The 261,126-nt window shown below is 43.0% G+C and overlaps 3 protein-coding genes and 1 long non-coding RNA gene across 21 annotated transcripts; 2 read left to right on the plus strand and 2 right to left on the minus strand.

Moving 5' to 3' along the window:
* Nucleotides 1–19,674: 19,674 nt before the first annotated feature.
* Nucleotides 19,675–162,685, minus strand: PARG (poly(ADP-ribose) glycohydrolase). 13 transcript variants are annotated; one of them, XM_059729806.1, is made up of 20 exons: nucleotides 162,410–162,483; nucleotides 157,404–157,455; nucleotides 155,601–155,667; nucleotides 151,805–152,809; nucleotides 150,572–150,607; nucleotides 143,172–143,358; nucleotides 139,375–139,497; nucleotides 136,299–136,382; nucleotides 134,368–134,442; nucleotides 100,950–101,042; nucleotides 95,077–95,234; nucleotides 79,336–79,415; nucleotides 76,337–76,397; nucleotides 71,388–71,463; nucleotides 67,421–67,568; nucleotides 46,984–47,062; nucleotides 45,695–45,803; nucleotides 38,959–39,064; nucleotides 23,240–23,368; nucleotides 19,675–22,374 (listed from the first exon to the last, which is right to left on the minus strand). In XM_059729806.1, the coding sequence occupies exons 4-20, from the start codon at nucleotides 152,785–152,787 to the stop codon at nucleotides 22,202–22,204; spliced, it is 2,700 nt and encodes an 899-aa protein (XP_059585789.1). In that variant the 5' UTR covers nucleotides 152,788–152,809; nucleotides 155,601–155,667; nucleotides 157,404–157,455; nucleotides 162,410–162,483; the 3' UTR covers nucleotides 19,675–22,201. The 13 variants fall into 13 exon arrangements, 11 of the variants coding, with proteins under 11 accessions (XP_059585789.1, XP_059585788.1, XP_059585784.1 ...); XM_059729805.1 differs by lacking the exon at nucleotides 162,410–162,483 and adding an exon at nucleotides 159,637–159,742; XM_059729801.1 differs by lacking the exon at nucleotides 157,404–157,455 and having other exon boundaries at nucleotides 162,410–162,678.
* Nucleotides 162,686–162,765: 80 nt separating this feature from the next.
* TIMM23B (translocase of inner mitochondrial membrane 23 homolog B) lies at nucleotides 162,766–196,418 on the plus strand. The gene is made up of 7 exons (XM_006270163.4): nucleotides 162,766–162,942; nucleotides 165,355–165,413; nucleotides 171,670–171,763; nucleotides 172,337–172,421; nucleotides 181,864–181,922; nucleotides 183,732–183,842; nucleotides 195,689–196,418. Exons 1-7 carry the CDS (start codon nucleotides 162,843–162,845, stop codon nucleotides 195,802–195,804), a joined length of 624 nt encoding a protein of 207 aa, XP_006270225.1. The 5' UTR covers nucleotides 162,766–162,842; the 3' UTR covers nucleotides 195,805–196,418.
* A 6,374-nt stretch (nucleotides 196,419–202,792) lies between these two features.
* Nucleotides 202,793–221,420, minus strand: NCOA4 (nuclear receptor coactivator 4). Of its 6 annotated transcripts, XM_006270161.4 has the most exons (11): nucleotides 221,334–221,420; nucleotides 220,414–220,520; nucleotides 211,466–211,628; nucleotides 210,616–210,756; nucleotides 210,347–210,435; nucleotides 208,722–208,830; nucleotides 207,546–207,617; nucleotides 206,698–206,844; nucleotides 205,493–206,482; nucleotides 205,046–205,135; nucleotides 202,793–204,520 (listed from the first exon to the last, which is right to left on the minus strand). In XM_006270161.4, exons 3-11 carry the CDS (start codon nucleotides 211,604–211,606, stop codon nucleotides 204,515–204,517), a joined length of 1,785 nt encoding a protein of 594 aa, XP_006270223.1. In that variant the 5' UTR covers nucleotides 211,607–211,628; nucleotides 220,414–220,520; nucleotides 221,334–221,420; the 3' UTR covers nucleotides 202,793–204,514. The 6 variants fall into 6 exon arrangements, with proteins under 6 accessions (XP_006270223.1, XP_019352625.1, XP_019352624.1 ...); XM_019497080.2 differs by lacking the exon at nucleotides 220,414–220,520 and having other exon boundaries at nucleotides 206,698–206,841; nucleotides 221,334–221,404; XM_019497079.2 differs by lacking the exon at nucleotides 220,414–220,520 and having other exon boundaries at nucleotides 221,334–221,402.
* Nucleotides 221,421–224,485: 3,065 nt separating this feature from the next.
* LOC109285595 (uncharacterized) lies at nucleotides 224,486–232,336 on the plus strand. The gene is made up of 3 exons (XR_002093373.2): nucleotides 224,486–224,561; nucleotides 231,599–231,649; nucleotides 231,788–232,336. It is a non-coding gene; the product is annotated as an uncharacterized LOC109285595 (long non-coding RNA).
* Nucleotides 232,337–261,126: the final 28,790 nt, after the last annotated feature.

Below are 261,126 nucleotides of genomic sequence, written 5' to 3' on the forward strand. Positions count from 1 at the left end.
CTTGCCAACAGGGAAGCAACCGCGGTGCTCCCAGAAGTGGCCGTGGCACTTCATCTGGCGCTCCCACTCCCTGGCCAGTGCTCGCAGGGGTGGCACCGGCACTCCCACTTGTCCCCCTTCCCTTGCCTACATGGGGACCGCGGCCTGTCAGGGGGTGTACATGCACCCGCTACGTGTCGCCACTAGCAACACCCAATAAAATTAATCTATGTTAAAATAGATTAGTTAGCCTGTGTGAAACTTCACTTTTATTCAGAATTAAATTGGTGTAAACTTCCATGTTGCTCGCCAGTGTGCTTCACTCTTCCTGGCTTTTTGGGCGTCACTGTCTCTTTTCTGGTTGACAGCTTGTCATTGTGGATGACACCTCAAAAGGTCCCCAGGGATTCTCGCCTGCCACATATTGTTGGTATTGGTTATAATTAGAAGGGTATTTTTAAGTCTGCCTCCCCTGGTTCCCTCCTTTAGCACTCTCACCTGGCCTCCCGTATTGGGGCTCTGCTTCCCCGACACCCCACCTTGTGCCAGCCAAAGATGTTGGTGAATATGGGACTGAGACAAAGCTTGCCATGGTAAGGGCTTTAGCCCTTATATGTTCACAGTCTAGTTCGAACAGTGTACCATCCGGCTTCAGGCCTCACGTCAGCCTAACTTGTATTTCTGTTCACCCATGGTTGCCTTGCTCCCAGTTGCGCTCCATTTTCTTTTGTTTTTGACTCTCAGTATCTTATGGTTTCTCTTCTCTTTCTCTCCCCAGGCTTGCTGCTGTTCCACTCCAGGCTGGCTGTGTCTGGGATCCACGGTTCTGTCCCAGGTAAGTGGTCAGGCTCTGCCAAGCCAGTGTAGTCTGGGCATGTCCCCTCCTGGGGCTGCCATCACTCACCCCTCTCGGGGCTGGAGATCAATCCTAGCCACTCTGGGCCTTCTGGAGGATCCACTTGCAGGCCTCCTTGATTGTTGCCTGGTGGGGTTCTTAATCCCCCCTCAGGGGGTCAGCTGGTGAACCAGCATCAGCACACTGCCATAAAGCAGGCCCACGCTGGTACAAGTGCACACACTGGTTCTCCTGCAACCTCCTGTGGCCTTCTGCTGCAGCTGCTCCGGCTTTTCTCCTTACGGTTTTGGCGCAACGTGTTCTCCTGCGGTGATCCCTCTCCCACCGTGCTTCTGGCCCTTGGCAGTGTCTCGTCAGTTCCATGCCTCTCTCTGCTCCCACCCACCAGGTAAGTTTTTATTCATGGTGGCATCCCTGACACACACCATCCTACCTACGTTGCCATGTGGCGATGAAGCCTCTCTGTTTTGGTCGTCAGTGACCCCGATGTCTGTCTTTGATGGGTCTGCTATCATCGTGTCAGCCTCGTTACACTTGGACAAGAAATCCGCGACCTTATTGGTTACTCCAGGCCTGTAACTAACAGAGAATTTAAATGGCTGCCCAGCATGTCATCCATGCATTATCATTCCTTGTCTTGTTTAACCACTGCAGTGAGACATGATTGGTTACCAGTCTAAACTCTCTCCCAATCAAATAATAGCGAAAGTAACTGATTGTCCACTTTATCGCCAAACACTCCCTGTCAATAGTGGAGTACGTTTTCTTGGTCGCGTTCAACTTTTTGCTGGCAAAGGTGACTAGTCATTCTGTGCCCTCTCATTCTTGGCACAACACAGCTCCCACAGCTGTTTCTGACACATCTGTCTGCAGGATAAAAATTTCAGAAAAGTTGGGTACTATAACTAAAATGTTACTGCAAGGTGCTCTTTTGATCCTGAAAGCCACTTTCATTGGGGTGTCCATTGTACAGAGCCATGGACCTTTCCTCTCATTGCATCTATCTGGGCCACCACCTTTTCAGCAAAATGTGTTTCATGGTTTCTAGGGTTGGAAGGGACCTGAACAGATCATCAAGTCCAAACCCCTGCCCTGGACAGGACCGAGTGCTGGGATCATAATACCCCAGCCAGATATCTATCCAACCCTCCTCTTGAAGACCCCCAAGGTAGGGGAGAGCACCACTTCCCTTGGGAGCCCATTCCAGAGCCTGGCAGCCCTAACCGTAAAGTAATGCCTCCTGATATCAAGCCTGAACCCACTCTCAATCAATTTGTGGCTGTTATTCCTTGTTATCCCAGGTGGTGCCCAGGGGAACAGAGCCTCACCTATTTTCCACAGGTCCCCCCGGTGCGTTTATAGATGGTCACCAGATCCCCTCTCAGTCTTCTCTTGTAGACGCTGAATAGATTCAGGCCCTTTAGTCTATCTTAGTACGGCCTGGCCTGCTGCCCCCTTACCATGCGAGCGGCCCTCCTCTGGACCCTCTCAAGGTTAGCCACATCCCTCTTGAAGTGTGGCACCCAGAACTGGATGCAGTATACTCCAACTGCGGCCTGACCAGCGCTGCATAGAGGGGAAGGATCACCTCCCTGGACCTGCTTGTGATGCATCTGTAGATGCACGACAAGGTGCAGTTAGACTTACTGACTGCTTCTGCTTCCTTGCATTGGAGGCTCATGTCCACCCTGGAGTCAACAATGACTCCAAGATCCCTTTCAGCCACTGTGTTGTTGACAAGGGTATTCCTCAGCCTATAGGTATGTTGCAGGTTCATTCTCCCTAGATGCAGCACCTTTCACTTGTCTGTGTTGAATTCCATTCTAGTCTCATCCACTCATCTCTGTAACCTGTCTAGATCTAGTTGGATTCTGTCCCTCTCCTCCAGTGTGCCCAACTCTCCCTACATCTTTGTGTCATCAGTGAATCTGGACAGCGTGCTTTCCATGCCCAGCTCCAAGTTGCTAATAAAGATGTTGAACATCACAGGCCTGAGGACCGAGCCCTGGGGAACTCCACTGCCCACATCCCTTCAAGTCAAAAATGGCCCGTTTACCACCACTCTCTGGGTGCAACCATTGAGCCAATTTGCCACCTATCTGACTATGTAGACATCAATGCCACAGTTGCCTAGTTTTTTAATGAGAATGGGGTGAGAAACAGTGTCAAAGGCCTTCTTGAAGTCCAGGTAGACGACATCCACCTCAATGCCCGCATCCAAGGACTTTGTGACCTGGTCATAAAAGGAAACAAGGTTAGTTAGGCAGGATCTGCCCACAGTGAACCTGTGTTGGTTGCCCCTGAGAATTACCTCCCCTGCAGGTGTGTTCCTTGATAATTTTCTCAAAGGTCTTCCCAAGGACTGAGGTGAGACTAATTGGCCTATAGTTACCTGGGTCCTCCTTTCTCCCCTTCTTGTAAATGGGGACCACATTGGCCCTTTTCCAGTTCTCTGGGACCTGGCCAGAGTACCACAAGTGCTCATACAGCTGTGCCAGGGGCCCTGCTATGACCTCCGCCAATTCCCTCAGTACCCTCTCATGAAGAGCATCCGGACGTGCTGATTTATATACGTCGAGCCCCTCCAAGAGTTCCCTAGCTAGACTGTCCCTGACCCTAGGCATGGCATCATGTCCCCTGAGCGTGTCCGTAATCCTAGTGGGGGAGTTGTTCTGGTCCCTGCTCAGAAATATGGAGGCAAAGAACTTGTTGAAGAGATCAGCTTTTTCCTTTGCTGCAATCACCAGATTGCCAAGCCTGTCCTATAGGGGCCCCATGTTACCTGGTGCCTTCTTCTTACTCCCTATGTATTTGAAAAAGGACTTTTTGTTATCCTTAATTCTGGTCGCCAGCCCTAGTCCCGTCTCTGCCTTGGTCTTCCTAACTGCCTCCCTGCATTCACGAGCAACAGAGGTGTAATCCTCCTTGGTGATTGCCCCTTGCTTCCACTGATTGTATGCTGCCTTTTTTGCCCTCATGCCCTCCTGGGTGCCTTTACTGAGCTAAGGGGGCATTTTAGCACTCTTGGCTCCTTTGGTTTGCATTGGGACTGACTCCCTCTGAGCTCAGAGGATTGTCTCCTTAAGGAACAACCACCCATCCTGGACTCCCATCTCATTGAAGTTCCAAGTCCCCAATGTCTCTCTTACTAATCTCCTTAGCTCATTGAAGTTGGCTCTCCTGAAGTCAAGGACTTTTATGTTACTGCTTGTTTTCACCACCCTGTGCCAGATAGTAAATTCCAGCAGACGATGGTCACTAATGCCTAGGTATTTGAGCACCTGCAGATCCCTCACCAGGTCATCGCCTGTGGCATGGACCAAGTCCAGCAAGGCATTTCATCTGGTGGAATGATGTACCTCCTGGGTTAGGTGGAGGTCCTGTATACAGGCTGAAAACCTACATGAGCATTCAGACTTGGCTGACTGATCCTCCCAGCAGATATCTGGGTAGTTTAGGTCACCCATGACAATCACATCCCTTGTCCTTACAGCCTCCGTGAGCTGACCTGAAAAGTCCAGGTCCAGATCATTCCCCTGGTGAGGTGGTCTGTAGTAGACGCCCACTATCAAGTCCCTTTCCCCATGACCCCCTTGCATTCTAACCCAGAGCACCTCAGTATGCCCCTCTTCTGAACCCATCCTGATCATCGAGGATGTGTACTGCTCATTAACATAGAATGCTACACCCTGCCCACTTTTCTCCCTACTCTATCTCATCTATACAACTTATAGCCCTCGATGTCTACTGCCCAGTCATGGGTAGAATCCCACCAGGTTCCTGTAAGCCCAACCAGGTCTGGGTTTTTGCTAGCTAGCAGGAGGGCAAGTTTCTCCTGCTTATTCCCCATACTTCTAGCATTTGTGTAGAGGCATTTGAGACCTCCTATGGGTATTCGTGCTGCCCTCTTGTTCCCAAGCTTGCCTGGGCCCTTGTCACTTACCTGGGTTGTTCCTGCTCGTGTCACCTGGCTTGATGTCAAAGTGTCCTCCTGTACCTCTGCATCCCCATCCCCCAGTGAACCTAGTTTAAATCTCACTATATGAGATCAGCCAACCTGGAAGAGAAAACACCTTTTGGGGAGAGATGTAGCCCGTCCTGACCTAGCACGTCTCCTGCACGGAAGTGCAGGTCGGGGTCGAAGAATCCAAAGCCCGCCCGGTAACACCAGCTCCGAAGCCGCTGGTTGACCTCTCTGATGCAGGCCTCATGGTGCCATCCATGTCTGCTCACCAGAAGAACAGATCAGAAAACCACCTGTGCTCCCGTCTCCCTAAGCTTGGCCCCCAAAGCCTTGTAGTGTCTCATGACATGGTCCGGACTACTCCTGGCTGTGTCATTAGTGCCCACATGGATAAAGACCAAGGGGTAGTGATTAGAGGGCCGTATGAGGTCTGGGATCTTTGCTATTATGTCCCAAATCCAAGCTCTGGGCAGGCAGCAAACCTCACGTGCCACAGGATCTGGGTGACAGATGGGTCCCTCTGTTCCTCTCAGGAGGTAGTTGCCCATGACGAGGACCTGGCATCTCTTCCTCTGGGTGTTCCGGCATCACTCAGTTTGTGCCATGCGTGGAGTGGCATTGGCTCCTCTGGAGTCATCCTCACCTGCCTCCTCCTCCAATGCTGCCAGGACCTCGTACCTGTTCACCAGTTGTACCAGGGGGGTGACACTGCGGCAGCATGAATAGCCCTTGCCCTGGTGGTAACTGTCTGCCATACCACTGCATCAGGTCCCTCCCGGGGTGCCTCTCCACTAGATACTTGACCCTGCAGAGAATGGAAATACCTGTCAATTTCATCCTTGGCAGCCCTGATTCCCCTCAGCCTGCTGACCTCCACCTGGAGTTCCCTCACCTGCCCCTCTAGGGCTCGAAGGTGGGTACATGTGGTACAGGTGAGGGAACTCCCATTCCTCACTCCCCCCCAGGCTGCAGAGGCCCCACCAGGCAGTCCCCACAGACGGGGGGGGGGGAGGAGGGAGGGTGGCTCTAACCTCCCTGTGGGCTCCGTCGGGGTGGAGGCCTCAGAGGGGCCCTGGGCAGGCAGCATCACCAGGGCCGGGTCCCTGGCAGCCCACCATGTCCTTCCCATTATTGTAGAGCAAGGTGTCTTCCTCTCTCCCCTGCCAAATCCTGACCTGGCTCCTCCTGCTTGCCCGCCTTGCACAAACGCTGGCACATATACTGGTGCACCCTTACAGAGGGCATGTACTCCTGCCCATGAACTGGTCTGTGAACTGCCTGGAAACTGCTCCTGTTGACAGTCCCTGGTCACAGGCTCCCTGGTTGCCCTGGGAGTCTCCTTTTATACCCTTCTGGGCCTGTGGAATGAACCTTCTATAGCAATTGGCCAAACCTAGGAATGACCTCATCTGTTTCTTGGTCTGAGGTGGTAGATAGTTTTTTATTATGGCTACCTTACTCACCAAGGGTCGTATGACCTCTCATCCAATTCTAAACCCCAGACAATTGGTTTCCCGCATCCCTAATGAACACTTTTTGGGGTTAGCAGTCATCCCTACCTGACGGCATTCTTGCAGTACTGCTTTCAAATGCTGCATATGTTGGAACCATGACCACAAGTAGATGACAATATCATCAATGTATGTGGCTGCGTACATTGTGTGAGGTGCAAGTATATGGTCCATGAGGCACTGGAATGTCATGGAGGCCCCATGGAGGCCAAAAGGCATCCACGTAAATTCAAACAGTCGCCGTGGCATGCTGAAGGCAGTTATCAACTGGTCCCTTGCTGCCATGGGTATCTGCCAATACCCTTTTGAAAGGTTGACAGTGGATATATACCTGGTTGTCCTATCCTTTCTAGGATTTCCTCTACATGCGGCATGGGGAAAGCGTCAAACCTTGTGAATTCATTCACCCTTCGGAAATCTATGCAAATTCTCAGGGAGCCATCGGTCTTGGGTACCACGACCATAGGACTTTGCCCGGGGCTACGGGAAAGTATTATGACCCCTTGGGCCAGCATCTTCTTTATCTCCTGGTATATGTTAGCTTGTAAATGGTGTGGAATGGGTCTCCACCTCTCTTGCACAATGGTCCCCCTTGGGGTGTCAATTTCATGCCTCACTCCCCTGGCCTTCCTGCATCTTTCATTGAACACATTACTAAACTTTTACATGAGTGCTTGTAGCTGTTCCTGCTGATCCTTCTTCAATTTCAGCCCCTGCTCTACTTTTCCTTGCTGTTTTACCCCTCTTGGCTGATCGCATACTTCAGGTCCTAAGTCCTCAGGCGGGTCCTCTGGGCTAGGCATCCAACCCTCTGGTTTCTGCCAGAACTTCAGCAGGTTAACGTGGTATATCTGTTGCTCCCATCGGTGGCCGGGTCGATACACCTTATAATCTATGGGGCCGGCCTGTTTTATAATCTCAAATGGCCCCTGCCATCTTGTCAATAATTTGTCTACAGTCATAGGGAGTAACCCAAGGACCTTATGCCCTGTGTGGAACTCCCTGATGCACGCTTGTCTATCATACTCTTGTTTCTGTCTTTGTTGTACATTTGCTAGGTTTTCTTGAGCTAACCACCTGGCTTGCCTGAGCTTCTCTACCATCTCTTGCTTATGTTGCTGGACTCTGACTTCCTGCCACCCCATACTTTCCCATTCCTTCCTTACTTCTTGCAGCAAGCCTCATGGCTTATGCCCAAATATTAAACTGAATGGGGAGACCTTCATGGACTTTTCAGGAGTGTCCCTCAATGTGAATAGCAGGGGTATCAGAATTAGGTCCCACCTTCGGGGTTCCTTCTGGGCACAGCGATGTAGCAAATGCTTAATCATACCATTCAATCATTCCACCAGACCGTTGGTCTGGGGATTATAAATGGAAGTACATAACAACCTAGTACCTGGCACATGGCTTTGATAACACCCACCATGAAATTTGTGCCCTGGCCCATGATTATTTCTCTTGGGACTGCTACTCTTGATATCCATTTTAACAATTCCTTGGTGATCCAAGGTGCGGCTGCTGACCACAGAGGTACTGCCTTTGGGTAACAGGTCACATAATCTACTATGACCAATATAGATTGGTACCCTGCTCTGCTTTTTGTCACGGGGCCCACAATGTCTAATGCTATCCTATCAAATGGCGTTTCAATGAGGGGCATCATTTGCAAGGGAGCCTTTGGCGGCCGTCTCTTTTGCACCCTCTGGCATTCAGGGCAGGCCTTGCAATGCTGTGTGACCTCCTCCCTCCTCCCTGGCCAGAAAAGCCATTGGTTGATCTTGGAGATGGTCTTGCCCCTCCCAAAATAGCCCCCCATTGGGGTGGTGTGGGCCAATTCCCCAATCTCATCCTATGATCATTTGTCGATCCAGCTCGGGTGTGAATCCCACTCTTATTCTACCCTTCTGGTTGGCTATCTTCATGTTGATATAACCCCTTTCATACTGGTCGGCCTCCCCATGGATTCAACGCATCCTTACCAGTCTGCACCACTATGGCATCATCTGGTATTAATCCAGCCCTCACTAGGGTCTGGGAGCAGCCCGTATCCAGGGTAGCTTGTACCATCTTGCTGGCCACTCAGACTGTCACCATGGGCCAGTGCCAGATGGCTATTTCCTCACTCTGCCCAAAGCTGCTATCCATCTGACAGGTTTGCTGGCTTCTGGCTGTTCTTTGATCCCCTGATCGTCCCCAGCTAGTTTTCACCTTTCTTACGTGCCCAGCATTCACTCCCAAGAGACATGGCCTGATCTTCCACATCTATAGCACACTACTCCTTTTCTCAGGTAAGTAAGGGCCCCTCACCATTGTTCTTCTTCCTTTCTAGCACTAGCTCCCACATTCTTGCATTGTCTTTCTTTAGCGGGTTCTAGTTCTGATGCTGCAAAACCATCAGTGACCCTTAAGGCCTCTGTTGTTGTCCTCGGGAGGTGCCATCACACCCACAGTTGGGTCTCTTCTTCCAAATCCCCCACAAACTGCTCTAATAAGATTTGATCAGCTAGCGCAACCCTATCCACCTCTTCTGGTGGTACCCACTTATTCATGAGATCCTTTAGTACTTGTATCAGATTCTGGGGCTTTCTTCTTTCCCTTTTCAGGCTCTGAACTGTCTCCTGTAGTGCTCTGATGTTAGCGCTAAACAGTGTAATATTGTGGCTTTCACCTTGTCATAATTGTAGGCGTCCTCCCTAGGCAGGGCCCAATATGCCGCTTGTGCTTTCCCTACTAACAGGGACCCCAATTGGCTTGCCCAATGTAACCTGTCCAGCCCAATTTGTATCACTGTTCTCTCGAATGACTCGATACATGCCTCAGCAGCATCCTCCTTGGTCATCCTGTGAATTTGGAAAGGGGTCCAGTTTCACCTCATCCATTCTTGTTGTTGCAGAGTCTGTTGCTGCTGGACCTCTAGCACTTTGGTGACAGCATGTAATGTCTGGCACAATTCAATTTGTGATGCTAGGTTTACCTTCATCTCTACGTCAGTCTCCAGGGCCACCCCTTTTTCATGCTTCCCATCCAATACAGCAATTTCTAACCTCCTTTGTCGCTTGCTAGCGTGCTTCACTCTTTCTGGCCTTTTGGGCGCCGCTGTCTCTTTTCTGGTTGACAGCTTGTCATCCAGGCAGAGATCTCAAATGGTCCCCAGGGATTCTCTCCTGTCACGTCTTGTTGGTATTGGTTATTGTTGGGAGGAAGTTTCTAAGTCCTGCCTCCCCTGGTTCCCTCCTTTGGCACTCTCGCCTGGCCTCCTGTATCGGGGCTCCGCCTCCCCTACACCCCGCCCTGCACCAATCAAAGATGTTGATTTCGGGCCATGACTGTGACAAAGTCTGCTTGCCATGGTAAAGGCTTTAGCTGTTATAGGTTCAAAGTCTAGTTTGGATGGCATACCATCCATCTTCAGGCCTCACGTCAGCCTAACTTGTATTTCTATTCTCCCCTGGTTGCCTTGCTCCCAGGTGCGCTCCCTTTTCTTTCAGTTTTGACTCACAGTATCTTATGGTTTCTCTTCTCTTCCTCTCCACAGGCTTGCCGCTGTTCCACTCCAGGCCGGCTGCATCCAGGATCCACTGTCCCATCCCAGGTAAGAGCTCAGGCTTTGCCAAGCCAGTGTAGTTGGGCATGCCCCTCCTGAGGCTGCCATCACTTGCCCCTGTTGGGGCTGGAGATCGATCCTGGCTGCTCTGGGCCTTCCGGAGGACCCACTTCTGGTCCTCCTCAATTGTCATATGGTGGGGTTCTTATTCCCCCCTCGGGGGGCTGGCTGGCTGGCGAACCGGTGTCAATATGCTGCCATAAAGCGGGTCCACGCTAGTGCGAGTGACGCACCGGTTCTCCCACGACCCACTGTGAGAGCTCTGGCTTTTTTCCCTCTGGTTTCGGTACAGCATGTTCTCCTGTGGCCTTCCCTCTCCTGCCGTGCTTCTGGCCCTTGGCGGTGTCCCACCAGCTCTGTGCTTCTCTCTGCTCCCGCCCACCAGGTAAATTTTTATTTATGGTGGCGTCCCTGCCACAGTTGGTAACAATTCAGTTTACATATTTCAGTTCCATATTAAAGGAAGATTTAAATCTGAATATGTCTCCACATCTGAATACGTTTCCACTGAGGGATCTACTGTAATTTAACCAATCCACTTTCAAAAGCTTTTTCAATAATTCAGATTAATTTCCCTGAGTGTTCCTATGTATATAAAGCCAATCTAAACATAACAACACAACTAACTCTTGTTCATGATTTTGTAATGTAGAGTCTGACTGGATGACTTGAGGAAAAAATATTTCCCTAGCCCTAAAGAACCAACAAAGGATGAGGGAGTGATTTGGTTTCTTTTTTAGCGGTGGGCAAAATATGGCCTGTGGGCCATGTCTGACCTGCCAGGTGATTCTACCTGGCCCACTGCAGGTCCCTTGGCCCTGCCCAGCCCAGGCATAGTGGGCAGCCCAGATCATGACACATGCAGCTGGCTCTGCTGCTCCTGGGCCCATATACGGTGCCTGGGGTGGAGTGCAGCCTGCCCTATCCCCACATGCAGCTCTTGGGCACACCACAAGCTGTAGTCCATGGGGCCGGGTGGTGTAGTAGCAGGGTGAGGGCCACTGTGTGGCCAGACTTAGCTTCTTGGCAGCCCCCATGGTGGTGATTCACTCCCACTGTCACTCAGGCTGCCACTGCCAGTGTCTCTGCTGCTGCTGCAGGACCAGTCCCATTGCCTAGGCATCACAGCCCATCCACCTGGCACCTACTCCTGGGGGTGCCATACAGAGCAGGCAGGCAGGGTCTCCCTGGAGACTGTCCCAGGACCCACACGGACAAGGTGTGCTTGCCTGGGTGGATGGGATGGGGCCATGGGCAGATGGGGAGTAGTGTCCAGGAGTGGTGTGGGCAGGGATGAGGCCAAGAACAAGATTGCGGGGCAGTGACAGTACAAGGCCCAGGCTTGGGATAGAGCCGTGATATGTGCCCTGCACATTCCTGCAATGGGCACCAGTTCTGCCTCAGTTCCTAACCCTGAATTGTTACCACCCCGTGATCCTGGTCCAGCCCCAGCCCTGCCCACCCATCCCACTCCTGGAAGCCACTCCACACCTGTCTGTGGCCCCATCCTATCTACCTGACCAAGCACACCCTGCCCATAGGGGTCCTTGGCTAGTCTGCGTGGAGACCCTGCCTGCCCACCCACCTGTTCTGTCTGGTGTCCATACTGGTGGGTGCAGGGCAGACAGGGCCAGGTAGGATCAATTGGAATCTTCCCCACCCCCACCCCCACACTAGGCAGTGTAAATAGCCATGATGGGCACTGAGGCCTGGTCAGCACCCCTCTCCCAGCCCTCAACAGCTCACAAAACTCCTTAAGTGGCCTTCCAGACCAAATAATTGCCCACCTCTGTTTTAGGGGCTGTGAAGTTAGACAATATCACTGCAGGCCTAATTCAGCCTGAAGATTCATTGTCACTGGTGAAGATATTTGAACTGGAAATAAGTGTATCACCGGAAGATTGCTTTCTGCCAGTCCATCAGTGCAAACCAAAAAGCAGCTGCAACCATGCACCTGGAGAGAACCTTCTGTACACTAAAGTATCCTCTCAGAGACTAATCCAGGGCAAACAGGGCCAAGGCTAGGGCCTGGCAGACTTCTAGCAGCTTCTGAAGTCAAGCAGATTTAATAGCGAATTATGGCTATCTACCACTCAGAATAATGAAAATAAGCTGGTTTGGGACAAGAACCTTATGATTCGATTCTTAAAGAGACAAGACTAACATGTGCATGAATCTCTGGATTACTACAAACACTTGAAGAAGCTTACTAATAGGTCATTTGGGGCATTTTGATACTAGACCACCTTATGGGAAATGAGAATTTAGCAAGTAGGGCAGTAGCTCCAAAAAGAAATGGCACTCTATACCAGCTGAATTCAGCAAAGACTGGCAATTGGCAAAACAAAAAAGTTATTCTGGAAATAAAATTTAAGTTGGCTATGGTAATGACTGATGAGAGAAATCTAAGTGACATGCTAGCGTACAACCATAGAAAATTCCTATAATAAAAACGAGACATATTGACAGTTTAACTCTAGCTCATGACTAATCTCAGCAGGAAAAAAACCTCTTTCCCCTGTTTATTATATTGTAACAATTTCTGAGAAAGGACTTAAAAAACTTATGACAAGAAATCTAAATTATGAGGATAGAAAAGAGAGGTGAAAATGATGCATTTGGAACCTGTAGAAAAGATACAAGTTTCCCTCTTTCCACTTCCTTCCAAGTCCTGTTGTAGGAAATGAGGGACTAATGTGTCCAGGTTCCTTCTCCCATAAAAGTGCATATAGGCTTGATTTATAGAATCATAGAAAATTAGGGTTGGAAGGGACCTCAGGAGTTTATCTAATCCAAACCCCTGCTTAAAGCAGGACTGTCCTTAACTAGATCATCCCAGGCAAGGCTTTGTCTAGCTAGGTCTTAAAAACCTCCAAGGATGGAGAGTTCACAAGCTCTCTGGATAACCTGTTCCAGTGCTTCACTACTCTCCTAGTGAGAAAGTTTTTCCTAATATCTAACATAAACTTCCCTTGCTGCAACTTGAAACCATCCTCCTTGTTTTGTCATCTGCCACCACTGAGATCAGTCTAGCTCCACCTCTTTGGAACCACCCTTCAGGTAGTTGAAGACTTATTAAATCCCCCCATCAATCTTCTCTTCTCCAGACTAAATTAGCTCAGTTCCCTCAGCCTCTCTTCATAAGTCATAGCCCTCAGCCCCCTTACCATTTCCATTGTCCTCTGCCTCTCTGCAACTTGTCCACATCCTTTCTGTAGTGGGGGGCCCAAAACTGAACACAGTACTTGTTCCCTCTCAGCTCTGTGTTCTTGGGGAACCCTGGCACAGTACACAGCCTGTCTGAGTCACAAAGGACTCGCCCCCTCCCCACCTCTGCCTGAACAAGAACTGATTAGAGGAAGGACTTACAAAAGACAAGGAAGGTGCAGTGGGAGATGCATCTAAAGCCCTCCAGACAAGGGTGATAAGAGTGAAGGAACTCCCTTGGTCTCTTTTGCATCCGAGATGGAACCGGATAACAACTCATTTAAATGGGAGATGGGACAGGAATGCACCTTCATTAGCATTCAGGATGGAGAACAGAGATTCCAAGGTAAGGACTGCATTGAATTCTGGGACTGGAGAAGCAGGGGAGTACTGCATGATGGGGGATACCTGCTCCAAATGCTAATCAACTAACATCTACACACACCCAGCTCAGCATTTATCAGACCAATTTTAGTAATGACTCCTTTATTGGTATACAAAACACTGAATCTGACTGTCTGTATTGTGAGCTCCCTCAGAGTAATGCCACCAATAGCCAGGAGTGATCAGTTCCTATTATCCTGCATATGAACCATTGTTTACCCCTGAACAAACGTAGTGTTCTCCTTTGAGCCATTGTTAGTTCTCTACAAAAACCCCTACCGAAGCTCAAGTTTCTGTCCTGGTGCTTGGATCCAAAAGCTGCACCAGTTCTACTCCTTTTCTGCCTGGAATTCCTTCATTGATCCTGCTGAGGGCTCTGCCTGTCTGCAGGCTCCAACAAGCACCTGCGAACCTCGACTGCTTCAAGCTTTGCTGAGTGGTGAGACCCCCAACTCTCTCTCTCTTTCTGACTCCAGGAACCTGACTTTTTCTCTCTTGCTCCAGGGCACAGCTTTCTAAACCTGACTTTTCCTTTCTTACTCCAGGCACAGCTTTCTAAACCTGACTTTTGCTAATCAAACTTGAGCTAGACTTCCCCAAATACCTGACTGAAACTATGGAATATTGTAACTATTTATTTGTCTCTCTTGTATGGCTATTACTACTGGTATCATCATAAGTTCATATACTTGGCAATAAATAACTTCCATGGTCAAGCTAGTTGCTATACTCTCTCTCTGAACCTCACTTACTCTTCTTTCCCCTTGACCTCCCCATTTGCTCTGCAGAAATGCTTCTTTTACCTAAGTCAAAGATCCCTGTAATGCCCAATACTACAGTGGGGTCTGCTCATCAAGGGAGTTACTACTAGGACCATTGTGACAAGAGATTGGGATGTGCTGAGTTTTGAGGGGCATGACGGTATCAGCTGATAGTGCTGATTGGACCCAGCCTGTTCAGACATACTCTGTTAGCATGTGTGTCTAACTGCATTTATTATTGTCCTGCTGAAATAAGGGGTGAACTGAGTTCAAGGCACATGAGGGTGTCAGCCTGTCAATGCTGAATAATCCAGCCTGGCTCAGGTGTGTCCTGTTAATCTGTGTTTGTGTATGTGCATACATGTGTTTGACTGACTTGGTGGCTGGAAGAACCCAGCCCCATCGAACCTGAGTCTTGCAAGATAGCTGCATTGAGGGTGAGGACTTGCAGAAGGCAGAGATACAGCTCCATATAGAAACACAAATAACACAAGCAGTAAATTGATAGAATTATAGAGACCCCAGAAATGTACCCCTAATAAATGAGCACACCCCAAAGTGATGGGCAAATCTGGTAACATACTCCAGATGTGGCCTCACCAGTGCCAAATAAAGGGGAGTAATCACTTCCCCTGAGCTTCTGGCAAAGCTTCTACTAATGCAGCCCAGTATGCCATTAGCTATCTTTGCAACAAAGGCACACTGTTGGCTCATATTCAGCTTACTGTCCACTGTAACCCACAGGTCCTTTTCTGCAGAGCTGCTACTTAGCCAGTCAGTCCCCCGCCTATAGTGGTGCATGGGATTGTCCTATCCTATGTACAGGACTTTTAGAGAAAAACAACAATAGACCATCAAGAAACCACCAGTTATGATCAAGCAAGACAGAATAAAGGAACTATTAAAATACTCAAATTTTAGTTATAACAACCTAGCTAAAAAAGAAAAAATCTTAAGAATTGCACTGGTCAACATTTGTCCAGCCAAAACATGATTAAGATGTTTTCCTGGCCCATGCACGATGTTATCTCAGATGGCACAATGTGCTGACTTTTGGTAAAAGTGGGTTTTCTAATAATAACTGTTCTGTTGCAATATTAGTATTTCCACTCAGTGAATGGGCACCTGCTTCCCTCAACACAAGATGCCAGTTTGATCACACTACATACAAAAGGCAGGAAGTAGAATACTTACAACTTCCAAATAGTAGGTAGAATTTCTTCAGTAGCAGCTTTTTTAGTTCATTAAACTGGATGTCCTGCTGAGACACAAAAGGAAAACAAGATAAAAGAAGTCACCATGGCAAATGCAGAGACATAGTCACACTGGCAGCTGCACTTTCTCCGAATACTACAAGATTCAGCTAGTTCTATATGTGCCAAAAGAATAATCCCAGGGATCTTTCGGTAATGTTATGAAATCAAACTTCCCTTCCCCCTTTCCCGCACACACACCATGCCCTCAACTGAACTTCAATTGCTGTAAAAACTCCATCAGTGGAATTGTAAGCCTGGATGCTCAAAAGAGAAAAATCAGAAGGTAAAAACCCTCTCACTTTACAGTGTAGTTTTCCTTTCATTAGTTCTATCCATGGAAGGGACTTGACAGGACAAAGTTTTGTTCTTCAGATGAAGGATTTTGCTTTTAAAGTAAGTTGTGGAAATGAAATCTGAAGGTAGTTCATCTGTTTTAATCAGAGAGGTAGGGGTTTCTAAACTGTGTAGGAATAGCATACAACTGCACTAATAGTTTGCAGCAAAAGACAAAGATGGTGGTGGCAGACAGAATATTTGACTTTGAAGGGATTGGGACACTTATTGTTGATGTGGTTCATTCTTCCCTTGTAACTCAGGTTTGCACCTTAAGTTGCTCCTAAATCCTTTGTTGCCCCTGGATCTCATGGTAACTAGGGGCACCTTTCACTAACTCCACCTGGTGAGAAAGTTGTGTGACCCTTTCCTTTAGATTCAGATTTGGGCACCATCATCTACACCAGCACTTTTCAAATTGGTCCACAGAACCCTAGGGTTCTGTTATAGGTCCTCAGGGGTCCTACAAAGAGATTCGGGATAATGGTGGAGCAGGCCAGGAAGTGGTGTGCTGCCATTGTTGGACCAGCTTCCCAGGATTCACATCAGCTCATGCAGTCCGTGGTGCCAGGGGAAGGGGTTCCATGGCGGAAGAAATTATATGAAAGTGTTCCATGACTTCAGGAAGTTTGCAAACCACTGATCTATGCTTTTGTAATCTCAAACACAGACTACTGCAATGCGATCTATGTAAGGCTGCCCTTGAAAGTCACAGGCCATAATGCATGGCATAGGATGTTAGTCATCCCTATGTGTTTACAGACGTGTTAAAATACTACATGAAGTTTTGGTCAAGCATTCTTAGAACATATTGTAGCTTACTTTAACTGTGTACCAAATGTTACTAATCAGAACCACAGAACATAACAACAGCTGACAGCTCTGTTGACCAGAAATGATGGTATTGCTGTAATGGAGTTATCAGTGAAAGACACCTCCTGTATAGCTTCCAGGTCACACTCATTTAACAATGTTAGCACAAAACAGAACCATAAATATAGTTTTTAGTTTAGGAAATTTAAGACAGCTGCAATATCAAATAACTTCCAAGGTTCTATGGATGTTTTTAATCCTGTCAAAAATATGCCAGGTAGTACTGGATGGAAAGCATTTTTGTACTTTTTGGAAACATTGTCATAAAGCCAGTCGGGGCAAATACTGCATCTTTCAGTGATAAAAACAAATGCAGTAATAGACAATAAAATTTATTGTAGCTGGTTGATATCCTAAGGTTCTGCTAACTTCAGCCTTAGAGCCATCCCAAGACCCAAGCAAAAATCTACAATGTGGGAAACACATTTGGAATGGGAGGATACTGCTACATGCCAGGCACCTTTTTCCATGTAAGTCGTATCTTTATGCCCTTTTCCTCCAGCCTTCAAAGGTGACCACATTCTGTTTCTTAATTCTGGGGCACAGAGCATATATCCTACCTTCCCTTGTGAGCCACTTCTAGGAATATGTGTCTATGGCCTACTTCTCTCTAAGGATAGAGAGGGAAAGGAAGCAGGATGCCTAAAGACTAGGAAATAGGGACAAGAATGTGTAGACTTTCTGCATCCAAAGCTTACATAAGTGGTAAATTTCAGATACACTGCAGGAAGAAGGGCTAGGAGATTAAGAGAGTTGAGCTCGCTTCATATGAAAAAGTTCTAGTTTCCAAAATCAGTGCAGACTATCAGCAGCAGTTTAACATAGGAGTTTCCAGTACAGATGATCGTCATATATGGGTGGCAGTTGGGTCAGCCCTAACGACCACCAGATATGTTGACAATTAGGAAACCACTTGCCTGGAAATAAATAGTTGGCTGGAAAAATCAAAGGCTTGATTTTAATCAGGAGATAAAAGCACACCTAAATCCATGAGAGAGCAGGCTTTCCAGATCAGGTTGGTCCCTACCTTAGCCTACAATCCTCAGAATCCCAATTTGCCCAATTCATCCTTCTCCCCATGGCTGCTGTCCCAAGGGTACCACACAATTCATTATAGCATTCATATCATATCTGGGGCTTTTTGGCATGACAAAGGAATGGCAACTGTTTTAGCTCTTGAAGTGTTGCAGTTGAAGAGTAAAAGACTATCTCCCCTCATTCCACTTTTTCTTAAGATTAGTTGCAAATTCTTCCCCTACTTGTCATGGATTGGGTAGGGTTGACATGACAATGAAATGACAACTCTCATGCTATGCCATTGTAATCAATGGTGTTGCTAATTGCCTAATAATCAGTGGTGTTGCTAATTGCCTGCCAGAATCAGTCATCTCTAACTTTTTCCAAGGTGTATTCCCCCCACTTTTTTAAATCAGAGTATCATACTTTATAGTCTCATGTAAGACAATGCTTTCTATCCATTTGCAGGAAAAGAGAGTGCCCAAAGAAAATAAACAACTGTACTTCATTCACTTGAGGATATACTGATACCCTGGTATGAAGTATCGGCGTAAGAGGTAATTGGTGAGAGGCAGGGATGGATGTCAGTTTGACACCTTACATGGGCATTATAAGATTTTTGTTTACTTTTAAAAAAAAGCAAAATCTTCAGCTGTCATGGGATTTCCCATGCTTATGTTTGCCATTGCGGGTTACGGCTATCTGCCTACTGTCATAACGAGCCTCTTTTAGTATGAATACTTGGAATTAATAGTGAATTCTCTGTTATGCTTAATACACTCGGTCTCCAGGCTCTGATATTTGCTCCTAAGAACAAAAAAAAGTAATAACTAATCAAGGAAGTAGGTGTAACTCTAGAGAGGAGCAACCACAGACAGCATCCTGTTGCTGAAGGAGCTGTGCTAAGGGACAGCTACTCCAACCTGCCTTTAATGTTTTCTTGTTTTAAAATCCCAACTCCTTATGAATATTTACACATGCAAAACAGGATTCTATGTTCATATGCAATGGGTTAGGAACAGACTACATCAAAATATTTTAGCATTCCATTAAAAAACAACTGCCATTTACTTTCAGCAAACTTGGTCTTGGTCCTTCAGTCCCAAGACAAGTGAACATTTCTCCTTACATTGGTTTGCTGGCTACTTTCTGCTTTAGCTGGTATCACTTTCACATTTCTGGCACAGCACTTCCTAAACAAACAATAAACAACCTGCAAGATTCCCTTAATAAAGCTACAAGAAAGTAATCTCTGTGATCACAGCCTCTGCAGACCAAGATTAAGGCAGAGATTAGTGGCTGCCAACCTTTTTAGATTCAGGGAAGCCCTCATAACTTTTTCTAATTTTACATCATCCCAGATGAGAAACACTGTTGTGCTGCTACTGCTTACCTCATTAGTTTTCAATTGGAGTGTTGCCACCTCTACAGTGAGATGGAACTGCCCTGTGCACCTTGTACACAGTCAGATAAGACTAAAGCAGGAAGGGGCACCAGTCCTCCTCCCCCTACCCCCCAATACACACACTCCTCTCTGAAACAGAGGCGCATGTGACAGTTCCACCTACCCTGCACACCTTGTTCAAGGAAAAGGTTGAGGAGGGAGCACACCAGGAAGGACTGCAGCAGGACCAGGCAACTCCTGCCTTCTTTAGGCTGTTTAAGAGGGAGCAATAGATCAAAATTGTATAGCAGGAAGAAAACAGGCAAAGATTTGACTTCTGTTAAATCAGCTCTTATGCTGATTCAGCAAGTTACCATACTTACTGGAAAAATAGTGCCGTTTATTTCAACTCCGGTATTCTGAAGCGTTACTATATTTGAAACCCAAAGCCAAATCTCAAACCCACATGTATTGAACGCTTATCCATCTAAGAGGTGCACAAGATACATTAAGGTAGAAAACAATGAAGGAGACAAAACTGCTATGATCAGAATTTTTTTTATTGTATCCCTACAAAAAGTATGTAAACATTAGCATACAGATCCAGAGAAATCAACATAAAGATGCATGAACTGTTGTTTTAAGAACACATCAGGAATACTTCAACAGTTTATAAATTAATATATACAGCAACGAGTTTTCATAATTGGATAAGAACAATTCATAACTGAGAAATTTAGGTGCAAGAGCTGTAAAGTGAAACAAAATTATTCTGACACCTAACTTGATTATGAGACCACACTGCAATGTAACAGACTGCAAACCATTGTTACATGTTGTCATTCAGTTTTGCCACTAAAACACAGTATAAAACAATAGTTTTGGTAAGAAGTTTAATTATTTTTTTATTTGAACTTAGTTGACAAACACCCTTAAAGGAATTAAAAGCACCGAGTATTCCATAAACAGTTTTTTAGATAAGTGAAATCCCAGCTTCGCAAACTGCATGATTAGCCCATCAGTACTCTCCATTTCTCATTATTCTGAGTGCAGCACCAAAATAGATTTCTGGCTAGACAGAGTGCTCCAGATAGTTCAGAAATGGTTGGGGGTGATTGGAAGGAGGGAGAAGGCAAGAAATCAAGATGCAGAGCAAATATTACACTGACCCAACATTTTCTTTTTGCCTTTGATGCAGCATCCTGTGCAGTTTGTTCTTAAATTAAAGAGAAGCTGGCAATATAATGCTCTTGTTAATTCCATAACCCTGCCATGCTGTTTTGCTTCAAATCTTAGGAAGTAATTAGAATCTTCGAGCTGCATTTGCTGTTACACTGCAAGTACCCTGCAACTTTTCCCTTCCAAAAATCAAATATGGAAATAAGGACACAGGAGCTATTAAACTTCAGATCTTTCAGGTAAAAATATATAAATTAGAACAAGTTATTATCTGCACTACTATATGTAGGTGTTCTACTGTAGACTTGACTGTGAATAGCCACTGATATTTAAGTACCATATTGTCTGACCCTGCTCAGAGATCTGATATTGTGCTCAAAATGTTGGTTGTCAAAACTTTGCTATCTATACAACATCTCCAAGCATAGTTGATATTTATTGAGCTAATTTAGGAGCAACAATGATAAGGAAAAACTGGCCAGAAAAACCTAACATATAAGCAGCTATACTTCTAACTTGAGGTTAAACGGTAGATTGCTTACTAGAGGCAAAATACCCATCAAAATCAATGGATTTTGCCCTGTGGTGCTATATTACATTTATGTACCTGAAGTTCTTTGGAACTTATTAATATATTTCTTTAATATGCTACAACAACATTCATTTGGGTCTGCAGAGATAGTAGTAGTATAATTCTTACACTTCTTTCTTTTACATACCTCCACTGTATTACATATACACCCTTCTGTACTTCATAAAGGCACACAGATTTTAGCTCTCACCAGCAGCAGCTGTTTTAGGATATTTTCTTTTTTGTAATATGGAAAGAGCTCTCTCCCAATAATGTCCAAGCAAATATAAGATCCTAGTTCTATTTACTTTGTGTGCATATTTTGTGTGACCTACATGCACTTCTGTGTATATTTTCAGTAAGGGATATTATATGACAGTTGATTTGTAGCTATGTATCTAACATAAATATAGGTATATTTATACCTGCAGCAAGCAATTTTGGCTTGAATAACTTCAAATGCAGCATTGCGTTCAAGACCCTGTTCATAGTTATAATAGGTGGCTCCTATCACAATTGAAAAAAAAAAACAAAAAAAAACCAGAAAAACAAAACGGGAGTATGTTCCCTCTGTTTCCTCTCATTTTAATTCTGTTTCTTTTTTCTTATAATTCTAGCCCTTACTTTAATTTCCCACTTTGTCTCCTTATCCTGCTTTCCTCAGGTATTGCTAAGTCAAACAATGGAATGTATAGGCGATGCTGTTATTGCTTCCCCCAAATCCTTGCTGTCCTTAGACTTCCGCTTTTTATTTTAAAGAACAGGAAGTTTTTAAGATAAAGAATAACAAGCTGAAGAACCCTGGTAATCCCAAGGAGGGAATGGATTTGTTAGAACCTCTAACAACATGGATAATTATAAAGCTTTGCTCCATCATCCTTGTGAGTCACATGGCTATGTGTATAATAGCAACCACTTTGCACAGGAAATCCATATAATTTATAGAATCTCTTGAAAAGTAAAAGCAAGGGAGAGCAAAAATAAATCCCTTGCAATTTTTAAGTCAGTCTTGGCATCTGTAGAGTCTGAAGGGTAGCAAGTGTAGACCAAAATCAACAGATGACCAAGAAGAAATGCAAATGGGTATTACTGACCTAATCATTTCTGTAGGTAGATGATCAGGGTTTACAATGCAGACACAAAAAAAAAAAAATCTGGTTTGAAAGTTGTTTTTTTTAGGATAGGGTGGCATATAGGACTACAAATGTAGTATTATATACATTGATACTATGTTAAGCCAATCCATATATTACATCCAGCAAGTCACACAATATATTAGAGGGCGAAAAGGAAAAATATCCTCAACATAAATGTTTACTCTAATCCTCAAAGCACAATCCTTTTTCTTCTTCCTTTTCCTCATCATCTGTGGAATCTGCATAGGATTCAATGGTGTTATATAAGAAAGCATAAAGCTTGCCATCTGGTCCTGAAGTGGAGCAGCTTCTGCATTCTTCATTATAATATCTAAGCAAGAGCCTATACACATCCCCTTGAAAAATAAAAGAAAATATATTTTTACTATAATTAGGAATGCAACAAAATGATTGTGCATCCTATATATCTATACACACACACACAAACTATATAGAAATCACAGTGTAGAACCCGGTGCCTGCACTCCACAGGGAACTGTGTTATAATTTGTCCACTACATCAGAACCTGGACAGACACTGTCTTAACCACTTCTACTCAGTTCTCTTCACAAAACCAGTTTACCCAAGTTTTGTGTGAGAACTGGTGAATCTCACTAACAGTATACATGCATGTGTGTGCATGTGTGGGTACACATGCAACTGCTGTATGAATTTAAACAAGACATTACAAACTGATTATTTTGGCAGTTTATTTGCAAAGACTGATATTCAGTCAGTTCTTTGTTTCCTGTACAAAAGTTAAAGACACTGCTATGAACTATAACACAGCAAAGGATGCATTCCCCTCACATTCTCTGCTCAGTAATTGCCAAGGGCCTGCAAATTATTAGGTTACTTGAAATATCAGGATTTCCAGAATTCCAACCACAGTGTTATGAAATAGATTAGTATAAAGAAAAAAACTGGGTCTATTTTATTTAAAAAATGAAACATGCCTTTTGAAATTCTCTTTAAAGCTCCAGCATGCCTTTAGCTGTTGCAGACTAATTTCTATGATGGTAGAAGTTTATGGCCACTTCTGCCACAGGCCTAGGCTATGCAGTAATTGTTTCTTGCATAGATTTAAAATACTGGTTTCACTTACTTGGGTTGACTATTTTATGACAACAGTGACTACAGCTCTTATGGTGCAACCTTCTTACTGGAGAAGAATTATCCCTCTTAGTGTGTAACAGCAGAGAGGATTATTTTATGCTTACCAACAGTTTGGCTCTTCTCACAGAGAAAAGTGTGCATGTTGTAAATATCTCTCATCAGCTCAGCATCTCCAAAGGTAAAGTAAACCACATCTCTCCCAGCTTCAGCAGCTGCCAATATCTGTATTAAGGCTGAAACAAAGAAAAAGAGGTAACACGGTCCACAGGTAGACTTTAGATTTTTAGGGTCAGAAGGGACCTCAGTAGATCATCAAGTCCAACCCCCTGCCCTGGGCAGGAAAGAGTGCTAGGGTCAGATGACCCCAGCCAGGTGTTCGTTGAGTCTCCCCTTAAAGACCTCCAAGGTAGGGGAGAGCACCACCTCCCTGGGAAGCCCATTTCAGACTCTGGTAACCCTTACTGTAAATAAGTTCTTCCTAATGTCTAGTCTAAATCTGCTCTCTGTCAGTTTGTGGCTATTGTTACCAGTTACTCTGTTTACCAAAGTGCCACTTGGAGTATCTCCTATATCTTGCTAACCCCCGCCCCTGCTGACAGCCAGCCAGCTGGTAGCCAGCCAGAGTGTCTCTATGGCTTGCCCTTGACACAGTGCTGAAACACACTGCCTGCTTGTGCAGGGCAAGCAGCCAGTGCAGGCCGCAGTGACTGGGACCTGGGCTCCGTGCCAGGTAGGCAGGGGGAGGAGGGGGCCTGAGAAGGGGGAAGGGGACCATGCGGGGACCATCGCCTGGCCCCTGCCCATGCTTGCTCCTGATAGCTGCCCCCCGCCCAGCGCCAACCCCTACTTGCTCTCCCAGCTCCCCGATCACTGCCCCACCTGCTCCCAGCTCCCCACTGGCTGCCTGCCTGGCCCCAGCCTCTCGGCACTCAAAGAAACAAAAACAACCCCCAAACCTCCCTCCCCACAAAAAACCCTGGCACTCATCCGCTGTAGCAGCAGCCGTTGTGGCTGCTGGGAACTCATGGCAGAGCCCCACCACATGGCGCGGGGCAGCAGGGATCGAACCCAGCCGCCTGGCACCCACGCTGCCACTGCCCCATGATGTGGGTGCAGTACAGCTCCCTGCAATGTCTGGGAGCTTGGGCGGAGCGATGCCAGGCTCTGGGTGACAGCTGGAGCTGCCCCAGCTCCCAGACAGTGTGCGGCGCCCTGCCGAGACACACTGCACCCACACCAAGGGGCAGCAACAGCACAGGTGCCAGGGTCGATCCCTGCTGCCCCCTGCCCCCGGACTCACGCTACATGGCGGGGTTCTGCCATGAATCCCCAGCAGCCCTGATGGCTGCTGCTACAACAGGTGAGTGCAGGCCTTTTTTTTTCTTTCTTTTTTAGTGCCGGGCAGCTGGGGCGGCAATGGGCGTGGGGGCTGGAGATAAGCAGGGGAAAGAGCAGGAGGCTGGAGAGGAGCAGGAGAATGAGTAGGGGGCTAGAGACTGGGGAGGGCAGCAGGGGGAGTGCTGTAGCCCTTGGCAGGGGCTGGGACCGGGACCCTGCAGGGGGGACAGTCCATGTGCTGTGTGTGCGGGCACTGTCCATGTGCTGTGCAGGACCCACCCCTTCTAAGCAGTACCACCAGAGTCTCCCAACATTCACAGTCCCACAACTACCCACACACTGACCCAAATCCTCCACCACATCCCTCCACACCCACCCACAGACATCCCCCACACCTCCCTTCCCATCCCGCTCCTACAAACCTCACATCCCCCTATCACACACCGACCATGTAATAAGAAAACCAAAAATAAATATCAAAATGTACAAACCTTTAGGATTTATTTTATTATGATGGTGGAGGCACTGGTAGGCTTCCAAACTGCTTTAAAAAATTGTAAATATATCAATAAAACATTGCCCAACTGATTTGATCTCTCTCTCTTTCTCTCTCTCTCTATATATAGTGGTCTTCTGTTTTACTTGTGGAAGAACATGAATTTGGGGGTATTTTAAAGAGTGACTTTGGGATTTTTTTTTATCAGGGATTTTGCAGTTTTTAAATGGGGACCACCAGAATTCCTGCTAGTGAGTCACGTGGCAGGACCCACGCAGAGAAGCCTGCTCAGCGCTGGCACCTGGGACTCAGCTGGAGGTGGCTGACCTCCTGGCCACTTGGAGCCAGGAGGACATGCTTTGACAGTTCAAAGCAGGCCACCACATTGAAAACTTTTTCTGGGCAATAGCTGCCCAGATGGCCAGACGGTGGCACAAATGGCAGCAGTGCCACAAAGACCAACTGTGTAGTCACAGCCCACTGACAGCTGGCCCAGAGGTGCAGATGCCTCTAATGGCCATGCAGTCCCCATCTGGGTTTGGCGGGCATGCAGCCTTGGGACCACATGCTCTTGCAGGTGGCAGAAGGTCACAGCCAGGCCACATCCCTCACTGCCAGACTGCTGCAGTGGGTAGAAGGCACAGGGAACTGTCAGGGCTGCTTCAGCAGTCCAGCTGGAACAGGTGGTAGTGTCCCCAGGTACCAGCTGGCTGGGCCCCAGAAGCTCCTGAGAGCGAGTAGCCCTGAGCTACTAGCCAGGGCAGCTTTTTATACTGCTGGGACCAGGACAGGTGCTGGCCCCAGGCTCTAGCTCCCCCTGGCTGCAGATCTGGGAGGAGCCAGGCAGGGTTATTTTGCCTCACACCAAAGTGCATGTCTGGACACATGTGCTGGGGCAAAAAGCACTGGCTCAAATTTGCACTGTTTCTATTTGAGTTGGTGCAAAAGCATGTGCCTGTATGTGTGGACACACCCACAAACTGCATGCAGATTTTTCCATGGACAATATCCATTGTGGATGTTATCTATTTTAACTATATAGATGATGTCAAAAGGAATTTTATTTTAAATATATTACTTATGGAATTTTCCTTTCACTGCACTCTGCCAGAAGAAACCAAAAGAGGATTGGTTTTCATTATTCAGTTTGGAAGAAGTTCTTTCACTTTTTATCATGGACAGACTTAAGAAATGCCTATACTCTTTAATCAAGGGTCTTTAATAAACCCATAACTGGGCTTATTAATTGCACTCAACACGTGAGATCAATCTTAATTTGAAGATGATATTTTAATTAAACTACTGTAAAGCTTCAGTTGTTCAGTTTTACAAAAGGACCTAATTACCTAAATTGCACAGGGAACGTGATCTAATGAATCTTCACATTAATGCCATGTAGACAACGCAACTTCATTTTTAACCAGAAGCTTAAAGAGGTATTGACACTGCTTTCCAGTTCTAGCTTTACTTTTAATTGCTAAAAACGTTCCTAGTTTGGCACTTATGAAGGTAAGAGAAAAGAAACAGCCTTGAGTCAAGCATTGCGTCCAGTTCTGGGCACTGCACTTCAGGAGGGATGTGGACAACATCGAGAGGGTCCAGAGGAGGGCCACCTGCATGAGTAGGGGTCAGCAAGGCAGGCCCTACGAGGAGAGGCTAAGGGACCTGAACCTGTTCAGCCTCCACAAGCAAAGGCTGAGGAGGGATCTAGTGGCCATTTACAAACTAGTCAGGGGGGACCAGCAGGCATTGGGAGAGTCCCTGTTCCCCTGAGCACTACCAGGAGTGACAAGAAATAATGGTCACAAGCTGGCAGAGGGTAGATTAAGGCTAGATATCTGGAGGCACTACTTCACTGTCAGGGCAGCTAGGAACTGGAACCAATTTCCAAGAGAAGTGGTGCTGGCTTCTACCCTGTGGGTCTTTAAAAGGAGGATGGATGAACACCTTGCTGGGGTCGTTTGATCCCAGTGCTCTTTCCTGCCATGGCAGGGGATCGGACTTGATGATCTGCTCAGGTCCCTTCCGACCCTACCAACTATGAAACTATTGTACAACTCAAACCCTTTCCCATTTTTCATAGGGCCTGATTCAATGCAGATCCTCCCACTGGCCCCTCACTTCAATTTTGTAGATAAGATTTTTTTGCCTGGTTAATTAAGCCTCTATGACAAGTGATGTGGGTAATTATGTTCTCTTCCTCACACACTTACATATACACACAGCACTTACAAATATATTTACCTGAGCATAATGAAAGGTATACTTATTGTGCAGTAGGCATACAGAAAGCACTCTACAGATGGTCAGGTCCCTTAGATCACTGTAAAAATGGCAGGTCCCACTCTAAGATAACTTTGGCTGGATGTGATATCACACTTCAGTGCTGTAGGTTAGAGTAACATAAACATCTGTACCACATCCAATTGCAACTCATGGTAGGTCACGTTCTGCCAACATCCATGGGGCTTTCCGGCACCCTGCTCATCCCCCATCTCAGGACAGCTCTCTAGCCTCAGGAAGAGCTCATGTGGGTCTGCCCAAGCGCCAGGCCAGACTTGTCCCCAGGCTGTAACTGACAAGAGTCAGTGAAGCCCTTGTTTCCACCCCCACTATCCCCATTCCCTCCAGCCAACTATGAGAGCCACTGTCTGGTATTATAGCTCAATGCATGGATTCCATCTACCCCATCTGGGCACTTGTAATGACTGCAGCTTTCAATTAAGAGCATGATACACTCCCCACATGCCCTTGCCCACAGACCCAGGGCTGTGCCCCAGCCCTATGCTGTCACTGCTCCACAATCCTGGGGTTTCTAAGGAGACTGGCTGGGAGCTATGTGGGCAGGGTGCACGACTGGGTGGATGGAATAGGGCTGGGGTGGGTGAGAATCTGTGTCTGGGGCCAAGCCTAGGATCTTGCAATGGTGGCCGCATGGGGCCAGGGTCAGGGCCAGACCAGAGCTGTGATCTGCTCCCTGCACACCCCTGCCTGCAGAACTGGTGCCCCTTGTCAGGGAATGCAGGCAGTGGATTGTGGCTCTGCCCAGGCCCCAGCCCTGCACTATCACTGCCCTGCGATCCTGGCCTCAGCCACCCATCCTGTTCCCAGACACCGCTCTCCACCCATCCACAGCCCCATCCCACATAGGGAGTTTTTGTGAACTATTGTGCAGGAGGGAGGGCAGTGCTGACCCAGTCCATGACAGCTCAGCAAAACTCTTTATGTGGCTCTTGGGCCCAAATAACTGCTCACTCCTGGGTTAAAGTCTGTCATGTCATTTGGACTAATACCCTAGAGTGCAGGAAATGTATGCGTGTGTGAGTTGTACAGCCTCTTACGAGTCTCTGCACAACGTTAAGTACAGTGTCAAGCCTTGTAGTGCAACAACTTCTGGACCATACAGGAGCACAGTAATCTAATGGGACAGATATCCTTGCAAGTGCAGTGGTTCTGAGCACTTTAAAGTTGGCACCGCAAGTTGTGCTGTCTAAATAGCTTAAGGCAGCTACACATGCAGAAAATTTACTGCTGACCATCTAAATGTGTTTATAGGTGAGGTAATGGTCTAATGCAACTCCTTGGTAAGTTGATATGATCATGGGAAAAGATATAGTTGCCTACTCTGACATTCAGTGTGCTCTTGACTTGATGACTATCCACGTGGAAGACTGATGGGACTGATTTATTGATGTTCCCCACTCAGTCTGTCAGCATGTGCGCAACTGCCAAGCCATGCGGTAGTATCTTTAGTGGTCATGTGCAGTTCCTGGAGTCCACTACTAAACTTAGTCAGCGGGTAGTCATCAACAGTATGTAACATGGTGTGTGTTTTACCACAGCTAGTCTGGGTTGTCACGAAGACCTCAATGGTGGAGGTTGTCTGCAGACAGACCTATTCGGCAAGGCCTACTGATGGCGTAGCAGGTTGAAGCCAGGTGGGCAGACTGTAGAATAGGGGTTGCCAACCCCTGGCATGTGTGTGGAGCATGGCACACGAGGCCATTTTCCTCGGCATGAATTGGGGCCGGGGCTGGGGAGGCAGCAGCTGTTTGCAGCCTCCTGGCTGCAGCTGGCCCAGGCTGCTCCCAGCATGTGGCTAGGAGGTTGCAAGCCCTGCTGGGAGCAGCCTGGGCACCATGGCTGGCAGCAGTTACCTCAGAGCTGGGGCTGGCTGTAGCCAGGAGGCTACAAACAGCTGCTGCTTCTCTGCCCTGGCCCCAATGGGCACAGTGCTGGCACCTGCTGCCTTCCTGGAGCCCAGGGCCAGGAGACAGCAGCTGTTTGTAGTCTCTCAGCTGCAGCCAGTCCAGGCTCTGGGTAGCTGCTTATAGTCATGGAGGTGGCTGGAAGGATGGAAGCCCTACTGCTATCAGCCCGGGCTCCGTGGCTATCAATAGCTACCCAGAACCTGGGCCAGCTGTAAACAGCTGCTGCCTCCCCAACCCTGGCCCCAGGGCAGCACGCAGGGTTGTGCCCCTTGCTGCTGCCCCCACCTGCAGGGGAAGTGCAGCCAGAGCAGCAGGGAGCTGAGAACAGCAGGCAGCTTTCTGTGCACCCCGCTATGCCCTGCCGTGCTGGGTTCCAACGCTGCTCTGCAGAAGCGGTGGTGAGGGCAGCACAGCAGGGAGCATCGCAGGTATCTGCTGCCTCCATGGAGCCTGGGGCCGGGTGGCAGCTGGGGCCAGGCAGCAGCTATTTGCAGCTGGCCCAGGTTCTGGGTAGCTGCTGTTAGCCACGGAGCCTGAGTTGGAGGGCAAGGGACAGCAGGCTGGAGGACAGGGGCTTTGGGTGTGGGGCAAGGGGCACAAGCAGGGCATCCCGCCCTGTACCCCTGGTTTACAAAGGAACCTGAAGACAGGCACTGTTTTCCTTGACCTCACAGCAGGTCCACGGAGCCAGGAAAGAGTCCAGTGGAGCCCACTCCCAGGGGCAGCAATGCAAGAGGGGAGGGAGCCAGGCTAGGGCCAGCATTGACAGCCCACCTTCCAGGGCCAATTCTCTACCCCCAGCAAGTGGTGGTTACAGGCACAGGGCCCCAAAGAAAACAGGTGGAAGGGGCATCCTAACAGCGCACTGGGCCAGGCTACTGCAGGCCTGCAGTAGCCTGCAAGAAATGACAGCCCCCTGAGCTCTGGTCCAAGTTCCAGAAGGGGCAACGTTTTACAGTTTTTCTTTATCATGCACATGAGAAGTTTGGCAGATGCAACATTTAATTAAACTAAGGCTGCGGCATTCCCCCTACTGCCCAAGGTTTCATGTTTAAGCTAAGCCTCCCATGGCTGGTCACCTGCCTCTCCCTCTCAACATCATAACTGCCGGTACAGCCAGGATCTTTTCTCACTCTCTCAATGTTAAATAAGACGACGGTTCTAAGTTTTAGAGCAGACAACATTGCAGTTGTTGCACACTGGAAGTTTGGCAGCTTCAACATTCCCAAATCAAAATGAGGCATGTCTCTTCCTTGTGCTGCATTCCCCTACGCCCTGGTTTGTGCCCCTTGGGAAGAGGGGGTTGAGGAAAGGGGACAGTGCCCAGGCAGCTGAGACTGTGGGCAGCACTGCCTGGGATGTGGGGCCAGAGGATCTGGGGCCCAGTGCTGGGGTGGGGACACTTGAAGCCCTCTGGCCTTACTTATTCAAGGAGGACTCCCAGCCTACACAGGTGAGAAGGCAGTTAGCCATAGCCACAGATCCAGACATCCTGGTATGGTGTGGGAACCACACACATCAGCATGAGATTCACCCTCCCCCATCCCTGTGCTGCATGTGCTCATGGTGCCAGGCCCAATGTATAGTTGAAATGCTCCTTCCCACAGACCAGCTGCCCCCTATAGGACCTCATAAGCCAGGGCAGGAAGGGGTAAAGCTGGGCCCCTGATGAAAACCAGGGGCATGATATCGCTGATGATGAAATCAGGAACCCCAGGACCATAATGTTTGTGCAACTCACCATTCCTCAGGGTGATGGAGAGCAAGAGGTAGGCATTGTCCTTATCAGCCACATGGAAGTCAGTGGCCCAGCTGTGCCCTGGAAGCCTGGGTTCCAAGCGTGTACATGCGTCCCCATCCCTCCACCCCCACCCTAGGTGTCTGGGACACACATACACACAACCCAGGTGTCACAGCAGCAGGATGTTGGGGACATGGTGGCTCATGGCCAGCAGCCAATCAGGGGTGGCTTGGCCATTCAGCTCTACTCGGGAGTCTTCAGCAGCCCCAGGAGCCCATGGGACATGCTGGGAGGTGTGTGAGAGCCCACTAGACTCAGGCCATGCAGGTAGACTCTGAGCCTTCCCCCTCCCCCCACAAGGGCAAATGTGTGTTCTGCTTCTTCTTGACCTAACCCTGCGTGCTTAAAACTCACAAGGTAGAGCACTTCTGCTACAGGCTTCTTGAATGCCAGCACTTAGCCTTACTGCTTATTTTTGTAGTTTCAGACCTGCTCCTATCAACTAGAATACAATAAAAAAAGCCTAATGTTCCTGCTTTAATATAATGACAATAGCAGCTTGGAAGGGGTTAAACTGAAGTGGGGCATCTTCAGAAAGAAATGCTAATACATCTTCCCCATCCAACCTTCCTTTACTTGGCCCCTGTTCTTTCAGTATCTATTTCAAAATTGCTTTCCTTTGTTTTTTAAACCATCTGTGATCAGATGCCTGCCTACCTCAAAGACCCTGAACTCAAGCCCACTAAGGTCAATGGTAATTACTGCATTAGTTTCAACCAGTTTTGGCTTGGACTCTTACTTTCTTTACACTCCTCTCTAGTTCCGTCACTCTGCCAAGTTACATTATTGTTGGTGTGAAAATTTTCCATTTAGATCATACCTACTCAGAAATTTTCAGTCTCAGTTTCATCTAAAAATCATGCCTTTTCTCCCTTTTATGGAGAACAACTAGCAAATTGCCAGGAGGAAGGCAGCCGGAGACAGAGGCCTGTGTCCGCACCCCCGCCCCACTTTCACAGCCAGGCCCACTCCTCCTCTCCCCCCCTGCTGCTTCATGGCCAGGCAGGCTGGGCTGGGCTGCCCCTCCCTCTGTCTGCTGGCCCCAGTGCCCTCTGTTTGCACTGTCACCACCACCTAAAGGGTCCGGGGGGGGGGGGGGGGGGGAAGGGCGTGGCTGGAGGCACTGGCTTTCCCCCCCTCCCCCCTGCTCCATTATCACAGCCTGCAGGGAGCAGGGGGAATTGGGCCAGCGCCCTCCTTCTGTTGCCACCGCTTGCAGGGACGGGGAGTGGGGCCAGCAGTGCTGGCCCCGCCCCCACCCACTCCACTTGCACTGCCTGCTGGAGGTAGGGACAGAGGCCCAGGGCCAGGCTCACTCCCCCTACTGTTGCCCCTGCTGTTTTGGGGCTGGGGCCAGAGCCATGCCCCCCAGGGGGCCAGCAGGGACAGAGCCCAGCATCCAGCCCTGTGCTCCCACTCCCCTCATCTGGCCCCACCCCCCCATTTGGGCCCAACCCTGTTCCCCCAGGTGGTTAGGGTTTGGGCCCAGGGCCGCTCCCTCCCCTTGCTGTGGCGGCCCCAACCCCATTCCCTGCCCCTTGCGCTATCGCCATTGTCTCCTCCATGGAGTGGGGGTTGGGTGGAGTTAAGGGCAGGCCCAACCCCTCTGTCCCCACCATCATGGCAGCGCTCTGTGGCCTGCTGTCCCTACTGCTTTATTTGCACTCTGATTGGCTGGCTCACCCCCTTGATGTGCTCCTGGGTAGGAGCATGGCACAGGTTGCACCAGGCAGGAGTGGGCAGGGTTTGGCCACATGCAAAGCACTGTGAGGGCAGCTGCATGCCAGATACAATCAATATAAATTGGTGGCCACCTGTCCACGGGCTAGATCAAATCAGTTGGCAGGTCAGATCTTGTCCACCCCTGTATTAAACAGAACAGTTGGAGATCTCTCTCCTGGCATCTCTGAACCAATAATGGTGAATGCCAGAGAGGGTAATAAACAAGTGACAGATTACTGTAGATATATTCTATTCAATGCTTTCCCTCTAAAATAGCAGTTAGCAATTTTTTTCAGGTTGTGGGCTGGAATGACCCTGCTTGAGTCACAAAGAGCTGGATGGGCACTAGGACCCAGCTACCACTGTGGCTGCTTCTGCTTCTTCCTACAGTGACAAGGGAAGAGTGACAATCAAAGCCCCCCACTACCAAAAGCTGCTGAGGCCTCTACTCCACAGGCCAGATCAACTGGCTCCAGAGGTTGGATCCAGCCCATGAGCTATAGGTTGCCAACCCCTACTCTAAAGCATCCATTTCTGCCACTGTCAGAAACAGGCTACTGGGCTAGATGGACCATTAGTCTGACCCAGTTTGGCTCTTATGTTCTGATCTTTTCTACTCTGAGAATGAAGTGCTACTTATGTCCACCATTGATGCTATTTAATGGTACACAGCAAAATGATGTTACAAATGAAGATCACAAGTGAAGGGAACATTGCAGTTAATAAACTCTGCTTAGCTTGAAACCAGGAAGAAGCACAACCACAAAATGGTGTGGGTAATATATGCACACTGCTGTAAAATAAGATTAAAATGTATATAATTTTCAGAATGTGCAACTAAACTTTCTATCTTTTAAATATATAAGCATACAACCTGCAATTGGGTAGCCCAAATATACTTTGAACTGCACCTATCATACTACATAGAAAAGTAATTTTCTTGCTCTCAAAGTGCAATTTTTTTTATAAACTATATCAGCATCAAGATGACTACAGCAGGAGAAAATAATTCCCGTCTCCTTTCCCCTTATTGTCTGTTCCACACAACTGTCACATCTTTCCTGCCCAGAGCAGGGGGGCTGGACCCAATGATCTCATGAGGTTCCCTCCAGCCCTAAACTTCTGTGAATCTGGTCTAAAACTAAGCCTTGGATCCCCTAAAGTTCCAAGTCCAGGCTTGTTATGACACACTGAATACCTCATGAGACTTAATTTTTTAAGGCCTGGTCCCTAGCAAATCCAGGATCCAAACTGGATATAGGATATAGTCTACTTCAATATAGTAGAGAGAAAGGCAATTACACTTCTCTAAAGAAAAAACTAAGTTGCCCAGGGGTTAAAAAAAAGACGGTTTTCAATAGCTTTCTACAGAACAATGGAGAGCTACCTCAAGCACCTCTCTCTCCGATGGCAAAGGAAGCCACTGCAAACCTTTAAATATCATGGGAACAAGTGTATTATGGCTGTTGGATTGCAATAAATCAAGGAAATACATAGGATAAGTATGTCCTTAACCCTTTATGTACTGCATGTACTGGAAAAATTATCACAAACTGCAATTAGGAAAGAATACAAGCATTTGTTGCATAATATGGTTCCCAGAGGTAAACAATACAACTCTCCTAAATATTAAAGGAGAGTTTTCTAAAATCAGAAAAGAGCTATGAGCTACCAAATCTATGGTAACTCCATATCCTCTCCTTTGAGTTTCTTTCTACTTGGTATCAAATGCACATAAACCTGTGGATTCATACACCAAAAGAGCATCCAAATATAGTAACTCTGGGTAGGGACAAATGTACTTTTTAGCTGCTTTTAAAGGAGAGGAGGGAGCTGCTGCTGCTCAGGAGTACACACTAGCTCAGGGGCAGGTAGTCATTTTGGCTGGCAGGCCACTTAACGAGTTTTGGCAAGCTGTCGAATGCCACACACAAAACAAGTAGGCATCATTTTAACAAATTACAGATAAAAAACAAATTGTATACTAAAAATCAAACATCGACTATAACAAATTTTAATTCTATTTAAAAAAAAATTCTGTCCTGATTTATGTGTTTTTGAGTAGTGTATATAGAGGTGATTGCATAATAGCTCAAAATAAAGTTTCACTCTTGTATATTGTGTGTGGGGGAGGGTGGAGGGAGTGTGCAAGTGTGGGGGGGCTGCCAGCGCATTAAGTCCCAGAAGCCAGCTGGGAGTGGGGGGGGGGGGGGGTCCTGGGAGGACAGGGGGCATGTGCAGCAGAGCTTGCCCGCATGGTGTGGTCCACACCCCTCTCCTCTTCTGGCCTGCAGTTACCCCTGCAGTGTCCCACACAGAGCTGAGCCCCTCCAAGGTTAGCCTGCACTACACTCCTTCCCATGCCTGCTGACAGCCCTGGCCCTAGCCAGTGCACACAGCTTCCTGCCAGAGTTGCTCCTGGTGCAGCTGCAGCCACCCAGTTACTGCTTGGCTCTCCCTGCCTTCAGCAGTTCCTCCTCCTCCTCCTGCTATGCCGCTCTGCGCAGCAGGTAACACAGGGAAGTGACAGTGGCCATGAAGACATGTACCAGGCACTCCCTGCCTAGCCAGACCAGAGGAGGCTGCAGCCAGATTGCTCCTGCTCCTGGCTTTAATCTATTTTATAAATCAGGAATATCAGGAATTATTTTCTTTGCTTTACTGACTGAGAACTTGAGTCAAGCTGTATTTTTATACATCGTTAATGCAGTGGTTCCCAACCTTTTTTTTCCCTGCGAACCGGCACAGGGGAGTGACCGGGTGCTCAGAGCTGGCTGCCTCCTTCCCGAGGATGCCCTGCCCCAGTTTTAACCCCCCACGCCCGGAAGCCACTCACCCAGACGGACAGACGGGGGTCCAGGCGGGGGGCTTATGCCATGACCTGGCAGCCAACCCTTAGTCCAGCGGTTGGGAACCTTGCATGGATAAAGGCTATAAGAACAGTGTACAATAGTATTTAAAAAAATTAAATAAAACCACCAGGTGTTACTGAAATCCATTCTGAATAACTGGGTACAATATCTGAGGATAATTAATACTATTTTTGTTCTTCCGGTCTTCTGTGAAAATGCTTTAGAATCCCAAGCTGCATTTCAGAGCACACCAATACGCATCAGTCAACATCACGCTAAAAAGTGTACAGAATTATTTCCAAAAATATTATTTCAAAATAATACAAGTTTTTAACTGCAACGACGGCTTGATCACTGCCACACAGTGTCAGCTTGTAAAGTCTAGACAAGTGAGTCATAAAAAACAACTTGCAAAACTGATAGTTTTACACTACCTCCCATAATGAAAGATCCAAAGCTTTTTACAACAATCTTTTCTCAGCACCATAATCTCAGTTTACAGCAGGGTTGAACCACTGCCAAATTTCCCATATATAACAGTGATGCAAACAGCATTTTAGGATGGGAGGAACAGTAAATACCTTTTGTACGTGACATTTCATAGTGCTTTTCATAGACTAAATATAATGTGGGATTGTATTTTTCCACTGCACAGGACTACCAAATCTACTCTTTTTTTCCAGTTTATTTAAAAAGCAGTGTTAAGCCTCTTAGTACCAGATCAACACCAACTCAAAAGGAAAAAAAATGTTGCCTTGTGAATTACCAATACCATTTCCTGTAGCACCTACCTGTTCTTAAATCCTCCTACCCAAGTATTGATCCAACAGACTCCACTTAGAACTTTAGGCAACTTTCACTGAAGTTCTTTTAGCCAACTCAAATGAAACTGGATTGACCCCTTACTTGGTAAAACTGATTATTTGCGGCTATACACACACTTTTGGTTTATACTTTCAGAAAAGCAGATATAGCAAAACCTGCTTTTCTAGCAGTATCAAATTCAAAATATTATCTTTGAAAAAAATTAAGTTTGATACACAAAGGCAGGCAAATTGCACCAACAAACAGAAAATAGCAGGCTAAATGCACTTAGCCTACTGGAGATCAGGTTGTAAATATTTCTCTCACATGAACAGGCCATAAATTTTACTGAATAAAACATCCAGTTACAAAATATATACACCTATTTTTTATTTAATTTAATTTGTTTTATAACATATTGTTAATACCCATGCCTAAAATCTACCAGGTCCTTTCTCTGGTGTTAATGTGCCATTTTGTTCTATAAAGCACTGGATGTTTGAAGTCCTACTTGTTTTACTTTTTGGCAATGTCTCTCTTCACATGGGCTACCCCAATAAATAAGATCAGCTTGGGATGGTCTTCTAGCAGTCCCAATATTTGACTTCCAAATAACCGAAAGATGAGGGGCTTTTGAGCCTTCGTTTTATGCTTTACTCACTTGACTTTCAGAGGAAACCCATATATTGTGGGATACAGTAGCATTCATATTCAAATTAAAAATGTATTAAAGCTAATCATGAACTATTCATCATATATGATTCTGGATTGCAGCCTTTGTATTGATGACCTGAACTTGGTAATCTATTCTATCTAATGGAAACCAAAAAAAATAGCTGTCATAAAATCAATGTGTACAGAATGAAAAATAGACTCTTACTGGAAAAAAAAACCCATTTGGAAAGAAAATTTATGAAGCCAGCAGCCAGAAAAAAAATCAGACTGGTTACCTGTACTTTCTAACCTGACCACCTTAAATATTCATTAGGCCAGGGGTTATCAAATTGTGGGTTGCAACCCCCTGGGGGGTTGGGAGCAACTTAAAAGGGGGTCAAAAACTTCACAGGGGATACATGCGGCAGCATGGAGCAATGGATGGCAGTGGCGGCTGCCACATGGGAGATCCCCATCCCCCACCATGCAGCACTTGGGGTTGTGGTATCACAAAGTTTGAGAACCCCTGCATTTGGCCAAACTTTAATTTCTGAAAATGTTAGATCCTCCATGAACATTTGACAATAAGCAAATTTAAATTTGTTTAGACTTATTTGCATGGTAAATTATAATTATATACAACTAAATTAGAAGATTTATGAACCTTGAGTTGTTTGCCAACCAGGAAATGGTTTCAAAGTAATGCCAGACACTGGGATCTGCTGCAGTCTAAATGCTGCCATTAAAGGGAAAAAGCTGTGTGATGTCACATGGAAAAGATTTAGGAGACAAAGGTCAGAAATACACTGCCACTAGTAAGGCAGAGTTTGGGAGACATTTAGAGGCTTAAGGGTTGCTAATATGTCCTATTTTTCCTTTAAGATGTCAAATGTGTTACATTGGTAATCAGTGGACACAAAATTATATGGAGAAAGGCACAAGTTCTCCTAGAAAAAACCCACAGACAGAGGCCCAAAGTTTATCATTGCATGCAACATTTATGCCTTCAAAACCCAAATGGGATAGGTGGACAAGTATAAACCTTGGTTTACTCAGATTATGGTCTGCTTGAGGAAAGGAACACTAATATTTTGTATGTAGAAATGAATGCACGCAACAAACACTGGATACGAACAACGTTTTCACCTCTAAGAGGCGGGAGAAGGAAAGGGCCAGGCATTAGTCTTTTCTGTAGTGGCAAACTATGCTTACAAATACAGACAACCCCCGCTTAGTGCTCTTTATTGGTTCCTGAAAAACCGAGCGTTAAGTGAAACCGAAAATATTTGACGACCCAAGAGGGCGACTGCAAGTGTTTTTAATGACCCAAGATGGAGACTGCCAGTGTTATAATGAAACTCACTGAGCGCTAAGTGGAATCAGGTATCAATTTTAAATAAGCTGCATAGCAAAACAGCGCTAAGCAAAACAGCGTTAAGCAGGGTTTGCCTGTAATAACTGGTTTAGTTTTGCAACCAAAATTATTTATACCTGTAATTTGGGTCATTGAGATATCCAAGAATTGTACAAGGTTTATAAGTACAGCCAGTACTTAAAACAGCTTTACAGACCCCCAAACAGAGGCCTAATTAAGGTCTGGCAAAAATGTGTTTGTTTTTGTCTTTTCTATAATAACCCTTAGAAGTTCTGTGATCCCAGACCCATGCTCCTTCCATTTGACCTTGCTGACTGTCAAAACAGTATTAACCTTTAAGCCCTCTAGTGTCACAATATTTAAGAATATTAAGCAATCACATTGTTTTTGTGGATTTATATCATAGATGGTTTTAACATTACTCCGGCTCTTGATCAGATGCCTGCTAGGAACATTCATTTCAGTTTTCAGGACTTCAGAAAACAAGATTTATTCCTTTTAATTTAAAGGCAGTAAAATTTTTTTCTAGCAGCTACTTGATTCCTGTAACTCCTTAAAGCTACAGTTTACCTTTTAATTTGGCATCACCTCCAAAAGCTCCACAGCCCCAGTTTCCTGTGGCTATTGCTGAAAGGTGCTGAGGGGGAACATTAGGTCGAGCAAAACCACAGTAGGCCTGCAGGAAGAAAAGAGGAATATCAGCAGATGAAATTATGACAAACAAGTCATATGTTAAACAGCAGCAGTAAACAGCACGGTTTGCTAGTGATCCAATATTCAATATAGCATTAAGCTGCCTTAAAAACTAAAAATTAAGACACTAACACTAAGCAACAACTGTAAGCAATGGACAAGTTTAAATAAATGTAACATAAGAAAATCATTGCTATTTCACTACCCCTAAAAAAGGAGTAGGAATTTTTTTAGAAAGAATCCCGAGAATAATTTTAACACTAGAACAATACATTACATGCATAGTTATACATCATTACACTAGATCCCAAGGCACTTTATGCATTTAAGCTTTGTGTAATGAATACATAGCAAAGGGCCACTTTGTCCGGCACTGAAATCTCTTGGATGATATATGGATAGTGAGTAGTTACATGATGCAACAGTTCAGCATAGAAAGAGAGACTGTTATACAGCTAAAACTAGAAGATGTTTTTAGATAAGCAAAAAGTATGTTACTTGAACTGAATGCTCCAGAACACTGCCAGTTCTCCTACTTGAACACAGAAGGCCAAGATTTCTCAATTAACATGGTTATGTAAGAGCACTTCTGGCAGTAGCGTACCAACTAACACTGGACCTGGAGCTTCAATTAAGTGCTTATGCAGATAGGACAGCTATACAAAGCAAACCAACTTCTACAGTGTTGAGGTTTCCAGTACAGTGACCCATATCTGCAGATTTTCTGCCTTCCCCCATGCCTTACAAAAATGTCACCTTTGAGGACACAGAACTATTTTATTTCTGTCTCTCCATTCCTCAAGCAATTCAAGCCCCACATTTCTCTTTGGAGGAAAGCAGTTTCTCATCTTAGATGTATTTTCAACTAGTTAAATTTATTTTTTTGAAACAATTTAAATTCTACACTGGAAATTTCAGACCATAAAGCAAAAAAGGTGGTATTAGTTATAGGTGAGAATAATGCAGTTTTTCTTATTCTGCCTCTATTGCAATTATGCTGTAGGCTTAACACACAATGCATCCCTTTTTATCTCCTGCCCAATCAGTTACTTCTCATAAAGTGCACCTTATCCCACTACCTAAGCAATCAAGAAGGATCCCAAGAAAGGGCCTTGCCAAATATAACAGTAGCTGGCTCTCTCATTTGAGAGAAACGAACAAAATGACCTTACAAGAAAATAAAACAGATTTTCCCAACAGTAAATTAACTATGAGGGTTTTTTGGGGTTTTTTTTTTTTTTAATAGTTTGTGAAGTGAAAACTTGAACAGCCTACTGCAGATCTGCACTTTCAATGTTATGAACACAACGTAGTATACTAAATTTTTATACAAACTGGATAAATCTGCCTATTGCTTTAAACTCCTGAAACTGAGAATAAAAAAAGCCACCCTAAAAATACAGGCCCTGTGAAATATTGAATCGAGGCAAAAGGGGGAAAAAATCTTTAATGTTGTTACAAGTCTTGGATAAAGAAATATGCTTTGACAAGAGATATATGTGGAAAAAGTAAATCTCCCTATGAAATTCTTGCAAAGGTATAAAAAAATTATTGAACACATTGTCTGGTACAGATTAATAAACCCATTTCTTCCACTCCATTTGAGCTGTAAATTCTGACAGATTAGTTATAAATTTAGCAGCATACCATTATTCAAGGTTTGCAGTAAAGGTCTTGCACAATAGTTCACAAATCACTTGTTCCCTCAGATGCATGTGGCTTTTTAAAGTTTCTCCCTCCAGTCAAAATATTGGTGTGTTCAATGTTGGAACCAGATTTGTAAGAAATGACAAAACCTAGCAAACATTACCCCAGCGTGTGGAATATAAAACCTCTCCTGTTGAGATAACTGGATTGATAATGGATACGACAATACAATACCATTTTGTTTCCCGCTTTCAAATCTACCAATTTATTTTGGGGTAATGACAAGAATAGTAAATACAGAAGAAAAGCTTACTTTCCAATATTTTTCCTTCTCAAACTTGAATTGGAAGAGATCTAAGGTAGCCAGCTAAGTGCTGGAAGGTGGTACCTTGCACTGCTCCACAATAACTCTTATAACCAATATAAAGGTAGAACAATCTCGTTCGAGGGAAGTCACAATAATTTCTCTCTAAAAGGTGAGACAAGGCACTGGAATTTTAAGTTTTGACTTCAGGGTACCCAATCCTACAAGAGTACTTCTACACAGTGATTGCGGAATCACCACAAACATAACCTGACTGAAGAAGCAAACCTAAAACAAACCACTTCCAAAAGGTGCTGCTTTTGAATTATGCTGGTTAAAAGACCAGATGAATTTGTAAATTGCTTCAAGGAAATAAGTTAGCTCATGTTATGTTAACTTGTCTAAAAGAGTCAGTATATTTCTGTGAATGAGCTATCATCATATTGCCATTCAACACAGTTTCCTTCAGCATTTCATAACACTGGTTAAAATATATACAATTTCTAAACAACAATATGCAATACTCCACTGGAAATAACAGGATCAATTTGCAGTCTTGAATTTAAACTAAGGCAGGGGTTGCCGGCAGGGCTTGTGGGCAGCATCCAGCCCAGAGAGCCCCGTTATCTGGTTCCTGGTGTTGTTCTTTGATCTGAATTGAGCAGGATGAGCCCTATGAGCAGGGCCTGGGACATATGCTGCAAGAGGTGCCCATTCTGGAACGACGCTGCACATGGCACCTAACACAGGCATTCTGGAACACTTACTGCCCAAAGTGCTTGCTCCAGTCAGTCTGGGACCAGCTTCTGGGGGTCCTGCATGCAGTACAGATCCCAGAATGGGTGGTACAGTCTGGCAGGTTCAGGGCCTGTGATACCTGTGGCACCCACTCCAGTCAGACTGCAGCCCTCACAATGTCTGTTCTAGCCACCTCAAGAGCTATGCTGTATGTGGCATCTGCACTGGACACTTGGGAATGCCCACCAAATATAGCACAGATCCCAGAGCAAGTACCAGTTCCGGTATGGGGGTCAGGGAAGGGGGGAATCCAGGTCCTATGGGCTCAGTCTGGCCCATGGACAAACACCAAGTCCAACGCACAGGGCCAGATGAGTTTGACACCTGTAGTATAAAGGTATCTCTAGGGCAGGGGCGGACAAAGTACGGTCCATGGGCTAAACCCAGCCTGCTAAGAACTTTCACCTGGCCTGCAACACCTACCAACTGTACCCTGCCCAGTCCTTCCATCCACAAGGCTGGGAGCAAGGTGCCCATGTATACACATGGCCCCAACATACCCTGTTGTACTTGTTCCAGCCCTCATCGGTGGAAGGGCCTGGCCCAGCCAGCACACAGCTTCTGGGTGGGGCTGCTGCAGCCACCAGAGACCTGCTTGGCTTCCCCGGTGTCCAGCTCACTCCGGACAGCAGGTAGGGAAGCAGCAGGGGTGGAGTTGCAGCTGGGTGGGAGTGTGGAACGTGGGGCTGGGGCTGATGGCAGCATGGAGCCTGTGCCCAGGAGGGGTGTGGGGACCCCTTACACACTCCCCACATGGTGCACAGCCCTGGCAGGCAGTGGCAGCAACAGCAGTGGGTGGGGGTACTCGTGCCCAGTACAGGTGCTGCTGCCCAGCACAAGTTTCTGGCCAGTGCTGCACATTGCGGTGAGCAGCACAGCTCTTGCCAGGTCATCTCTATCGCTGGTGCCCCTCACCGTGCACCCGCAGCCCTCACACTCACACAGCACAGGAGGGAAACCCCATGAGCTGGATCTGGCTGCCCTCCCTGCCCCCTGCACGTGCATGGCAGGGAGCACCAGCGATAGATACGGCTCAGAAGGAGGCTATGCTCCTCACCACAAGCACAAGAATGCCTGTTATAGAGATGACCCAGCAGGCACGAGCACTGGGAACAAGCACCCCCGCCTGCTGCTGTGCCATGGGGAGCAGTGTGTGTGGGAGGGGGTCCCCACACCCTCCCATGAATGCCAAACAACTACACCCTACCCCTACAACCTTTCAACACACCCTATGCCCCCCTTACACAGCTACACCCTCATAATCCTCCCACACCCCACCATACATATCCCCCCACAAAATAGACAAGACTAAGACTTTATTTTAGAGTTATTATGCAATCATCTCTATATACACTGCACAAACAAATCATGACAAAAATATTTTTTGTAATAAAATTAAAATAAGTTATAGTAGGTGTTTGACTTTTAATGTACGATTTGTTTTTTTTCTGGGTCTAAGATGGCAACTCCCCCCTCCTAAACAGAGTATTTCTGGGGAGACAAGAGGAAGGGCTCCCAATGGCAATGGTCAGGGGTGGGACTTCTGGTGGCAAGATGGTGACCAGGGGGCAGGGCAACTGTCATGGGGCAGTGCTACTCATGCAGCCCTTGGAAGCTCACCAAACCTTGTTAAACAGCCTTCCACCCAAAATAAAGTGCCCATCCCTGCTCTAGGAATATATACTAACTGGCAGTAATCTTTAGGGAATAAGTAGAGTATTACTGTGCCCAGATTCTCTTCATATCACATCTCTTACAGCATGTATTTGTAAATCTTACTGCTTCAGTTAGACATAATGGATTTGTTAGAATTCTGACCAGCTTATTACAGAACATCTAATCTTAGACAATATTAGTAGCCTTTTTCCAGGATTAAGATCTGGCCCCATTAAGACAAGTGAAGCTTAGAGATGAGATATTGTACCTATTTGTGAAAAGGCAGAAAGATGTATGCAAAACAGATTTACTAATTTTTATTTTCTTTCAATTATTTTCTAATGCCTAATGGCAGAACTGAGGTAAAGCAGAATCACTGGAGTTAATGGATATTGATTCCGGAAATATAACAAAGGTGGTCCAGTTGTTGATTGCCTAGCTAAATTAACGGTACTAATAAGTGGCCTAATTCAAATTATTAGAAAGAACCACAATTTCTTTTCACCTAAAGTTTCCTTCCAGACACCACAAAATTGCCTCATAGTTTACATAAATTGTAGCGAAAAATGTCTTCTGACAACTACAGTAGTATGCACCCTAATACATTATGTACCATAGTAATTTCTAGTCTCTAGAATGATTTAGTATAGAAGTTTTCCTTAACTTTAAGTTTACCTTACTTAATGAATTGTAAAATATATTTAAGTCAGCAGTTGGCTTAGTATTTTCCTCAAATATTATCAGTCTGTGTCAAACTCTCTCTCTGCCTAACAGAGATTCTATACAAAAGCAAACATATATCTAGCCTAATGTATGAAAGATGCAAAGCCTGTCAATGTAATTGGTAACTTAAACTCTGGTCTCAAATGCACTGAGGTAAGTGATTTAGTTTTCCAATTAAACTGTCACTGAAGTTTAATAAATTCATTTTTCAGGGCTTATTTTATTACTATCAGTGTAGGAATATGATGAATTTTATTTTACACATGGAACACACTTTTTTGTTTGTTTTTTTTAAACTAAGTTAGTCTGGATCAGAATACAACATGTTTGGAAAAAGACTACCTTTAAAACCACATCTTCTTAACTGGAAGATACATGAAAAAAGTTAAGCAAATTCAAGCAAATTTGGGTAAGCGAACAGAATAAGATTTGATTCTGAAAAGTGATGAATGCTTCAGACTCTGTTGAAATAAAACAAAGCGAGAGCTTCCACCAGTTGTCCTGGTTGAGTCACATACTGTGTTGTTCACCTATTCTAAAGATTAACAGTGTAAGGCACAGAAATTAATAAAAATACCTGCGTTACTTGGTTTATAGAAATATGTTTAGCTGCAGATCTTCTATCTGAAAAGGTTAGTGCTAAGGCTGTACAAGAGAGAAACCAAACAACACAACTGGCTCATCAGATGGAGCTTAATACAATTAGAACTGGTAGTGGCCAGATGAAATTATTTGGTAAAATTGAAAATGCAGAAAAACCAAACATTTCAAATGTCTTGATTTTATTCACCTGTTGTTCGGAAAAGAGAAAGACTGTAATAATATTTTAAAGAATTTTTAATTCAACTAAAATTGTTTCAGTTTAGCCAATTATTTGATACTTCAGAATGGCTGGCAGACTGGTGGAAGGACAGAGAGGAGAAAGTTATTTGCACAGTTCTAACCATGATGTAGGTATGAGAACTCTCTGTTCAGACTAACTGAAAAGGGAAGTTTAAGTTGGACACTTATTAGGGGAAGAAAATTATGCCAGAATTTGATCCTGAACTAGAAAAAGGGGAGGATAGCACATAATGTGAGAATTCTTAATGATTTCTGTATAGAAACATGAAGCACTATGTTTTTTTTAAACCAGAAGAGTAGGCTAGATTCGAGTTAATAAATCATAACTAGAAAACCACAAATGGTACAAGATAGTTGCAAACAGGGCCTTAGGATCTCTAAAGTGTATTTGAAATAAGTGCCCAATAGCCCGATTAGTTTTTACAATACAACCATTTATCAATCAGCATTCTATGTAGTAAGTTTCTTTTATCTTACCTTGCAAAATTTGAATTACGCCTTTTATAAAATGACACTAAAATTAAGTTGTCCTTTAAAGGAGTTGTTGACACTGAATGAATTATTAAGAAAGCATGACAAATTATTATTTCAGCTGTGAAATAATAGACCTTAAACTTCAGGATGGATTAAAAAATTACTAGCCTTGTTGAGCTCTCTTTTAATTTTCTCAGGAGAAAACTGATCAAGAAAACGCCTGAAATGAAACGCATCTATAGCAACAATTTCAGTGCAGCGCCTCTTCCATTCATCTCTATAGTGGGGAAAAGAGAAGGACAATGACATTAACTATTTTATACATTTCAGATAAAAAGTTTCCAAAATGACTTATTCTTTCTAGGACTTCAAGAGTAAAAATATGGAAATAATGTCAGAGAAAAGCAGTAATGTAATATCACAAGGAACTCTTCTGAAAAAGGAGTTGTTGAGGAAAATATGAGTATTTCTAAATCTGTAGGAAGAAATCCAATTACAACCTGAATGCTAGACTTAACGGTCTAATAAAACGTGTAAATACACAGACTTTACAGATGCACTGAATGATCAGAAAAATACTAATTCTACCTATATCCCCAACATCAAATATATATTTCAAGAAGCATGTATTCATTATCATATTACATTACCTAAGGAACCCTTCCAGGAACTCCTGCGCAGATCAAGGCCTGTTGACTGTGAATCTGTTTAATGTTTTCATTACCGGCTCTAAAACACAGCCGTTGTAGGGATAATACCACCATCTTGCAGGGGTATATGAAGATAAACTCATATCTGTGAAGCACTCTGATATAAATGGTAATGAATGCCATAAAAAACCTTTTTAATATGTTAATAAGACTTTTGTACTGAAAACTCATTACTATAAAAGCTGTCAGAATTTGAAAATGAAGTACTGGCAGATTAGACTTTTGGAACCTGGGAAGATAAGGGAAGCCATTTAGCACTGCAAAATAAGCACATTAGGTTGGTGTTATTACAAAAAAAAATTAAAATAAACTAAAAAAAAAATTAGTAGTAACAATTGAAGTTGGTCAGCTGCCATTTTGTTTCAGAGGCAGCACCCTTTCTGACTGTAGGCAGTTCAAATGTCTCAGAATTACTCTTGCAAGTTACCTTTAGTCTCAAAAATCCTTGTTTGAAAACCTATCATGGTTACTGAGAACTAGACATTTTTAAATGAATGCACCAAATACCTTGCATAATCCTGTGGCAAAGTATGGATTTTGTAACAAATTCCAGAGCCAGAGAATATATAGGCCTGGTCTATAAAAATGTAAGTACTTTACTTAATTAAAAATGTCTGTGAAAGAAAAGAGAGAAAATAAGTATCCAAAGAGCTAAGGTTCAAAATGTCAATGCAATTTCGTTTTGCCTTTTTCACAAACAATTGTTTGGTTTGGTTTTTTAAAGCCATTTAACAGTGAAAATGTTACCTTGGGGTCTTATCTTCATGGCTTCTTGCCCATCGGTATGTTTCGGCATAGCCTGTATATTCACTATACTGTTCAGTCCCTGAAATAAATAATTTAACACATCTCACACACTATCTGCAAATCCCCTCTCATTTGAGGAATCTTTGCTTCTCAGAATGTATATACAATTTATATCAATGTTAATGGGGGCTACACATTAGTGTTAAACGACAAAGTGACTTCTTTGTGTATGAGTATCTTTTCCAACACTGGCAGTCACAGCTATAGGCATCTTGAATTTTCTAGCACTAACATGCAACAAGTAAGTATATGCATTTCTCAACTTCCTCACTCCACAGTAAACTCACTAGAAAAAGGCACAAGATAAATGGCAGGGAACAATAAGCTAACTGCTTTTGCCAGGGTTGGCACTGTGAGGGAAATGTGTGTAAAGGGATGGAGGTGGAAAGAGAGAGAATGGACAAAAATGAATCCAATATAAAATTTTCAGTGGACAATGATTTTTTAAACCAAAAGTTTTTGTTAGTGAATGCTTATTTAATACAGTCCAGATGCCTTACTGCCATCCAAGTAAAGAAAATGAGCTTGCTAAAATTTAGGAGTGCCAAGTCTGAGAAAAAGTGTCTGGTTAGCATTAATGAAATGCATTGACAGCCTTATTATAGCAGAGGGAAGCTGTCATGCTTGATCAGCCCAGAAGACCAGAAACGGTTGTATTATCTCAGTCACTGTTCTACTGTGATGGGCACAGAATAATCAGCTGTTCTTTCATACAAATAAATAGAGTACCAAGTTTATTTTACCCAGATTTAATAATTGGACTGTGATATCTAATTTGGAGTTTTAAAAGTAAAGAAATTCCACACAGAACAAACCCTGATAAAACGGATTAAGTTCTTAACGTTAAGAGCTCTCTTTATAAAGTCAATTCAATTCTGCTGCCTTGGAAATACCAGGACTCAATCATACAAAGAAGGGAAGAAATCTGTAATATACTGACAAGGATTAACATTTGTATTATTACAACTCATGAGTACATAGTTAAAGTCTTTAACATGACAAGCACTATTATTCTGTTCTGACCAGGGCTAAACAGGTAGTAGGTTCACTGTTGCTTAAACTTTTTAACTAATTATGTACAAAACAGTAACAATAAAATCATCACCCCAGTAGTCATAATGTAACACCACTATATTATAACCATCATTACTGAAATAAACCTAAACATGGGAAAGAAACATGGTAAAAATGGAAAAGTGATCTTAGTTAGAACTATGTTGTCACAGAACAAGTTTATTTCTCTGAAAGAAAACCTATAAACCATATGAAGGAGAAAGGACCAGAATGAAGGAGTTAATTATTGCCTTGCATTAGGAGAGATGCAGCATTTTATTACCCAATAGAAGCATTAGGCATCAACACTGCATACCCTGAAAACTCTAATGCTCCATCCAGGTCTGCTTTTCACTAATCAGGTATGAGGTCTCTCATTTTGGATGTCACTCCTTACAACTACCTCCTAACCAAGACCCCTGTCTGGAGTCAGAGGGCGCATCCAGACGAGCACACACGTGTGTCTTGCCCCGCCTCAAACCCCTGGAGCCCCCCCAGCCCTGCTCCTAAGGTTGCCAAATGGGGCCAGGAGGACATGCTTTGATAGTTCAAAGCAGGCCACCACACCCAAAACATCTTCTGGGCGATGGCTGCCAAGATGGCCAGGCAGGGGCACACATGGCAGTAGTGCCGCACAGAGGCCAACACTGCAACCACAGTCCACTGGCAGCTGGCCCAGAGGGGCAGATGCCTCTACTGGTCCCCATCCAGGTCTGGCAGGTGGGCAGCAGGTCACAGCCAGGCAGCATCCTCCACTGCCAGACTGCTGGGTAGAGGGTGCAGGGAACTCTCAGGGCTGCTTCAGCAGTTCAGCTGGCACAAGGGGTAGTGTCCCCACGTACCAATTGGCTAAGCCCCAGAAGCTCCTGAGAGCTAGTAGCCCTGAGCTACTTGTCCAGGCAGCTCTTTATACTGCTGAGGCCAGGACAGGGCAGCTTTTAATAATGCTGGGGACAGCACAGGTGCTGGCCCCAGGTTCTAGCTCCCCCTGGCTGCAGATCCGGGAGCAGCCAGGCAGTGTTATCTTGCCCCAAGTGGCACAATTTGCTCCACACCACAGCGCGTGTCCGAGCACATGTGCTGAAACAAAAAGCCCCGGCTCAAATTTGCACTGCTTCTATTTGAGCTGCTGCAAGCGCACATGCTTGCATGTGTGGATGCGCCTAGAATGGTCGACAGATGAACAAGTACCCAGGTGACCCTGACTGCCTGGGTGGGACTGGCTGCTCAAGTGCTGCCATCTGGCTCCAGTTAAGGTGCTTCGGTGTGGCTGTTGAATATAAGCAGCAGCCTTTGCAGTGCTCTGAGGGCTTGCAACAGGATACATATCCCGTTTAGCTCTCAGTTCCTAGCCTTGCTCCTGATTCTTGGTTTCTTGCTTTCTAATGTGGTTCCTTCTACCTCTCTAGCTCTTAATCTCTAGGTCCTGCCTGCACCTCAGCCAACCTTGAACCCCTGCCTAAGCAATAAGCTACAACTGGATAGCCTAGTGTTTGTACTCCCTGGTTGTGACACTGGTGCATACCCCAGCTCCTGATGTCCAGGTCATGCTTGTGACATCTACATCACGAGTGGCCAACCTGCAATATACACACCACAAATGGCACAGACAGGCTCCATGTGTGGCACGTGGCAGACCAGGAAGGCAGCACAGTGGCAGATAAGACAGGGAACAGACAGCAAAGGAGCAGATTGAGCAGGAAAAGGGGATTGGAGTAGCACCTGGTGAGGGTGCAGGCCTAATCTGTGGCATGCCTGCCAAAAAGTTTGGCTTCCTTCTCCCCTACAACATCCACTGAAATGCATCCTCAATCCCATTCTGTAGTCTTCAACAGACCATCCAGTTGTAGCTTATTGGCTAAACAAGCAGGAGTTCTTCCATTTGTGGTGTTCATATGTATGTTCTACTGAGAACATGCATATTACTCAAGCACTCAGGCCAGAAGAAAATGTTTACCCTTGCAGAACTCAGGCAGCATGCACTTTGATTCCTCAGTTTCTTCTCAGCCTTCGGATCTTAGAGTACCTGGGACACTGAGGAAGAGGGAAAAGAGGGTAGCATATGGTATATACATATGGACAATACTTCAAGAATTTTAGGCTATTCTTTTCCTTTGAGTGCATATCTGTACACATTCTACTAGTGATGATGCCAAAGCAGTACCTGATCCACCTGGAGGGGAGTCTCAGAGTCCTCTGCAAACAGGGATAGACAGGCTGATTCGTCAAATTCAACATCTACCCTAGAAGACCTCATAGTTACTGAAGTACTTGGTAAAGTTTTATATGGAGTACCAAGTGGCTGCCCTACAGATGCCTGGAGTAAAGAAATTCAGAAGGAATAAGTTCCGATTAACATTAGGGGTCCTCCTTGGTAACTTTGTGGCAAACCTTGATTCAGTCTGAGAGCTAAATAGTTGGTCTTTGAGCAGAAGGTTTTTGCATCTTTGGAGTGCACATATCAACAGCCAAGGAAATGTCTGGAAAGGCTTAATCCTGAGCATATAAGAGAACAGGGCTCTTCATGTCAAGTGTGTGGAAAGAAGCTTCACCTCTTAGAGCAAAACTGAGAGAAGAAAATTGGTAAGTGAATCTGTAGACTTAAGTGGAATTCAGTGATAATCTTGGGTGGGAACCAAGGACGAGTCCAAAAGAAAGATCCTACACAGATAAAACACAGTAAGAGGGAAACCTGCTACCAGCATGTGGACATTAACAGATAGAGCAGCAGTAAGGTGGCCATCAGTTTGAATGGTGGTCCTGAGAGGGCAGTGGATCCAGGTTTAGGTCTCACTGAGGGACCACATCTCATACAAGACTGTCAGGTCCTTAAGAAATTTCAACACTGCTGGACAGAAGATGTACTGACCCTACACAAGTGGCTGTTGAGTATAAACAGCAGCTGACAGAGCTGAAAGACAGGCCATGATTCTTCTATACCGCTAGGTAATTTAAGATGGTAGGGCAGAGGCCTTGTGGATAGAGAAAAATCTTTTATGCCACAAGGCTGAAAATCTACAGATTTAGCTAGGTTATTTCATCTGATAGAATCTTTCCTGTTATAGGTGAGGACAGAGATGTAGTGGGCACCTCCATGTCTGGGGCAGCCATGGTACACAAGGCAGAGCTGGCTGCCATAGTGTCAGTGGTGGCAACAGGCAGCCACACCTCTAGTGGTAGTTATTTTTGTCACTCTTAACTGGACTTTCCAATCTGCCCACATCTTTCTTGAAGTGTGGGGCCCAACACTGGACACAGTACTCCAGGTGAAATCTCACCAGTGCCAAGTAGAGAGGAAGAATTTACTTCCCTTGATCTGCAAGCGACACTTCTGTTAGTTCTGTTAGTCTGTATGCTGTTGGCTGCATTGTTTTTTTTCTTTTTGGCAACAAGAGCAACCTGTTGGCTCATATTCAGCTTAAGGTCCACAGTAACCCCCAGGTTCTCTTTCATAGTACTTCTCATGCAGTTGTTCCATCCCAAATGCAGGACATGTCACTTATCTTTGCAAGTGCAACTGATTTCAGGCCATTTCTCCAGGTCATTCCGAATCCTAGCTTCACCGTCCAGAGCGTCTACAACTCAACCCAACTTGGTATCATCTTCAAATTTGTTAAGTGTACATTCAAGACTATCCTCTGAATCATAAACAAAGATATTAAACAATACTGGACTCAGAACAAACCCCTCAGGAACCTAGGTCAACACATCCTCCCAACTAGACATTGAGGCATTGATGGCTAGTCTTTGAGCACAATGAGCCAACCAGGTTATGTGTTCACTTGATAGTACTTTATGTATCCACTTGACAGTACAGCAGTCTGTATTTCCTAGCATATAAATGAGAACGGCATAGGAGACTATCAAAAGCCTTGCTAAAATTAAGGTTCATCACATACACTGCTCTCACCATATCCACAGATCCTATCACCGTATCATAGAAGGGAATCGGGTTAGTCAGACATGACTTCCTCTTGGTAAATTCATGCTAGCTGTCCCAATTACTGTGTTCTCCTCCAGGTGTTTCACAATAGATTCCCCGAAGACCTGCTCTGTGATCTTTCCAAGTACTGAGGTTAGACCGACTGGGGTCAATATTCCTGGATCCTTCTTCCTTTTCTTAAAGATTAATACTATATTTGCCCCTTTCCTGAATCATTTGCAACTATATTACCTTCTGAATTCCATAAGGGATCTATACTTTTCTTGCCCTACCCTGTATTTCTCACAGACTTGTAGAATCCCTTTTTATTGCTTCCTATGTCCCTTGCCAGTTCCATCTCAAATTGTACGTTCGTCTAAATTTTCTCCCTGCATGCCTCTTATACTCTCTTCCTTAGTAATAAGATGAAGTAAGGATCCTTTGTGTAGGATTCCTTTTCAGGTTTTCAAATAATTGAAGAATTTGCCGTTTAGCCTGGCTGGACTCTTTGCTGCAGCTCCCATTCTTTCATTGCCCTGGGATAACTTGCTCCTGCACCCCTAATAAAGCCTCCTTTCCCAGCTCTCCTAGACTCCTTTTCCCTTCAGACTTGACTCCCAGAGAATTCTGCCCACCAGTTCTCTGAGTTCGTTAGTCTAATTTTCTTAAATCTATTCTGCTGCTCTCCTTCCCATCCCTTCAGATCTTGAATTCTTATCGTTTTGTGATCAGTTACCAAAGTTAATGTCCACCTTCACACTCTCAACCAATTCCACCCTGTTTGTGAGCCACAAGTAGAGAACAGCTTCCCCTGTAGCTAGCCTCTCCATCACCTTGATCAAAAATTACATGCTCCACAAACTTGCTGGACTGTCTACTCACTGTAGTGTTACCCTTCCATCAGATGTTGCAGTAACTGAAGTCACCATGAGAACCAAGTCCTGCAACTTAGAAACTTAATGACTGCTAATGTCTGCAACCTTTACCCGACTGATCAACCAGCATCTGCCATATGATCCCAGCTGGGATCATTATCACCTGGTTGATGGGGAAGATGATCTTTCTAGATGCAAACTGATAGAAAATGCTCATGAGGCTCTGTGTAGACTCATCAGCTGCCTTCTCTGATCTGCAGTCTGAGCTGCCTGCTGCATGACATAATTAAATTACCTAAAAATCATCCATACGTGGTACTGAAGGAAGGATGATTACCTCATCTGGAGAGGAAGACAGCAGTTTAATGTCAAGAAATCCCCCCTTCCAGGGGCTGGGTCTGAAGAGACCTCCCATTCCAAGGTCAGGAGGGAGAGGTCAGATTGGAATAGCCTGTGACAAACACCACGATTCTCTTTAATAAGGCACCTGGGGCTAAAACAGCTAAGGATCCTCGCAATGGGAAACAGCGAAATGAGAGGTCCTGGTCCAGAAGTTCAGTGCTTCCACCTGGAAGGGGGTTCATGGTCACAGCAGAGTGCAAAGGGGAAGGAAGATCTGAAACCAGAGTCATCCTCTGAGTTGCAGAGAGAGCATCAAGTGAGGAAATCCCAATTATGATGCCAATGAACCTCCTCCCAGTTTTTCTACTCTCCAGTCTCAGGCTTACCAGACTCTGGGCACATCTACACATGCATTAATGTGCTGTGGTTACTGTGCATTAAGTTTAGTACTTGTAATAACACGTACTAACTAAATGTGCTGTAACTGGCACTACTGAGAAGTAGTGCTGACACACCCCTTTTAAGTGATGCTAAATGCACAGAAGACTAATTCTACTGTGCATTAGCACAATAACACTGCTTTTGCCATGACATGCTAACATGCAGCAGAATTAGTCTACTGCACATTTAGCATCTTATGTAGATGTGCCCTCTGTGTCCCAATCTACTTGGTTACCTAATCTTTCCTTGCTTTCTTTCCTTTCTATTTAAAAATCAGTGACTTCCTTCCTCCATTAAGCCAGGGCTCCACTCTTATTCTCTGTCTGCTTCCAACTCTTGCCTTATATTTAGATTGCACAAGCTTTTTGAAGACAGGGGCTACACTTTTTTGTTCTGCATTTGCATGGGGGTGTCCTGATGCAACTTAAAAGCACTGAGAACAGATCCACTGATCTCAATTCTGACTCCATGCCCCCCAGAACAGCCTTACTGGGAAAGATCTTTGCAGCCCCCAAATCTATGGGCTGAAGTATACTTAGGTGTTTTATGAGAATGATGTAGGAAACATTGAGAGCGATAATCTTGGAGTACACGCACTAAAAAATTTCAGGGATTTTAGGTCTTAAGCCCTAGTAAGTTTCTGAATGTGAACTGCTTTTTTCAACGCTTTACAAATATGCCAAATTTGGGAAGATTTTTATTGCGATAGAAAGGGGCATATTCCTAACAGGCCAACCACCTGAAAAACCCTGGGGATGCTGGACTGTTTCAATAAAAAGATCATACCATTTTTTTTACATGGTCCAAACAACCTATTTGTCTCTAGCTCTACTTTCAGAAACTGTGAGTTTGCATGAAGTTTTCAGGAGGAAAAAAGCCTAAGGACAATTTAGAACTTTTAGATTTCCAAATTCTAACTGCTAAAAGTTATCAACAAATAAGAACAACATCTGAAGTCTTGGAAAACCTTAACAAACAGGCCATACTAGCAGCCTTGCTTATAGTATAGAAATGAGAGTAGAGATAAACCTTTCAGTTTACTCAATATTATGACAGCTGGCCCTATAAGAGAGAGTTTGTTGACTCAGGCACTAATAACTCAGAATTTTTCATAAGAATGATATAGAAGAATAAAACAAAGGGTAAACTTAATCTCTTCTAAATTTTACAGCCTGTAACTGGAAAGGTTTAAGAACTAAGTAATCAAATAAAATGCATACAACTTTCTTTTTTTGGTCTCATGTGAAGAACAGATTCTGAATATTGATCTGTTCACTCTAAATGGCAATCTGAGGGAACAACGAAATAGAAGTTGGGAATGGCAAAGTATTGAAGAGTATATATACAGCTTAAATATTTTCTCCACTCAAGCACTTGACTCTAAAATGATGAGCCTTCTTACTAGCTCTTTGTTTGGCCTTTTAACCTATTATAACCCATCATTTTTTATTGAATTCAGACTTCTGTAGAACTGATTCTAGGTTCCAGATGTTTGCAATGTGATGAATCAAATTTAATACTCCATTCAATATTAAATATTGGTGGTGGATGGTTCCTTCTTGGCCTGGAGGGAGGTGGGCAGTGGGGTCCCGCAGGGTTTGGTCCTTGGACCGATATTATTTAATATCTTCATCAGCGATGTGGACAAGGACATAGAGAGCACCCTCTCCAAGTTTGCTGATGATACCGAGTTATGGGGCAAAGTTAGTACACCGGAGGGCAGGGAGCAGATTCAGGCTGACCTGGACAGGTTGGATCAATGGGCAGAGAGAAACAGGATGCAATTTAATAAAGATAAATGTAAGGTACTCCACCTGGGAAGGAGGAACCCCCAGCACACCTGTAGGTTAGGGAGTGTCCTTCTCAGCAGCTCAGAGGCAGAGAGGGATCTTGAAGTCATAACTGACTCCAAGATGAACATGAGCCGGCAGTGTAACGAGCCCGTCAACAAGGCCAATCGCACCTTGTCATGCATTAGCAGGTGCATGACTAATAGAACAAAGGAGGTGATCCTCCCCTTCTATGCAGTACTTATCAGGCCGCAGTTGGAGTACTGTGTCTAGTTTTGGACGCCGCACTTCAAGAGGGACGCGGGGAATCTCGAGAGGGTCCAGAGGAGGGCCACTCGCATGATTAGTGGCCTTTGTGATAGACCCTGCGGGGAAAGGTTGAGAGAGCTGAATCTCTTCAGCCTTCACAAGAGATGACTGAGGGAGATCTTGTGGCTGTCTATAAATTTTTCAGGGGAGGTCAACGGGGAATAGGGGAAGCGTTGTTTACTAAGGCGCCCCAGGGGAGTGACTAGGAATAACGGGTATAAACTAGTTGAGAGGGGATTTAGGTTAGCTATTAGGAAGAAATTCCTCACAGTAAGGGTGGCCAGAATCTGGAATGGGCTTCCAAGAGAGGTGATGCTATCACCTTCAAGAGGAGGCTAGATAGTCACCTGGCTGAGGTCATCTGACCTCGGTCCTCTTTCCTGCCAGGGGCAGGGGGTCGGACATGATGATCCACTGCGATCCTTTCCGACTCTACAATCTATGAAATAGAAGTGACCCTAACAATTCACTTGAACAGGAACAGAAACCAATCCACTAAACTCTCAAACAAGAAAGATGGAGCACCAGGAGTCCGCTTACTGTTATATAAATGTTAAATGAGTTGCAGAAGAAAGTGCTTCTGACAGAGAACGCATGTGTGGTTATATGGGAGAGAGCACGAGCAAACACTTTGTGTAGTTTTAAAATTATTGTACACAAAACACGTCAGTGACGCTGTTCTTTACTTGTTTTTCAATTCATTTATTGATATGCTTGAGAAAACTGTCTGGCCAAAAAAATAAAAAAAAAAACAAGCAAGGAAAGTGAATGACCTCTGACAGCTAAGAACAGACTAAGAAGCATTCAACTTTGAAAATAAAATGTCTCTTTTGGATACAGCACTTAGATGGAAATCACTGGGTTACCAGAAATTAAGCAATATTGTGTGGGTTTTTTTGTTTTTTTTTTTTAATTTAAGGGTCATCATTTTCATCTATTTTTATGAAAAAGCAGCTTTTGATAGTCAAAACATCAAATAGTGAATAAACAATCAAGAGGCTCAAGGAAATCATACAAAATCTAAACTCATGTCCAGAAACTCAGCATTACTGAAAACCACTGATTTTTATAAATGAAACCCTGGAAAACTCTGACAAACATGGTTGTTCAAGACACAATCATCTTGCTTATGAATCACAGGGTTAATTGTTGTTGGAGGGAAAAACAAATAAAAAACAACAAAAAGATCTGCAGGAATTACTGGTTAATCTTCATACTCCCCATATTCCTTCCTATACTTTGGCTAAACTATCAACATTTTCAATATTTGGATTAAAAATTAAAGCCTCAGATACCATATAATACTGAAGAGCCCCAAAGAAAACAAGTCTTTAAAAGCCAAACGATATGCCATTTACCCAATAAACAAAATACCAAAAAACAGAAAGAGAAAGAAAAAAAAATTACTAAGAACGAAGTGAGAGGCAAGGATTTTTGTGGGCAATATCTTCCATTGCAGGGATGGCCAATCCCTGTGGTATGCATGCCAGAAGCAGCCTCTGTGGCGCACAGAAGCTTAGGCACACCTTAGGGGAAGGTGTGGGGCTACTTTGTGGCACGCATGCCAAAAAGGCTGGTCCCAACTTTTATTGGACTCACTGTATCGCTGAGACAGACCTCTCATTCTTCTTCTCTGCTGCATTTGAATGCTTGTCAAAGTCTGTTCCAACAATGTGGTTGGTCAATAAAAGATATTACCCACAAAGTCTTGCCTACATTTCCTGGAGTACCACACTACAACATTATTCCACTGCTAAGAAATACAGTATTTAGGCAGATATCTACTCAAGTTCAGAGGACAAATTATAAAGTAAGTTAAAGGTGGCACAAGAGTAAGTACAGTAAACCAAGGCAGGCATGGTTCTTCGAGTAGATGTGATATCTTTTATTAGACCAACTAAGTAGTTGGAAAAAAGCTCTTGGCAAGCTTTCAGCTGCAGTCACCTTTCTTCAGGCATAGGGAGTAGGGTTGTGCAAAGCTTTGGTAGCCAATTCGATTTGGAGAAGATTCAGCTCGATTTGGGGATCGAATCTCCAAATCGAATCGGGAGACCAATTAAAAACTCTGAATTGATTCAAAGCATCCAAATCGATTCGGAAAAGTTTCAGAAAAGATTCAACCGCTTCAGAGATTCAGCCACAGACTAAACAGGCAGCTGACAGCTACCTCCAGCTGGTAAGTCTGGTGGGGTTGGGGGAGGGGAGAGCGAAGAATTGGGGCTGGGACAAGCTGCCCAGCTGGGCCAGGGGGATGCGAGCAGCAGCACTCACAGCAGGGGCTCTGCCCTGCTATAGCTTGTCCAGACAGGGCGGGGAGGGGGAGTTGGATGTGGGCAAGTGGCAGCAGGGCATGCTGTTCTGAGGCTCCAAGAAATGAGAGAAGCTGGAAGTGTGGCAGGATGTCAGTGAGAATGTAAATAGGTGGAAATTAGACAGAAGGTAAAGCAGGGAAGGGGAATAGATCAGGGGGAAAAAAGGTTAAAGGGAGATATTACAGTGATAGAATACAAGGTGGAAAAGAGGCTGTCAGTGAAAAAGAAAATAGTTGGAGATCGGGGAAACAGGAATGAGAGAAGCTCAAAGCGTAAGAGGATGTAGTGAAAATATAAATAGGTAGAAAGGAAAAACAAAAAGCTAAAGTAGGGGAGGGAGAGGGAAGAAAGTGGGGTGGGGGGGTGAAGGCCAAAGGGAAACAATAGTGGTAATTCTGGGGCTTTCTATACAACCTTAGCAGTCACCATCGGGTCTGTTGCAATCAGGTACACAAACAGGATAATACTATATTTTCTCACATAAAACACACAACTTCCCCCCGCACCAAATCAGCTACAGGAAATAGGGGAGCACATTTTAACCAAGGAATTATGGTAATACCAGCTTCTGCCATGCAAGCCTGTCAAGGGTAGAGAAAGCTTCTGCCACACAAGCCTGTTCCCCCAACAGGTTTGTATGGCAGAAGCTGCTATTACCATTAATAACAGCAGCTCCCTTGCTGTTGTCTATGGACACTTTCTCTTTCCCTGACCAAGGCTGGTGCTGCATAAGCTGCTACCAACTCAGCAAAAGCCTCTGCCTTGGCACCCAGGGCTCACCTTTGCTTTATTACTAAAATGGAGCCAAGCCCATGTGCTGAGGCAGAGGCTCCTACTGAACCAGCTGGGTGGGCCCTCAGCTGACTTCACAGGCAAAACTGGCTAGGTTCAGGCCCTCAGATGACCTGGCAGGCACTTCAGGCTGTATACCCAGCTCAGGAAGAGAAAGAGAAATGAAGAGCAGTTGGGCAGTTTGACTCAGCCAGCAGCACCTATAGTGTCCTGAAGCTAGGGAGTTAAAAAAGCAGCTCCAACATTTTGCTCTCCCCACTCCCTGCAACAGCAGCTCCCTATGTTTTCCCTGGGAAGATAGCACACTTACCAGTACTGCTAAGGAAATCTTTTTTTTCATTATTCTGCCTTTCAAAACAACATGTGTCTTATTCAAGAAAGCACAGTAATAGTTAAACATTTGGGGAAATATATTATCCCAGGAATCTCTAGCATTCCCTTCAACATTTCTATAGAAAGATAATGCTATCTATATTGAAGAACTGAGTGCCTTGCATGACCAGTTTCACATTAATTACAGTGATGATATCAACCAGATGCTGCACAATCACAATAAATCTAATTTTCTCCCCAATTTCTCAGACTATTCTGCAAATTTGAGCAGCACAGTTACATCCATTAGGCCACTGAGTCAAGATGCATCATAGAATGAATGTAATTTATCAGGAGGGTAGCTGCATGGAACAGAGATTCACCTAAGAACTGAGATGGAAGAAAGCCAGAGATCAAATGAGGATGATGAAATGGCCATTTCCATTAGGGGAGCAGAACATCACATTGCAGATATTAATTAGAAGGCACTATAATGAAGTAAAGTGGATTGGAGGAATACTGGTTGAATAAAAAATTACCCTTGTTTGTTCCTAGTACATACTTCTTTTTCTGACGGTGAATGTCTATCAACCTTGAAAACTTATTTGCTTACTATCCCCAGATGGGCTATCAAGCAGGCTTGCACAGTTGGGCTCATCTTTACCACCATATTTTCCCACATCCCACACACCCAACAGATAAGACAAATACCTTGTGGGGGGCAGGGGGGGGGGGGGGAGAAGGAGAAAAAATATATTACTCCACAGTCATGGCTGAATACTGGCCATATGGAGTAGGGACAGTCTACTTATCAGTATCACACACTTTTCTTTTCCTGCTCAGCAAAACCCTAGGGGTTTAACCTTGTAACAGCTGCTACCAAATTGGCAGCAGATTTGGGAGGAAGAACGGAGAACAAACCTCATCAGGAATACATTTTTAGATCCAAGCTAAATTTCTAATCCAAAGAGAGAAAATAAGAGATGCTCCCACAGAAAAGCCAATAGCCCAGAGCATTAAGGCATTCAACTGATATGTAAGACAGTTTCAAGTTCTTGATCCATCATTCTCTTACAATCCAGGTGAGCACCTTAGCCATTGAGGTATAGTAATTATTTCCCCCTCTGGCACAATGCTTTTTATTTATGCAAAGTGGAACAGGTTAATTAGAAGAGATGCATCAATACCTATCCCAAAACAGTCAATAGTCTAGTAGTTTGGAAAATGACCTACAAAATGTGTCAGACTGATTTTTAAGTTCCAGAGCTGAATTAGGCAAAGCAGAGATGTCAACCTTCACCTTTACACATCCCAGTGAGATCCTTAATTACTCGGCTACTAATAACTCTGAGGGAGTGCACGCGGTGGAAGGGGAAAGGAAAGTTGTAAAAAATACTTCTAAATACTGGAAAAGTCTTGTTTTTGTCCTGATGTGGACTAGGAAAGTGTTTGAAATCACTTTTTTATTTTTTAGGACAGGTAAATGGTTTTCCATTTTGTTCCAAAACTTCACATTCATATTACCTATAGCAAGCATGTAATGACACAAGCGCACTACACTTTTGTAAATGCTGCTTGACAATTCTCTATGTAATCAATCTGTCATAAAATATAACAAAAAAGCTTTAAATGGTGACAGAGCTGTACTAAAATACATGTTTGTAGAAGCCTATCCAGTCAGAGGTTCTCTTTCAATCAAAAAGATTTTTGTTATGTTGGGCAGTCTACATCACCATAGCAACCTGCTCCCTCACTGTAGCACATTGCTACGGCGACATAGTGGCTAAAAATAACCATGTGCTGCCAGCACTGTGCAGTATGGGATGTTACTATGCCATCATTTAGTACTTCTAAAAGGAAGCACTAAATGACAGCACAGTAACAACAGCATCAAGCATCATAGGCACATGTGTAGATGTGTCCTTTATAAAAACTGAATCATTTTTTGTTCAGCAACGTTTTGCATCATCTTACTTCTGGTTGGAATGAAAGGGGGGAAAAGGTCCTACCAAAATCTAAACCCTTCACAGGCACTGAAGTGCTTTTTTTTCTCTCCACATGTCAACATGGATTTTTGTCTTTCTTCCATCTCCAAATATCTGATCCACCTTTTTTTTTTTTTTTTTTTTTTTAAATCCTGAACTCTTGATCTCCCATATTAAGGAGACAATTCACCCTTGCAGTCAGCTGTACACTGCATTATCAGGAGCTCACAGCTCCATCTGGGCCTCTCAGTCAAGTATTCTTGACTGAAGAATAGATACACAAACCTATTTTAATCCACCTTCTTTTCATGCTAGGAAATATATTTGCATGGGCGGTAATAAATTGCAGTTTCTAAGATGGGGGTAAAATGACAAACTTCTCGTGAAGCACTGGACAAGTTGCACATTTTCATGCGCAAACTTAGAGCAACATGTTCTAGGCACCATGTAGACTGGGTAGGCAACCTTTTCCAGCTAAGGGCCAGAATGACCCCAGGGATGGGTTAGGTGCTAGGTCCCAGCAGCTGCCAGCACTTGTCTCCATGGCAGCATGGGAAGAACACCTGCAGCTGGCACTTGTTCCCAGGGCAGTATGGAAAAAGAATGCCAAAAGCTGAAGCACCCCCTGCCCCCGTGACTGAATGCTGCCAAAGCCTCATGTATTCAGCCTCATTCAGGTTAGATCCAACCATTCCAGTGGTTCTACCATAGATGACATTTATGTTCTGCCCACAAACACACAGCAAGATCAAGATCCTAAGAGTACTGGCTGGTTTGCCTTTCCCTTTCATAGACTGTAAGGCCGGAAGGGACCTCGGAAGATCATCAGGTCCAGCCCCCTGCACCAAACAGGAAAGATAACTGGGGATCAGGTGACCCTAGCAAGGTGACTCTCTAGTATCCTCTTGAAGATTTTCAGGGTAGGCAATTGCACCACCTCTGGAGGGAGCTTATTCCACAGTCCACACACCCTGACTGTGAAGAAGTTTTTCCTACTGTTGAACATGAATCTATCTTCCAGGAATTTGCAGCCATTACTCCTAGTTTTCCCCTCGGGTGCCCTGGAGACCAGTTGCTCACTGAGCCCTTGATGTACTCCCCTAATACAGAGGTAAGCTGCTACCAGCTCCCCTCTCAGCCTTCTTTTTCTCAGGCTGAAGAATCTCAGATCCCTCAGCCTTTCTTCATATGGCTTGCCTTTTAAGGCTCTGATCATACAAGTGGCTCTTCTTTGGAATCTCTCAAGCTTGTCCATGTCCTTGTTAAAGTGTGGTACCCAGAACTGCGTAGCTGCAGTACTGCATCGTCTCACCACTGATGAGTACAGTGGAAGAATTGCCCCTTTGGTTTTGCTGGAGATGCATCAATTTGATGCGTGCCAGAGTATTATTTGCCCTAGTGGCTACAGCATTGCACCTGCAGATCATTCATACTGTCGTCTATTATTACCCCCAGGTCCCTTTCATTTGTGGTGCTAGTCAGTTTGGTGCCGCCCAGCCTGTAGGTGTGTTGGGGACTGCAGGTCCCAAGGTGGAACACTTTACATTTCTTGACATTGAACTTCATCAGATTCCAATTCGCCCAACTTGCTAGCCTGTCTAGGTCCGCCTGTATCTGTAACCTATCTTCAAGCATGACCACGCTCTCCCATAACTTGGTGTCATCCGTAAACTTGGCCAGTAAGCTCTTCACCCCCACATCCAAATCGTTAATAAAGATGTTGAAAAGTACTGGACAGAGCACCAACCCCTACGGGACACCACTGCCAATGTCTCGCCAGGAGGACAGATCCATTCGCTATGACTCTCTGGGTTCTATCTTGCAGCCAGTTTCTCACTCACCTGACTGTCTCGGAGTTAAGCCCACAATTTTCTCGCAAAGGCATTGGGGGATACTAGACCAAATGCTTTTTGGAAGTCAAGGTATACAATGCCAACCTGCTCCCTTGTGTCCAGGTGGTGAGTTACCTGGTCATAGAAGGAGATGAGGTTGGTAAGCCAAGACCTGCCTGTGACAGCCATGCTGGCTGTCATTCAGAATCTTATCTTCTGCAAGACTCCTTGATGAACTTTTCTAGGATTTTTCCTAGGATAGAAGTTAAGCCAATTGGCCTATAGTTACCCAAGTCTTCTTGTGGGTGAGCAATGTTGGCCCTCTTTCAGTTCTCAGGGACTTCTCCACAGTGCCATGAGTTGTGGAAGCATTTCTCCAGGGGTTCCGCAGTGACTTTGGCCAGCTCCTTCAGCACTCTTGGATGAAGATCATCTGGTCCTGCTGACCTGTGTACGTTTAATTTTTTTAAGTGGTCATACATCAATTCTATAGTAATAGTAGGAAGGTGATTACCATGCTCATCTTCTACTCTACCTGGTGTTGTTTTTCCCTTGGTCCGGTGAAAGACTGAGACAAAGTAGTCATTCAGGAGTTCACCTTTTCCTGGGTACCAGTAAGTAGATCTCCTGAGTTGCTGAGAAATGGGCCCACACTCCCATTTGTTTTCCTCCTGTTCCCCATGTACCCAAGATAGACTTTTTCCTGGATTCCTGCTGCTAATCTATGTTTGGTCACCGCTTTAGCCTGTCTTATCTGTTCCCTGCAAATGTGGGTCGTTGTGGAATTGTCCTTCTTGGGGCCTGCCCCAAGCTTCCATTGTTTATAAGCCTCTTTCTTCTTTCCTTCTCTTTTCTTTATGATGGCTGCCGCTCTTCTTTTATTCTGTTTCGTGACTAGAAGCCTGTTTCGTTCTTCAATCAAGTTAACTATAGCTGATCATAAGGAGGAACTGGAAAACTGTTTGGCAAAACAAGCATCTGTTAATAGTGACTGATTGTGGCTTTTACTTACACAGTCTTCCTTGCTGCTTTTCTTACTTGGAACTTAAAAATAGCTCTGGAGAAGGTTTAAGAGTCTCCAGAGACCTGTGTGTAAGGGATGAGTCTTATTTCTCAGCCTGTTCTATCTATTCAGCCTGTCACTAGCCACTTCCACTAGAGCATACGCAAAAAATATACTATGATATATTGACATTTTTCTCGGGGGTAGGGGGGATTCATTAGTTAAATGGACAAAGTGAGGTTTTTTAAAAACACATTATTGGATCTTTTAAACTTCAGTTTAAATTATCAACTGACATAAAACATTTTCAAATCCCAACTCAAAACTTCAAAACTATGCAGGACTCTAGCAATTCATTAAAATGTTGCAGACTGTTAGAGTTCATTGGGTTTCTTCTGAATTTTTCCTCATGTTAACTGAAGAAATTATCCAAGGTTCATCCAGAGAAAAATAAATGACAGCAAGGTGAAATAATCCATGATGTACACCAGGCATCAGCAATATTTTCCCATGGTAGGCTGGAATGACCCAGCTCATGTCTGAGGTGGGCTGACACTAGGTTGGCTGACACTAGGTTGGCTCTGCTACTTATTCCTGACACCAGCTGTAGCATGGCACAAACAGTGCTTCCCCCTTCTCTACTAAAGCCTCCACTATCCAGTTGCAGCACAGCAAGGGCCAAGTCCATACCACCCAGCTGCAGTACAGTGCAGGCACAGCCACTGAATGCCCACGGCTCCACAGGCTGTAGGTTGCCAACCCTTAGTGTAGTGAGTTTGGTTTTTCAACCCCCAGTAATTGAGGCATTTTAATAAACTCCTTGCCATATAGCTTCATCCACTTTCCACAGACTACAGTAGATGCCTTTGCACTGACTTCAGAATAAGTAGAGACACCATATCAGAAAACATGTAGTGAAATACATATGGTCCAGTGGCTGGCGAATTGGCTAGAGGGTCGTACCCAGAGAGTCGTAGTGGATGGGTCAGTATCAACCTGGAAGGGTGTGGGCAGTGGTGTCCTGCAGGGCTCGGTCCTTGGACTGATACTCTTCAATATCTTCATCAGTGACTTGGACGAGGGAGTGAAGTGTACTCTGTCCAAGTTTGTGGATGACACAAAACTGTGGGGAGAAGTGGACACACCGGAGGGCAGGGAACAACTACAAGCAGACCTGGACAGGTTGGACATGTGGGCACAAAACAACAGAATGTAGTTCAACAAGGAGAAATGCAAAGTGCTGCACCTAGGGAGGAAAAATGTCCAGCATACCTACTGCCTAGGAAATGGCCTGCTTGGTGGCACGGAAGCAGAAAGGGAGCTTGGAGCCCTAGTGGACTCCAAGATGAACATGAGTCGTCAGTGTGACGAAGTCATCAGGAAAGCTAATGGCACTTCATCGTGCATCAGCAGATGCAAGATGAACAGAACCAAGGAGGTGATAATCCCCCTCTATCGGGCACTGGTCAGACTGCAGTTGGAATACTGCGTGCAATTTTGGGCGCCGCACTTCAAGAGGGATGTGGATAACCTGAAGAGGGTCCAGAGCAGGGCCACTTGTATGGTTAAGGGCTTGCAGGCCAAGCCCTATGAGGAGAGACTAGGGCACCTGGACCTCTTCAGCCTCTGCAAGAGAAGGTTGAGAGGTGACCTTGTGGCTGCCTATAAGTTCATCACAGGGGCACAGAAGGGAATTGGTGAGGCTTTACTCACCAAGGCACCCCTGGGGGTTACAAGAAATAATGGCCATAAGCTAGCAGACAGCAGATTTAGACTAGACATTAGAAAGAACTTCTTCACAGTTCGAGTGGCCAAAGCCTGGAATGGGCTCCCAAGGGAGGTGGTGTTCTCCCCTAACCTGGGGGTCTTCAAGAGGAGGTTAGATAGGCATCTAGCTGGGGTCATCTAAACCCAGCACTCTTTCCTACCTATGCAGGGGGTCGGACTCAATGATCTATTGAGGTCCCTTCCGACCCTAACATCTATGAATCTATGAAATCATATTTTATCCCTGATGGCTTAACAAAATTCAGCCTTGGATTGCTAGAGTCCTGCATAGTTTCAGATCTGTGTTCTTAGCAGCTTTATGTAACTTATCAATCCTGGAAAAAACTCCTTAAGCACATGTGTACATGTATAAATTTAAATATTTGATTAGTAACAGGCTTATGACACACTTAACTTCCTTTCCTAAACTGCTGAACGTTGCTATTCAAAACACCTGTCATTTTCCACCCTAGATGTAGCTGCACTTCAAATGATAGATGGCATAAACAGAGTGCTGTTAGTTACTTCAAAAGCCCATTTCACAATTTTTATTTTGTTTACATGTGCTATTGTTCAAAACATGTACAGGCAACCCCAGCTTAATGCTGTTTCACTTAGTGCTATTTTGCTATAACGCTCATTTAAAATCGATACCCGATTTCACTTAGCACTCAGCAAGTTTCGTTATAACACTCACAGTTGCCATCTTGGGTCATTAAAAAAAATTGCAGTTGCCATCTTGGGTCATCAAATACTTTTGGTTTCACTTAACGCTCATTTTTTCAGGAACCAGTTAAGAGTGCTAAGCAGGGGTTGCCTGTAACTAATAACTATAACAATAAGATCCCTCTTCAAATGAGTCAGTTTCATGCATTTCCTAGGAATACTGGTAGTGATACCATCCCAAAATCAAGTATCCAAGTTTTGGAGTCAGGAATGGCATAATAAAAAGTGAGACTTCTTCCCCAGAAACCACTACAGGTTTTGCACAGAATTCATGATTTGCTAACACAGAAATTTAAGAGCTTAGTGAACATTCCAGATATAACCCAAGCACCATAGACATCTTCAGTAAACATGCTGGCTTCTTCAATATTAAATTTTAATATTTTCATTCAAGAAATCCAGAATAAACAGAGATGTTGGTATTGTACCAGGTACTACAATTTTCCTCTCTATCACGCGGCTGTTACCATCAGACCATTACATTAAAAAAAATTGCCTTTACCATAAAACCTGACCTAGTACAACTTGAAGCCCATTGGATTTTTCAAAAAACTCACACCATAGCAGTACCAGGCCAATCTCCTATCACAACATTAATATAGGAGAAGCAGGGGCAGAAATACTCAAGTAGTAGCACTGTGGTGTCTTTAAAAGCTAGAGTTAGGAACACAGGACACTTTTTGAAAATGTAAGTGATAATGTACGAAAGAGAGCTGGAAAATTTACACAATATTTCATTTCAATTTGGTGAGCTATAAGAAAAATTTTTATGAAATAGCCAATTTGTGAACGTGACTGTTGTCAATGGGGCTTGGAGACCATGCAATTTTAGGGATCTCAGCCTAAGTCTCTTGGCTTCACCAGTGGGTCTGCATGTCACATGTATTCAAATATTTGAACAACATAACAGACTAACCTGTAACAATAAGACATTCATTGTGATCCAGAACTTCAGTGATGAGTCGAGATACAATCAATTCTGGATTGATTAAAAAGCGAATTTCTTCCTGTACAAGTCCTGCACCAGTGACACCACCTCCAACAAAACGGTTTGCAAAATCAACCTAATAGGAAAAAAAATGGCCCAGATGGTTACAGGCTAGGCAAGCATCTTTACATCAATAGAGTAAATAAGCGTGATCAATCTTTCCATTTGGCATTTACTTATTTAGCCACTAGCATTTAGAAATGCAACCAGTTCTTCATATAGACGCATATGAAATTCTTGCTTTTTTCCTTCAAGCTTCTGAGCAGAATAAGCCTGACAACATATTTTGAGGTGGGCATATTAAGAAGTTTGAGACTGAAATAGACCATAAAGCATCATACAGATTTATATTTCATAAAATAAAATATTGTATACTCAAAAGATAATTTAAAGAGACATTTCATGTGTAAACAATTGTAAAAGAAAGTATTTGCTGTTCCCATTTTTACATAGATTTATTACAATTTTCCCTGACACATTCTTTAAGCAAACACTCTGCCATCAGCTATATGTCTTGAACCATTTTTAGCTCAGTAATGCTTAGGTACCAACAGTTCTGTTTCTAGCAAGATTCATTGTGAAGTATGACTGAAGAGACCTGATCACCATGAATATAGAGAGAAAGTATGCCAGAAAGAGAAAGACTCAAAGTGTTTTACAAGTAGCACACATCTCACATCTGGCAGACTGAGAATAATATACAGTGTATCAAAATTAACCAATTACACTAATAAATAAAGAAACAGATAAATCAATCAATCAATCAGGTTTACATTGTAAGTTAGTGTCCAGGATAAATTTATACACCAAAAGGAAGCTGTTTCATCCCAATCTTTCAAATTCAATTATGTTTTCCCCTGTCTCTATTTGGATGATCAGTTAAGACACTTCAGCCAAACTCAGAGGGTGGCAAAAAAAGGAGAAGCAGACTGAATATACTGCCCTTGGACAACAAACTGACATGATATGCCAAGCTCAAGTCTAGAATTATTTTTAATTTTGCTGGCAAGGCACTGAAACAACCAATAGGGATAATAAAGGAAATAAATCCCCATGAAACCTAAATGGAAATGCTAACAGACATTTAGTAGCTGAGGTGTTACTAAGTGTCTGAGGTATATAAAACAAAACAAAAGTTCACACTCTCTAGTCAAGAGTTCTTCATATGAGCAGAGGGATTTACAGGGATTTCTACTGTTTATTGAGACTCAAAAATGACTAGAAGGAGGGAATATCACCCCTCAGGAGATATTTATTCTTTTTGAGTTTAATGTAAATTCATATGGTACATAAAAGGAATGATAATTTCCTCCTTTCTTCCAGGGTTATAGGATGGGTGGCTAGGGAGAAGGAAGAAAAATTAATACTGTAGTGCAGTTTTTAAGTTTATGATTTTTTCAATACAGGTTCAGTGGAGCGACAGAGTGAGTCAAGCAAGACTTTCCTCACATAAAACTTCAGCAATCAGCTTACAGTGATGTTTTCTCCTGCCGCATATATACCATACAGCAGGGCTGGTCAACCTGCAGCACATGCCACCAATGCCACGAGCAGCCCCCATTTGTGAGAGACAGCAAATCAGGGAGGGGACAGGGGAAACAGAGGCAGAAAGAGCAGGAAGCAGAAAGCAAGGTAGCAGACTGGGTAGGGAAAGGGGATCAGAGTGGCACTCAGGGAGAGAGCAGGGCTAATCTGCAGCATTCCTACCAAAAAGTTAGCCCCCACTACTATGCAGAATCAAATCAGTGGGTTCTTCAAGTTCACTCTCTCATCTGTTTCATTCGGTATCTAAGCAGAATTTTGACATCATTAATTACAATATTTTAGCTGCCTGACAACAGCTGGTTAACGTATTACTGTTACAGTATTTATTCAAATATAAGATGAGGTGTTTTCTCCCCAATCAGCATGAGGAAAAAAGCTTCTCGTCTTACATTTACATACAACAAAACCTCATAAAATACGCTGTCCATCATTAAACTGATGCCAAAAGCAACATGTGCTCAGTAATGGAAACCAACTGTGATGTTCATTAAATGCAGCCAACACTGAGCACGACTACAAAACGCATGGCCCACATTAGGCAATCATACTGATAAGAACCATTTTTTCTTTTTTTCTTTCTTTTTTTTTTGGGGGGGGGGGGAGAGGGAAGGGGGGGCTTTTAAAAAAAAAAAAAAGTAAAAAAAAAAATGGGTGGGTGTTCCCTCCACAGGGAACTGGCACCAGACCTAGAGGTACTGCAATACCAGGTCAGCACTGGGAGGCTGCACAGAGACAGGCATCCCTCCCGCTCCTCGCTATTGCACCCACAAGGGCTCCCACCTGCTGGGACAGCTGTGCCTCCAGCCCACACGTGCTAGGAGCCCCAAGCAGCACCTCCCTCCCACCTGCCTGCCCAACCTCTGGGCTCTGGCAGCTGCTGCATGGCAAGGACACACAGTGGCTCTCCCAGCCCAGGTCTGTATGGCAGACAGACGTGTCACACAGGATCATGCCTGAGGCACCCAACTGTGGGCTTGGCACCCTCTGCCAGGAGCTGGTCCCTTCTATGTCTGGATGCAGCCAGCAGCTGGGCTCCTGTCACACTCCTCCAGCTTTCTTGGCTAAGGGCTTGCCCCAGTGCTGCAGCTCTTAGCAGAGGATGCTCAGGCCACAGGTGGATCCCTCAGGCACTATCCTGCATGGCACATGGATACTTGCCAAGTGGCAGCTGCTGGAGCCTGGTGGGGGGGAGGCCATGGCCAAGAGGAGAAGAGAAGAGAGGAGGCAGGTGCCACACAGGGCTCCAGGTACCTGGAGGCTGAAGGCACCAACTGGGTGCAGCATGGCTGTTCCAGCAGGCGGCAGCCACTGTGGGTGCTGAGGCAGGGGGTGCCTAGCTCCTTACCTGGCCCCTGCAGCACCCAATGGCAGCCTCACCGCTGTACTCGTTCCTAATTAAGCCCTGCCAGTTCCACTGCACAACTTTGCTCAGATCTAGTCTCCCAGGTAACCACTAGTTACACCTCCCTACAGCAGCCATGCCATGCTGCAGCCTGGACCCATGCCATGTCCTAGACTGCCCCTGCTGGAACCATTCCCCCAACAGCAGGCAGCACTGAGCCAGGGCCCTGCCACCCCATGCTGCTGCTGCTGGCGGTGCTGCCTTCTCACTCTCTCCTACTTGCTGTGAGGAACCTACTGTGGCCATGGGGTTCAGTTCTGGCTGGCGGCAGAGTTCTCTGCAATCCTACATACGATCCTCGACCCCAGCTCCCTGTGATGCTCTGCCCCCTCTGTCATGGGACCACTTAACCGATGTCGTTAGAGGAGGTCAAACAGGTCATTTTTTAAAGTGATATTTACATCCCCAGTATCCTATGGCTTCAAATAAAACAATAGTGTTCCTTGGTATGAAGGAGACATCCTGATCAATCTGTCTTAGCTGACTGGCTCCCAGACCAAAACAACTGTGCTGGCATCAGAAAGAGCTCTGTGAACTACTGAACTGGTCACCAGCTGGGGCACAGCAATTGCTTTTAAAAAAAAAAATAAATAAAAAACCTTGACAGCCTGTCAAGATCACACCCTGTAAACTCTTCTCTTGTCAATCTGCAATCCACGCCTGAAATGAAAGACCTGAACTGTCCAGGTTTTGTAATTTTTCTGTCAAATGGCATGGGGATAGGGTACAAATGTGCAAAACAAGATGAGCTAGGGAATACCAACACTACTAAGCCTGTCAAAATGATCAGGGCTTTTTTTTGTTTTTTTCTTTTACACAGCAGTGTCTCACTACTTAAAAGCAGCTCGGTGAGGTCCACATGAATAACTTAATTAAATTCCCTGATCACCGAATGCTTTGGCTAAAGCATGATATAAATCCATGTCTGCCCTTGTTATAAAAACTCACCTGCAGCATACCACGTCCATTGCTTTCAATAGTGCCTTCATAGGTGACATGTAGCCTGGACAGTTTTTTCTGAGATCTGCAATTCAATACGGTAGAGAGACAATGTTACTTTACAGGAAAGAGAAACAATTAATTACAGCAAACGTAAAAAAGATATTTCAGTTACACAGGGTAAATGGGTACACCTACACATGTGCTTTAATTTGCATTAACCCATTTTAATGCGCATTAAGACGTCACAAAAAAAACAACCCACGCATTTTTGCTAATCTGCATTAAAACAGGCTAATGCACCTTCTTCTAATACCTCACAATGGAGGTACTAAATTGAATGCGCATTATTAAAAGCACATTAATGAACATATAGACGTGCCCACAAAGACCAGAATCTGGCACAATGAAACAAAAGACACATGAATTGGTGATACAGGTTATGAGAAAAAAAAAAAAAAAAGAGAAACCTCAAAAACTTTGCACTGCACCTTTTATCTGATGATCTCCACTTCTTATGAAGAAAATAATCCACCCTACTACCTCTGTGGCAAAACAGAAGTTAGTTTAGGTCGGGGCGGGCAAAATACAGCCCACGGGCCGCACCCAGCCCATAAAGCCATTCTATCCGGCCCATGGGGCCCTAAAAAATTTAGAAAATTAATATTGATCTGCCTTTGGGTCCTGTCAAAAATGACAGGGGCCAGGGGCACCAGGACTCAGGGGAAGCCATGGAGGGCTCCCGCAACAGCAGGGCCTGCTTGGCCCCAGCCCCGCCCCCCCAGCTGGAAGCCCTGGCAGGGGCTTCTCGCCTGGGACCACGTGGATGCACCACACTGGAACCTCAGGTAAGGGGGGCAGGGGGCAGGGGAGGACCACGGGCAGGGAAGGAGCACAGGGAAAAGCGGCCCAGAGAAAAGCGACTCTTCCCCCACCATGTGGCCAGCACTGTGCTGCAGCCAGTCACAGCTCACGTGGGGCTGTCTTGAACAGGCACAGGTAGCCCCAGGCAGGCTGAAAGTGGCTGCAGCACAGGGCGCCGGCCAGGGAGTGGGGAGAGGCCGCATTTCCCCCGTGCTCTGCACCAGCTTGTAACCTGCCTGTGCAGCCAGTCTGGGCCCCACGCCGGCTCTGGGCTCACCCATTGGGGCCGTGCACAGCAGCAACAGCTGTGGCCCCCACGCTTGCCGCACCAGGCAGTGTTTGCCACCGCCACCCCTTGGCTGCCCAGTGTGCAAGCTCTGGGCAGGCAGCAGCAGCAAACAGTGCCCAGCGCAGCATGTTGGGGGGGGAGGGGCTGCTTTTCTCCACACCAAACAGCTGCTGCTGCTGTGCACAGCCCCAACAGGCGAGCCTGGAGCTGGCGCAGGACCCAGGCTGGCAACAGGGGCAGGTTACAAGCTGGTGCTGAGCACGGGGGAAAAGCAGCTTCTTGCCCACCCTGTGCCTGGCGCTGCAGCTGTTCACAGCCCATCAGGGGCTGCCTGTGCCTGCTCAAGACAGCCCAACATGGGCTACGAGTGGCTGCAGCACAGAGTGCAGGGCACGGGGCGGGCAAGAGACCACTTTTCCCCCCGCACTCAGCACCAGCTCCTTTCCTGCTGGCAAGCAGGGGGTTGGGGCTGCATGCTGCCCCCCGCCTGTACCACAGGGCTGGGCGGGGCACTGGGAGTGAATGGGTGCGGGAGCACAAGGCCTGCACCAGCATTGGCAGGGCACAGAGCAGGGTGGCAGGAGCACGGGGTCCCAGCCAGCAGGGGCTCTATGGAGGCGGGCCGACTCCCCCCCCCCTGCTGGTGCAGCCCAGCCTGGCTCCACAGACCCCTGCCAGCCTATGCTCTGCTTTGGGCCCCACTGGTGCTGGCTCTGGGACATTGGCCCCAAGATGGTGACTGGGTCCAGGGCACCTGTCAAAGGGCGGGGCTACCCATGCAGCCCTCGACAGCTTGCCAAAACTGGCTAAGTGGCCCTCCACCCAAAATAATTGCCCACCCCTGGTTTAGGTGCCCAAAGTTAAATAGCAAGTAAACAACAGAGTTGGGAATAGAATTCAGATATTCAAGGCTTTCAATCCCTTGCTTTGTCCACTATATTCACTGTACAGGTCTGTAACTAAATCCTCAGTGCATAATGGATTGACATAAGCTCCGTTTCCCCAATGTATTATACCAAGAACAGAGACACAGGAGGAAAAGTACCTGTGGGAAGGCAGAATTCCATGCCGGTGTGCCACATAAACTGTACCTTGAGGAAAATGTGTTATGCTTGCTTTGTCTATTGCAGTGGTTCTCAAGCTCAGCAGACTCAAGGCACCCCTCAGAGTCCTGCAACACTCAGATTGATAATCGTTGCTCTACTGTCATTTATTTGATCTAGAGCTTGCTAAAGATGTGCTCACCCTGAAAAATCTTGCTGTTCATGTAATTTTATTTCTGGGTGTATCCTTTAGCTTGCAATGTACTCTTGCTCTTGGTTTTTATAAAATTGGCCTTATTTCAATCAAAATGATAAATAATTTCCATGCAGAATGGAAAAAAGAAATGTGTTTTATTTTATTAGGACACCACCCAAGTTGAAGTCAGAATAATTCTGTTAATTCCACTATGTAAGATGTTATCAATACATTTAATCACAATATAATCACGTTTTTAAAAAGAGACCAAAAAAGTAATTTAAATTTGGCTGCATTAAATATTCAGCGATTTATTTCCTGCCTAAACCTAAATCGATCTCTTCTATTTAAGCAAAAAGAAAACAAAGAAAAAAGAAAACAATACTTTCTATATAATAAATTAGCACATAGAACTGAAGTACATTCATATTCATGAAGACTTATGTTGTTCATTTAGGTGGACATGAAAATAGTTTCACTTTTCAGTTAAGAAAATATATGCATTCTCAAGTCCCATGAAAGTTAATGGGAAATCTTTCTATACCCTCAACAGCATTCAGTAACATACATGCATGCATTTCATATTGATAAGTAGTAGGTGGGTATATTGCTCAGCTAAAACAATAAGGGCACTAAGTTAAGATTTTTTGACAAAATTATCAGCATATGCAATATTTTACCAGATTTGTTTTAAAAAATTGTTTCTCAGGGCCATATGCGCTCACGAAAATTAACGGAGCTACCCGATTCACACCAGCAGGAGATACGGCCCAAGAGATATACTGTACATTCAGTTTAAAAAAAAATACAACTTAATGTAAGACAACAAAGCTGCACATACTCTGCCGTTAATAATCATACAAGAATTTACTTACCATGACACATAAAAGTAACGTTTTTTTTAAAGTGTGCTTTGGACACCAAAAACTCTTTTCTGCTAAGCACACATATATCTTGATTTATTTCTCTAATTTACAAATTATAGTAAACTCTAGTTAATTTGTGGAATTCCAATTGGAATTCAAATAATGGTGGAATTAAAACACTGGTGAACTGTTCAGTATCAACCAGTAATTGAGGGTAGGTAGAAGGGGTGCTGGGAGGGAATCTAAACCATGGGAAAATTTAACCAGAGTGGCAAATTTTCCAATAAGCAAATTTACCAGAGCTTACTGAAATGACACAAGACTTTCTCATCTTTTTCTGCATAGAGGCTTAATTCCCTTCCCCTGCCCCTTCACAATTTCCTGCAGTAATCATCATGTTTACCTCAAAATCATACAACTAAGTTAACTGAGAGCTTTTCCTCACAAATCACTGTAACACCATCATCTCCAAAAATCAATGTCTTTGCAAGAGGAGAACAAAATTATTCAAACAGTGAATGCTAAGGGAATGCAATGTCAGCTCCTACCCCAACTGCTTTCAATAGGATTACCTTCTAAAAATCTGTAGCAGCCCCTTCAGGGTTTGGGTATCCATTTATCATGTTATAACCATAACACAGCTGAAAACTGACAAGACTACCAAAAAAAAAAATCTATTTCATGCCATTTACAAAATACAGTGTCAAATCTCTTACTTTGTGTCTAGCATGCGTTTGAGCCTTTTAAGGTTAATATGAATTAGTAGTAAGTAAATGAAAAGTGAGTGTACACAACCCTGGTTTTATTTTTTGCACAGTTTAAGACTAGGGTTTGTAACTATTACAGTAATTTATGAAGCCTTTCTTTTTAAAGCACTAACCAAAATCTGCCTAGGAAACCCACAACAGGGAATACCAAGTCTATGAACTGTCATTTAGATTTTTTTTTTTTTTTTTAAATAGAAAAATCCTAGAACTAAATCATTCAGGGTTATACATCCAATGCTATGTTTTGCCCAACCCCCCGCTTCCACCACCAGAAGTAGGCTTAAACCTAAAAATGCATATTTTCTACACATGTAGGCATTATCTTATTCAAACTGTTTGACAAAATTAACAGCCTATGTGAATATCAGTCGAACATTTTTTCCATACTGTCAACTGTACTGCATTAGAATTCCCGTCACAAGTATTATTTAAAAAATTTGTTTAGATCAGAAACAACTCAGCAAAATGAAACAAGCACTGGAGATGTAACTGACGGTTGCACATCAAATTTGCTTTTTTCATATATATATATATATATATATATTATATTTATTATATATATTATATATATATTATATTTTTTTATTATTATTTATTTTTATTGTATTTATTTATTTTTACAAATTTTGGCGATTAGAAGTTGGAAATTTTGTTTTATAGAAGACTGAAAACTGCCTGAACGTTAATGCTGTAATCTGGAAAACTCCCATAACTGAAGAGGGGGAAAAATCCCAAATTACTTCTGGCTGCTGTAAAACCAATTTTCCCCCAAATTCAATTAATAAAAATCATAATTAAAAGCCCCACACAAAGTGTTGTTCTTTGTAATGATTAAGCGCCAACTCCAACTCTCAATAAAGTCATTGGGAGTCTATGGCTTTAATGGAAGTCAGACACAGCTAAATAAAACAATTTCTCATGTGTTTGACTTACCTTTCCCAATCTGGAAACTCTTGGAGACTCTGCCTTGTAAATGTCACCAAACCAGTGGGTTCTATAAGCAAATCACACCCAGATAAATACATATTATCCACTGGAAGCTTCAAGTTCTAAAAACTTACCATTTAAAATTATTCATGAATAAAAGTTACACAGATGTGATTCTTATTTGGAAATATTGTAAACCAATGCAAAATAAAATAATGTCAAATTTTCCTCAAGACTAAATTTGATTCTTACACTGTCATATAGCACCAGTACTCGAAATGGAAAAGTGTGACGTAGAATGAAAATTTCACTCTATTCTACTTTCATTTTATATTTTTTTTAAACAACTAAGAAAAACAGTGTGGGCATAGTTATATAAGCTGATTCCTAACTTGAGTGTGGGGTTTTTGGGGTTTTTTTAAGTTTCATATCAAAAAAGGAAAGCACATAGAATATTTCCTGAAAAACTATCTAAGCTTTAAGCATCATTAGAGCAGAATGTGTTGCCATTTATAACAATCAGGCTTCAGATGGAATACGGTCCACTGTTCTAAGTCATCAGGTCAGGAGGTTGTTCATAAAAAGTACTCTGCTTGTGGCTGGATGGAAAGGATGTAGAAGCAACGAACAGTTTAACATTTCAGCTCCTCTGGCTGATTAAAAAGATGCTGTGCTAATAGGTTCGAAAGAAAGCTGCTGTGGAGCATATAACAAACAAAAATGGAAAGACTCAACCCTCAAGAGAAAAAATTCTCATTTGGAGTAATGTCTTGCAGAACAAAATTTCTAATTATGTGGTTTTCTTTTATTTCCTTCCAATAAAATTCAATTGCAGGAGAAGCAACAGCAAAAAAAAAAAAAAAAAAAAGTTTAAGTATTACTAAGAGCCATATTTTTTTTATTCAGAGCATTCTTTGCACAGAATAAGATACAGGATCCCTATTACTCCTGTGGAAAAAAACTTTGATAGACTGAGCGATATCAGAGACAAAACAGTATGACCATTTTAATAAAAAATATCCTTTGGGACTATTTTATTCCCTCAGAAAATTCTCACTTTCTCTGCTACAGTCAATATATAACTACTTTTATAATGAATTTGCATTATTAGTTGCCAAAACTAAATGTTGAAAGGTAAAAAGTATATCTCGAAGTGTCTGAAGGAAGTGATCCATCTTTCAGAAAGTTTTACATACTCCTACAACTTAAAACAAATATTAGAAAGTTTGTTTTTTTCCTTTAGAAGATGTACCTTGTATTAATGAAATATTTCCCCACAAGAGCAAGAAGATGTTTGACAAATTAAGTATTCATCCCTGAGTACAAAACTTTTGGTTTACGTGTGCTCTGAAGAATTCCCTTACAAGGAACAAAATTAGCATTTATTATAAAATAGTTAGGGAATATGTACACTAATTTCTAGGCCTATTTCTAGCCTTATTAATTCATACTGAAAAACACAAAGGAAGGTCTTTTTGAAAGTGCAACGAAGTACCAATACAAGAATTTCAATTACTAATTTGAAATGATAATATTAAAATTCAATATACCCATTTTACAACATGCAATCTCAGCTGCTTTCATATGCACAGAGGTACAGGGCAGCTGCATTTAGAACAAGAAGGTTGTAGAAAATCAGTTTGCAAGAAGACATTTTTATTTAAGTGTAAAAATGTAGTAAGGTACATGCACTTAAGTCAGATGCATGGATGACACTTCTTTGGTGAATATAGGTGAATGATTTCTACTGGCATTAGAAAGAGTTTGATGGCTAGAACAAAAGGTAGAATGGAACATGATAGCACCAAAATGAGATTGTGTCAAACAAAATAGGAATTTTTTAACCAAATATGCAACACATTTATAAAAGATACTAGCCAACTGCCTGTCAAGAATGGTGTGCCACCCACCACCTAATGCCCCATGCTGCCGCTGTTCTGCCTCTTCAGGGAGCAGGGTGGGAAAGCCGAGTCCAGCGCTGCTGGCCCCAGCTCCCCCAGCCCCTGTCCAGCCCTTGCCATAGCTCTGGAATCATGGCAGTGCTCCCCCATGCTTGGAGAACTCTGATTGGCTGTTACCATCAACCAATCAGAATGTGAATGAAGCGTTAGGGACAGACAGACAGAAGCAGGCTTTTATAACATTAGAACTATATTGTACCTGGACAGCTTTAAGATGACTTTAAGAAAAGATGCACACACAAATTTCTGATATGTATGGAGTTAATCATGAAGGAAAATGCAATTTCAATGTGTGAAGAAAAATATTTTCTAAAACAGACCTTTAAGAACAGAAAAATTTTGCATATAAATGGAGTATGTTAGCCTCATCAAATCATTAATCACCACACCAAAAAGGAGAGATATACATAACTAGGGCCTGTTTTAAATCACGGGACCAGCTTGCTAGTATTGTGGCCCAAACATGGTAGGGTTCCAGATTTCCATGCCCAGATTGTGGTGTGCCCCCCTACCCCATGATTGGCAGAGGGGGCAGGTTTAGGGCTAAGTTTAGTTGCACCAGGCAGGAAAACTGTGGTGCAGGGGGTTGGGGGCACTTGGAGGCTGCCTTGACAGACAGCCCTGGCACCAGGGAAGGGAGGAGAGGGGCTATTTGGTCCTCCACACATGTTCCCTTCCCCCACCCTCAATGCCCCAGTTTTTCATGATATGGCTACTTGCTGAGGAACTCCCCAGCAAGCAGCTATATTCTGGTATTTCATCGCAAATAGCATTTTTTGTGAAAATGCTTAATTTAATGATTTTCATGAAAAATGCAAAATCACAATTGTACAGAAAATATAATGGGGAAAAAATGGTCCAACAAAGGGTCATATTTTCAATTTCTCACTTTCTGTGCTAAAAATATTCATCACAATTTTGTACTGCCATTGCCTTTTTTTTGCATTTGATACATATTCTTCATATGTGTCTGCTTTCTAACCAATGAAACTGCATTTTTCATAGCACTAAAAAAAGATCTAGTGAAGTAATGAGAGGATTTACTTTTTTCCGTGACTCTTCTAAAGTAGCAGAAAAGGGTTTTAAGTTTCTCAGGTTTTCTGGGAGACCGTCCTTCAAACAACCTGAATAATAATAATTAAAAAAAAAAAGATATAAAAGTTGTTAAAGAAATGTCAGTGGCACACTAACTTTTAGTAACAGCAATCTGATCAGACATGAAAATAACAGGAATAAATTTCAGTTAGTAGTTGTTATGCACTTTGATTGAAAGCAATTTCAGCTTCATAAAACTCAAACAGTGGAGAAAGGCTAGATGAAGAGAAGAAAGTCTTCCAAAGAAACCCATTGTTACACTGTAAGCCTGCCATGCATCCTTGGTCGAGAATCACATTGGTCTAACACAACTACAATCTGAATTGAAGCAAACAGAACTCAATGAGCCAGTGGGACTTTTCTAGTTTTATGTTCCTATAGTCCTACCTTTTTTATTTCCAAGTTGAAGTACCAAAGTAGAGAATAGCAAGACAAGTTTGCGCTGTTATTGCTCTTAATTTTTTTTTCATTTCAAAATCTTTCATTAATTTAATGTGTATCAAATTCTCAGGATTGACAGCTTTGGAAACTAGAAACTATCCATAGAGGAGGTGTGTACCAAGGAGCAAGAATGAAAGGTCTTCCACATTCTGTTACTTTTGGCTTGAAAATGGTATTTAAAAGGTCTGTGTTTTGGGGAACTGGACTGGATTGGAATCAGTTACCTAGAAGTAAAAAGCTCCAACTCTAATACTCCAAACTTTCTAAACACCACTCAAAGAACTTATCTAGCTACATGTTAGCAATTAATTTTGGGCTGAAAATAATTTAACTATATAACTCCTTATAAATTTCATTGTATGAGAAAGACACTACTAGCCATACTTCAATATAAAAAAAGAAAATGACAGAATCTCACAACCCCCATTTTAAATTTAACAGGGGTGTACTGACATTCAGAAACTCATTTGTAAAAACCTAAGTATTAAAGGGAAACTTATGTATGTTTAGCTTTAAGTTAACAGCTTCTTTTAAAATGTTAACTAAAATCTTTTTTTTGCTGAATCATCTATCTTCCAGTAACCAGGACTTGTATTGCTTAATTTGGTTTCCTACAAAATGACACAGCACAATTATTGGTAAAATGTAATGGATTTTGTCTGGAGGAAAAAATAGTTTCCAAAGCCCCTGCAATATGCCTCAAGTAATACATTCACTAAAAGATGTCTGATACAGTAGAAATCCTTGGAGTTTAAATCTATTTTTGAAAACCATTTTTGAAGTGTAGCAAAGTTAACTTAGAAAGAAGTGACAAAGTTATTCATCTGTTTCTATATACCACTAAGGCAACTTGGCTTTAAAAGCAAAACGCCTTCAGGTGAAGCAGGTTTTGTAGAAAAGAAATGGATTAGATTTTTTTTTCATATTAATAAACAACACATAAAAACAACCAAAAAAACCCCCAGGCTTCCACAAAAACTTGTGAAGAAGCAATATTAGAAGCTGAACAAATTAATATCACCTGTTTTTCAGTTCAGGACATTAATTAGAAAAAGGCAAAAGAAGTCTCTAAACCTATTTTTACTGTATAGTAAAAGTAGTTAACTATAGGTGTTGAAGTACAGTGCTTAATTTCTTCTTTGGCTCTATAAGTAAAATAGGTGCAAATTAAACCAAACTAAATTAGGTCCAAGAGAAAGGTTTTTGTTAGAAAGAAAAAGAGAAAAAGTATAAAAAAGGAAAACAACACTTTACTTGTGACATTTTATTTACTGTTTATTTTTAAGTGTACCCTACATGTGGTTAAATTTATAGAGTTAAAAATACACTCACTAGCTTATTGTCTCTATAAATTAAGCAAGATTTTAGTTTAGGTCTTAAATCCTTCTCAATCTCTGCCAAATCTCTAGTGGAAGGCTGTCTACATAAAAAGACAGCATATGATTTGGTATAATAGGTAGTTTGTGTTCTGGAAAAGACCAAGAGTTCAATAGCAAAGATTGGGGAAATTGAGACAAAGTCGAGCGCAAAGGTGAAGCAAAGATGAATCGCTTCTTTCTTTTTTGGTTATTCTAACAAAAGAGACTTCCCTGGTTAGGAAATTTATGCAAATACATTTTCTAAAGTGTTGGCTCCCTTTGCAGCTATTTCCACCTCCACTTATTTCAATTGGAAGAAAAGTTGACTAATAATGAGCATTTCTGAAGACTCGCTCATAACTAGCCACAGGTAAAAACCTTAGAGAGGCATAAAGAATCATAAAATCATAGAAAATTAGGGTTGGAAGGGTCTTCAGGCAGTTATCTAGTCCAACCCCCTGCTCAAAACAGGACCGTCACCAACTATATCATCCCAGCCAAGGTTTTGTCTAGCCATGTTTTAAAAACCTGTAAGGATGGGGATTCCACAAGCTCTCTGGGTAACCTGTTTCAGTGTTTCACTACCCTCCAAGAGAGAAAGTTCTTCCTAATATCTAACCTAGACTTCCCTTGCTGCAACTTGAGATCATTGCTTTTTGTTCCGTCATCTGCCACCACTCAGAAAAGTCTAGCTCCATCCTCTTTGCAACCACCCTTTAGGCAGTTGAAGGCTGCTATTAAAATCCCCCCTCAGTCTTTTCTTCTCCAGACTAAATGGACACATGGCCCAATGCATTCTGATTAGCAATGAGTTTACTGGAGTGGAGGGGGGAGCTTCAGCCCCATAGCTTGTGTCCCTTGTGTGGAGCTCCGGCAGCAGTCCCTAGACTGAAGCCTCTCGCCCTGGCACCTTCCGCCTTCCAAGGCATCCGGGAGCTGAAACTGGAGCTCCACGCATGGAGCAGAAGCTTCCCCACCCTAGCAGTGCAGCATGGCAGCTGCTTGTTAGACAGCAGCCCTGGGTGCTGCACAAGGCAGAGGGCGCAGCAGTGGCAGTTGTTAGACTCAGGTACCACTGCCACCTCTGAGCTGGCCCAGGAAGCCTGCTCCCCAGCCAGCCCCCACTTAGTGGGGCCAGACACTGGCTGGCAGAGCCCCTATGGGAGGGGGGAAAAGAGGAGGGGGCCAATTTTGCTGCTCTGTGGCAGTTGGGGCGGGCGGACCCGGCTGAGGTCCTCCGGGGGCAGTGGGGGTAGAGGAGAGAATAGCTCCCCTCACTGCCCCCTCAGAGGCCATGCTGTCCTGCAGCTGCCGCAGCAAGAGGGAGGGTGGTGACTGGCAGACCCGGCTCAGGTCGCTGCTGGTGGAACAGGGAGGAGGGAATGAAACCCCTCTTTGGCCAGACCCCCAACCCTGCATGTTCCTGCTCCAGCTGGGGAGCAGAGGGGCGGCCCTTGCTGGGCTAGAGCTGAGCATCCGGCCCAGAGACCACGCAGGGATGCTGGGGGACTCTGGTTTGAATTAAAACAGGAAGTGGTTTGGGATAGACATTGAATAAACTGGCTTGAGCCAAATCAGTTAAGTCTGATATTACATTTAACCAGGTTTATCTGAAACCGGTTTCGGGCATTTTGAAACTGGTTTATGTGCACTGAATATCTGTTCTGTTACAGGTTTAAAACAGTTTCTGTTCACTTAAACTGGTTTATATGTAATGTCTGTCCCTTGCCATGGAGTTTCCTGCTCCACGTTTGCAGATGTGCACCCTAGATCAGAGCCAGGTACCTGGGGCTGTCATCCTGCAGGATCTGGCCCAGAAGTTCCAGTGTGGTAGACCAATTCTGTGGGACACAGGCCCTGGGTGATATCTGTACTTGGCAATCAACTGCATCAGCTGTGCCAGGACACATCCTGACAGCTGATCCCTCAACAAAAATATCTGTTAGTAGCCTAAAAAAATAGGTTGTATGAGGGCATGATGCAAACATTAACTAGGGGTGCACCAATAAAGATTTACTTGGCAGATACCAATAGCTGATGATTAACCAACCATATCAGCCAATGCCAACCCGATAACTGATATTTAGTAATAGTGCAAGGCATTTTAAACTACTGACATAAGTAAACCTTTTTTACTTAGAGCTCTGCAGAGCAACTCAAAACATCGTATCAAGCAACCCATGGACTGGGAGCTGCCTCCTGCCTGGTCTTGCCCTCGAGGAAGGCGGCGATGATCACCTTATTCCCATACATGTTGCTCCCTCACCTACGGCTCCTACCTGCAGCCCCACTGCCCACACAGCTTCTGCTGCTGTCCTGGGCGGGCAGGGCAGATCTTCGCAGAGACCGTGGTGCCAGGAACAGTTAGAGCCTCAAAGCATGTTGCTGCCTTAGTGCTGGCAGGCCCCATGCAGCTTCTATGGCCGCTAGGGAGAAGCTCTTTTGCAAAGGAACCCAGTGCCCAGCTGAGTGGAATGTCCCTCATGCAGTGTCTTACTTGGCCCACACGCAGCCCAATGTCTCCACAGCAGCCCCAGCACTCAGGCCCCTGCTGCAAGTGCTGCGTTGTCATGGCAGCAGCAGTAGCAGCAGGAGCTGGTAGCACTCCTTTTGTTGCCGAGCAGAGCACTTTGTGACTGCCCCCTGGTGCCCCCTTGTCCCTCCTTGCCGGGACCTGTAGTTTGCCACAGGCTCGGGTTGACGGCAGTCGCAGAGACTGGATTACACTTGCCAGGGTGTTCTGGGCACGCTATAATTATCAACTACAATGACCAAAAAAAGCTGATAGTTGGTAATGTCATTTCTCCTTTTATCGATGCCAATCTGATAGCCAACCAATATATGGGTGCAGCCCTGTAATTAACTGAAATCATTCTTCAGCTCCAAAAGACAAGATCACAAAAAAATTCTGAACAGAATGCAGATAATCAACTTACTGATAGAGGAATCCAAAGAAAAAAGCATGAATTCAAATTTTAAGAATTCATCCAATAAAGCACACAGCAAATCAAACACCAAGCACTACAAGACACATTTTAAAATTCAAATAATTGAAAAATTACTTGCAACTACATATTGTAAGCCATTTCTGCTCTGTACAAGATGTTCTGTCTAACAGCTGTACAGCTGCTTCAATTTAGTAGAGAGACAGATGCAAAAAGCTCACAGAGCTGACCATGGAGGTAATGCCATATTTATCTCTGACCTTCTGATTTCTAAGCAAATGTAGTAGCAACACTAATCAAATTCCAGACCTTTAAATAGATATAGAGGTATTCTGAGGAACCAAGGAACAAGCTAAAGAAAAGGTCAGAGATATTTAACACAAGCAAGTAGACTTGTGTGTGCAATACATAAAATACATTTAATTAATATCAGCTGCCAAATGTTCTTTCCAATTTAATCTTCAACTGTTTTAATGTATTTGTCTTGAATATAAATCTTATACTTGGTACATCAAAAATCATATAAAAACCATGTAAGACATTAGTATATTGGAGCATAACAGAAAATATGCAATCTGATGGACAATACACAGAGGCATGATGATAGCTGTTTGGAGTATTTTACAAATTTCACTATTACATGATGGGAAAAAAAGATCAAATCAGTCTTATTCTATTTTTTTCCCCCCTTAAAACAGTGATTCTACACTGGAAAATATTAAAATATTATCAATGTGATTACAAGTTTCCAGTTATTTAATTACCTATACATACATTTTCCTGATTTTACAAGTAATGTAAATACCCTAGTTGACAGGTCAATAAACAGTAGCACCAATTCAAAATGCACTTGTGAATATTGTTCAAGTTATTTCCCAAATGCCTCAACTTGGGCTGCATACAGATATCTGGGGAGGTTAGATGCCATTTAAAATAGCCAACCAATCTAAGGTAAGTCAGGATGGGTGGGGCAATCAGGCTCATGAGGCAGGGGGGCAGGATCTGCAGGGGGTTTGGGAGGACAGGTGTACACAGGGATGGGGGCGTGGCTAGGGCCTGGGAGGGTTTGATGGGATCATGAGGGCTCACAGGATCTGTGAGGGTGTCTTGGGGGATATGGGGCTCTCTCCCCCACTCCCCCAGGAACAGGGTCTATTTTTAGCCCCCCGATACCCTCCAGCTCCAGACAAACTCCGGACAACTTACCCACCCCATCTCCCCCTCCCTCAACCTAACTTACTTCCTCAGCTCCCAGCATCAGCAAACGCTGATAAAACTGACACTGGGAGTGCCTCACAGGATGGGAGATTTCTGCACTAGAGGGGGCTGGCTGATCTGTGGAGAGGGGCAAATTGCACATGTAGGTGATGGGAGGAGGGAGAGTGTTAAAAATAACCTAGTGCCAGGGAACAGGTAGGGAAAGTGCAACCCCAGGGCTGGGGCCAGCAACTGGGCTTTCCCAGTCCTGGGAACTGTATGGAAGTTCAGTTAGATTGGTCTCGCCAGACCCAAGCTAAGTTAGACTGCCTCGGAAGTACACAACTTAGATCATGTTGGCCATTTTTAGAGCAATCTAACTATCCTGAACTTGGGTAAAGTTTGCATGTAGAGCCACCTAACAAGTGTAAAGTCCGCAGCTGGGTAAACTGGGTTAGATCAAGTTGCCATTTTTAACGAAATCTAACCTCTCCAAATGTCTGTATTCAGCCTTGGTGCCTGGAATTTAGATTCCCTTCCATTTAGATCCTTCACCACAACCAGCAAACTATTCTGGAACTGGTAACAAATTTGGAAGAATACCAGTTAAGAAAGAAATCTTGTTTGTACTGCTGAATTGACTAGAGGCAATATATTAACATACTATGTTTCTTGCTACGCAATTTTGAGTATATTTTAAAAGTCAAGCTAAAAGGCAAATAAAAGGTCATTATTGTATTGGGCCATACCGTATATTGATATGTTGTATCAGTATCAGATGCAGTACCTTAAAAAGGGCTGGGGAAGTGAACCTGGGCACCATGATGGATATCAACCCTCTGGGGGCGGGGACAGGAGTGGGGGGCACAAAGAAAAAAAAAAGTGGCAGCTGCACTGCCAGCCTACCCACTACTGCACCAGCAGCAGTGTAGACAATGACTGCCCCATGTACTGTTGCTGTTCAGGGCACTCAGGAATCTCATTATGCTTCTGCATTGATGTTATAACATTACACATGGCCCTAGATTTGACTTAACAGAAAAAAGCTGGCAAATATAGATCATACTTCATATCACAGCGTAAAATTTTCCATTTATAAATGCATGTTATTGATTAGTTTTCAATAGGATTTGCTTGCAATGTTGTTAAACAGATTTAAATACACCAATTCATAAAAATTACCAAAAGTGTATTGCAAATCCTCAAATCTCCTTTATTTCTCATGGAAATTATTGCTCTCTGATGATGCAGTGAAGATAACATCAGTACTTTATTCATTTCTTGGATTTTAAAAATAACCTAGCCATGGCTGGCAAATCTCTTCTGCACAAAGGGTAAGTACATGAACTGTCTATTATGAACATTCCTCTTACATTTTCAAGAGGAAAGAACACAACTGGTTTCTATAACTGTTTGGCTATAATACAAAACTTTGTATTTACATGACTATTATCTACTTTTTCATTAAAAAAACCAGCAGAAGAATAATACTAATTTACAAGTAGAATAGCACTATAATTTACATGCTGACCAACTCTAAGAATTACATGGAACAAGTGTTTTAGTTTTCACAGTTTATGGAATTTAAAGCTTTAAGTTATTTGAAGTAAATTATTATGCTTGCATGTACTAAAAGAATGATCTCAACTCCCGTATGGTATTAAGAGCCTTACCCATTAAGATAGTAAGCACCTTCAATTTTTACTGATGTCAGTGGAAAATATAGACAGCCCACTCACTGCACAGAGCTCCAGTTGGGAAAAAATTAATGTCCCATTTCACAACATATAACAATTAAATTATGATTATTCCAGCTAGATTAAATGTGTGTGTAGAATTATTAGCTTTCTAGTGCAGTTGCTCTTCTCTTGGAAGCATACAGTTTTGCCTACTTTCCTTCTGGAATTCCATGGAAATATAAAAGCTGTCCAAAGTGAACCCATCAAACTGAACAGTTGCTTTCATGTCATTGTGGAAGGAATGTATAAGAGACTTAACAGGATTGGTGGGCATCCTCTATTTTCTAGGACTGCAAATAGGCCTGCCCTGCTAACGGTGTCAAATGTTTTGGTTAGATCCATGAAGGCTATATAAATTGGTCAGCTCTGCTCTCTGCACTTTTCTTGAAGTTGATGCAGGGAAAATATCATGTCTATGGTTGATCTAGCCCTGAATCCACACTGAGATTCAGGATAGACATGACTCACCAGCTGTTATAGGTGCACCAAGACGGCCCTTACAAAAACTTTTCCTGATATACTTAGTAGCAAGATACCTCTGTAGTTGTGGCAGTTGCCCGTATCATCTTTATTTTTATGCAATGTGACGCTGTTTGCGTCACGCATGTCTTGTGGTACCTCACCCTCTTTCCAGCATTTGAGTAGCAGCTGATGAAGATATGGTAGTAGGCCTTCTTTCCTGCACTTGCGAATTTCTGCTGGGATGACATCTTTTCCAGGAGCCTTGCCCCTTGATGATGAAATCAATGGCCTTACTTAGCTCTTCTACAGTGGGCTCCATGTCCAACTCCAGCATGACCTATAGAGTTGGTATTTGGTCCAGTGATTCACTGGTGATGTTTCTTTCTTGCGAGTATAGCTCTGAGTAGTGTTCAACCCAACAAGACATCTGCTTCCTTCCATCTGTAATGGCTTCACTGCTGCGTGATTTGAGTGGAGCAACCTTGCTGACAGTAGAGCCTAGAGCTTTCTTCAGACCATCCATCGTACATGACTTTTAGGTTTCCTGTGTCTGAGGCAGACTGTATCTCTTCACAGAGCTTAGTCCAGTACTGATTTGTACAGCATCTGGTTGCTCTCTGTACCACATTATTTGCACATCAAAGTCTCACTTCGGTGCTGACTGTTGGCTTCTTGTTGTGTTATGGATAGGCTGTGATCTTGATGCAGATGAGAGGTAATAGTTCTTCTGCATTTTCTTTGAACCAGTCCTTATTGGATGATCTCTTTTTTCCCCCCAAATGTAGCTTTAGCTGTTTCTTAGATTGCAGTTCTTAATTAAACCTTCCCAAATTTCTTCTGCCTTCTCTCAAATATGCTGGGTTCAAAAGCCTTCACAAACTCTTGGCACTTCCTCTGGTTCTTGGTGTTAGTGATATGAATTCTGGGTTTGCTCCTAGGTTTTGCTCTATGTAGTTTCTTGGCTGTAATCTTCACTTTGCTAATGATCAGGGAGTGGTCAGTGTCACCGTCAGCACTGTGGAACATGCAGGTCTTCTGCACTGAAGGTAGGTCTTTCCTCCTAACAATAACAAGGTCTAGTTGGTGCCAGTGGCCTGATTGCGGATGTCACCATGACACTTCGTAGCGATCTTTTCCAGAAAAATATGAATTGTTAATGAACAGTTGGTTTTGGGCACAAAAAATTGAAGAAGCCATTGCCTGTTTTCATTCATTTTGCCAAAGCCAAAATGTTCTAGGCAATCTGGCCACGAGCGGTCTGAACTGACTCTTGCACTGAAGTCTCCAAGGAAGTCACTCAGTTGATGGCATTCCTTTGACAGCTTGGTGCAGTGTCATAAAATGTATCCTTCTCTTCAGGGTCAAAGTTGAGTGTTGATGCATAAGCACTGATGACGTTCACGGAACTGATGGTAGTCTGTAGTTTAAGTGAGATGATGTGCTCTGACTTCCTAATAGGTGTTTCTATAAGCTTAACCAACTTGTTACTCACAGCAAAACCAACGCCATGCAGATGATTTTCTTCAGTGCCTTTACCTTGCCAAAAAAGGTATAAATGGCCTCTTGGATAGAAACAGCATCTGCAAATCTTGTTTCTTGGAGTGCTGCAAAGTCAATGTCGAGTTTGTACAGCCCACGGTCAATCAAGACCGACTTCTGTATGCTGTTTATGTACTGTAGGTTGTCACAGTCCATCAAGCCAGGACACATGGTGCTGATGTTCCAAGCCAGAAAGTTTTTGGTTTCTTGTTTCTGGCAGGTGCAAAGTTTCTGTCTGCTTTTGGCCTAGCCCCATGCAGCCAATGAGACAGACAGACTGTGGTGGGTCAGCACTTGTCTGGGGGCTGACCAGCATCAGGATGGGTGGTAGCTGACCAGTGGCATGCAATGATTCCTTCCATCATCGAAGGTGATCCATGGTGCCCTCTTCTATGCCAATCAGGTGAAGGCTTATGACCTGTAACTGCCATCTTCTATGTTGGGTCCATGCTGCCAGCAAGGATAGAGCATCCCTTCCATATGACAGCAACAGCCTTGGCAGTTGATATGGAGACGTTGCTTTTCCCCTGTATCAGCATACCCCTCTTGGATTCACTGGTTTGCTCCAAAGGACGGACAGAAATCAATACTTTTGGAACCAGCTATGCTGCAGAAGTTGCCAGTACAGAGGAGGTCTTTCATCTGCCTGCCTTTCAGGGCTCCACTCCTAGACTGGTTGCCAGCCATGGCTCAAGAGCCCAATCTGCCCTGTGTGAATACCCTGGGCAAAATCACTGCATGATTATGCTCGTCTGCCTTTTGACAGCATTTTCTTCATCAAGGATTCTACTACCCTCCTCAGGCGCTCATCCACCCGAAGCCATTGGCACTTCCTCAGGTTGACAGGTTAACCACCACTGAGCACTCGGTGTTGACCAGTACAGGTTGTACTGCTTATGGTCACAGTGGTAGAAGGTTTACAATCCTGAACTCTGACCTAATGTATGTTTAAGTTCTACTGAACACACTTTTGCCTAAAAGTCAGCTCATACGGACTAATGATGATGAAAGCTCTTTTAGCATAACATTTTCAAACCTACTGATTGAGGATTTTTAACGTCCAAATTAGAACAATTCATGTGCTAATTTGGGAAGAGAAAAACACCTGTCCTTAATGGGTATGAAGAATAATCAATAAGAATAACCAATTTGGCATTAATTCCAAGGGAAATGCAACCATCTAGTCAGATTTTGTGTATTCTGATCAGGAAACCTCAGAGCAGCCTTATGCAAGTGAGACACACTAGGCACTGAAAAAAAGTAGATAAGGTACTGTAAATTAAGCAAATCCTACCTTTCTACATTAAAACTTATCTTCCATTTTATATAAACAGAAAAGTAGTTGAGAGGTTTTGGATCCCCCCAGCATCAAAAGAAACACACTGTGCTTCAAACATTTAACCTCGTAATTTCTTTTCTTACTTACTGCAAACTGTTAATTGTTACAGGTATCAAATAACATCAGGACACAAACTCAGACAAAATACCACATTGTACAAAGTGCTGCTCTTAACTGTAAATTTACCTTTAAATAAAATAGATATTTTTCACTCTAATTTGTCTGCCAATATGTAAAAAAAAATGAGCAACAGTTTTGTTGGCTAATCATCCAATTACAAATTGTACTCTCTCTTCCTTTATGTATCGAATTTACTACACACACACACACAAATTGGGAGGGTGGAGAGACAGGTGGATATCTGATCTCTAGATTTTTGACCACATTGAGTAAATAATTTGGAACAAAAAAGCATGTGTGGCCTTTAAAAAAAAGCATTAATAGTGATATTTTTGAGTCTTGGGTACCTCAAATGTTGAAGTAATCTATGGAAGTGCAGTACTACCAAAAATTAGGCCTTAAATCCTGAGAAAGGCACCCAAAAGTTATGGATGCTTGAAAGTTGAATTAAATGATATATCTGTGGTCATACAATGAGTTAATAAAAGAACAATAACTTGAATTCAGACCTCAGTATTCTGTTTTAAACACTGAACCAAGTTCCTTGTACCCCATTATTTCAATATGCTCTACAAATAATGCTAATATATAAGACTTCTCATTTGGTAGTTTGGAATCCAAATGCACATGCCCATTTGAAAGTGGTACAGAACATTAGACTCTACTTTATAATTCTTTCTATTCCCAGCAAACTTGGTTAAAATTCACAACTGCTATCTTAAACTACTTCAAAGCAATATTTAGTTGTTTGGGATGCAACTGGAAGCACTTTTTATATAAATAGCATATATCCCTAATCCCTAAACAAGCTACTGCAAATACACTGGATAATTTACTCCACAGAGAATACTCATTAATGCTGCAAAACTCATATTGTTTATGGTAAGAGACAATTGCATTACTACTAAATTAGATTTCTATTCCCTTGAATAAATGTACTGTACCGTTTGTCCATTTCCTTTCCTATATTAAGACATTCCATAAAAGATGCATACATCTTAACTAAGACAAGTTTTCTTATTTCCAATTGCTAAGAAAAATTAGATTAAAGATCTTGGTTGACAAGGCTGAAGGAATTAACTTAAGTCTACATACTGGTGGTAAAATATTTTATATTGTCACTATTATTGATGTGCACTCTAACAGTTATGTGTTGTGCATAGAATTTTATTTTCCCCTCTAACATTTGCACTAGAAAATCCACTGGGTTTATATTGCTATGCATATTACTTTTAAATTTGAAAATAACTTGAACTTTTATGAGCTGAGCTATTACACAAGGGGAAAGGGAAGGAAGTCATGCCTCTAATGCACTTAGTCTCTTGTAAAAGAGAGACAGGAAAATGAGCTATTGTAGCTTAGTTAACAGCAGCTGTCAAACTAGAGTCAGTCTGGGACCCAATCCTGGAACAAGAGGGGCAGTGCCAGCACCCCAGAGCCTAATCCTGGTGCAAGGGAGGCAATCATGGTGAGAAGCGGGCAGTGTTGGCCTCCCCATGGCCCAATCCTTGTGAGAAAGGGGGTGATGCTGTCCTCCCGATGCCCAAATCCCACTATGCAGAGGGTGGGAGGGGGTGGTGCCAGCCCTCTAGGACCCAATCTCAATCTCAGAGCACAGGGGATGGGAAGGAGTGATACTGGCCATTCCCTGCCCCCACAGGCAACCAATCCTGGCAAGTCAGTCAGAGAAAGGGCAGTGCCAGGCCCCAATCCAGCCCAAGGATGGGCTCCAGGCCATTCATCTGGCCTGTGGGGCCAAAAGGTTGAGCACCACTGGTTTATCCTAGTGTGACAAAGGTGAATTTCACATAGCTAAAGAGCAGATGATTTTCACTTTTGATTCAAAGTCCTGCTCTTCCCATTTAAAACACAAGATTGCCATGAAATGAGACCTCAACTATCAAAAATGTTAATTAAATAAAAGAATGTTCAACAAAACAGAGAAGCAGGCTTCAAGGTAACAAGTGAAAAAATACATGACTTATTATTCTACACGGTTTTTTTTTAAACTACCACTGAACATACGTATATCTAGTCCCTCCCTGATAGGATACAGTAACATATAATAAAACTGGGAATATGAACACACTAGTAATAAAAAGCTTGCATGCTTGTATTTATTACACAAACAAACTACAGATTTTATTTCTCAGTCAAAGTTTTGGAAAGAAGAAAAATGTCTTATGTGGATATTAGGAAGACTGAACCTCAGTTTCATTAAGGAATAAGGAATTTGTTATTAAAAAGCGTACACAAAAATTGCCACCCTTCACACAGTTATTGTGCTTCATTAAAGGTCTGCACTAGATGAATTTTTACAGCCCAGAAAAATAAGTAATTCATCCACAGTTATACAGAAGACAAATTATTTTGAAACAGTAATTTTAGAGCTGGATGTAACTGTGGATCATAATGCTGTAGGAAGAATAGGCCTTCCCCAAAAGCCGGCCCGGAAAAAAAAGCTTCTAATATTTCTTTATAGTGAAGTGGGCTGTTATAGCAGTTGCATAAATTATGATTTCAGGGTCTGTCTAGTACATTTTGTGCATATGCAACCAGGTAATGAATGCCTGTTAGTTTGTTATAAAATTTGGAAATACAAAGGTAAATTCTACCACTGTATCAGAAGAAAAACTAATAGCTGAGAAAAAGCCATTTATTTTCTTGTCTTTTCTTGTCTCTCTTTTCCTTTGAATGACTGGGAAATGAGGAGAAAATCTGGGAACAATCACATGGGAAGAAGGAAAACGGAGATTACTCCATCCTTTCCTTTTTCCACACTTCTCATTTCAGCATGCCAATGGGATCAGAGTACATTAAAAGACTAAGGTAGAAAATGTTACCCTTATGTATCATTTTCTCCACTGCCCAGTCATTCACCTCACATTCCTTCAATTGTTTTTTATCCTTTTCTCTTTATCTCTTATTACATCAGTCCCTCATACCTCTATCACATTCATTTACCCTTCCCCTCTTATTCTAGGTCAGGTCCGTATTCTTCTGGACAAGGCACCTTTCCCAAATGCTCATCACAACCGCAAAGGAGATACAGAAAAGAATTAATGATGGTCCAGGCTGGGATAGCAAAAAGCAACTAAAAGCAAAATGTAAGATAAAATGTGTTTTGTAAAAATCAACAGGGAAACTGTAAGAAGCTCCCAGAAGAGGAAAAATTTTGCATATGTGCAAAAAGGGCAAAGTTCTGCCCAACGTATTAGCATTTTGTATGTACATACGTATGTATGCATGCACGTACTTATTTTTGAAAAGTAGATTCTCAGACAGTTTAAGCAGCAGCGATGAAATACTGTAGGAATTTATATCGTCTCAGAGTGAAGCATCAAAAACAGCAAAGAGGGACAGACCAGAATGATGCAGACACTATAGCAAAGATTGTACTTGGGTATTCTATCCAATTATCAAAACAATTAGTCTGAAACTCTGGCAAGAGGTTACATACCTCATGCAGTCTGCCAAGGATCTAATATTTTATTTAAATGGTTTAAAAATATAATCTCTTAGGTTAGCCATTAACATTATATTGCTCTGCTTTTACTGTGTAACATTCAGAGAAAAGGAAAGGACATATATTCAAATTTGGTAGTTTAACTTCCAATTCAAAATGTTCTTCTACTCTTGACACTGATTTAACTCCTTGATTTATATTATGCTTTTAAGTAATGAAAATTTTGGCTTTGCCTCTCACATCTTCCCACAGTTTAAATTCCATAACAAAATATGATAAATAAGGGCAAACCTAAACAACTCCATGTGAGATTTGGTTGCTATTCCTGCCAGCTTTCTTGCACCAGTTTTAATATAAATCCTATTAAATGAACAGATCTCTGCTTTTACATTGATCGATGTCTAAGATTTCAAAATCTGATGGCTTCCTAAAGGATGTGCCTTATGTCCCACCACAATCCTCTTGTGCTCTTGTCCAGTAACCTTACCTTGAAATCAGTACAGTAAGAGCAAGCAGCTTGGATGTCTGCATATGTGCATGAGAGTGTTCACATGCATATGCACAACAACTTGGGTACCAGAATCCGTATACCTGTCTTGTCTAAACTCAGAATTCTGTCAATATAACTTTTAAGTTGTGATATTAAACCAGTTCAGTTTACCTGCATCACAAGAAGAGTGCCACTTGATTTAAGCCAGACTGACTTTAATTTTCACTCAAGCCAATTAGGAACACACAAACTCAGCTGAAAGAAGCCACTCTCTTATAAGAAAGACCACTCTGGTTGGTTGTTATCTTAATTAAAACAGTGCAAGCATGCATGTAGAATAGGGTAAGTCTACCTTATCAACCATTACATTTTTGTCCGTAAGATTGTTTTTTTATTCCTCAGCGATAACCTGATTACATCACTGCTTCCTGTTTTCCGCCCCCATTATAAATTTTAGAATATAAACCTAACTACTGAATTAAGGATAATGGCCTCCTAATGACATGAAAGGAAAACAGGCATCTTCCCTAAACGACAAAAAAAAAAAAAATTCCCTGGAGAGTTATCTGCTCCATTTACTCCAGAACACCATACCTGTTGAAGTTAATGTCTGGATAACTAGAATACTCAGATTTCATCTTGGCATTGCGTCGTGGAAACGTGCAGAAAAAAGCGTTGGCTAGGAAGCTAGCAACCTGCTCCTGTGACATTGTGATGGAGTGATTCATCTTTTGTTTCAGTAGAGGTATTGGCTACCAGAAGAGAACACAAAAATGAGAGAAAGACAAATAATTAGTTTAGCAATTCAAAAACAGGAGTGCCAAATCACATTTGTTAAATTAGAATTGGAGTAATTTAGGGCCATTCGTAGGTCCTTAAATCAGCATTTGTGATTAGAGTCAAGAGTTGTTTATCCAAGGTGATTTGGAAAAGGTTTGTTTGATAAATTGCAGATTTCTAATCAATATAATAAAAGGAACAAAGAGCAGCTTATCAGAGAAAAACAGATGAAAATAAGTGGAATGTAGCAATTCCGGGGCAATCTTAAAATCAAAGTAAAAATAAGAAAAAGCCACACATATATACACACAGACATACACACATACTCTCTGGATGCATCTCATTTGAGCATGGACACTTCTCCATACAACAATATGCAGACCAGTTGCATTTTGCTACGCCATCGAGAGGGCACTCTGCAAGCTAGAACAAAGACGGCTAGTCCTAAATATGTAACTCCATGAAGACGGGTGGGGGGATGGCGGAAGAAAGGCGGTTTCAATCTCTGGCAATACAGGTATTTTCTTACTAACAAATATTTCGTGCTTGGCCCCTTGGGGGCAAGGGCACGCTGTTGCACTTTCATCTTTTGTGTTTTTTTTTTTGTTTTGTTTTTTTTATAATGAAAAGTTAAAGTGTGGCGGCGAGGCACCTCCACAGGCTCCCAAAGGGGAGAGAGTGAACCCTGCGGGCCTCATACCCTTTGGAGCAGGCCCCCGGCAGGGCTAACTCACCTCCTGCAAGGCTGCCCAGAGCAGGAGACACAACCACGGCCACAGCCGTGCCAACCGGCATTACGCCAGCTGTTTAATCAGCTGTTTCCAGTGCGGGAAACAGCTGGGCCAATCCAAGCAGCCGTACCGGCCACCGCGGGAAAGTTTAAAAGCCCCGCCAGAACTAAGGCGGGGGGAGAGCCGGAGAGAGAGCGCGGGCTGGCAGCTCGTTAGGCGGGCTGCAGCTTCAGCATGGGAAGGAAGCAACCTAGCCTGCGTGGCTCTCGCAGGCAGCACCAGGGAGATCTTTAAGCCTCCTGCAGGAGGCAAAGCAGGGGCACCCCTCCAGCCCCTGGCGGAAGCTGAGACCGAGGAGGCAGGGGAATTCCCTGCAGACAGCAGGAGGGAAGAGGCATTTGAGACCCCTAGAGGAGGCAGGGATAAAGGAGGCAGCTCTGCAGCCCCCTCCTATTCAGGGGAGTATTTTCTTTGAAATAAGACAATCCCCGAGAGGGGAGGAAGAGCGACTGAACCCAGGAAGACAGGCCCTTGGCCATCCTACAGGGCCAGAGACCATCATTAACGCATATCCACCCAGTTGGTGAGAGTGGATGGGGTGTAGGGGAGACAGAGTCCCGTGGAACATCATGCCATACGACCGTAAGTACCGCCATCTGTCGGGAGGGCCCCCTGGGAAAGATCTCCACTGAAGACCCCCTCTCATAGTAAGTTTTGACATCAAAGTCGTAGCAGGCGAGTTGAGGGGAGGGGCCACACCCCGACAGGCCAGGCAGCCCAAAGGGCGCAAGACGCCACATGAAGGTTTAAAAAGTCAAGTCTCTTTCACTTGAGCAGCTGTATTCTGGAGTCAGGCTATAAAACAGTTTAAAAACTTAGATAAAATACAACAATACTTTTTTTACAGATGAAATTAAGAGGCAGATGGTATATACAAGCCACCTTTAGCATAAACATGAACTGCTTTAACTTTTTCCATTTTAAGCAATTAGGCATTGTAAATATAATTTGAATAAAAGAGGTCTTGATAATAGCAAATATTATTATTGAGAAACTGATCATAAAATAAATGTGCAATCAGAAGTTTTCTTCCTTTTGGTTACCACCTATAGAACACATCTAGTTCATAAATAGTCCTTCTATTCCACAGACAATGCAGGCTGAGTTGAATGGGGAAGGAGGCTTGCATGGGATTTAATTTATTATTTTCTTTTCTTTGAATATCAAATCTCCTTTAAATCACTGATAAAATTCTGAAAACTCATTATACAGACTGTACAGATAATAGTCCAAGGGCAACCAGAGAATTATAGGACATGAAGTGTACTATAAAAGCAGAGAAGAGGTGTAGGACAAGATCAGAAATTAAATGCACTGACAGAAATAAACTGAGACAGTTGTATAAAGCTTATTTACAACTATAAATAGTAGCAACCTGTATGATAAAATGAATTATTTTGTTGATGGCATTTTCTGCCATAGGCTCCACCCTTAATCTCATTCCAGGCAGGAACTAAAGTTTGAAGAATTCCTTCCCCCAAAGAATTTGCAACTCTCCATAAACTGACATTATAAAAACTGTGGCACAGTAATCAAGGATTGAGCGCTACAGAAGAAAAGAGCTAGCCAGAGTGGAATAACCTTTTTAAAGAAGAAAAAAAATACACCAAATGCACTTCTAGAAGACCAAAATAGCAAACAAAATATCAGGCATAAAAAATAGTGGAAGTTGGTCACCATTTCCAAGTTATCCAAGGAAAAAAAAGCATAGCGTGTCTCAACTAAAGCCTGATCCTTATTCTGAGGGAGCATTTCTCTATCAGAAATTCTATGGCACCTAAAGACAGTTCATCATTCTAATCTGATCACTAAAGCTATACTGTTTTTAGATTTACTGGAGTAACGTTAGTAAATGAACAAATAAGGTTTTGCAAGTTTCCTGCTCATAGTTTTGCATAGTGGGAAGGATATTATTTAGCCAGGACACAATTTTTAAAAGATACCACAGAGCTGTCATCTAGAGATTAACGTGACTTACACATTCTGAAGAATCTTCAGCACTTGGGTTATATAAGCAATTATTAATCATATTTTCTATGGATTTTGTAGTGTATAAAAAGATATCACATAGCAAGCATTTCCGACTTATAATAAATATTATTTTTTTCCCAAGCAGCAACAAATTTAATGGAAACATCTCTGAAAAGGAGTACCTTCTCCCCTCCTGTTCCTTGCAAAAGGCAGTCTCTCTCAGGTAAGTGAAGAAGCTGGTCTTAACCCCAACTAGTAGACAAATGGGACAACTACTCCACCAGTATGGCTGTAACAACTTGAGGGTTAAATTACTCCAGGTCGATGGAAAAGAAGGGAACCAGTACAAGGCATATTGAAGGAGATGGCAGAAGTGAAAGAAAAATTTACATTAACTTCCCACTTCTTAAACTTGGCAACATGACATTTCAACAAGTAGGGGGAAGTCTGAGAGTGGAGGAATGTAGCCATTTTTTTTTGTAAGAGGCTGCTTTCTCCTTAAAACAAACTGCAAAACCAACATCCAGTTTGAACAGTCCAATTGGACGTTTACAGAAAGACCAAGGGTTTATTATAACATGATTTATATAAAATGATACTTTTTTTTTTTTTTTTTTACTTCTCATGTTATTCCATGTTCCATATTTTATTGTTAAATTTAGTGCCACTTAAATATACTCGCTGCTGGAAACATCTTTATTTTCCTTTGTTTTAATAATTCCATAACTTCCTCTCCTGCCTCAATCTTTGTGTTTAACCTCTTTTGAGTGTGCATTTCCTTCCTTTAATTAAAATCTCAGCTCCTGTCCTTATGAGCTTCTCCCCACCCTATTTTCCTTTCAATCCACTGAATTCATCAGTATTTCAATACCTAATGCTGATGCTTACAGTGCCTGCCGTTATCAGGCCTCTTAAGTATTGCCTCTGGCTGTCTACAAATGCTTTATCCTTATCTATGCTTTCAATGATTGTTTCCCAACAATAAGGATGAAAAATGGACCTTTTCCACCAAAACAAAAGCCTAGATTCTACAGAAGTGAATTTGCCACATGGTCTACAACAAACAACCAACAATGTGCATCAAGAATGCTGAACAAGAACACTCATGGTAACAATTAACACACTAATTTAGAACAACAAGTCAGTACGAACTACAATATGCTCCAGCAAGACTATGACAAATGTCTTGAAAAGGGTTAAATAATAAACTGACAGAACTAAAAAGTATTAGATGAATAGTATAAAAATATCAGTTTATATAACACAAGAGATAGACATCCTCAGTTCTGCAGGAAGCATTTCCACTAAAATATTAGAAGATTAATATTCTCTCCATTAAAAGCTTGGGTGTCTTAGGTTAGTTTTTAAGCAGACCAAGAGGAAAAAATACATTTCCTCTGACCCTCTGTTTCTGTTGGCTGAGGGGAGGGGGAGAGTATACTAATTTTTTTGGCAGGCCTGCATTAAGATTAAGATTAGGAAACTTAAGTGGCCTTTTCACATATAATTTTATAGTTTTTTAGAAGAAAATGTGTTTTTCAATTCTATATTTTCATTAGAACAAAAACACTTACTTGCCTGCACATCATTTTGACTTACTGCAGCTTCGTAGATTTCAGGAACTGAAATGAAACTAACGGACTACTATTCTGGGATGGTTTAGTAAGGGATGATCCTACTTTGAGCAGACGACTGGACTTTCAGCCCTACTTTCTTATGATCCTGTTTTTTAATTTTAGATGATTTAACAAAAACAAACAAACAAACAAACAAAACAAAATACCTTTAAACTGTGCATCAAGAGAAGCCTGTACATTTCCTTCATTGGGTTTCTTCCATAATACTAAGGGATTTATTGAACAACACTATTATAGCTACAGCAATATAACAAAACACTGCAGGGTTGGTCTTTCTTTTTAACAGACTAATAGCTACTGTAATAAGTGAGTTGAGTCACTGCATTTTAGGACTTTTACTTCTGAAGATAAATTTCTTTCATGTAAAACTGCCTCAGTAACTAGAATTATTGTATATTCAGTCCTAGGAGACACACAGTAAGTTAAAATATGAAACAGTTCTTTCTTGTTCTTGTACAAAAGCCCTATTTTGAAAAACTTAAAAAAATAAGTCCAGATGCTGGTGCTCATACATAATCATGCAAATTCATACTTGCACAAGTCATCTTTAGTCACCTGAGCAGTCATACTGACTTCAGTAGAAGTAAATCACAACACAGCTTTATATTAGCAAGCAAATGTATGCAGGTTTGGATGCTATTACAATAAAATAAAAAGTTGAAGTTTACTAAGGACAGTATATTCACAGATATTGTAGAAATACAAATATAATCAAGTATTTTCCTTAGTAAAAATGCCTTGGGAGAATATTGCTATGGTTAAAAATAGTTCTAAAGATGGTTTCAATCAAAGCCATAGGGACTTAAATCCATTAAAATGTTTTAAAACAACAGGAGTTCTCAACATATAAACATTTCATGCTCATCACTAAGAGTAACATGCTATTCCAGTGTATATAGAATTTTGATAAATGGTACAGAAATGGGACAGTGAATTTTCAAAGTTTTTTTTATACCATTACAGATGCATAGTGTCCTCTTTATTCCTTGAATCTCAGCTAAATGCAGAACAACCACTAAAGCCTTTAATAAGAAACGTAACAGGGCCCTTGCACTCTGACCCCAGATAAAGAGGTGGTTAACTACGTTAGTCTTGAGTCAGGCACAGGGCAGAGATATGCACTTTACAGACTAGTTAAGTATGATGCATATAAATATGTTTTTTGCAGCATACCTACATATTTCTTATTTAGCTTGTTTTTACTGCCTTCACTCTGACTCCAGCCATTTCTTATATTTTATAGAGAATTAACCTGACACAGGTGATTTACCTAGATCTGTTTACTTACCTGGGTGCAGATAGTAGGGAGACAGAGTGCTAGCTTCACCATATCAGGCAGGATGGACTGGAACAAATGCTGAGCTTCTGCATCTTCAAGCACCTATGAAGTGAAATAGATGTGTTTTGCACCAGAAATTTGATCACATAATTAAAGGTTGGCCAGGTTTAATGTTCACAAGGGAGTGGTAGGACCAGGAGAGAAAAGATGGAATAAATTAAGACTACTATTATTGTGTTTAATCTTCTTTCCGTTTCTATAGCATCTTTCGTCAGAGGACTTCGGTTAACTTTACAAGCATAAAATAGAGCCTCATACAGACATCCAGTTTCACCTGCGAGAGCTGCTGCTCTCCCATGGAAGTCACAAGCATACAGATTGTTCAGGCTTTTTCTCCCAGGGTAAAAATGGCTACTGTAGGCAAAAAATAACCTCGGATAAACCAGGATTAAATCACTCCCAGAAGAGTTTTGAGAGAGAGAATGTACATGCTGCGGTTTTTCTCAGAAGAGAACACAGTTCTCTAGCACCTCCTTCTCCCCGCCAAAAGAGGGACAGTATCTCGTTTACTGAATTCTCCTGATTCAGCAAGGAGCAAAACATGCATCCTTCACAATCCCCACATTTGGCTGTACGGAAACGCAGGCTGACCATGGGCAATCTATGTTAGCAAATCAAGGATGCCCTATGCACTGATGTCATGTGTTGACAGGCTGACTAAGGTAGCCCTTAGAGCAGCAGTTCCTAATCTGTGGTACAGGTACCACCAGTGGTATACAGACAACCTGTCACTGGTACGCATTAAAAGATTTATAATAATTACTTTGTATGACAAAAATGTGCTGGTGGTATTTAAGGTTTTATCATTTTAAATAGGTGGCGTGCAATCTGTCAGAGTTTGGGAACCATTGCCTTAGAGCACACAGATGTGTGCCCAGCCCCTTCCCCCTCCCCCAATCTGCAGTGTCAGTGCTGCAAGCTCTCCACTTTTAGGACCTTAGCATTCAAATATCTGTACATATAACCATGAGTAAGTTTCTCTATTGGAGAACAAACCTGGAAAAATTCACCCAGATTATTTGAATCTGTATATACAACCTAATAAGTCTCACCACATCCCCTAAAGTTCAGAGCAGGTAACTGTTATCCCCTGTGATAGAGACAGACCAACAGCAAAAGCAAAGAAAAAATCCAGGAAAATCTCTGGGACCTTTACTGACAATCACAAGGCAGACCCTCAACTGGCAGTAATCAGTATAATGCTACTGAGGTCAACGGAACTGCACTTAGGTACACCAGTTTAGAGATCTGTTCCATAATCTTTAAAGACAAAGAGGCAGGTCTGAATGTGTGTGATGGGTATTCTCCTCCTGTTTATGCCCAGTTCTTTCCTTTTCTACCTTACCTTCCTTTTCTACTTCCTTTGCAATTTGATGCCACTTCATCCATGCATGTTTTTATCTAATTTGAAACTGTACAGAAGGATTCTGAAGAGCAAAATAGATGGCCTTCTTCCAAGAGGTGACTGATCAAAACTCTGAAGTCCTAAAAAAATTACAGATATATTCTATATATCTGAAGCTCGTATCAGTTTATAACAGTGGGAATCTTTTCAAAATACTATTCGCAACACACTACTACAGCTGATAATAGACTTGACAAAGAAAACTGATCAGTATTTGTAATTTTATTTCTGAACCTTTCTTACTAAAGTGAAAAGGAGGAAAAGAAAAAAAATTCTTTTAAATTATATTCAATGCCTTATGTGTTTGAAGTATTCACCAGATGATTTCACTATACATTGTGTCTCTGTAAAACACTGCAAATAAGTGCAGCTCTTGCAAAGAAGAACTGGTGGTTTCCCTTCTTCCACAATATGCTGCTTCAGTTCTTTAATTCTGTGGGTTTTATGATTTTCTTAAGGCTACTGCCTTCAACTTTTGCCAAATTATTTCTATAACCCCATGAATTCAGAGTTTCCCTTTTATTCCCTCTTTTCAAAATATATGAAGGATCAAATAAAAATGCTTATGAAGTTGAAAAAGTTAAGGAACAAGAAACATGCGAAAGAAAGAATTATTCAGTCTTGATACCGACATAGTCCAGCTAAGCTTGTTATTTATAGTGCACATGGACAAAAGTGTAAAGTTAAGTTTTTATTTAGCAACTTTAATTAAAAATTTAGCTCTGCTCATAAACAGTAAGTCTGCAAAATCTGAAGAAGATTTGGCAACAGAGGCGCAACAGAACCCAAGCTACACACCATTCAACAATAAAATCTAAATCCATGGTAAAGAAAAATAAACCTTTAAATAAAAAGTTGAATAAGGCATCTACTTCACTGCAGCAGCTACTGACTGAGTATACATTTGCATTTTTGTAGAGTAACAGATACTGAAAATAACACTTAAATCGTCTTCAATTTTAGCAGGAAACTTTGGCTTGTTCTTCATCAACATATTTTGGTCACTCACAAGTAATAAAATTACTTGTGAGTGTTGGAAGAACTGAATTTGAAACTTATATGTTCATTTAATGTTATATACTAAAGTCTATTCAAAAGATGACATTTAGCCTTAAGTGTCTACCAGGCTGTCAACTTCTGATATTCTCTCCCCTTTGGGCAACCCTTCCTGTCTCTTAAAATTGACATATAAATAGTGGTTGCCATGCTTTGCTGACTGCCACAAACTATACAATATCACTTATCTGGTGACACATTATGGCACTGGACTTTGTCACAGCTGTCAACACTTCAACCTTTTCTTTATGCTCCTTTAGAAACAATGTAATGAGAGCATAAGACCTGTCCTTCCCAGACCAGAACCAAAGTCAGCTACTTCACAACTCAGGCCTGATGCAGAATACATAATAAAATGAACATACATTTTAAAATCTGATATTGTTTCTCTCTTCCTTTCCTCATCCCACTCACTAACAGAACAATACCTTCCTTTGTCTTTCCCCTACCTACCTGTAATATTTATTACAAGTCCTCCCTCATATAGCTAGGTCTAAATTAAAGCGCCAACTGGCATCTATTTGTAGCTGGAAGTATTCTTCTTGAACTTCAGAGAATTACCCCTATGCATAAACTTAAGCATGTACATAAATGCTGGCAAGACTGGAGCCTAAACCATTACTTTGGTGAACTTTAATGGACTTTCTTCCTTTGAGATGAGTAAGGTCAACCAATTTTGGATGCTAAATTCACATGCTTTCGAAGAGTCTTCCCATCCTACACCACCTTCTCTAGGAATCATCATTGCTTTAAATCCTCCCTTTTTTAGGGCTGACTTGCCTAATACTTGCAATCGTTTCCAAGGTGGCTGCACAGCACTTCAGCTAGCGAAGGAAGGAAGGAAGGAAGGAAGGACTTTTGACTTTTAACAACTTTATTTCACAAAAGATCAGGTACAGAAAGCAAAAAAACCATCAAACCACACCAAAGAGAAACCATTCCCGGACGTTCAGAACATCACACCGTGACAAACACCTTCGCAGTAATACACATCGTGTCTAACATGCTATTTATGTATATAGCCCTCGAGAAACGAACAATTCCACCCTTCCCTGTCCCATAGTACACGTACAAAACCCTTCTTCTTCTCACCCCGAGAAAATAAACAACAGCAGCCTGGTGAGGGCCCAGGGCACGGCACAAGCCGGAAGCCACAGTCCGCCACCGCACCCGCCCGGTCGCCCAGACCGGTCACGACATCAGAGCGCGTATTTGAGACGGCCGTCCTCCACGTGGCACAGCGCTCCCTCAAGGGCCCAGAGTGCCTCGAAGGCGGGCACCCCCCGCCGGAGCACAGCGTGCTCAAACTCCAGCGAGAGGCGCGCCCGCACTAGGAGGCCAAAGAGCCGCGGGGCATCGTCTGAGCCGGTGCCGGCAAGCCGGTTACGGCGGCTCTTGAGGACGGCCATCTTGGCCTGGCCCAGCAAAAAGTTGGCCAGGCAGATGGCGCCCCGCTCGGCCGCCCGGTACGGGTAGGAGCATATGTAGGTGGTCTCTGAGAGGCTCCTGCCCAGCGCCCGCAGCGGCCGCTCGAGGGTGGCAAAGAGCGGCCGCAGGCGGGGACAGTCCAGGAAGGCGTGAAAGAGATCCTCCTCCACGCCCCCAGGGCAGAAGGGGCAGGCCGTCGAAGCGGCTGGGTCAAAGTGGGACGCAAACGTGCCAGTGGCTAGGATGCCGTGCAGCAACCGCCACTGCAGGTCGCCAGTCTTCTTGGCGGTCGGCGGCTTATACAATGTGCGCCACGCCGGGTGGGCCGGTGGGGAAGCCGGTGGCCCCAGGCGCCGTCGCCACGGTGTATCGGGGCGTCCCGCCAGCACCTGAGCATGGCGGACACAGACCACCCAGGCATACAAGCTTCTACGCGATAGAGAAGCAAAGGGACAACCCGTGTCACTATCGGGAGGCATGGGGAGCCGCAACAGAGTGCCCGGCCCACCGGCCAACTCCGCGGCCACAGCCGGGGTGACCGGCAGCGAAGGGAAAGCCTCGCTCGCGGCATCCGCGGCCCGCGGGATCTGGCGCGCACGGAGATGTTCGTCCAAGGCGGCCGCCGCCACCGGCGGGAGGGCGGCGCGGATGTCACGCAGGAGATGACCCATGGTGCGGATGGAGCGTACGCCCAGCCGTGTGGCCAGCGCCTCGGGCGAGAGCCAGGCTGACCGAGCGGGGTCCAGGAGATGGTGCAGGCGGAGGACACGCGCCTGGATGAGGGTGGCCGTGAGGCTGGCAGAGGCCAGGCTCGGCACGGAGCCCCACAGGGCTGAGTTGTGCACCAGAGGCTCCCTCAGCAGCTGCGGGAAACACAGTGTCCGGGCTCGAGGCTGGAGGCGGAAGGCGACCTGCCAGGCTCGTACCACGCTGCGATAAAAGGCCGGAAGCACCGCCCAGTTCAGGAGCGTGGGTGTCAACAAAAAAAGCTCCCGGTCAAAGCCAAGAGCGCCGACCCTCTGTAGGAACCGGCACGCCAGTTGTTGCCATGGCAGCTGCTCCTCACTGTAAAGCAGTCGCTGAAGGGCCTGCAGGCGGAAGGCCGCCACCCTGCTGGCCAGGTCAACCAGACCCTGGCCCCCCTCGGCAACAGGCAGGTGAAGGACGGCTCGTGGGAGCCAGTGGCGCCCATCCCAGAAGAAGTCCACCAGGTTGCGCTGGAGTCTCTCCAGGAGATCCGGTGGGGGGTCGAGCACGGCGCACCGGTGCCACAAGGTCGCTGCCGCCAGGTTGTTGATGACAAGGACGCGCCCCCGGTAGGAAAGGCTGGGCAGGCGCCAGCCCCACCGCTGCAGGCGGGCCTCCACCCCCTCCTCGAGGTCGTCCCAGTTACGCGCCATGAAGGCCGGTGGCCCCAGGAACACGCCCAAGATCTTGAGGCCCTCGCGGCGCCATGTGAGCCCCCCCGGCAAGTCCGGGGGGAGCGTGCCAGTCCATGCGCCAAGCAACAAAGTATCGCTCTTGGCCCAGTTGATGCGGGCGGAGGAGGCGCGCTCATAGGCACGCTGGCAATCCGCCAGGGCCCGCACGTCTTCCTGAGTGTTGAGGAAGACGGTGACATCATCCGCATATGCCGACAGCCGGAGACGAGGCCTAGCGGACGGGCCGGTGGCCACTGGCAGGGCCACACCACTCAGGCGGCGTCGCAGCGTGTGCAGCAGCGGCTCGATGGCCAGGGAGTAGAGCATGCCCGACAGCGGACACCCCTGACGAATGCCCCTGCGTGCGGGGAACGGAGCACACAGCACACCGTTCACCTTGAGCAGGCTGGAAATGTCTCGGTACAGGACCCGGAGGGCCCCGGTGAAGAGGGGCCCAAAACCAAAGGCCTCCAGAGTCCGGAAGAGATAGGCGTGGCCCACCCGGTCAAAGGCCTTCTCCTGGTCTAGAGAGATGAGGCCGATGTCGAGGCCAAAGAGCTCGCTAGCCGTGAGTAGGTCCCGCAGCAGGAACAGGTTGTCTTGAATGGTCCTGCCCGGCACGCAGTAGCTCTGCTCGGGCCCGGTGAGAGAGGCCATGACCGCGCGGAGGCGGGTGGCCAACGCTTTGGCCAGGATCTTATAGTCCGCGCACAGCAGGGAGACCGGCTGCCAGTTCTTCATGTAGCCCAGGTCTCCCTTCTTGGGCAGCAGGGTCAGCACCGCTCGGCGGCAGCTGATCGGCAAGACCTTGTCGGCGAGGCTCTCCTGGAAAACGCGCAGGAGGCTGGGGCCGAGGAGAGGCCAGAAGGTCTTGTAAAACTCAGCAGGCAACCCATCGAGGCCCGGGGCTTTGCCGGAGGCGAGGCCGGCCGTGGCGGCCGCCAGCTCTTCCAGGGACAAGTCCCGCTCAAGCTCTCCGGCCTCCAGGGCATCGAGACGTGGTAGGCCCTCGTGGAGTTCCCGCGTGGCCTCGGGGCACGATGGCTCGGCCGCAAACAGGTCACGATAGAAGGCGACGGCATGTTTGCGTATTTCGCCGGGCTCTGTAATGACCCGGCCCTCAGGAGTCTTGAGATGGTCCAAGACTTTGCTCGCTGCCCTCCGCCGCTCCAGGTTGAAAAAGAAGCGGGTCGGGGCGTCAGTTTCCGCCAGTTCCTGGCAACGGGCGCGGATCCTCGCGCCGCGGGCCGCGCTCTCCGCCAGGTCGCGCAGACATCTCCTGCGGAACCGGAGGCTCTCGCTCAGTGCCGCGTCGCTGCCAGCAGCCAGCAGAGCAGCCTCGAGCTCCGCCACGTCCTCCTCCAACTCCCGGATACGTCGGCGCGTCTCGTTCGCGGCCAGCTGGGTGTACTGCTGGCAAAAGGCTCGGATCTGTACCTTGCCCACGTCCCACCACAGCTTCCAGGAGGAGTGGCTCGATCTCGCAGCTTCCCAGCTCCTCCAGAAGTGGGCAAAGCAGTCCCGGAAATAGGAGTCCTGAAGCAGGCTGACGTTGAAACACCAATAAGGTGCCCGCGCACAGGCTCTCCCCGGCAGGCTCAGTTCACTGAAGGCTAGGTCATGATCTGACAGACCCGAGGGAGCGATGCAGCTGCTGCGCAGGAGTGGCAGGTGGTGCCTGGTGACATAAAGGCGGTCGAGGCGAGCCATGGTGACACCACCGGCACCCATCCTGGCCCAGGTGTACTGGCACGCATCAGGATGCAGGGCTCGCCAGATGTCCACGAGGTCTGCCCCCTCCAAGGCAGATTGCAGCTTGCGAGCGGAGGGCAGGTGGGGTTCAGGCCCTGTGCGGTCGAGGCGCGGGGCAGTGGTGCAGTTGAAATCCCCACCGAGGAGGAGCAGGTCATCATCCTCGCTAGCGTCGCGCAGGAGGGCAGCCAAGGTCTCGAAGAAAACGACCCTCTCCTGACCATCGGAAGGCGCGTAGACGTTGATGAGCAGCAGGCGGTGTTGTGCGAGGGTGACGCGGACGGTCAGCAGGCGGCCGGGGATGACCTCCCGCGGCACCGCCGCGTCAAGCTGCAGCTGTGGTGATAAGAGAGTCGCGACCCCAGCGCTAAGGTTGGTGCCATGGCTCAGGAACACCTGTCCTCGCCAGGCAGCCCGCCAGGCCGCCTGGTTGAATCTGTCAGAGTGTGTCTCTTGAAGGAAGGCGACGGCCAGCCTCTTCTGTCGCAGGAGCTCCAGGACGGCTTCGCGCTTCACCGAGTCTCGACAGCCGTTGATGTTGAAGGTGCCAATGATTGTGGCTGCCATGGATGTGGGTGTGGGAGAGGAAGAGCAAAGCAAGGTACGGGTGGAAGAACGAGCACCCAAGAGCAGAGCAAGGCAGTACAGACAGGTCAAGGAAGGCCTACTGTGCCCTACTCTAGTTGAGGGACCCGCCCAAGTCCCACTCAACTCTCACCCTCTGGGCAAGCTTCTCCAAACGGTAAGCCATCTGGCGTGTGCCCAGATCCCGCTGCATGAGCTTGGCAGCTGCCCTGGCACCCTTTACGAACACTTTGGGGTCTGTGCACCACTGAGTGATGCGTCCTGCTACGTTCCTCTGCCCCTTAGTTAACTTCAAGAAGGACAGGAGTCCCCCATAGTCTGGAGGGACCCAGGGGGGCTCCGCCAGCTTGGGGTGGATGTTGCCTAAGGAAGAGCGTCGAGTCCGCACCCCCGGCGGGAGCTCGTCTGCAACCGCAGCATCGACACCCTCGATGTCTAGACACATCAGCCGCCTCTCATCGTCCGAGTCAAGGACCGGCTCCACGAGGGCATTCCCTGTCTTCCTGGGGGGGGAGAGGCCATCCCGCTCACGACGCCTCTTGCGAGACTCAGTGAGCTGGACCTCCATCTCGTCAACTTCTCCATCTAATCCACCAGGCTGGGGCATGACCAAGGGGGTAGCAGACTCTCCCGCCACCCCCGAGGCCAGGCCACCAGAAGAGAGGCATTCGCCACCATCCCCGCCGCCGCCCGACTCCGGAGGCTGGGGGACAGGCGAGGGGAGAGGGACCCCTGAAGCCCCCTCCCCCTCCGCTAAGTCTGCCCCGCCGACAGCTACATCCAACGGGGTGGGTGGTATGGCAGCCAGAGCGGGGCCAGGCTCTCTAGTGGGGGGTCCCTCGGCACTGGCCGAGGAGGGCAGGGCATCCTGAGAGGCCCCCTTCATCTTCCTCTCTTTGTCCTCCTTCTTCTTCTTCTTGGTGGTAGTGGGCAGCTGCCCCTGTGCTGGGGACGGGCCAGACTGCCCCGCCCCCCCAGCCGGCGGGGCCCCCGCACTGAGGGCAGGGGGCGCCACAGACGGGGGAGGCGGCGGCGGGGCCTGGGTAGTAGCACCAGCCTCTCCACTGGACGATGGTTCCACACCAGAGCCCCCCGTCCCCTGAGACGGAATAGGGGTGGAAGGACGCTGGGAGGAAGAGCTCCCTGCTTCCCTGGGCCTGCCGCGTGTCCCAGAAGTCGACACGCCGTCTCTCGGCTCTGCCGCAGGTGGCGATGGTCCGGCCGCCTTGCCCTGAGGGCACTGAGCAGCCAGGTGGGAGGAGCCGCCGCACTTAAAACACGTAGTCTCTCCCACAGACAAATAGATAATATACCTCCGACCCTCGAGCGTGAAGCTCAGGGAGCGAGGTAGAGACTGGGGGCCCTCCTTGAGGAGCATAAAGACCTGCCTCCGAAAAGACAGGACGTGCTTCCGCTGAGGGTCCTTGCTTCCCATCGGCAGCCGGCGAAAAGGACTCGTAAGAACTCCATAGGCCTCGAGTCCCCTGGCCAGCTCCCGATCAGAAACATGTGGTGGGATGTTAGAGATCACCACCCTCACTGCCTGAGTCTCTAGGGGCGTGACAGGGTAGTGGATGCCCGCAATGTCTAGGCCCTCAGCACACACCCTGTCAACCAAGGCAGGCGTGCTCAAATAAATCATCGGGACCGTGTTCACACGACCCGCATAGCGGATCGTACGCCATCCCAGGAGCGCAGCCAGAGCCTCCATGCAAACCTCAAGCCCCACATGGAGAGGGGCATGAACCCTCAGGCCATGCGTCAGCGGGAGGTCCCGAGAGACATCCTCATGCCAACTGCCAGGTGTAGGAGCAGCCATCCTCACTAGGACAGGGTTAAACTGCAAAGCAAAAAAAAACTAAGGGAATGAAAAGAAAACTTAAACACAGGAGCTCAAGGCCAAGCTCCCGGGAATGCGGCCAAAACAGAAAGTGAAGATAAGCCACTGAAAGGGAGGGAGGGATTTGGGGGGTGAAGAAAAAAAAAAAAAAAAAAAAAGCGTGGATAGAACAAAATAAGAGGGGGGGAAGAAGAAAAAAGCACCCCTCAAGCGGCAAATGATAATAGAGAGCTCCCCACAAAGGGGGAGGAGGGTGGGGGGGGAAAAAAGCGGCAGGGGAAGGAGGGGGGGGGTTAAAACAGCAAAAAGAAAAAAGAAAAGGAAAACTAAAGGGTGAGGGGGGGATGGAGGGTTAATTAAGAGCACCTCTGGAAGGCAGGCTAATGGAAAAGGTAACTCCCCGTAACAAGCAGACAGAAAAAAGAGAAAGAGAGGGAAAGAGACAGTAAAAGAGAAGGCTGCGAGAAGCGTCTCACAGACAAAGAAACCGGAAGCAGAGGGGGAGGGAAGAGAGAGGAGAGAAAAGTGGGGGTAAAAGCTGCAAAAAAGCAAGAAAAGAGTCAGAAAGCGAAATAAACAGAGGCTAGAGACCTTTAGACAGGTGGGAGTGAAGGAAGAAAAGAGATAGGAAGCCGGGGAGTCTTACGCTCGGGATCGCCCCACGCAGCTCCAAGCGAGCCTGGTCCGAAGCGTCCAAAGCGGAAGGAAGGAAGGAAGGAAGGAAGGAGTAGAATAAAAAGATGTCACCTAAAAGCTGTCAAATGGAAACAAACTGAAATGGTGAATTCATTCCCACAGCGCACACTTAACTGTGACACCGTAGGCCCCCAGCTTCAGGTTCCAATAATTCCCTGGGCCATCAACAAAGTTCCATTGTTGAGGTGACATCCTTTCAGACAAGTCAGTAATAAGTTCACATGTCTTATGGTCCAAAGGTCTTCTATTTTAGTTATTAACCCTTTTCTTCTGTTCCCTCATTTTCATACCATTTCTATCCTTTCCTTCCCTGGCTTAGCTGCCAGCTATATGCAGTCCTATCTTCCTATCTATGGGACTGGAAGGTCATTCATCCCTTGTGGGGTGGAAGTATAAAAGGAACCAAAACCCACTTTCTTCTTGAGTTCCCTGGTCCTGGGAAATCAAAGTAAGTGGACCATCTTTCACCCACTTCCATAAATCACAACCTTCACCAAACTGCACTGCTTCTACTGAATATCCCACCATCTGTCGCAGGCAGACTCTAATAGGGCCTAGCAACAACAGAAAGGAGTGTGGGATGCCTGGTCACAATGCTGAGCACATAATGAAGGCAAAATGTCCCATCCCCCCTCCCCCCCCCAATGCAATACCTTGCACTGAAATAAAAACAAGCTGTTAATTCAGACATTATGTACTAGTTAATATAATATAGAGCAGCTACACAGATCTTTGAGCATAGACAACCCTTTATTGATTCAGGAAGGTACCTTTTAAAATCTTTTGTTCTATTATACATTTGTCTTTTGCAGCATCTTCCTGGCAACTAGATTTGAAAATAAGTGTATGGATAACCATATTACAGAATTAAAATGGGTCAGGAACGTCACATCAGCTGATCCATGGCTACTGTATGTGTGTCCATCTCTGGTCCATACGAGGTGAAAGCGGTAACTTGGCCATGATTCATTGAGTGGTAAACTATTCAGATTTAGCTTTCCACTTATCATGGGCTAAGTGCAGAAATATGGTCAGCTGGCACAAAGCAGCCAGCATGTGGTACATCCCTGTCTCCTTTTAACTAGTCTATGCTTGGTTCATTTGTTCATGTCCTCAATTGCACAAATGGGCAAAATCAACACTACTTTTATCACTGAAAACTTTGGAAAATATTTTAAAGTAGGTTTTTAATTCTCAGGAAAGGTCTAGGGAATCTTTTTTTATTATTATTATTAATATCTACTGCTATTTGCCAAAGAATTCACTTGGTGATTTCATCAAGGTCTGCACTTGAGTGGTTGATTAAATGAACATGACTTAGAGATGCAAATGTCTCAGTGAGCTGTAGCAGAGGTAAGAGCTCCTGACCAAGCAGATCTGACCTGCAATTTAGCAAAATGAACATTTATATTGCAGTAAAAGAGGCTTGACAAAACATTGCCATAAGTAATAGCCTCTTGTCACTATTAACTGGTCCTCCAAATATAATGAATAAGTGTGCCTGACAGTCCTAATGAGAGGAGGCTGAGGTAGCATAGGGTGGTAGTGATGGTAGGGAGTTTAAATCTAAACCTGACAGCCCATCAAACCAAACAAACTAAACATACAAAACATGAATTTGGACAGCTCTATCCATCACATAAGAAGGCAGGATAATCAAGCCAAAAAGGCAAACAGCATGCAAAGACAGCAACAGCTTAGCATTTTCTACTTGTTTGTTTTTATTTCCCCATATTAACTTGCTGTGACAGGATACTGATTGATTAAGTGCATTTCAGTGACAAAATGAATGCTTATTTCAGACCTGATGCAATTTGTGTTTCCAAATTATAATGTATTTTTGGCCATTTTATCAATTTCCTCTCAGACTAGAGTAGGATTTTTTCAAAAAACATTTATTTTTTGTAAGTATCTTGACTCATATTTGGAATTGGTCTCCAAGCCAATAGTTAGTGTGATGGCCTGCCTCTCCAGCTAGCCAGTTTCACTAAATATTGTAGCAGTGGATTATTGCTGATTTTGTGCAACATATCAACTGCATTCAAATTAAGGGATTTTGTTACGTTTAAAGTTTAGGAGCAGGCCAATACTTGCATCTCTGAAATGTTTCAAGTCTTAGCATAGAGTTATTTCAGCCTGCTATTCTAACAACTAATATGATCCATAGAAAGTTTATTTCTGGATTGAATCTCTCTAGTAAAAATGAAGTACACACTTTCAGTAGCCTTTCCAAAGGAAATCAGCATCAATTAAATTCTGGATAACTGAGAAATTACATGGTTCCAGAAAGAGAAAAAATAAATGAAATAGATACTATCCTCACTTTCACAAGGAAAAATGACTGACTGATGGAGTGGATGTTCATTTGAGCATGAAATTACATTGATAAAATGTAGGTATTTTTTGTGAAGGTCATAGGTATAATGACAAGTGGGGGAAAGCAAGACATCCATATATATCCTTGCTATGCACAGGGAAGAGGCTATAAGCTTTTATGTTAATTTGCATTTTTTTTTCTTGAATAAGATCACAATATTCTTCTGCTCATAAGCATTTAAAATTTTGCTTGTCCTTCATCACTTTGACCACATCTTCTCTCCTTTCATCTTCTTTCCCTACCACAAAAATTGTGATGCGTTAACTTTCAAGGCCCTTCAAAATGTTTACTTCGGTCTCTCTTTGGTCAATGATGTCCACTTTCATTGCCTACAAGTTAAGTTTTCCAGTGAGCACTTTCAGGCTATCATCTGCACTAACCTTCCTGCTTCAGAGATGCTCCTTGTAAACCTGAGAGACACTGTCCTTCAGACCTCGCCAAAACTTCCTTTGAAGTGACAATTTAAAAAACAAACAACTGGTAATATTTAAAGTACCTGGTAGCCTGTAACCATTCCATTTCCCACATTACCGTTTCCTTCAGTTGCCACATTTGTCTGTCTCTATCTACCTGCTGTTCCCTAACCCACACATAGCTTGCAAAATGTTGGTGACAGGAACCATCTCTTAGTTGTGGTACAGCTTCTAATATAATAGGCTTCTAGTTTGTGACTATACTGCAATAATCACCTCAGAGATCTGAATCCAAAGAACAATTTCTGTTTGTTTAAAAACTTTACCAGGAAGAGATGCAGCCTCATAGTCAGTCAGTCTGGACCTCTGAATCTTTCCAAGTGCTGGAGTAAAAATACTTCAAAATACTGTGGAATCCTAATAAGCTTACTGATAGGGAGATTATTTGGAATAGGTAGAAAACAGATGCATTCATAACTTTCCTGCCCTACTGGTAATGAAACCAATTCCAAATTAATCCAATATCCTCAGAAGACAGTTTCATGACATCCTTTACAAACTGATTTAAATCAAACTTGCCGAAATCTCTTAGTCATTGCTTCTGGATTAGAAAAAGACTGATTCTATTCTGACTGAACTGTAATGTACCAATCTGTGCATCAACCACTGACAGATATTAGGGTTCAATTCTCTGATAAGAGCACATTTTCCTTGCATCTAGAAAACTAGCTGTTAATCACTACTTTTATCCAAAATACTTTAAACAAGGAAGCTTGGATCCTGGCAAGAGAAAATTATAACTATTTAGGCTTTTGTTTGTTTGTTTTTAGAGGAGTTAATGAATTTGCAACACTGGAAAATAACTGTCAAGCAAAGAATAAACTCCCTCATTTAGTTACCTCACAAAATTAATTCAGTAGAAAATATACCCAGCTGTCAAACCCATCCCATTTCTCAGACACTTGTCTGATTGGAAACCAGGGGAAAGACAAAGTAATCTTCAGAGGGAGGAGAAAAATCACAATACTGGATTATGCAGAAAAGAGCCTTATTTGAGGAAAAAAAAATGTTTCTGACATTTATCAAAACCACAAATTGACATTTTGAAAAGAAAAAGGAAGACAGCTTACAAGACATAGGTTAATTCATTTTTGTTTAAATTTTTCAAGGCTCATATGCATCTGCCAATCCAGCCTTGGAATGATCTCTCAGGTACATCACCTCCAAGGACTGCAGCTTCATTGTTAAAGGTTTTCAAAATTTGAGCCTAATGTTTTAAGAGAAATTATAAAACCAGAATTTATTTTTTTACTTCATTTTAAAACACTTTTTAAAGCAAATTTAAAATTTGAACACAACTGGAAAGCTAACATTTTCTTCATGAGAAGAAATAGGATTGTGATTTAACACCAGGGTCTGGACATGGAGACTACCTGTAATTCAGCCGAGGGACTCTTCTGTCATTATAAGCAAACAGTGGAGCTCAACTATTTTCTGAGCTTCAACACACAGAGCCTTAAGAGTAAAGGCCAAGTAATTATGTTTTCTATGTAATTATGTACCACTGCTGATGGGTACAAGATTGAAAGCCTGGAGCCTGAAATAATATTTACCACAGAAAAATTAAAAACAGTCAGCAACAGCAACAAAAGCTTCCCCATCAAGCAATATACTCCAGCCCTTACAAGGGGAAAACATCTTTAGGAGTGAAAGTAGTTCAGATTTGCCTGCTAAGATAAAAAAAAAAAAAAAAAAAAGGTACATTTACTTAAATAAGAGCATCACCACGGTAGCAGTTTTTTACATGTCTAAGAAAAACTAGATTTAAGTTACCCAGTTAGATGGTAGAGGCTATGAAAGAGACACTGGATATTAAAAAAAATTCCAGTCACTTTTGACCTGCTGAGCCATTTCTAACAAGTAGCCTTGTATGAAAAACTCCAGAAGTCATCATAGCAACTCCCCTCAAAAGGGAAAGATTATTTTGTTTTTCTATTACATTTTAAAAGTCTAGTTCTACTCTACAAAAAGTGACTAACATGGTAGAGGAGGAATCCATGATCACTCCATTTCAACAACATCCAGGCAAACTTTTATTCCCAACTGCCAGCATTGTGGAACTAGCATGAAGTCTTCCCTAAACAGTGTCTCCAGTCCTCCCTTAACAGTCTCTCCTGTAGGCCAAATCAGAGCATTTGTTACACATATGCAAAACCATCAAGTTATTCCTTAATTATATCTCTACAGAATAACCAATTTCAATATAAAGTCAATCCTTAGCAAGCAATATTGTTCCTATGACACTGTGGCCCCTGCCACCAATTCTTTTAAAAATGTTAATGACTGCACTTCCTGCCACTGACCATGTGTGTGTGGCATGGCAGGATTTTGGGATCAAGGATCAGATCCCAATCATGCCCTTTCCACTTGCCAGTACTGGTAAGGCCTGCAATCGTGAACATGACTTCCAGCTTGCTAGTGCAAGTCCCCCCTACCCAATGTGACCCAGAGCCATGCCAGGACCAATAATTAGCTGATTGTCAGCTGTGATCCCAGGGCAGCACTGGGGCTGCCTCAAGAGCCTGAAGTACCCCAGTGCCAACAATCAGTGAATTGTTCACCCTGGTCTGAGAGAGCACTGAGGCTGGTTTGAAACCCTGGGCTGGTCCTTGGGCTGGGGCCAACAGTCAGCATCTGCCCAAGGACTGCCCCAGACATGCCATAAATTCAATTTAAGGTGCTATGCAAAGTAGCTATTAAATGTCCCACATAATATGTGCGTCTGTTAGGGACATAAATATCATTTTTTAAATATATGTTTAACCTTCTCTAATTATATCAGTTAAACAATTAACCAATAAGAGCAGCTCAGACAACTGCTCCTGGGAGCTGCTCCCACATTCCTGGAGCCCTTTGATTGGGGAGGGGGGAAGCAGGCAAGGAAGGGAGGTAGAGGCAAGCCCAGCCAGACAACACAGCCCAGGTGAAACTCTGGCCTGGGAGGGAGAAAGATCTGTGTACCAGCAGCTAACTGCTGACTAGTCATTAGGCTGCTGGCTGTTTTCCTCTTAGGCGATGGGTACCCCTTGCCCCTCCTTCACCATCCTGTTCTCCTCCCTGTCCTGCTGCCTTTTGATTCTTATTGGGGCACCATGCAGCTTCCCTTCTCCCCTTCCCTGCCAGACTGCGACCACCCAGAGCTCAAGGATAACCAGTAAGCTAACCTGTCATCACTGCACCTCGGTTAAATGATTAATAGCTTAACCTTTCACATCCTTTTATGTAGATAGGACAATGACACATACAAAACAGTGGTTAACAGTAGCGCCTTTTTTTGGAGTCAGTTTTTAGACTGTACATCACTTCAAAAGTTTTCACCTTCCAAGTTCTTCCACCGTCACAGCTGTTCCTGCTTCCCCAGTTATCAGGTGTCAAAGGAGGAAAGAAGAGTGCTGTGATAAAGTCTGTCCATAGGAATTCTCTCTTACAAAATATGCTCTGCATTTTAGATTTAAAATGCTTCTTTCCATACAGCTCAAAGCATATAAACTTTAAATCTATAATTATAAGTCCACATCTCTTACAAATGGATTGTCTATTCCACCTCAACCTCTTCAAGGCAAATCTGTATCTAAGCTATACTCTTCACTATAGTGCCTGCAGTGCACATCTATACACACTGATAAAAGATACAGAAATACAAGGGGGAAACCTACAGGAAAAATACTGAATTACAGATAACATTTTACTTCAAGATGTTTAGCCTGGTATTTTAAATCTGTACATTTCATATTAATATACTTACAGTATCTGAAGTATATTTTCCCCTCCCCCCCATATCTTCATGATAGCAAGTTTTACATTTTGTATGGGGAGATGAACTCCTTTGTGCTATTCTGAATCAAAAACGTTTCACTGAACACTCACAACAGTTTATTTTTTTTAATCTGATTTAAGAAAAAAAAAAAATGTTTACATCTGGACTAAAATTAGGCCTTAGGACATTTTATTTCTTGCTTAAAACCCTGTATTGGTAGTGCTGAGCTCATACAACAATGCTTACTTCTGCTAGTACTGTCCAGCCAATTATAAATGATTTATCAAAAAACCAGTCATCAGTACAGCAAAAAAGTACTCTAGGTCTTCCTTTATTCAGGTTTCACTGATTACAGCAATTTTTTTTCGAGACAGTTGGTTCAAATAATAAATATATCACATACTATTTTCAATGTTTCCTACATAAGGTCTGTAGGGAGACAAAAAAAAGGGAACAGCTTAAGCCATATGTAAACAACTTGTCAGGACACTTAACTTGTTTGCAAAACACATGCCTAACATTAGTCATGTGCTCTCTGAAAACACATTTTTAAATATCAGAATAGTGTTTTAGAGATTGGGAGGCCGAAGTGCTGAGTGAGAAATGAGAAGTTCTAATACCATTTTGGTACCAACTGACTGTGAGGCTTAGGCATGTTGCTTAACGTGTACCTCCATTTCAACATCTGTAAAACATAAACAGTAATTGCCAAACTGCTAGGAGATCTGAAAGCAATATTCAGATTTACATAGCTCCCTGAAAGCTTCTAACGAAAAACACAATAGAAATAATATGATGACCTTGAAAGAACTTTATTAATTCTAGCTCTATTAAAGAAATCAACTCAGTAATATTTATAAACAGACTATTCTTCTTACAGAAGAACCATGCTAATTTGACCTTTACTAATTAACCCACTATTCACACATTAGATTTGCTCCCCACAAGAGGCATTAATGCCCTTACAGATCCAACCCTTTGCAAAGGATGAACTTACAAGAACTAAAAACGAGCAGCTGAGGATTAAAAGAGAATTACAATTTATTTTACAGGACTACCAGAACCTGTTCACTTGCTTCTAAGAGTGTAAGTATCTCACATGATTTTCCATAATTGATGTAAAAATGCCATAGAACTTATTTACAAGTAGTTTGACAGCTGAGCCTGTTTCCTATGTAATGACATAATTTGACTTTTGCCACAAATTATTAGAATCAATCAAGGTTTGAACTTTTCACACAAATCTTTACCTTTCTTTCACAAAACCTGTCCACTGGCCAAATCCCAATCTTCATTCTATTCTCCATAGAAGATCAGCCATGAACTTTGTAAAGTCCAAACTTTATTCCTTCATGGGGAATTGGAAACAATCTACAATGGATACAAGCTGTCCCTAAATAGTATGTTTAAATATAACATTTAACAATTTAATACTTAATGATATAATAAATATTCTAAGTGTGTTTGCTTAGTGAAGTCAAATGTTTGGATCACTGGATTTTGATTTCTTCTTTTCATTTAACGTAGAACAGGCAAGTAATTACTTATGTTGATATGTAGTTCAGTTAATCTATATGAAAACCATTTTTGTGTCATGGCATTTATCTTCTATTATTGAAAATAAAAGGTCATAGACTTTCTTCTCAATAACTCTTGGGCAGTGTAAACTCTATTCATATGGAGTATAAAAAGCTCTCATGTGGCTACTTTGTCTGTGGAGTTGCTACCTAGAATTCCCTAAAGCAGAAATGGTCAACCTGTGACCCATGTGCCACAAATAGTGTGGGCTGCTGCTATGGCTTGAGTCCCAAGTGCTCAGTAAACAGAAATATCAGAATGGAGTAGGGCTTGTGCCTCCTGCCAAGTGGAGCTGAGCAGGGGGAGATGCTGCTGCAAGAAAAAGCATCAGGCATCAGAGTCAAGAGCCCAATTAACTGTTGCCTTGTGCTGCAGCTGCCACCAAATTCAAGGCTTTGGATGCTTGCTCAACATATGAAAATTGGCAGTGAAAAGTTAATTTAGCTCTTGTTGGTAACAGTATCTTACAGCAGCATCACACCCCTATTTCATGCAGTTGGAGGTTCAAGCCCCCTGCCTCATTTCTAGTGTTCCAGGGCACAATCTTTATCATGCACCGGGGGGGGGGGGGGGGGCAAGGCTCAGAGTAGCACTTTGCAGAAGGAAGAAGAGAGGGAAGCTATGGGTGTCACACCCACCAGAAAGGTTAACCACCACTACCATAGATTTTCCAAATTCTGCCCTGGACTACTATACTCGAGGACTCACTGTTATTTGAGTATTGATGATGAGGTATTAGATGGGGACCAAAAACCTTTGAATTTCAAATAGCTCCCCTGTATAACCAATGAAATGAACACTTGAGAAAAACTAGGTATCCAGATTCTCTGTTGGCACACCCTGGCAGATCTTCAATTTTTATGTTATTCAAGATTGAAGCTGAAGGGAGATAAAGAGAGATCCAACAGATAATTTGGCGTTGTTCATTTAAGTCTTTCCTACATGTTATAGAATTAAAACAAAATTTGCTAAAACATTTCTTACTTCAACAGCTTGTGCAGTGCATATAATCTTGAGATTCAAAAGCTTCCCCCCACCCTTCAAAGAACTGAGCAGTCACATGTAACAATAATAATAGCTTACCAAACAGAATTAACAGGGCATATTTTAAACATGTTCAAGCGCAAAAGGCTTCAATAGGGCAGGAAGCAATGTAGGAAGCAACTTAACCAGAGAACAGCCAATGTCCCCTGAAATAACTTCCCAAGCTGTAGTAGCAGAAAGTGGAGATTTTTGCATATTATTTGATTTGCACAGCTTTTACAGACTTTACACATTAAAGAGAATGTAACAGAATTTGAAGTACAAGAGGGAAAAAACCTACATAAATAAATATTTGACTATTTAATAAAAAAAGCCATGCTCTATCATCATTCAGGAAGTTAGACCCCATCATTCAGGCAGTTAGACCCCACAAAATCATTGTTGCTTCACCATGCAGCCAAGCAATGCCCCCAAAATTTGCTCTCCTACCCATCATCCTTATTTTCATTGCTTATTCTTCTCTAACACCTTAGAATGTTTCCATTTCTATTTGCCATCTAACAAGATAGCAGTATGATTTTCAACCAGCAAGAATTTGGTGATCTAAATGACAAAAACTAGTAATAGGTATAAAGATAATGAAATCTTCATTAGCCACACTTTTTTTTTTTTTTTTTTTTTTGGACAAAAGCCTTTAAGTTCTATACAAGACAACACAACTACCAGATGTCTATTAGGGAGAAACAAACCATCCTTCCTCAGCACATATCCCTATTACTGATTTATACTTTAAAAGCTGAAATTAAGTGCCACACATCCCATATTTTCTGGAATCTTGAGTTCCGCTTTCATATATGAAATGAAATCTTAGAAGTGAGCTCCAAGGTAGTGTAAGGGCTCCCTCTTGTGTCTGCTTTGGAAAAATAATGGACAGGAGTTCTGATGAACTCTTACTGGGTTGTTTAATTGAAACGGAAACATTTTTATACAGAAAAGTAACCAAAGTTTTAATTGGGGAGGCTTAGAAATAAACTCTCATGCTCTACCATCCTGTGGCTAGACTTCTGAGTGATCTGGAATGAAGAGCCCTGCTCTACATCAGGCACAGCAGAGGCTCGGACCCAGATCTCCTACATTCCAGGCTACTGCCCAACCCATCTGGACACATCCACACAACCATATCTCCTAGAAAACCCAAAAGCTCAGATTTCAATCTGAAAACTAACACATTAACACAATACTATTTTCATGGAAACACAAACCATGTTGTTCACACTACAAAACTGGGTTAAGCAGCCAGAAAACAGAACGGTTGTCTTGTACTGAAAAGAAAAAAAATCAAGTAAAGTCTTAGCTGCTGTTCTCCAAATTAAAAAATAAAATTTCAATTTATAAAGCACTCATTTCAAGTATTATAAACTGCAAATATTAGTCAAGCACTCACTTCTGTACTTGGGGAGCTAGCCCATGTGTAAAATAAAGTTGAGGGTGAAAACCTCATTTATAAACATGGTTTCATTCCCAATACACAGCCACTAGTGTGCCTGAGAATGGCAGTCAAAAGACAAATCAATAGAAATCAGGTGCATGGCAGAAAGACCAAGACAGCCATTTTTCAAAGGGGCTGCTAGGTGTTTAAATATCCAGATAAATGAGACAAGGAGGAAAATCTTACCACACATGCACAAAATTAAAGTCAACAGCACTACTCTCAGAAACACAATGCCCCCCAATTTTGGTTGAGGACCATGGCTTAAGAGCTCATTTAAGAGAGGTCATACAATTAACTGCATGCACCTTAAACTATTTTTTAGTCTTCTGTGACTAGGGCACCTCAAAGTTGCTGTATGAGATTAAGATTTAGACTATGAGGCTCAAGCTGGTGCATAGCATGATTGATACAGCAAACCAAAATAGTTTGTTTAATATAAAGATAATGAAATGAGGTGCATGTGTGTTAAAGCATGGCAGTTCATCAAAAACAGACAATGAATAAGCTGCTGTGGAAGATTGTGGAATTACCATCACTGGGAATGGGGGTAATCAAAATGAGACTTTACACAACCCATCCATCAGAAGTACTTAAGGGGTAATGGAATTGATCCTGCCACAATACAAGGGAATAAACTAGTAATTCTATGAGATATGACTAGCAGACAATTCATACAAATGTGAATAAGAATTTGTTTCATTGCTACTAAGGAAAAGGAAGCTTATTTCCGTCTGTGCTCCAGTTACATGCTATTGGTCTGACATCAGACTGCTTTAGCAAGGTCTAGCAGAGTATTGGCCATTATATTAACTAAAGTGTTTATAATAAGAACCTTTTTGAACAGATGAAGTGAAAGAAACATCACTTTTGCAGAAGATCTATGTAAGGCCTACTACATACAGCAGTATTCTGGCATTTAGGGACATGGCAAGTAGAATAGGGAGTAAGGGAGTTCAGGGTAGGCTCTGCTCCCTTCCAACAGCCTGACATAGAACTGAGCAATAGAAGGCCATGAAAAGGCATCCATAGATGCTTGTATTTCTAACCCCATCCCCAAGTAAATCTTGCTCAATTTTTCCACAAAGCCAATAGACTTACCGCAATGGAAAGGAACAGACAGCTTATCCCCCTCTGTATATAGCAGTAATTCTCTTCAAAGAGATAAAAATATGCAAATACACTGCATATGCAACATTTATCTGTACTTAACCATAAGAGCAAAGGATGTATTGTCAAAAAGGAGGTATTGTAGATCTGACTATTCCATGTACACAGTCTGCCTTAAAAAGGGTGGCACTCAAGGAGTCAAAGGTATCCAAGGCACTGGCCATTTCAAGTGGAATTTCTTTAGTTCATAATAGTTTAGATTTCTTAGCATAGATCAAATTATATATACTGGCTTCAAATAAAATGCATCAACTGACTGAATAAAACAAAGCACAAACATAAGTGTAAATGTCACACTTTATTAGGACTGGTTCGTCCTTGCTAATGGTTCCAATTAGCTCCCTCATGGTTTAAACAACCCTTTTTATTAAATTAGATTGAATCATAAAATAGTGCAGGCTTTATTGATTTTAAAAAACCTGACTCATGCTAGGCAATAGTCCAGAAGAGGGAGAATTTCCATTAAAATATAAGTCTGCAGTTCCAAACCAGGGGGATAGACATGGTTAGCTATTTTAGGCTGAAGTCAGACAACGTCTGACCCGGTAGGCCATGCCAGGCTCCCTACACCAGCAGCACACAACTGGGATCCGAGAAATGTTATCCCCCCACCTCAAAAAAAACCCCCCAAAAAACCCAAAGAACAAACAAACAAAAAAAATCACACAACATCCACATGTGTCTGGCATGGCAGGATGTGTTCTTTTGTTTTGTTTTGTGACTAGGCAGCCTCAAGGAACCAGCACAGCTGTTACAGGGTGGAGGTAGGGACATGCTTCATGTCCCAGGCTAGAGAGGGGACAGCTTGTCTACACAGCAAGGAGAAAGGGTATGAAGGAGAAAAGGGGGTGGCAACAGAAAAGACAGGAGAGTGGAACAAGTCAGTGCAAAGCAGAAGCAGTACAGAGGGAAGGGGGGGGGAACCTGAGACTGCAGGGTGGTAAGGGAATTAGTCCAATGAATGCACCACAAATAAAAATTAAACCACATGCTATTGCCCTAATCTGTCCATTAAAACAAAACAATTTTTCGAGTCTGGGACTAGCAGCTCAACAACAAAAATCATAAAATGCTAAACAGGGTACTGCCAGTTACCTTCCTTTTTTGAGGACAGTGCATGGCATGGACATCTAAGCGAGAAAAAGAGTGATCTTTTAAAGAATACTTTACATTTAAAATGGCATAAAGATCATTGAAGAAAAATTAAATATAGTTCAATAACAATATATTTTGTAAAGTACGTTTTCATGTTTTGAGATGCTGAACAAACATTACTTATTATTGTCCCATTTGAAAAAAGCGGAAGTAAATAACAGAGATTTCCTGTGGCCCCAGAAACCCAGGTCTTCAACATATTTAAATTTATAAATGCCTCAAGAAAGTTCCAGACTTGTCTCAGTTAAAAAAAAAAAAGACTAATATCATCCCTAGAGTCTGGATCAAGCTTTCTCCCTCACAGTAGATTACGGAATGAGACTCATCAACAGGGTCCAATGTAGTAACAACCACCAAGAAGCACAAGTAACTTGGCATATATATTAAAATTGTGCTGGATATTTAACAATAATCTAGGTAGTAATTCAAAATATTGTTATTTTAATATCTGCAAGAAAAGAGTAACAGATTATAGCATATTAGTTCTCCAAGACAGAAACAAGAATTATGTGGAATGTTATAACACATTCACCATCTTATAACTCTTAAATATTTGTATGAAAATTTACACAAAAACCCCAAAACAAGAGACCACAAATACCACATTTCTTAGTAGATTCACCTGGGGAAAATAAATATTGTATCCCATAGTAGTTTATAAGACAGTACTCAGTATTTCCTTCAAGTGTACATACATGAATATAACAGTATATTGTTCATAGTACTTTGTCATTTCTCCTCAGTCAAAAAAAAGGAAAAATATAGTCATTTTTAAATGCGTTTGTTTGTTGTTTTTTTTTTAATTTCTGCCCTGGAATTTTAATCTCTCAGGGCTACAAATTATAAACCAAGCATCATTCTAGCTCTGAATATCACCTGCCATAAAAAGAAATAGATAAGCTAAAAAAATTTATGATCTTTGAATGCCCTTTAAAATATAAAAGTTGTGACTTCCATAAAATAATCTGAAAATAAAAAGGACAAGTGAAGGTATCTTTATTTTGGATGGATTTGGAAAAAAACCTCTTCATCTATGAACTTTCCCAGATGGCCATACAGTACTAGCTGTACCATGACAGATGTTTTATGCTTTGGTCCAATTTAATTAGAGACAAATCTACGTAACTGTTAATGTTGGAATTTCAGTCTTTTATGGTCACATGTGCAATTAAAATATGTTTAAGAAACATGACATTAAGACAAGAATGGCAAGGGTTAAAACATGCATCATTCAAATTTTACATCTGACAACTCCTCACCCCCACCCCTACACCAAAACCTGGCTTTCAACTTTGAATTATATTTTTTGCTTCTATTGTCCCTTTGGCTACAATGTGCAGCAAACAGTTGCGTTAGATAAATATTGGCATCCCTTGTGAACAGATCAGAAAGTAAAAGTAACATGATTCTTACTCTACCACTTTCTCTTTCCAGACTGCATACATCATTTAAACCTTAAACACAAATTCATTTTAACTTCAGCCTCCCACAAGGAATGTAATACATAAATATTATGAAAATCATATTTGTTTTAAACTTCAAAAAGGTACAACTGAAACAAATTATAATGCTTCTTAGAAATGCAAACACCACAACCTATCTAGAGATCCTGGAATAAAGGAAAACTTCCGGTTTGAAGGAAACGCATTACTGTATTTACTCAAATCTAAGATGACTCTGAATTTAAGATGACCCTTAATAATCAGATTCTATATATGGAAAATTTATAAATGTTATAATTTTCCAGGTATAGAATCTAATTATTATAGGGTTCTCTTAAATTAGTTCCATTCCACGCTCCACCCCCCATGCTACAGTAGGGAAAGCAGTGGTTGGGGGAGGGGGAGAGGTCATACAGCTCCCGTGCCCTCCACTCCCCCACCTCTTCCCCCTGCAGCCTTCCTGTCCCCTACCACTGGCACACCCCCAACCCCAACTCTACAGTCTCTTCCCCTCCCCCTTTTCTCTCTACAATCCCTGCCCCTTCCCACTCCCCATAATCTCTGCCCCTTCCTCCTACTCCCCATAGTCTCATGGGGCACAGCATGTGGAAGTGCAGCTCTTGCTGGGCCATGCAGCAGTAGGGGCACTACTGACTGGCCAGGCAAGGGACTGAATTTCACTGTACTCTGTGCTCGGAAGGCAATCCAGTCCAAGCTGGAGCTGAGCTGCCCCGGCAATAATGGGGGGAGGGAGAAGATGCGGGGGGAGAGGCAGAAGCAGCAAAACGCAAGCAGTGGGGAAGGGGGAGACTGCTGTGGGTTTGACTTGGACCCCAACCTGAGCTCAGGACCAGAGTCAGAGCTGTAGCAGCTGCCTGCCCTCCAGTCTGCTTTGTAAGCAAATGTAAAATGAGGGAGTGACTGGGGAAAAGCCTTTTCTTAGATTCAAGTAAATATGGTATATTCAAGGTAAACACTTTTTAGAATCTGTCAGAGTACAGCATTATTTCAACAGTGTAATTTTACTTTTAAACTCATTAATCTGATATTTATAAAAATAAATAAATAAAATCAAAGGTCTTTCCTAAGACAAGCATCAAAATGCACCCTGAATGCAATAGCACAGGTGACCTTCCTTCTGTAATGTACTGAGAATTTGTCTCATATTCCCATGAAAAATTGCTGCATTAAGTGTATTGATTCGTGGAGAATATAAATTATTAGGCAAGTGTTTTGGATTTAATTTAGTGGAATGCTACACAGGAGAGACATAAAACACAGCATGTTAGTTCTTGGTGCTTTCAGCAGCTGGCAAGATAGGAAAACTAATATTAACAAGTTGCCACTCAAGATGCACAACGCCTCCCCCCAGTAGATAATCACTAAATACCCACCACTTCAACTCAGTACAATTTTCAACTTTCTAACTGTAGATAGAACAATGTATTACAGTGAATATATTATTCTAAAATTAACTTGATTAAATTTCTAATACAACCAACCTTGTTTTATCTAGGTCAGAGGCTGGCAACCTTTTAAAGCTGTGGGCTAGAACAACCCAGAGCTGGTACAACTGAGGCTGAGTAGCTTCAGTGGCAAGACAGGCCCAGGGGGCTTTCTCAGCACCTGTGCCACCACTTTCTCCCAAACCCTCTCTCCCCAGCTTAGGTGCAAGTGCAGCTTTCAGCCAGACAGCAGTTGTGCCAGGGCCAGGCAGCCAGAAGCTGTGTCCACATTGCTGCTTCTCCCTGTCCCTGATCCCTTGACACCCACCTGTATGGCAGGAGTGCAGCTTGAAGCTGCTTGGCCCTGATGTAGCATACCACTAACTGGAAGCTATGTTCACACGACAATCTAGAGGAGGGAGATCTGGGGTAGGAGAAGAGAAAACAAGGAGAGACAGCAGCAGCAAGGGCACAGCTTCCAGCCAGCAGGGAGCTGTACCATGATCAGGCAGTTTTCAGCTACGACCATGCTGCACCTGGGTAGAGGAGGAGGGAAGCAGCAGCAGCAGCATGGATCGGATGGATCGAATGGTTTCATAGTACACATTCGGCTCATGGGCCATACATTGCTTACCCCTGTTCTAGATGAATACTTTATTTCCCATCTTGGCAACAACTTTAGAAATGCCAGAGATTTTAATATAAACTATATTACATGAGTTGTACAGCTTTTGGGCAAGGGCTAATATACATATATACATTTTACATGCCTCAATCCCACCCCAGAAACCATCAGTATTAGTAATGATACTCTGGCTATAAAAGTTCAATAATGAACATAATGATCCAACAATACAAAAAGGAATATAGAACAAAATAGCTTAGTTCCTTGTGTAAACTAAGTAAAGCTGTTTTAAAATGCACAAGATTGATTTATGTCTGTACAAACTAACTCTGAGTTCCCGTATAGCAGGGGTGCTCAACCTCCAGCTCAAGGGCCAAATGAAGCTTGCAGAGCTTGGCATCCAGCCCATAGGGCTCTGCATGGGCCAGGAAATTCGGCACTGGGAGAGCAGTGACAAAATCCCAAGCCCTGTGTGGTGGGTTGCAGGCAGGCCTTGACCCTTCCTCTTGTACACGGCCAGATCAGCCACACTCCCTTCCCTCTGCACAGATGGTTTGGGGTCAGCCCATGCCCTCTTCTCCCCAATCTAATCTTCCCCCTCCTCACCCCCCCTCCCCCTGTTTCCTCCCACATAGTCACGTTGGGGCTGGGCCATGTCCTATCCCAACCTGTAGGGTTGGGCCACGCCCCTTTCCTTCCAGCCAGTCAGGTTCGAGCTGAGCCATGGCCCCTTCCATAGGATAAGGCCATGCCCCTCTCCTTCCCCTGCAAAATGATACAACACTTTCCTCCACACAGCTTGATCAGGGGTGGGCTGCCCCCTGCCCTGCTCCACATGGCAAGATAAGGTCCCGCTGCACTTGACTCAGATTGGGCCCACCAGTTGGGTCTTATCCACAGAAGGTCCAAGTACTGCCCATCCAGCCTGCTGCACAAAAACGCTGAGTACCACTGCCTTACAGCATCCCTCTAGTTTACCATGCTTATGACTGCTGTCTATGAACTTCCTTATTTTTCTGCATTTAAGTGATTTAGTCATAAAACCTTTGTAGTCAGGATTTCTAAATAATGTAAGTTATTTACTTTATAATAATGTAGAAGTCTTACTTAATTGCAAGAATGTACTATAGCACAGAACAACCTTATTTTAAAAATGGACATAAAAACAAGTTATTTCCCTAATATTAAATTGGGAGGGGAAGGGGGTCCTCTTTTTTTTCTCTGAAATCTCATTAACTAACAAAATATATTGGAATGCTATTTAGCCTTGAATTACTGGTGTCATTCAGAATACCAGCCGTCATTGACCTAAATGTCTCTATTATATATTTGTTCTATGATACCATCAAAACTAGGATTTAGGTTTATTTTACAAAAGGTGGACAGTGAAAGAATCAGAGAGAATCAAGAACAGAGCTGTTTTCTTATATTCATGACACTGGATTGGGACCACAGAAATTGAATTCTTTGCTACCTGTCACACTTCCAATACAATGTTGGCTAAAACCAGGGGGGAAAAAATATGGTTGCATTGGCAGCCTTATTTTTGTCATTTCCTGTCTACCAGGGGCTTGATTTTTCAACACTATCACTCTTATATACTTCCTCCTGAAGGAACACATTTATTAAAATGGCAGGATTTAATCCAAATGCTTCAATTTGCCATTGGCTAATCTCTTAAATCCTGTCCAAGAACCACATCTAGAGCCTTATAAATCAAGTGAGACCAAGAGTAGTCGATAAGAAATATCTGGGAGACAACAACAAACCACATAAATCTGATCACTTAATGCATTTCAGGCTAGAAAGTACCACACTATACCTTTCTGCTCAGTACTAATTACCATACTCTTTTACTGTCACTTTACTGAAACAAATTTAATATGGTTTGTAAAAATTAGGTGTATATGTACACGATATAAGATAACAAAACTGAAATGCAAATGGCCCATGTGTATATCATCATGCTGGCAGTACATATGAAACAAAATTAAATCCTACCCACCATTTGTCACTCAGCTTTCAGCTCTAGGAACAATTTTAGCAGTACTAGAACTCTAGAAGTGATGACTTGTGTTTAGAAGTGATAGAATTGCTAGGTCATGTACAGGAAACTCTCTTTACCAATGTAAAGGCTGAAATGCTTTAATGTGTATAAAGCAAATCAGGGCTCCAAGTAGTGATGATATCTTTTATTAGACCACCAAGATTTTGCAAGAAAATGTTTTTAATTGCAAGTTTTTGGGCACAAACACCTTTTATCAGGCATTGGAGAAAAGATTGTAAAAGTTCTCCTGGGTAGAAATGAAAGTTCATATTTCATAGGATTTCAGAGAGGAGTCAACAGATGGAAAACTCCTCTGGGCAGGCAGTTCTTAGCTGGTAAGGAGCCTCTCAGCTCTTGTGAGGCTCTGTGATGACACAAATTACCTTAAAACAAAGGCAGGAGCAGTATCTCAGGTTTCACGTGGTCAGAGTGGTCATGTCTACCTAGGAGAACTTTTACAATCTTTTCTCTGATGCCTGATGCAGGGAGTTTGTGCCTGAAAGCTTGCAAGTAAAGAAAGTTTTTTGCGAAAATCTTGGTGATCTAATAAAAGATATCACCTCTACTATGAGCCCCGATTGTTTTTTTCTCTAGACATATACAGGTATTAGGAGCCATATTTTTTGGTTTCTAGTCTCTGGTTCTAAATATAAAACCATATTCTTTTATACCTGGTGATCACTCTTCAAATTATTTTACTTAGCCAATGACTCACCCTTATCTGGACACTTATTAACTGTGGACACTGGAAAGAGAGGAAGACTGGTGTCAAGTTAACAAATTAAGCCCATTTGAAACTACTTTCCTCAATCAAAACAGAAGGCAAACAAGGGGGGGAAAAAACATACCATTAGCCACCAGCAGACCTGTAAGTATCAGCTTCTAAAAAAATCAAGGGACCCAAATTCTGCACTTCACTCCAACTGGAACATTTTGATTAATCTACTATAATCTCTATTTAGTGCCCAGATAATTTCTGCTTTTTATTTTAATAGCCTACAAGCAGCAAGACTGCAAACTAGGCAAAACTAATGAAAGAAGATATTTTGATAATGTATAGAACATTTCAAACTTTTTTGACACTAAAACTTATTTAAAGTAATTCTCTTTCTAAACTATATATTTTCTTTGGACAGTCAACATTTTAACATATACCAAAGTATATTCCCATGCAAGGAGGGAAATTAAGGACAGTTTCATCTCTAAACATCCTAATCCTGTTCTTTAAATATCCAATAAATACTAAGTCTTGGTCTAGATTGGTTTACACTGCTTTTTTTTTTTTTTTTTTTTAAAGCACACTACTATATGCTATGTGCTTTGGTCTGGCAACTTTTCTTCTCTTGTATATTTCATTTCCAGCTCTACACATCATAAATGTGGCGAAGCCGCACAACTGCTTTATTGTTGATGCTTGTCACATCCTCATCCTGGGTGCACAGGTGTTCTGCACACGTGAGGAGGTGGTCTGTAGTCTGTGGTACATCACCACACACACATTTGGATTGTCCTTTAAGCCAATCTTATGGAGTGTGGCATTAAAGCATCCAGCTGCAGAGTGAATCTTATTTAGTTCAATCTATAAATTATGGGTGGATAGGGTGTTGGGTTACTTATGAAGTTCTTGAGATGAGAATCAATCAGTTAGTCTCATCCCACTTTTTGTGGTGCTGTTCAAGTGCCCATAGGGCTTTGCTCCTGCTTCCATACTATTGCAACAGTACCCATGCCTCCCATCTAGATGAGTTTCTTCACCTCAGTTGCTTATGTACTGGTTGCTCCAAAAGTTCATGAAGCAGATGCTCCTGGTTTTGTTGGGCACACTGAACAAGGCCAAGAGCTGTCTTCCGTCTTCTTAGTTGGGGAGGTAGTTGTCCCTGATAATATTGGCAGCATGTCAACAGGAGTATATACTACATAGCCAATTACAGTACTATTCTCATTGCAGAGTTCATGGCAACATCAATTTGGCTGGTATGGCTACTCGACAGCAATATTTAGCAGGTGCGTATACTAGTGCAAGTGTTGACGTCCTTAGAATGGTGAACTTGGCTCCCCAGGTTGTTCCTGCCAGTCATCTTATAGCACCAATGTGAGAGTTAACCTTAGATGTTTTCAGTAGGTGTTCTCTGTAGGTAAGGCTCCTATCCAGAGTTACTCCCAGGTACACTGGGTTATCTGTGAAAGGAAGTTCGTTACCATTCATGTCAACATTGATCCTCTTATGCGCCATAGCATTACGGAGGTAGAACAATGATGCGGTGGTTTTTGTTTGACTAAACTTGAGTCTCCATTGGTAAGAGGCTACTGTATTCATATCCTGAGACAAGGTAGTTTATATTTTTGGGACAGACTTGTCAGAGATGGACAGGGCCAAGTCATCTGAGCAGGCATACTTTTTAGTTGTACTGTACACTGATCTTTGTGGTACCCATTATGCAGACGCTTGTATCTGCTTCTAATCTCCTCCCTTGGTGAAGAGGATGAAGGATCTGTTTGATATTATATTAATGAAAAGGCTATCTGGGATCATCTTGGATAGTTTGTACTCTAGTCCTTTCAGCCAGATGGTATCATATGCAACTGTTAGATCTACCAGCACAGTACCTGCTTTTTCCTTCCTTTGAAAAGCATCTTCAATGTCTTAAGTAAGCCTTACTACCTGGGTCAGTGATGCATCTGTATTCATGGAACCCTGCCCCTTCTAGTGGTAACTGTGGATCAATGATGTCAGTTATCCTATTTAGGATCAGGCTTTCCAGCAGTTTGTAAAAAACCAATAGTAAAGATATTCATCTGTAGTTAGCAGGGTTGTCAGCATTCTTTCCTAGTTTGGGTAGTGCAATCACATGACCATGTTTCCAGAATTTGGGTATTTTGTTTCTTCACATACATGAAGATAAGAACTCCAGCAGCCAGTCTCTTGGGCAGGGCCTCATGTCCATCAGGAATTCTGGGTAGTTATTATCCAATCCTGCAGCCTTATGGGTTTGATAGAGGCTATAGCAGTTTTTATGTCAAATTCTGTGTCTGGCAATTTAGGACTCTGGCATGGCTTTCCTCCCACATGATAGAAATTTCCCCCTCACCCTCACAGGGATTGATTTCAATACAGTTTGCTTCTTTATGGTTCACCTCTTCTCCAGAGGCAGCTGATACCACTTTCTCTCTCTGTCTGATGATCACTGAAACTAATTCTCCACTATTTCAGAAACATCACTTGAATGCATTATAACAAGTTCAGACAGGCTTGTTGCCATGTGGTGTCATTTTCAATCAGTCAAGTGTATTTTTCAATAATGTTTTTGATAAGGGCTACTCAGGATTGGTCATCCTTTTAACATAATTTTATTAATCAAACTATTATCTTGTTTGGTAATATTTAAGGGAGCAATAAGTATGCAAAAAAGTGTTGGTGCAGTGTTCACTAGGAGCAAGGGTAAAACTTGTCCACAACTCCTTTTTTCTCTATTAGTAGCCTGCATCAAAGTAAATCAACAGAGACTCAAAAGTAGGTGTAAAAAGCACTGGACTGACCAGGAGATAAATTCCCAGGTATTATAAAAAGACAGGGCCTCTTATGAAACCATGAACAGTTTTTATAGTCATCCTCCTACAGCCAACGTGCCACTGTCATGGTGCTCCTAAAACAAATGTTCTCTCAAATGAACGCAAGAAAAAAAATCTGTACCAGCTTGCTCCCTGTAGAACATTTTTTTAAACAAATATATTTAAAGAAGAATGTGACTCCATGAATTATACAGAATATAAACAGGAAGTGTACTACACGTACACCCAATTTAAGGAACCATAAAATGGGGCACAAGCCATATAAATGTTCCAGTATAACACAGAATACTTTAATGGCTAGTTTGTTTGGCACCTTAAATTTAACAGCTGGTAGCCAACGATCAGCTGAGACCTTAAACACTGTGTAGGGCAGAAATGGCTGGGCTACCTTGCACTGGGAAGGGGAGCCTTCAGCTTCCCCTGCCAGGACTTTAAACCCCAGGAGCTCTGGCTGAGCAGCCTGGCATCGAGGAGCAGACCTTCCCCCATCAGGGACTTTACACACTGCACCAGGCCACTCAAGCCAGCTGGGTCCAGCCCTGGTTGGGAGAAGTTGACTGGGGCCTGGCGGGGACCGCACCAGAGCTGGTTCCAGACCGCAGTGCAGTCTCCTGGCCAAGATGACAATGAACAGATGATCAAGCACTCGGCTTTCAATTTGCTTATGCAAGGTAAACCCAGGGCTCCCCCTGCACTGAGAAATATGGCACAATTGGAATCTGATCCCCAAAAATCACATGCCCTTTCATACACGTGTGGCATAAAAAGGGGTTTAATTATTGGGATCAGAGCCCATTGCATTTTTAAATGACCATGCATCAACAGCCTCAGATTGAAGAACCCATAAAAGTTACTAACAAACCCAGTTGCCTCATAGCACAATTACAGAGCCAAGCATGCATTTTACTGGAAGAAAAGGGGTCAGAATGTTACTAAAAGTTTGAGTTGATCCCAAAGAGTCTAAAATTAGTTACTGTCAACCATAACAATACATCAGCTCATGACAAAATACATGGGGGGGGGGGAGAGGAATGATTCTCCCACATCTTGTTTTCAAATTAACTCTCTTTACCTTATCACAGAAGTCAATAAGAGCAGTGAAGTCCCATTTCTTGGCATAAGCAACATTATATCTCAGTATAGCCTCCTAAGGAAGAGACAATATAAAAGCTTGAAGGATGCACATAGCAAAAGTGCCTTGGTTAACAAGTGGCATTTCAAGGCAACAGCTCCATCTAGTGGCACAAGGCTACTTTACTAAACACAGGCATTGCCAGATGGAGTCCTGAGCCTGGGCTTTGTATAGGCAAAATCCCCGCTTTGATATTGACAGAAGTTTTTCCTAATTCTTGTTAATTTATTGTTATAGGTTGTGTAAAGTGCATCTGGTAAAGTGCATCTCAGGAGCAGTAAAGGCACACTAGTAGTCTGCTCTGCTCCCATCATATAGAGGTGGGTAGGGGGGAACGGGAAGCAGAGCCATGGTTCCTGCACACTGCTGTTGCAGCTCCTGGCTTGACAGCATACAGCTGCAGGAATTCTAAAGTGCTCCGGCTGAGGATGCAGCCAGGGGCTGTGTCTGTCTGCAACTGAAACATGCTATTTTTGAAGTGTTTCAAAGTATACAACCTTCTTTAACGTTTCTTTGGGCAGGTCTACACGTGAGCTTTAATGTGCATTAAGTGTCACTAAAAACATGCTATTTATTTCATGTGCATTAAAATAGGCTAATGCACATAAAGTGTCACTTAAAAACCATGCTCTTTAGTTAATGCACATTAAGACAGGCTAATAAGTATTTTCCTAGTACCTCACAATGCAGGTACAAGATTTAATGCAGATTAACTAAAGCATGTTAACGCACATGTAGACGCGTCCTTTAGGTAGCCGGCTGATTGTGTTTCTGTTGAAATCATTATTTTTACAGCCACCAGTATTTTACTGCATTATTTATGGGCATCTACACATCTTCCAGGGTGGAGGAGGGGATAGGTGCTTTAATTAAAGCAGCTCTTAGAGACACTTTAATAAAGCACCCATAGCGACACTTATATTCAGTGTCCTGCACTTCAAAATGGCACGGGGGCACTTTAACTAAAGCTCGCTCGACAAGCTTTAGTTAAAGCACCCCCACTGCCATTTTGAAACACAGGGACACTGAATACATGTGATGTGGAGGCCACTGCAGACTTGCAACAGAATCGATTCATCGAGTCTGCTCCAGCATGTGCCAATTAGCACATGTTGGAGCAGAGGTCCATCACATGTATAGGTGCCCTATGTGTACTAAGGCATCTAGAACTTTGAAAAATAAGAGATGCCTCTCCAAAAAGTAAATATAAAACAAATGTATTCATTTTAAAAATAAAGTGCATTTAAAAATAAAACGAGTGCATTTATATTTTAAAAAATGACTGACCTATTTTACCTACGTCATAGAACTGAGTAGAAAATAAGAGACTAAGCAAAATTGAGAAAGAACAGAATAATCTGTTCTAAATACTCATTTTCAGTGTTTTTCAGGTTAAGAAGTCTAGTTTATTAAATAATTAGTTGACAAATTAAGACACTATATTCAAATTTCAAGTTTAAACAAAATTATTGATTTAACAATTTAAAAAAAGAGGACTTGATATTCTCAGACATTTGCTATAGATACCAGATGGTAAAATAGAAAGGGCTGTTATTGGACTCCTTTTTAAAAGGATGTAACAATATAATTTAATGAAACATCTTTAAAGTGATCAAAGGGATTAGAGATTTTGTCCCCAGTAGCTTTACTCTGACAGCATTCTATATAGGAGTGATAAAAAGTCACAATTTCCTCAGTGGTTTATATGAACAGATTATTTATAGCAAAAGGAAAAAAAGACATTTAGAAAAGAGAAAAACATGACTACAGAGCCAAGCATGCTGATAAGGGAATTTCAGAGATATATGTAATATGTGAAAATATCTTTAACTCATTTTTACATTGACCCAAATTGAAAATGATGTCCTTACCTTCAAATCATGTGAACAGGTGAACTTGGTAAGCAGAGCAGTCTGAATTAATTCCCATCGGCTTCCAGCAGTCCTATCACCATTCTTTAAAAATAAACAAATAAATAAAAACAAAGAGAAAGGAAAACACATCAGCTAATTAAAGATATTCAACCATAAGGAACATACCACTAAAATATTCAGTGTTAATCTCACAGCCACAATGAAAACACAGAGATTCTCTATTATTTGCCAATTTCTTGAAAGGACTGTGCTTTGAACAACTGTTGAGGACGTCTCAAAATAAGCAGTGTTTTACCTATATTTTAAAACATTGAGACAGCATACAAAGAGCTCTCATGCACAGGAAATATGCCTTCCTATACTGCTACAAGGGACATTAAAAAAAAAAAGGAAAAAAAAAAAAATCATCATCCAGAATGGATCAAATGCTTTACAAAAAGAATGGGCTTTGCATTATAGGTAGAAGATTAAAGGGGACCATTATTTAAGGAAGTCAATTCCATAATAGAAAACCTTTCATCAGAAACAATTTGCCTCTACATGCAAGAGTTGAACATTTATTAATCATGTGAAGTATGCATGTTAACAAGTCTCAGCTATCGAAGTGGGATAATGGAATAGGAAAAGCCCAAAAAAGCCAATGCATCCTAAACCATGCAAGACTTAATATATTATAAATAACTACCGTATCCAGAACCAAAAGGAAGGTCAATACAGTTCACAGAATAAAGCTGTTGCATGCCTAAGACAGTTAACAGCATCACAGAAAAATCGGCATGGTCAAAACAACAGGAAAAGGGGAGGAAGGAAAAAAAAAGCGAGTGTTGGTCCAAATCTCAACCGGAAAAAAAAAGTAAAAATGGGAGAGGCTTATAAGCAGGGTTCCAGATTTTCTGTTTAAAAATTGCAACATTCCCAATTTTTTAAAAACAACCCCCCCCACAAATTCTCTGATTAACGCAACCAAAATCTGCATTTTCCCCACAATTTAGTGGTGTTTCATTTTAATACATAGGTATCAGTTGAACACAATGTTTTAATTATATATTTACATGTGTAAGGCAATTTCAAAGTCTACCAATGCCTCAATCATTGTAATAAAATACATTCTAAATACATATATATTTTGGCATTTGATTTTGGTTTTTTTACTACAGAAAATCAGAGCTTCCCCTACCCCCTTTACTCACCAGGACATGAGTTCAGCTGCGGCTGTTTCTCCAGCTGCTTTGGGGCACTGAGCAGCCCTGATATGCCGGTGCAATACTCTTGCCCATGGTGTTTGCCCTCACTCCCAAGCCACAGCCCCCCCAGCCCTGATGGTGCCCCTCACTCCCAACTCATAGCCCCCCACCCTTCCAGTGCCCCTCCCTGGCAACCCACAGCCCCTACCGAGTCCATCCCTCCTGGTGTCCCTCACTCCTGACTTGCAGCCCCTTGACCCTGCCAGTGCCCCTCATTCCTGACACACAGCCCACCCCTGCCCCCCTCCCCAACTCTTTCCCCAGTCCTGCTGGCGCCCCTCACTCTTTACCCGCAGCCCCCTGCCCCTCTAGCCCTGCCAGTGCCCCTCACTCCTGACACACTGCCCCTTACCCTTCCCAGCCCTGCCGGAAAGGGCCCTCAGCCCACTGCCTGCCCCAGCAGCAGCCGAGCCATGGCTGCCACACACGGGAGGTGGCAGCTGCTGTGGCCAGAGCAGAGCATGGGGCCCTCTCCCCACCATGGGCAGCATGGCCACAGCAGAGCCAAGCAGAGCTCGGGGGTGGGGGAGGATGCAAGTGGCCTGCTATGGGCTCAGGGCTCCCCACCCTGCTGTTCTCCCCCCAAGGTCTTCTGCAGCCCAGAGGGCAGAACCTGGGCCTTACAGCCGGGCCCCAGAGCTGCACACTCCTGCCCGGCCCCCTGTACACTGCTCCGGACCTCAATCTGCTCCCTCCTCTGCCCCCGTATTGCCTATGCTCTCTTCCCCACAAAAGACTTACTTGCAAGGCAGCTGGAGGAGCTTCTCTCCATGGCTGCGTAGCTATATTGCTGGCCAGGTACATGTGGACACATGCACACGGTGCCCCGTGTCCCACTCCCCCCAGCCCAAAACAGCCTCTTGTAGGCTGAAACTCTGCCAGCCTGGAAGGAGAAACCCACAGTTTTCTGCATTTTCCTTCTTTAAAGGAGAAAATCCACCTTTTTCCACAACGAATGGAAAACCCAGATCCCTGCTTATAAGCAATGGAAGAAGAAAACCAGGACTCTACCAAGGACCTCAGCTGGGGGGCAGGGAGGGGGAATATAGGGGGTAACAGTATAAGTAAAAGCACATTTTAATTGTGTAGTACAGCCAGAGTTCATAACATCCACAAAATCTCAGACTCCCACTAATTAAACAGAAATAGTCATCTTTTTCAAGAAAGAAGAGAATTAGATCTTCTCTCTCTCTCATCTTTCACCAACTAAAATTAAGACAACAAAAGATACCTAAACAAGTGAAAGGTTAATGGGAAAACCTCCAAACCAACTTCGTAGAAACAGACAATTTATCAAGAAGTTGCCGTGTGTGGCCTAGATAGCAGTTTATCTGTTCAGTGTTGTAAGGTTAGTAGTCTTGTTTAAGTGGCATCAGAGTTTTGATAAATCTTATCTTCAGAATATCAGCTCATTTTTAATAATTTTGCAGCTGCAGTCCAAGTACTACACAGCTAAGACGCTATTAAAAAAAAAAAAACCTACATACAACACTTTTAGGCTATAGATTCTCTATGCTAGCCATCAGGTAGCAAAATACTACGGCCTTTAATACTGGACACAGAGTGGCATCTGCAAGAGTTTATCTAAAACAACAGCATCTCACAAGTGTAGTTCAAATACAAATGCCCCAGGTGACAATAAAATATACCAGTCAACAAATCTTTAATATATCAAATATTCCAATTCATTATGGCAAATTGTATGTTCCAAAACAGAATGCTTGTGGAAATACAGCAAACTGCTAAGTCATAATATTTTTTAAAAATCAAGCTGCATTTTACTACCAAAATATTTATTCACTATGGTAAGCAAATTTTTTTTGGCTTACCTCATCCTCCACAGGGTATAAGTTTTGTTCTGAACAAGGCATTTTAACATGTTTGTTATCCCACAAATCTTTATAATGGGTTGGGAATGGTTTAGGAACCTCCCCTTCCCTCAAAAGATCTACCTGCAACATAGAAAAGAGAAAGATTTATGCTGTGCAATGAACTTGCAAAATTTATATAAACAGAGACAAATTAACACAAATTGAAAGCTTCACCAAACCTAAAAAATTCCTATACTATTTAAAAACTAAAAACTTTAGCTGCAAGAATACTACAATACATGGTTAAATATCTATCAGTAAATCCTTAAATCAAGACTAAAACATGCTAAAGCTCAAAACTGAAGAGATAAGCCTGATATATCACTCAGCAATTTTTGTTCAATGACATAAGGTGTTTACAAACATGAAAAAAACAACCCAAAAACAAAACAAAAAAGAAACTTACTTTCAGCTCGGTGCACCCCCACATCAAGTACAGCGCATGCCCAGAAGAGGCATCATGGCAGTTTGACCCAGCTCACCCAATGTCTGTACAGATCGTGCATTTCAATAGGGCTTTTTGCTGCTTTCATATAATAGTTGATTGAATCACCTTTATGTAGAAGTACCAAAAAGTCTCCCTGAAGCACCCAATCTCTACAGACACTGGGGAACCAGGTCAAACTAACATGCTTCTTCTTTTGGTAAAGCACTGTTTTGTTTTTTCACACCTGTCAGTGCCTAATATAGACTGACTTCTTGCACTTGGCCACAATGGCTCATTCTAAACCTAAATTCCAATTACAGTAAAAGCTTTGTTTCTGGCATCCCCTGGGAATGGGGGATGCTGGTTAATCAAATATTCCAGTTAATCAAATGTGTCAGTGTGCCGGGGGACAGGGAGGGAGGCCCTGTGCAGGCTGCTTTGCCCCAAGGCCACGGGCCAAAGAAGTGGCAAGAACTCTGCTCGCGGCAGCAGCAAAACCCAGAAGTCTTCTGCTTTCCACTTTTGCTGCATCCCTCAAATGCCAGTTAATAGAGTTTTCCAGCTAAAGTGCCGGTTAACACAGCTTTTGCTGTACAATAAAATGAGAACTCATTTGTTACACATTCGAATAACTGCACATAGGACATTTATTTAATAGATTTCATATACATTAGGGGCTGGAATGGACCTCATGAGATCATTGAGTCCAGCCCCTCTGCCAGAGGCAGGAAGTCTGCAGGGATCATCTGATCCCAGCAAGATAAAATACCTTTTGAATGAGTCCAGAGTAGGTGCTTTCACCATCTCTGGGGGGAGTCTGTTCCAGACCTTGGACACCCTGATTGTAAAGAAGTTTTTCCTTATACTGGAGTCTGAATCAGCCTTCCACAAGTTCGTGGCTGTTAGACCTAGTTATCCCTTGGGAGTTCTGGTGAACAACTGTTCTCTCAGATCCTGAAGCACCCCCCCTTATATATTTATAGGCAGCCACCAAGTCCCCTCTGAGCCTTCTCTTCACCAGGCTGAAGAGTCCCATGTCCCTCAGGCTCTCCTCATAAGGCTTGCTCTCTTGGCCTGTGATCATACAGATGGCTCTCCTCTGGACTCTCTCGAGCTTATCCACATGCCTCCTGAAGTAGGGGACCCAAAACTGGATGTAGTACTCTACCTGCAGTCTCACCAAGGCCACAAAGTGGGAGGATGATGTCCCTGGTTTTGCTCAAGATGCACCGGTAGATGCATGCCAGAGTTTGGTTTGCTCTGCTGGCTCATGTTCATCTTGTGGTCAATCAAGACCCACCCCCCACCCTAAAGTACTTTTTTGGTCGTAGTGCTAGCGGGCATAGCACCACCACACCTATAAATATGATGCTGTTTTTTTCTTCCAAGGTGGAGTACCCTGCATTTCTCTATGTTGAATGCCATCAGGTTTTGGTCTGCCCACTTTGCAAGCATGTCCAGGTCAGCCTGTATCTCCAGCCTGTTCGCCTTCCCCCATAGTTTATTGTCATCCATGACCTTTGCCAGTCCGCATCTGACACCTGGTCCAGGCCATTAATGAAGATATTGAAGAGTACTGGCCTGAGCACTGAGCCCTGGGGGAACTCCACTGGTAACCTTGCGCCACGCTGATTTGTTCCCATCAACTAGTAGCCTTGGGGTCTGACCCCAGAGCCAGTTCCCCAGCCATCGGACAGTGAGATGGTCGAGGCCACAATTCCCCAGCTTAGTCATGAGGAAATTATGGAAAACCAAGTCAAAGGCCTTCTTGAAGTCCAGATAAATGACATCAACCTTGTCTCCCTTGTCCAGGCAATGCGTCACCTGGTCACAGAAGATGAGGCTGAACAGGCAAGACCTTCTAGTAATAAAACCATGTTGGCTGGCATTCAGTAGATTGCCTTCTGTTAGCCTGGAGAAAATTATCAAGAGATCCATCTGCAACAATCAATTTCTATGTCTGGTCACCAGGGACCTAGGTGCTCAGGCCTGGAAAAATGGAGAAAAATGCAGGTTTCGCCTTTACCACCCCCCCCACCCAGATTTCTCATTTTAAAACAGAGAAACATGTGGATTAAGCACTTTTGCAAAGAGCTCTTTGAAGACTGGCAGAGCTCCAGCCTGCAAGGGGCTGGAGGGGGGAACAGGAAGAGGATGGTCAGGCAGGGGCTCCCTGTGCACATATATTCACAGGGCCACCAGACAACCTGGAGAGCAGCTACTGCAGGTAAGTCTGATGGGGGAAGGGACGACGGACGGACGGACCGACCCTGAGGCCCCAGTGGGGGACAGGGAAAAGGAAGGAGGGAGTTGGCTGGGACTGGGGCCAGGGCTACTGCCCAGCTAGGGTAGTGCTTGGGGCTGGGGGCAAGGTGCACCAGCAGGGCTGGAGGGTTGCACAGGGGGGGGGGAAATGAGGGGCCTGGATCTGTATTCTGTGAGCTAAGGGGGCAGGGGGAGCTCTGATTTTCCACAATAAGAAGGCCCCAAAAATCAAATATCAGGATTTAAAGCTATGTAGAATTTATTTCATTATAGTGATGGAGGCAGTGGTAGGCTTCCAAATTTCTTTAAAATTGTAAATATAAAATCAATAAGACATTGTGTTCAATTGATACCAATATATAGTGGCATTTCTTTTAATCATGGATTTTGGGGGGTTTTTAATCAGAGAATTTGCTATATATACATATTTTTAAAAATCAGAGAAAGCCAGGATCCCTGCTGATCAGTAACTGAAGTTTGTCACATAAATGCTAGTCTACTGGGATTAGATATGCTTTCCTTCAGTTTTGGTTTTGCTTCAGAGGTGACAGTATTTCTGATCACAAGTTTCACTTAAACAATTCTACTTTATGCTGGTTCAAGGAAAAGAGGCCTATGTGCTAGATTTGGTATAGAATGCAATGCTAAAATTCACTCATTCAGTTTTATCCTTGTAATATTCTGAAATTTAAAATTGGATTATTTTTGAGCATAGAAACTTTCAAAGGACAAATTCTTCTCACAGAACTTGTCAACCCAAACTTTGGAAGTTATACAAGCTATATAAAAGAAAAGCTTTGTCCCTTCAGAGTCAGAATCAAAAAAATCTTGACATATTTTTGCAGTCAGGACACCTAACTCATCCAAACATATTCTCTGCATCTGAGAACACAAGTTATCTTTAAGCAAGTTAGATTTCTTAGCCTGCTTACAATGAGCAGCAAAGGTTTCCACAAGCTGCAAAACTAATACATGATAGGGAACAAAAGCTTAATTTTATACTAACAGAAATTTAATCAAAAAAAAAAAATCTCTTTTCATTTAATATTTTAAATCTTCATACTCTGATGGTGACTGTATGATTGGCTGATGGTCGCAAATGGGGAAGACGAGCTCCACACACAGGCATTCTCTTCATCTCTTCAATAGGAGTCCCAAACCATTTCTTATTAGGTGGAAGTTGAGGTGGGGTATATTCAGGAATCTTCCTTACTGGCCTTTGAGGTTTGGATTCACATTGTTCTTTCCTGCTGTTAAAATAAATGCAGCACATTAACACATTTTACTTGCACAGAAAAACTCTAAAGCAGATACATGTGCAGTAACATTAGGGTTCAGATTAAGCTTCTTGTCAAACTAGTACTTTTCTAAAGTCCTTTTTAGGTAGGGCGATCATATTATTGTTAAAGGAATCCAGGATGAGGACCACCAGCACACATGCACCATCACCAACCCCTCCCCAACCAACCCCCATGTGTACACATGTACACCTCCCCCCCACTCCACAACATCCCTCCCCCCCACACACACACACACACCCTGCAGGCATATGCACACCCTCTCCCCCAAACCCAACAGGCACACCCCTTCCCACCCCCTCCCTCTCCCCCGACCCTGCGGCTCTCAGGATCAGGGCAGGACAGTGCAGAGGCCCATGGCTGGGCTCTAGAAGCTCCTTGCACAGAGGCTGGACCCAGCTGGGAGTGCACCCTACCCCCCACCAGCCACCCAGGGCTACCACACAGCCTGGGCCTCAGCAGCAACCACAGCAGCATAGCACAGGGCTTCTGGCCAGGCAGCCATGCTAGCTCATGTCATACAGGTGCCCAAACCCTGGCTCCAGCCCCCATCCAAGGCTGATCCCCATGCCCCACCAAGCAGGAACAGCAGTACCCAGCCCCAACCCCTGCCTCCAGCTGCTGCTCAGCAGGACCTGGCCCAGACACTACAGGCAGCAGCAGCCTCTGCCTGCAGCAGCCGTATCTGGGACTTTTGCTTCAATTTACACCCACTGGCCAGGTTGCCAAGACAGCCTGCAAAATCAGCCCAGCCAATCTGAGGTGTTTGGTCACCCTATTTTTAGCAGAATGCAAAATGCATAAGTTGTTCTCAGCAAGAGACAGAATTTAAGTTATTTTGTTACTTACTCAACAGCAGCAAAGCCACATTCAAACCTGCTCCAAGTTCTCTAAACTCTGCTGAATGGAACATGATACTTAGCCAGAAACATCATTCCCATCATGATACAACACTTGAGTAAAGCAAAGCTGCTTCAGCATAAAATAACACAAGTGCAACTTATTTAAAACTATTTGTACAAGTGCTTTCCTCTGACTGCTGTTCCTTGTTTTTGAGAAAGCTGATGCAGTGCAAATAGCAAAGCTGTAGCTTATTGGTGCAATGTAGTCTATCACATAACCAAGCACCTTATACGCTTTTCTGAACACAACAGGCCACTTTCTATTTTTCATTTTATACTGGAAGTTACTCAGGAACTTCCAGTATAAAGCTGAAATCAGAACCTAATTAATTAATTTAGCTATCTCCTCTGATCCAATTTACTTTAATATTAAACAATGTTGAAAAAGATCTGTTCTATCTATTACTATTCATTTTAGTGGAAGTCACATACAGGGACCCAGACCTGTTAACATTTGGCATTTTTTAACACAACCAACCTTTGTTGGCAGTAGGGGGCCGGACTCTGTCTTCTGAGGTCCCTTCTAGCCCTAATGTCTATGAATCTTTAAGCCTCTTGTCAAAGCAAGCTGCATAAACAAAACCCTACACACAAATCCACAAACTGCTTTAGTTTCCACTTCTTTCCCACTTTTAGATTCTGTAAATAGCAGCTAAATTTAGACCTGTGTGATGAAATAATTAAATAATTATGTACTGCAAGCTCACTATTTGAGTCTCTTACCTAAAAATAATTGCTTTACTCACAACATGCAAGTGTGAAAAAATTAATATGAACTTGCTATTAAAAAGGTATTGTGGAGCTGTAGAAATATACATCTTGGAATGTAAGAACATATAATTCACTATTTTAAGCAGATACTAGGAGGTCACCTGGTCTACCCTCATGCAAAAATCTAACTAGATTCTCTAACACAGACGGTAACAGATACTACACTTGATGATACAATTTACCATCTGAACAACAAAAATACTAATGACAAACCAAATTCTGTCTTGAGACAAAAAGCACAACTCCTTCTTTTAACTTTGGTAGTAGCAACACATTTAGCCAACAGTATTTGGTTCTTTTATATTCTTCTTCTCTCACACAGAACCAAAAATGGATTATAAACCCTCAGGATACTAAACAGAGCAAGAGGGACAATGTTACAAATCCAGCTAGGCAGACTCACAGACCAGCAAGCTTTGATAAGCAACGTATCATTCTAATTTACTAACACAAAATACCTGGAAAACTATACCAAAAAATAATCACTTTTCCCCCCCTATGTTATAGAGGCAGAACATGCCCTTATTTCTACAAATTTTAATTTATGAACAATAAGCATGCAGTGGACAGTTGTATCTGACAAGGAAATCATTTTATGGCCATAATACCCGTTACCAAACATATAGTTTCTCTCTCGTAACTAACTACAAAGTAGCTTGATACAATACTTTTTAGGGCAACTTTGTTCAGCATTTCAGCTCTCCTAAGTTTGTGCTACCATTTAACAACTTGTAATTCTCCATTGTTCTAGTACATATAGAAAACAAAGAACTCTCTCCATATAAAGTGGAAAGTTTGCCAGCTTCAGCTCTCTATGAATCTGGTCCTGCAAGATGACAGCCTGATATCTGCATAAAATTCAACATCTATTTCAGCCTTCATTAGTGTGAGAAATACAGTACAACTTCCTTCCGAACTTCTCAACTTTTTAAAAACGTAACTTTTATGTTACTCCCTAGCTCTCCCAATGGAAAAAAAAAAAAAAATCCAAGGAAGATTACAAAATTATATAAAAGAGGAATGCTGATTTGGTACAAATCTGTAGTTAAACAGGGGTAAGTACAACTACCATATTTTCTCACAAACATGTACTTTACCCCAAAAATTAGCCCCCTAGTATCAGGGTGCATGCAGATATGGGGCAGAAAATTATCCAGTGCTTAATTTTTCCCCATGGGAAATTTTCCATTTCTAAAAATTCATTGTTTCATAACATTCATTTATAACAAGGAATGGATGCCAATACAATATTAGGCAAGCTTGGCAGTTTCAAAGTTGTAATTAATGTTTTTCAGGTGATTATCCCTAGGAAGTGAGAGAGTACATACATGCTTTATTGATTTGTAACAGGAGGGTGAATACGCTCACATAATAATCCAAACCAAAAAATCAAGTTATGAATTCACTTAACTGGCTGTGCAGGTCAAATCAAAACCAAAGTTAAAATTCTTATTTCATCTCAGACTGCAAGTGAAAGCAAAATTAAAACTGTGAATAATTTTTGTTTTACTTTCAGTTCAGCAAACACAGAGCAGTGTCTCATTTCTTTTCTTGAGTTGGGGAAGTTGGAAGTGTTTGCATAAGATCTGTTAGTTTTTTAGTGTTTTTGCTTTGAAGTAGTTATAATGCCTAATCAGAAAAAAAAATAAACCTATCATTCTAGTGAAGTTCAAGCCACTGAAGGAAGGAAGAAAGTAAGTTAGTAGATGTAAATATTGTGGGCAGGAGTATGCTTACAATGCAACAAGAATCAAGAAACATTTAACATGTAGAAACTGTCCTGAAAGAATACAAGCCATATACAGAAAACTAATACAATGAAGTGGTGAAACAACATCATCTGAATAAAGTCTACTTCAGGAACCCTATGCAAGTAAACAAATAAATATGTTAAACAACACACAGTATAGACAAGCATCTCTACTGTTTTAAAACAATTTTAAAAGTTGTTAATGCAACTCTGGACTGTCATTTATTTATTTATTTAAAAGATTTGTGCCCCGATTTTCTCCTTGCACTAAGCACCCAAAGTGGCTTAGGTTTAACCATATTTTTTTTTAAATTACATAATAGATAAATAGTTAACTATTATTTCAACCCAGCAGAGTGAGCCAAGTCCCCTGGCCAATGGCAGAGGCCAGATTATACTTCCCTTTGGCTCTGCTGTCCCAGGGCAACTGAGTAGCAAGTTGAGCAGCAGAGTATTCTTTCTGGCAGGGAGGGGGGAAGCAAGCTCTCTGCTGCTTCTCCTTCTGGTGGGTGAGGCCAGACTAAAATAAAAATTTGTCCCCACTTGTTGCAGGAACTTGGTAGCTCAAGTGAAATAGCAGATTTGCAAAAAATGGAAAATGAAAACGTTGAGCTGTCAGGTCTGGGAGAAAAAGCAGGATTCTCACTTTCAAGATCACTGTCACCAGATATGCGATGCACCATGAGTAGCTGTTCAAGACAGTCAAGCTTTTATAGATTTCATAGACATTAGGGCTGGAAGGGACCTCGGAAGATCGAGTCCAGCCCCCTGCCCTTTGGGCAGGAAGTCAGCTGGGGTCATAGATTCCCAGCAAGATAAGCACCCAGTTTGCTCTTGAAGGTGTTCAATGTAGGCGCTTGAACCACCTCCGGTGGCAGGCTGTTCCACACCTTGGGGGCTCGGACAGTAAAGAAATTCTTCCTTATGTCCAGCCTGAAACGGTCTTGTAGAAGTTTATGACCATTCGACCTAGTCGTCATCCCTAGGGGCGCTCTGGTGAACAAACGTTCCCCCAGATACTGGTGGTCACCCCGATAAACTTATAGGTGGCTATCAGATCACCCCTGAGCCTGCGCTTTTCCAGGCTAAAGAGCCCCAGGGCTCAGCCTGTCATCGTAATGTCTGTTTTCCTGACCTCTGATCATGCGCGTGGCTCTTCTCTGGATTCTCTCAAGCTTCTCCACATCCTTTTTGAATTGTGGAGCCCAAAACTGGTCACAGTACTCCAGCTGCGGTCTCACTAAGGCCGAGTACAAGGGGAGAATGACGTCCCGGGATTTGCTTGAGAAGCATCTATGGATGCAAGCCAGCATTTTGGTCGCTTTACTAGCCGCAGCTAGTAAATCAACTAGCATTTAATCAAGCAGCTTTTAATCAAGCTTTGTGGACAAAAATGTCAAAAGAAGATCAAGAAAAAGCAGATGAGACATTAGCTCAAGCTAATGCTGTATTTGCAAGTGATACACCACTTTCCAGAATTCAAAATTAATACTGGAAGGAACATTACAAACCACTTCATCCATCATATAAGTTACCATCATGTTATCACTTATCACATTCTCTCTTAAATAGAGAGTATGACAGAGTTCAAACAATGGTTATTCAAAGGATTGGTCAAGCAGAATCACTGACTCTGCTGTCAGATGGATGGACTGATATACAAAGAAATCCTTCATTGAACATTATATTAGCAACACTTGAATCAGTATTCAATTGCTGATTCAAAGAAAGCAATTGCTACCAAATCTTCTTGTCATACAAGTGAATACATAGCCAAATTACTGAGTGAAGAGATTGAAAGTGCAGGTCCCTCCAGGGTACAAGCCCTTGTAACTGATAATGAGAGTAACATAAAAGCTGCATGGTATTAAAGGCAAAGTATCCTTATTTAATGGTATTTGACTGTCTTGCTCATGGGTTGAATCTTCCAGCAAAGTACAAAGTGTGAATACAATGAAGACAGTATCAGCAAACTGCAAGGCGATTGTGAAGGTATTCAACCATCATGTTGCTAATCAGACATTGAAGAAATTACAGAAAGAGAAGCAGGGGAAGGAAAGTGCACTTTCATTGCCAGGAGAAACTAGATGGGGCTCAGCTACAAAGTGTTTACATAGTTTGCTGTGCACAAAGAACTGTTTGCAACGTGCTTCAATAGATGACACTATCCCAGATTATTCCCATGAACTTTCAGAAGCAGATTCTTGAAAACAATGTGTTCTGGGTTCGAGTTCAAAGAGCATTCAATTTGCTACTACCAGTTTCAGTGGCTATCAAGAAACTTGAAGGAGATACACCAAGCCTTTCAGATATTCCAGAGATATTCAGACAACTGAATGAAAATCTAATTGAGCTTTTGCTTCTTCACCTCTATCCAAAAAAGTAGTAAAATAAATGTTTACCAAGAGATACGAGTTTTGCTCTCATCCAGTTCATCTGGCAGCAAACTTTTTGAATCCTCAAACAGAGGACAGCATTTATCAGATGAATAATCTACTGCTCTCGATACAATTATGGAAGTAGCTAAAGATATCCCCAACATCAGTGAAATAGCTGTGATGACAGATTGCCAAGTACGGTGCAAAAAAAACAAAACAAAACAAAATTTGGAGCAAAGACAACATTTGTCAGGCAGCAGAGAATATGTCTCCTCTCACGTGCTGGAAGGGATACTGTAACACCTGGCTGTTGTCCAGGATTGCTCTAAGGATCCTAAGCATTCCACCAACAGCAGCTTCTTGTGAATGGAGCTGGAAGCCTTTCAGCTCAATCAAGACAAAAAAGAGGACTAGAATAACAAATGAACACACCGCTAAGCTTGTTTCTATTTTTCAAAATCTCTTGCTTCTGGAGAATCAGTCAGAAGCACCATTAGTGAAGATGATGCAGTGGATGATCTTGTCCACAGACTCATTGGTAAAACCATCCTCCAGTGAAAGAGAATGTGGTTCAAGTAGTTCTGAATTGCATTTGCCTCAATCTGATTCTGAAATGGAGCTAATAAGTAGCACAAGTGATTCTACAGATAGTGACAGTGAAACTGGAGGTGTCACAATGACCTCAGTCAAAGAGAGTTAAACTCTGTTAAAGAAGACAAGTGGACAACCACAGCATATCATGCATAGTTCCTTGGGTGTGCTAAAATTAGTGTCAACAGTTTTCAGTGCCTTCATTTTTTTTTTTTTTCTTAAAATGTAAACAACGTAAGGGAAGTACATGCTATTGTGTATTGTCTTTACATTTTTACAGGTATTCAAATAAAAATAATTTCTTCCCACATAAAGCTTTGAATTTGTTTAGATACAACATTTAAACCATATTAAGTGTGCTGTATTTAATATTTTTCCTAACCAAATATTTCAGTTCAAATACTTGTGGCTATGGGGACATAAAATTAACATGGGGGTACTTTTTAGTTTGTTTAATAAATATCAGTTAAATAAACATGCTAAATCAGATTGCACTCTATTTAGGGCATTGGAAAATTTTCCAATTCGAAACTTTCCAGAAAATCCACATCTCTGCCTGTCTGTGGCCTGAGTTACAGCCCCTACAAGCCATGAATTGGTGGGGTCCATCTGGAGTTCTGACCTGCAGAAGTTTCCCTGGGGGGGGGGAGCCTGTGACAGTACATATTTGCAGAAACACATAGCCAATGTTTTTTAAAACAAAGTACTGATTCATTTCTCAGACATGTAAAGCATTCAGAGCAAAGCTTAAAAACATTAATAGGCCTACACACCTTTGCATGTTTCCCACAGCCCTGCTAGCTCTGGAGCTGGAAAAAAAAAAAAAAATCTATCTAACCTGCTTTCAGCATCTGTCTCCATCTCGTGTCAGAGTCACACTGTCAACACTCTGTTCATATACCCTTGATTAAATGTCCTTTATTTCTAGGATGTTTCACCTTTTAGAACTCCTTTGATCCCTGACCTTGGAAAGAACATCTCATTCAGAAGTGTAGGGAGCCAGCTAGGTGGATTCTCTCCTCAACTGCTGACTCAGTCATTATCTCAACTTCTCTAAAGTGGCATGCCTCAGACCATACTGTCAGGTCTTTTTCCTTTCCCCTAGTCTTTCCTGTTTCTTAACAACCCTTTTACAGGGTTCCTCTGATTTAATTCTGTGCATTAGAATTGCACCTGTATATTTAAATAAGCCTGCTATCTTTACCATATGTATCCAAATCCAAGATGACTTTGAATTTAAGATGATGTCCCAATAATTAGATTCTATATCTAGAAAGTTATAACAAATATATCATTTTCCAGATATAGAATCTATTTTTGGAGAGTTCTCTTCAATGTAACCCCAACACAGATGGGCAGGGAAGCAGGCAGCCTGATTCCTGCCCCTTACTCCCCCAGTGACTGTCCCCCACAGCTGCCTATTGCTTACCTCCTTACCCTGACCCCATGCCTGCTTCTCCAGCCACTTACTTACCCTATACAGCTGTTATGGGTCCAGGCAAGGCACAGAGTACATGGTGGCTCTGGCCCCAACCAGGCAGCAGTGGAAGCAGCAGCTCCAGGTCCTGAGCCAGAGCCACAGCAGCTCCCCCATGGCTGTGCATCTCCCCTGCACCCCCAACCACAACATAACGCATGGTCTCCCCTGGATCAGGACCAAAGTCAGAGTTGGAACCAGAGCTAGAACTGCAGCAGCTGCCTGCCCTGGGCTACATTTGAATCCATACAAGGTTTCTTCCCCTTTCCCCCAGTCCCCCCCCCTCCCCCCCCCCCCATGTTGAATGGAAGGGGGGGGGGGAAAAAAAAAAAACCAAAAAAAAAAAAACAACCTTGTCTTGGACTCAAACAAATATGGTAAAAAAAAAAAATTAAAAAAAAATCTAACGTTTCTCCTCCCTTTAGCACATAATTTTGCAAACCTTATTTAAGAATAATCTAATATTCACTCTACTGTCACTGAAGAGAAAATATTAAAGAGGGGGAGGAGGTAGAAAACAGAGGGTTACCTTTTCTCCTCTGACCTAGGTATCCTCATGAAATGAGCAGTGATTTTAGAGTCCTTCTTCCCACACTGTTTTGCACACTTGCATTCTGATGATGGAGTAGGAGAAATCCCAGATGACTTTGTGGACAATTCATCCTCCTTGATGGAGTTGCCCATTCCCTCAAAATTGAGGCTAAATAGAGCCCTTTCATAAGTCTTGGAAGACATCTGTGACTTTCTCAATTCCAGTTCAGCATCTCCTCGTGTAAGTCTGGAAAATTTGTTTGTGGCTTTTGACATGTCAACATCCTCTGTCTCTTCAAGAAAGGGACTTGTTTCTTCATCAGCCTCTGATCCCTGGCAGCTGTTCTTAGAATTGTCAACATCCATTGGTGACTCAGGTTCACTTTCTCTCTCAAAAGCAGTTGAATCCCCAGAACTACTTTGGCACTTGTTCAGTTTTCCAGGTCCTCCAATATCAGATACACAGGCATCACAACCTGCATCCGAGAGTGGGCTTTCTGGAACTACATCCTCCTCCTCCGTCTCATTAGTTACATAGACTACATGGACAGGATTGCAACTCTTTAGCTTCTGTGAGTGACATGAAGTCACTAGCCCTTTTGTCTCATCATCTTTTGATGGATGCTTTGTGTTTGTTATCTTCCCAGATGATAATTTCCTGTAAGTCCAATTGTCACTATTTTCTTCACAAGCTCTGTGAGCCTGCTTGCTGGTTTTGTGTATTTGATCAATGTTGGCATTTTCAAACTGGTCTCCAGGCCATGTTCCTTTCACAGGGTCTTCTTCTGAGAGCTGATCGCTACGAGTCTCCTCAGCCTCCCACTTACATACATTGCCCGTCTGAGGCAAATTGACATGTTTTGTGCTTGCTTCTGCAGATAATCTTGGATAACCTTCCTGACAAACATTCTCTAGTTTTTTCACATCATGTTCACAAAAGCGATCTTTTTTAACTGAAGTCATCTTGGGATTGGCTTCCATGTTACTCGTCTTGTCTTGCAAGCTGTGGGGGAAAAAAGATGAAACATGTAGAGCTGAACGTTTCCCCCCAGGTGCAATTTTTATAAATAGATTTAAAAGCCACTGGGTCTCCTAAAGTCATAGAATTTCATCCAGGAACATTTACAAAAGGGGGAATTATTGTCCCCCAATAAGGGAACACCACCAATACCTTTTAGTTGAAGTAAGACACAAATTTTAGAAAAATAACTTGTAACCATTTGAACTGCAAAAAGTAATGATGAATTAGTCACTTACTTTGATAACCCGTTCCAATGATAGGTTAGCCTTATAATTAAGAAGTTGTACCTTAATACCAATTTAAATTGAAACCAATGTCACATATACCTCCTTACTCTGATTCTGTTTATACATCCAGAAATTAATGCACATAAACAATATTCCTAAACAATACAGTATTAATAAAAACTGAGACTTATTAAATTCATTACTGTTCTATACATAGAGGTACCCAAGTCAGGCCTACACTAAATATTACACAGAGAATTAAGAGAAGCATGACTGAATAGTTAAAGAAAAGGGCTGTGAATCAAAGGACCTGGTTTCTCTTGCAAATTCTCATGGATTGGAAAGTCATTTCACTTCTGTGCTTACTTTTTCTTATTTGCAAAACAGTACTTAGCTACGTATTATGGACAGTGTGAAACTAAATGTATTCATGCATTCACTTTAAGATCTTCAAATAGAAATTGATGTTGTGACATTATAGAATAAATAATACAAATTAAATGTCTTAGATGCTGCTGTTTGGTCATTCCCCATCTCACTGCCTATTGATAAAGAAAATTATCAGTGGATAGATAAGTTCTACTAAACATCTTGAAATTCTGCAGACCTCTCCATGAATAATAATGTTCTTCTCTTTGAGGATATGACAGTCCCTCACTCAGTACTAAGAGCTAAGACTCAACAGAGGAGTCAAAATATAAAAGGATAAAATGAACCACCAAGAATAACCCGACCCTGAAAAGGATATGCTAACAGAATAGTTACTCTAACCAAAAGGAGTCTGAGGAACTTTCATCTTAAAACATTTACATCCTGATGCACAACAATTTACCTAGACAATTTCTTCTGTTCCGATTATGTTACTATCCACTTCCTAATAAATTACGACTTTGGAAAAAAGTCACTTCTATTTGAATTTTAACAAATGAAACGCATTAGCTAAAAATTGCACATTTCTGCACAGTCTCTTTGTCAACACTTCATAAATAGTAAATATTAGTGTTTCCCAGGAGAATAAACGAGACTCCCATCCTGTAAATTGCTCTGTCTATACCAAAAGTCCATACTGATAGAAAACACTGCTAGAGCTCAGTTCTCCTTGTTGAAAACAGAAACAGGTACAGAATTATAAGAAAATAAAATTTGATTATAAGATCATAAAAACTAGGAGAGGAACTGGAGGGTGAGTATAGTTGCACAAAGAATAATTTAAGCTAAGTTTTAACATGACTGTGTCTCTTTAAAGAACTCGCATTACAAACACAGTGAAAAGGAATTTGAAATAAAAGGCCCCTATTCCACCCTTAACTCATCTTTTTTGTCAAGAATGTGGTATGTCTCTACATATGGTTCATATTATACAGACAACTGAGAGCCTATATCCCCACTATACAAATGTATCATTTAATCCCTCCTTTTAATGGCATTTTCCTATTTTTGTTGGTTATTTGATCATTACTAAGGATTTTCATTTCCAATTATTTTTCACTTATGTATAAGTTACTTTTTTGTATTTACCTTAGGAATGAAACATGATGATTTTCCACTGAAAGTGTTAGTGCCTGAATGCTTACTAAGAATTTTTCCAACTATTTGAGTTGGTCCAATAAAAAAAACCAAACAAACAACAAAAAAAAATCATATTCACCCAAAGAAATTTGTTTGTTTAGGGTGAAGGATTATCAGACAGCTAAATTAATTAAAAAAAAAAAAAGTCTTTCCCATCTTTTAGACAGTAGTCTATAGAGATGATACTACTATAACATAGAAAGGACCTGGACAGATAAATACAAACTCCGTTATAATTTATCCTGGTTGTATATGTCTATATAAAATTAGAGTTGCATATCTGTTCCTTTGCAATGCTGGTATCTTGGGATCATTCAAACATTAAGCACCTTGCTAAGTGGTAATGAAGTAGGTAACAGACCGCTTGCCTTTAGCAAACAACTATCCTGAAATGGAGTTGGACCAATGACACAAATCAGTTTAACTAGTTTTACTCCAGTTCTTTCAGAAGTAATTCTCCACTGTTTGTGTAAAGTTACTCCAGGTTTAGGGTGTGCTTTAAAAATAAATAAATAAAAAATGGTATAATACCAATTACAACAACCTGAACCCATCACCTCTCCCAGCCAGCCTTAAATTTTACGTTTGCTTCAGACTAATAAAATAGCAAAGCTGTCATAATAGCTAATGAGACATACAAATGCACAATTAGGCAGCTACTAAAGCATGCTCCAAATTAATCCCTTGTGTATGCAGACAGTTCCACAGCAGTCCATGCAGACATACCAATTTTATTTTATTTTTTTAAAACAAAACTGGATGGGTTGATAAAAATGTATAGCTTGCAAAACTGTTGACAACAGGACTCTAAGCCAACAGGTTTGAGTGATTATTGCAGGCCGTTAAACCAAATAGGACTGTAGTCACTAACAACTCTTACTTCCATTTTGATTTAACAGGATTCATTTTAAAAGGCAGTTACTGCCCCCCCCCCGCCAAAAGAGACATCTTTCAAGCGGTTACATTATAGCTTTTACCTTTTTGATTCAGTTGTCTTGGGTCCTTTATTCTCCAACCAAGTGGTAATTGTCCTTTGTTTGTAAACTGAAAAATCATGACACTACATTACATTACAACATGAAACATTAGTCGATAAACTGTAATACTTTCAAATACCAGTAGGATGACATTCAGTAACTGGCTGCAAGTAAAATATCATACAAATTGTCATTATCATCACTGCTAATTGTTTGGACTAATGATTTTAAAATTCTATAACTGTTTCATATGTAACATACCTAGCTATATTCCCTTACAAGTTCTAAGCACACATGTTAAATAAAAGGTAGGGCAGGGTAGTACCTTACAGATTCACTCAGCATGAGTGTTCATAGGCTATGGCCTACTTCTCCAGATGCTGACAAGGTGCCATCGTGCCCTACCCTCAGCCTAACATGGCTAACTTCCCCTCTCTGCACGTTAGATAAAGTTATAGGCTTATTTCTTTCTGCAACTCCTGCTCTCACCTCAGGATCATTTGCCAAGTACAGCAGGTACAGTATCTACTCACTATTCAAAACCAATATAAGATTAACTAATTGGACGCAGTGGCATGGGTGAGACCTGTTTAGTCATTCTATTGCTCTTCTTGCTTTCATTTCATAAAGAGGAAATGCTTCCATCTCTCTGGCTGGTATCAATACATGCCTTGCGTATATAGGGTTAAAAAGGATACATTGGATATTTGCAAGGCAAAAATCAAGAAAGTTAAATTTATCTTTTAATTGCCAGCACCAAACCAAATAAACCTAACTATTAAACCAAGAACTGGTAACTCCTTCAAGAGACTGTATGGCAACTATATTTTGCAGTGAGATGGAAAGAATTAAACATCAATACGCACGATTTCCCTTTGTTTTTCTAACATTAACATTATAGTAGGCTTTACTGTGAAGCTAATTTGTGTATAGTGTATATAGCTCTTGCCACATGGGGTAAAAATTAAATCGAGGTGCACTGATATATTGGTCTGATATCAGATCGGTACCGATATAAAGAAAAATCGACTATATTGGAAACCGGCCAGAAGTGGCTGATAATTTGGCCGATAAATGCTCGTGCGTGCACACAATTGCTGCGCGGCACACAGGCAGAGAGGAGCACACCTGGCAGCTTGGACAGCTGCACCTGGCTGGTAAGTCTGTTGTGGTGGAAGGGGGCGAGGGGGGGAAGGGAAGGGATGTGGGGGGGGGCAGATCAATGCTCCCCATGGTGAGGGAGGGAGTGGGGCTGGGTGCTGCCCAGCTGGAGGGGTGGGGAGGGGGTGGGAGGCATGGAACAGAGCCCTAACTCAATCAGGAGCCACAGGGAGGGCAAGAGCTCCTGCCGCTCATCCAGAAGGGCACGGGGGAAGCTGGGGGCCACACTGTGCTGTGCTTGAGGCAGGTGGCAGCGGTGGGAGGGAGGCTACGGGGTAGGGGGCCGCAGCCACCCCACATTTCACCATATACTCCCCTTACTCCCCTCCCAGGACTACCTTTGCCAGCCCCAAGTGCAGCACAGCCCGCAGCCCCAGCCCACCCCATGAAGATCCAGGGGCACACACTCCGCCCCCGCCCCAGATGAGCAGCAGGAATAGTGGTAGGAGTCGTCAGGTGAGCGGCACACAACAGCAAAAGCTGTGCCCCCTACACTCCCTGGACAAACCGCAGCTCTGTCCCGTGCCTGCTCCACCCTCGCTGGGCAGTGCCTACCCCAGCCCTACTCCATCCCTCACCACAGGGGACACTGATCTGCCCCTGCCCTTCCCCTTCCCTCCCCTTTCACCACAACAGACTTACCAGTTAGACTCAGCTGTACTGGAAATCAGATCGGTATTGGCTGATATGCCTCCTTAAAAAAAAAAAAAAAAATATATATATATATATATATATATATATATATATATATATATATATATATATATATATATAAAAAAAAAATCAGTATCGGCCCCCAAAACATCTATCCATGCACCCCTAAAAATCAACAGTGCATGTTAAGTGACCAGGAGTAGCTTTAATTCATGCATTCATTTGTTCCAAAATTTTCAAAAGCCAAAAATATGTTTGCCAAAAATGTATATACAAATCAAAAGAATACACACAACATGCTGATTTGAATTAATCTATTCTTTTCATCTTCTGTCAACATGCAAGCCATCTATCCTTTCCTTCAGACTAGGCACTTTCTTTCAAACATATCCTATATTAGGAGGAAAAGAATTTAGGCTTTGCATTATCCAAATCCGCATAACAGAATGCTACCTTTGGGTTAAAATAACAGAACTAAAAAACACATAAAAAGGCATTTTGGGGGGCACAGGTAGCCTACACTGCAAGTATTTGTTCTGCCATTCTCCCATGCCCCCTGAAATCCCTGCCTTCTGTGGAGGGGATAGAATAAAAGCCTCATAGTTGCAAAGGCCTCCAGTTCTGGGGTTCTCTCTCACCACAAATAATCTATTATTATGCCTGCCTTGCTGCTGTCCCCAGGCACCAGCTACAGCAGTATGAAATAGACATGATTCACTGCCTATTAGGGCCCTGGAAATCATACATAAAACTGATCAAAGTCTTCTTAATGCCAGTTTGTCCATTCAGCATTCTAAAATTCCCCTCTGCAATGAATTTCAAGAAGTACCACCCTCCTTCATTTAGCCAATTATCACAGAAGGTTGCTTGGGAGATTGCCCATATTTCATTTATGACAGCTTTATCACATGGGGGTTACTACCACCAATTCTAGAATTCAAATCCCCTACTATTGTTATTCTGAAAATGTATTTTGAATAATCTCAAAAGCATTATATAACAACACACGTTTCAAGATTGCATTGTATCTAGATGTGAATGGTGAGAAATTGACATCAATAAGTATCAAGGGAGGTCTATTATGAAATGTAATGAGAGCTGCTAGTAGATGGTTAGAGCCTATATCAATTTCTAATCCCTCAATCGGACTCCTTATCAAGGTAAGTATAATCAAGCTTCCCTATGGCCATCCTTTAGTTCTACCCTTCCAGTCATTTTTATAAAATCAAATAAATCCAGGAATGCACAGCATATTCCCCTACCACAACTCTTGCAAAACCACAATGACAAAATCATTGATTATTAATCATTAATGAGAACTCTCCACAATGGGTCAGACAATTTGACAATCTAGCTATGTTCCAGACCATAAGCTTATTCTCACCTAGGTATGGAGCTATTTGCTTCTCCTTGGCTGCATCTACATAAGACACTGAGAATATGCGGTTGTATAAACAAGTACTAATTGACTGTGCAGTAACAAGTAGTATTAGACTACTGCACAGTCAATGTCACCGAAAAGGCATTTGTTGGTGCTATGGATCAGTAACTCAGGTTACTGCATAGTCATTTAGTACTTGTTTATACCCGAGTTGCTGCGCAGCAGCACCAATGGATGCCTTTTTTGTGATGCTGACTGCAAAATAACCTAATACTCATGACACAATGCTATGGCAGTGTTTTTGCCATGTGACGCTACAGCTACATGGCCCTTAGCATCTAGTTAATCCTCCGAGTCCACAGATACAAGTAGGACAGTCATTGGCGACTACAAATCAGAGACTACCCTATACTCCTTAGGTTCTGTGTGCAGGTAACACACACAGACAAGGGCCAAAATCAAACTGAATTCTCCTGTTCTGCTTTACTGCCCAATGCTTCATTCTCACTTTATCATCATAATATTTTATTTTCTGTTTTAATTTTGTGTAAACTGACTGACTGGATAATCTCATTGTATGAGTTTAGCAAAATTATATCAATGTTATATTAAAAATATTTGTATTGTTCATTTTATTGCATTGTTTTAGTGAAATCTGTAAATAAACTACTACTTTAACTCCATGATGTTGAGGCAGATTGCTGAAAGCTTTCAGCAGAAGCATAGGAAATAGTTACCTGGAGACTAGGAAAACAACTTACATTTACATTCAGTTCAGACCTAGAAGATAATCTTTACAACCATAACCAGGCTTAAAGACAAACAAACAAAAAAACTTACAACTTTATTGTTGATATCCTAGCTCCACTTCCTCCCATTAATGGTAGTTTTTTTGTATCACTGAACCAAGACCATCAAGCAGCCACTACATCCACTTATCTCCTTAGACTGTGCCCATTGCAACTTTGAATCACCTCCCACCTGGGCTGAATTTGAACCAGGTGCTTATTAGTAAGATACTAAGTCTTTCAACTGGCTATTTTCCAATCATTGCACAGGACAGAGAGCAACATAATGCAAGAGGGTTCTGCGAGCATTTCCCCTCCCACTTAGGGCTGCATACACCACCCTTCACTACTGTGCATCAAATAATCTCCCTGCTACAACTACAAATATTTCTTTATGGAAAAGCAGTATTAAGAAGGCAATGTATTTTAAGGTTTTCTGATGCATGATAGAAACATGGAGGTTTGGCACCATCTGCCCAGGCAGATCTCTATGGACCACCTACCTCATGTTCTGTAGACTACAGGAACTGGAGTGGTGTATTCAGCCATTCAGTCTCTCTACAACTGCTAAACTCCACATCATAGTTTCATAGTAGTTTGGGGTCAGAACGGACCTGAACAGATCATCTAGTCTGACCCCCCGCCACTGGCAGGAGCACACGCTGGGATCACACAACCCCAGACAGGTGTTCGTCCAACTTCTTTTTTAAATTTACCCAAGGTAGGAGCAAGCACCACTTCCCTAGGAAGTTGGTTCCAGATCCTAGCCACCCTGACAGTGAAACAGTGCCTCCTAATCTTTAACCTGAACCTATTCTCCAGCAGCTTCTGGCCATTGTTCCTTGTCACCCCAGGTGCTGCTGGGGGGAATAGGGCCCTTCCTATTTGCTGCTGATTTCCCCTAATGAGTTTGTAGGCAGCCACCAAATCCACCCTCAGCCTCCACTTGCTGAGGCTGAACAGGTTCAGGTCCCTCAGCATCTCCTCACAGGGCCTGCCCTGTTGCCCTCCAACCAAGCAGGTAGCCCTCCTCTGAACCATCTCAAGGCAGGCCACATCCTTCTTAAAGTGCAGTGCCCAGAACTGGATGCAGTACTCCAATTGTGACCTTACCAATGTCACGCAGAGAGGGAGTATCACCTCTCTGGACCAACTTTAACGAAAATGATCAAACTATTTATTTCTTCACAGCAAATTACAATGCAAATATAATAAGAACACCGATCCTTTTTCCCAAAATATTTCAACCTTACTTCTTATAAGAACTGTAAACATTGTATTGATGTAGTTAAACTTCTTGAGAAGTTTACTATTGCTCGCTGTAAGTGTTAGTCTTTACAAAAAAACCCAGCCATGTCGGTAAAAGCCAGTCACTTTGAAACTTGAGAAAAACCTGTACTGACAAAAGGAGCAATTATTAACTGGCACATAAGGGAAGAGCAAAAAGACAGCTGCAAAAAAGAAAAGGCCACTCATATTTAAATAGTCCCTACAATCTAGAAACCACTATGACATCCTTCAGTTCTTTACTGCCTTTATTATACTACTATCTTGTTTGCAGTGATAAAAGCAGACTGGATCAAAAAGAAAAAATTAAAAAGGAACAACCTACACTGAACACTAGCTTTAAAAATAAGAGTAATTCAAAATATATATTTAAACTGAAAGTTATAATCAAGTTTCAAAAGGATATCCACTAAGGAATACGCACTTCCCAGAACCTACCACACAACAGAAAAACTTAATTGTCAGATGACTCTTTGGATAACAATGTTGCTCTGAAGAGATCTTTACAGAAATAACCACCATCTTTGCAAACCATCCCCCACCACTGAGTCTTCCTTTTGGTGACTACCTCCCTAAAAAAAGACAAAACAAAAAACACAAGCTACACTTTACTTTGAAGGCCTGTAGTCTTCTGCATAAGACACACTGAAAGATTTTTTTTTTCTTTTTTTCTGCCCCTTCCCCAAAATCTACATGTTATTGCTCCCTGTGTTAGGCTTACAACACTAGGAACAGATAAATGCTCCATTGGTTGGGCATGTACAAGCTTCTTCTGTACAGAAATGTAATATTCAACTCCTGATAATATAATAGCATAATATAATATTAGTATAATAACAATATGAACATCCTGGGCCTCTGGAGCAGAAATGAGAAAAATCCAAAAGCAGGGGGGATGGATTTCATGAGCTGGAATCCCATGAAAGTCAGCAACTAAGCAAAATAATGAGATACTGAACAATGCCACACACTTTTCTGTTAATGTTCATCCCAGTAGAAGCCAAAATCAAGTGCAATAAGGTATGTTAAGCAGCCCTGGAGTTACAAACAGCTGGAAAAACAGCATGCACAGCTGCTGCAGGACAGGGCCTTCCAGGGCCATGATGCCTCAACACTGCAGGGTGGGAGCAAAAGTCAGACCCCACAGCTTGCAGGAGCTGCAACGACATCAGCCTTGACACTACACCGGATTTATTGTTGTTTTAAAACGGTTTTTGTTTATTTGTTGTTTTTTTTAAAGGAAACCTCTGGTTACCCAAAGGAGCGATTCCTCCCAATGTTTCCCCTCGGGCTCCCGGGGAAAATTAGTGAGGACTTTCAACAAGCGGGACTGGAGGGCCGGCTCCGGCCGGGACACTCAGCCACTCCCTCGGGGCGTCTCGCGACTTCCACGACTGTGAAGATGGAGCCTTTTCCCGGGACGAGCCCCCGGCTAGGGGGCGATTCCGCGGTTTCGGCTCCAGTTACGGACGAGGCGGGAGGCTGGTCCCGAGCTCGGCCGCAGGAAGGGGCGCCCCGCCGGGCCGGGCGGTACCAACCTTTGTTCCCCACGGCGGCGGCGAGGCTGGCGCTGCGGGCGGGGGGCGGCGGCGAGCGGGCGACGGCCGGGCTCAGTCGGGCTCTCTTCCTGGGGGCGTCACACTCGGCGGCTGCGCTCATGCTGCCGGGCCCGGCGCTGCCCGGCTGAGCTCACCAGCCGCGCGCTAGGGCGGCACCGGCTCCCCTCAGCATCGTCCTGCCGGGGCTGCTGAGCTGTGCTGGGGAAGGGGGGCGCTCAGGCCGAGGCGGGCATCAAAATGTCTTCGCCGCTCGCCATGGCAACAGCCCCGTCCGGAAAGCAGAGCGGCGCGGTCTGTCGCAAAGCGGAAGGGTGGTGCGGAAGCCGCGGGGCGACGGTCTCCTTTGACGGCAGCGGCTGGAGCAGGCGGTGCGGAGAGGTTGCGTGGCCGCGGCTCGGGGTCAGCGGCCGCTATGGAGGGTGGTGGCAACACGTCCAGGAGCTCCGGGCTTGGTAGCCTCTTCGGGGCCGGGGGCCCAGGCTACTCGCACGCGGACCTGGCCGGTGTGCCCCGTAAGTGCCCCCCGGGCAAGGGCCTCCTCCCGCTTCAGGGATGAAGCCGTGGGGAGGGGCGGGGCGGGTCTTATGTCCCCGGGGAAGGCGCGGGGGAGGTGACCCTGGGGGGGGCGGCGTTAACCCTCCGTGTCCCGGCCGGGAGCTGAGGAACGGCCGGGGGGAGCGAGGCAGGACGCAGAAAGCAGAGCAGCAGCTTGGGCTGAGGAAGGGGTTTGGACGGGGAGGGCTCCGTTTGTGCCCAAACGGCTGAGCCCTCCAGTGCTACGAGCTGCACATCAAAAGGAGGCACCCAGACCAGCAGCTGCATGGTATGGAGGTGAGGGCTGGGGGTTTGTGGGACCCTGCTTTGCATTCATGGGAGGTCGGTCAAAACCAAGAGGAAAAAGCTTCAGATTCAACAGAACCAGCGTTTTCCACAAAGAAAACAATTCCCAGTTTGCCCCTCCCGCACAGCTCCTTCCCTGCATCTCTTGGGGAATTAGGGCTTGCGAGCCTTGACCAAGGATGCTTGGGTCCAGGGTTTTAGCTCTTTGTGTCATGTAAAGCTTGAATCCTGAACTGCGCTTCACATCTGGCATTAGATAGGTTATGTGTGTAAGGCTGTGAGCAATTTCTATTGACTCAGAAATATTTTTCTTAAAATCAAAGAAAAATTGAGCTGGAAGAGACCCCTGGAAGTCATTTAATCAGAATCATCCTAGACTAAAATCATTTCAGACCATCCTTACCTGCTCTTAAGAACTTCCAAGGAGGGAAACTTTAGAGCTTCTCTAAGTTGCCTGTCCTAGTTCTCAACCAACCGCATAGTTAGAAAGCTGTCCCTCATAAGCAACTTAAATTTCATTTTTTGCCATTTAAGACAGTTTCTTCTGGTCCTGTCCCATGTGGCTACACAGGGGTGTTCACCCTCTGACCCGCAGAGACATAGCATCCAGTCTGTGGGGGGATCCTCATGGGTTGGAAAACTTGGGAGCAGTGGAAGCTCTTCATCGCTGGATTCAGCCTCCCCCAGGCCGTTGCTTACAGGATCAGGGCAAGGCCTGCCTCCTCTGCATCCAGATTAGCCCAGACTGCTTCCCCCACAACCCAGATGTTTTGATCGGTGCTGATCCTCCGCCTCCTTTCTTCACGACATGTCTGGATTAGGGCTGCTCTACCCTGCCTGCCCCCACCTCAGGTAATCAGATCAAGGTTGAACTGTGCACACCTTGCCACAGCCAGATAGGCCCATCAGCCAGATTCAGCCTACAGAGGGACCTGGCACTGCCCATCCAGCCCCTGGGGCAAAAAGGTTAGGCAGCGCTGCTTTATCACCATAATCCTTTAGCCATCCTTCACATACTTGAAGATTTACTAAATCCCAGCCTACAATCTTCTCTTTTCCAGACTAAATAATCCTATTTTTCAACCTTACTTGCACATAGTGTTTCTTAAACATTTCATTCATTGTGTTTCTCTTCACTGGGCTTTCTGATTTTTTCCTCATCTTTCTTGAAGTGCAGTGCCCAAAGACTGATGCAGTATTTTAAATCAGGCCTCACCAGTACTGAATAGAGTGGAAAAATCACTTCTTTGCAGGCAACACTTATTCATACAGCCCAGCATGCTCTTGGCTTTATTTGCAGCAAGAGCACACTTTTTACTCATTTAGCTTATGGTCTACTATAACCCCCAGATCCACTTCTGTAGTACTGCAGCCTACTAAGTTATTCCCCAATTTGTATGTGCATGTGATTGCCCTAATATGTATGGACAACAAATTTTTAGGCCAAAGACCTAAGCCTTGAGCAAAATTATCTTTGGTACAGAGGATGCTTTTTTATTATTTCAGAATTTTAGTGCATTTAATCCTTTGTGTCCTTTCCTTGAGGGTTTTTTTTTTTTTTTGTGGGGCATTGTAGAAGAATTCTTTTGTGGGATTTTAAAGGGGTAAAAGCAGTTCAAGGACTTTAATCAGAAGTTGCTGACTATCTTCAGGAAAGAAAACCATTTTTCTAAAACTGAATCTGGAAGTGTGGGGTTGATTTATAAACTGAATAATATACCAAAAGTGGTTTACAGAAAAGATAAAAGACTCATCCTCCCATTTCACAGATGTAGAAATGGAGGCATAGAAGTTAAATAGTGTTAAGGACACATAAATCAGTGAGACTAGGGCATTGATGTCAGTTTTCTTGACAACCAATCTCTTGATTGTGATGTACGGTGACAATGAAAATAATATACCATCTAGATGTATGTAAGTGGGGTTATTATTGTATTATTATTATAAATGGTATTTAGGATTCATTAGCTATAAAATGATTTTAAATAAAACTGCTGTGAGAATTATCATTACTTGCATTCCGAACCATCTTTGCCCTTTTATGCTAATATTTACAAAGTGTTCTTTTCTTCCCCTTGCTGCAGTGACTGGAATGAGCCCATTGTCTCCTTATTTAAATGTGGATCCCAAGTATCTAATACAGGTAAGAAACAATTATATTGTTAAATGACTTAATGTTCATTTCCTACATATGGTAATTTTAGGTAGGTGATAGTGATAAAATTGCTTTATGTGTACTTGCCAATTACATTCAGACCTTACAGTCTTATGGTAGAGCTGTCTTTGTCTTTATTAATATCAGCAATTAAATTAAATCAGGAGAAATGTAAGGGCTTTGAAATTTACCTGAAGAGAAAGTGCTGTGAAACTGAAATGGACTGCCGCCAGAGGTGGTGCAAGCACCTACTCTGGACTCCTTTAAGAGTCAATTGGGTGTTTATCTTGCTGGGATTCTGTGACCCCAGCTGACTTCCTGCCCCTGGGGCAGGGGGCTGGACTCGATGATCTTCCAGCCATAATGTCTATGAAATCTATGAAACTGAGGGACTGTGTACCTGAGTTTTGCCCTATTAGCTGAGATCAGGAGGTATTATTGTAGTTCTTAAAAAAAAAAAAAAAAAAAAAAAAAAAAAATCACTTCACAGTACCTGAAAGGAGTAGTCCTATTTTCAGAGAGAGGGTAGATGATAGGTACAAGTTGGCAAAAGGACTTTGATTCCCAAATCATTCCCTCTGCCAAGTCAATACCGGATCCCCCAATGAGGATACACATCCTTTGTGATGCTTTTGCACATAGCCATGTGTCTTGTTTCTTGCTAAACATAAGCACCTGTTTCAAAATTAGTTATTTCACAAGGGATGTAGTCAAATTGAAGTAGCTCACAAGTGACTGACAGAATAAGTAGAAGGCAGGGCAGAGTGGCACCTTTATAGCAGTGGTTCTGAACCTGATTAGACTCAAGGCATGTCTCCTTAACTTTTGTGAATTGAGTTCTGTTGGGGAAAACTTGCCCCCAGGTTTGTTAGGCGGAGGCTCAGACGAACAACAACATAAGTTTAAAGACTTGATTTATTAAAGAATGCATTCTGAACAGACAACTGCCCTGAGAGGTAACTGTTTGTTGTTCTACTTCGCGCGCAGCTCGATTATATAGCAAGTATGATATAGGAAGTATGACATCATATGCATAGTAACAGATACATCAATCTATTTAATAGCCACACACTTTCTATACTAGTATCCTGTTTTTAGTAAACTAGAATTGTTCCAGTTTCTGCTTAGCCTGGCAGTTTGGGGTCATGCCCTTTGACTTCATAGATTCATAGATGTTAGGGTCGGAAGGGACCTCAATAGATCATCGAGTCCGACCCCCAGATCATCGAGTCCGACCCCCTTCCTCACAGCTTAAGCTGTGTATGTGACGTGCTCGCTTACACATAATGGCGATTGACTCCGTTCTGTTCCCCTTCAAGTTCCACCCCATTTTAAAGTCTAATTTTATTATAGTGCTTTCCTCCTGGTAGAGGAGCAAGGCATTGGGGAGGGGGGTGGGACCAAAGAGAAGTGGCAAAGACCAGCTGGAGCCTGTGCTTATCTCCTTGTACCTCCTGGCATTTGGGGCACCTGGGTTGAGAACCACTGCCTTAAAGACTGATTCATTCAGAGACACACAACCTTTATTTAGTAAGCTGCACTCTACTTTGTCAGATGCTTTGAATGAACTTTTGTAGCCTACTAAAAGGTTGTGCCTCTCTGAATGAGTCAGTCTATAAAGGTGCCACCCTGCCCTGCTGCCTAACTGTGGACTTGCATGACTAATTGCCTCTATCCACTTAAGAAATAAGTGTTTCTTAAGTTTGGGGGAAAATATTAGGGTACAAAGTAGCATAGACAAAACATCAACTTAACATACCAAATAAAGAACTAGAACATATCCTTAACTTAAGGAGAGACCACAAGTACTAAGAATAAGACTCATAAGAAATTCTTACAACATAGGCCCACTAAAAATAATCTGCAAAGTGGATCTAGTAGAAAGGTTCTCATTTGCATGTGACATAAGTAACAAATGGATTTGTCCACAATATCCCCCTCTCCCACCATATAAACCATATCTAAGGTAGCCAATTTTCTTATTTGGAAATTCTAGAAGAAGCTTTTATAGTTAATGTCAGGATCAGTGGGCACCAGACTTTTCAAATTCATACTCTTTTGCCAGAAGCAAATTGAAAAACTGTTTGACGTGAAAGTTTTTAAGACAAATTTCACAGTCTCTCTCTTATTTGTTAACTCATTGGTTGGCCTTCAACCATTGGTTGAGATGTGCACAGAGTTCCTAATAATTTCCAATAAACCTGGATAGTGTCATGAGCATACAGGAACTAACCTATATCTTGACATAAAATGTCACCTTTTCTTTAGGGTTGTGTGAAATTTTGGCAGCCATTTTGTTTCGGAGGTGTTTTAGGCTGTTTCAGCATTTGAAACACTGAATCCAAATCAAATTGGAAGGCTCTGAAACGTTTTGGAGAATTTCACAGTTTTGGAGCTGGGCTTGCAGGGAAGCAAAAACTAAGAAGTGGGGGACACAGTACTCTGATATTGACATCTAACTCCCGGTTCAATGCCACAGCTCTCTGATCATTTCTCCGCTCTTCCCAGGGAGCATAGGCCCCTGATCTGCACGCAGGGTTTCAGCTGGCTGCCACTGCAGGCTGGGGCTAGCAGCACAGCCTTTGCCAAGCGCCGGGAAGAGTGCAGTGCTGCCACTGGCCTCAGCCTACAGCGGCAGCCTACTGAAATCCTGCGCACAGATCAGGGGGCCTGTGACCCCCTGGGAAGAGCTGGGGGGGGATGATCAGAGAGCTGGGGAATTGAACCAGGGGCTGGGGAATCCCTGCCGCGTGACCTGGCTCCACAGGAAGCAGAGATCCATGCCAGGGTCTCTTCGCCGCTGCCTGCCCCGCGCAGCCCCACATTGCCGGGGCAGCACAGGGTGGGAAGCGGCAGTGAGGAGACCCCTGGCACAGATCTCTGCTCTGTACAGAGCTGAGTCGTGTATCAGGAACCAGCAGGCTTGCTCATTGCTCTGCCCTGCTTCCCTGCCCCACGACGTGACAGGGATCAACAGATCCGTATGGGGGTCTCCTTGCCTGCACAGAAGGCAGTGGCCCTCCCCTGGACAAGCCACCCACGGCCCATCCTGCTCCCCACTGGGACCCCAAGCCCCACCCGACTGGATAGGGCTATGCAAAGCTTCCCTTGCAGCCCATTTGACACCAATTTGGTCAAAATGAAACAGGACAGTGATCTGAAACACTGAAACGAATCACTGTCCTCCGAAATGGCCGAAACTGAATCAAAACGCAGCCGTTTCGCACATCCCTACTTTTCTTTAAATATTTAAAAACTAATATTATTATAGGTATTTAATGAGAGAAGTAATCAAAGACAGCAATGTGAAGACATCGCAGTATTGACACCATTACATAGAAACAAAAGGGCTGTTAAACACTAAAAAATGAAAAGGTAGCCCAGCTGTTTGATGTGGCTTTTATTTCAGTGGACACAGCTTCTGTTCAGTTGCAGGGAGCTACTGGTGAGCTTCAGTTGACTGAAGATGTTTCCTTTGCAATAAAACCTACTGTGGTAGTTAGAATGGTTTGTTCTTAATTTGACAGCTGACTGTTAACTAAGTCGGTCACAAACCATCTCTGGACTCAGTTGTACTATAGTAACACCCTTATTTTTTTTAACCTTTATTGAAAAGTTCTGAATGCATCTTAGCTCTGATATAATTTTCATTATACCTACTGCTGGTGTGTGATTGTTTTTCTGTGAGGTATTACAGTAAAAGATTCAAGAATTTTATATTCTTAGCAATAGTAACACGTAAGGGATATTTCCGAGTTTCATATCTGTTCATTAGCATCTTCATAGTCTTTCTTCTTGCATTAGTGTGTTCTGTTGTTGTAACAGTGAAGAACCAGAATTTAAGAAATATGGAGACTGTTAATCCTGAAATACTTGTTTGTTTTAAACATATTAATTAAAATTACCTGCATTGGTTATCTGTGAATTACATAAATGAATAACATAACAAAACAGTTATAAAATCCTTCTTTCTAACACTAAATGCTAACAGAACCACGTATATTTTGTATCTTAATGTTTTCCTGCTTTGGCTATTTGATGTTTGCAGATCAATTGCAATAATAAATCACTTCAGAATATAAGAGTCTAAGGATTTGGCATGCAACTAATTTGTAAATTCTTAAGTAAGAGCTGATTTTCTCTTTCCTTTAAATGTAGCATGGCCATTCATCTCCATGACTTGCTGCTAGGTTTTATGCTCCTCATCCTCTTCTCTGTTTTTGTTTTTGTTTTTTTTAAATATTGGCACTTATCCTGCAAGATTTGAATGCCAAATGTGGTGCTGTTTGAGCCCTGTTTTTTAATAGAACCACTGACTTGCAGTTCGGTGCCAGTCAACATCTTTTTCATGTAACTTTATAATATAAGAGCTATAGGTCAGACCTAGTATCAGATTACAGGTAGGTTTTCTGGAGCCAGAACTCATTAGCATCTAGTATTTGGACAATGATCTAAGAGTAATTTAATTTAGCACTTTGTTTTGACATTTACTTGGGAAACAGTGTGAGACAATATTGCTATTTATTTCTAAGCAGCTGTTAAGAAAAAATGAATGCCTTTGCTTCTTATTTAAACATGCAAATATATTTTTAGTCTGTTCATGCTGATTGAAGACTACTATAAAATTTCTAGCCTTCTAAAACACGATTATCTTTGAATAAAACAAGATACTTTTCCTGAAAGCTATTACAGTATAATTATTTTTTTACAATAAGATGTACCTGGGTTCAGTTCCCACTTATAACTACAGCCATGGAGGCACTAAACATCTGGACTCAGTCTGGTCTTTGGATTCTGTCTCAGTGGCTTAAAGGGAGGATGGATGATCTGGGCAGCCTCCACTCCTCCAAAAAATTCCTGCCCAGGCATATGTATTGAAGGTCTGGGTGGCGCTCATGCACAATGATCCAGGAGGATCGACAGTTGCCACAATAAGACATTGAATAGCAGTAACAACTACCCAGTTTGGGATTATGTTAATTGTTGGCCAGTATCCTAATCTGACATTGGCAGAGGAGGAGTTTGCTAGAATCACTCTGAGTTATATGCAAAGAGCTATTGCTTTGCTAGATGTCAAACCATTTTAACAAAAGAAAATCATTTGATCAGGTACAACATTTAAAAAAAGAATAGAACTGTTGTTGTCTAGAACCAAACTGCTTTCTATGTAGCCATCTTGAAGAAACCCTTGCCATCAATAATACAAGTTATTACCAAGGAAGATCCAAGACGGACTAAAAACAGACCCCTCTAAAACAGAGAGTTGTAAAACACTGATTGACCTAAAGGGAATATATTTGGCATAGTTACATAAATGACAGAATAAAGTATAAAAATGTTTTACTTCTTTTGTTCCTTAGTTATTTTAGTAGGAACTACTAATAAAAAGGTGCCCTAGAATCTTGCTTTGTTCCCCCATGCTAGGGATTGTTTATTATAGTGTCCAGTTGAGATAACTAACATCCTGTAGCTGACTCATCCCCACTCGCTTTTTGGTTTTACAGTTGATTGCCATTGATGTGCAGCAGATTAGTTTAGAAACAGAAACAAGAACACAAACTTTCCCAGTCTTTCCCGAGATTCTGACTTTGTTTTGATGCCAACCCACTGAGATTTCTGTGCCTATTTTCCTCAAAATAGGTCACTTGTACTGAACTAGGGAATTCTTTGTTGTTACTGTCAAAGTTGGGGGGAGGGGGTAACAATAAATCCAGTACTACATTGGTGTACATTCATCTTAGAGCTCAATGAGCTCTAAGATGAATGCAGCAGCATTTCAGCTGGAGAACAGGAAGATGAGCACAAAATTTAGATCTGCTTCAAAGCCCTACATACATTAAACAAATAATGAATATGCATGGACTATGGCTTTTTTATTTCAAATTAAGTAATTTTAAAAAGCTTGTTAGTAAAGTATTTTTTATGCTTACATGCCTAAAGTCTTTTATCTCACGTAAAAATGTAGCTAACCTGTTTTATTTGAATGCTGTCATAGACCATGAATTAGCCACGTGTATGGACTAAATTACTGGGAAGATTTCTCCACTGTACTTCTTGGGCATTTTTTGCATGTGTTTGGGATTGTTTGTTTTGTTTTTTTCTTAATATGTTTATCTCATTCATATGGACAGCTCATTCTTTCTCTTCCACATTGGTAAATCAATATAGAGAATTATAGTTGTATTTGAAATTATACATAGTTGAAGAATACCATTTTTAACACATGGAATTTCTGTTGTTTCAGGATACAGATGAGTTTATTTTACCTACAGGAGCTAACAAAACTCGGGGCAGGTTTGAGTTGGCCTTTTTCACCATTGGAGGCTGTTGTATGACAGGTTAGTGGCATGTTTATTCTGTTTCAAGGTGTAAGATTGATTTGCTTTTAAAGAAAACCCAAGAACTTGAGACTTGGATTAAAAACTGAATGGATAATCTTGTATTATTGTTTTCTTTCCTGAAGCCTGTATATTCACAGGCATAAGTTACTCCTTGACTCCTACCTGTAGGCTTAAAATGATCATTTTCGACAAGGGTGCAACAGCATTCTGGGATGCCTTGAGATCCTTTCAAGGGTATTGAAGGGTACCACGCAATGTTAGCATTGTTGGGTGCGCAAACATGATTCACGAGAGAAACCTACAAGTTTCAAATATTTATGTTAACAACATTTCAACCTGTTGTGGTCTTTCTGAGTTCTTTGCAACAGAAGAACTGCTCTATTATTTATCTAGTCAGAAGACAAGTGGAAACTAGGAGCTAGCATTTTCAAAGAGTTGCCCTGGGTCTCGTGAGGACTGCACTCAGTATCCTTCATAAGTCTAGAATGGTGGAGAACCACTGATTTAGAAGATTAAGAATGATTTTGCTTTTTTCTGTATGAAGTAATAGCTGCTGTTATGATTCACTAGGGGCTGCATTCGGTGCACTGAATGGTCTGCGGCTGGGTTTGAAGGAAACACAGAGTATGGCCTGGTCCAAACCTAGAAACGTGCAGTAAGTCTTTCAAAAATGTATTTCAGTAACGCACTATCCTCAAAGGTACCTGTGAGCCATTATAATAGTGAAGAAGAGGCAGTAAAAAGATGTATAATTCTCTTTTGGGGGGAACAAATATGGGTACATTTTTTGGAAGACCCAAGTTATAAAATATCTTGATTAATCTGTCAAAAATGTAATTAGCTTTTCAAAAATATCCCTCAGTCTGTTCCACTGATTTCCTCTTTCTTAAAGAGGTTTTGGAGAGAGGATGAGTGAAGAGCTAGCTATTCTCTGGATATTTGTTAGAAACCATCTCCTTTCAAGACTGTATTTCTGAAGAAAGTTGTGAGGCATTTTTTTGCCTTCACTTTCCTGGGAGTGAGTACTCTCCTTCCTCAGTATTCCTAACCTCTGCATGATCTGGAAGGGGAGACATGGGATGAACTCAGAGTGCTAATAGCTGGGCCTACGAAAATTTGATTTTTAGAGGGGGATATAGATGTGCACAGTGCTGGCATCCAAACTGCAAAAGTCATCCTGGGTTGCACTCATTTACCACTGTTCTCACCTTAGTGTTGCATGACAAATTGAAAAGTGTCAGCTGACTGTGTGGCAGTGGACTGTGTGCAGTGCACTATGCTGCTTTGTGTCATTTCCATCCTACCCTCCTCCCCCAATTCCCTCTCCACAAAAAAGTCGAGACTTAGACTTGGCATAAGTATTGGGGAAATGGTTTAACTTGGCCCCAGTACTCTTTTATAAAAGGAAGACTAGCAATTTTGGAGAGAAAATTAGCAGTCCCTGGCAAAGTTTTGATTGGCTACTCATATTTGAGCACTGTTTGCATTCTCTCCCCTTCTTTAATAACGTACAGAATAAAAATGTGTAAACAATACAATCTATATTCTGACTCTAATGTAATTTTCATAATTAAAATGACTTCTAATATTGGTTTTGCATTTAAAATGTAGTCACAGATTAATAATTTTTTTTTTTAGGCATTACAGTGAGCAAACTATAGGCAAAAATTAAAATTTCCTTTTTCTTAATTGAAACTTGTCAATTACAGATTTGACACAGGTAAGCCAGCAGATGGCAATAAAGACACACTCCCACTAATTTATTCTTTGCCCTCTAGTCCCAAGGAAAACATACCGAAGGTCACCACCTTGAAACAGTGTACTCATTTCTCTTCTTTCATAGGGAATCACAAAGGCTGCTTACAGGCATGGAAAAAAACCATCAAAAAAACCAGTACTTTTAGCTCAGCACATCCCTGCACTGAGCACAGCACATGCCTAGAAGAGGCATCGTGTTAGTTTGACCTACCTGGCCTAACTCTGTATAGATTGGGAGATTCAATCAGCTATTGGCTAAAAGCACCAAAAAGCCCTGATGAAGTGCTCAATCTATACAGACATTAGGCGAGCTGGGTCAAACTGATGTACTTCTCGTCTTCCAGTTAAGGTTGTTTTCTTGGCAGAGGTGGGTTTCCCACGTCTGTCAACACGCAAAGAGACACTGGTTGTATATCTTCTATGTGAAGCCAAAAGTATTGTTTCTTTTTGTATACCAGCACTGGTATGACTGTGTTCTTGGTCCTAGCAAATAACTGTAGCAGCCGCTTCCCCCACCTCCCTCCCCGCAAAAAGACAATCTTCCAATCGCCATGAAAGCAGTTACTCATAGAAAAAGATAATCTTTTATTAGGGAAGTGTCAGGGGTTTGCCTGCAGTAGCTTTTACTTAATATTTTTGGTTCAAAAGAAAGCTGCAAACAGTGGCTCACATTAATTTTTATTGCTGCCAGTAACTGATAAATAAGAATGAAACTTATAACAGCTTCTTCAGTCTGTTTTGTCACACATTTAGTTTGGCTTTCTATAGTGTTACTGCCATTGAAATAAGCAGAATGTAACAGGGTGCACGAAGCACCCTGCCACAAGCAGAAACAGGGAGAACTAGGGGAAGGAGACTTAAGCTGGGGAACTGGAGGAACTACAGCAAACCCAACGTGATCCTCCGGGTGAATGGAGACGCCGGCTGGGGCCGCGGCAGATCAAAGGCTGCTGTGGCAGACCCAGCCGCCAGAAATCAAACGGGGAAAGAAGAGACCAGCGTGGAAAAAGAACAAAGAGAAAGAAAGAAGAACCACACCAGCAAGCTAAAGGGGAACAGCTGGGTCAAGCAAGCAGTTAATAGGGAACTGCCATGCAGGACCCAGCTGAAAGGAGGGATATTTAAAGGACACTGAAGGAATGTCAAGGGGGTGGGAGAAGTAAGGTAGCAGAGAGAAGGTGAGGAGAAGAGGGAGCAAGCAAACGAAGGAGATCTTACAGAAGAACCCAGGCTAAGCTCCGACCTTGCTATATACTAGGCGAATTTCAACCAGGAGCAATAGTCAGCGAAGAAGTCTGAGCGACCAGTGAGTCTGAATCCAGAGGGTGAAGGGAACCACTCCGGGGACCTAGAAGAAGAGGAAAGCAAAGGGGACCTTTACTCTCCCAGAGGGGAGTGAAGAAGAGAGGGAAGACCCCAGCCCCACAAGGGTGACAAGGAGGAAACCTGAAGAAGAGGTAGCTGTCTTGGGACCTGTGCAGGGCAGAATGGGGCAAGCAGCCACTTAGACCCGGGCTGTAGATACAAGCCTTCAGGTCAAGCTAACAACGAACCTTAGCAGTAGTCAACATTGCCCGGAGCATCAGGTGTGGTGGGGGCAGGGTATGGGGATGGTGGAGCCCTGTGAAGAGCCGCAGAATTTCTGAGTCTAACTGTTCTCTGTTGCTTCCCAGTAGTGGCTAAGTATGATCTCCCATAACATCGAAGGCATTCCAGGTGATTTATGAGCCACTGGTGTTACAGCTGAGAGGTGACGGGACTCCAGGTGGCGCTGAAGATGCCTTTACACAAAACATACCTTTTTAACTGATTTTAGTGTTAAAGAGCATAAAAGCAAATATCTTACAGGAATTTGAAAGAGACTGTGCCTTTGTGGAGCCATAATTTATCACTATTGAGTTGGATTAGTAAAACAAAAAATCCCTTTCCCACCCTCACTCCCCCAGAAAACACAAATAGTTGCAGTATCAACTTTTCTGTAATTTCTTAATGAGTATCTAGACCTATTTAAGTGTGTGACATTTAAGATTCTACTTTACTGAAGTCAAATTCCCAATTACTTCAGACTATTCAAGTTACTCTTATAGTTAGGAGTCCCATGGATTTCTAACACATTCAGATACTTATGTGGTAGATTTCAGATGCATGAAAATGTTATTTCATTAAGTTTTAAATAGCTTCTTAAATGAGTCACTATTAAGTCAACATGTTCCTGTAAGAAATTAGGTTTTGAGTCAATGTATGACTTGACCACTACAAGTACCTAAGAGCAACAAAGAAAGGTATAATTCCTGCTCAAAGGAGTTTATCTTCAACTGTATACAAGGGAAAAAATGTTGGTTTGCAAAAAAATTCTTACCAAATTAAACTAGTGCTTGCAAAAATGGGAATGTGTTTAAGGGTCGTGCACTATAGTTGAAGCTGGTTTCTCATTGAAACTGATTGCAGCATAACCTTGTAAATCTGGCCTGCTTGGGACCGAGCACCTGCCGGAAATTTGAAAATTCTGTTTTTTTGAAACCGGAGTGGCGGCCATCCCAAAGCGGGGGGGGAGCAGCGGCTGGTCCCGGAGCCATGATCAGACACGGAATGGGGCTGTGGATGGCGACGGCAGCCGCCACATGCAAGCTTCCCCATCTGCATCCTGTGGGGAGAAGTGGCAGCCAGTCATGGAGAGCGGCTGCTTGCGGAGCAGCGGCTTGGGGTGGCGGATGGCAGCAGCAGCTGTTGCATGCAAGCGTCCCCCTCCGTGTCCAGGGGAGCAGAGGGGAAAGCTTAAAAGGTGCCGGATTTTTTTATATCCAGATTTATGAGGTTATACTGTATCAGTTTCATAGATTGTCAGTTTCATTAGTTTTAGCAGCCCGGTAAAATCGTAGAAGTCAGTTACTGAAGGTTTTTATTTAAATTGGTCCATTTAGCCAGGGACTGAAATCTATGAAAGCAAGATGACCAACAGTATGTCATGCATGTTCAATTTAGGCTAGGGCAGGGCAGTCACATTTGAGTGTGCAATCAAGTGAGCTTCTCTTCAGAAACAAGCTATTATTCCACATTCCTAAACTTAATTATTAGTTTCCTTTCTCTCTCTTAATGTTTACAGGATTATATATTTAAAGATTCCAAAATGTTATTTCCTCTACACTGACGCATCTAGCAACGTGCCTTTAGTTACTGCTTTTTATTAACTGTTGAAAACTCAAAATGAGGAAATTCAAACCTATGATATTGGTTGAATATAATGATGAATTTTAATGCGGGGTGTGGGGGGAGGAGGAGGATAATAGAAATTTAGGGTTGGAAGGGACCTCAGGAGGTCATCTAGTCCACCCCGCTACTCAAAGCAGGACTGTCCCCAAGAAACTAACTTCACCTGTACATAAAAAGGGAAAAATGCCTTGTGATGTGTTTCTGAAAGGTAAACATACTTGAACACCTGAGACCTATTCAGTTACCTCAGAATTCAAAATTCTGAGGTACCTCAGTTACTTCAGAATTCATTTTTCCCAGTCCATCTAAATATAACAGTGTTTGCTATCAACCTGTATTTTAATGAAAACTATCAGTAAGCGTAAAGTAGGGAAATGGTCTTCGGGAGTCAGGAACAAACAGGTATAATGTGATGTATTTGAGCTAAGTTCCAGCAGTAGTAAGCTGTCCAGAGCTATACAATGTGACGATGGTACACGGCTCGGAGAAAAATACTAGTCATTTCATCTGGTTGCTGTTGCCATCATTTTGGAGGCAACTGATGCCAACATGGAATGGTAATGTGCTTCCCTGAGAGTGTGTTAAGCATGTGTTAATTGCTTAGTGCTAGCTAGAAGCATACAAATATAGAAATACTTGGGTTAGCTTTCTTTACCTTCTGTTGCATGCATGTGTCCTAGGGCAAATGGACATGTAAATATCTTCCCTCATCATTTAAATATGGTATTTACTCACATATAATGCAACCCCCCCCCCAAACCTGATTCTATATATGGAAAATGTATAAATTCAATACAATTTTCAAGGTATAAAATTAATTATTGGAGGTTGGCCTTGAATTTGTTCCCCTTCCATGGCTACATGATGGAAAATAAATCTGGGGTGTCAAGGATCCTTTTTGACCTCTGCCCCCTCCCCAACTTTTGCCCCCTGAAGCCCATTTGTTCCCCCCCCCCCACCCTCACACTGCCAGAGCCTGCACTTCTTAAACACATAGTGAAGGGTGCATTTGAAAACACTGACCTTAAAATAAATATAGCTGTAGCAATTTGCATATAGTACCCATAGACTTGTTTCACCCAGAAAATTTTTACTTTTTTTTTTAAACTGCTGCAAGTTTTAGCACAAGTACTCCATAAACACTTTTTAAATAGCACTTTAGCACCTACTTAGAGAGAGTACAAACTATCTGATATTAGTCCAAAGCCAAAAGGCTCATGATTTACTATATAGCTCATTGGGCATGGCCTCACCAGAGTCAACAGTATTTCAAGCTGTGGTGACCTCTCAGCTCAGCGCTGTTTAGATACTCCCAACAAAAGGATCCATGTGCTAATTAGTCCTCCAACTATGACTGAAACTGGGTGTTCTTGTCATGAGCCCTGGGATCCTCCAAAAGTTCATATGCAGATGAGGCATAGGGCAACTTGGTCCCTCAGGGAAGGCAGGGCTATACTAATCACATGCAACAAGCTGAAAGAGGGCAAAAGAAGGATTCTGGGTAAACTATTTAGGGTTCTGTTTAGTGATGTCTTTCAGACATTTAAGTCTGGTGAAGAAATGGAAATCATTGGAAAGAAAGGGGCATCTCAGCTGTGGGAGTAAAGAGGAAGTCAAAACATATGCTATGTAGTGGCTCATCATGACTTGGAAAAAAGAGTTGGGACTTTGGGGGACTGTGCTTAATGGGCACTACTATATGTCTTATTCAGATGGGTTGTACTAATCTATCTTCTTGGTAGGTTGCCATCAGCACATTTGTCCCATATGGGCCATGTACTTTATAGTCATGCTCAGTGTTGGTTGCATTTAATCAACTTCATAACTGGTTTCCATTACTGAGCACATGCTGCTTTTTGGCAGCAGTTTAGAGATTGGCTATATATTTAATGAGGTTTCCTTGTATGCAAATGCAAGATGAAAAGCCTTGTCTTATATTTGAGTAAATAGGGTACATTTCAATTTTATTTTAACCAATGTTAACAGCTATTACTGTAACAAGTATTACCACTAGGGTGACCATACATCCCAGATTTTTACAGGCTCTGTCGGTGCTTTGGCCATTGAAGAAAATTTAATCAAAGGTCCCAGTTTGGTGGAAACCTGGGAGCTGCAGGGTTGGGGGGGGGGGGGGGCCGTGTATGTGTCTCAGCAGGCAGGGCTGGAGTACCTGTTGGGACACACTGGGAGCCTGGTGCCTTTGTTGCTGGGGCTGCACTTCAGGTTGTGCCAGCCACATGGAGAGCCCAGCTCAGCCAAGCCCTGCCCTGCCCTAACCAGGGAGTAGAGTGTGAGGCCAAGGCTGGCAGTGCCTGCCTAGCCTGGGGGCACACAGCTAGGATGGAGCTGCAGGTGCCAGGATGGGGCCAGAGCTATTGAGTCAACCCACACAGCGCCCCCAGCCTGGCTGGCATCCTGCCCCCAGGCCTAGGCCCTGGCCCACAGTCCTGGTGACAGAAGCACCACCACGTGTCCCAGGCCGCAGCTCCAGTGACAAAGGCACCACATTCCCAACGCTTGCTTTGGCTCCATTCGCTGCCACGCGCTTCCCCAGCATAAGTGTGCATATGCGTGCGTGCACACACACACACACACACACACACGTGTGCCTGTGCACATGTGCATATATATGTGCTACCCCTCCAGATTTCCCTAAAATAATTAGGGTCACCTGAACTATAACTGTTAGTGTCTAGTTACTGCTGGTGCTACCATTTGGTGGATCCACTTTTTTTTCAGACTCTACTCTTTCAGATATCATTGGATCTCTAAAATGCAGGCATCTATTCAGTAGTGATCTCTGCAGGGAAAGCAATGTCTTCCAGAGCATCAGTATTAACTCATGAAACGTTAGTTTCCTTGGAGACCTCAAATCCCATTCCTGAGTGAGCCTGAGCATTCTTGACTCAATCTTTAGACATGCAAATACATGCATCCCATCAGTCATTGGATCAGAGATATTAGAGCAGTCATTCTCACCCAGGATGCCACTAAACTCTGAAAAGTTGTGCGCCATGGAGGAGTTCCATGAAGCTACAAAAGTTGAGAACCACTATCTTAGAGGAAAACCAAAGGTACTGCAGCAGTTGATTCTGGTGAATTTGGTAGTTTTCTTTTCTTCTTACGTAACACTCAATAAATGCCTCAGAAAGGATTTAGGGGGCAGTGCGCTGCAGGAGGTGCCCTCATTCAGTGCTAAGTAAAATGTTGCCAGAGGGCCTCCTAAACAGTTTAGTTATTACTGTGCTATCATGGTTCATTTCACAGGTGTTTGCCCCTGTGTCGTGTTCAGAGTTTAACTTAGGAAATTGCATTCCCCACCTGCTATAAAGCCTATCTCTCATTTCAACTAGCTAGAACAGCATTTGATAATCTTCAATAGTCACAGACAGAAACCTGGGCAAACAAGGCCCTAAGGGTAAGGCCCTAAGGGCAACCTTAGCTGCTGTGTCAGGGGCAGGAGGGATTCCTACAAGATTGTTTGGAACTAACTTGTATGTGTTAGTTTCAGCCTCAAACTGAAGAAAAAAAAAATATTTTTGTTTGCTGATAGGGAGGAGATTTTTCTCTTCTCTCCCCTCGCTTTTGTCCGTTGTAAAGCTCCCTTGACACTGACAAAAATAACTTGCTGTCCGCCCATTTTGCTCTATCTTAATAAAGAGCTTTTATTACCCCATTCTGTGGGAGCTGTTAAAGAGTACACAATAGCTGTGGCATTTGTCTACCCAGTTACAGCTGTATTTATTAAATACATTAGTTTCCTGAAATGGTTGCCTTATTTTGTGAAGAAGTCATTTGCTATTAGGGGTGCACCAAGAGATTTTTATTGGGCCAATACCGATGGCCACTTATTAACGAGCCATATTGGCCGATACTGATCCAATTGCTGATATGGCTTGGAGAGTGGCATCTGACTTGTAAGTCTGTTGCAGGGAAGGGGCGTGGGAGGGGGTGCAGGTTGAGGTCCCCACAGTGAGGGAGGGAGTGGGGTGGGGGCAGGTGCTGCCCAGCTGGGGCAAGGCATAGGACAGTTGTGAGCAGCTCGTCCTGGGTGTGTGTGTGTTGGGGCGGAGGGGGGGCAGCTCCTGCCACTGCATGCCCCCCCCAAGGGGGGCATGTGCCCCCTAGTTCTGTGCATGGGGCAAGGATGGACTGCCGTTGTGGGCTGGGGCCAGGGGAGGTGCCAGGCTCTTCCCGGTGTGGGGTTGGGCTGGGGCTGCATTTGGGGCGGGCAAGGGTAGCTCTGGGCAGGTGGGTTTGGTGGCAAATTTGGGGGGGATGTAGCCCCCCCCCTCCCAGCACTGCCACGGCCCACCCAACCTCACCTACCCCAAATGCATCCCGGTTTATACCCCTGCGCTGGGAAGAGCCTGGCGCCACCCACCCTCGCCCTGCACACAGATTCAAGGGTGCACATCCCCCCCCTCCCGTGCCTCCACCAGGAGTACATGCAGCAGCAGGAGTCTGTGCCCCCTGGGATGAGCTGCTTATGGCTCCATCCTGTACTCTGCTCTGGCTGGGCAGCGCCTGCCCCACTCCCTCCCTCACTGTAGGGGCCTCGATCTGTCGTCCCCCCTTCCCCTGCCTCTTTGTCCCCATAGACTTACCATCTGGATGCTGCTCTCCAAGCTGCCGGGCCGCATTCCTGGCCACATGAATGCAGCAGCTGTGCACATGCATGTGACATTTATTAGCGACATTATCAGCCACAATCAGCCAAAAAAAGCCGATTGTTGATGGTGTCAATTTTCCTTTTATTGGTGCCGATACAATATGATCCATTGTATTGGTGCACCTCTATTTGCTAGACTTGTGAAGAGGGATTTTTCAGTTTTTGCTGCCTGTAATTTCTAGATTCCTGATAGCTACGTAACAGTCATTAAGGAAAAAACAAATTATCCAATGCAGTTAGTGTTGCTATTATAGAACTAGCAAGTCACTTGTAGTCTCATGTTTTATGAATTCAAACAAGATGTAAGTAAATGTTGTTTTCAGTATCACAGAATCTTCCTCTTAATTAGTGCCTTAGGGCACTACCAGAATACAAGTATGAAGCAGACAATCATAATCATAAGATTAATTAAATAATGCGGTTTTTTGCTTCTTTTTTTTTTTTAATTCTCCTACAGAATTTTAAATATGGTGACAAGGCAAGGGGCACTTTGGGCCAATACTCTGGGATCTTTGGGTGAGTAGCATTGTGCTCATGAACATGCTAAAGGTGTTTCCGTTAACTTCAGGTGTTCTTGGGGAAAAAAATTGGTTCTTTTGCACATTAAGTGGTTTCAAGTACATTAACTTATGACCTATATTTCTAATAACTAGTGATAATAACTAGTACCTGTTTCACCTGCCATGGATTGTGGGTGCTTCCATCTAAATTAAAGCCCTTTCAAGTATCTTAAAATCTTTAACTATTGAAAGTATAGGCAACTGATGCAAATAGTATTTTTTAGAATTATTGTTTCTGCCAGCTTCTCCATTACTTTTTTGTCATGTTCTTCCATATCTGGAATATATGGCTTGTGTTAAGAGGACAATAGCCAAAAACAGATTTTGAAGGCAAATAGCCAAATTATGTTTAAAAATGTGTAGGGAGCAAGAAATCTGCTAGACGAGCCAGGGCAGTTGATAGCAATTGAGGAAAATAGTCATTTATTAATTATCTGTTTAATCAATGTTATCAGTGGTGAAGATGGCCAATGAAATTGTGTTGATAAATGCCAAGAAATATTTTGGAGGGGAAAAGCATTGTTTGTGTCTAAACTAGTCATATCTGATGCTGGTGCTATCAAACGCAAGATGCTCACCTACATGGGCTACGGGTCCAATTCATTATGGACATTTTTATTAGGCTGGCCTATTGCCTGAATTCTTTGCTTTCAGAATGGAAAAATACGACTCAAATCGTGTCTGAAAAAAGATAGAACTGCAAGTTCCAGGTCAGGGTTCCACTATGAGTGACACATTAACAAATCTTCACAGCTGTGTTTGAAGAAGGAAGATTACTGAAGAAAATATTTGCCCCAGTTTGGTTACACTGGCATGCATTCCAGTGGTAAATTAGTATATTTCATATAAGGTCTTTCCAGTCAGCATGTTATAGTTCTTATCGTTCTTAGTATTACTGATATGATGCAACTTGGTGCTAGCCTTTGTTAGCTGATATGGAAGTACCATGGTAGCCCTCAGTGGACTTTGGGTTTCTCCAAGTCAGGAGCAACTCCCTGGTTTTGTAACACTGTAACTGTCCAGTTTGCAGGAATCTGTTGAGCAGGATTGTTTTTTTCTGTCTAGTACTGCACACTTAGGACTGGCTTAGTTTCCTTGCTAGTGTTGAGCAGTACCTTACTTCACCATTGGTCTCATTAACTAATGAGTAAACGCTGCTTAGTGCAAATAAGGGTCTTGCAGTCTGGCTTTTCGAGCAGCAAAGATAACTTCTGCTACAATAACTGCTTTAATTCCTGAGTAGCATGAAATACTTTTCTACTCCTTGTCCTAGTGAAACATTGTAAATTCTGTTAAAGATTATTTTTCTTCAAAGCATTTGATCTTGTATCCAGGGTAAAAAGTTCACTTCAGACCAGTGTTCTCTTGTCTATGCATGGAGTATGAGATATTGTGCAGCTGATTCATACGCAGGCAGAAATAAAGCACTTATAATGAATGCAGTTCACAAGTCTGAGCAACCTAATAACTTACAGGACAGATGCAGAGATAAATGTCCTCCCTGTAAAATAGAAATGAGATAATGTTGTAGACTGGAAAAGTCTAAAGATGGACCCTTAAGTAGGAAAAGGGGGAGCTGTAAAGCCTGCACTGGACTGGTGACTGGTGCACTCAGGAAGGGCATGCTTTTAACTTGTGTTAATCAGAATACTGTATTCTATTAGTACTATATTAGCCTTATTGCTGATGGGGTAGGGGAGCCTGTGTTAATATTGTGCAGATGCCTTGATTTTTTTCTTCTTTGCTAATTTAATATCTTTCCCAGCTCTGCTGTACAGTGCATTTGGAGTGATCATAGAGAAAGCACGAGGTGCAGAAGATGACTTGAACACTGTAGCTGCTGGGACCATGACAGGAATGCTGTACAAAAGCACAGGTAGGCTGGCAAGATGTTTGCAGTTGTTCTTTACACATCTATAAGCATGAAGTTAATAGTCTCAGTCCATTTTTGCTCTGGAAAGTGACTGTGTAAAAATAAAAAAATGGTACCTTCATATTCAGCAGAATTTTCTTGTGCATCAGAGCTCTATGCCTGTGGGCTTCAGTGAGTCAGGATTATTGTTCTTTAATCCTGTTGACTCTGCAAGACCACAGCTGCATCAGAATTACGTACGGAATACCAATTTATTATGCCAGCCAAGGATTTAATGGCAATGGGATTACATAGGTGGCACTCCGGGCATAGTTTATTTTTCAAAATCTTATGTTGTGATTCCTGAAAATGAAAGAATTTAAATTAACTCTCAGGTGCCAGTCTGAATTTGCAGGGTTAGGAAACCTTTGTTTTTTCCTGGGCAAATTTAATTTGGAAATCACTGAGAAAGTAAACACAGCACTGCTTTCATGCCACTTTTCAGAGCAGACTTGCATTTTTTTTTTTTTTTAAATTGCTGGGCCTAAATTTCAAGTCTGATAAAACATATGATGATTGAACTGATCTTGTAAAATAGGAATGGTATTTTGAGTTGCCTGGTTTTAGAACTATTTCTGTGCTTCAGCGTACCCAGCGATAAGAGTCCTCTTGAGAACACCCGGTATAATTGTTAAAACATATAAAAAAATGTGGCGATACAGACAAGTAATAACTACAATAATTAATATCTCCAGTGCCTGGTAAGATTAAATGAAGCCAAAGATTGCGTGAGCCCTCAGCCATGCAAGTAGTATATTAAGGCAACAAAGCATGAAGGTTCTGACTTCAAATCATAAATGGTACTTGCCCTGGGAGAATTAGTTGAGTATAAATACCTTCTTTTGTCAGTCCTGTTTTTATAAGAGATGGCATCTTTCACTACTTTTCATGCCAGAGCATGAATAATTTGAAGTGATGTCTACGTAGCCTTGTCAGATATTTAACTGGGATATATGTTAGCGTTCAACTATTTGTTAACATGATGAAGTATGTTAGTGTTCAGCTATTTCATGAACAGCTGATTCGGACAATTTTGTTAGCTCCCTAATAGACCCAAAGAATTATTGTCTTAATACTCTACTACTTACCTGAGCAAGACCTAGACATAACTGAGTTTGGCAAAGGTGATTGGTGGTTGCATCCACCCATATTCTATAGAGGCAAGATACTTTGAAAGAGCTCTGAGCCCTATCTGCGTGAAGTATTTTGGTTCTCGTGAACATCATTAATGGAAACCTTGGAAGAGGGACAGGGAAGCTTTCCATTACCCCCAAATCGAGGGGGTATTGAAGATAATTGAAGATAATTTTGCAATTTCCAATAAATATAAAGCCACATGGCATATGAAAATTAATGTCCAAAGCACCAACACAAAGCCTTTGGCTCCATTTTTTTTCTTATGTATGAGATGGTTTAATACTTTTTTCCAAGCAGTTAAAAAAGTTCTTGGGGACATGTTCATGCTGAAAATGTTTAAATTGACACTTTCCAAAGTGAAACATAGCAATAGTAACCAGGAATATTTGGAGTAAAATTGGCAAATCACAGAATGTGACTAACTGAACTCTAAACATATGTTGTGTCCCAACATGCATACATGAAGCTCTGCACCGGTTACCTTTCTAGTACAACTTTAAATACATATTGTTTATTATAAGTAACTAGAAACCACTTAAAAGAAAAGTGCAACCCTACAAAAAATGCAAACCTAGCATTTTTAAAGTAGCTATTTTTCTTAAGGTAAAGGAATTTAGTACATTTAAGGGTTTATAAAACCACAAAGAATAGACTGTATGAGGTGAATTTTGCAAAGCTAAGTACATTAAAATCTGTTATGCTTCAAAATCTTCTTTGGCACAGACTGTAATCTCAGCATAGTTATGCAATAAAACAATGACTATAGCAGCCTTTCAGGAGAACTGAAAATGTATCATAGCTAGTTTACTGGAGAATAAAATAGTTTTCTGCAGACACAAATGTGCTAGCACTTGTAGGAAAGATAGGGTCTTCACTAAAAGAGTCCTGTTAAGATGTCTGTGCATACTTTTACCATAGTCTTAGAGAAAGTGGACACTAATTAAAAAAAAAAAAAAAGTTTTACTAAAGTGTTTTGACGTTTGATGTCTGTGCATACTTTTACCATAGTCTTAGAGAAAGTGGACACTAATTAAAAAAAAAAAAAAAAGTTTTACTAAAGTGTTTTGACGTTTGTAAAAGCTTGCTTGTGCATCACTTGCCTACAAATGCATTACAAACTTAACCTAAGGAACATTCAGCCTTAACAAGCTTCCTTTCACATGTCTGTGTGGTCCTTATCCCTGCCAAAATAGTGTGTGCTCTGAAGGTCAGTTTTTCACACTGAAGAAGGGTGCTGCGAATCAATGTTCCCATTCACTACTACTCATTTAAAGCAGAAGACTGTCCAGATGGCCTCAGCAGCCTCATTATGCACCTACATAATAACTTAGCTTTTTTGTAATTAACTCCCCCAAGTTATTTGAGCTTTGTGCTTGGGAAGATAACAGGCCAGAAATGTAATGCATAATATTTCCTCTAGGAAAAAACAATAAGCAAGTAAGCTACCATAGTCTATACCAATGGGGCCAACCTTTTTGGCAGGAGTGCCATAAATTAAGCCCTGCACCCTCCTCAAGCACCATTCCGATCTCTTTCCCCTGCCCAGTCTGCTGCTGTGCTTTCTGTTCTTTGCCCAATCTGCCGCTGTGCTGCTTGCCCCCTCTTCAACCTACTGTATGCCACACAGGATGCCTGTGCCACTTGCTGCAGGTTAGCCACCCCTCATTTACAGTAATAGAAACGTCCCTGTTGGTTTTCAGGGATAACTTTGTGGAGAGTGCCTGCATTCACCCATTCTTTGAATTACACAGTTGTGGACAACATTTTGAGTTACTGAACCTGTTTTTTAATGTATATCGATCAGAGCAGACACGGGGAGAAAAAGATTCTTTCTTAATTACTGAGTTCCAATGTCCAAAGTTGCTGAGCTGACAAAAACATAGATAAGGTTAGTATAGTACGTAGAGAAATTTTTCAGTACTCCATTTTATATACAAGGTAATGTGTGCACCATGTGAATGCACATTAAGCATCTACATGTGGATTAATGTGACTTAGTTAATCATGTCGAAATTTGATACTTGCTTTATGCAGGTATCAAATGTATGTGGGAATAGCCTAAAATTGCCATTTTTAAAGCACATTTAGGGCACGCATGTGTGGACACAGCCCCTTAATGCGCCTTAGTGGTGATTTTAGGCTATATCCATTTAAAAGGGGTGTGTGTATACACTACCAGTGAGAACAAAGATGACAGCCACACCTGTTGAAAGGAGTTAATTCACTTAAGGTTTCATGCTACAGAGCCTCCTTATCAAACATGCTTAATTTTCCCCATAACGATTCCAGATTCATTTAAATAAATCATAGCTTTCAGCATTATGCATACAGTACAGAAAAAAGCAGTTACCTTTCTGAGGTGTATCACAACCATGTGGACATAGCAATTCCTTTGCTAACCTACACTATGTCTCCAGTAGACTGCAAGCTAGACTGACCCACATGGAGTCAGAGGGCAGGGGCTAGGGCCCAGTTGCCTTTGCTAGTTTTCTGTGCAGTAGCATGGGGAGAGCACCTGCAGACTGAGCTTTTTCCTGCTGCTACAAGGGAAAGCAGCTACTATTGAAGCTTCTCCCAGGGCCAAATATCATCAAGCCCCATGTCTGTTGGCCTGGCCAAATTCAGCCATAGGCTGTGTAGGATGTCAACCCCCTACAACATGTCTGTAGTAGCAAATTGCTGCTACTATAGCTAAAACCCTCAGTGATAGTCTTTCTGGACTGAAGTATTTATTTGTATGCGCTGCAAAGCCTACCTGTTGACCGAATTTTTCAAATTGCACTCATTAAGCTTTTTATGAGGGGAAACCTGGTCACAAATAATTTGTGGATAGGCTGCTGTTGGAAGTTCTCAGATGTGCCACTACTTAGAAGACTGATTCCCCATAAATCTAATTTTGCCCTTGTGAGGGTCTTAAATCATTACAGCAGCGTTTTCAACCACCAGAGAGAGCATAATTTTGCTTCCTGAAGTATACACGTTCATTAAGACTGGTTTAAGCAGGTCTGTGTGAGACCACTAAATCTTACCTTCTACGTGGTGAAGGTGGATTAGAATAAAAGACAGTCAACAGGAAGAGGAATAGGAAAATTCAACACAAGATTGGAAATGGGATGAATCATTGATAATTCCCCTTTGCACATGGCTAGTAGTATTTTTAAAATAAGCCATGTGTTTCTATAGATGTCAGGAGAATGGATCTGTGAACCAAGTAAAAAAATCATTTTCAAAATCCATAAAATCTAGATAAACAGATACTGCCATATAGAATCATTTATGATAAGCAAAATGAGTTTAAAAAAACTTCAGAAATACTTTGTTCACTTCAGTCAAAAAGACTTAAAGCTTTTCTCTTTGTTCTTTGACATGAGGTTTAGTTGCTGTGATTACTTATTGACTTCAGTAAAAAACTGTAGCTATTTAATTGCTATTAATTTGTGGTGCTACCCTTGCAGCTTTGTGGAGCACATGTTTGGGGTCACCATTTACCTAGATTCTCTGAGTGGATATCTAGTGATAAAGAAACAATCCCTGCATGTTCCTTACCACTAGTATAAGGAGCAGGTTGAGAGAGTGCTATGGGCCATCTAGAAGCATGGACTATTCAATGACAGAATTGTTTGCCTGTCCATGTCCTCACCAAGTTGCCACAGAGTAAAAGAGGGCAGGCACTGACAGTATATCAGATGCTCTGGATTAACTGCTCACAAGCCTCCGGCTAACTTGTGGTAGCTTGCCCATCAGTGGGAGAGGATTAAGCTACTACACATTATGTATCATTTACCACAGGATAAAGGAGCACAAATAAGCAGTTACTGTAGAGCCTCTGACATTCTGTAAACCCCTCTGAGTAACTTGTTTGTGTGCTTATGTCCTTAATTTCCCCTCTCCTTTCTTGATAGAAGCTGTTCTGGTAACTGCTTTATAATCCTAGAAGACGAGCAGCAACCCCACACTCACAGTTTTGCCCCTTCCAAGTTAGCAAGTGTTAGTGGTGAGAGGGACTTTTGGTTGTCATGAGTTGTTCACAACTGAAAGATAAAGCCACCTCTAAATACACATTTCTGAAAGGAAAAATTAGAGCCTCTTATGTTGAAGGGGAAAGGCATCACTAAAAAGGAATTGAGATAGCTATACATTTAACAGTGAAATTCTCCCATTTAATAAGACATATATTAGGTATTTCCCCAATTACATGTGGGCAGAGCAAACAACAGACTTGCTGTTGGTTCATAATGAATATTATGATACATGTATCTTTAGAGTCAAACTAATGCTTTAGTCCAGAGCCACATGGACTTTTTCAAAATCATTTTCCTTCAGAAAAATCATTAATTTTTCAACCAAATTGTCTTATGGTGAGAGTGTGCATCTGGCCAGCAGTGGCATATCTGCTAGGAGTAGCCAAAAGGGATTGGTCATCACTTTAGGACTCTTAGGCACAGCCCTAAAAGTCAACAAATCTTAAGTTTATTAACAGAACTTATTGCTTTATTGCAAGTGATAAAGTCTGACCTGGTCGATCTAGAAACTCATTTGGTGTAGGTGCAATGGGTAGAAGTTCAGGAAAAAAGGAAGTCATCACTTGTCTATCTCTGCTTGCCAACAAGGCCCTTTGAACTAAGGCCAGACTCTTTCTTTTCATGGTTTTCTGCTTTGTTCATCAAAATGTTGGGGGTTTGTGTGTATAAGGATATGGTAGGAAATAGGTTTTAAATTCCTTGGTATTTCTCCTTGTAGTCCTTTATAACCTCTGGGACAATTTACAATAAATTATATTTAATCTGAAGACAAGCAGAAGATTTTGCTTCCTACCTGTAAATAAGGATCCCTTCAGACCACTTTAGAAACATGGTAAGCCAGTATGACCTAAATATAGAGGACACTTTCAAATCTGCAGAGCTAGATGGGATATACCCTAGGTTACCAAAGAAGTTTACTGAAACAATTTCAGAGCCATGGGCTACCCTTTTTGCAAACTCATGGAAATCATCTGGGTGAGGTCCCAGATGATTGGAAAGGAGCAAATATAGAGCTATTTTTAAGAAAGGGAAAAAGGAAGATATAGGGAATTACAGAGCAGTCAGCTTGACCTTGACCTGCTTCATGAGCTTTCTAAGTATCCTCAAGGATTCTGTAGCAAAGAAGCTAGAAGAGGTTATCAGAAAACACCAGCCTGGATTCACCAAGAATAAGTCATACCTGACCAACTTGATTTCCTTCTCTGACAAGGTGACAGGTTCTGTGGATGAGGGGACAGCGGTGGATGTATGTACCTTGATTTTAGCAAGACTTTTGACACCGTCTCCCATACCATTCTCTGTAATAAGACAATGAAATGCAGAATAGATAAAAGTACAGTCAAGTGGATATATAAGTGGTGTTGGATTATTATGCTCACTAAGTAGTAATGTCTAGTTTGAAGGAGGTATGAAGTGGGGTTCCCAAAGGTCTGTCTTGGGTCCGGTATGGTTTAACGTTTCCATTAATGATTTGGATGATGCAATTGAATACACACTTAGCAAATTTGCAGATGACACGGAGTTGGGTTAAATACTAGGCACTCTGGAGAGTAGGGCTAAATTCCAGGATGACCTGGATAAACTGGAGAAATGGCTGAAATCAACCAGATGAAATCAATGAAGGACAAGTATTTGAGATGGGAGAGTTGCACACACAAACACAAACTGGGAAATAATTGCAACAGCAGACTGGGTAGAATTAACAGGAATGTCACTTGCAAATCAAGGAAAATGATTTTGCCACTCTATTCAGAACAAGTGACGCCTCACCTAGAGCGCTGTGTCCATTTTTGGGCCCCAGACCTCAAAAAGGATGTATACAGATTGGAAAGAGTCCAGCAGAGTGCCAAAACTGATTAGAGGCCTTGGAGATGAGACTTGGGAGGAAAGGCTGAAACAGCTATGGTTATTTAGTCTGGAGTGAAGCAGGGTTTGCTACATCTTCAAATATCTGAAGGGCAAATATAAAGTGGATTAGGATGGGCTTTTCTGTGTGGCCATAGGGAACAGAACTAAGAGCAATGGCCTCAAACTGCAGCAGGGAAAGTATAAAGTCAGATTAAGAGGAACTTTCTGACTACAAGGGTGGTTAAGCATTCATTGGAACAGGTTACCTAGAGAAGTAGAACATTTCCAGGGATGGCAATTCCATAAAAGCAGGTTAGACAGACACTTGACTGGGATGGTTTTAGTCAGAGATGATCCTGTCCTGGGCAGAGGGATGAACTAGATGACTTCATGATGATCCTTCCAGTCCTACTTTCCTATGATCCACTTTATTCATAAAATCAGCATCTTAGCTGTCACTTAGACATGAAGTTTGTATAGTCAGTTGTATGAGCAGTTTAGTACAATCAGTGGACAGGCTATTATTCTTAATGATCCCTCATCCTGTGGATTTATTCCATGTATGCTACGCAAGCATTGGTCTGGGTCTTGAGGACAAATCCAGGCTGGTTATGATATGGAAAACAATTGCTAGTAAGACATGATTTTTCCATCATAAGGTGGAGGGGATGGTGCATGGCTCGTTTTGGGGCAGCTTCTGTACTGCTCACGAGCAGCTCAGTTATCCCTAATTTATTAGAAAGCCAGTGAAGGTTCAGTGCTCACTCAAGCAGCTGTAGTGAAATCCAAGATGTCTGTTGTATTACCCCAAATATAAGCAGGGACAGCGACCACAGTTCTACCTGTAATTTAGCTGCTGTGAGCACAAGGAATGGTCTTCAGACTCAGGACCATAGTACTGCACTAGTTAATACTTGGAACGTGAGTAACAGTCTCTTCTCAACTTTTGAATTTCTTGAACTTGAATCTCTCCAACTGATGGCTCAGTCTCTTCCCCACCACAGCCACTAACCAGAAGAAGTTTCCTGCAATCAAGCTCTATATTGTCACTGTTCTAGTGTCTTTTGCAGCTGTTTGAAAATGAAACTGAACAAGAGAGAAATAGATTCTAAAGAAACAGTTTTGGTTTCCCTCAGATAATTTCCACACCCATGAGGCTAATCAACGCTAGGGAAACTTTCTAAAAAAAAATCTCCTGTAGGGCAGCAGGAAACTTTCAGAACAGTTCCCTTGCACTATCCTCTGCAGATTTAATTGATAAATAAATTAGCCCTTTGGGACTGGTTGTTTGGAGGCATTGATTAACTATAGCTCCATTTTTAAATTCAGTGAGCAGACCAAAAGCTTACCATGTCTGAAAAAGTGGGCTTTTTAAACCAGAGGACAAGGCAAATGACAGAACCATTTAAACTGTTTCTTCTGCAGCTTGCAAAGAAAGCAAATATTTCTCATTTTAAATACTTGAAAGGCAGATGGCAGAGGCCACGAAGAGCTAATTACATAAAATCTAGCCATCTTGTTGCATTTGGTGTATATAGTGATAACCAATAGATCATTAATAGGCTGTTCATGCCAGTTTTGTCTTCACATCTTTGATTCAGGTTTTTTTTTTTTTCCTTTTTATTTAAACTTTTTAAAGGAGTAAAGATTGATTAATCTCCCTGCACAGTCTCCCTTACATATCAATCAATTAATCAATCTCTATACCTTCTGTTGATGCAAGCAGGATCCTGGCCTAAAATTTTGCCCTTCCAATTTGTATATGCAGCACACAATTCCACCTGCCATATTGGTCAGCTCTAATTTTGAGAGCAGGTAGTGAATAGAAGTGGTCTGGCAACATGGTTTGGATGCTAGGTTTCACTGTACTGTGTACTTTTAAGAGACCTGGGGTAGAAATGAAAGGCATGTTAATTGATGTGGTTAATAGACAGGACAAGCCATATGTTAGCTAAAACTAAACAAATACTTTGAGGCAACTTAGGATAATGAGCATCTCTCTCTTGGCTGACCCTTACAGAACATTGGCTACCGTCAGCTTGAGCTACTTATTTTTTATTCTTCTTCTTCCTCTTTTTAGCCCCTCAGCACGTGTCCAATGGAGATAGCAGCCCCACTGCATGTCTTGTAGATTTTGTGGTGGTAGACTTGCTATCAGGGATTAGCAGAAGCAGCTGCAAGGGCAGAGTTGGAATTTAGCCTATCTCTTAGTTGACACAGCTGGGGGTAAGGGTGGGGCTTTTTTGTAATCGGGGTCTTCACATCAGAATGTTTCACACTTCCTGCCCTGCAGCTCAGCTGTTTCAGAAACCAACTGTTAACTGACAGATACCTCCAGCACTGTGCTAGGCAGCTTACCCAAAAGCAGGGGAGGGCAGTTTTTACCCACAGGAAAAATTTTAAATTCCATCTCTCAGGTTCTAAGCTAGTGGTTCTCAACCCATGCCCCACAGGCCACATGCAGCCTAATCAGCACACTGCTGCAGCCCATGTGACATCCTGTTAAAACATTGTTTAAAATAGATACACAGGAAATAAGTTGCATGGGTGAGGCCCACAACACATTGAGAGCTGCAACTGTGGCCCACTATGGCAAATAGGTATTCTAAACAATACAAACACAGCGAGTCATGTGTCTAGACCTATACATAACTTGCTTTGAACATGGAAAGTGTCTCAGTGCAAGAAAGGGAGTTTCTGAAGTTATACAAATAGAAGAGCTTCCTTGCATTTGCAATTGGCCTAGACAAATTGGAGAAGAATATAGTATAGGGAAGAGGTGTGATTTGGCTTGTCTCCATTTGCATTCTGTGAATTTCAAGTCCTAAAAGTCCCTGTAATCCACTTTAACAGTCTGGTTAAAGCTTTCCCTTGGATATTCTTTCTGGTCAACTTTAGCATCAGCTCAAGCTAGAGTTAAGTGTAGAGGTGGGATTTTCACCATTAGCCTTCTCCCACAAGTATTTATATTTTTTGCACAAGTGTCCTTTCAACTCCTCACCTGTGGCCTACCAGTTGCAGTTGCTGGTGGTTGTTTACATGTAACCAGGTGGTAGCTCTTCCTGTGGAAAAGCTGCTCTTGAGTTAGGTACCCAAGACAAAATTTAAAAAATAAGACCCCAAAATTGGGCTCCTAATCCTGTTTTAGGTACCCAAGACTGACTTTCAGTACTACTTGGCCTCAGCAGCCTGTAGTAAGATGTGCGTGGTGCTCAACATGGTTTAAGGATCAACCCACCTCTTCGGAAGTCTATCTTCGGTGTTTGCTTTTTATGATACTGACTTTTGCCCTCCATCCTAAGAACTGAGGTCTCCTAACTAAATCACCACAGCTAGCAAAAACATAGGAAGTAGAGCTAGAAATAATATTACATAATTATCTCCTCTGCTGTTTCCCCAATTTTATTACAGGCCTCGACAATTGTAAATATGTTTAAGACTTAGCTCCAGTCCGGTGAGATTTTGCTTAATCTTACTTGTCAACTAACGCTCTCTCACTCTAGTTGACGTTAACAGTTTTTGCTCCATTATAAACTTGAATGGATTAGAGATAGAGACTAATTTAGCTAGTCATAGGTCAAAAATACAAAGTACTAGGACATGTTCTTTTTCTATTAGTCTAAGGAATTTAAGATTAAATGTTTTTCATAATTCTGCAAAGTGCCAGTCTTGCAGGCAGGTTATATCAAGTTGTAGATGAAATTTCTTGATGAACAATTTTATATAAATAGTTAATTTGATTCTGGTTAATGCTGAAATATTCAATACCTATATTTCTGCCTGTTTAGGGTCCTGGTCCCCAGTACCACTGTGTGCATAGCAAGTTCTGGGAACTGTACCAGGAAGCTTTTCAGTTTTAAATATTGGAAGCGGCCAAAGTCTGCATGTTGCCGTTAAAATCACTCCCCCCAGTAGCTGGATGAGAGGTGTATTCAAATAAAGGAAAATGCTAACCAGGAGAAAGAACTTATGCTGTGGATCCTAAACGTATTTTCATTATGACCCTTAACAGCAACCAAGCTTTCATTTTATTTTGCCTTCATGGGCAGTAGGAGTTTATTTATAATAGTTTTTATTATGTATTTTGGTATTTTGTGGCACAGAATAATTGTTTCTGTCCTTGTTTTTTCTTTAATCTCCTGAGTACGTGAGACTAAGGAAAATAATTCAGTGACTATCCTCAGAAATCCTTGATGACTGATCTGTTCTTCCAGTTTGTTTTAAAAAGTGCTGAAACTCCTAAACCCTAGAAACAACTCTGTTTCAGTTGTATTATTTCTGTAGAGCTGCTCCATGGCTTTAATTAAGCTATCTTGCATAAGATCACATCTGCTTCAGTTGCTTTTTTGTTGTTTGCTTGTCCCTCCCCCAACCTAGATATCATTTGATGAACAGGATTAGGATCTGGGGTGGAGAATAACATGCAATTAATTTTAAAGTAGCAAAGAACTTGTCTGCATATATATATATACCTGTAGTCATGAAGACCGAGTAAATAAGGAAAAGTTCATTTATGAAGAGCTTAAAACCTGCAGTAGCATTTAATGTAAAAAGTGCTAAAGTTGATAATGTTGCATGCCCTGTTTTGCTATTAAAATTAGACTCAGGAATGATGCATTATATCACAAGGGCTCTGTGTAGGAGAGTGTTTTATAAATGAGATCAAATGTTATAAAATCTATTTATGCTGAATGTGCTTTATTTGAGATTCTTTCTGATTAAATGATCCTGTCTGATTGCTCTGTCTAAATGTTTCTTTTTATATAGATTAATAAATACAGTAATCTTTTATTTCTCTTTCAGGCGGGGTGCGTGGAATAGCACGAGGAGGCATTGCAGGCTTGCTGCTTACTGGTCTCTATGCTCTCTATAACAACTGGGAGCACATGAAGGGCTCAGTAGCACGACAGTCCCTCTGAGCAGAATTATGAAGACTGGAGATAGGAAATGCTTATGTAGTTCACCAATCAAATTGACTGCAAAAAAATCAGTCTGTTGTTCCTTCATATTTTATCTACAATGTGTGTGAAGCTGAATGGCAGCTGTTGTACTGTGAGAGAGTTTGACACCTTTTACTGGGACTGGCACTTCTTTTTCAGACAGCAAACTGCTGGAGGACCAGCAAAGTGAGCAATGTGGCCATTAACCTCCTTCTGAAGACATGGTTACTTGGCTCCACATCTTTGTCATATGGGCCTGAACGAGGTCTGCTTCCCTAACATGGGTCATGTAATTATCAATGCTGTGCCACCAGATTTGTTCAGTTATGTGTACTATGATAGCACTGCTTCATGGCTAATAAAATGTGCACCTAGAGCAAAACACTGCAGTCCTTTCAACAGAAGCAAATGGTACTTTAGCCAATGTCACTTCAGCTGGAACAAATTGGAACCCTAGTCAGCAGTGGCAGACTGTAGATGAGGTTCTTACAGATTACAGCAAAAATTAAGCAGTAAAAGGCTTTTACAGCACAGATTAAGCAGTAAAAAAGTTATATTAGCATCACTCTTCAATAAACTACCTAATTAAGTTCTTTTTCTAGTCTTTGATCTTTCTTACCCCAATAAGGGAAATAAATAGAATTCAGTAGCTTTCTTTTGGTTATAAAATAGTTTTGTTTTGAAAGAACAATGTCATGGGACATGGTATAGAAATTCACAAAAGAGAAAAGCCATGATGAGCTAATTATCTCATGGTGTCCAATAAATAGTGAAATGAAAGAAGTAGTGGTTAGCTGTGTCCTGTTACCTCACTTTTGTCAGAGCAAGTATTGAATCATGTATTGCTGTTGGCTTTTGGGGTGTTATGGCAATTTATCTTTGTTTTGGAATAGCTTTAGCCTTGGATTCCTATAGCACTCAGATGCTTCAAAGTCTTAGAATTGGTTTAGACAGCAAATATGGAGACAAAGCAAAATGAGTGCCTGGTCCAGAAGACTATATTTTACCATTGGTTTATCTTGGTGCCACGTTCTTTTTGTACGGATTAAATTAAGCTTTGTGGGGGTAAAAAATCACCTTCATTCACAGTAAATAACCATTTCTCCCTGAATTGTCTTCACTCTGGTCTCTGAGTAGAATAGATCTGATTTAATTCTAATATATATTGGTGTTATTCAAAAGATGTTCCAAAAAATAATCTGTGGAATTAATCCTGCTTTTCAAAGTGGAAGTAAGACTTGAGTCTTGGGTAGATGGAACCACAGCAGGAGAGCGTATGTTTCTCAGATGTTACTTAACTGTACTGTTAGCAGCAAAAGCATAGGAATGCCTGTAGCCATCATTTTACGAAAATGGTCTTTTGTTGAATGTGCCCTAGTATATTACATTGCACAAGATACTAATTCAGGGAATTTAGGAATCACAGTAAAGATTCTGGATATTGATTGATTGATTGATTGACAGGTCCTCAGACCTTCCCTTTTTTTTTTAAAGCTTTGTTTACAGCTAATGTTTCACTCAGCAGAGCTTCCCTTTAGCACAATAACATTCTGGCATAGTGTTGGAGATCTGAGTAGTGATAGCAGGGACAGCTGGTTGCTAACAAGAGAGCTTCTTAGAAGGAGAAGTCCCTTTGAGGGATTCCTGGCAGGCAACACCGTGTTACATTCCATTTTCGCAGCAGCCAAAGGCTTGGTTTTCCACAGGTTCTGTTTTCCCATAGGTCACAGGACTATGGAGGGGTCACAGACTTTAAACTTTAAAAACAGATTCTCCTTTAGAGGAGAAAAAGGTGGGAAGTCATGGTTTTTCCCCTTGCAAGCTGGGCCCCCTGCAAGCCCCTGCTGCCCCACACACTGCGGGTTAGGACTTGGGGGCAGGGGTAGCAGGTTGGGAGTGGCCATTGATGTTTATGACTGGGTCCTGGTACAAAAAAGGTTGAGAACCACTGTTCTGTATAATAGCTATAAAGCCTCACCTGAACTGTGTAAAAGTAGTTACTGCCTAGTTCACACCCACCTGGGGATACAGTTTATTCAGAGTTCAAGTTAAGACAGTTCATGCCATACAGTAGTCCTGGATGATTAGAGCAGTATAAAGAATGGATTTGGGTGGTTGTGTTGTGTAATAGCTCACACTTTGTTTTATAATCAAGTTCTGTAAGCCAGTGGCTTTCAACCTGTGGTCCACAGACCCTTGGGGGTCCGCAGATTGTTTCTGAGGGGTCTGTGAAAGATAATTATCATTAATCAAAAGTATGTGAATACTCACTTAAAATTCAAAGAGGTCCACACCTCCATTTGAAGTTTCCAAAGAGGTCTGCAGATAAAAAAGGCTGAAAACCACTGCTGTAAGCTATTGAGCAGTCTCTGTACTGCTTGCAACAGGCAAACTTAAAGGGTTTACACTTATTTATTCAGCAAATCACAGAACTACTTTCCTTCTCCTGAAAAATAATTTCTTCAGCCAGTTCAGGTCCCAGGGAGTTGGAATCAGTTAAAGTAGAAAGCAACTCCTGCCCAAGAAGAATTTACCTTACTTTCCTTCCTTGATATAGTTGTACAGCTTTTTGTAGCAGTCTTTTTTCCTTCTCTGAGAAACCTTTGCTTTTCTCAAGAGCAAAGATGTCTGGGAGCAGCTATTTATACCCTTTATATCTACTAAGCCTTCATATTTGAACCTAATTAATCTGCAAATTCTCAAATAATAGGGCTCTAGTTGCTAGCAGGTGCTTAATGCAAGTGTCTAATTGAGTTCAGCATATATCTGCCATTGGAATCAATGAAGTAAGCTTGGTCTCCCCGTCTTGTTAAGTAAAGAGGAAGAGTAACTGCTACAGCAACTTTCTGATTGTTTTCTTCTACTCCAGCATCTGGACTTTTACGTAATACAATGTAGAAAAATAGCATCTCCTGCCAGTGTAGGGGCATATCACCATAGAATCTGTGTCCTATTTGTGGGTTAAAGCGGTGTCTTGCCCAGTACATCCAACAGTGAACTAGAAAGTGGGTTTTCCTGCCTTGAAGGTGGAGGAGGCATTTCTTATCACCATCAGGTCCTTGATACATTTTTAAAAATCCTTTTACAGTCACTTTTTTCAGGGCTTTTGAGACTTTGTAAAAGAGCCTTGAACTGTTTGGAGTTTTTTTTCCCATAGAAATGGCAATGTTGCTTTTATCTTCCTGTTTTGGTGGAAGACTTAATTTTTCACCAGGAGGATCTGGGCACTCTCAAGTGAAGTAGAAAGGGCTGTGAATCATCTGTGCTCTTCCAGGTATATAGGAGGATTACAGGTTAGATGGATTTAAACAAAGAGTTATTAGAGTATCAATCAAATCAGTTCCTTTCTCAGTTAATTTGGTCTACATGACTAGCTAGCTGGAACCTTCCTACCAAAAAGGCAAGTAAAACCAGATTTCTAATACAAGAAACTGAAGGACACGCCCTCTCTTCTCGTTTGCAGGACAAATAAAATTTAGTAGGTACAAAACTAGCCTAAATGTGCTCAGATTCATCAGCATACCAAAGGCAAGATTAATATTTGATGCAAAACAAAGTAATGGTATCTATTCTGCAACAACCTCAATGTCTTTTCCTACATTTTACCATCTGTAGTAGGCTTGTGTCAGTGGATGAAGGTCAGTGGTTTTGTTGTATTCAACCTTAAATCTAAGGTAAGAGAACAGCTACTCACTTGCTAATTGGACCACTTTTTTATCACTTCAGGATCAAGCTTTAGCAATTCTACAGCTTTAGGAAAAGCCTCCCACATTTTGACATAAAGTTGTTTTCATATAGACAGGCAGGAAAAAAATTAAATGACAAAACCCTCAGGCATTAGAGAGAGAGCTCTTGTTGCAGCTTCTGCACAGCTGGAGCTTGGCTCTGAAGAGAAATGTGAAGCTCCCAGAAGGCAAGAAGAAAGCATGGGAAAGGGTTGTCAGGACTCAGGATAGTTAAACCAAGTTAATTGAGCTTAGTCTTTGAGAATTTGTGCCATCAGCTTGAAAGATAGGGACCTAATACTCACATTAACTCGCTCCAGCTATCTTTAAGCAGGGATTCCTAAATATTTCCAAACTGTGGATCACAGGCTCTGGGAGGAATTTTCATAAACTATCTGCCCTCCTGTTGAGAGAATAACATCCTTTATGAACTTGAGATGCCTGGACAGAGACATGTATCTTTTAAACTGCCCTCCATTGGTTGGAGGGAAACTAGTAGAGTGCAAAAAAATATTTTTGAGTCATCCCTATGAAGTGGTACTTGAAAGTATGTGACCTACCTATTTTAGCTCCTATCTATTTCTGGTAGAACAGGAGACTGACTCAGTAAGAACCCTTTAAAAAATGGAAGAGATGCTAGAAGTGGGGTAACCAGAGATGGAAACTAACAATTCTTTTTTGACTTGCAGACAAAAATTGGGATAATAGTGAAAGCAGTAGGGAAGTCAGGGGTTTGACTAGACTACAACACTTGGCAAGAAAAACAGCTGAGAATTTAGAGAATGAGTTCAGTGGATATGGGAACCAAAGTAGAGGAATAAGACTGGTTCTAAACTGTTCCAGAGTTTGAAGGATTAAGTGGAGGAACAGCTGTGGGTAATCAAGGCATGTTTGAACTGCAAATGCAAGGAAAGAGGTGTGGAGTCCAAGGGCAGGAAAAGGGATATGGAGAACTAGAGGCCAGGTGCCCTTGTGGAAGAGGAGGGAGAGCTGGTTAATTTTGGCAAGGTGATGTTTTTTGTTTTTTCTCTGTCTCAGCTGAATGCAAGCAGCCAGCTCTGGACACTGCTAACCACATTTAGAGCAGCTACTCCTGAAGAACTCAACAAAGTCTTCATGTTTGTGGTTATAAAAAGCTTGTACTGAAGTTTTCAGTCTGCCTCCGTAGATCCTGAAAGGAGCAGGCAAAGGGTAGACAGCTTTTGCTCTTCCACTTCAGCAGGAGACTTTTCCCTCAACCATATTTATCAGAGGGGAGAGTTGAAAAAGTACCTTTCATCAGATAGTGACTGGAATCTCCAGCCTCTTACAGGCAACCTCCACTTACCACTATTTCACTATAACGTTCATTTTAAATTGATACCTGATTACACTTAGTGCTCAGCAAGTTTTGTTAGAACACTCACAGCTGCCATCTTGGGTTGTCAAAAACTTCTGGTTTTGCTTAATGTCTGTTTTTTTCAGGAACCAATGAAGAGCACTAAGCAAGGGTTGCCTGTAATTCTTTGTTGGAGAGTTGCCTCCCCAAGCCTCAGGGGTGTATGTGTGAGAAGAGGTCATTATGCCCAGCTACTGGACAGTTGTAATTGGCAGCCAAGCTTCCCCATGGCCTAGGTACATAGTAGTTCCTAAGACAAAATCCAGCCTCTGCTAAGCAGCTTGCATCACAAAACAAAGTCTGTCTGGAGAAAAGCTTTGATATGGTTTGTACAAGTACAATGATTCTTTTACCACTAAACCTCTGGGCAGTTTAGTAAGCAGAATACCAGAAGGCTTCTGTTGTGGTGGAATGACTTGTATAGCCGTCACCAGAAACCATTTAACCTATAACCACCACACAAAAGGCAGTTCTCACCTATAGGCCTTTCCAACTTAAAGGTCAGTGGGGACTTTTCCTGACTAACAAATGGTGACTAAGTACTATATAAAGCAGCAGTTGTGTTCCTATTGTAAACAAGGGTTCCTATAAGTTCCTTTTTCCTAGGGACTGTTCTGAGGTCCTCAGTGGGTCTTAAGGAGGTATGGGCAGAGTTTCATCTTGGAAACAACTAGGTCAGAGGCATAAGTCTCTTGCGGTCAGTAGCCTACTTCCTCAAATACTATGAAAAAAATGGGTCTTATAACTTACCAGCATCAGTTTCGAGTAGCTGAGAATGCCTATTTGGCTCCTCAGCTGCTAAAGGCAGGGAGATCAGCCTCTGAAATGTACTGACAGGCTTAAAAAAAAAATCAAAGGAGAAAAGCTTGCAAACAAGCAGGGAAAGGGACCTTATATCAATTGATCTAAGCTTTCTAATAGAATTTAAACAATATAAGGCTGGTCTCTGAGAACTGTATGGGACTGTGTCATCTTAAAACGTACATAAATTGTACCAGCAAAGCATCCTTTGGGCAGTTTAGCTTACTTTGTTCAAGGATTTGATTTAAGGAGTAACACCAAGAAAACAAGCATCTTGGGTGTGAGGCAACAATGCAGTAATCTAGGAAGCCGTTTAAAGTGTAGACTAGTCCTAAATTGTGCCCCTACCACCGCAGCTACCAAAATGCAAGGGCTGGGAGAGTTATTTACCTGCTTCCTCCTTTGGTCCCACTGTCTGACAATGGAAGATGTCTTGTACTAGTGGCAATGTACCCTGGTAGCTGGATAAAACTAGTTCTACCTCAGCTTATTTGCAGACAAGGAAAGGTTTGAAAGAATGGAAAATTAACTGGAGAAAGAGGGAAACCTAGTCAGAAATGTCACTTGAAACTGAAAAAGTTTTACTTCTGATTGCACGATGTCTTCTAGGGAAGAACACCAATGGAGGAATGAGGGGAGAGATGTTGGTCCTGGAACTTAAGAAATAATTAAATGGTAAGAAAACTGAGGCAGTTGCAATGTGCAACTTATTTTGCATAGCATGTACAAGAGACCAATTTCAAGCATCATTGAATGTGTGCATCTTACTGAACAATTATAGTTTAACCTTTTTCAAGACTAACAGTAAACTTAAGTGTCCATTGTGAAGTTTCAGGGAGGGTATGTTTGTCATACTGCTGCTTCTTGGGCCACTGGTAGCAAGTGTAGAAGTCATGATTAGAGGTTAATTGAAACACAGCCTGGTAAGTAAGTAACAGCTAGGGCTCAACTGGCCTTATTATTATGTTAAAACTATTTTGAGGGTATTCTGAAACAATTTGTCACATTTGTCCCGTTCTGTTCCCATTCCCCCCCCCCCCCAACACACACACACCATGCAAACTTTGACTGCAATGTTGTTTTAATGGAAAAGACTCACCAATGTTTTACATAAATATTCATTAGCATAACTAAACTGGAGTCAGTTGAGAAAAATAAATGAATAAAGTTTCATGGCTCACAATGTACTGACTAAATGAACACACGCTGACTTGCAAAGCTATAAAAAGTGAGTTGGGCACTCCCCTCATCTTTTAAGTTCATCTGTCAATCAAATAGGCTGTCCCTGGTGTTAGTGTTTCCAAGCAGCAAGATGTGTTCAGTAAAAAAACTGAATTTCACAAATTCATCATCATTCTACTTTCAGTAAAAGGCTCAAGGTGTTAGAAGACAGGTTTTTTAAGTGGTCCACTAAGCTTAAGCTCATAGGGTTTATATTGTCAATGTGCACATTCTCCCAAAGTGAAACTATAACTTCAGTGTGCAAAGGTTTAAGATTTTTTTTCTAACATTTAACTAACAAGCTACTAAAATACTGATTGTCAACAGGAATGCTCTCACGCTATAGCAATACCCAATCTTTCCATTTGTATTCCAGGCAAGCTTTAAGAAAAAATATTTTGCAAAATCCCTCAAAGTTTGTGAACAAAAGAAATTAAATAGCTCTGCTGATTTTCTCTCACAAAGGTAGCCAACACACTCCATATTTGCGCTTAACACACTAATGGCTTAAAATCCTAAATGCAGAGGTAATTTAAATTCAAAATACCAAGGTTGCTAAAGGATAAAAATGTTGGATGCTAAAAGGAGATATTTCATGTTCAGTCACTGTTACAGTGAACAAAATTAATCTGACCTTGCTTCTCTGCAGTTAGATACTAAAGGAACAGGCACCTTTAATATATGAAACACTCTTAAAACAGATCATCAGTATAGTGTTTTCTAGCTTAACAGAACGATAGCAGTTGTTTCGATAGACCAGTAAGTCATTAAATTAGTCTAAAAACTGAAGTTATTCAATTCTTTTCAGTAAAATTTCAACTGTTACCTTTTTAAATGTTGGCTCTTGGTCTTCCGATGCATCAGGATTAACAGCACTGAAAACCTTTCAGTTTGACATTAATTTGAAAAGGAAGAGCCAAATCTTACACCTGTTCTAGACACCTGAAAAACTCGTTTAAGGGAAAAACCTGTCAGGAGGGTAAGTTCGTTTTTACTAAATCACTCTAAAGGACTAGCACTGTAGGTTTTCAAAATTCACAATGGCTTTGAGCTTGCATTATTAAAAAAAACAGAATGCAAATAAAACCTTTGAAGGCTAGAAGTTTCATGACAGACACAGCTAAGGGCTAGTAAAGGCTGGGGTGCATCTTATGACAGACAAGGGCAAACCTTTGGGTTAAAAAACTGCAATCCTGTAGTACAGTCTAAACACCAGATGGCGATTTAAAAGCACCATGACATTCATTTCATAACTGCTGGCTTCAGCATACTTCAAGTACCAACCCATAATGATTCACACAGGCTCACGAAGGATACAAACTCCCAACATCTATTGTGTTGGTGTGCTTATATACACTGGACCTGTGCTTGGGAATCAGTCAGTATAACACAAAGGCATTTCTGCACCTTAATTCAGTTAATATATGAATGGTTTTTCCTTTAGTTCAGTTTGGAAGAAAAATAAAGCAGATTAGTCGGAGGCAAACATGACAAATTCAGCTGGCTGCAGTCACTGGGCATGAATGTGGTGATCAGCAGAATGAGATGTGACAATCTTGTGTCTTCACATCTAGAGAAATCAAAATACAGTTACTTTTTCTGATAAACAGAAAGCAATACTTTAAGAGTTTATATAAACAGAATCTCTCTAAAACAGATTCAGTATTTCTTGGATGGAGTTCCTTTGTGTGGTTGGTTTATGTCTCCTGCAATAATGTGACTTCCCCCAATGCTAAAAAGAACATAGTGTTAATTTGCCAAGTCCAAACTTGCTTTAACTAGTTAATCAAGACCCAGAATGAAATATACACATGAAATTTAATCCCACATTTTAACAAGTTATCACAATTTTCATACAACCATTCAATATTAAATACTAACTTACTGAAAAGTATAAATGGCAGAAATGCATAAAAATAGATGACAGAGTGGGAAATAAATGGAACACTCTCAAGAGGCCTGAGCAATTAAAAGCTATTGAGAAAGTGAATTGCTTGTTGATTTTAACACTATTAGATAATTTAAAAGATTCAAAAACACAGTTGTTCAAGACAGCATCACTGGATGACTTTTTTTTTAATTTAATTAATCCCACCTGTAAAGGAGTCTGGTACAGCCACTTTTCTGTTTCTCCATTAAGTTTCATGCAGGCAAAAAGGTCACAAACAGTAGGAAGGCCAAAGTCCTGAAAATAAGACTGTACTCAATAATTATGTCCAAAAGTCACTAAAAAGTTAAGCATCTGCAAATTCTGAAAGGGGTCACAAAAGAAAATTACATCTAATAATTTTAACAGGATACCTGACTTTAGTTAATTAGACTTCAGCACTGAGAGCTGCTTTATAAACTGCTGGCCTCAGCTACTTGGGTAACTAAAAAAACCCTACTAGAATCCACCCAGTTAGTGACTGGGAACTGAGGATACCTAAACTGAGTGTCCTTGAAATAAATGACTACCACAGCTTTGGTGTAAACATAGGAAAGAGTGAATACATGCTGATGCAATACATATAAAGGAACAAACATTTATGACTGCACTTACTTGTGCTTTTTTACGTAGCAACCATTTGTCTTCCAATGGAGTCTGATTGGCATTTTCTGTATTCTTGGAATTCATCACCCAACTGTTTACATTCAAAGGAAGGTGGAATGGGGCCAGGAGGTCTAGAAAAGGACTCTTGAAGCTAACATCTGCTTTCTCCTTACTTGCCTTTTCTTCTGTGCTTGCTGCTTTGTGCTCTGATTTAGCTAGCCAATCTGTCAAAGGACTTTCAAGCAATGCTTTCAGGGGTCTGACAACTTTCTCTAAATTATCTGCAGTAGCTGCTGATTCTTCAACAAACTGCCTAGAAGGGGGAAGCCAGATGTTGACAGCAGGATTTAGTTTTTCAGGCTCAGGGTTCAGTAGAGGCATCTGGCCTACTGAAACACCATTTTTATCTTTTCCTTCTTTTTTCAGAAGCCACTTGCAGAGAGCCTCTTTTTCACAGTTTTCATCACACACACACTCTGAAAAGCTGTTACATAGCTCATTAGCTTTGCACACATCTTCCACTTTAAGTGGTGTCTGTGGGTGCTGAAGGAGCCAAGCATTGTTTGACACAGTGGGAGACTTCTTCACATCTAGGTATTCATTCAGGCACTTAAGATTCCCAAGATTTTCAATCTCTACACCCTTGGCCTGGCTAATACAGCAATTAGCACAGGACTCAGGTTTGGAGAGCCAATCAATTATGTTAAATTCCTCCCTAAAAGGCCTGAATTCATATTTCAATTTCTCATCTGAAGCACTATTTTTTTCTTGATCAGGAGGAGGAGTAAGCAACCAGTCAGAAAGATCCATCTCGTCTTGCTCCTGGGACTCCGGGTCTGCGCTCTTTTCAATGGAGGTGGAGGTGGTGGAACTCTTGTTTCTATGGGAATCTGTCCTCTCAGAATATTCTCTTTGCTGATTCTGAAGGAGCCAGTTTTCCAGATCTTTCAGGTTTCCCCAGTCTTGCTCAAAATAACAGGCTTTGGAAGGACTTACATCCTGACAAAAACATAAGGAGGCCCCATTAATAACAAAAAGCAGTATTTAATTACTGTATGAATAATTACAACTCACAATATTTTGAGAACTAAGCCAACTATTTGAGAGGAAGGCTGAAATGCAAAAGAAGTTCAAAAGATGTGCTCCTGCACCTCCTCTGCAGTAAAACACTATCTTCCCTCTAATACATCTTATTAAATAAGTGAAAAGAATACCTGGTTGGTCTCTGGCACATTCCTTTTCATAAGCCAGTCATCAGCACTGGTGCTAGGAACATGCGAAGCCTGACAAACATTAGCAGGTTTGCTTCCAAGTAGCCAGTCAGTGAGTGGGGACCCCAATGTTCCATACAGTGGTTTCTGCTAATAAAGAATATTTTCTGCTATAAAAAACTGTTTTCTTGCTAAGCCAATCTAGAGAGAGAGAACTTTGAAATACATCTGTATCAACATTTACTAACTAAAAGAAGAATTACAGAAATCCTCTTTCACAAAGTCTTTAAAAAAATTCCCAAATCATCTAAGTAGCAGAAAGCCAAGTTAAAGGTGCGATTTGTTTATCCATTTCTAATAATCTAGGAAGTGAGTTAAAGACAGTTCTGAAAGCTACAACCCAATAAAAACAGTCCTTTTGAATATAGAACCCTCTTCCCAAGCTAAATGGAAAATAAATTGCATTTAATTCATCCTCTGTCCATGACTGAGCATGGTACTTCCCAGTGAACTGATAAGTACAATGCAATCAATTATTTCAAATCCCAGACCAGCGCTCAGGACTTCAGTTACCCTCCAATATTTTGACTAAAAAACACTTGAACTCCACAGAATGCAAATGAACCCCATATTCATTTTTTAAGGAGTAGAACCGAGAGCAAGTGACTAGGGAAGCTGATATATACTCAACAGGTAGTTCTTTGCAACATTCATCTGGGCCAGGTTGCTACAGGCTACTCAAATTGCAACAGCTTAACCAAAACCATAAGCCAGTTAGGAGAATGTAATGGTAGATTACACCACAGTTCTCTTCTTTAATCAAGTTGTATGTGCATGAGAAAAGTCTTTACCTGTTCATAGTTGGCCAGGATACAGTTCTGCACTGGTATCCAAGGAGAACAATTTTCTGTCTCTGAAGTTTGCTACAAAAAGTATAAATTAAGTCATTTGTCCCATTTTTAAAACTTGATTTCATTCAATACTAAAAACCAAACATTTAACCATGAATGCTGTAACACACAATTGCAATTAATCAACTGTTTTGTACCTCTGCCCTAAGAGCATTTATATATGAGCTCCATGAGTGTGTGTATGTGGGGGGGGGGGGGGGGGGGGGGGGGGGGGGGGGGCAGCCGCAGGCTCCAGAAGCCACTCTAATTAAAGCACTTGGAGTGTCACATGCATCAGTGTCCCCATGCTGACAAGTGGCAGCAGTGATGCTTTAAAGCTCATTTGATGAACTTTAGTTAAAGCGCCCCCACTGCCATTTTTCAATGCGGGGCCACTAATGCACATAATGCTGGAGTCTGCTGGAGCATGGTAATTACCGTGTTTCAGCAGACTTGATTAATCGAGTCTCTTCCAACACGCTGTAATTACAGTGTATAAGAGCAGCCTTTCTGTACATGTAGAGGTGCCCTAAGGCTGCCAACTTAAAAACCAAAGCAAAAAAAAGTCTGACCAGTGCTACCTTTCAGGCCAGAAGGAAGGAACAGAACTGTTTCTACTCTTTACTCTCAGTGCCTGAAGAACTGCCTCTCCCTACATCATGCCAATAAAATTTCCAAGTGCTATATACAAGACCACCATTCACCACACCCCAACCAATCTCTGACAGAAACAAAGACATTCATATAATGAAGGCACACATTAATGGGATTGCTGTATATATTACACACACATGCTGAATATAACTGGGCTTTACTTCTGAAACTAGATTTCCTGAAACACCAGCAAAAGGCTGGCTTCTCTTATGAAATATAACTTGTGTGCTCAGGTCTAGATTTCATTGGAAACGAGCTGCTGCATGCTATGATTATCAAATTCGTAAAAATGTAAGTTATAACTTATCAATGACAAGTATAATATGATTAAATAGAATCATTATTTTACGCTAAACTTTACCTTTAAAAATAAGCTACCTTGAATAATGGTTGACTGGAGTTCTACAAATCCTTAGTCTTCTAAAAACCATATGAAGGAACTATTTTCAGATATATCACCACCAGGGAAACCTGGGTACTCACCATAGTTTTGATGGAGCCAAATGATGTAATAGCCTGACGAAGGTAGGACATATCAGCTTCAAAGTTCAGGATGGAGGACTCTTCTGGTTTAAGGGTCAAGTTACCCAATCTGAAAGAAATCAGGTTTTAAATTAACGCTTCATCCATAAATTCAATTCAATTCGCTGACATGTAAGCTTGTGATACTGACAATGAGCTAATCTTGAGATAAGGCTTTAAACTGGTTCCTTCACCAGCAAAGCTGAACTACATAGAACAACTTAGCTATTTATACAAAACCAAAAAGGCACCTATCCACAGCTCTAGACATTTAGAATATTGTTCTTTAAAGACAATAACACCAAGAATAAGTCTTCCCACCTGCCATATTTCATGGTGTATAGGTCGACACAGTGTGTACGTCACCCCCAGTTTTCCGATGCCAAAATTTAAAGTTTTCGTAAGGACGGTGTATAAGTTGGGGATGAGGCTGAGGCTGGGCTCAGCCCCATCCCCTGCAAATGATACTGGGCTTGGCTGATGGGGCCAGGGCTGGGGCCGCACCAGCCGAGCAGTGAGCCAAGTTTCACCATGTCCCTCGCAAGCAACACCAGGCTCAGCATTCAACTGGTGCGGCCCCATTCCCCGTGATCAGTGCTGCTTGGGCCAGCCAACCACTGAGCTCTTGCAGTAGATGGCGATACAGTGCATAAGTTGAGGTTGAATTTTAACAGTTAAAAATTGAGCTTCAAACCTCAACTTATACACTGAGAAATATGGTATTCCACTTAATTTAGCTGCCATTAAAAACTTACCGCCAGGAGTAACACATACCAAGAAGTAAGGAAGGGTTTTCTGGCAGTGTATTTTACTGGACAATTGTGTAGTTGAGAGACGTTAGACAAGCTTTGGGGCACAAAGTGCCATTCCTCAGGTCTGAGAAAGAAGGATGGACAGCCAAAAGCTCTTTTATTTATTTATATTTAGTATTTATATTATTATTTTAATATTAATTTGCTTATTAGTAATGTAGCCTATGCTCTCTGCTACTTTCCCAGACCAAAGGTAGGGCACTTTGTCCCCTAAAGCTCGTCTAAGATCTCCCCCAAATAGGCAGTTCATCCAAAAACATATTCCCCCTGCCCCCTCTCCCCCCAAAAAACCCTTCCTCCTTGCATATTTCTTGGACCATCAGTTATAAACACTCTTAATGCTACTATAACCCATGCAAACAGCTGTATTGCATTTCACGTGGGCTATTCCCTATTTTTGTTTAAAAAGGGGTGTACTAGAAAAATCTTAGAATATGTTTTCCAAAACAGTGCTAGGAATTTAGATGCATGTCATCTAAGACTTTGAAATCTTACCCTTAATGTTTTAGCAGTAACACAGAATACCTCATAGTGAAGTATGGGGTGTAGGTTGTAGCCGTGTTGGTCTAAGGACATAGGCAGACAAGGTTCTTTGCGTGAATTTGATAATAAAAGATATTAGATTCACCCAAAGAACCTTGTCTGTCATCGTGAAGTACACACGCACAATAAATGAAGAAGAGACCACGTACAGGGAGCATAACCGGAAGTTAGTTTAAATTCAATGTAAAGTGAATAAAAATCTCATCTATTCATATTGTGTAACATTTTTACCTCTCCAGGCACACCGAAATCTGATTGGCTAGGTCATTACTATGGGGGTGTTCCAGTTGATGAATAATACAATTGAACTGGCCCAACAGCTGCATGAAAAACAAAACAATATTATTACATTCTTTCCACTATGGATATTAAACATTTCTATCAACAGGTTAAAGGCATGCATATTCATAAGTTACCTTATACTTTAAAACTAATAAATATATTAACAAGACTACTATCTGTCTAAAAGTTGCACTGAGTTAAACAAGCAACAAGCTTACCCAGTAAAGCTGTTGTGCTTGCTGCTGTAAAGCTTCCTCTTTGAGTTGCTGAATGAGATCCACCTGTTCAAACAGCCAAACTTCCCGACTGCGCAGGCATTCCAGATGGCGACTTATGCAGCTGTGAATCTGAGCTTTGACCTGTAAGGTAAGTAGCAGCCCTATTTAGCATTTCTGGAATGTCTGCTGAATATGCCCAGTGTTGCAAAAAAAGAAAATTTAGTTAACTGCCATTAAGAGAAATTAATACTTTTAAATCCATTAAATCCATTTTAAATTTTAAACTGCCAATCCATTTTAAATCCATTTTAAATTTTAAACTGCCAAGCCTTGAACTAATTTTGAGAGATACCATCAGACACAAGGGTAAGAGCTGCTAACACTGCAGTCTGCTAGTGCCAGGGCCATTCCCCTTAAAACGTCCCAAAGGTCAGTTCTTTAAAAGCAAATACTACCATTATTTGTAACATCTTTGTTTCTTCATTTTAAACCAAGAACAGTTTCCAGTGACAACGAATGAATTGCTTAAAAAATAAATAAATACATTTGAAGGACTTGGAAACCCACTACATACAAACTACAAATTCAATTGTGAGACCAGTACAAAACATTATTTAGTGAGATACAGCAGTTTCTCAGAATACATATTATTCTGGATGGCTGGGTTAGCCATGCTCAAACACATGTCCTGTAAAGGGCATGGATGAATTATGTAGCAAGCTGCTTGCTCCTTCTTGGAAGAATTTCAGTCTATTCACACAAAGCACCACAAAGGCCTGCAGAACACCCAAAGCAGTTACAGAAGATTTGCAAAACTACTTAACTTTCTAGAAAAACGCATTTCAAATACCTCTCTCCAGTTGTCTTTAATCTGCTGTTCAGCCTTGACGATCCCACCAAGAGCTGTCTCCAAGTCCTTCTTAGCTTGAAGGCACTTTGCAAGAGACTCCTTACTGCAGGAGTGTCCAGTCCTGTCCTGTGGTCGACTCATTCTTGAAAACGTTCTGGACACACTGTTGAAACAAAATGTCCCTTTAAGTACTTCCATACCTTTTTGGATGGAAAATAATGGACAGGGTATATTATGAACAGCCATCATCTACCGATGATGCCACATTTAAAATATAACTTCTGAAGGGTCAAAATCCCTTACAGTATAAAAACTGGTGAGATAACCGACATCCAACAACTATTTAAGTTTTCTGCACATTTGTTCGTGTACACCAACCTCAGAACTGGTGGTATTTTTTGCTTTTAATATGTATCAGATCGCTGTATCATGTAACACTGAGGCTTTAACCAAATTGTTAAAGTTAAATGAAGTTGTTTCATCAGTGTCTTGAGAATCCCCAAGGAAACTTTTCAGCATGGTAGCTTATCTACATTAACATAAAAGGAAGATCTTTTGTGCTGCTAAGTAACAATAGGCTGAAAATCCACATATTTGTTTCCTAATGCTTTTGAAGTGTTTTGCATAGCTTAGATAGTCAGTCCAATGGCTGTATAAGTTTTTGGATGGAAATCAAATCAAGGAAATCATGGAAATCAAATCAAGTTTTTGGATGGAAATACAAATACTGCCTGCCATAATATCTAATCAATGTAATCAAACTTCCTTACCCTCTCTTGAAACTATTATTTGCCTAAACCCCAGCTTGTAAAAACCTTTTTAAAAGAAATGCCCTATGATTGCTAACACCAGTTCAGCTCCACTCCTGTTTATATCACAGCTTTACAATGTTCCTACAACTAAGGAAACTGGACCTAAATTTGTAGTGGTACACAATGAGTGGCCTACCAAAAACTAAGAGTCTACAGGGCTGTGCTATAAACACTGGATTCACTTCAAAGGGTCCAGGAGAGTGCAGAACCTCAAACCTCCTCTGAAATGAAAAGTGGTCAAGCTTTGCCTAAGCTTAACAAGGAAACATTAGTTAAAGCCTAATCAAAATTTGACTTTTTTCTAACTAGTGTAAAACAAAGGAGGTAAAAGCACTACTATGAAATGCACAATTTTCACTCTAACCACTTACAGTAGCAAGCATTTAATTTGATTTAAAGATCGTTTCCAATGAATTTCCCCAAATACTCAAAGGATCAAATATAGGAGGTAAAATGAGATCTTTACAACTGTAAATTTTCTCTCTGTAAGTAAGACCTAAGAAAACCAGGAAGATGTAGGAGTTGCATTCTTGGTACTGCAACAAACTGAATTAATGTGTCCAGACTTCTCTGAGAGTTCTCTCTTGTCCACTGCCAATACCAAGTCATCTTTTGGAGGGGCCAAAAACCAACAAGCATGGAGAATCTTTCTGTTGGTTTTTAAGGATCTGTCCTGTGGAGCTGGAGAAGAGTGCACATACAAGTCCAACCCTAACAAGATTTCAGTCTCCTCCAGCAACAACAGTAATGCTAGCTGCAGAACAGTGACACTATTTAGCAACTATTAATATACCCAAAGTAAGAATGGTATTCTGCTTTCTAATATTTTGTTTATATTATATTACTATAGCCTACCAATTGTAGCAGCAGCCACAAAACATAAGGGCAACATGCCATTCCTGCAGTTTTATGCATAAAAGTTCTACTTGAAAGAGTTAACTCAAGAATGTGGTTGAAGGGCTTGACAAGGACAACAGCTTTTTCACATCTACCATTTGTCAAACAACCACATTTCCACTTGCACATTTTTTGAACATTAAGTCACTGTGGAATCTGATCCACTGTTTATACAACCACCAACACAAGAGAGTATGAGAAAGCAGCTCACCTTCCACAGACCTTCTTTGTATATTCTAACTTTTTTTATTATTTTGTAAAACCTTTGGGGTTGCAAGAGCCCTGGTTTTTTTAAGTCTCATCTAAAGAATCACACTAACTGAAGGGCAGATCCAACTCTGCTGGTAGATAATAAGAGTCCCGAGTCCCTCATTCCTTAATTTATCTTAACTGGGGAGGGAAAGGGAAAGAGGAGATGGCCCACAGAAGAAGACACTTGCAGGTTTAGATGCCAATTATTGCCCAAAAAGCCTGACATTACATTTCAGCAAAGACCAAGGAACTCTAGATGTTCAACACAAAGGCTGCTATCTCCATTACATAGTTTTGGTACAATACATAGAAAAGTTAAAAGACTCAGCCAGTAAACTGCTGTGCATTTTAATCACATGCAGAGCAGAAGAGTTTACAAACAGCTACAGTTAACTAAGTGCAGCTAGAAGTTAACTTGGTGACTGTCTTCTACGTTTCGAAATGCTTTACTTAAATATCTGGATTGCATTTTCTTTAAACACGGGTGACAGCTGAAGTGAGCTCCCTCCCTCCGAGAAAAGACCGGGCCTCTCCTATTTGAGCTGCAGCTGCACTTGTCCTAGTGCCGGACACCGGTGAGCACAGCACGACGGTTTCTAATCCCGAAGCCTCCTCCCCTCCGCTCCCCGCACCAGTCCGGCCCCGCAGGCAGCGCTCCTGCACAGCACGGCTCAGCCCGCGGCGCGTCCTCGTGTCCTCTCCTCGGAGCCGCCAGACGCAGTCCGGCGCGCCGGCTCTGCCATCGGGCTAGCGAAACGTGCATCCTCCCCCGCCGCGAATGAACCTGCAACGCGGCGTCAGCCGCACACCACAGCCCCCCGTGCCTACCCGGCTGCCCGTGTGCCCAGGCCGTCCAGCTGGCACCCCGCCTGCCCTGGCCCCTATCAGCCGCGCGCAGGCGGCGGGGCGCAACGCTGGGCCCGCCCTCGGCCCGCCCACGTGTCCCGGCAGCCACGGCCGCCCCGCGATCCTGCACGTCCGCACGGGGCGGGACCGGGGCTCGCGGGAGGCGGGGAGGCGAAAACCGGGCGCTGCCTGCTCCCGCCCGCGGAGCCGCCTCGCAGCCGGGGGTGGGGGGCGCCAGGCCGGGCCAGGAAGAGGTCTCACGGCAGCCCGGGCTCCTCCACGGGTCTCGCTGCTTCCCTGCGCCCCAGCTCACCCCTTTCCCCGACAGAAGCCGACTCAGCCGCAGGGCGCTGTGTTCCTGGCTGTGCCCCGGGCGCGGGGACTGGCGGCCCCAACGTGCGGGTCTGGGGGAGGGGATAAGCTCCCTTGCAAAATTATCGCCAGGGATTTTTCAAAACGCCAGAAGCCAAATAGAAAAGCAGGGAACAGGGGGGCAAAACAACCCTTTGAATTGACACCTGAAACCCGGTGGGTCAGACCTGCCCTTCTTGCTGCGAGCCATCCCTGGCTGTCGCTCCTGGAAAAAATAAAGGGAACTGGCACTGAGTGTACAACGTAGGGAACACATACATGAAAAGACCTGCACACACAGGACTCACTGGCATTGTGTAAAAGGCTGATGGCCAAGTCATGAAGATTTCCTTTAAAATAATTGAGCCTTTAGAAAAAATAGTAAATATCAATAATTACATGGAGTCAATCTAATCCTTTCAGAATATATATATATGAAACTAAAAGTATAACCAGGAGTGGAACAGTATGTTTGAAGGCAGGGCTTTAACTACCTGGTGTGCATCTACTTTAGCCTGCCCCAATGAAACCTCAAATGATAAGATTTCCTCCAAAATCAGTTCTCAAGTGCACCTGAATGCCCTAAATTATGACTTTTGAGTGAACAAATCTAACATCTACTCCACTCTTCCTGAAACTGAAGGAATCAGAAGTTCTCCAGATCCTCCTGGATTTAAAAAAAAAAGGGGGGAGCACTTCATGCAACAGACGGACAGGAACCCAACAGGACAAGATCTCTCAAAAGTAGCCATTTAAGGTCAGACTACACTATTAGAATGCCTCTTGCTTATACAGGTCCCATAAAGGACCATTTAAATTTAGGACCAAAGTCTCAAAGTAATAATCATAAAACAATATCCTATCTACTAGGTTTTGACGTATGTAGGAGTTAACATATGTATAACATTAAAATCTCACATTTAAAAAAATATTCTCAAAAGCTAGAGTGGACCACTTAAAGACTTCCACATTAGTTAGGAGTGTACCTACCCCATATGTTTCCATTTGGCTCTACCCTAGCAATACAGGTGGCCAATTAACCCAAAGATACTTTTTTCTCCAGTAAATATTTTCTCCTGTCATCTGCCAGTTTAAACCACAAAACCAAGCATTGCAATGCATTCCACTAATTTGCCATATCCAGTGGAGATGTGGCAATATGCATTATGTAACTACGCACATATGGAATAATAACCCTATGGGTTTATTTATTTGTTCAGGGGAAAGGGCTAAAAGTCTGTAAATTTCTGTCATGTTTAAGTATCTAAATTTTCTGCTTCTGTCTTAATAACAGCCAAATCTATATAAAGCATTCCTACCCCCTGTTCTAAAGGAAACCAACTTAGAAGCTATGCTTCAGTCTGCATGCTTTATTACAAGAAACACAGCAATGCCTAAAATAGGCAAGGGTATTTATACCCAAAAGCTTGCAAAGAACAATTGTTCCAACTATCTGAGTTGGTCTAATAAAAGATACCAGACTTACCCAAAGAACCTTGTCTGCCTAAAACAGGCAAAGCTTTCTCTTTCCCCTACAGTTTGCCTTTTGGTCTCTAGTCAGCTTCCAGAACCAGATTCTCTGGCTCTTTCACACAGCAACGAGAGAGAATAGGCAGAGAAAACAGAAAAGGTAAAACGGAAGTTAACAGAGAGAGCAAGTCCAGTATCAATATCATGTTACCTGTTCAGAACTGTCCATCAACACCTATCTAAAAATGGGGGGAAATTGTGTTAACTAGTAACTCCTTAGGAAGAGGACTGTTGACTAACTCCAGGCATTAAATGTTTATCTGTAAAATCGTGACTGAGGTGTGGCCTCAGGAGAGCGAGAGAGAAATGATAAAACTATTGTACTCAAAACTAAGAGTCATTTCCCTGCTCACTAAAACATTAACTTTTTATACTGCTCCTCTGACTTTAAGTTCAAGACACTTAGAAGTGCTGTTGTTTTAATGAAAGGATCACATGCCTTTGGTGGTGGGGGGAGCAGGGGCATTTAGTTGCCTAGGAAATCTACCAGCGGAACCAGTTTTACCAGTTTTAAATCCACAGCATAAGTAGCTGAATTACTGATCACCTAAGACTACTCCCATGAACTTTGAATGCAAACGAAGTCAAAAATCACCTCTAATAAACTGAAGTTTCCTAAACTTAATCACCAAAGAAACCATGCTTGAATAAGACCCGTATTTGACAGACCCCACCCAGTCTACACTAGTAAAATTACCTCTTGTGGTTCTCAGCACTATCTCCACAATAGTCCAAACTGAGCCAGTGCTGAAAACTCTTTAAATTGTTACTGCTTGTCTATATTAGAAAAATCATTTCCCATTATACCAACAACAAACTGTATATTTCCTGAGTACTCAACCCACAGTTGGTTTGGGGAAATTGCAATGAGCAGATAGGGAAGCACTGTAACCAAATGTAGAGACTACTCCCTAGAGATGAACATTTCAATACAAAATAGCATGCATGTTTCAAAAACAGGGTGTCAGCATGCACACACACAAATATATTTTTTCTGCCCTCAAAAAAGCATGAAGTTTGTGTATGCTGCTTTTAATAAGTTAGAAGCCAGAAACTTTAACATTAGAAACTGAAAACAGGGGAGGAATCTGGAAATCATCACCTTAGTAAATTAAAAGGCTTCAAATAATGCACTCTCTCACAGAGGAGATTGAAATGGTCTTTATCTACCCAAGCACCACTCTGGAACTACACCAGAGAAAGAGAACTCACTTAGCTATGCTTTCCATTTATACTCCCAGTAGAATAACCATACTGAATCAAGTGTACAATTTGCTCTGGACTATCAGTACATAGAATATTTTGAAATATTACAAGTGCTTGCATGTGGAAAGTATTTCCCATGTGTTCCAGATGCCTGACCAGTTTGTGAGTTTCAGAAGTCTCTAGAATAATCAGAGCTAATTTTGGGGTGGTCTTTTATTGGACCAACTACATGTTCAGAATAGCTTCTGAATGCAAGACATTCCTCATCAGGTGACCTGATAAAGATCAGGATGAAAATCTCAAAGCATAAGATCATCACAACACCAATTTTACATGGAAGGGGAAAAAAAGTATTCACATGAGCATCCTTAAAGCCTTTTTTAAAACTTTTTTTAGTTCTTTATAACATGATTTTTTTTCCTTCCGAAATTATGAACTGTACAGATATTTCATGATTGCCAGCTTTTTATTCCATTATTTTTATGCTTCCACTGAAACTCCAAGAGAACACCAAACCTTCTTCTACTGTCATCTTCTCCTTCAAATCGATGCCCAAGTCATAAATGCCAGGTATGCCAAATTTATGTAATAGTTACAAGCTTTAAGAATGGCTAATAAAATCCTAAAAGCGCGTTCATACCACCTGCTCCATTGCCTAGTAACAAATGTTAAGTGTTTTCCAAACTTCCAGTAAACACAGCACAAGACAGGGCTAGTTGGTTTTGCTTGGATTATTTCTTAATTACTAGAAGTGTTCTTTTTCTACTTGAAACTCTAGATTAGAAAAAGAAATCCTTTATTTATTTACCCACCAACCTGATGGATATTTCTGACAGTTCTAAGTCACTAAACCTTGCATGCTGTGAAAAGAAACAGAAGTCAGGCACAGCTGTATGCTCATACTCAATTAGCATAAAGCCTCTACAACAAACTGACCAATCATGTTGCTCGATCTGATTGTTTACAGGGGACCTGAAGAGAAACATTTAGTGGTCTCCACTTCTTTGAATTACAGAAAATTAGGGTTGGAAGGGACCCCAAGAGGTCATCTCATCCAACACTGCTCAAAGCAGGACCATCCTCAATTAGATCATCCCAGCCAAAGTTTTGTCTAGCTGTATCTTAAAAACTTCCAGGATGAGGATTGCACAACCTCTCTAGGTAATCTGTTCTAGTGTTTTACTACCCCCTTAGTGAGAAAGTTTTTTCCTAATATCCAACCTAAACTTCCCTTGCTGCAACTTAAGACTGTTACTCCTTGTTCTGTCATCCACCACCACTGAAAACAGTCTCTAGCTCCATCCTCTTTGGAACCACCCTTCAAGTAGTTGAAGGTTGCCATTAAATCCCCCCTCTGTCTTATTTAGTTTGGAGAAAAGAAGCCCAGATCCCTCAACCTCTCCTCATAAGTCATGTCCCCCAACCCCCTCACCATTTTTGTTGCTCTCCACTAGACTCTCTCCAATTTCTCCACTTCCTTTCTGTAGTGGGGGGCCCAAAACTGGACACAGTACTCCAGATGTGGCCACTCCTCAAGATAACACCAATGTGGGGGGGGAGTACTTGATATGTTGGAGGGTAGGGCTAGGATTCAGAGAGACCTCGACAAATTGGAGAATTGGACCAAAAGAAATGTCATGAAATTCAACGAAGACAAGTGCAAAGTCCTGCTCTTAGGATGGAAGAATCCCATGCACTGGTACAGCCTGGGGACCAACTGACTAAGCAGCAGCTCTGCAGAGAAGGACCTGGGGGTTACAGTGGATGCCAAGCTGAATATGAGCCAACAGTGTGCCCTTGCTGCAAAGAAGGGCCTACTGGGCTGCATTGATAGGAGTGTCTTTGTTGAATCTCATGACATTTCTTTTGGTCCAATTCTCCAATTAATAAGAAACTACATATCAAACCAAATACACTTGTTAAGGTACTTTCTACTCCAAAATGATTTCCATCTTGCTCCATTCCATTGCATTAAGGCTGCGCTGCATCCCCACCGCAGAAATGCTGTGGTCAAGTTGTGCAATATGTTACAAAAGCCTGCACGGTACCTCAAAAACAGAACTTTGAGCGGTGACAGAACTACAGTTAAACAGGGCACATGCAGGGTTATCACAATGCATGTTATAGATGTAGCAAAAACAGGACCCAAAAAAACCCCTCCTTTTTAAAAGATAAGTATCCTGTTAAGGCATATAATTCAAGAGTGGTTACTGGGAGAGGCATTGATTAGTTAAAATAATTTGAACTTAATATTGGATCTTTAAAGGTAGATCTTACAAGGCAAATCAAAAGGTATTTCCCTTCAAGACTGAAGTACATGAGGTGTGGGAAAATAGATTCAGGTTGAAACTCAAAAAGGAATTCTACAACAAGTGGAAAATTGGTCATATTACTAGGGAACAGTAGAAGAGTATCACATGGGAATGCAAAGAGAAAATTAGGAAAGCCATGGCACAATTTAGGTGCAAGTGGAAAGGGACATAAAAGGCGATAAAGTATGTCAACAGAAAGACCAAAGAAAATATAGGTCCCTTATGGAACATGGAAGGCAACCCAGTCACAGAGGATACAGAGAAGGCTGAAGTAATGCCTTTATTTTACTTCAGCTTTCACAAATAAAGGCAGCTACCAGATGACAAGTGCAGCCAGCAACACAGACAGGCAGAAACAAACAAGCACGCATAGTTGAAGAACAGGTAAGGAATTACTTAGAGAAGTAGATATTTTCAAGTCAGCAGGGCCAGACAGGAGGCTTCCTAAGCTACTAAAAGGATTGGCTGAGTGAATTTCAGGACCACTCTCCTCTCTTTGAGAACTTACGGAGGTCAAGTGAGGTCCTGAATTGCTGGAAAAGGGCAAATATGGAACCCATCTCTAAGAAAAGAAATGGGGGTGTTCTGGGGAATTACAGACCTGCCAGTCTGACTTTTGATACCTAGAAAGATCATGGAACAGGTCCTCAAGAAAGCTAGGGTGAAGCATCTAGAAGGGAACAAGGTGATGATGAGGAACACCCAGCTTGGATTCACCAACAGCAAGAAATGCCAAACCAACCTGATTCCCTTCTATGATAAGACGATAGCCTCTGTGGTTGGGGGAAGCAGTGGATGTGATGCACCCTGACTTTAGCAAGACTTCTTTAGCCGTCTCCCACGAGGTTCCTAACAAGTGAAGGAAATAAAGCAGTTGAAAGTACTGCAAGGGCACAGAACTGGTTGGATCACCAGGTTCAAACAGCTCAATGTCTGGTTGAGAGGAGCTATGAAGTGGGGTTCCCGGGGGGTCTGTTCTGGGTCTCGTCTTGCTCAACATCTTCATTAATGATTTGAACAATGGGACCATGTACACACGGAGCAGACTTGTGAATTTTGGTGCCGCACTGGGTGGAGCGGCAGACACTGGAGGACCGGGACAGGATTCAGAACAACCTGGATGGACTGGGCAAGTGCTCTGCACTAAACCAGAATGAATTCAGCAAGGACTAGTGCCAAGTCCTGCACTGGGGACAGAACAGTACAAAGACGAGCGTCCAGGCCGCACTACAGGGAAGGACCTGGCGGTTACTGTGAAGCCAACGAAGCACTCTCATCGCTAAACAAGCCAAAAGTGATCGGGGCTGTCAGCAGGACAGTGATTCTTCGGCTCCCCGCAGCTTGGGAGGCCCCGGGGCCAGGCTGCAGCTGCGCACTCCAGGGGAGCCGCAACTGGAGAGCCGGCCCAGGCAGCAGCAGGGCTCGGGGCCCTGGGCCGCGGGCACGGGGCCGGAGCTGTTCCCGGGGAGCGGAGCGGGCGGAGGCGGCGCTGGACAGCAGGGCCGGGGCCACAGACGCTCCCGGGTAGCGGCGACGCTGCCCCGCACGGGGCGTGGACGAGGGCTCCCCAAGCCGATGTCAGTGCCGCGGGGCAGTTTCCTTCTCAACTCCCCCGCGGCCCCCGGAGCCCTCCCCCGCGGCCCCGAAGCTGCCCGCACTCACCGGCGGCGGCGGCTCGTCCTGCAGGGCCGGAGCGTGGAGCAGTGGCCGGCGCGGCTCTCGCGAGAACTGCGGCGCAGCGCGGGGCGGCTGCCCCCTGGCGGGCTGGAGGCGCTCGGCCGCTGTGGGGGAAGGAAGAAACGCATGGGGAGAAGGAGGGGCCTGACCTCCAAGCTAGGAGGCAGGAAGCAGCCCCCACTAGTCGGTCAAGGGGCGAGTTGGGAATGATGCCCCTGCCCCCTCCCCGGCTGGATTTTAACTTATCTGGGGGTTGGGGCGATAGAAGTGCTGCCGTTTTGAAACAAGAGACATCGGAGCTGTCTCCACACCCGGGCTGCGAGATTTAGCCTTTTGCAGTCATTATTTTTCCTCTCCTACCCCGAAAATCTCCCTCCTTTCCTCACGGCTGTTGCAGGATGAGCTCCCTGCTGAGCTCTTGCCCCAAAGCAACCCCCAGTTCCTGGCACTTCTTGTATGTCCTGAAAGAGGAGATGCCGGTGCTTGCAGTTGGATCCCTTAGGCAGTCACTGTACCTATGGCGGCAGAGTTCGTCAAAGCCCGTTGCAAGATACAGGGACTCCTGCTTAACAGCACTGAACATGGCACTAAGAGGTGCTATCCTGCCTTGTCTTTCACCTGACTTTAAACTAACATGGCTAATTAGCTGTCACCACTGAGCAAAAAGACCACCCATGGCTTTTGAACTTGCCCTGAATTTTACTAGGGGTACCTTTTTTATTCCTCCAATATTATTTGTTCTGCTCTTACTCCTGCTACTGCACTCACAGAACAGGAGTGGGGGGGACAGGGACTCATCAATGCAGGGTAATGCCCCCACACTGCAGGGAGAAGGAAGAGTTTGAGGTCACCATCTAAGGAGAAAAAAGAAGAGACTAAGAAAGAGAAAAGATGAGAAAAGAGGGTTTACAGGAAGTTAGCTGCTAAGTGGGGGATACAAATGGACACTACTACTGATTCATGTATATTCCTCATTCACCACCAGCATTTAGCCTTGAAGTTACAAATAAGCGCAGGATATTGTATTTATTATTTCAAGAGTTTAATTGTCCCAAAGCCCCCAACTTTAGTTTACATCTTATCTTTACAAAAAATGATCCTGGATCCTGATTGCTTCAATCCAAGAAATGAAAGCAGAAGTCCTGGTAAAGACACTGGGTTTGTTCTCTGCTTTGCATCCAATAGGTCCAAAGCTAACTACACCATGCACTTCCCATTTTTCTCTTCCAATTTGGCAAACCAGTGGTCCACCTGAATCTCCCTGTAAGAAATAATCATTACATTAAGTTTGACATTGTAGATTATCAAACCAACAAGTGCTTCCTATAGTTTGACACACAACAATCATAATGTGTCACTGTTGTCTCACCAAGAATCATACCTGGGCGTGACACTACCCACACACCCTCACCTGAATACTGGGATCCTGGGGTGCCCGGTAGCCAGTGGCCCTGCCCAGCTCCCTGGGTAGCTGCTGCAGGGTCCCCGAGCGGAGAGCCTCCCCTTACAATCAAACAACTTTGCACACCCTTATATAACTATTTATAGGATTTAATAATTTACAAGGTAACATATAAATTGATAACCAATGCAAGACAACAAATGTTACACCACGACCTGGTGATGTTGGCTTAAGGATTAATGCTTCTTGGATACACATTACACTAGGGAAAGGTATACAAATTACCTATGATAAATAAGGAATCAATAAATAAATACGTTGATACTCCAACTAATAAACCATCAAGAACTTATTTACACAGTCTATAATTTGTACACTGTGTACTGAGAACCCTGTGTACACAGCCCCTGGCTGGGTGTCTCAAGGAGCAGGACTGCGTCTGTGTCCCTGGCACAGGAATTGTGGGCAGTCCCTGGTGCTGGCATAGCTCCTGGGGTCTCAATGCAGCAGGCAGTGGCTCCTCCCCTGAAGTCCCCAGCAACACTACCTGCAGAAGGGTCTTCCCAGGCTCGGAGTCTTGTCCCAGGCAGCTCCTCTCTTGTCCTGCCCCGGCAGGGCTCCGAGGGGAAAGGAGGGAGAAGGGACCCAGTGTAGCACTCTTGGTGCAGGCTCTCACTGCTACTTCTGCAGGGCTCTGCCAGGGGCTCTTGGAGAGATGGCTGTGGGGAGATCCTTTCCCTGGTCTCCAGCCTATCTCTCACCCCCTCTCTTTCCCCTTTGTTCTCCCACAGGGAAAACTGTTCCCCTCTTTTAACCAAGCCTCTCAGCCAATCCCAGGCCAGGACTCTTCCCTGGCTTTTGCTAAGGTCTCTCATTCAAACTATGCTGAGGTTACATCACTCCTCCCACTTCCAAGAGGGCTACCTCCAAAATAGCTTCACTTGCCCTCAGGGCAAATGGTGTCCCTACTGGGGCAAACTCTGTCTCTTCACTCTGTCCCTCTGCATGGCAGCCCTTCCCATTCCTTCAGGTGGGTCTATTTTAATGCTGCTACATATCTAATTTGCTTTCAACAGAGAAGTTTCAACAGCCCTTGTCTTGTGTATTGAATTGCACCCCTTAAGTGGAAAGGTGCTCCATTTTATACCAGTGAAACTTGGAAAATGCTGCGTATGCAGCTTCATAGAGAACACTGCTCTAGAAGAGAGAGGCAGCCACAGGCAATTCTGTGGAAAATCCCAAAACTGCCTGGTGGCTGAACTTAACACACTGAACTTTTTATAGAGTTTGAATTAGCAGTTGATTTTTCGTACCTGGCAGGCAGCAGGAGGTCCACCAGCATCCCTGAATCCAGCACAGATCATCGACTGTCGGACTCTGTCTCCCCAGAACTTCTGCAGGCGACACGTGTTGAAATCTATGACTGGTAACTTGGCCTGATTCAAAACTCCAGACAAAGTCAGGTTTTTATTCCCACCTCAAACAGATAAAACAGATGAGAAAAGTGAACATGAAGAACACTTCCAAATTTGTTGTGAACATTTCAAAGGCCACAAAAGGCCACTTAACAGCATTCATGTACACTGTAGCAGGGCACTAGGATGCCTGCTACTAGAAATGCTGGGATAACTCTTCAGGTGCCGGTTTCCGAGGCAACAAAAAGGAGCTAATGGCTTACACCTGCCTAGCCAGCTGAAGAAAGGGGCAGGGCCTGGCCCCTATATAAAGCACAGGCAGGAGGCTAGAGGCAGTTCCTTGCCAGTTGCTAAAGAGGAAGGAGCTTCCTCACAGAAGGGATGGTGTATTTCCTGGTAGGTTTGGGCATTGTTATGACCAGGTGGCTTCTGTTTAAGTTATAGTCGATTGGCTTGTATTTTGTGTTGCTGTTTATAACTGGTGGTTTGGGTGAGGCTATAAGGGGATGGAGGAGGCCTCATAGGGGACTTATGGCAGAGTGAGGACCCCAGCCCCAGTGTGGGCAAGGAGAGCCCCAGGAGAAGGGCAGCAGTATTGAGAAGCCCCAGTGTGGGCGTGGAGAGGGGCAGCATTATTGAGGAGGCCCCTGTGAGAAGGGCGGCACTTGCAGAGAGGAGCCCAGTGAGAGACAGGGCCACGGAGGTCCCAAGTGCCAGAGGAGTGTAGGACAAGACAGTGTTGTACCCACAGGGCTTGGGTACACAGAACACTAGAAGCAGGAGAACTGTAGCCAAGCAAAAGAAAGGTAGTCTCCCTATAAAGAACTCCCATACAATCAAAGTCATGGTGGGCGAGAATAGGAGGGTGGAAGTCCAACGCTCGCCACCGCAAAGGAGGCGACAGGGGAGAGCACAGTGACCCTGATGTCGCTCCTGCCACATACATTTTGTGATCTTGGCCTTTGTTTTAGAGTGGATTCCCCCCATGCTTTCTTTTTTAACTAATTAACATTAATTTTGTTATCCATTCCACAAACATAACACACTATGAAGCTACTTCTCTCGCAATATGAAATTATAATGTTCTGTTATGAAAGGATCTAACTACACATTTAGGGCAGGGCCATGGCATGACAGCTCATAACAAGAGGTTTGCACTTGCTTTACCTGGTCTAGGTAAAGAAATTCCAGGGTTATCAATATGGCATAGGCATAATTTGGTATGCAAGATCTTTGGGATAGGGCGTTCATGTTCAATATGTTAGTAATGTGCTTGGCACAGATGTGGCACAGATCCTGACTGGAACCTCAAGGCAATATCTAATTATAAAAATGTAAGTACAGAAAACCAAGGGAAAAACCTTAAACTAACCTGAGGGGTTGTTGTGCCAATATCCAGGTATGTACGCATTTAACCACCAGCTCCTACAAAATATATTGTAAACTGCTTGAAGCAGGGACCATCAGCTTCTTCTGTGTTCATATAAAACCTAGCGGAGAGAGGTCCAGGTCCATAACAGACTTCTAGGCTATGGACAGTTCTTACATTTATGCTGGAAGAAACATTTTTCTCCCAGCACCAAAAGGTGGTATACAGCCATTCAAAAAGGTTTTCATGCAAGAAAGTTTGGTCTTTCACCAAAAAAAAGAGCAGTTCAAATGAGGAAGTTTTCTCTCAAGTTTTTCTAGTGCAGCTTTTAACAACTGTACATTTCTCTGGGGGGGGAGGGAGAGCACCATCTCCACAATGGCCCACCCAGTGCCAAGCTTTCAGGAAGTCTTTCAAGGGCCCTTGTTGCCTCTGCTTGAACAAAGCCTAGACTATTCCAGGAGTCATGGGGTTGTTTATGCCATGGTGCCAATGCCCCCCAGCAGGTCATCTCATGTTTGTGCAAGGGACAGGGGGCATTCCTTGTACTCTTCCACCTCTTCTTCCCCCCCCCCCTTCCTCCAACCATGGCTCTAACTTTCCCCATAGTTTGACCTATCCCATATGTCCCTGGGACACATCAAGCCATGGGATGATCAGCAGAGCCCAGTGGGAGTGGGCCAGCCTGAGGGGGAAAGGAGTCCAGGAGAGCTGGTTGTATTTTAAAGAAACCTTATGGAGGGTGCAGGAACAAACCATCCCAATGTACTGGAAGAATAGCAAATGTGGCAAGCAACCAGCTTGGCTTAGCAGAGAGCTCTTCAGTGAATTTAAACATAAAAAAGGAAGCTTACAGTAAGTGGAAGCTTAGACAAACAACTTGGGAGGAATATAAGAATATTGCTCAGGCATGCACGGATGAAGTCAGGAAGGCCAAAGCGCAGTTGGAGTTGCAGCTAACAAGGGACATGAATGGTAACAAGAAGGGTTTCTACAAGTATATTAGGAACAAGAAGAAGGTCAGGGAAAGTGTGGGTACCTTACTGAATGGGGGAGACAACTTAGTGACAGATGAGGAGGAAAAGGCTGAAGTACTCAAATGCGTGTTTGTTTTTTTTTGTTTTTTTTACCTCGGTCTTCACAGGCAAGGTCAGCTCCCAGACTACTGCACCAGGTAGCACAGTTTGTGGGGAAGATGAGCAGCCCACAGTGGTGAAAGAACAAGTTAGGGACTATTTAGAAAAGCTGGACATGTACAAGTCCATGGCACCGGATGCAATGCATCCAAGGGTGTTGAGGGAGTTGGCTGATGTGATTGTAGAGCTCTTGGCCATTATCTTTGAAAACTTGTGGCGATCGGGGGAGGTCCCAGATGATTGGGAAAGGGCAAATATAGTGCCCATCTTTAAGAAAGGGAAAAGAAAGATCTGGGGAACTACAGACCAGTCAGCCTCACCTCGGTCCCCAGAAAAAATCATGAAGCAGGTCCTCAAAGAATCCACTTCTAAGCACTTGGAGAAGAAGGTGATTAGGAACAGTCAGCATAGATACATGAAGGGCAAATCATGCCTGACCAACCTGACTGCCTTCTATGATGAGAAAAGTGGCTCTGTGGATATGGGGAAAGCAGTGGATGTGATATACCTTGACTTCAACAAGGCTTTTGATATCATCTCCTACAGCATTTTTGCAAGCAAGCTAAGGAACTATAGGCTGGATAAATGGACTGTAAGGTGGATAGAAAGTTGGCTGGATTGTTGGGCTCAACGGGTAGTAATCAATGTCTAGTTGGCAGCCAGTATCAAGTGGAGTGCCCCAGGGGTTGATCCTAGAGTCAGTTCTGTTCAATATCTTCATTCCCAATCTGGAAGATGGGACAGATTGCACCCTGAGCAAGTTAGTAGATGACCCCAAGCTGCAGGGTGTAGTAGATGCACTGCAGGACAGGGCTAGGATTCAGAGTGACCTAGACAAATTGGAGGATTGAGATTAGTAACTATTCTGCACTGTTGAGGCCACATCTGGAGTACTGTCTGGCTTTGGGTCCCCCACTATAGAAAGGATTTGGACAAGTTGGGGAGAGTCCAGCAGAAGGCAATGAAAATGGTGAGGAGATTGGGGGGAAATGACTTCTGAGGAGAAGCTGAGGGAACTGGGTTTATTTAGTTTGCAGAAGAGAAGGGGAGGTGGGATTTGAAAGCAGCTGTCAACTACCTGAGGGGTGGTTCCAACAAGGATGGAACTAGACTGTTCTCGGCGGTAACAGATGACAGAACAAGGAGCAATGGTCTCAAGTTGCAACAAGGGAGGTTTAAGTTGGATATTAGGAAAAACTCTTACTAGGAGGGTGGTAAAGAAAGCACTGGAACAGGCTACCTAGAGATATGATCGAATCTCCATCCTTGGAGATTTTTAAGGCCTGGCTTGACAAAGCCCTCACTGGATGTAGTTGAGGATGGCCCTGCTTTGAGCAGGGTGTTTGAACTAGATGACCTCCTGAGGTCCCTTCCAACTCATATATATGAGGCATTCCCCCATGGCTTGACCAATCCAAGAGACACCCAAGACAGATCAATCCACAGGGAATGCCCCAGAACGCTTGCACAAAACCAATATGATTGTGATAGACCAGCCACAGACCCAGCAGTGGGGATGTGAACACAGCCCCATTTCACCCACAGCGGAGGAACAGGGGCAGGGAGCATGCCCACTCCCCAGGGAGTGTCTCTCCCCTGCAGCTATGTCCAGCTGATACTTGCATGGATGATGCCTTTTGTCTGCTATGGAGGCAGAGGGAGCAAAGGAGCAATACCCTATTGCCCTCTGGCTAGTGAGCTCACCTTTGAAGCAACTTTGTTGCTCTCCAGCCAGGGGTTTAGAATGCCTGTATGTATGCCCTCCCACAACCACCCCTCTTCGCAATTTCCAGCACCAGGATTTCCAGGAAACAAACACCTGTCCCTAGCTGTAAGTTCTGTCACAATACAAATAAATTAGGGGTGCACTGATTTTAAAAAAAACTGGCTGATACTGATGGCCAATTATTAACCAGCCAGATTGGTTGATCTGATTGCTGATATGCAGCCCAGCAGCATGGAGACCAATGCACAGCCAGTAAGTCTGTTGGGGGTAAGGGGCTTGGGGGGGTGGGGGAGGGCAGATCAAGGTCCCCATGGTGAGAGAGGGAATGGGACTGGGGCTGGCACTACCCAGAACGGTTGGGGTGGAGATGAGGGTGGCTCATATGGAGGGGGTGGGAGGTGGGGAAAGGGACACGGGAGGGGTGGGTGGCTCCCTGCCACTGCATGCAGCATGGGGAAGGCATAGGAGTCATGTGCCTCCCAGATTTGTACATGGGGTGAGGGTGGGTTGCTGCTGCAGGCTGGGAGCTGCGCCAATCTCTTATCGGCAGGTGGGCTGGGCTGGGGCAAGTTGGGCGGCAGTGGTGCTGGGTGCGGGGGAATGGCAAATCTTGGGATGACTGTAGCTCACCCCATTGTCCACTGCTTCCCCCAACCACAGAGGCTATCGTCTTATCATAGAAGGGAATCAGGTTGGTTTGGCATTTCTTGCTGTTGGTGAATCCAAGCTGGGTGTTCCTCATCATCACCTTGTTCCCCTCTAGATGCTTCACCCTAGCTTTCTTGAGGACCTGTTCCATGATCTTTCTAGGTATCAAAAGTCAGACTGGCAGGTCTGTAATTCCCCAGAACACCCCCACTTCTTTTCTTAGAGATGGGTACCATATTTGCCCTTTTCCAGCAATTCAGGACCTCACTTGACCTTCGTAAGCTCTCAAAGAGAGGAGAGTGGTCCTGAAATTCACTCGGCCAATCCTTTTAGTAGCCTAGGAAGCCTCCTGTCTGGCCCTGCTGACTTGAAAGTGTCTATTTCTCTAAGTAGAAGACAGGCCTGGTCCAACCCCTCCCGCCAGGAAGAGGCTGGTGCAGCCCCCGGCAGTGGACAGCTCACCCTTACCCTGTGCACAAATCCAGGGGGTACATAGCCCCCATGCCTTCCCTAGGCTGTGTGCAGTGGTGGGAAGCTGCACATCTTTCCCCCCCTCCCTGGATGAGCTGCCTGCAGCTCTGTCCCATGCTTCACCCCAGCTGGACAGAGTCTGCCTCTGCTCCTGCCTCAGCCCCACTCTCTCCCCCCTCCCTCACTGTGGGGGGCCTTGATCTGCCTCTCCTACCTTTTCCCTCCCCCTCCCCCCCCCCCCCACAACCCTTCCTTACCAGCTGGACACTGCTCTCCAGGCCACTAGGCTGCATTCCTGGCCATGCGCATGCTGCAGCTGTGCACATGCACACCGCATTTAATCGGTGACATTATAAGCTGCACCAGCCAAAAAAAGCCAATTGCCGATAATGTAAATTTTCCTTTTATCAGTGCTGATCCATTATGCTCCGATGGACAAAGCACCTCTAAAATACTAGTAGTTGCACTGTTTAAGAAAATAAAAGCCAAATTCCAGAAGGGTTGTTATACTAGGTACATGTCTCATCACGTAAGGAGGCATTCTGTCTCTCCTGCTTAAGGACAGTGCCATGGAGGCTATACAATCCTATATATCACTGGAACATTCTCCAAGAGGGAGGTACCCTTCACACGCTTACAAAATCTAATCTCCAAAACCATGGAACCAGAAATACCTTGTGTGTCACCCCATCCAGTCACCCAGCAGAAATGTCCTGGATGAAGATGGCTGTCTCTCTTAGGCAGGCAGGCAGGCATAGTGAATAAAATGGTTTGTTACAATGTCTTCCACAGGCTTGACCAAGGCGATGTCATAGTCTAGCTCATTCAGGTGTGGATAGTGGAACTGCTCATGCCGATAAATTCGTTTCACATGGTAGACCCTTTCTGTAGATTCAGCATGGTTAATGCTGTGCTTTCCCAGAAGAATTCTCCACTTTGCAACATCTTCCTTCCTTCCTAAAAAGAATTCGGGTAACGCAGACCTTCAGTAAATCAAACTCAATGCCATTTTTGTACTAGTCTCTTTTTTTTTACCTGTTGTGATTATGTGCAATAGGTACTAATCCTTGTACTATCATGGTTGAGCTGAAGGTGCCATTTACTTCCAACCTGTGTGGCAATCGGATCAAAGTATTCAAATTTAAAATGGCATTCTTTAGAAGTACAAAATAATCTGTTGAAATCGGACAAAGGCTTATTTATGGATAAAAAGCAAGATCCTGTTGCAAAAGGAGATTAGAAGTCAGTGTAGCTTGTTTACTATTTAGCAGTAGCAAAGATGGAAGCTGTAATACAGGTTTAGTGAAGAACAAAATAATTTATCACTTAGCAGGTTCAACAGAAGTATCTAATAGGCCCATGTGAAAGAAAAATAAACCAATGTTTTACATGGACTTAATTATTCACATGTATGTCATATAATCTGAAGTAGGCTGTTCCTTATAAAAGCTCATTCCTTTCTAAACTACTAAACTACTCACTAAAAGGTCCTACTCTCCCCTACCTTCTGCATGGCCTTCATGAGAGATTGAATCGACTGAATCCGTCAAACTGCTACTCGACATCTTAAATGACATGAGGGTTTTAGATAGGATCTTTGTAGTGAGGTGAATTTTACCCTTATACTACATTGCATATGGCTTGGAATATACTTAAGTGTTTTTCATAGGCTTTTATTTAGCCTGCTCTTATTGAATAACTGTTATAATTTATTGTTCATTAAGCTCTGTTGCATTAATTTCACTGTGCTACTTTATAATATCCTTTTACACTATCTTTCACCTTATGATTGCTGTAGTGCAAAACTAAAAACTACATTGCATTTATTTGCAAAGGGAAATTACCAAATATATGATATATTTACAGAGGAATAGAATGCTTCATATGGGGTAAGAATTATTAAATAAAACTTTACCAGATACAGAAAGTGGCTCATTCCTGTATCATCATATGAAAGAGTCATACAGCTTTTTGGCTGTTTGAAAACCAGTGTAGAATACTAATAATAGAAAACCAATTGCTTTAAAAATCACAGAAGTTCATTGGTTTTTAATCTTTCCCTCCTTTTGATCTCTCTTTCCAGTTCCAGTAACAAAAGCAGACATCTCTTGAACTCCATTTCTACAGCAGTTCAGTAAGTTTTCCTAACATGTCCTCTGGTTAGATGGATTCTTTTGTTTTTACCATGGTAATGTCTAGATTAAGACCTCTCACCAATGTGAACAATTTTTCTTGATCAATTTCTGTCAGATCTCATGTATATATTTTCTAGGGGCTCAAGTACAGAACGTGCCTAATTCCATATTCATTTCTTTTGGTGGAACCTGGTCACAAAGATACATCCCTCAACACTTCAGGAATTTAAACAAAGATTGTAAGTGCCGAACTTACTTCTGAAAGCAGTGGGCAGCAGTGAGAATCCAGCTTTTGTGAATGAGAGTTCCACCACAGACATGAACAAATCTTTTGCTTGTTCTTGTTTGAACCTAGATCATAAAAATATAAAGAAGATAATGGAAGCTACATAAATATGAGATTTCGTTTTTAGATGTATGAGGGGCAGAAAAGTTAGTGACAATGTGATGATTGATGCCCTCTACTGTGCAGTTTGTGTTAGTAGCAGTTGCATGGAGTGGGAGAAGAAAGTCCATTTGCTCCTGCATTCTTGTAAAATGCAACTAAAATAGTCACTTTTAAAGACATATGGGTCAGCTAACAAATATGATTTGAGAAATGGGTGTCACAGGTGTGCCTACTCCTTTAAGGGCAGAAACTGCCTAGAGAGGGCCCTACGAGCCAGGTAGAACCCCCACAGGTGCAGGTTGCTGTGGCAGCAGGCAAATTAGGGAATTGGCCTGCACCCAGTCAGTTGACCGGAAGGAGGCAGAGCCCTGGGCACATATCAACCAGCCAGCTGGGATTAAAGTGTTAGTTCTCTAGCAGCAGCCAAGGGGGAAGGGGCTTTCATAGAGATAGATAGATACTTGGAGATGCTTGACTGTCTGTTCTGATTCTGGTAGGATTAAAAGGCTGTAGGAGCTAATAAGTACTTGTGGGTGGGAGGAATGTTTATACTGAGAGAGAGAAGCTTACCTTAAAAGGGGTAGAGTGTGGACCCCAGTACATTGTTGTGTTGTAGCCCAGGGACTTGTGTGTGTGTGTGTGTGTGTGTGTGTGTGTGTGTGTGTGTGTGTGAAACAAAAACAACACACACTGGTGCACCAGACTGAGACTGGGGAAGAGAAGGCCTTATTGGGGCACACTACAGTGTGGAGAGCCCAGTGCCAGTAAGGGCGCAGCAGCAGGGCTGCAGAAGAGGCTCCAGTCCCCACTTCGGTGGGGCAGGATGCTATAGAGCTCGAATACCTGCAAAGGGTGGGGGACCACTTCATAGAGCCCTAATGTATTAATGCAATGACTCGTCAACAGAGCAGAAAGGCTAAGGTGGGAGGGTTGGAAACTTCCCAGGGCCTGGTCGCCCAATTGGCTGCAGTGGAGGGGAAGGGAGAGACTCCCCCTGACTGCAACCATCCACCAGCCACTGAGGGAACTGGCAACCTCAAGGTTGGGTTAAGTGACAGCCCCAGGGAGGAGCTGGGTCAGTGGAGGAAACTGAGATTCTCAGGGAGAAGTTAGAGGACATCCCTGTGGGTAAAGGTACACTCCTTACCAGAACTCCCTGCTGATTGCTTAGCTGGGCAAGAGGAGTTCAAGTAGGAGGTTCTAGAGGACCCCAGCTTGGAGGGACTCAAGCAGATGGCTTAAAAGCCAGAGACAGAGTTCACCCCAAATGAGAGGGAACAGGTGGTCTGGGATAAGGGACACCTGTATCAGGTGTGGGGACTGAAGAACCATGCCGAGACCTGGGAGCCCTGTCCCAGCTCATAATACCTCTTAAGTTCAGATAACAATTGCTTTCCATGGGTCATGATTTACCTTGTGTTGGTCACATGGGTAGGGAATGGACATGCCAGTGGTTGCAAGCAAACTTCTATTGGCCCAGGGTTGCCCAGAATGTGATTGACTACTGCAGATCTTGTAAGATGTCCCCACTTTTGCCTGTCTACTAGCGCAAGAGAAAGGGAGGGGCTATAAAAGAGCCTATCATTGATCAACCCTTCCAAGAGTGGGTATAGACATTGTGGGTCCACTGAGGCGTAAGACTTGTAGAGGGAAGAAGTAGATCTTGACTCTAGTGGATTTTGAAACTCAGTACCTGGAGGCAACTGCCTTCACCTCCACCAAGGCACCTGTAGTTCCTGAAGTCCTGACCAAGATCTTTCATCTGGGTTTCCCTTCCGAGATCCTGACTGACAGGGGTGGGAACTTCCTGGCTGAGGTGATGAAGTGCCTGTGGAAGTACTGCAGCCTACCACCCTCAGACAAATGGGCTTGTAGAAAGGTTCACTGGGACCTTGAAAGGCATGCTAAAGGCCTATGTAGATCTGGTCCTCCTGGACAGGCTGGAGGATGTGACCTATGTTGTGGCCAGGAACAAGTCAGACAAAAAGCCTAAAATGGTACACATGAACATGCTTAAACCATACTTTAGTAGAAGTGATGTGGTATCTTGGATTTCCTCAGCTGAAGGATCACCAGAGGAGCCGGTCATGTATGGTATGGTATGGTAACTGGGGTAGAGGCAGGAATAGAGGACCTCTGCCTGCCAGATCATCTGCCCTCCCAGGACAAGGACAAGCTACCCACAGCACTCGAGGACTTTGAGATGGTGTTCTCCAACAAACCAGGTAAAACGAACCTGGCAGTACACCCTATAGATGGGTAGCCATCACCCTATCCAATCCCGACCATATGGAGTTGTAACCCAGGTGGTACTCAAAGAGGTACCCCCTTTCCAATTGAAGGGATCAAAGCAGGTGTACAAATGCTGTGGGAGGTGTAGGGACTCTCCTCCCCCTATAGAGCAGAGCCAGACCACCAATGGGGACTTAACCATATACCTTTTAATGAGGGAACAATTCTGGAAACAAGGCATAAATCAGGGGGTATAGTGGACACCACAATGCCCTAAGGGTGCAGGATTTCACAAAGGTTACTTACAATCATTGACAAAAGACAGGGTTAACAAAACATAAAACAAACAGCGGAGCAAACAATACTGGTTGGTGAAATATAAAAAGGCACAAAATGTCAAATGATAAGGAAATATAGGGCTGAGGTACCTGGAGGGGAAGAAAGGGGGAAAGAACAATGGCCCCTTTCCACTGCAAGATTTGTTTCTTGTTAGCTCACTTGCCCCAAGTCGTCTCAGCTGGGACTTGAATTCACTTTTCCCCATGTGGTAGGCAGAAATGCTGCCACACAGCCACCACTGGTAGCACTGCTTCAATCTGCTAGGGGTCTTGACCTTCCTGGAGCTCTGGCCTCACATCAAGCTGCCTAGTCTCTGATTGAAGGAGCTGGAAGCTGATCTGGGAACCTCTTGGGTTACTGCTCAGATCCTTGCTGGAGCAGGGGAGCCTCTCCTGCGGGCCACAGCCTCTCGTAGGGGATCCTGGAGCCCAGCAGGAAGCCTCTCTTGCCAGCTGCATGCCATGCTGCTGAGGGTCCAACTGCTGCCTGCAGGTCCCACTCCTTCAGGCTCTTCTGGGGCAACTGCTCCTGTCCCGCTGGCTCAGCTCTTGCCAGCTCCTTCCTCATGGTCCCTCGCTGGTCTCTTCCCCAAGTCGGCCGTGCTGCCCCTTTTATCCCCCTCCAGGTGACCCAAGGGGCCAATCAGGGGACATGGAGGGTGAGTCTCTGGGGCCAATTGGTGAGGAAAGGGAATCCCAAGTCATCCAATCATCTCTTACCCCTTCAAAACCCCTGGACCAAATCATTACCAGATTGGTGAAGAAAGGGCATCCCAAGTCCTCCAGTCATCTTTTGCTCTTTAAAAACCCCTGGGCTAAGTCACTGCCAGCCAGCCTGTCACAGTTAATGCAAAAGTGAAGCAAGAAATAAAGTGGGAGCTTGCAGAGATGAGAGAGTTAGAGGTAATCTGGCCTTCAATGAGTCCTTGGGCCAGCCCGGTGGTACTCGTCCGGAACCAGGATGGGACCATCTGGTTCTTTTTGGACTACAGGAAGCTGAATGCTATTACCATCCCTGATCCTTACCCTATGCACAGGACAGACTCTCTGCTTGATCAGCTGGGCCCAGCCCAGGTCTCTACTCTAGGTCTGCCCAAAGGATTGGGTCAAATGGCACTGGATCTAGACACCATAGCCAAGTCTGCCTTTACCATACCTGTGGGACTATGAGTTTATGGTGTTACCGTTCAGTATGCGCAACTCTCCTGCATCTTTTCAAAGACTGACTAATAACCTGTTACAAGGATATGAGCAGTTTGCCACGGCTTACGTTGATGACGACATCATCTTCAGTTAAGACTGAATCGCACCTGATTCATCTGACAACTGTGTTGGGTAAGATCAAGCAAGCTGGTCTTACTGTGAAAGCCAAAAAGTGCCAGTTGTCACTATCTGAAGTGATATATTTGGGACATTGCATGGGTGGAAGTCAGATTACTTCCCTGCGGTGTTGGCTACAAATGTCCAACTCCGGGATCCTTAAAATTCTGGTTTATTAGGTGGATTGAAACATGTAATGAAGTTAAATCATAAACCTTGGGGCTGGTCTGCGTGCACACAGTAGCAAGCTACAAGAGTCAGGTATACCTATCTCCCAGGCACTGGAGTCTGCCATCAAGGCTTCTTTCAGCATGGTGTTATCTTCCAGAAGGGGGTTGCTGGCTGGTCCTTCTGGCTGGACAGGTTGGGTGCTGGTCAAGTTGGAGAGCAAGAGGGTGCTGCCAAGGGTCACTTTTCACTGCTCTTTTATCTGTCCTTGGCAGACTTTGGTGACTCCCCAGCTTTCAGGTTTGCCCAATCCAGGGGTCGTTGACCCTTGTGGGACTTCCCCCTTGGTGGCTACTGGATGGCATCTGTCAGCCCCAGGGGTCGTCCGCATGTATGTGCAGGTTTGGGAGTCAGTTGATGAATTTTGAATAGGGCTCTGGGAGCGGTTGATCTAGAGATATTTAGCCCAAAAGTTGGTCCCCAGCGTTGACTAACTCAGACCAGGGCTTTTAGCCCTCGAACAGTGACGTTTAGAGATTTCCCAGTTGCTACATTGTCTTCTATTGATTTCTTTCATTGATCTGCAGTTTTCCTAGGTGTTAACTGCTACCTGCTACTGTGTTACGCATTCAATCACTGATTCACTCGCTAATTCAGGGGCCTGCCTAATACAGGGAAGCAGCAGTTTGACTCCTGCCCTTGTTAACATTGTTACAATGTATAACTTACTTCTGAAACTAAACACATTTAGTTAAAAGGTGAGGAGTATAAAATATAAGCTACAAAAGTAATGCCATGGCACACAAATAGATAAAAATACCAAAACACAAGGGGAGATACAAAATGCACACATACAAGTTTTAAAACACAATTCCTTATCTTAAAGTGAAAGAAAGAGGAAGGTAGAAGAGGGAAAAACATATCCAAGGTGGGGAGAGCAACTGCAGGCAAGAGGAAAAGGGGGTGTTCTGCTACAGTGGGATGAGATTGAGGCCATTAGACTGGCCACCCCCACGAACCAAGAAGCAAGTCAGAGCCTTCCTTGGCCTGACTGGATATTACAGGTGGTTTGTCCCTGGATTTGGAGTGACAGCAGCTTACATGAGCTGACCAAGAAGGGCAGCCCTGATCCAGTGGTCTGGAAGTAGGGGTGTCAGGAAGCATTTGATACCCTAAAGGCTGTCCTGATCAAACAACCAATTCTGAAGGCAGCGCTCTCTGATAAACCCTTCTACATAGCCACTGTTGCCTCCGACTCAGGACTAGGAGCTGTACTCTTACAAGAGCACAGAGAGACACGACACCCCGTGGTTTACTTAAGCCAGAAGTTAATCCCTTGGGAGCAGAACTTGTCATCTATTGAGAGAGTGTTTGGCAATTGTCAGGGCACTGAACAAGCTGAGACCCTATCTGTGGGAGCAGCAGTTCACCATCCTGTCAGACCACGCCCCACTTCAGTGGTTGCAAACCATGCAGAATACCAATGCGAAGCTTCAAGGATGGGCCTGGCAACTTCAAGAGTTCAACTTCACTGTCGAACACATCAAAGGAAGCCAGAATGTGATAGCGGATGCCTTGTTGCGAAAGGACTCTGGGTAGTGGGTCGGATGGGCTCAGGGGCCGACTTAAGAGAGCTCTGGCAAGGGAACTCCCCAATGTGCTTTAATGTTTTCTGTGTATTGTTGTTATGACCAGTCTTATGTATTATATAATCTCTCTTTAGGTATGCAAGATGACCCTTCCAGACAAAACATGCTTGTACCCATGGTTCTGTGAAGCCATGTACCCAAGCTTTTAAAGGGTGGGGTGGGGGGGAAGTATGGCAGAATTATATCTCTGTCTTGCCCCAAACTCTGCTATCAGGCGGATGACCGATCTGACAATTTGGTTACCACGGTCACTGCAAAGGGCAGACGCCCTTTGGCCCCATCAGCTTCAGGTAACCCTGAGTTGTAACCTGAACTGATACATTCCTGAGGGAGGGGGAAACCTGCTCCCTCTGCCTACGTGATTGGCCTCACACACTTGGATGGGGGCTTAAACTCCCTATTGTTCTAAGCAATGCCAACTTGACTGGGAGGGGGCTAGAGACCCTGCTAGTCTATTTGGCAGCCTGTGATGCATTTCAAATTGGTTAGCTAGCAGCCAACAGCTGCTGGCCTTCATTGGATCAGATAAATGAGGTCATAAAGTCTATATAAGTTAAGGACTGCCCAGGAGGTGGGAAAGCAGCCATTATGAGAACTGTCAGAAAAGCTAGACCATCTGACACTCACTCTTTCTTTTGAAACTCGTAGTCAGTGAACTGCTTGCCTCCAGAAGAAATCTCCACCTGCCTCTGGATGATACTTGTGAGTAAGCTATATATCTGGTTAGATCTCAAGTAGCTTGCAGTAACAGATGCGTAATCAAAGGCTACCATGCCACTGTTTGCTCTAAGAGATTTCTCTGATATTGCTCTACCCTGTACCCTATTCCAAGCCTACTCCTTATAACCAATAAAGTTCTCCTCTGTACCTACCATGAGACACTTATTGATAGAGGATCTAGATCTGCACTGGTCCAGTCCTGCAGGGAGGGTCCAGATTCTGCACTGGTCCGGTCCTGCAGGGAGCATACCAGGAAAGCCAAGGCTGCAGCTGAACTCCAACTAGCTTTGAGCGTCAAGGACAATAAAAAGTCCTTTTTCAGATATGCGGGGAGCCGGAGGAAAAGCAGGGGCAACACTGGACCCCTGCTGAACCAGATGGGGCAACTGACGCCTAGGAAAAAGCCAACCTATTAAATGGGTACTTTGCGTCAGTCTTTCATCAGTCCCATGGGATGCCCATGCCTGCTAGGGGACAGGGAAGTCTGGGAGAGGGTGATCCCCTGCCCTCCATTAATGCTGACCTCGTGAAGGAACATCTTGAGAAGCTGGATACCTTCAAGTCAGCCGGCCCTGGCAATCTTCACCCCAGGGTACTCAAGGAGCTGGCGAGCATCATAGCCCAGGCTCTAGCGTGGATCTTTGAAAACTCTTGGTGCTCTGCTGTAGTACCCAAAGACTGGAAGAAGGCCAATGTGGTGCCTATGTTCAAGAAAAGGAGGAAAGTGGATCCAGATAACTATAGGCCCATCAGCCTGACTTCTATCCCAGGGAAGATCTTAGAAAAGTTTATTAAAGAGGCCATCCTTAATGGACTGGCCGACGCCAACATCTTAAGGGATAGCCAGCACGGGTTTGGTGCGGGTAGGTCTTGCTTGACCAATCTCATTTCCTTCTACGACCAGGTGACCTATCACCTGGACAAGGGAGAAGAGATTGATGTCATATATCTTGACTTCAGAAAAGCCTTCGATCTGGTATCCCATGATCACCTCTTGGTGAAACTGGCCAATTGTCACCTTGGGTTCACCATGATCCACTCGCTAGAAAATTGGCTCCGTGGTCAGACCCAGAGGGTAGTAATTGATGAAAGTCACTCATCATGGTGTCCTGTGACCAATGGGGTCCCCCAAGGCTCTGTCCTTGGACCCATATTGTTCAACATCTTCATTAATGATGTGGACACTGGAGTCAGAAGCGGACTGGCCAAGTTTGCTGATGACACCAAGCTTTTGGGGCAAAGCATCCACACCAGAAGACAGGCGGGTGATCCAGGCTGACCTGGACAGGCTCAGCAAGTGGGCAGACGAGAATCTGATGGTGTTCAACGCCAATAAATGCAAGGTTCTCCACCTTGGGAAGAAAAACCCGCAGCATCCTTATAGGCTCGGCAGTGCTATGCTGGCTAGCACTATGGAAGAAAGAGACTTGGGGGTCATCATTGACCACAAGATGAACATGAGCCTGCAGTGCGATGCTGCGGCTAGTAAAGCGACCAAAATGCTGGCTTGCATCCATAGATGCTTCTCAAGCAAATCCCGGGACGTCATTCTCCCCTTGTACTCGGCCTTGGTGAGGCCGCAGCTGGAGTACTGTGTCCAGTTTTGGGCTCCACAATTCAAAAAGGATGTGGAGAAGCTGGAGAGAGTCCAGAGAAGAGCCACGCGCATGATCAGAGGTCAGGAAAACAGACATTATGATGACAGGCTGAGAGCCCTGGGGCTCTTTAGCCTGGAAAAGCGCAGGCTCAGGGGTGATCTGATGGCCACCTATAAGTTTATCAGGGGTGACCACCAGTACCTGGGGGAACGTTTGTTCACCAGAGCGCCCCAAGGGATGACGACTAGGTCGAATGGTCATAAACTTCTACAAGACCGTTTCAGGCTGGACATAAGGAAGAATTTCTTTACTGTCCGAGCCCCCAAGGTCTGGCACAGCTTGCCACTGGAGGTGGTTCAAGCACCTACATTGAACACCTTCAAGAGCAAACTGGATGCTTATCTTGCTGGGATCCTATGACCCCAGCTGACTTCCTGCCCTTTGGGCAGGGGGCTGGACTCGATCTTCCGAGGTCCCTTCCAGCCCTAATGTCTATGAAATCTAGATTATGCCTCTGGGTCCCCTTGGTTCGGCTGATTAAGGGAAACCACTATTTGTGCTTCAGACTGAGGGAAGCACCCCAGGTTCTTGCAGTGGGTCAAGTACCCCTCAAATACTACTAGACCTGTGCCTCCCAGGGGGCAGAGGGCCAAGATCAGTCCAGACTCTGGGTGGTGGTGGTGTTACCCCCAGGTTTGTGGGTGTACTCTAGGAAGGAGGTTGGCCAGACATGAGGTGCCCCCAGGGTGGCACTCGGAGCCTGGAAAGTGGTTGGGTGCAGTGAGGTGGGTGGCTCAATGCTGGAGCACTCCCTACTGGCCTGCCACACCACACATCTAGCCCATAAGTCTTGCGGGGGTGGTATGGTAAGGCACCTCCTGAGTTTGAGACCCAGTAAGGGGTCCGACAACCCACAGGGTTTAGAGGAGTTGTCAGAACTGTGACTGAGCAACTTGAGGGCAGCCTCCTGGTTCTTCAGTTATACCAGCAAGATGTGGCAGGTGAAATCAGTAGGCACCCATAGGGTGGAGCTGGCACTGTCACGGTGCCCTAGGAACATCATTGACATCCCTGGGGTGGCTATATCATGACAATGGATAATAAAAAAGCCTACTGTTAACTATGACAATCTTGGCATATTTGTCTAGTTAGACTATCAGTATCATGTTATCATATTTAACTATTGTACCAGCTTTTCTCTAGTCTGGAAGCAGACCAAATTACCCTCTGCCGAATTTATGGGGTCACTATGGTTTGAAACACTGACTCTGGTGGGGCCCAGCCCAGTGAGCTACATGGTAAATCATGAGCCATTTGGCTTTGGACTACTATCCGGCATAGTTTGTACTATATGCAAGTAAGTGCCAAAGTGTTTTGCATGGAGCATCTGCGCTAAAACTTCAGGCAGTTTAAAAAAAGGCAAAATACATACATTCTGGATGAAGTAAGTCTATGGGTACTATATGCAAGCTGTTACAGCCATGTTTAATTACAAGGTTATTGTTTTCAAATTTGCTTCTTCCTTCTATGCTCAGGAGAAAGAGGCTTCAGGGGGTGAAAGTTAGGAGAGAAACAGGGCAAAGGGGCTATCTGACCCCCCCAGATTTATTTTCTCTACTGTAGCAGTGGGAGGGTGACAAATTCAAGACCAACCTCCAATAATTAGATTCTATGCCTAGAAAGTTATAAATTTCCCATATATTAAATCTAATTACTGTGGAGGGGGGTCATCTTTTTAATCAGGGTCAACTTATTGGAGTAAATGCAGTACTCTTGTCCCATACTGGTTTTGCAAATAGCATGATGTGGCTTCTGCTTTTCTACTAAATTCATTTTTTATATCATCTTCCTTCCATCCTCTTACATGTCAGATCCTGTTGCATCCTGTCTGGCATACCAACTGAGTTTTTCTCGGGGTAAGGATGATCTTTTTTGTGTGCCTGTGCACAAAATGCTGCGGACAAACTCTTGACTAAGCTTTCTATTTATTTGCCCATCTGTATCTATGAATATATTTCTATGCTGCCCTTCCTGACAAAGGCTCAGGGCAGTTTACAGAAGAGAGTAAAATAACTTCCAAAGTTGGGGTACAACTGAACAAAAATATCAAAGTAAGATAGGATAAACAAATGACGACTAGCCAATCCCATTATATAAGTTGTGGCCATCGCACTGGTGCTGTACGTGTTACTGTTGCTCCCTGATGTGTATTCTTGATGTTCTTCTTACTCTCCCACCACGCCTTGATGGAAAAATAGAGCTGATGAGAAAAGAGGACAGTTTGGGTTGTTCTCCTTAAAATGCCTCGGGATACTGGCTGGAGTCTCTTCACGGGGCTCCTACTACCCTGTCACTCTGCCCTGACCACACCTGTGCTGCTCTGGCCCTTCATGTCACTTCGGGTGCTTCATTCCTCTTTCTCTGTCTAATGTGGTCTCATGGTCACGAGAATTTCCTTTGTCGTCATCTTGTTTTCCCGCCACCAATATCCCTAAGGAGATGGCATTGTGTTGCACTCCCTTGTATTGGGCTGTTTGCTTCACAGTTCCAGTGAGGGTTAAACAATAGTCCTCTGTGCTCTGGCCTTTTAAATCCTCAGGGTCACTGCCCAATCTGTCTCTTCCCCCGCGTGCCTTTTACCTGCCAACTCCTCCCCCAGGAGCCAATCTGTCTGATCCCTGCTTCATGAGGTCCTGCCAGGATCCAGGCAGGGCTTCATTGGGAATATCTGAGTTCTCTGGGTCTGGCACAGTTCTGCCTTTCTTGCTGTGGTCTGGCTGCAGGTAAGCTTTCTTCCTTGCTTGTGATGGCACATCCCCTTTTCTTCTGTAACGGGCACTGCATCTGGTGCCCTGTTACGTAAGATGATATTAAGAATACTTGAAAACCATTTTCAATTTAATTAGAGCTGTGTGAATCAATCTGCTAAAGAAAATGTTGGCACATCTGCTCATTTCGCCAATGATTTCTAAACCTTAACATTCTGTCCCTGTGGGAGGTCTTCATCAAAAAAAGGCAGATTCCCGCCTAAATGATGGCAGCTTTTTTCTACCACCAAATGCAAAGCTAAAGTAAATAACTATGCTATATCTACTTCTGAAATTTATACAAGGGAGGCAGCATAATCTCCATGTTGATTCATCTGTAAGCATATACCCAAAGCATTCAGATAACTTCCATCAACGTGGCATATTTTAACAGTATGTATTTTCTCTTCTATATACTACAACCTGAATGTACTTGTTAAGAAAAATTAAAGTGACAAAGGATCTAACAAAAAAAACTAATCACTTCTAGTTGCTCTCTCAGCAGGACTGAGTCATACTGTGAAACGATTAGATTTTTGATCATTCCTTTTGACCATATAAATTAAACTACAGCTAGGAGCAAAGTAACTTTAAAATACTATATGTGGTGTAACATATGGCCAATTCAGATTATTCACAGTAGTACACAACTTCTTTAAGTGTCTGGGTATGGAGGCTTTCTTCCATTTGTCCTTTGAACTATATATGGCCACCTTATTCTCCCCAAACCTGGGACATATTAGGTTAAAAAAATGCCAACTTCTACCTTTATTTGAGGTTTTCTCTGGGTTTTTTCAACATAACGTGCATTCCTAAACACTCTAGTCTTGGATCAGCACTTTCCCATGACTGCATGTACTGGATTGCATATTACAACATATTACCAGCAATTCCAATATATCTCTGTATAATCAAAGGGGAATCTGAGATGCCCTCTCTAGAACTGTGACATTTAAACCAATTATTAGTGGGTGCACCAACATAGGATTTCTAGATAATTCTTTCCTCTGTCTTTCCTTCCTCATTTGGAAGATAAGAATGGGGGAAAATTGTACTGAAGTCTCTTTCTCATTTTATTTGTAAATCTTAGTTTAATGTAGATTGTCTTAATGTAATGTGTTGCATTTACCAGTTTTCTTTTTCTTACCCCAAATTCTCAGATGTCAGCTAAATTTCAAATATTCATTCTTTCTTATAAGTACAACATATTTTCTTCTGTTACGCAGCTTCCACCTGCAGAAATATGGGCATCTTTAATGGCTGAAAAATTGGAAAGCACCAACAGCTCCTTGAATAGAGCACTATCTGAGCTAGAGGCTTTGGAGATACTAGCATATAAAAGACTGTAACAGAATAAGGAAGAAAACATGGTGCCTAGGCCTGATTTACAGAATAATCCCGTCATATTACCAATATACCTTATTTGGGTGTATAACTAGTGATATTACAACTGCTGAAAATATCACTGACAAAGTTCTGCAGCTTCACTGATGTCATACAGAGGTAGATAAAAGTATGAAATAAAAAGAAGAGGTTATACAGAGAATATACCTCTGTAACTAAGTCTTCAATTTGGTTTAAAAAATTCTATTTTCTCCTGAAACTGCAATGTAATTTTTAGTTTTAAAAATTGTTCTAAGAAGGACTGTGCTCCTATTATTAAATATGTGTAAAGAAGTAAATTGCATTATTGATTTGACAGGATTTGGGTGGCTAGAATCCAATTTAAATAGGCTTTCACCAGGTTTTTGAATTGATGACCCCTGCCACACACACACTTTACAACCACAAGAGACTCTCCATATATATTCTTAGACCACAACCTCTATTTAAAGTTTTGAGAAGCATTTGTATATATAATTTTACCATGGCTTCATTGGTAACAGGATTGGTCCAGCACATGGACATAGTTACAAAAACATACTTAAAATGCACTTTGAATAACTGCTATTCACTCCAGTATCAAGACTGTCCACAGACGAACTGAGGAAAGACAGCAAAATTTATCCCTCTGAAAGGTTTTGATTGTCATTTGTACCTGTAATGAAACTTGCCAAGGCCAAGAATGTGGCCTTGCTTCGTTGCCTGATATAATTCTTCCCACCATATTTGGTTGAAAGTATCCAACTCCACAATTTGCTGGCCAGTCTAAAATACACAGAGGAAAAAAGTAGGCAAGCAAAGTCAGGAAGGGAGCACGTGTCTTAAATACAGACAGAATTGAAAAACAAACCACCATCTAACAACCTACTGCATTCACTAGTCTCTCATTTATAGTACAGGGATATTAAATAGGATGGACTATTTTTAAAAAGCAGATTTATACATAAAAGGAACATTTAGGGTGTGAGTACACACAGACTGATGTTAGTTTCAGATGCCTATGATTGTTTGAAAAGTTCATATTTGAGCCAAACGTTCTTATGTTTCTCAGCCTTCAGAATTTTATTCTTTTTTCCCCCCTGAAGAATACAATACCTTCTTCTTGGGCTGCTTTGAAGATATCTGATCACAGAAATGTTCAAATATTTTATTGGTATTTGTATCACATACTAGGGGACACAGTCTTTTAAATTTTCATTTTAATCACTCTAAAACAGCTTCTTTCAAAAAAATCCATATTCCATAGAAGTGCGCCCTACTACTAGGGATAAATACCGTATTTACTTGAATACTGTTTTTCCAATATAGAATCTAGTTGGTGGGGGTCATCTTATAAATTTATTTTAACTTTCCAGGCATACAACCTAATGATTGGAGGTTTGCCTTGAATTTGTCCCCTTCCCACTGCTACAGCAGGGAAAATAAATCTGTGGGGTTAAGTAGCCCCTTGCCCTCTGCTTCCCCCCAACTTTTCCCCCAGCAGCTCCTTCCCCCTCTCCTTGCTGTCAGACCCTGCTCTCACTGAGCACACAGCAATGAGGATCCAATTTAAGAACGTTGACCTTTAACGTTGAACGTTGAAATTAAGCATAGCTGTAGCAATTTGCATACAGTATCCATACACTTAGCTCATGGTGAATTGATATATTTTACCTTTTTTTTTTTTAAACTTCTGCAAGTTTTAGCACAGGTATCCACAAATATTTGCGAGAGCCTGGCAGGACAAATTATGCTGAGGGGAAACCAGCACGGGTGTGTAGCAAGCAGATCATGCCTGACTAATCTAGTATCTTTTTATGACCAGGTTACGAAATGCCTGGACACAGGAGTAGGGGTGGATGTCGTATACTTAGACTTCAGGAAGGCCTTCGATACGGTATCCCACCCCATACTGGTGAACAAGTTAAGAGGCTGTGACTTGGATGACTACACAGTCCGGTGGGTGGTGAAATGGCTAGAGGGTCACACCCAGAGAGTCGTGGTGGATGGGTCGGTTTTGACCTGGAAGGGTGTGGGCAGTGGGGTCCCGCAGGGCTCAGTCCTTGGACCAATATTCTTTAATGTCTTCATCAGCGACTTGGACGAGGGAGTGAAATGTACTCTGTCCAAGTTTGCGGATGACACAAAGCTATGGGGAGAAGTGGACATGCCGGAGGGCAGGGAACAGCTGCAAGCAGACCTGGACAGGTTGGACAAGTGGGCAGAAAACAACAGAATGCAATTCAACAAGGAGAAATGCAAAGTGCTGCACCTAGGGAGGAAAAATGTCCAGCACACCCATTGCCTAGGAAATGACCTGCTGGGTGGCACGGAAGTAGAAAGGGATCTTGGAGTCCTAGTGGACTCCAAGATGAACATGAGTCAGCAGTGTGACGAAGCCATCAGAAAAGCTAATGGTACTTTATCATGCATCAGCAGATGCATGATGAATAGATCCAAAGAGGTGATACTTCCCCTCTGTCGGGCGCTGGTCAGACCGCAGTTGGAATACTGCATGCAATTCTGGGCACCACACTTCAAGAGGGATGTGGATAACCTGGAGAGGGTCCAGAGAAGGGCCACTCATATGGTTAAGGGCTTGCAGACCAAGCCCTATGAGGAGAGACTAGAGAACCTGGACCTTTTCAGTCTCTGCAAGAGAAGGTTGAGAGGCGACCTTGTGGCTGCCTATAAGTTCATCATGGGGGCACAGAAGGGAATTGGTGAGGTTTTATTCACCAAGGCGCCCCCGGGGGTTACAAGAAATAATGGCCACAAGCTAGCAGAGAGCAGATTTAGACTAGACATTAGAAAGAACTTCTTCACAGTTGGAGTGGCCAAAGTCTGGAACGGGCTCCCAAGGGAGGTGGTGCTCTCCCCTACCCTGGGGGTCTTCAAGAGGAGGTTGGATATGCATCTAGCTGGGGTCATCTAGACCCAGCACTCTTTCCTGCCTATGCAGGGGGTTGGACTCGATCTATTGAGGTCCCTTCCGACCCTAACATCTATGAATCTATGAAAAATACATTTTTTAAGCAGCACTTTGGCACCTGCTTAAATATGGTACAAATCATCTATGATATCAATCCAAAGACAAAAGGCTTGTGATTTACCCTACCGGGGTGCTCAGCTTCCAGCCTGCAGGCCACATGCAGCCTGTGGAGTCATAGGTATACAGCCCAGCAGATTAGGAAATCTGGTGGCAATACAACCACCCTCCCCTGCTACCAAATTCCCAAACCCTGAGCCTCATACAGGAGGCTCAGCTGGGTCACATCCCCTCCACCTCCCCCATGCCTGAATGGGGCTGGGTCAAGCCACCTTCCTCTGGTGGGGCTGGACCATGCCTCCTCCCCCATGGGACTGGGTTGGGGCTGGGCCATGCCACTCTTTCCCCCCCCCCCCCCCCCAGCGTTCTCAGGGGATGCACCCCCTACACGTTGCCGCTGAAACCAGCAGATACTGAACTTTAAATAAGCAGATTTTAACGAACTCTAGGAACTGGTAGGCAGGATCTCCTGGGAGGCAAGTCTGAAGAGTAAAGGAGTCCAAGAGAGCTAGCTGTACTTTAAGAAGGCCCAAGAGCACAGGAGCAAGCTATCCTGATGTGACTGAAGAATGGAAAGCACAACAGGAGGCCAGCCCAGCTAGACAGCAATCTCTTCAATGAGATGAAACTCAAAAAAGGAATCCTACAAGAAGCAGAAACTTGGTCAGAATACTAAGGAAGAGCATAGCAATATTACACAGGAGAAAATTAAGAAGGTCAAGACAAAATTTGAGATATAACAAGCCAGGGGCAAAAAAGACAATAAAAAGGGGTTCTACAAGTATGTAAAGAATAAGAGGAAAACCCAAGAAATCATAAATCTCTTACAGAATGCAGAAGGAAATCTAATTACCTAATGATGCAGAGAGGGCTAAAGTATTTAATGCTTTTTTAATTTAGTCTTTACAAATAGTGGCAACTTCAGATGATTATTAAAATTGGCACAAAGATAGGGAAGGTGATAAGCAGCTTAGAGTAATGGCAGAACAGAGTAAGGATTACAAGGAAAGCTAGATGCTTTCAAGTGAGCAGAGCTGGATAAGATGAACCCCTAGGGTACTGAAGGAATTGGCTGAGGTAATTTCAGAGTCATTGGTTATCCTCTTTGAGAACTCCTGGAGGCTGGATAAAGTCCCCGATGACTGGAAAAGGGCAAATATAGTGCCTGCCTTTAACAAGGGAACAAAGACAATCCATGGAATTACAGACCAGTCAGCCTGACTTTGATACCTGGAAAGATCATGGAGCAAGTCCTCAAGGAATCTAGGATGAAGCACCTAGAGGAAAACAAGGTGATCAGGAACACCCAGATTGGATTCACCAAGAGCAAGTGATGCCTGACTAACCTGATTCCTTTCTATGATAAAATGACAGGCTCTGTGGATAAGGTCAGAGGAGTGGATGTGGTGTATTTTGAATTTAGCAAGGCTTCTGACTGTCTCTCACTACCTTCTCATTAACAAGCTAAGGAAATACAGACCAAATGAAAGTACTGCAAGGTGGACAAAGAACTAGTTGAGTCATCATGATCAATGCATAGTCATTAATGGCTCTATGTGTAGTTGGGAGAAGAGGTCCTTGGTCCAGTACCATTTAATATGTACATCGATGATTTGGAAAATGAGATCATGCGCATGCTTAGCAAATTTGCAGAGTATGACATCAAGCTGGGTGGAGCTGCAGACACTCAGGAGGGCAGGGACAAGATCCAGAATAACCTAGATTGACTAGAAGAATGATCTGCAATCAACCAGATGAGATTCAACCAGGACAAGTGTAAAGCTCTGTCACTTGGGGCAGAATAACTGCATGCACAAATACAGACTGTGGAATGACTGGGTGGGCTATAGTAGTGCAAAGAAGGACCCGAGGATTACAGTAGACCAGAAGCTGAATATGAGCCAACAGTGTGCTCTTGTTGCAAAAAAATGGCATATTGGGTTGTATTAGCAGGAGTGCCACATACAGATCAAGGGAAGTGATTCTTCTGCTGTATTCAGTGCTGGTGAAGCCTCACCTGAAGAACGTTTCCAGTTCTGGGCCCTACATTTCAAGAAAGATGTGAAGAGATTGGAAAGTCCAGCATAGAGCAACAAAAATTATAGAGACCTTGAAAGCAGGGTTTATGAGGAATAGCCAAAAGAGCTAGGATTATTTAGTCTGGAGAAGAGTGGGGTGGAATCTGATAACAACCTTCAAATACCTGAAGAGTGATTCTAGAGAGGATTAAAATGGGCTTTTCTCTGTAACAGTAAGGATAGGACTAGAAGCAATGGCTTTGAGCTACAGCAAAGGAATTTTAGGTTGGAGATTAGGGGAAACTTTCTGACTATAAGTGTGGTCTAGCATTGGAACATGCTACCTAGAGAAGTTGTGGAATCTCCACGCATAGAAATTTTCCAGAGCAGGTTAGGCAGAAACTAGGTTAGAATAGTTTAGTCAGAGATGTTTCTGCCTTGAGCAGGGGGCTCTACTAGATGACCTTGTGAGGTCCACTCCATCCCTACTATCCGATGATCCTATGATTGAGAGAGCTTTCGCTAGAGTGAAGCAATTTAAATCCATGCAATTTAAATCAGCATCTAAAATATTAAAATATATATTTAATTATATATGTTTTATTAATTAAAATTATATTAATTATATATGTTTTATTTAAATTACACCCCAGGGTACTTAAGAAGCTGGCAGGTATCATAGCTCCGCCACTGGCACAGATCTTTGAGAATTCATGGGGCTCAGGTGAAGTGCCCAAAGATTGGAAGAAGGCCAATATGGTACCTATCTTCAAGAAAGGGAGGAAAGTAGAGTCAGGGAACTGCAGGCCTATCAGCCTGACCTCTATCCCGGGGAAGATCTTGAAAAAAATTATCAGAGAGACCATTCTTGACAAACTGGCTGATGGCAACATCCTGAGGGACAGCCCACACGGGTTTGTAACGGGCAGGTCTTGCCTGACCAATCTCATCTCCTTCTATGACCAGGTGACATATCACCTGGACAAGGGAGAAGAGATTGATGTCATATATCTTGACTTTAAAAAAGACTTTGATCTGGTGTCCCATGATCTCCTCATGGAAAAATTGGGCAACTGCGGCCTCAGCAACATCAGTCTGATGGCTGGGGAATTGGCTCCAAGGTCGGACAGAGAGTGGTAGTAGACGGAAGTAAATCATCGTGGTGCACTGTGACCAGTGGGGTCCCTCAAGGCTCCATCCTTGGGCCTATACTCTTTAACATCTTTATTAATAATGTAGACATTGGTATCAGAAACAGACTGGCCAAGTTCACCAATGACACCAAACTTTGGGGTACAACGTCCACACCAGAGGATAGGCTGGTGATCCAGGCTGACCTAGACAGGCTCAGAAAATGGGTGGATGAAAATCCGATGGCATTCAACACCAAAAAATGCCAGGTACTCCACCTTGGGGAAAAAACTAACAGCATGTTTATAGGCTTGGCAGTGCTACACTTGCTAGCACCATGGCTGAAAGGGACTCGAGGGTCATGACTGACCACAAAATGAATATCAGCCACCAATGCAATGTCACAGCTGGTAAAGTGAGCAAAACTCTGGCTTGCATCCATAGATGCTTCTCAAGCAAATCCCAGGATGTCATCCTTCCACTGTACTTGGCCTTGGTGAGGCCACAACTGGAGTACTGCATCCAATTCTGGGCTCCTGAATTTAAAAAGGACGTGGAAAAGCTTGAGAGAGTCCAGAGGAAAGCCACATACATGATCAGAGGGCAGGAGAACAGGCCCTATGATGAGAGGCTGAGAGCCATAGGACTCTTCAGCCTGGAAAAGCTCAGGCTTAGGGGGGGACCTGGTGGCTGCCTATAAGTATATAAGGGGGGTACATTGGGATCTGGAGGAATGCCTGTTCACCAGAGCTCCCCAAGGGATGACAAGGTCAAATGGCCACAAACTCCTCCAAGACCGTTTCAGGCTGGACATAAGGAAAACTTCTTTACTATCCGTGCCCCCAAGGCCTGGAATAGAAGACTGCCTCCAGAGGTGGTGCAAGCACCTACTCTGGACTCCTTTAAGAAACATTTGGACATTTATCTTGCTGGGGTCCTTTGACCCCAGCTGGCTTCCTGCCCCTGGGGCAGGGAACTGAACTCGATGATCTTCTGAGGTCGCTTCCAGCCTAATGTCTATGAAATTAAAACATATAAATGCAAATGTAGGAATCTGTATTATTGGAAATATAGCATTAACATTTATAAAGAAACAAATGATAAATGTAAATGGTTATTTTAACCTTTTAAAAATGCTACTACTGGTAGTGTCTTTTATTTAAATGTTATAATTTGTTATAGGTAACACCAAATGTTAAAAGTCAGGATCTGCAAATTCTTAAACTGATATGCCCCTCTACTCCCTTGAACAGACTTCAGTGGCTTACTGGCAAACATGTTCATGTGTTTGCAGTCTTCTTTGCCAATCCCTTGCAGTCAAGGATGATTGTTTTCCTTGATTGTCTTATCTATGTGCTCAAAGATGGCTGATGAGGCCTATTCAGGATCAACAGACTCTACTGCAGTTTGGACATGTGTTTCCATGTGGGGTGGGTGGCACTGGATTCTTGATTTGGTGCACAACACACTCTGTCTGCCGCTTTCGCTTTTCCAACTTCTATTGTTTTTGTGAGGTTTCAAAGTACTGAGATCCCTGCAGCAGACTCTTCCTCCATTTGGAGCAATTCTGGGCAATAGTTTCCCATGAGTTGTCACTGATGTCACATTTTCTAAGTTGACCTTGAGGACTTCCCTGAAGTGCTTTCTCTGCCCTCCTCTTGAGCATAAACCTTGGCTGAGCTGAGAGATTAAAACTTGCTTTGGGACCCTGGAGTCAGACATCCAGATGATATGACCAGCCTAACAAAGTTGATGTTGGATGATCATCACCTCGATACTCATGGTGTTGGCTTACAGGAGGATACTAATATTGATGTATGTGTCTTCCCAGTGGATTCAGAGGAACTTCCACTGGCAGCACTGATGGTACTTCTCCAACAACCTTAGATGTCTCCTGTACATTGTCTGTGTCTCAGCTCCATATAGCAAGGTGGGGATCATAATTGCTTGATAAACCATGAGCTTGGTTTCGGATTTGATGTTATCTTTGAACACCCATTTCCTCAGGTGTCCAAAGGCTACACTTGAACATTTGAGGTGATGTTGGATTTCTTCATCAATGTCAGCCTTTTGTGAGAGAGGGTTTCAAATACTCAGTGTTCTCCAGAGCCTTACCATGGATCTGGATTACCAGAGCTGGGGACTGTTTCAATAGGAGCTTGTTGATGGAGGACCTTAGTCTCCTGAATGTTAAGTGATAGTCCCATTTTTTTGTATGCCTTGATAAAGATGTTGATGATTTCCTGAAGGTCTGCTTCCGAGTAAGCATACAGTACAGCATCATCAACATACCAGAGCTCAATGGCTGAGGTCAAGGTGGTTTTGGCACAGAGTTGGTTGAGGTTAAACAGCTTACTATCCATTTGGTAGTTAGCTCCACTCCGGCTGGAAGATTGTTGGTGGTCAGATATAGTATCGTGGTAAGGAATATTGAGAAGAGTGTTGGAACGATAATGCAGACTTGCTTAACTCCCATTTTAACCTCAAAGGGATCTGTGATAGTTCTATTACTAAGAACCACTGCTCACATACCGTCATAGAACAGGCAGAGAATGGTGATCATTTCGGTGGGCATTTGTACTTCATAAGGATCCTCCACAACACTTCTCGACTGACAGAGTTGAAACCTTTTGTGAGGTCAAGGCCATGTAGAGAAGCTTATGTTGCTTCTGGCATTTCTCCTGCAGCTGGTGAGCTGTGAAGATCATATGCCTCTTGATGCCCTAAACCGACACTGAGGTTCTGGGAGGAGCTCTTCAGAAGTGGAGGCAGACAGTTCAGGAGGGTTCTCACAATGATCATTCCTGTGGTGGACAGCAAGGCAATCCCTCTTTAGTTTCCACAGTCGGACTTGTCTCCTTCCTTGACAATTGGCACAATCATGGCATCCCTGAGGTCATCTGAGATTTTCTTATCACGCCCTTAAGATAAGGGCATGAAGCTGTAATGTGAGCTCCTCTCCCCCCTGCTTGCAGATTTCCATGAGGATTCCATCTGCTTCGGATACCATGTCATCCTTCATCTGCTTGACGGCTTTCCTCACCTCGTCAAGGATTGGACAGATTTCAAGATGATCTCTGACTGGGTGTTGCACAGTGGAGTTGAGAACACTCTCATCAACCACAGTCTCAGTTGAGAAGGTCTTCCTGCTGTTTCCAACAGGCATTGATGGCTCCCCTTTCCTTGATCAGGTCTCATCCTTAAGTCTCAAGGGGGTTGGTCCCTGAGTGCTTGTACTATAGATGGCTTTGGTGGCACTGAAGAAACTGCGCATATCATGCATGTCAGCAAGATGTTCAATCTCCTTAGCTTTGTCTTTCCACCATTTGTTCTTCATATCACAGGTCCTCCTTTGGACCTCTGGTTTGTTGGAGACTCAATTTCTTTTGCTTGGATTTGGTGTCATTTTGCCAAGCACAAAGCTTTGTGCTTGCAAGTGATCAAACTTTTGGCGCTCTCAGTCATTCTCATCAAACCAGTCTTGATGTTTCCTGGTAGAGAATCCAATTTTCTCATCACAGGCACTGATGATAGTGGCCTTGAGGGCACCCCACATGCTGCTGACATTTTCCCATTGTTGTTGATTAGAATTCAACAGTTTTTCATTGGGGCACTAGTGGTAGAGGTCTCGCTTGCTTGGGTCCTTGAGTCCTTCAATGTTGATCTTCTGTTGACATTGCTTTTGCTGCAGCCATCATTTGGGACCCAGTTTGAGTGACATAACTTAGTGGATGAGTCAGTGATCAGTCCAGAAATCGTCAGCTCCTAGCACAGCTTGGGTAATGCAGGCATCTTTGCAATCCTGCACATTGACAATGACAAAGTCAATCAGGTGCCAATGCTTAGATTGTGGGTGTTGCCATGACATCTTATGCCTGTTTTTCTGACAGAACAGATGGTGTTAGTGATGGTGAGTCCATGTTTTGCACATTTGGTCAAGAGGAGGATACCATTGGAGTTGACTTTTCCTACTCCTTCTTTACCAAAGGTTCTGTTCCAGAGGTTAGAGTCCCATCCAACTCTGGCATTGAAATCAGGGAGAAAAATAACTTTGTGTCCTTCTGGAACTTCAGAAAGGTCTTGGTCAAGTTTGGTGTAAAATTCCTCCTTGGTTTTATTGGCAGCATCAAGAGTTGGAGCATATGCACTGATGACAGTGGCATATTGGTTCCCTGCCAGTTTAAAATGGAGAGTCATGCGGTGCTTATTAATTTTGACAGGGAACCCATTGAGTTCATTCTTAATGGCAAAACCAACTCCATGAGGTCAATGTTCTCCTTCCTGCTTACCCTTTCAGAAGAAGGTATAGCTGCCTTCATGTTCTTTGAGCTGCCCATCTCCCACTCGCTGTCTTGCTCAGTGCAGCTACATCAGTGTTGTGTTGCCTGAGTTCTCAGTGCAGTGTTCTGGGCATTCGCTATTAGGGTTGTCCATGAGGTTTCTGATGTTTCAGGTCCTAAAAATGAAAGTGCGTCTTTGCTGGTATTTTTGACCAAGTAAAGGCGATCCCACTGGACATGGTTATCCAGTCAGGAAGAAATGCAGAATACCATATTAGACAGGTATGTTTAGGACACCTTTTCTAGCCCCTTCCCCATGTGGGGTGAGCAGAGCTGATCCTGAAGAGGGTTGCAGTCACAGTTACAGCTGCCAAATCACACTCCTGTTTCATCCACGTACTAAACCAGTGGTTCCCAATCCGTGGTACACATACCACCAGTGGTATGCAGACAAACTATCAATGGTACACATTAACAGATTTATTATAATTACTTTATATGACAAAAATGTGTTGGTGGTACTTAAGGTTGAACTGAAAAATTTGCTGGTGGTACTTAAGGTTGTATCATTTTAAACTGGCAGTGCACAATCTGTCAGAGTTTGGGAACTGCTGTACTAGATTAACTTCTTGTAACTGCTGCCTTTGTGCCAGTTCATGACTAGAAACTTCCAGACCTCACAATCGTGGTCTCATCACCATTAGCTGGTTAACAAAGGGCTTGAGGAATGTGCTGGAAAAGTTGTTTTTATGGGAGATGCTTGTGCATGCCGACTTTTATCATGGAGAAGCTGCCGCACATCAGCTTCCACGTGGCTCTTGACAGAATGGGACCTTGATCCAATGGCAAGGAGACCAAGACAATTGGGGATCTCATTCTGCTGCAGCCTTCATCCGCCTTTACAGCTATTGAGATTATAACATCTTCTTCTGCCTGCTCGGCTGTTGAGGACTTGGAGACCCATGGCTGGGGGCTTGGCAGGCTTATTGTAATGGTGACCTGCACTTGCCATGTCACAGAACTGTCAAAGGGTATATTAGGCTTTTCAGGAGGGAAAATATTGCCATCTCCTGTCCTCATGACATCCTGATGGTGCTGCCACTGCTTAGGTCCACAACTGCCTATTCATCAAGAGCTACCCCTGCTTATTTCACAGCTAATCTTCCCTGAAGGTCATTCCACTATCTGCCACTGGTGGACATGCTGGGTAGCAGTACAGCTCTGCCTCACAGGTGTTTGCAGTATCAGAAGCAATAACTGTGTTCATGTTTTCATATAATTCTCATTAGTATCTTACAATCCTTTTAAATTCAACATAAAAAGCAGCTCTGTGTTAATGCATTGACATTTGAAATAATTGTTCATTATACAAATATGCAAATTTCCTTCATATATAAAAGCCATTTTTTTTTCCAAGTAGGAGCCTACAGCTAGGTTCCTAAGCCATATACTCGACTTCAAACTGCAAACAACAATGGAGTATAGCTTAGTCAAAGCAGTTCAGTTTTCCTGGCTTGTAATAGTTCAGCATATTAGAAATTGGTTTCTTAGAATGCAAAGCTAGAACGGTCTGTTTGTTCTACTTTTGTCTGAGTTTGTATATATTGTATAGTAAGGATGCTAATGAGAGCTTGGATTTCTCTCTCTAGACAAAAATTATACATGTAGAATTTCTTAATAGAAACAATCTGTTAAATCTCAAATTGACTAGTAGTTAGAAGATAAAGAAACAAAACCATAATATCCACGTTGATAGAGAGGAAGAAAGTAAAGAGGTAAATCCATATACATTTAAAAAAAAGTGATTTTTTTTTCCCCCACCTAGCCTCTTATTGCTGCTGTCTACATTGCACTTATCTTGTGGATAAAACTGAAGGTGCCAGTCTTCAAATCTGTCAAGCTAGTCCCTTTGAAAATTACTTAATTCATAAAAAGACATTTTAAAATGCTAATCCTAATAATTCAGATAATACTGATCTAAATAAGTACTATGATTTTGGTGAAATATTTTAACATGCTTAAGTCACTTAGGAGTCCAAGCTTCACATTTTACCCTTCATGCACTTATATTACAAGTTGTGTAGATCAGGTGTATCCTCCTGTCTATGCTTCAAGAGTAGACAGCTGCCAAAATTTCCTTCTTAAAAAAAGGGACTTCCGTAATAATAATGAAAGCTGCTGATCCAGAAGCATAAGGAAATCACTTCTATTTGAACTGTTAGTAGTGTTGTTGAGCATTTGACCAAAGGAAAAAAAAGGAGTCCCCAAGCATTTTAAATAGTTGCCCTTCACTTTGCCTGAAGTGGGCTTGCTCACTGCACTGGATTTTGTTCAGTTTCTAGACACCAGCCATTATGGTTTGATGTCAGAATATTGAGAGCAGTGTTCTGACATAAAAAAACAGGCCATTCTTATAGCAGGCAGATGTTGAGGCTGAAAAGGAACATCTGCAACACCAAACACCTCAAAAATCAGAGGAGGAATGGCCTTAAATTTATATTCAAATTCAAATCCTCCAGGGTGATAACATTGGCCTGTTTAACAGATTTCAAAAAAAGGAATATCATAAATTGTCACCTTACCTAATTTCAGGGTTTTTGAAGAAAATGTGATCTGAGGTGAAGAAGCTTGTGCAAAAGCAAACACTGAAGGCAGAATAATCCATCCTGCAACCATTGCCAAGAACTTGACCAGCTAAGGGAAGAACACTGAAGTTTTATGCTGCAGCACGAGTGTCATTAGCGAACATGAAGTGGGGGAAGGGCAAACAATGAACACCACTGCCTGTTGTTTCTTTCATGATAAATACAGTCAAACAATGAAGGGCAGATCTAAACATCATCGCCTGGACGGTTCTGCCTGTGTTTAGCATTCTAGTTACAACTGTCTGCAGGAAGGCAGTTCTCATCAGCAATTTTACATTAGAAGGCACAAACAAAACAGGCACTTCTGTAAGGTACTGTTGCACATTTAGGGAATCTAGTACAACACCTAGTTTATAATTAAACATAATAGATCAGGCAGAGGAAAGGAACCTGTCCAATTCCTGTAAGTTGTTAAAACAATAGACTGATTCACACACTGAGCACTAGGTGGGGCTAAGGAACTTACGCCTATGAAGGAACATGAATGTACTTTATTCACTGGAAGCTCTTGACCCAGATTAATTAAATTACACTACCTTTAGCTGCATGGGGGACAAAATCTCTTCTTCATTATGTGGCTGAACAGCTTGCAACACCATGTGCTTAACTGTTGCTGGAACTGGCTTTTTTTGCCAGTAAGCAAACAGTAGATGGTTGGAGCAGAGTTAAGATTTATTGGCATCATGCCCTCATCTGTGGCTCCAATCCCATCTTTAAAATTTCCTTCAAATGTTGTTAGAGTAGGGTGTTCTGCAGTATATTGGAAAGCTTATAATGAGATAGATGGCATCTGTTTAGGTCACATATTAGATAGGATTAATGATTCCAGAGACTTACAGGCTGCAGCTTAGTACTCTGCTTTCTGGATGCATTGACCCTTGTGAATGTGATGTCTCTCCGCTCAAGACACAGCATTTCTAGAGGTTTAGGGAGGCAGAAACTGTACATCTGAATGACTGCAGCAAAGCTTACAAGTGCATTCCTTTAACCTTAGACTGTATCAAATAAGTCTCAAAACAGCCTCCGCTTGGCACTTAGGAGGCTATGCCATAGCTGAACATAATCTAACCATTGGGAAACGTCTCTTGATAGCCTATTTTTGCCTTTCTTAATTTTATCCCACTATTCCTAGGGGCTTTCTTTGCATGCAGGGAATTTAGTGCAGCCAACCTAAACAAACCCTGAAGGGAAGTGATGAAAACAAAAAGAATTACAGTAACTGTACAGCACGTTCCAATGTGGAATGGGTACTTTCTTTAATCATGAGCAGAGCGAGGTAGATAGCCGTGTTAGGCTGAAGTAAGGTGCATACCTACCCTGCTTTCTGCCTACTTTCTTTAAGCCAGGAAGGTTGAACTGCTTATTTTGTGGCAAATCATGGAAACCATATCTTTGCCTGAAAGTCTAACATTTTTTAATTCAAGGCAAAAAAATATATGGGTCCCATTCACCCACTAGTTCCTAAATCTCTATGCTGAGTGAGCATATTAACAGGGTTGGGACCTCCTCCTCTTTATAACCAAAGAGAAGTAGCCTATTTAACATGGCCAGTTCAAGGCTGGAAGACAGCACTGTTCACATTAATTACCTTCAGTGTTTTGGTATGCAGTATGTTCAAGCATGTAAGGGCTCTGGTCCAAGAGAATTCACAGTCACTAAAGTTTCTTCCTTTTTCTCCTGAATGACTGGCTGGCTTTGGTGACATGGGAAAGTGGTAAAATATTGGAAAGGAGTTGATTAGACACCATTTTATTGGTCCCTTCAAACCTGTTTTACTAAATGAAGTGAAGATAAATGTAATTTATAAAACAAACAAATGCTCCCTTTATAGGCAAGACAGCTGGATAATAATGGCCTTCTGATGAGTTCCGTATGGTTACTGAGCCTGTATCTTGAGGTCTGATTTGAAGAATTTATTTCCATCCAGTAAACCGTGATGTTCCTTCCTTTCCCTCCCCAATTAACAATACTACTTAGCACTAATAGGAGTGCTTTCATTTTCAAAGAGCTTTGAGACGTATTAATTACTTCAATGTGCCTGCAAGGAACAGATGGCAACAAAGTATTATCACTGCAATTTCACAGTTGGGAAAGCTCATGAGAGAAGCAACTTCAAGACAGAGTGTACAGAATTGCATCTCTGATTAGAACTCAGGAATTCCTGTTTTTCTGCTCTGCACTTATGTGTTCTTACTTAGCCCCATCTCCCCATTAATTGTTTTTGCTAAGAAGAGCTACATGGCTTTATTTGCTTTTTCACAAGAAAAATCTCCTTCCCTGTTCTTTCCTAGAGACTCCTTACCTTACTCTACCTGCTGACAGACAACTATTCCTAGGATTTACAAGGACGCTGAATAACTGATCAGTAATGTTATTTGCACTTTTAAGAATTTTTAGCAAGCAGGGTCTGGAAAAGAAAAAGTTTAGTGATAATTCAGTATTTAAGACTTTCTATCATGAGACCAAATTCTATCAGGAGTTACCAGAGGCCAATTGTAATTAGGCGATAAATGTTCTCCAGGGCAGATCCATAATTATTACTTTTATTTAATCTGGGCTTTTAAAAGATATATTAATTGCTAGGAGGGTTTTTCTCATCATTTTTCATATGTGGTTTTAAGACTATCCTGGTAACTGTGCATGCCAATACCCTATGTGTAGAGAAGTGACTATCCTTTTCTATTCACACTTCAGGTGGAATTTTCAAAAGGACTTAAAATTCAGCATCTCAAGATTCAAACTTTGTGAATCTACATGAATATGATATAGTCAAATATAATCTTTATTGGAGGTTTTCAGGAAAAGAGTGGATAAACATTTGGCTGGGATAACACAGAAACTGCATACTCTGCATTAGTACAGGGAATTGGACTAAATGATCCTGGAAGTGGCTTCCAACTCTAGGATTTTATAAATCTGCACTACATGAACACAAGCTACATTATTAATTATGTAAGTTATATGGCCATATGTACCCTCTCCTCTGAGAGCCAGCAGAACACCTGAGAGGAGGTACTCTCATCCTGGTGTATTTTAAGTTATCAGATCACAACATACTATGATCAGAGTATCCAGCCTATATCAGAAGGCCAAATTAAAAAATAATCAAGAGGCATATACACACTGGTGTTCTTAATTTTCTCTTCAAAAAATGGTGTGAGATGTGAGCTTGTGAGACCAAAGCCCTTCAGTCACAGAACAAGGACAGCTAAGATTGCAGTTTAGCAAGTTTTTTTTCCTTCACAGCCTAGCTCAATGCACAATTAATGGCTTAATGGACCATTTTCTAAAATGGGAAAGAGGGGCTAATTTAGGTTTTTTTGGTCTGTCCTTCCATCAACAGTCACAATGGTTTTCAGGATGTTGATAACTGTTCCTAGGTAACTTAGATTAATGTGACATATTTCACAAACAATGACAATTAGAAACATAACAGATATCAACTACTGCCTATCAGCACCAATTCAGGCTAATTTTGAACAACTGACTTACAAGGGAACAACTGACTTACAAGGGAAAAACAACTCTGTCTCTTAACCCAGTACCACATCTTGAGCCATTAAGTACTCCACGCTCTAAAATACTTACTGGTTCCTCTAAAGCCAGGCTACCAATCTCTGAAGTTTATTATTTGTTAAGTATTATTTATGTATTCATTTGTTAGATTTTTATGCTGTCCTTCCCAGCAAAGGTAGCTAATATATCAAACATTCTTCACAGTATATATAGTATTGCTTTGTTGGTTTTGGACCCAAATCTGGTACCAACTGT

This window comes from Alligator mississippiensis, chromosome 6 (assembly GCF_030867095.1).
Source record: "Alligator mississippiensis isolate rAllMis1 chromosome 6, rAllMis1, whole genome shotgun sequence".
NCBI lineage: Eukaryota > Metazoa > Chordata > Crocodylia > Alligatoridae > Alligator > Alligator mississippiensis.

Coding starts and splice junctions, on each gene's coding strand:
- PARG (XM_059729801.1), bottom strand. CDS start 162,530: ATGAGCGCAGCCGCCGAGTGTGACGCCCCCAGGAAGAGAGCCCGACTG. Junction 143,359..150,571: donor GCTGTGGGAAACATGCAAAG/GTGTGTAGGCCT, acceptor TTATTTTAACAG/CAGGAAAGAACAATGTGAAT. Junction 136,383..139,374: donor TATACCCTGTGGAGGATGAG/GTAAGCCAAAAA, acceptor TTATTTTTAAAG/AATGGTGATAGGACTGCTGG.
- TIMM23B (XM_006270163.4), top strand. CDS start 162,843: ATGGAGGGTGGTGGCAACACGTCCAGGAGCTCCGGGCTTGGTAGCCTC. Junction 165,414..171,669: donor ATCCCAAGTATCTAATACAG/GTAAGAAACAAT, acceptor CTGTTGTTTCAG/GATACAGATGAGTTTATTTT. Junction 181,923..183,731: donor CAATACTCTGGGATCTTTGG/GTGAGTAGCATT, acceptor TATCTTTCCCAG/CTCTGCTGTACAGTGCATTT.
- NCOA4 (XM_014601700.3), bottom strand. CDS start 214,189: ATGCACGTTTCGCTAGCCCGATGGCAGAGCCGGCGCGCCGGACTGCGT. Junction 208,831..210,346: donor ATTTCGGTGTGCCTGGAGAG/GTAAAAATGTTA, acceptor GATTTCTTTCAG/ATTGGGTAACTTGACCCTTA. Junction 206,845..207,545: donor TCCTGGCCAACTATGAACAG/GTAAAGACTTTT, acceptor ATTCTTTATTAG/CAGAAACCACTGTATGGAAC.